Source organism: Macaca mulatta, chromosome 9 (assembly GCF_049350105.2).
Source record: "Macaca mulatta isolate MMU2019108-1 chromosome 9, T2T-MMU8v2.0, whole genome shotgun sequence".
NCBI lineage: Eukaryota > Metazoa > Chordata > Mammalia > Primates > Cercopithecidae > Macaca > Macaca mulatta.
In genome coordinates this window covers 34,519,942-34,808,299 of record NC_133414.1, presented here as the reverse complement: position 1 = coordinate 34,808,299, position 288,358 = coordinate 34,519,942, and the positions used below count along the sequence as shown (strand labels likewise).

Genomic DNA, 288,358 nt, shown 5'->3' with positions numbered 1-288,358 from the left:
TGGATTTTTCATCTTTCAATATAAAATTCAGTGTTTTACAATATTTGTATGACCCTCCTTTTATATAAAATGCTTTATATCACAGTATCTGGGTAACCTACCTTTTTAGCTCATCTTCTGCTATTCTTTATCCTCCATTCCCACTCTGCTATTATCAACTGGCTCTCACAGACCTCCCACGACGGTGTCTTTAACTTCAAGATTCATTTCATTTTAATGCTTTTTTTTTTTTTTTTTGAGATGGAGTCTTTGTCTGTCACCCAGGCTGGAATGCAGTGGGACGATCTTGGCTCACTGCAACCTCCACCTCCCGGGTTCATGCCATTCTCCTACCTCACCTCCCGAGTAGCTAGGGCTACAGGTGCCCGCCACCACACCAGGCTAATTTTATATATATATATATATATATATATATATATATATATATATATATATTTTTTTTTTTTTTTTTTTAGTAGAGACGGGGTTTCACCATGTTAGCCAGGATGGTCTCCATCTCCTGACCTCGTGATCTGCCCGCCTCGGCCTCCCGAAGTGCTGGGATTACAGGCGTGAGCCATCGCGCCTGGCCCATTTTAATGCATTTTAACTTAAAGCTTGAGCACTACGTTGTACAGATCCTGTGCAATATACATCCCCTTCCAGAACAGTTTGCTTACAAATAACAAAGAAAGATGTGTTGGACTTTGTTGCTACACAGCAGATGATTTCTAAGCACTTCTTGTTTTGAATCACAACAAGCCTGGCCACAAGACATCACGGTTACAATTGCGTTAAGAATACTTTATGACCTTGGACATGAAATGGGAAGTAGGACAGCCCTAGAATAGCCTTGAGGAAATGTTGTGTTCTGGAAACTGCTGTGGGGAAAACATGAAACATTTCCTAAGACCCAGGTAAAAGCAGAAACAAGAGAAAATCTGTCTCAGCTGTTTCCCAGGGAGTTTTCATGCACTGAAAACCATGAGTGTCTCTGTGCTCACTTAATGGAGAAGGTGCTTGGAGACCTTGGGATAATTTGTCTAACTTTGATGGAGTTGGATTGGTGCCTGATTCAAGCATGAGGACTGTGGGCCTGGCAGCCTGCTTTCTGAATTCTCTCCCTTGGTCTTAGATATTGTCTTGGTGGTGTTTGCAATAACACTTCAGCTGGAAGATCCTTTTGGATCCTATAACTAAAAAACCCAGTCTAACTTTAAAACTCTTGTATTCATAATAATCAATATGGTGCATTGACTTTCTCCCCAACTCTCAGGTATTATCGTGTACTTTAATGCAAAGATGCATCAAAATGGCTGATGCTGTACATCCATCACAATTTCATGCTCTTGTTTTAAATGTGACTTCCTGGAACAGACTGTTGGAATGCTGCCCCACGCTGGTCCCCCTCAGACCACTCTTGGGAACTCTGTCACAGTTGCCTGCGCAGTTTCACCTCTTGGATTTTAATACATATTAGCAAAATCTAAATGAGATTTTTTCATTGAGCTAATTTCAGTTTCTTCCCGAAGATAGGCAGGAAAAGCAGCATGAGGTTTTGCCAGCTGCAGCTTCAGCGGTTTGATGGAAGGATGCAAGCTCACTCTTTATCTCTTTATGGATCACAAAGGCCTGGACTAATTAGTACTTATTAGAAAGCCAATTAGAAATACATTTGATTTCTCCATGTGGTGTAAATGGAGCATGCCGAGGCCGGTTGTGGACGGAGATGTAGTCTACAGTACTATTGCAGATGTGGGGCCTGCAGAGCTCCACATGTACAGTCAGGAACGTTCACCAGATAGCTCTGGGAGCATAAGATTCTCTTTCTGTAATGTTAACAGGATCCAATGCTATGCAAGTGCTAGTATCTACATGCTTTGGACAATGAATACCTTTTCCTAATTTTGATCTACTATTCCTTCTATATTTGATCTAATTTCTTTTCTATTGCATTTCCTTTTCATTCTCATTTTCTTCATTCTCAACCTGGTACATTCTGGATTTTATTTAATTGATGATAGACACCAATACTTATACATATGCATCATCTATTTTTGAGAACCCTCCATCTTCTTCTCTAAGAGTCTCCCTATTGAGTTATCCAAAAGTGCACAATTAAGGTTGATATATCTCCCCTACCCCTTTAGACATTCCATCCTATACTGAAGCTGGCTCCTAATTCTTTTCTAAGGAGTCTGCTGACAATTAACTTAGCTGATGAATGCAAAAAATTTAGGTGCATATTCCTCTACAAATTTTCCATTTACCCAATAGATATTAGAATGCTAATGACTATTAAATATACAATTTATTATATATCCTAAGTATGCATGTATGTATCCATCCATCTGTCCATGCATCATCCATCCATTGATCATCCATCTATCTATCATCCATCCATCATCCATCCGTCCACCATCTATATCCATTCATCCCTCCATCCATCATTCATCCATCCATTCATCCACCAACCATCCATCCATCCATCCGCCATCCATCCATCCATCCATCCATCCATCCATCATCCATCCATGCATCCTTTATCCATCTATCCATCATCTATCCAACTAGCCACTATCCATTTTTCTCTCCTATATACAAATTGTAATAGCAACCCATCTGCTAATTTGGCTTGGGAGATTGAGAGTGAGATGGCCTTTCCTGTGAAATGCTTTCTTTTGATTCAGACTCAAGTATGTAAGTCATTTCTGGCCCTCCACACATGACAGGAATCTGCAGGCATTTACATATGTGCCACCTCTCTCATTATTAGACTAAATTCTTCTTAATAGCCAGCACTGTGCCCATTTTGAAATGGTTATCATAAGCTCAGTAATCTCCATGCGGACAAAAGATGGTTGCTAATTGCCCGAAGTACTTGCTCAGGAACTCCGTTCTGTCCCACTGTTACTGCTGAGCTGACTAAGCCATCTGCTCACCTACTTTTTTATATTGTACAGTTTGGGGCCTCCCCTGAGTTATTCTGAAAGCCACCACTGCAACTCCCTGAATTGCTTTCACTGCTCATATTCTGTATTGCTTTGTCTTATTTTAGAATCTTACATCGTTAGCCTTCACCTGCCTGTGAGCTTACACAAAATTGGCCTAGTTTTCTGGGTCCCTGCTTATGGTTATTCAAAATCAAAAGAAACCTTTAGCATAGAAAAGTCTAATAAAGACATTACATTTACATTTTTTCCTGTAATATGGCTCCCTTAGTGGGTGTGTGTGCAGTAGGGCAGAATTTCAAGGCTTGTGACTCTAAACAAAAATGCCCAAGAAATTTCATGACCGATAAAGTACACAGTAAACAAATGTCCAGAGAAAGGGAACATTCCTTATGCTCCTAACATTGCCTTCAATGCACTGGCTACTTGGGTGACATTTACACTATTATTTTCTTCTAGTTTTTCCACAAGATTTGCTTCATTCCCTCTTTTAATAGGCATCTCCCTGATATCAATTTGTTATAAGTAGAGCTCCATTACACATTTCTTCCTGTAAAAGGAGCCAAGTGAATACAGGGAACCTCATATGTCCCTAAAAATCAACTCTTCCTTTCCATTCCAGAGCATTATGATGTGCTTTTATCCCTTGTATATGTCTTCCTTTTAGACAACTAAGGTTTTGTGTCCATCCTGTGTTGATTCATGAGTCTTTGATTCATTGTAAGAAAAAAACCTGGACTAGATTTTTTAATATAATTTCAACTTCTATTTAGATTCAGGGCATACATGTGCAGGTTTGTTGCATGGGTGTATTGTGTGATGCTGAGATTTGGAAGATGAATGATTCCATCACTCATGTGGTGAGCATAGTACCCAATAGTTGGCTTTTCAACCTTTGTCTGCCTCCCTCCCTCCCTTCTTTAGAAGTCCCTAGTGTCTATTGTTTCCATCTTTATGTCCATGAGTACCCAATTTTTAGTTCCCACTTATACATGAGAACATGCAGTGTTTTGTTTTCTGTTCCTCAGTTAATTTACTTGAGATAATGGCCCCCAGCTGCATCAGTGTTGCTGCAAAGGTCATTATTTCATTCATTTTTCTGACTGTGTAGTATTCCATGGTGTATATGCACCACATTTTCTTTATCTGATCCACTGTTGATGGGCACCTAGATTGATTCCACGTCTTTGATACTGTGAATAGTGCTGCAGTGAGCATATAAGTGCAGGTTTCTTTTTGGTCAAATGATTTATTTTATTGTGGATATATACCCAGTAATGGGATTGCTGGGTTGAATGGCAGGTCTGTTTTAAGTTCTTTGAGAAGTCTTCAAATTGCTCTCCACAGTGGCTGAACTAATTTACATTCCTGCCAGCAGTATATAAACATTCCTTTGGCTCTGCAGCCTCACCAGTATCAGAATAGTCATTCTGACTGGTGTGAGATTGTATCTCATTGTGGTTTTGATTTGCATTTCTCTGATGGTAAGTAGTGTTGAGCATTTTTCCATGTTTGTTAGTGTTTGTATGTCTTCTTTTGAAAAGTGTCTGTTCATGACTTTTGCCTCCTTTTTATGGGGTTATTTATTTATTTGTTTGTTAGTTTTTTTCTGTCACCCAGGCTGTAGTGATCACAGCTCACTGCAGCCTTGTACCTCTGGGCTCAAACAAGCCTCCCATCTCAGTCTCCTGAGTAGCTGGGACTACAGGTGCCTGCCACTACATCTGGCTATTTTTTTATTTTTTGTAAAGACAGTGTCTCACCATGTTGCACAGGCTGGCCTCAAACTCCTGCCTCAGCATTCCAGAGCACTGAAATTACAGGTGTGAGCCACCACACCTGGCCTGGGACTAGATTTTTGAGTCACTCCTGAACCAAGGATGTTTCTAGCATTCCCCTAGTCTCAAAACCCTGTAGAGAATGTTCCAATAGAATCTAGGTGTGTTTGCCACAGATCAAAAGTGCAATTCTTTCTGTTCTGAAAGATTCCAAGGCCTTTCAGCATTGAAATGCTCAACAGTAAGGTCCCCAAGTGTACAACATATTTCACGTCATCCTTGAGCATTGGATATTATTCATTCATTATGACTTTATTCCCAGTCAGGTTCCTTGTTGTCATATAGTTTGCTGATGCTACACTTTCCACACATATTTCTTTTCTTTTTTGAGATGGAGTCTCGCTCTGTCGCCCAGGCTGGAGTGTATGGCATGATCTCAGCTCACTGCAACTTCTGCCTCCCAGGTTCAAGCAATTCTCCTGCCTCAGCCTCCTGAGTAGCTGGGATTACAGGGGTGCACCACCATACCTGGCTAATTTTTGTATTTTTAGTAGAGACAGGGTTTCACCATGTTGGCCAGGCTGGTCTCGAACTCCTGACCTCAAGCAATCCACCTGCCTCAGCTTCCCAAAGTGCTGGGATTACAGGCGTGAGCCACCGTGTCTGGCCCCCACACATATTTCTCCAGCCACATCTTCAGCTTCTGTCTAGTAGGTTAAACTCCCTTCTACCTCCATTTTAGTCACTTCTGTGTCTATACAGTTGACTCTGTTTCCTATCCCTCATGCTTCAATAAAGATATGCAAATGTAATGCCTCTTCTCTTCTCACTGCCCCTGTGGGGAGATTGCAGGGGTCTCCCAGGATTTGGGAGCTCTTCCAGGAGGCTACCTGGACCACAGCGGTTCACGTTACCTCTGCTGTCTGGGTGAGAGGTAGCTCCTGAGAGAACTCTGGCACTCACATTTGCACAGATTGCCTGAAAGCAGGGGTGGGTTGTTAGAGACGTGTACAGCCTCCTGGAAACGGGTGCACTATCATTTTCTGAGTAACTAAAAATGTATTTTTGTTATTTATCAGATATCTAGGGCATGATTTAAATGTCTCCAGTTATAGGTTTGCTATCAAGAAGTTATGCATGTATGTCAATGCATTTTTAAAATGTTAATGGATGTACACTCTTTAGAATTTGAAAATGCTAAGGAAAGGAGGTAATATCTCAGAAAGATCACTCTGAGTTGTTCTTCCTGTCATCACTTCCTTCCTCACATGCCTGTTCTCTTCTGACCATGGCCAACAGAAGTTCAGCTTTGCCTGCCACACGGAGTCACAAACACCACTTCCCTGTGGATACCATGTTAAACATGTGAGTCTGAAACAATTAATGATAAAATCTTCCCTAAATGTGCATGGTGTTGGTGTGCAGTTGTGCAACTTATCTGGAGCTATTTCTCCTTCCTCCCCTAAAAATAATTTTAAAAAATTTATTCCAGCTTTCCTTTGTCATACACTTTCACAATTTCACCCCTCCCTACCCCCATCAGTTCAGTAATTTACAACAAAACCTTCTTCCTGTCCATCCAGCTGGATTACCTCTGGTCAATGCAGTTACTCAGTAACATGCTAACAGCTTTTCTCCTTGGCCTCCTTATCAGTATTACTGCCAAGTTAACCCTCCTCTTACCATCCAGAATATGTCAGAAACTTTTCTACTTCTAAAGCTTACTCTATACCCTCTCAGCTGTGGAATCTGAATCACAACTAAAATGTTCGTGATTCATTGGCAGAGTTTTAACATCGAAAGTTCCCACGGCGGATGTGCCAGTGCGGGCAGCCACTGACTTCTCCCTTGAACCTCGTCCTAATGATGAATCAGCTTTCAGCTGCCTTGTGATGGGCTCTCTTCCTTCTAGCTGATCCTTCACTGAGCTGCTCTTCCCTCGGTCAGCCAGTTTCTCCCTCTGAAAACTTAGAGGAATTAACTGACTAATTCAACTCACACCAGAGACTTCAACTTCTGAAATCAAATGTTTTCCCATCCTTTTTAGTTCTCCTTTTTTCTTCAAGCAGTACTTACCCTCCTGGGCTCTCTGGTACATGTTTTTCCTGGCATTTACTGGCTTATCCTGATAATAGCAGCAGCACCCATTCTGTTGGTGTCTGCACTCTTTCATGACATTCTTTGCAAGCCCCGACCTCTCTGTGACTCTCCTGCAACCTTCTCTTACTCAGCCCACCATGAGTCTCTGCACTTGTTGTAGGAGCTGTCCCTCTCTTTCCCTCTTCCTTGTAGAGAGTGGCCATCCAGGCTCAGCCCAAGCCCCTCTCAGATGTGGAGAAACTTGCGCAGAAGTATAAAACCTCAATGTCATATCTGGACTTTGGAGGGAATGATATTTCTCATCCATCCAGAATCATTCACTTCTAAAATGGGCAGAGAAACTAAAAAGTAGTAAATATGAGTGACAGAAATATTCAGGATAAAACAAAAATAAAATCCCATAAATACTACTTTAGAATGGGGGAACAGAGTAGCAGTGAGCTGAGAACCATCTTTCTTCAGGAGAATGGGCAGGCCAGTGCTCTAACCATATTCCTGCCTTCGCCCTCACAGATGCTGGAATCTGCTGGCCATGGACTAAGGCACTTCCCCTAGTTTCTTTCTGACAAATTTTTGCGTTGCCAGTTATTTGTTTTCTCTTTTTCTTTTCTTTTTTTTTATTTTTATTTTTTGAGATGGAGTTTTGCCCTTGTCGCCCAGGCTAGAGTGCAGTGGAACGATCTCGGCTCACTGCAACTTCTGCCTCCTGAGTTCAAGCAATTCTCCTCTCTCAGCCTCCCAAGTAGCTGGGATTACAGGCGCCCACCAACACACCCAGCTAATTTTTGTATTTTTAGTAGACACGGGGCTTCACCATGTTGGCCAGCCTGATCTCGAACTCCTGACCTCAGATAATCTGCCTACCTCAGCCTCCCAAGCATTGCCGGTTCTTTAAATGAGGGTGACTATGAGTGTCTGCCTCCACCACTACTCACAATAACAAAGACATGGAATCAACCCAAATGCCCATCAATGATAGACCGGATAAAGAAAATGTAGTACATACACACCATGGAAACTATGCAGCCATAAAAAGAAATGAGATCATGCCCTTTGCAGAAACATGGATGAAGCTGGAAGCCATTATCCTCAGCAAACAAATGCAGGAACAGAAAACCTAACACTGCATGTTCTCACTTATAAGTGGGAGTTGAGCAATGAGAACACATGAAGGGGAATAACACACACTGGGACCTGTCAGGGGGAGGGTGGGGGAAAGGAGAGCATTAGGAAAAATAGCTAATGCATGAGGGGCTTAATACCTAGGTGATGGGTTGATAGGTGCAGCAAATCACCATGACACACGTTTACCTGTGTCACAAACCTGCACATCCCTGGAACTTTAAAAAAAAAAGAAAAAGAAAAAGAGTATCTGCCTCCTCAGGGCATTAGAGGACACCCCAGAGACATGAGGAGAAGGCAGCATGGCAACCAAGAGATTGGCTTTCTGCCTCTCCTCCCACCAACAGCTGCCTGTTTTCCATCTCAGAACAGTCATCTCATGGATGTTACCCAAAACTCAGTAAATCAAAAACTAAGTATGTCAAGTGAACCCTAAAGCCAGCTCGCTTTCTAGCCATCATTCCCTCCTCTGCTCATGGTACCACCGTTCTCCAGTTGGGATTACTCTGTCTTCCTTATCCTTGATACTCAGTTATTCAGTTCATCTCTGCTGTTTTGATTCCTCTTCCCCTTTGATCACTTCATCTCTTGCCATCCTAGATCAAGGTCTTATTAACCGACTTTTAAATCACCATGCCGATCTTGCCAATGCAAATCTCTGTACCTAGCATGTCCTCACTCCTGCCTTTATTGCTTAGGTCATCAGACTAACCCTCCCTAAATATTGCTCTTACACATGCCGTCTTGCTCAAGGACACATCACAGCTCCATTTTATTCATTCTACCAAAAGCAAACTACTCTTTCTTCTTTTTATTTATTTTATTTTATTTTATTTTTTATTTTTTTAGAGTCAGGATTTCACTCCATCACCCAGATTGGAGTACAGTGGTGCAATCATGGCTCACTGCAGCCTCCAACTCCTTGGCTTAAATGATCCTCTTGCATCAGCCCCCTGAGTAGCTGGGACTACAGGTGTGCACTACCAAGTTTGGATAATTTAAAATAATTTTTGGGAGAGTCAGGGTGTCACTATGTTGCCCAGGCTGGTCTTGAACTTCTGAGCTCAACCAAAATTCTGGCCTTGGCCTCCCAAAGTGCTGGGATTATAGGCATGAGTCCCCATGCCTGGCTGCAAACGATTCTTCCTGAATGCCAAGGTGTATAGTTTTATTTCCATCAGTCTTTGTGTTTTCTCTTTCAAGGCTACTTTCTCAGAGGTATACAGGTGCATGATTGTTCTGATTCCTTTGCTCTTTTAAGTATGATGCAATGTTCCTTTGGTTTCTATTAATGTTTCTGTTTAAATTCTAATTTGTCTGATAATGTTACCAAACTAAGTTTCTTTTGGTAAATATCCTCATGGTTTATCTTCTTTCTTCTCTTCATCCTTAATCTTTCTGTTTAGCTTTAAGTGGTCTATCTTAAGCAACATATACCTAGATTTGTATTCTATTATCCAATCTATCTAATCTAATAATCTCTCTCCCTCTCTCTCATAGATAAGTTTAATTAGCTACATTTATTAAGATCAACCATATATTTGGACTAATTTTTACCATCCTTTTTGACTTTTTTTACACCTTTGCCTTTTCCTCTGATGAAATATTTCCACATTTCTGTTTGTATGTTTTTGTTTCTCTGTAGTTTTGATGATTGTAGGTTGTGCTTGTGGTCTTTTAGTGACAACACTGAATTTTTTTAAAAAAATTTCATATTTTATCTTTCAATACCTATATCCTCCTCTATATCTATATCTATATCTATATCTATCTATATATATAGAGAGAGAGCAATTACAAGACATGGGAGATAGTTTACGAGCACCAATATATATCTAATGAGAGCTCCAGGAGAAGAGAGGGGAGGGATGGGCAGGAAAAAGGAGTGACATGAATACTGTACCTAGATGGAATGTGGATTCTGTGTGCCTATAAAAAGAGATAAAAACAAATCCATACCTATTCACTTCATAGTAAACCTGCAGATATCAAAGATAGAGCACATTCAAAATCCCAGAACACAGAAAAGATAGATTATCCTAAACAGAATGGCTGTTAACAAAAAAGCTGAAGGACAGTAATGTGATTTTCAAAACCAGCCAAAGTATAATTCAAGAGTGAGATCAAAATAAAGACATTTAAAAACACATAAAAACTAAGAACTGTAGTAAAAAAATAATGCACTATGGGGAAGAATAAATGCAATGAATAAGATAAAAACAATTATAAAATGGAATTTGATTAAAGGCTGTTTTGTTGTTGTTGTTGTTGTTGTTTGTTTGTTTTTGTTTTTTTTGGTTTTTTTTTGTTTTTTTTTTTACCATAAAGTGACTTTAAAAAGTACAAAACAGAGTTTAAACAAGAACTGTAAAATAAGAAGAAGGGGTCATTCTTCAGTGGGTTGTTAAACCATACTGACTGACATGTTTGTCATGGTCAAGAGGAGGATATAAGTACTATAAATATACATATATGTATACACACACACATAGAGAGAGAGAGAGACAGAGAGAGAGAGAGAGAGAGAGACAGAGAGAGAGAGACAGACAGACAGACAGAGAGGTTCCTACTTTGTTGTCCCAGCTAGAGTGCAGTGGTGTAATCATAACTCACTGCACCCTTGAACACTTGAGCTCAAGTGGCTCTTCTATGTCAGCCTCCTGAGTAGATAGAGCTACAGGCACACCACCATGACCAGCTAATTTTAAAATTTTCTGCCTCACCACTATTCACAATAGCAAAGACTTGGAATCAACTCAAATGTCCATCAGTGACAGACTGGATTAAGAAAATGTGGCACATATACACCATGGAATACTATGCAGCCATAAAAAAGGATGAGTTTGTGTCCTTTGGAGGGACATGGATGCAGCTGGAAACCATCATTGTCAGCAAACTATCACAAGAACAGAAAACCAAACACCGCATGTTCTCACTCATAGGTGGGAACTGAACAATGAGATCACTTGGACTCGGGAAGGGGAACATCACACACCGGGGCCTATCATGGGGAGGGGGGAGGGGGAGGGATTGCATTGGGAATTATACCTGATGTAAATGACGAGTTGATGGGTGCTGACGAGTTGATGGGTGCAGCACAGCAACATGGCACAAGTATACATATGTAACAAACCTGCACGTTATGCACATGTACCCTAGAACTTAAAGTATAATAATAAAATAAAATAATAAAAAAATAAAAAATTTTCTGCCTCACCATGTTACCCAGGCTTGTCTCAAATTCCTGACCTCAAGCAGTCTTCCTGCCTCAGCCTCGCAAGTTGCAGACATGAACCACCACATATATTTTTAATCTCTCTGTCATCTCTCTCTTTCTCATCTCCTGTCTCTATCTTCATCTCTTTATCTCTCACCACATGCCGAGCATTTTCTTAGTGATGTCTTCACATTCTCTGATAAGCTCTCCCACAGCATTGAGTCTAGAGTTAATTTTGCACTTGTTTTTTTCCCATATCTATCTACTCTAGTTTTATTTCTACCTTCTTTTGCTTCATTATTATTGTTCACGGCTGTATTCTTTCATTTATCTCTTTTCAGCATCCTCAGTGTAGGTCTCTGTCCAGACTTCATTCATGCTAATGTCTTGTTCTGATGGCTTATTTTGTTGGCTGCCTTTCTTAGCAGTAGGTTTCTCCATGTGTTTTGGAATTTTGTTTTGCTGGTTCTTCTTGTTTGATGATTTTTTTTTCTCTCTTTTTCTGTCCTTTTGCTTTTGTGAGTCTTTTAAGGATCAGCCTAACTTCCTCCTTCTGTTCTCTCAATGCTCCAGCCCACACTTGCTCAATCTTGCTCTCCTCGATATCCTTACCCTTCCTGGTGCAGTGATTTTCCAGTTGCCTCCTCTTGGCCCCTGGGTTTCAAGTTCAGAAACAGACCTTCTCATGGTCATTTGGAGCTCTGGTACTTTTGAGAAAGAGGGCTATCACAGATGGAGTGATGACACCGGTGGATGGATGGTCAGTTCCTACTCCTCACATTGTGCCTCCACTCTCCTACCTCCCTGAATCCCCAGTTGCCATATCTGTAGCCTTCAGGCAGCAGTTGACAATATTTTTTTCAGCTTCCTTTTAAGAGCAAGGAGGGTGCCCTCCACCACTGGCTCTGGTCCCCATCTCCTCTGGAATGTTATTTTCTCCCTTTTATCCCATATGAACTTAATCCCCAGATGCCCTTGCCTGCTGCCTGACCTAGACTCCATCCCACCCACGGCTTTGATGCTGCTTACCATTTCGTATTTTTATTTCATTTTTGATTCACAGAAATGGTTAATAGAACTTCAGCTTGACTATTTTAATTTCCTCTTTTAATATTTAATCTCTTGGCTGAGCATGGTGGCTCACTCCTGTAATGTTAGTACTTTGAGAGAATGAGGTGGGAAGACCACTTGAGACCAGGAGTTCAAGAGCAACTGGGGCAACATAGCAAGACCCTGCCTCTCCAAAAATATAAATAAATTTTTAAAAATGTAATCTCTCATTTCTAGATGTTTGGAATTTACCTACTGTACTTGCCTGACCACTGACCAACTCCCATTCCAGCTACTCACCATTTGGCTACTCACCAAAATGCCACCTTCGGTCCATTTAGGAAGCTCAACTGTGTCATTGCCATCTGCTGCCAGGCCTTTGCCTCTGCTGAGCCCCATACTGGAACACTCTCCTTTCGCCTCTGTGAGTCGTTTAAGGCTCAGTCCAGCTCCCTCCTTCTGTTCTCTCAATGCTCCAGCCCACACTCTCTCAGTTCTACTCGGAACTTCTCAAGCACTGTAGATCCTCTGCAAATGGAAATTGAACATTATGGCTTAGTCTTTTTATGAACCATTTAGAAGGTCCAGGGATTATACCAACTTGTGATTTGTAGGAGGCACAACTTAACCAGTTAGTAGAATCATATGGCCCCTAATGTATTAGTCTGTTCTCATGCTGCTAATAAAGACATACCTGAGCCTGGGCAATTTATAAAGGGAAGAGGTTTAATGGACTCACAGTTCCATATGGCTGAGGAAACCTTACAATCATGGCGAAAGATGAAGGAAGAGCAAAGGAAAGTCTTACATGGCAGCAGGCAAGAAAGACAGTGTGCAAGGGAACTCCCCTTTATAAAATCATCAGATCTTGTGAGACTTACTCACTACCATGAGAACAATATGGGGGAAACCACACCCACAATTCAATTATCTCCACCTGGCCCCGCCCTTGACACATGGGAATTATTACAATTCAAGGTGAGATTTAGGTGGGGACACAGCCAAACTGTATCACCTGATAATGCTGATTATTTGGTTATTTATTTATCACTTAGTTACTATCAGAAAGTGACAAAAAAGTCCTCTCAGATTTAGTTCATAAGTATTCATAATTATTGCTATTACACACTTATACATGTAATATGGCAAAGAGTTCATTTTAGTTGTAGGTTTAGTTGTTTAGTTGTTCATTTAGTTGTTTATTTGAATAACATTGTATAGTTTTTGGTTCTGCACTTACATAGTTTTAAGTTTTAAATGAGACCCTTATGCTTTTCAATTATATTTTATAGAATTTTAGAACAGAGAGGAGATACATTTTATAAGGAGTATTTTCAAATTGGGGAGATTTATGAAGATCTAGAAACATAATTCAACCATGTTAAAAGTCTACTTATAAGATGTTCTGTTCAGAACCCAGAGCTTAGCTTTTAAAAAATTAAAATCTGATAGTTTCACGCATGTTTTTGGTCCATTCTAGCTCGATCTCTTGGTAGATCTTGCAGAGAATGTTCTGCAGAGTCTTGAAAACGGAGACCCCGCTCTGTTCATCTGCAGGAATCCAAGGCTTAGCACACCGAAATAACTCAATACATGTTTTGTTTATTTGTTTTGCTCTACTGTTCAATCCATATTTTTATTCTCTTCAGTCTTACCTATAGTAGCTAATGCACAACAACTGAGTGACAAATACCTGTTATTTACGGATGGCTTTGTTCAATTGGGTGCATAAATGACAAGCAGGAGTGGAAGCTTAGAACACGGAGACCATGATGATATTTCGAGCCACTGTTATTCGGATTGTTACAGGGAGCTTTTTGTGTATCTTAAAATCCCTTCAGGGACAGCATTTTGTATTTTACTTATTTTGTATCTCGCTTAGTGTCTGATATGGTAATGCATACCTATTCAGATAGTTAACAAATTCTTATTGCATGCATTCCATTTTCAGAGATTCCTATATGGTGAATCTGAGAGCTCAAATAACTCCCCAGAAAAGTCAGCCTAAAACAGGATGGGGGAAACTGACATCAGTGCAAGGTGATACTCTATTATCAGGCGTTGGACTCCAAGACTTGCTACTTTTTGCCAGTTGGATTAGCGATGTGGCAAATCCCATTTTCAGAGCTAATATTAAATTCTCTATCTTTATGAGCATCCCTTCCCCATGTCCCCAAAGTCCAATAGCTTGGCAGTTTTGGATAATGCAAAACAATGCTAGTGCTTGGTCTTTGTCTGATTTGTGATTAGTTTCTCTTAGTTATTTTTGTACTTCAGCATTTCATCTACCTCCTGAGACTTTGAGAGTGGGCACATATTTTATTTATCTGAATTTTAAAATGCTGCCATCCTGTGTGAGAAGAGATAAGTTAGCATTCTTTTTTTGTTCTCTCTGTGGAGCTGTTCTTTGTTTTACTAGTAATGCGTATGCTAGAGAACAACCTGAATGGAATCTGTTCTGAGGATCTGAAGGACATATGCAGATTGGAATTCATTCTTTAAGTGTATTTTCCCAAGTCTGGGAAGGTCTCGCCATCCTAGCTATGTATATCCATGCTTTAGCCTTTGCATGCTGTGGTAGGCTGAATGCAAAGTCCCACAAAGATGTCCATGTCCTAATTCCTGGGACCTGTCAATGTCACCTTACATGGTAAAAGGGATTTGCAGATGTGAGGAAGTCAAGGATCTTGAGATGGAGAGGTTATCCTGGATTATATGAGTGGGCTTAATGCCATCACAAGAATCCTTCTAAGAGGCAGGCAAAGGGAGACCTGTCTACAAAGGAGGAGAAGGTGATATGATGATGGAAGCCGAGACTGGAGCAACACAATCTGAAGATGGGTGAAGGCACCACAAGCTAAGGAATACAGGCAGCCTTTAGAAAGGGAAAAAGGCAAAGGTGAATTCTTCCCCCAGAGCCTACAGAAAGAAGCAGCTCTGCAGACACCTTGATTTAGCCCAGAGAAAGTGGACTTCTGACTCCCAGAACTGTAAGAGCATAGATTGTGTTGTCTTAAGCCTCTGGATCTATGGCAATTTGTTATGGCAGCAATAAGAAGCTAATACACATGCCATGTAGTATAAATATCCAATTCATTTATAAAAGGACAGCAGATCTAAGAAGCTCTCCTTTAAACAGGGCCTTGAAGGCTGAGGAGTTCAACAGCCCAAACAATGTTGGACTCCCCTTTACAATACCCATGGCAGTGATCTTCAGGTGGAGGGAGAATTATCCACCCAGCACACGGTCCATTTCACCTTCAGAAGCTCCATCAGGGGAAAACATATTACAGAATAGTTTTCCCCAAGTGAACCTGAATGCAATGGAAAGAGACAGTCAGGCAGATAGGTTTGAAACCAGAAGGCACCTGAGGATGTGCATCTATACAATGAAGTTAAAAGCATGCACCTCTCAGGGCTGTTGAAAGGATTTGATTATCTCAGTATAATATGACAGCACGTATTAGTCACTCACCGAATGACAGGCACAATAATTTTTATTGTGAACCAAGTCAGTTTTTCCTATAGTTTCCCTCAATTGGACAATGCATACTTTACAACCACACAGAAAAAATCTAATCCTGTTACATATAAAACCCTTCAAATATTTAAAAACAGCAGTGTCACCTGTGAGACTTCATCTGCTCCAGCTACATCTTCCCGGATATCTCAGCCAGCACTCATAGGCCATGGTGTAAAGCTCTTGCATTATTTTCCAATCTCAAACTCTATCCCACCCCGAGTGTAGAATCAGACGCATGGATGAGGATAGGATTCATCTGAGGGATTCGCAGCAGCTGTGAAAAGGAGGACAAGACATCAGCACTCATATTCTCCAACTTCCCCACCTCACTGCTGTGCTCCAGGTGCGAGGCACGGACCCATTGGTGGAAACACGCCCTGTGATAACCTCTGTCCACCGGCATTTCAAAGATGGTCTGTCTGTAGCCCTATACCCAGAAAACGGATGGGGCTCAGGAGGAGCAATTTGATAGTAAAAATATATAGATAGATATAGTATATATATATATCTATATATATATGACACACACACACATATATATCGGCCAGGCATAGTGGCTCATATATGCAATCCCAGCACTTTGGGAAGTTTGAGACCAGCCTGAGAAACACAGCGAGACCCCATCCCTACAAAAAATAGAGAAATTAGCTGAGTATGACTAATTATCCTGTAGTCCCAGCAACTCAGGAAGCTGAGGCAGAAGGATTGCTTGAGCCCAGGAATTTGAGGCTACAGTGAACTGTGATTGTGCCACTGCACTCCAGCCTAGGTGATAGGGTGAGACAAGGTTAAGTAATTCAAGCCCCCAAAATAAATAAATAAATAAACACACATACTTTTAATAAGCCCCCAAAATAAATAAATTAATTAACATACATACATTTACAAACAGTCTCTGAAATGCAATGCAGTGGCCTCCCCGATCTTCCCTTCTCAGGAAAGCAAGTGGATGGCGGAACGTGGCAAAACTTCCCCTCATTCTGCCTTTCTCATTATGTCACTGCCCGGCATCCAACCCATCAGTAACGACCTCAGTTGGCTCAGGCCCACCTCTGCAGGCCTCACCTTCTGCCCTCTGCCGCAAACCACTGTTAGCTTTGCAAGAGCCATTGCACTCTCTCGCACCTGCACCGGTCTGGCATAATCTACCCCCTCCCTATGTCTGCTGAGCACATTCCTATTTCACCCTCAAAACCCATCTCAGAATTCACCACATTCAGGAGCGCTTCTTTCACCCCTCCCACCCCATTACCACCACCGAGATGAAGCAGACCTCCTCTGGACTGGAGTAATAACATGTACTTGCCGCCATCATAAGACTTACTTGTGTCCTATTGTAGTTGATGGTTATTAATCGCTCTCCCACGTGAGTTTTTACGAGCAGGGATTTTTCATTCCTGTATTGCAGGCGTAGTGCAGAACTGGACTATGGAAGGCGCTCAATGAATACATGCTGAATGAAAAGAGAGAGACGCCCGAGTTCTCCAGCACTAGATGTGCCTTTACCTAGCCTCTCTCGAACAGAGCATCTTTCATTATGCCACCAAGAGGGCTTCTCACACATGCATCCCACACGATGGTCATGAGTGCTCAGCTCAGGGTGTTAGGTGACCAGCCTGCTCCAGGTGCTGGACCCATTCCAGGACAGCTTCACTGGTGAACAAATGCCCACATAGACCCAGCAACCCCAGAGCTTCCAAAACTGGAAATGATTGACCTGGGAGAAACAACCCAGAAAAATCCTTTGAGCTCTCTGTACCAGCTTGTAGTTCACAAGCTAGAATTCAGCCTCTGATTGATGCTGGGGGCTTGAATTACTTAACCCTGCCTCCCCTTTAATCAATTCATCATTTACAAAGAAGGTGAAATAATACTAATGATTATTTATTTATTGCTTTGATTCCCTTCTTCAAGCATTCTCTAGACCAGTCCATATTTCAGTGCATGTCAGCTCTCTTCAATCATTTCTTCTTGACACAAGCTGATTTCTGAATTTGGTATTTATTGCAACCCACTTCATGCATTGCTCTGTGGGGTAATTTTACTATAGCATTTAAAAATATGTGTTTATTCTTCGACAAGACTTGTTACTAGCTTGCAGTGTATACAATGTATATTTACTTGATTATTTTTGTTTTAAAAAAAAAATAAGTAGGCCGGGTGTGGTGGCTCACACTTGTAATCCCAGCACTTTGGGAGGTTGAGGCAGGTGGATCACTGGAGGTCAGGAGTTCGAGACCAGCCTAGCCAGCATGGTGAAACCCCATGTCTACTAAAAATACAAAAATTAGCCAGGTGTGGCAGTGCGTGCTGGTAACCTCAGCTACTTGGGAGGCTGAGGTGGGATGATTGCTTGAACCAGGGAGGCGGAAGTTTCAGTGAGCCGAGATCACACCACCGTACTCCTGCCTGGGTGACAGAGCATGACTCTATTAAAAAAAAAAAAAAAAAAAAAAAAAAAAAACAGTAGCAAAGCCTTATACAATTCTTTAGGTTATAGGTTATATCCTGTGCTGGAAAGGAAACCTGTGCGAAGGGAGAAAGGGAGGTTACTATAAGTTACCATGGGAAAAGCAGAAAAAAAAATTCTCATATAATTTCTAGCAAGAGTCTAGTAATTCTTCCTAGTTCCCTAAATTAACTAATTACTAAGGCTTGATTGTATTGTTGTTTAACATTTTGTATAAATGCTGAATCAGCAGTTATGGTTTATTAGCGAGGGATGCAATAAATGCCTGCCTCTTGAACTCATTAAATAAAAAACGCAATTAGCAAATCTAGGACACATTTAACAGAAAACACCAGAGGAGATCAGCAGTACCAGGCGCTGAAAGCTGCTTTTTTTCTGAGTGAGAAGGTTTTTCTGGTTACAAATCAAACACAGACAACTGCACAACTATACTACTGTGGTCCCTACCTCCTATGCTACCTAAGTGCTCGGCCAACTCTTTCTTTTAGAGATGTACAAACAACAAACTTTAGTGGGGCTTAACACTAAACTTTTTTGCATAAGCACAGGTCTTATAGGATCAGCTTAAGCAAATAATTCCTCTTTAGCACCTGTATAGTATCAGAAGAGACTAGGAAATAATTGGTGATTTAAGAAAAAAAAACTATTGGGTAGGACCAATTCTATTTGCTTTCCTGATAAAGCAATTTATCATGCAAAATATGAATAAGCTATCCAAAAATGTATTGGAGGTTTAATAAGACTTTTCATTCTCTTCCATGGAAAAATCTCTTATACACAAGATAAGATTTAGGTTACTTTATGGGAAGATGACTAAACAAGAGACTAGGAATGAAAAACTGCTAGAATATAACAATCAAATTAGAAAATGGGCAAAAGACACACACAGGGACTTCACTCAAGAGAATATATAAATGGCAAATAAGTACATAAAAAGTGCACCCCACATCTTTAGTCATTAGAGAAATGCAAATTAAAACCACATCAGATATCACTACACACCTATTTGAATGGCAGAAATAAAAAATACCAAATGCTGACGAGGATGCCAAGAAACTGGATACTTCCTACATTACCAATGGGAACATAAAATGGCACAGCCAATCTGGAAAAGTGTAGGATAGTTTGTTATAAAACTAAACACATGCTCATCCCAAGATCCAACAATTATGCTCCTGGATATTTATTCCAGAGAAATCAAGACTTCTTGTTCACAAAATAACCTGTGTATAAATGTTTGCTGCTGCTTTATTCTTAACAGCTAAAACCTGGAGATGACCCAGATATTTCTGAGTGGAAGAATGGTGAAACAGACTCTGGTACACCTATACTGCGAATTACCACTCAGCAAGAAAAGGGAGCTTTAAACCACAGACACGCACAACTTGATTGGATTTCAAGGGAGTTATTCAAAAAAAGAAGAGCCAATATCAAAAGGTTATAAGCTGCATGATTTTATTTATAAGACATTTCCAAAATAACCAAATTATAGAAATGAAGAACATGTAGTAGTTAGTTGCCAGGAACTAGGGAGTGGGAAGGGAAGGGAAGTGGCTGTGGCTATCAAAGGTAGCCCAAGGTATCCTTGTGATGGACCTACTCTACATCTTGACTGTAGTGGTGGTCACACAAGTCTACACATAGGAAAATATGGCACAGAATTAAATACACATATGCATAAATAAGTGCAAGCGAAAGTGGAGAAATCTGAAGAAGATTGGCAGAGTGGGATGGGCGTGCATCTATAATCCCAGCTCACATCTATAATCCCAGCACTTTGGGAGGCCAGGACGGGTGGATCACTTGAACCCAGAAGCTTGAGACCATCTTGGGCAATGTGGTGAAACCCCATTTCTACCAAGAAATAAAAAAATTAGCAGACATGGTGGTGCATGCCTGTGGTTTCTTCTTGGGAGACTGAGGCAGGAGAATAGCTTGAGCCTTGGAGGTTGAGGCTGCAGTAAGCTGACATTGCACCACTGTGCTCTAGCCTTGGCAACAGAGTGAGACCCTGTCTCTCTCTCTCTCTCTCTCTCCTCTCTCTCTCTTTCTGTGTGTGTGTACATATAAAATATATGTGTGTGTATATATATAATATATGTATATATATATAAAATATATGTGTATATATAAAAAATATGTTTATATATATCACAAGTAAGAAATTGATATTGCTACACCCTGATTATATATATATCAAAAGTAAGAAATTGATATTGCTACACTCTGCATATATAAATATATAATATATAAATACATACGCAGAGTGTAGCAATATCAATTTCTCTTTCTATAAATAGATCTATTTATATAGTATATATTTATTTAGATATATGCAAAGTGTAGCAATATCAATTTCTTACTTGTAGTATTGTAGTATAGTTATATGAGATGTTAACATGAGGCAGAACCAAATAAAAGGTAAACAAGATCTCTCTGTGTTATTTCTTACAACTACAATTATTTCAAAATAAAAAGTTTTAAAAATTTAACGTACAACAACACTTGTAGGCTATTGATTTAAGGGACTGAGAAAAAAGCGGAGTAAGAGAGGATTCACTCTCTTTCTGCCAGACTGTTTTTGAGCTGTGTCATTGGTCTCCTGCACTCAGACTGGAATTTACACCATCTGCTTTTCTGGTTCTCAGGCCTTCAGACTCGAACTGGAATTGTACCACCAGCTCTTCTGAGTCTCCAGCTAGCAGACGGCAGGTGATGGAACTTCTTAGCCTCCATGGTCATGTGAGTCAATTTCTTACCATAAATATCTGTCTCTTTCTCTCTCTCTCTGTGTGTGTGTGTATGTGTGTGCATGCATGTGCTTGTGTATACTCAGTTGGTCTTGTGATTTGCTTTGGCGAATAGAATAGGGCAGAAGCGAGCATGTTGGTTCTGACTCTAGACGTTGAGAGGCCCCATGTAGTTCTGCTTCCTCTCTTGGAGCTCTGTGAGGCCACTACATGAAGGAGCCAGGCTGGCCTATGGAGGCCAAGAGATCACATGAAGGAGAGCCCAGTTGTCCTTGTGAGGCCATGACAGACAAGTCCACAGTGAGTCAATACCCAAGAGAGGTCAGAAGAACTCAATCTGATGTGAAGTTAACATCAGATACATAGTTGAGCCAATCACACCAAGAAGGATCACCCAACTGACCTGTAGGCTCAGAAACAAAACTAAATGATTATTATTGCATGCCACTGAAGTTTGTTTGTTTTTTAATAAACAATATGATTTTGGTAATAAAGAATGATCCTGAAATTGGTACCAGAAGTGGAATGCTGACATGACCAAGATTGAAAATGTGCAGCATTGATTTTAGAACCAGTCAGAGGGTGAACGATAGAGAGGCCCTAAGCACACTGTCAGCAAAGACTGGCGAAATAGCGAGGAAATTGTTTTTGAAGCCAGAAAAATGGCAACCTGCTTTATGTAATGCCAAAAGGACTTGTAAAACTGTTGGCCCTGCACACTATGTTAACTGAGAGAAGCTAATCACAAAAGCCCATAGACTGTATAGCTTCATTTATATGAAATGACCAGAATAGGCTAATCAATAGAAATAGAAATTAGATTAATATTTGTCAGAGGCCCAAGGAAGAGAGTAGTAGGGAGTGACTACCAATGGGTACAGAATTCCTTTTTGGAAAAACAAAAATTTTCTAAAGTTTGATAGCGGTGATGGTTGGACAACCACTGAATTGTACAATTTAAACAGTGAATTTTATAGTATGTGAATTATTTCTCAATAATGCTGTTATTTCAAAGATAATTCTCACCTGCAGCAAGATATATAGATATTTCAATACAGAGACAGAGATATAAGATAGGAAGATAAAAATATATCTAACAAATGTTTGCATTTGGCTAAGGAGATTCCAGGCAAAATGTTGAAAGTGTTAGCTGGTTGCTTCTTGCTGCATATGACAGCGAACACCAAGGAAAGATGAGATAAAGAAAGAACTGGCCAATTTGTAAATAGAATGACTTGCTGGATTAGAAAATGTAACAGTTACTCATTTCTAGTCTCTTCAGCCAGTGGAAGATTGTCAAAGTAAAATATAGACTAAGACATAGATCAAATCAAGGGTGTAGCTGTATGATCTCTTGTTGAGGCCTTTGAAATAATTAAAGTATACCATCTTGTCTGGACCAAAGACTTCTGGAATATTAATGTCATAATTTCACAAAAACCTAGTCTCAATGTAGCAGTAAGTACATCTAGAGAGCCAGGTCAAGAAAACAATTGTGGTGTTGGCATCTGACCCATTGCAGTGGGTAAAACAATCAGATTAGTAAGAAACCCACTACATTGTTTAGGAAATTGTACAGGAAAAAAGTATGGCCAGCTTGGACTACAAGAGGCTAAAATTGTTCAAAATGTACAAAGGCTTTGGGCTTCCTACTTTCGATACACATAAGCAAGTTAAGAAAGCCATTTATCTGCTAACATGGGCCATTTATTTAAATGTAGCCAAGAAGAGTGAGGAGAAAAGAGAACCATCTCAGGGGGCACAACTAGGAAACCAGAAGGTAGAAGAAGAAATTTGTAGAAAAATAGACCAAGGAACCACTCCAAAGAACCAGAACCAAGGTTTAATTAGGGAATGAACATTCCCTTTTTCCCACTCCCACCCAGTGGGATTTCAGAATTGCTATGGACCAGTTACTGCTAGTGTCTCCTATTCCTCCTTATTTTTAATGGGAGTATTCACTGCACTTGTCCTGTGTCTTGTATTGTCATCATATGTTGGGTCTTTCTGAACAGGTACTAACCTGTCTCTATATTTCACAGGCCCCAGATCAAGATGCATCACATCCAAGGAGACATGTGCAGAATTGATATGGAGTTTGATGCCATAATTGAATGAGAATTTGAGGGTCTTGGGAGGGTGCAAGCATATTTTGCATGTAGAAGGGATGTGAATAATTAGGACCAGAGGACAGCCTGAGGCAAATTGATTACACCTATTGCACCTGTGCCCACATTCTTTGCAATGTGACTTTGTTGCTCTTCCCTTGGATTTGGTTGAATTTGCTATTTGCTTTTACCAATATCATATGGAGGGAGTAATGCTACGATGGTTCTATGCCTAGGACTTAAGACCTTTCACACTTTTACTTTCTCTTGAAATCCTGCCTCCACCATGAGAAAAAAGGTGACAAGTATGCTAGAGTATGAGAGACAAATGACTTAGTTGTCACGGTCACCCCATAGCTTATGACTGTAGAAATCCACTAACCCTGAAAGCAGAGCCACCTAGCCAACCTGTAGCTAACTGCAGACATATAATGGAGCACAACCAAGACTAGACGAACCACACAGCTAAGCCCAGTCTAAAGTGCCAGCCTGAAGAATTGTGAACTACATAAATGTTTGTTGTTTTAAGCTACCAAGTTTAGGGTGGTTTCTTATGTAGCAATAGTTGTCTGACATAATAGCTAGCAGAAACTGAGCGCTTAATATCAGGCATTGTTTTATGCACTTTGCAGGTATTAGCTCATATATTCCTTATAATAACCCTATAAAGTTGATGCTATTGTCTTTGCTGCTTTACAGAGAATGAAACAAAGATAAGGGAATTGATTTGCTAAGGTCACCAACTAGTTAGTAGTAGAGCCAAGATTCAAAAGCAGACATTCTGGATCTAGAGTTCAAGCTTTTAAACAATATAGTATATAATGATTGCTTTGAGCAAGAAACTTAAGGACAAAGAGTGGTTTATTTACCTTTGTTTTCCCAATGCTTGGCATCAAATAGGTGCTCAAGAAATATTGAATTTTCCATTTATATCAAAATGCACAGGCATGTCCTCAATTTCTGTATGTTACTAACCACTGGGAGCTACTACCTGCAGAATAAAATTCAAATCCTTTAACATCTATCTACAACGTAGCCAACAATGTAACTCCCACTACCATTTCTCATACAAACCTTGGCAATTCTCTATCAGCCGTGTCCTCTGGTCATAATGTTCATGTATTCAGAAAACATTGATTAAGTAATTACAATGAGGTAGGTAATGGGTCTGGTGTTTTTTATGGATTAGAGAGGGCTCAGTTCTCACAATTGTATGAAGAAAGTATTATACCCCTATTTTAAATGTGCACAAGTATATTATTACTTAGGATACAAGTGCAGTTATATGGAGGGAACAAAAATGCCAGTGACTTAAATTTTAAAAAAGTATCTCTCTCATTGAATAGTCCAAATATAGGCAAGGTTGGAAGCCCCACCAGGTAGCAGATTCCGGCAATTTCTGTCTTTTTTCTGCATTAGCCTCAATCTGTTGCCTGGCCCAAGATTGCTGAATCAGTTCCAGCCATCCCATGCGGGTTCTGGCCATCAGGAAGGGGAAACATAAAGGAAGAACAGAAACTTGCCCATATCCCTTTATTTAATCTCCCATAAGCCAGAACTTTGTCACATGCCCACATCTACCATCAAGGGAGGCAGGGAATTATCATATTTAGCAGAGCAGTCATGTGCCTAGTTTAAAGAATGTGTGTTTCCGAGGTCAGGAGATGGAGACCATCCTGGCTAACATGGTGAAACCCCGTCTCTATTAAAAATACAAAAATTAGTTAGGTGTGGTGGTGCATGCCTGTAATCCCAGCTACTTGGGAGGCTGAGGTAGGAGAATTGCTTGAACCCCAGAGGCGGAGATTGCAGTGAGTCGAGATCACATCACTGCACTCCAGCCTGGCAACAGCGCAAGACTCTGTCAAAAAAAAAAAAAAAAAAAAAAGAATGTGTATTTGACTGATCATGGTGACTCATACCTGTAATCCCAGCACTTTGGGAGACTGAGGTGGGAAGATCACTTGAGCTCAGGTATTCAAGACCAGCCTGGGCAACATAGTGAGACTCCATCTCTACAAAAAAATTAACCAGGTATGATAGCTCCTATATGAATATCCCACTTATCTACTCATTTCAGAGGCCAGAAAAATGGCATTTAGCAAGATTAGGTAGCTCGCCCAACTCCATGCAACTAGCAAGAGTCCAAATTGAGATTTGAATCTGGACCCTGCTTCCAAAGCCTGTCTGCTCTGTCCATCCTAGACAACTCAGCCAGAGAGTCATGATTGGCATACAGCCTTCCCACGCACTCAGTCAGCCACTTAACTATGCCACTGAAACAACACTTCTGGGAATTATAAATAAGAATTATTTTCTTGTCCTTATTCTCCAGGATTTTCTGGGCTATTTGACTCCATTGGCCTCCTTTTTCTTTTTTCTTTTTTTTTTTTTTTTGAGACGGAGTCTCGCTCTGTCGCCCGGGCTGGAGTGCAGTGGCCGGATCTCAGCTCACTGCAAGCTCCGCCTCCCAGGTTCTCGCCATTCTCCTGCCTCAGCCTCCCGAGTAGCTGGGACTACAGGCGCCCGCCACCTCACCTGGCTAGTTTTTTTTTTTGTATTTTTTAGTAGAGACGGGGTTTCACCGTGTTAGCCAGGATGGTCTCGATCTCCTGACCTCATGATCCGCCCATCTCGGCCTCCCAAAGTGCTGGGATTACAGGCTTGAGCCACCGCGCCTGGCCTAAAACTGACCTCCTTTTTAAGATTCACTCTTCTCTTAGCCTTATGCAAGAGTTTCCTCCCCTCCTGGTCCTTTCTCTCTTAAAAACCTCATCTACTTCTTGGAAGCTCCTCTCTGGGCAAATTTCTGCGGCGTCTTTGTCTTGGTCCCTGCCTTTCCCTCAAGTTCCCTGGAGTGTATTCACCTGCCTATCAGACACTTCCTCCAAGTAACTGCTCCCAACCCAGACTTGTTATGTCCAAAGTGGAACATCGTATCTTTACCCCTCCTCAAACCCTACCTACAAAGCAAAATTGAAACAGAAATGAACTGACTTCTGCTTCGTTTCCTTTTTACATTAGAGTGTCGTCTTTTTCTGTATCACGTAAGTCCTAAATGCAATAATTGCCTTTGCTTTATTTTTCTCTCCAGTCCACAGATTCCCCTACCCTGCTTTTATGGTCCCTTTCTTTCCCACTCCATTGCTACCCCTGTGTCACACCCAGATACCCGTGCCAGGGCATTGACCCTTCCCAGGTCTCTCTGCTGCTCCCAAGGCCAGGTTGACAGCATGCAGCTGCTACAGTCACAGGTGACCTCAAACTCCGGCATTTGGGGTTTAATGCTTTGTGATCACTGCCTTGGAATCCTGAACAATTTTACCTTGACCTTGTGCTTTGTGACTGAAGTCTGGTGGGACAATGGAGCATGCACTGGGACTTGGAACCTCAGCTCACATACAACCCTGCCCCCCTGCAGCTTTCTGTCTCCCCTCATGGGTTCCTGGACCCCTGTGCTTGGTTCCCTGCATTCCACTGACCTCCTCTTCCTTGCTTCTGCAGCAATAGCCACTGCCCTCCTCTCCCAACAGTGGGTAGGCACAGGCTTCGGGAAGGACACGGGCCCTGCGGAGCCTCAGGGCTTCTGCCGTCCCTGCTCTGGACTGCCAGTATCACAGAGCCCTGGACAAGCAACTCAGCAGGGGCAAGCCTCTTACCTGACCCAATCCAGGTACCCAGCGCATCCAAGTGCAACGCCCTTGAGGTCACTCATCTGCCATGGGTCGCAGCGGCACACCTTGGGGAGGGAAGATGCCTGGCTCAACTTCCCCACGGTCGGCCAGGACAAAGCACACTGGACTGGGGCGGAGTGGGGTCCCCAGGTACCCACGGGAGACTACACTTTTCCTGCAAGTGTCTTGTGCCCAAGGAAATTGACATTAAATAGCGAAACAAAACAAAACCAACAACAAAGTGATAGGCGGAGAGAGACAGCAGAAGAAAGAAGATACTCGCTTTCTGTTTTAGGAACTTAATGGAGCTTTTTTCTCTCCTTTTCGTTTTTTTTTTTTTTTTTTTTTTTTATTATACTTTAAGTTGTAGGGTACATGTGCATAACGTGCAGGTTTGTTACATATGTATACTTGTGCCATGTTGGTGTGCTGCACCCATCAACTCGTCATTTACATCAGGTATAACTCCCAATGCAATCCCTAGCTGGAAACCATCATTCTTAGCAAACTATCACAAGAACAGAAAACCAAACACCGCATGTTCTCACTCATAGGTGGGAACTGAACAATGAGATCACTTGGACTCAGGAAGGGGAACATCACACACCGGGGCTTTTCTCTCCTTTTTGAATAGGGGGCCCTGCTTTTCATTTTGCACTGGGCCCTGTAAATTATTCTTAAAACACCCCTTCATTCTAGCAACTCCCTTTCACTTACTAGGTAACCTAGCAAAATGTAAAAATGCTAGTCCATTAGCCCTGCAAGGAAGTTGCTCACTGCTCCAGACACCTGAACCTCTCTAACACATCTCTCCCAATCTCTTTTCTTCATCTTTCATGCCTACCTTTGCTCCTTTGAGCTCCTGTGGGAAATGCCAGCCCACATTCCCAGCCCTATCTGATTCTACCTACTTGAATCCTGCTTTGCCTTCAGGGCATAGTTAAATCCACCTCCATGAAGTCTCCTGGACTTCCCAGGTGATGATGTCTCTCTTCTGAATTTCTGTCTCACTCCTGCACATTTGGAGATTTTATGTATCTGTTTCTAGTTATTTCTTATACATTTTGTTTTTTATCCTTTTAAGGGGATTTTCAACGTCTTAAGGGAAGTGCCTGGGTCTTGGAGATCTCTGAATTCTCTAAATGTCAAGCAGAATGTCTTGCACATAGCATATAGTGAATAGTTGTTGATTGTTAGGATTTGCCCAAAGGCATGAGGAATAGATATAGTTGAGGCAAACAGTATGCAAAGGTATGGAGGTGAGAATGAGGATTAGGAAGAGGGGAGAGTAAAAGGGAGGAAACAGAACCTCAGAGAGGTGATTTCTTGACAAGAGCTGGGGGTTCTGGTGGAGAAATGGCAAATTTTTTTAAAAAATCATATTTCAGCGTCTCTAACAGCCATGTCAGAATGGTTCTTGAATCCTCAGCACAATTTTGCATTTCCACTCCTGCAGCCTCAGGTACTGTTTTCATACATTGATCTTCCTAATTGTATCTCCCTGCTCCTTTGAAAATGTGATTTGCAAATCCAGCCCATGCCTTCGGAGTCCAAGTCCTACCGACCGCCTGTTACTGACAGAGACAGGAGGCTATGAGGACCCTCTCTTTCCTCCTGTCTTGCTGGTATTTGCTGCAAGATCTGTCTTTTGGGAAGGGCCTTTGTAGCACTGTTTTACAATAATATTTTGGATAAAATGTTCAGTTTCCTCTTTGTGATTCTAGTCAGACAGAGAAGATCTGAGCTCAGTGTGCGAGAAACAGCAAAGGATCTGTCATTTTCCTTAAAACTGTTCTTGGCCAGAGCCCTTGTCTCATTTGTATAATGCATTGCTCCACGATGTTACAAAACACCATGCTGGTCTACAAGGCTAATTTATGGAAATTACAAGCATGAGTGGATTGGATCCTTTTTTATATTACAAAATGGTTTGACGGTTTGAATTTTTGTCATCTTTTTAAGTCTCTGAGGGATGAGTGAGCCCAGAAACTTCCTAACATTCCTGTACATCAGAATCTTGCTAATCTTTTGGTGGTCTGTGAGTCCAAAGGCAGAAAGCCTTTGAAAATGCCTCCTGCATTCAGTTCCACATTGCATTTCAAAGTTTCTCTTTGATGATTTTATTTTGGTGAGACCTTCTGAATACTGCTTGCGAGTTGGCTATTTTGCTCACCTTGCTTGATATTTTCCTAACATCTCAATAGCACTTTCAGCCAAAAGTATCCTCAACTGGTACATCAATGATATCCTTAAAAAAAAAAACTACATTAAAATCAACCTTCGGGGTCTGACTTAAATCACTCAAAACACATTTACACTGTAAAAAATTTTAATTGAAAGGATTTTTTTTTTCCTAAAATATATGTATCCAACGGATCTTGAGGTTTAAATGTATTCTACACCACCAAATCCAAGGTTACCTTTATAACGAAACAAAGAGCTACTGATTTGCTTAGCTTTGATGATAAATTCCACTTTCTCTAGCTACAATATAAGCTACTAAGGATTTGTCTATTAGGAAGGAAGGATGCTGCAGTGGGTTTGTTTTGATTTAATATCTAAGTAATAGATACTTGAGATAATGTTTAAATGCATCCTAGATACTCCTTTTATTTCAAGAAATGTAGCCTCACATCAGTTTTTGTACAAATCAAGAAGATTACTAAATAATAAAAGTACGTTTTTGTCCTTTTAATAAACTCCTTCTCCAATCTTAGAAATCATAAAAACAAGAAACAAAAGCAAAAGTGTTTCTTAAAATCATCTATTACTGTCATAGTCATCTTAAAAACTTCAATCAAATCCTTTCCTGAAATCTTCCTGTAATTAATGTGTGGAATATCTACTTTTTATTCATTCATTCATACAACAGACATTTTCTCTAAGAATTCTCATTTCTCCATTCCAATTTTGGCTTTGCAAGCAAGTCTGTTATTTATTTCTGGGACCGATCAATGTGTCTCAATTTAATCCTCAAATAATTATATTCCAACACCCAAAGAGCATAAATGTAGCAGCCTAACTATTTAACTCAAATTTGAAATCACTAGTTATTCATGTTAATGGTTATAATGAGTTTTTAAAGCATATATTATCATTATTTAACATGCCAGAAAGGGGGTTCGGCATTTTTCTTCATCACTAAATTTCAAAAATCGCTGAGATTAAAATCACACCGGACTCTTTTGGTTGACCTGTGGGTGTTACAGGGCAGTTTTCTGCCTCTTTACCACCTTTCTCTTTTAATAATATCTCATGTAGAGTAAACAGCACCACAGGATGAAATGAACTGTTCATTTTTTCCATTTTTCTCCTACCTTGACCATGCATTTATGCAGGTTTAATTGGCGAGATAATAAACATGATCATTTTCTGGAAGAAGAGCTTGTGACGGTGTAAATATGACTCTCCAGTGTCTTCACACATACTCACACAAGTCCAGGCACCATTCCTACTCCCCAATCTCACACCCTTGTGAAGTTGCCCCCAGCTGTTCACGCTGGAAAAACCAAGGCTATTCTTGGGTTTACTCTGCAGTGAGTCAGCTCAATTCAGACAATGGAAGATTGGAAGGAAGGACTTGATATTTGGCTTTTGTGCTCCTCCCTTGAAAGAAAGCAAATAGTAGCCCTGTCTCCAGATTCTGTGTCTGCCCCACTACTCTGCCTCATCCAGGTCACTGCCAAACCCAAGCTCTCAGAACGCAAAGTAGAGATGCCACGAACACAGGGGATTGGCTCAGACCAGCAGTGGAGCAGAGCACTCATTCCACAAGGACTTGGAACCCTAACATTGCTTTTCCCACTGCCTCTTGGGTTCCCAGTCAGGGTTCCTGCATCCTGGCCTGGTAGGGTCAAATCGCTGATTTTCCTATTTTGACTTTTCTTTCTTTCTTTATTTTGAGACAGAGTCTGGCTCTGTCACCCAGGCTGGAGTGCAGTGATGCAATCTCGAATTCCTGGGCTCAAGTGATCCTCCAGCCTCAGCCTCCTGAGTAGCTAGGACTACAGATACATATCACCCCACACCTGGTCAATTTTTTTTTTGTATAGATGGGGTCCCAAACTCCTGATTGCTCAAGCAATCCTCCTGCCTAAGCCTCCAAAAGCCGTAGGATTACAGGCATGAACCACTGTCCAGAGCCTGATTTTCTTCTGTTGCCTGGCACCTGTCCCATCTCCTGCTTCAGGAAGCGCTCTCACTTCCTTTGCATGAAGAAGCCCAGAAGAGGCTACTGGAGGTTCACCCTAATTCAGCATCTTCTCCCAAACTGCTGCAGTGCAGGCTGGTAACTACTCCCATGACTCTGCAAAGAATTTCCTTGCCAGGTGTAGCAGTGTTAATTTTCAGTTGCAGACAATCATAATGGATGGCTGTTTGGTAAAGTGGCATTTGTGAGGACTATCTAGCTATGACATCTCAGCTTTCTGGCCATGTGGGTGTCCTCCTCTCTCTGACTCCAGCCCAACAAGTCAAAAGGACAATCTTCCTGTTACCAATTCTTCCATCAAAGCTGACTGGATTAACAGCCGACTGGACAAATATTCAGGCTTTGGCCATAACAGGCTTTCCCTCTGACTGAAATTGTCTTCTAAAACATATTACCTAAGTTCAACATAAATTAGATTTCTGCTCATTCAGAATGAGCTGTGCTGCCTGCCTGGCCACCAAGGATTCAGTCGGAAGTTCTCTCCATCAACGTCAGAAGGTCTTGGAGATGTTTTTTGGCTATTTCCAATGTCATTCCAAACATCCCTCCTTCAGCACGGTAATAGAGACCAGATTTGGTATTCAACGGCATAGAGACTTCCTTTTCTTTCCTGCCAACTTGAGGCATCTCTATAGCTGCAAAGGACAAGAAGATTCAGTAACTGCCAAGACTGAGTGAATGAGTCCCCAAAAGCCGTAGTAAAAATTATGAAGGAAATAACAGGCCAAGAACATCCAGTGCAGAAACAATGGTCATTTTAAGTCTAAGTGTCACAGCTTTTATGTTACAAAAGAAACAAGCAAATTAATAGAGACTTGAGCCCCAAAGAAATTAGTCTGGAATTTAGAAAGAAAGTGTGACAAATACACTTAAAGTTTTTAACGAAAACTGACATTTTTATCTAAAGCACAGTCTTGCATTTCATCAAACTTCTCCTTAGAAGATCATAAAATGCTCCATTATGAATATAGTGGAAACTTGATGAACTATTGTTCTTGGCTTGTTTGCAAGAAAGCAATAAAGTTGCCTTTTCTTGGCTGTTATCTAGATTGTTGTCATTATCTGTGACATTGCATGAACCTGAATTATCTTTAATTTTGTTTTTGCAAACTGATAGTCATAAGAAAATCTCCTCTTTTCCACTTAGTGAATTACTTTATTTTCAATCTTTCCTTGGGTATGATCTCAGCTCTGGGGGAAAAGGCACTGAGAAACTCTTAGAAGCTTGACAAGGACCAGGGGTGGAAGTCAGTGAGAGAGGCATGATAAAACCCTGGTCATAAATATACAGAAAGCATGTGTTGCAATTGTGTGATCACCCTTGTCGTTCAAAATCTGCCCCATTATAAATGCTAGTCATGAATGATAGAATTCCAAATTGGTGGACACTTGAGTGGGCACTTCTCTTTCTCTGGTCACCCAGCCATGCCTAGGAAACTGAAGAAGCCCACATATTCAACTATTGGATCCAACTGATGCTTGATGGCTGGGCTGTCATACGAAGAGGAAGGTTTCAGCCAGAGTGGCTAAATTGACTCTCATTAAGACAGCGAAGCTGAGCATGATGGTTCACTCCTGTAATTCCAGCACTTTGGGAGGGCCGGGCAGAAAACTTGCTTGAGGCCAGGAGCGCGAGACCTGCCCCGGCAATGTAGTGAGACCCGTCTCCACAAAACTAAAAATAAAATCAGCTGAGCATGGTCGCACATGCCTGTAGTCCCAGCTACTCGGGAGGCTGAGGTGAGAGGATCACTTAAGCCTAGGAGATGGAGACTGTAGTGAGCTATGATCATGCCGCTGCACTCTATCCTGGGTGACAGAAAGAGATCCTGTTTTAAATAATTTAAAATTTAGATTGTAAAAATAAATAAAAGAGAAAAGAAAAAGATGGCAATGTAGGGAATGAAACCAACCCCTCAGTGTTTTAATACAGGCCTCAGAGTGGCAAGGCCAGGCCAGCCACCCCAGAGCCTCGCCTCACTGCTTGCTGCTTGGGGGAAGTCATTCTCAGAATTAGGTGGAGCCCACAGTGGCAACAAAAGAAGTTAATATAAAAACATGTCAAAAATTCTCATCTCTTGCAAGATTAGATGATAGCTGCAAAGCAAGCAAAAGGGGAAAGTTTCAAGTTTGTCAGCCAAAAGCATGCTGATGGAGTAGGAATGTGGAAAGCTTAACAAAGTTAAGGCAAGAAAAAAAAAAAAAAAAGAAAAGACCAGGGTGGTGTTGCCTAACAAGGAAAAAGACAGGAACAAGAATGTGGGAAACTATACTAATGTACGTATTGAGTGGCCTGAGCCCTCCAAGACCTTCCAGGTTGAAGAGCACTGTTCCCCCATCCCATCCCATCTTCCCTCTGCCTGTCAGGAACCTTAGTTGAGACTTGAAAACATCTACAATAAAACTGAGAGACCCACAGTGAAAAAGTTCCACCTGCAAAAAAGACCTCAACCCCTTCATGCCAAGAAAGGGAGTGGTAGGAGCCTAGAAATTGAGATGAGGCTGGGCGCAGTGGCTTATGCCTGTAATCCCAGAACTTTGGGAGGCCGAGACAAGAGGATCACTTGAGGTCAGGAGTTCGAGAGAACCCTGGTCAACATGGCGAAACCCCGTCTCTACTAAAAACACAAAAATTAGCTGGGCATGGTGGTGGGCACTTGTAATCCCAGCTACTCAGGAGGCTGAGGCAGGAGAATCACTTATACTGGGGAGGCAGAGGTTGCAGTGAGCTAAGATCGCACCACTGCACTCCAGCCTGGGCAACAAGAGTGAAACTCCATCTAAAAAAAAATTAAATTTAATTTAAATTTAAAAAAATTAAAAAAAGAAAGAGAGAAATTGAGATGAGAACTCAGAGTGGGGAGGGGATTTTATTTGAAATAGACCCTAGAGTGAAGGTGGAAGTATCCCACAAATTATGCAATTTAGGTCTCATTTTACAAATCAAGAGAGAAGGGGGTTTGTTCAAGATCACAGAGTTACCGGTGGACTCTGAGTCTTCCGACTCCTTCTATGACGTGGCGCTAGCTCTCCGGGACTGAGATGCCTAAGGAATAATGAGGCTAATGGAATTAGGTAACCCATAACCCGATTTCTCATCTCTCAATGAGATCAGGAAAGGAAATATGAAGTCAGGATGTGCGTGACAAGAAGACAGGGCAGTTCAGAGGAGACCAAGGGTAGACATAGATTTGTGCTGATATCTGTCAGGGAAGTGACTTCTGTCCAGGCTCTGGGAGTCTGTGGAGGTGAGCAGGAAGAGCTGAGCGTCCCAGGCAGGTGTGCAGGGGAGGACTCAAAGATCAACAGCAGCAGGCGAGACCAACCTGTTGAAAAATGGGGCAAAGAAGTGGGCTATGGACTCATCTTAGGTCAAAGACTCTTGCCTCTCCAGTTTTATAAGGTTCCTGCTATGTAGAAACACAAAAGACTGCCTAAATTGCAGTTCACTCCAGAGACAGACAGTGCCTCACAGGCGCTGATAATGCTGTTCACAACAAATACTGGATATAGGCTTCTATGAATGAGGCTTTGAAAAGTCTAGGAGACTTCACCACAATCACCAATTAAACTAGGTTTAACTACTGAAAAGAATGGATGTATGTTATTAGTTGGGTTTCTGGATACAAAACACAAAACTAATTAGAACTACTTTTCATCCAAAAACAGGGCAAAAGGGAAATTCACTATGGGTATACAAGCCCCCTTATGGAACCCAAAGTCAGGCAACCCTCAGCTTTCACCAAGGGACTGGGAACCGCCAGAAGTCTCCACTTGCTCTGTCCGCTCTGGTTTGGAGACGGCTTTTTTCCTCTCTCTCTCTGCCCTCTGACTGTCTCTGCCCAGCCCTCCACACTGGGCAGGAGGCTGTCACTCCCACAGTTCCCAAATCCACAGGTCACAGAGCAGCTGTAAGCAGATTCCAAATGGCAGGTCCTTAGGCCTAGCACCAAATACCTGGAAAAAAGCAGGTGCTCCTTCCAGCTAAGATCTGGAGTCTACCTCTGGCCTAGATGGCTATCTCCAGGTAATGCTGTGCTGCAGTGAGATGAAGATGCGGGTTGTGCAAACGGTTTTCAGATGAGGGGCAGTGGTAGAGCCCTAGGGCATCTATGGTATATTCATGTACGGAATTGAAGGCTTCTGGAATTTAAGATGAACCTTGGAGAGCCTCCAAGCCAAATCAGCCATTTCTTAAAGAAAGAATCTGAGGCTCCAAGAAGGGAAATGCTGGCCTGAGCTTATAAAACTTGTAAATTTCAGAGCAAGGATTATTTGGAAGTCTTCCTGTTCTACCATTCATTCATTCACCTCATAATGACCTATGGCTTGTCAGCTTGCTGAAAATATAACTGTGTTCCAACCAGACAGGATCTCTACCTTCTCGGAGTGTACAGATGTGGGGGAAAGATCCTACAAACACATATAAAATTATAACCCTGATCAATGCTAAGAAAGCCAATGCCAAGAAAGACACTGATGCTATTTAGTGTCATCAGGCAGGTCAAATGAGTAGGTCCCAGCACTGGGCACTAAGAAAAAAGAGAAATTGCATCTAAAATAAACATTGACATTTTTCTAATTTTGTCCATCAACATAACTTATGTAGATACAGTATGCCATTTTCGAATCTTGAAAAACAGTTTGAAAACACTCACAACTGTGGCACAGTCCTCAAAGTATGTGATTGTTTACTAGCTAACAGCATTTTATCAATACATACGACAGGGTTAGGCTGTGTCCCCACCCAAATCTCATCTTGAATTGTAGCTCCCATAATTCCCACGTGTTGTGGGAGGGACCTGGTGGGAGATAACTGAAGTATGGGAGTGGTTTCCCCCATACTGTTTTCACGATGGTGAATAAGTGTCATGAGATCTGATGGTTTTATAAAGGGAAATCCTTTTCACTTGGCTTTCATTTCTCTCTCTTGCCTGCTGCCATGTAAACATGTCTTTTGCCTTCCGCCATGATTGTGAGGCCTTTCTAGCCACATGGAACTATGAGTACATTAAACCTCTTTTTCCTTATAAATTACCCAGTCTTGGGTATGTCTTTATCAACAGCATAAAAATGAACTAATACAACATACATCTTTATTTTGTTTAATTGGCATTGGTGAACATTTGAAAACAGTGAGGATACAATGTCAACTCAAAACACACTGACTTCTTCAAAGATTTTCACAGTGCAACCATCTTAGCGATTTCTTTTTCAGACATTTGTGACTCCTCAACTAAAATGTTGTCATCAAAAATGTAAAAGCCTATGACAAATTAAAATGACTTTGGTTTGGCTAAGGCCTTCGGCTGGAAGAACATCATCACATGTCTTCACTTCTCTTGCATGTATGGAATTGTATATTTCAGAGATTTTTCTTTTCTTCTTTTTGACTAAAACCATGTCAATTTCAAAGGATCCAGCTGCCTTTCTTCTGAAGGAAGTACTCCTGATTTTTGTGTGTCATTGTTCTCTTCTGTTACAATGTGACTCCTTCTCTAAACAAGAGGCATTCCTCATTTTTTCTTCCATTCCATGAAATGCAAACTAAACTGGAAAAAAAATAAGTCCAAAATAGCATCCTCCTATTTTGGCAGTTTTATATGATTATAACATGCTAGAAATGTCACTATAATTATAGCAACAAATTATTTCAACAGTCCTCACAAGTGATGCTATTTATAGACAATCAGAAATGTATATAGAGAATGAATCCACCCTAACAGAAAAACCTGCTAATGGTTGTCTTGAGCCTGGGGCTGGGGCCACCTGGCACTGCGTGATTAAATGCGAAAACAAGGGTTTCCATGAGCCTTCATTGAAACACAGAACATGAGAAATGAAATAAATAAAGAAGGACATTTAAATGATTATAGCTTGGCATTTACTCTGCATTCCTAATGTGTTAGGTACTATGTATAAAAAATTACAATCACTGCTTAACTGTCTTTCAAGATTTACAACTGATTGTCATATCAGAGAGAGCAGCAGGTTCAGAAGAGGTGACTGTTAGGAGAGCAATGTTTAGGTCAGGGAAATAAATTAGGATATGTACATATCCCTTATCTGTGATCATTTGTAGGCTATTAAGGCTGGGAAAATTACCATTAATTATTGCATACCATGCTTTCTTCATTTCATCTTGAGCAGAGGAAAAAGAGTTGGCTGGAATTGCTTGTTTGTTATTGGTTTTTCCCTTTTTATTTTTAGCCTCTTTCATTTTATGGTTTTTATGTAGTTTTGCTTAACAGAGCTGTAAATTCAGGGATGAAACAAATTTCACAGTGACTCTTTAACCTCCACTGCTAGGATGCATTTGCAGAAACTTCAATTTAGCTCTGAGAATTTGGTTGGGATGGATAGGGTTCAGAGAGGAGGGAAAATCATTTAACCAAAAGTAATCCCTCAGTAAATCAATTTGCTCCAAATTTCATCTGTATTTTTTGCATACTGGTTAATGCTGTTGTCTCCCTGGGTCACTGAGTAGAGCTGACATCACTGTCATTCTGAGGGTAATGGGTCAGAAGTTTACCATCTCTGCCCAGGAGCCTGACCATGCCACTCTGGGACACCTCCCAGGGATGTGTGAGCGCCAGCTGCAGTAGCTTATAATGACAACCCTATGTTTGACTGTTTTTCGCTTACAAAAAATATGTCCTTAAATTTTCTTAACCTCTTTGTGAATGTCTGCCTTTGTGTCATTGAATGTTTACCTGCCATATTTTAGATTCAGTCAAAAATTGCTTTTTCCCCATCTGTGTTTTTCTGGTGTGCACTATTGCCTTGAGTCTGTAGGGCTACATTTGTCACTAGTTGGCTGTCATTACACTGTGGGAGCATGCATACAGAATGATGCTTAGTGCAGGGCACAAAACTGAACTTCTAGTGGCCATTGCCTGCCATCCAGGAAGTGATCTGGGGACACACCTCATGGAGAAACGACAAGGGTACAAAGGTTCCTCAAAGGCAGCAAACAAAGATTTCAGGAGTTCATTGCTGGTCGCTTCTGATCCACGTGAAGAACCAACCTAGAGAGGAAAAATAATAACAACAATAAAAAAAAATCCCCAATAACATGTGTGCAGCAGGGACTGCAGCCGTGGCTCCATTTGGAATGAATAAACATGTGTTAATCATTAGAGTTTGAAACTGATCCCAGAGTATGTTGCATTATAGCTACAGACTTGCAAAATGAAGCATTGCACAGACAATAGCTATGCATGCCTAGGATGGCAACAAAGCCACCCCTCAGTGTAGAGCTCAGGATGGGCTGAGGAGGACAATGTGATGTCATGGGTCACATTTAAGAAAAAAAAAGAGATGAATTTTCTTCCGAGGCAGCAAGATGTTCTCTGGCACGCAACCTACTGGCTTTGTAAAAGAGCTCCAGATGGATGCTGAGAATAAGATACTAAACACAGCAACAACATGCAAGTTGGACAGCTACCTGACAACATGGGAAGAAGCCTGCAGAAAGGGTCCCTTCATTAAACTAATAATACACCTGCTTATGTGGTTAACTGAAGCCAAGGGCTGGGATAATTCTACAAAAAAGAAAAAAAAAATAGCTGCCATGGTAACCTGGACAACGACAGATCTTCTGGATGTGACAAAATTCCAGTCTGAATTACACAAAGTCACCATAAGCCCAGAAAGCAAAGTAGATTTAATTAGTTGGTTAAGTCTGCAGCACAGGAAGGAAGGCAACACTTGTCCTTTATTCTCTCTCCAAACTAACAACGCGTCACTAGCATGAGCGATCCTCGAAAAGGAGAATTTTTAGCTAAGCACATGATTGCAAAGTGATGCTTCACATGGGAAATCCCCAAATTTAAATTCCCTCAAAATTCCCCATCCAAATTAGCTGGGACCACTTGAAGGATGCATAGAGAAGAGGCTTCATTATATGTCACATCTAAACATTGAGGCTTCAGATGTTCCTCCCCACAGTCACAGAGGTCAAAATGGACACTTTCTAATTTTAGCAGTCAATAGAACTTTAGCACAAGAACCTTCTTTGTCTTATTAATAAAAACATATCTGGTAAGTACACATGGCATTGTATTGAGTATTAAATAAAGCAAATTTCAACAGAGCAAATTTCCATAGACCAGGAATTTACTACCCAAGATAATATCCATGTGATCATAGATAGATATGGGGAAGCATATTAAAGGCACTGAAAACTTCTAAAATGAAAAGATTTATAGGGCTGTTGAGCATTGATTTTTTTCTATAATCCTCATTTTAGTGGCAACTCGACTGTGTTTTTTACTATTATCAATAGCTGCTTTTTATATTTTTCCGTAACTCCCATCTTTGACCACTCTTGGTCTCATTCCTAACTCCCCTTCGCTGAGTCCTCTTCCTCTTCCTCTCTAAGGTTGGTGCAGGCATCTAAGCTCATCTTTCTCTAATTAACATTTGACCTTCACATGTTTCCCAAAGACTTCTCATATATTTAAAAATTGAATTCTTCTCTATTCATTCATTTCCCTAGCTTTATATCAATATTACCACCACTCTTCCAGGGCTTCCAAGCTTGCAACTTCAGATTTGGTTATCCGTGTGTGCCATTTCCAATCAGTCACTAAGTCTTTTTGGTTCTTCCTTCAGATTTTCCTTCAACCCCACCCACCTATTTCATACCTGTCAATAACAAGGGGATTATAGTTCTGTTAACAGATCACAGTCTCTCGGGTCTGTATGCCTTGGAATACATGCTTAATTCAACATCATTGGGTAATAAGCAATTGAAACACAAAATAGTTGACAGTAAGAGATATTGATTATCAAGACATTGGATGAACCTCATGGACCTCAAGACCGGAAGCAAAATCCAGCTCCCAAGACTAGAGCCGAGAAAAGTGTCAGAAAGCAAGATGGCATTTCTCCTTACCCAGGGGAGGCTTTCTTCTCTCGCTTTGCTTGGAAACCCACTCTTTGTTCATTCATTAGCATGCAGATGACTACCAGGTATCAAGACCTCCCAGCTCTACTTCCGGTCACCACTGCTATGGCGATATGCCTGGATCTTTTGGTTCAAATTCTCCAGGGAAATAATATACAGGACCAACTCACCTGTTTAACCAAGACCACACATGCGCAAGACTGCTGGAGCACTGATCAGGGATGGCTGGGACCAGAGGCCCTCCCTAAGTCTATCAGCTCAGGAAGTAGGAGAGTAAATATGGCTGCTGTTTAAAGAGCCTGTGGGTGGACATGGACTTTAAGGAGCCCAGGGGAAGACAGGGAATGCAACAATTCTTGTCGAAAGTGCTGTTTCCCAGAACACCCTTTCCCCACCCATCGACTCGGAACGCTCCTCCTACACATTCTTTGAAACTCAGAAAGCGTCATTCTTTTTATTCCACATTTCACTCATTTCGCTTAGTGCCCCCAATAAAAACAATCACACCCTGTCTGTGCCGTCCCCCTTTCTTGAGCTCGTACCCATGACTGCACAGAAATCACTAAACAGTAATTATTTATTTCCATGATTGTATCTCCTACTGGACTGACAGTCCCCTAAGTTTAGGTTTTAAACTTTACTCATTTCAGTATTCTCAACATTAAGCACAGTGTCTGGTAGTAAGTGCTCAACAAATGTTTTGTTGACTGAATTGCTTTTAATATGCTAATTGGTTAATTAATATTTATGAATGATGTCTCCCGAGTCTGCCCCTTGCTTTAGGGAATTAATTGTATGTAATTGAAAGGGCAGAAGTTGGAGTTAGAAGCAATGAATTAGAAGCATCCATAGAAATATGGATGAGTCTAAAAAAATAGTCCTTCATGAAAAAAAAGGAAGGAGGATACGTAATTAATATCGCTTACATAAATTAACAATATATGCACACAAAATAATAATACTCATTTTTCAAGAACACATGTAAAAAACAAATACACATCAAACACACTGAATCTTTTGGCTGTGAAAAGAGGCGAATGAAAACAAGGCATAGGAATTTTTTTAAAAGGATAAAAATAAATAAATAAAACTTCCAAAGGGGCCCGACACACATCAAAGATGATAATGTGTCTTGAACTGAGGAAAATAATTAATTCAACCATCTGCTTTTGACTTAAAAATAAAGAATAAAGAACAGGATATGCTTTAACATTATAAAAGTTTAGGTTTATACCCCAGCTCTTACTTGCTAGTAAATTGAGACTGGGAAAGTTACTTAAATCTCGTTGTGCCTTAGTTTGCCTGTTTATAAAATTGGGATATTATTATCGACCTAATTGGGTTGTCTTAAAATTAAACTGGAAATAATATGTAGAACACACGTCACATAGGAACACAAGAAATGTTCATATAAATGGATTCCTTCCAGGCAGATCACCTGAAGTCAGGAGTCCAAGACCAGCCTGGCCAACATGGCAAAACCCTGTCTCTACCAAAAAATACAAAAATTAGCTGGGCATGGTGGTGGGCACCTGTAATCCCAGCTACCCGGGAGGCTGAAGTAGGAGAATCACTTGAACCCGGGAGGTGGAGGTTGCAGTGAGCCTAGATCGCGCCACTGCACTCCAGCCTGGGCAAGAGAGTGAGACTCCATCTCAAAAATAATAATAATTAATAAAATAAATAAATGGATTCCTTCACAGACCTCTTGCCTGAATTTACCTATAGATCCTTCCAGTTCAAATATATTCACCAAATCCATCTTTCAAAGACATTGTGCCCTGCTCAAAGCCTTTCTATTATTTCCTGCTTCCTGTGTTAGGTATATTCCAATTTATTGGGAATTGAGTAGAGGTGGTAGTTACAAAGTAGGAGTGTTAGAAATGATGTGTTAAATCTTGTTATCTGTGAATTTGATCCAGTGGGGGCGGAGAGATGGCACAGGACAGGGAAGGACTGCCCCATACCATAGGGTTAGACGATGGAGCTGAGGTCAGCTGTCACCTGATTATCCACTGCTCAATGCTTAGTGATTCCAGGACTTACCAACTTCCTTTCATAAACCTTTAGCTCTAGTTATACCAATTTTGTTTTCATCTTCTCAGTAGGAGTCTTGAGATTTCCAAGTCTATGACTTTACCGAAGATATTCTACATTTGGAATCTTGTGTCTTCTTGTCTCCTATTTTAATATTATTCATTCTTCAGGGACCAGCTAAAACCTTAACTTCTGAATAAAACTTCCCTAGAGCACCCCGCGTTTTGTGTAATTTCTCCTTTCAAGATGGTCACGCTGGCTGGGCACAGTGGCTCATGCCTGTAATCCTAGCATGAGGTGGGGAGGATTGCTTGAGGACAGGAGTTGGAGACCAGTCTGAGCAACATAGCAAGATCCTGTCTTTACTAACAATGGAAAAAAAAAAAAAAAAAAAAAAAAGCCGGGCATGGGCATGGTGGTGCATACCATGGTGGTGCAGCTACTCAGGAGGTTGAAGTAGGAGGATCGCTTGAACCTGGGAGGTCAAGGCTGCAGTGAGTCAAGATCGCATCACTGCACTCCAGCCTGGGTAACAAAGTGAGACCCTTTCAAAAAAAAAACAAAAAACAAAAAGACGGTCGTACTTATTTGTCATTATGTACCACCTTCTCATAAGATTGAGTCATCTATACAATCTGAATTCTATTCATATTGAGTGTAGAATGTTTTATCTTTATGGTATCTTTCGTTGTACCTAGACAGTGACATATATAGTAAACTCTCAAAAAATACTATTTAATGAAGAAAGTGGTTCAATAGTTTAAAATAATGTCATGTTCTGGTGAGTTAATTGAGGACAAAAATTGCATTTTATTCAATCAGTCAAAAAAGCGTGGGTAGAGGAAATAACTATCATAACTATGAGTCAGCAAATCTGTGAGTCAAATTTGTTCTTTTGAATTTTTAGTTTCCCTCTGTCTTTTTCCTCATCCATAGCGGTTTATATGTATATTACTTTGGGATAAGTCACAACCACAATATCGGCTTCAGTTTTGCCATTTGCGAAATGAAAGTGCTTGACTACAACTTTCTTCAATTGGAATTTTACATGGAAATTCAATCTATAACACACAGAAATGTAGCTGCTGCAACCGAAGTTGGGGAGGAGGTGGGATCCCCATTTCTCATCTGTGCCTCATTCTCCAGTCTCTTTGAAGCTGAGCTTGAAAACCTCAGGATGAAATAACCCCAAAGGCTCTCGGATGTCAGTTGCGGACTCTGTTCATGCAGGAAACTGAACACCCTCTTGCTTCTTTTGTACTAACTGTCCATTAGGCTGGCTTTCAGGGTGGCACAAATTACCTAGCAGGCCATTCAAAAAAGTAGGCACATCACTACCCTCCCACATTTCTATAAAGATCAAATAAAATAACATAGGTCAAAGTGTTTACCTATAATGAGTCTTACCAGAAAGGCATAATGGAATTATTCATATTCAACTGTTAATTATTATATTACTACTTTGTGACACCATTTAGAGACAGTTATCTTAGTTTTCTTGAAAGATGAGGAAACAGAGGCTCAAAGAAGTTAAATAAGTATCTCAAATCTGGCCAGTCAGAAGTAACAGAACAGAACAAATTGCAGACATTCGTTTTTATTCCAAAGTCCATGATGTTTTCAAAAGACTGTGTGGCCTCAAGCTGACTTGAAAAAGACTCCCTTTGATAGAAGATGACCCTTGAGAAATACTTTTAAAATAAACTTATAGGTCCTCCATCATGCTAACCTTGACTGACATCCCTGAAGAACTTGGGGTAAATCCTGTTTGATTCTCAGAACAATCCTGAAACACAGGCGATGTTGAGGGTGACGGGATGAGAGGCTGTCCATGAACTTGGTCTGCAATAAAAGATGACAGAGAGGAGCAAAGACCAAGCAGTGTGATTTACTGGTACTCAGGGGTTACTGCTCCTGAGGCGTGGGTAAACTCTATTCTGAGGCTAATCTGTGGTTCCTGATCATCTTTCACTCTTGGTGATGGCTTGACACAATTCCATGCTTGGTTTCTAGGCACTCCCTTTTTAGAGATCTCAGACTAACACCTTTCATGGTTCAGATAAGACCCACACACAATGCATGTCCACATATTTACTGACTACTTTCTGGTATTAAACATGTACACTTGTTTTTTGTTGTCAGCTCAGAGGCCATCAGTCATGACAGTGAGCTGATGATGCCACCTACATTACTGAGATAAAGTAACTTATCTAAGATCATGCAGACAGTGACAAATTCAGTGTCCAAACCCCAAATCCATGGCATGGCTTTTGGATGAAGCATGAAGAACTGGCCTGCATGTTACTATATTGCCATCTGATCCCATTAGTGGCATATGGGTTGTGCAAAATTCAGTATTTTCTTCCCCAGGAAGCTATTTGATTCTCATATAACCAACACTGAAAACATTATGTTTCATGTCCTCACAATATGTACTGTGATGGAAATGGAGCATGAGAGCTTGTTCTGTTTTAAGAAATTTCTCCATGAGGGGTGGAAGGAAGCAGGAATTACCTTTTCCAGGTTGAGCGTCCCAAATCTGAAAATCTGAAATTCACAATGTTTCTAAATTCAAAACGTTTTGAGCATAGACATGCTACGCAAAGGAAATGCTCATTGGAGCATTTTTTATTTCAAATTTTCAAATTTGGGGTGCTACATATATCCAAATATTCCAAAATCCCTAAAAATCCAAGACTGAAACACTTCTGGTTCCAAGCATTTTGGATAAGGGATACTCAACCTGTATTCATCTTTTTGACCCTTCTGTTTCTTTTCTTTTGCAAGTTATTTTTAAACAATCATGCCCAAGAAATTAGTTTTGTTTGTTTTTTTTTTTTTTTCTTCTCTCCTCTGTGTCCATAGCTCCCTGTGGAATCCTAAGTACATCTATTCAAAGAGAAGAACCCCAGAGACTTAGCAAGGGCTGACTTTGGAGAAGGACTTCAAAACATGCCTTCTCATAGGTGCCCAGAGATTCATTAACCTCGCTTCCGAAAACTGCCGGGACTAGAATTTAAACCCAGAGCTGAGAGTCCAAAACCTTTGCTTACAACTTCTGGTCTGCTTCCAGTAAATCTGGGTCTTCCATCTAAGATTTCATTCTTGGCCTCAACACTTCACAGAAAGATACGTTTTAATATAATTCACAAAAACTGGCTACATTTGATAAATTATTAATAAACATTAAATAAACTACAACAAAATTTGAACCCAATATCATTAGGTGATTTCCATTTAGAATTTCTATTAATTACTCTGATTTAGTCTAAAACGAATACAAAATATGATTGCAATTCAACACATTTTAAATCTTGCATTTTAATTTCATGGGATAAACAGGAAATGAAGAAGGGAAGAAAATTATTACAATTCGAAATCTACAAAACTGTTCAGCCCTCGTTTGTTTTATTTGAAAAAAAAAAAGAAAAAAAAAAACCCTTGGTTTTCAATTTATTCAAATCAGTGTAGGCACTGCAAATAAAATTTTAGAATGTAGACAGAAGGTCTGTGAAGCATAAATTATAGGTGTTTCCCCAACTGGTTTGTGTGATGGATTCGCTAGATCATAAAAGTTTAATTCACTAAAACTTGGTTCTTCTGAAAAATAAACTAACTGGACTTGAAAAATCACATTCGTTCCTTTAAGGAATTTATATCGCTGTCCGCAACCCTTGGCAACATGGAAGACAGACAGAGAGAGAGAGAGAGAACAATTTCTGACATTAACAGGTTCATAGCCTAGAAAGTTGGTTGCAATTACTTGAAGAAAAGGAAGAAAAGTACAGAAACATACATTCACTATGCTGGAAATCTCAGGAAATCTTTTTTTGTAACATGGATTACATGTTGAATTCCCTTGCCCCATTTTGGTTGTATGTAGCTTGCTTACCAAAAAAAAAAAAAAAAAAAAAAAAGAAAAGAAAAATGTGTCCAGTGTTTAAGCATCAGTGAAAATACAATGATGAATAACCCATAATCCTTGTCCTCAAGGAATTGCTGATCTTATAATCACTAATAACTAGGTGGTTTTTAATAAGAAGGGAAGTCTCCTGTCCCCACAAATCAAGAATGGGTAGCTTTGAATAAAATAATTAGAGACAAAAGAACAAAATAGCTAAGTTGGATTTTGTAGAAAGGGGATTATGTTAAGATTGACAACTGACTTTTCCATGACAAGCTCAACATAGAAGACAAACAGACTTCAGGGAGCCAATTTGAATTCCTGGGCCAAAAACTGGCTGTGGTTTAGGAAGATAATGCAGACCCAAAGAAATCTGTGAGAATGGCCTCTCTATCTACACGAAGCTGGATACTTATCTACACTGGGTACTTACATGTTTTTTTTTTTTTCTTTTTGTTTTTTAATTTATTTTTATTTTTATTTTTATTTTTGAGATGGAGCCTTACTCTATCAGCCAGGCTGGAGTGTAGTGGTACCATCTTGGCTCAATGCAATGTTTGCTTGTCAGGTTAAAGTGATTCTCCTGGCTCAGCCTACCAAGTAGCTGCAACTACAGGCGTGCACCACCACGCCCAGCTACTTTTTGTATTTTTAGTAGACATAGAGTTTCACCATGTAGGACAGGCTGGTCTTGAACTCCTAACCTCAAGTGATCTGCCCGTCTCAGCCTCCCAAAGTGCTGTGAGTCACTGCACCCAGCCTGTTAAAGAGGAATTGGGATCGCCATCTCCCTATAGTAAGTAGTGACCCCTGACCCAGAAAAGAGTTTCAAAGGTGGAAGACTGAATGTCAGAAGCAGAAACTGCAGGATACACACCCTGCACGCCCCCTCCCACCTCCCACTTCAAGTCCCATGACCCTCGCCCTACCTCTCAGCACCAAAAGCAGCAAAGCTAGGCCACCAGAAGGGCTACATCATCAGCAGCAGTAATTTAGACCCTTAGCAACAACCAGTTTAGACCTTAATGACTGTCATTCTGCACTTTTTCACTCTGCAGAATATAGATAAAATAACAAGCACATCAGAAATGAGGTAAGTGAGAAATTGAAATTGTAAACTTGGACTTGAAGCCTGTACTTTAGTGCAACTTTTAAACTTCAGTTTTAGAGATTGTCTGTTCATAATATGAAACTAAGACCCAAGAAAACCTTTTAAAAATCTGGATCAGCCTGAAATCCCAGCACTTTGGGAGGCTGAGGTGGGCAGATCATGAGGTCAGGAGATCGAGACCATCCTGGCCAACATGGTGAAATCTCGTGTCAACTGAAAATGCAAAAATTAACCAGGCATGGTGGTGTGTGCCTGTAATCCCAGTTACTCAGGAGGCTGAGGCAGAATTGCTTGAACACAGGAGAGAGAGGTTGTAGCGAGCTGAGATCATGCCATTGCACTCCAGCCTGAGCAACAGAGCAAGACTCATCTCAAAAAAAAAAAAAAAAAATCTGGATCAAAAACTTTTTGTGTGTTCAGTGTAATTGGCAGATTTGAAACATAATCTATGACAGTACCCACCTGAAAACCCTTGAATTACTTGAAAAAAGAATCTCACAGAACCATGGAAACTCAAGTTGGAGAGAACTTGGAGAGTAATCTCCAAAACCAAGGAATAGATTTTCCAGGGAATTATCTCCTTGGAAGTATCCAGGTTATTGGTGATTCTGTACCGAAAGCTACTAAGGTTTGAATGTTTGTCTCCTCCAAAACTCGTGTTGAAACTTAATCCCCAATGTGTCAGTATTGAGAGGTGGGGCCTTCAAGAGGTGATTGGATCATGAGGGCTCTTTCCTTTTGAATGGATTAATCCATTCATGGATTCATGGTTATCACGGGAGGGAAACTGGTGGCTTTACAGGAAGAGGAAGAGAGACCTGAGCTAGCCCATCAACACGCTTAGCCCCCTTGCCATGTGATACCTTGAGTTGACGTGGGCCTCTGCAGAGAGTCCCTACCATGAAGAAGGTTCTCACCACATGCAGCTCCTCGACCTTGGACTCTCAGCCTCCATAATTGTAAGAAATACTTTCTTTTTCTTGTATATTACCGAGTTTCAGGTATTCTGTTATAAGCTACAGAAAATGGGCTAACACAGAAGCTAAGGACTGCTTATCCTTCAATACTCCTCCCACATCATCCTTGACAATGTCTGTCTATGTGAGAAGCTATGCTACTCACATTTCTGAAACTAATTGGTAAATAATACTATATGCTTGCCTCCAAAAACAGGACAAAGTAATTTTAACAATCACAACAAAATAATTTGAACTAGGAAACACATAAGGGAATCTTGCCATTCAAAGCAGTAAAACGAGGCCAAGTATGGTGGCTTATGCCTGTAATTCCAGCACTTTGGGAGGCTGAGGCGTGTGGATTACCTGAGGTCAGGAGTTTGAGACCAGCCTGGACAATATGACAAAACTCCATCTCTACTAGAAATACAACAATTAGCCGGGCATGGTGACAGGTGTCTATAATCCCAGCTACTTGAGAGGCTGAGGCAAGAGAACCGCTTGAACCCTTGAACCCGTAGGGGGCAGAGGTTCCAGTAAGCCGAGATCGTGCCACTTCATTCCAGGCTGGGCAAAAAAGTGAAACTCTGTCTCGATAAATAAATAAATAAATAAATAAATAAATAAATAAATAAAATCAGCAGTAAAAAGAGTGAGGGAAAGGAAGACTTCTCATTCCCTCACCTTTTTTCTCAAAATCTCGAACTTCTAGAATGACCTTGTTCATTTTTTATTTTTCAAAGTCCTTTTCCCTTGAAGCCCTCATCTCCTTAGATAAAGCCAAACATGGAATTATTTTTAAGTCATAACTTTTAAAGAGAAATAAAAGTTGAAGGGTAGTATACACAAAAATCAATCCTGCATTTTTTAAATTATAAACCTGAGGCATAAGCAACTTAATGACTTGCTGAAGGTCGTATAGTGAATATATAAAAAAACCAGGGCCCCAACTTCTAGGAAGATTAGAGTCAGATAAGCATTGACTCTAGGGACAAAATAATAATGGGGTAATGCTTATAAAGCCCTTACTTAGCTACAAACCTAGAATATAGTAAACACCTAATAAAGGTCATCATAATAGGTTTCTGTCTTCAACAATCTCTGGGTGATAAATATGATGAAGGAAATAGGTGGGGGAGGACGTGCTGAGTAATAGAGAACTGCCAATTTTATACAAGGGGAATCTTATTTAAATTCATAGTAACCATACCTCCTGCCCCCTGGACATAGCCTCCTTTTAGCCTGGCTCTTTGATTTAAGATAATTTTCAACCTATTTCTTTTGTCTTCTCTACCTCTCTGAACACTAAACTTTGAGTGTCCATTCACATTAAAAATACCAGCCTGATACACATCAATTTGAATTGGAAAAGAAAGAAAGCTTAAAAACAACAACCAAAAATACCAGCGGTGTACTCAATAAAGTGGGAAATGAATGACAGGACTACAAAAATTTACTTCAACTGACTTCAGAGAATGCAACTTAATTTTTGTCAAATGCAAAAGGCATGAATATTTTCAAGCTTCAACAATTCCTAAATATTCAAAATGCCTAAACTTTGTTGAAGAGTCATTCAACAAATGCTCACAGATCTTTCATTTGTCTAGGTAGTCCTCTTGAATGGTAAAATCTATCCAAACCAGCTATGGTCCTGCTATGATTTGGATATGGTTTGTATGACTCAGCCAAGTCTCACATTGAAATATGATCCCCAGTGTTGGAGGTAGGGCCTGGTGGGAGGTGTTTGGACCCTGGGGCAGATCTATTCATGGCCAAGGCTAAGGGGTGCCAGCATGTGCAGATCATATGGGCAACAGAGGAAACAAGAGAGAGGAGGGAGGTGCCCTGCTCTTTTTAACAACCAGTTCACATGCTGGTTCCCCTTCCCCTTCCGCCGTGAGTGGAAGCGGCCTGGAACCCTTACCAGATGCACATGCTGACTGCATGCTTCTTATACAGCTTGTAGAACACTTAGCAAAATAAACCTCTATTCTTTATAAATTATGCATCCTTAGGTATTCCTTTATAACAAAACGACTAAGATGGGTGCCTGCAACTATATTTTCAAAGAAGCAACTCCTCCAAACCTACAATGGTTTGACTGTGTTCCCACCCAGATCTCATTTTGAATTGTAGCTCCCATAATTCCCAAGTGTCATGAGTGGGACCAGGTGGAGGTAACTGAATCATGAGGACGGTTTCCCCCATGCTGTTTTCATGATAATGAGCAAGTTTCAAAAGATCTGATGGTTTTATAAGCATCTGGCATTTCTCCTGCTGGCACTCATTTTCTCTCTGTTGCCGCCCTGTGAAGGGGGGGTGCTTTCACCATAATTGTAAGTTCCCTGAGGCTCTCCAGCTATGTGGAACTGTGAGTCAATTAAACTCTTTTCTTTATAAATTACCCAGTCTCAGGTATTTCTTCAAAACAGGGCGATAACGGACTAATACAAAACCCTCCTGCCAGTGCCTCATTTCTCTATCTTATTCTCTTGAGTGTGTATCAAATGCAATCCTCCCCACTAAAAATAATTAGAGTCAGAGTATCTAAATAACTTTCTCAGAAATCTTAAAGCATTTGGCATTTATTAACTACCTAATTTCACCTTTTGGATGAAACTAATAAAGTGCAGCACCTCCCCCTACCTCTCTCTCTCTCTCTCTCTTGCTCCAGCTTCTGCCATGTGAACTGCCTGCTGCCACTTCGCCTTCTGCCATGAATAAAAGCTTCTTGAGGCCTCCCCAGAAGCAGATGCTGGCACCATGCTTCCTGTACAGCCTGCAGAACCATGAGTCAATTAAGCTTCTTTTCTTATAAATTACCCAGTCCCATTATTCCTTTATAGCAATGCAAAACTGGCCTAATAAAAGTCTTTTTTTTTTTTTTTTTTTTTTTTGAGACAGAGTCTCACTCTGTTGCCCAGGCTGGAGTGCAATGGCGTTATCTCAGTTCACTGCAAGCTCCGCCTCCCAGGTTCACGCCATTCTCCTGCCTCAGCCTCCCGTGTAGCTGGGACTACAGGTGCCTGCCACCACGCCCAGCTAATTTTTTGTATTTTTAGTAGAGACGGGGTTTCACCGTGTTAGCCAGGGTCGTCTCCATCTCCTGACATTTTGATCCACCTGCCTCAGACTCCCAAAGTGCTGGGATTACAGAAAGTCTTTTTTAAAAATAAATTCCTTCATTTTCCCAGATCCCAATTTCTTTGTCTATAAAATGATGGGATTATGTCAGTTGCCTGGATTTTCAGCTTTAGAATTTTGTGAGGCAATGTCGTTGATTTCATTTTCTAAATATGTCCTCTGTCTTCTACGTTGTGTTCCACCCTGACCCAGCCAATGCGATCTCTCTCATAACAGAAACACCACTCACCAAGGTGGTCAGACAGTAACCTAGAAGGCATCCTTCATGCCTTTCTCTCATAACCCACATGCAATCCATTTTAAGTACCGTGAGCCCTGATTTCAAAACATATGCTGAGTTTGTCTCTTTCTCACCATCTGCGCTGTTATAATTGCATTCCAAACCACCTCACTCTCTCTTTTCTCCTAACTTCTTTTCCTGCTTCCACTTTTGCTCTTATAAGGTTTATTCTCTACACAGAAGCCAGAGAGATCCTTTTAAAACATAAATCAAATTCTGCCCTGTTCTACAACAGAGCCATGTGCAGGTTTCCTTCCATCTTAGAACACCTTGCGAAGTTCTTACCGTGGTCTGCAAGATCCTACAAGGTTCCGCCACTATGATGACGTTCTTCCTTGGCTTACTGCCCTCCAGCCACACTGGCCCCCTGTTGTTCCCACTCAGGGCATTTGTACTTGCTAACCCTCTGGCTGGAACACTCTCTTGGTACCGCCACTTGTCCCCCCTACCCGACTTCACAGGTCTCTGTTTCAATGTTCTCTCCTCAAAGAGAGTCATCCTGACCTCCTCATCTAAAATAACTGCCCCATCACTCTCCATTGATTCCCTCATCCTTTAGTTTTCTTCCTGCCTCTTATTACCAATGTGTTAGATTGTTTCTCTACTGGTCCATAATGAATCATGCATTCTCATATCCATGCCCCTAGCTTTGTGCCTTTCTCTGGCCTGTGGGGCGTTAGGAAACATGACACACACAGAAACTTAATGAGCACTTGCTCTTTGGTACTTGCTCCCACGGAACCCTAAGACCACCCAGAGACAAAACATCATGTGGTCAGAGGGGCTTGGCCACCCAGTGCGCCCAGCCAAGCCCAGCCACCAGCTGACCTTCCAGTTCAAAGGAGCCACAAGTGTGAGTTCAGGTGAGGGCAGCAGATGACCCACTCTCTTGCCCACAAAATAGTGGGAAATCATGAACGATTGTTGCTTTAACATACTTAGTTTGAGGGGTTTTTTCAACAAACTAAAATATAACCAATGCAGCTCTTGTAGCTTATTATGTTTTCTTATTGTTATATTATTATTATTATTCCATTGGAGTGTAAACTCCATGAGTAAAGGGGCTTGGTTTGTCATTATCGTTAATTCCACCACATAGAGCAACTCATTGAGTATATATTCAATGGTGTTGAGGATACTCTTAATAAATATGTATCAACTGAATGACTGTATGAATGAATGAATGAGCAATTTCATAGTTCACAGACAAATATCCTGCTTAGCCAAAGCAAACTTTCTCAGGACCATTCTGTATTTTTAAGTTATAAGAAGAGGCATAAAGGTAGCAGTTCAGGTTGTTTCTCATAATTAACCCTGTTTGAAAATGGAAGCTTTCTTCCCCAAATCACTTGGAACCTGGAATTTAAATCTCCCAACCTCAGTCCTGATGTTTGCACTACACTCTGCTGTCTGTCAGTGACTCCTGTAGAAGTCACTTCAAAGTGTGTGGCTGCCAATATCCGATTAACACCGAAGTGCAATAAGCACTTTGCTGGAAAACTTTTCACCATGCACCCTAAGTGATGGAGAAGTACCAGAGAGGATAGGAAAGGTATCTGACAAGATGAACCTAACCTGAACAAGTGCAGGGCAATTTGAAATGTCTTACAATGTTTCTGTTCCTTTACCCAGTAGGTGCCCATGGCCCAAAGCACTACGGTGCCTACCCTGTGTTTCTGGTAAATCTGAATCCCTGTGAGCTTGTGATGCATGAGCTGAATGTTTGACTGACTACTTTATTGATTTTTAAATGTACCCATTCCTGAGCCTTCAGACCCATGTACAAAGAACAGTATACCTTTTAAGTAACAGTTACTTTCTGGAGGGTATAATTATAGTTATAAACCTGCCATTCCTCCCACCATGTCAGAAAAAATGTCTCCCTGCTCACGAGCAGCCTCTGGCTCTGATGAATGAAGAAGGACCTGTACATGAGAAAGCTCAATAAATTCTATGGGTGACAGAGGAATGCAGAGCAAGAGGCCAGATCTAACATCCTGTCCCCTGCACAGTACACTGGCCCTGCTTCTTCCCAGTTAGACCAAGACTGGGAAACCAAATTGACAAATGAGGCGCCAAAAAATAGAACCTTAAATGGAGTCACAAAGCCAATTGAATACAAGCAGACGGTAGACTACAGAGATCAAGTTGTCTAGGGCCATTAGCCTTAGGGACAGCCTGGTGTCACAAAAAGCAGACAGACCTAGGAATTGGGTGCTGGCCTGCTTGGGACTGTGTCCCACTGGTTTCATAGCCTGGAGTCTATTCAGCTGTCTGGAATGCAGTGTTTTTATCTGCAAAATGAGAAAACTGTGCTAGATGAGCTCTAGGGCCCTTTTAGGCTTACAATGTTATGGACCTAAATCAGCACTATCAAAAACATGCTGTTTTTACCGTCTCAAGAGGTGAACCATGAAATCAATATTTTTAGCAATTGCTAAGCACAAATTAATAACCCTACGAAGTGAATTGTTTTTATAAAACTGCCTCCTTGATGTTGCATTATATTTGTCTCTAAAGCAAACAACATGAATTGATTTATTTGCACATATGTGTTGAATGCTACTGTTACAGAAAGAGCAAGTTCATATGCCCGCTGTGCATTAAGAGACCAATACAATGAGACAGCAGGACTTGCAGGAGAGAAAGAGTTCAATGATCACAAGGCAGCAGAGTGAGGAGATGGGAGGAGCCCCTTCAAATCCATCTCCCCTAGGAATTCTGGGCTGGAGTTTTTAAGGGAGACATGGAGGGTGAGGGGCTAGAAAATTGGGGTTATTGATTTTTCAGGGTAAGGGGGATGTGGAAACTGTATTATTTGGTGTGTCACCTCCTGTGGGGTTCTTCAGACCAGCTGAGTCAGTAGTAGTTTTATTGGTGTGCAGGACCTGAGAGAATATCTCAAAGGGAAAAAAATATTTTGTAATGTTCAAGTTATCTGTAGATCAGTTAAGGGGAACTTTTATCTTGTAACAGGGTCTACATGATTCTGAGGCAACAGGCAGCAAACCACTATGAGGAAGCAGGCTGACCTCATGACTGATGCAGAGTGTGCCGCAAGCTTGGCTTATTTTCATTTATCCCCTTTCCTTCTCCCCTGAATAACTCTACAGTTTATATACACTTTATAGTTTTAATCACGGAAGAAGGAAGGGGGATGGTTTCACTACTGTATGTTGGATTGTCTACCACAGAGCACAAGATAGATGGGGACTCTGCCTCCAATACCCCATGGAAGGCTGTGGACATGTTTTAAAGGATCTTCCATTCCAAGCCAAGGAGTTTGGATCTGAATCTACAGGGAATGAGTTCCTGAAGACTTTAAAGTAAGGAGTTACCAGTCAATGTGGTTCAGAGTGGGATTATTCTGGCAGCAGAGCTTCTGAAAAGGGAAGGAGCAGATGTTAGGGAGGCCAACAAGAAGGCTGCTCTCATAGTGTGAGTAAAAAATGATGGGGCCTCTCTGCTTCTGCTACTGAAGTCTAACTGTTGTAACAAATAGACCCAACCATGTCACAGCTCAACTCAAGAGGCATTGCTCTGGGCAGTCACTCAGGACTGTGGGTAGCTGCCCTCTGGCATGTTCACTCAGAGACCCAGGCTCTGCTATGTGCAGCTCCACCTCCCACAGGGCCTTGTAACTAGTAGCATTCAGCGAGCAGAAGATGAAATGGCAGGAAGAATGTGAATGGCAGTTTCCTAGGGGCCAAACCTGCAAGAGGCATGTGCCCTTTTATTTATCTTTCCATTGGCATGGCCAGGTAGATACCACGGAGCCTTAGAAAACCATGCTCTCTCTCAAGTGCCCAGGACAACAAGGAGAACGGATTGTGGATAACTTTTGGAAGTTTCTTCTATAAGACATGAACAAAGAGAAACTGGCTGGAAGGGTGAAGATGTGGGGATGAAATGAGGAGATCCTTTCTGCAGTATGATCACGGGATATGGTCACAATTTGGAAGGAAGCTAGAAAATGAAAGGGAGAGGCTTGATGACAACCCAGAATTTTCTAGCTTGGAAAACTGAAATGAAAAATATTGCAAATAAGATGTAATCTCTTTTGGAGGGCAATATGGTGTTATCCATCAAAATTTCGGATGGAGTATACCTTTCACACAAACATTCTACTTTAAGAACTTATCCTACGGAAAAATTAACACAATCTATATGCAAAGACATTCACTGAAGTATTACTTGAATTAGCCAAAAAAAGGAAAATTATGTAAATGTCCACAAAGAGGATGAGTTAAAATAAATTATAGGCATATAAGTATGCAACTATTAAAAATAGCAAGATTAATCTATATGTATTGATATAAAAAGATGTCTGAATTGCACTGTCACATTTAAGAAGCAAGTTGAAGAATGATATATACAACTGTGTTTTGGGATAAAAATATATGTATGTATATTCATTGAAGAAAAACTCTAAAAGAGTATACCAAAACCATTAGTGTTTATTTTGAGAGTGGTATATTGTTTAAATGTATTTTTTCTACAGATTGCCTGTTTTCACTTGCATAATAAAAAACAAATATAATTTTGGTTTTCAAAGTTATTATTATCATTGTATAGATTAGATAAAGCCATGCATGCATAGCCTTAAAGGAAGGAGCAGGAGGTGAGTTCCGGGAATGTATGTGTGCACGTGTGGATATGTGTGCTGTTGTTTTTGTTGTTGCTCCAAAGCACTTTGTAACATCAACGGTTTTCTTATTTTAGAAAAGAGAAAACAGAGGATCAAAGAAACTAATGGCTTGAAGATCACACACATCTGAAGGATCTTTATTCAGGCTTCATGTAAAAGATTGTCAAGCCCTTCTATGCCAGGGCTCTACTCTACACAGACCGCCAGCAGGCAGACATGAGTGGTGGGCTGATGGGCCCAAAAGAGTGAGCGGAGAGAGCAGGGAAACAAAGGCAATGAGCAAAATAACATGGGACATGCCTTTTATTGGAAGAACAAGTGAAATGTCGACTAAAATAACCTGTTTGTCTACTTTCGCCTTGCCCAATTCCTCTTATTTCTCTGTCCTCTTCTTACTCCTTCCTTCTTTTTGGATTCTGCCATTTTTTTCTTTTCCTTCCTCTCCCTACTAAAAAGAAAAGAAAAAAAACTGAGATGAGGAGACAGGGGAGGAAGAAAGGAGATACAAACCTTTCCATTGCTTTCTGTATTGTCCAAATGTAGCCATAGGGTTTTTTGTTTGTTTGCGTTGTATATGTTTTTATTTTAGTTTGTAATTGTAGGCGCTTGAAAGACACAAGCAGTGCAATTTGGGGTATTTGGTATTCTGCCTTCTACAGGGAAACAGTCATATCCATAAACCTCTATTATTAACCTCTTGATCATAGGTACCATTGAAGAAATAAGTGGCAGTTGTTGATTTGTTAAAATTATACATTGATCTTAGCAATTAAGTTCTGTGTGTCTATCCTTTCTTAATCGATCTAGTCATCTTTATCAAATGAGTTCCATGAAACAAATAACAAGGGCATACATTTAGTTTTAAATTATTTGTGTTGTTTTTGATGAATCATAAATGAATGTACAGTAAAGATTATAAAAGAGATTGTATCTGTAAGGTATTTCATAGTGAACCTAAACATCACACATACTTGTATGAGTTCACAGAAGCCTATTTCCACATAATGAGACACTCCATAATCTACATTTGAAATCTGATCGTTAGCTTTACAGTCACTACATACAGAGAGACAGAGAGAGAGAGAGAGAGAGAGAGAGAGAGAGAGACAGAGAGACAGAGAGAGAGAGAAACTTGGCTTGGCAAATATCACTAACAGCCAGTACTGTTGCAACTTCATCCCTATTGCTTTACTTATAAAAATGATAAGCAAAAGAGGGGTTCTTGCATTTAATGTAACAATGGGATTGTTATTGTACAGACAATCCTAAAATGCAGATGGCGATATCTAAGTAAAGTTAGTAACAATTACTGAAAATAGTTTGTTATATTCTTTTTTAATAAATGAAAATAATAAGCTTCACCATGTAGATTTGCTTTGAATATAAGAATTCAGACAACTCCAAAGTTATTGCAGTGTATTCAGATGACAATAAAAGGTGTAATATTTTTATTCATAATAAAAATTCACATAATATGCTTTTCAAAAAATATGATTGTGTGTGAATGTCTTAAATGGTTATCATTTCTAGAAATCTTCTTCAGCTTTCTCTGCTCTCAAGAAAATCAAATAAATTAGATGAGACTGAGCATTAATTGGTTGCCAAGATTCATTTTTGTAAAAATCATTTTGGAGTTGTAGATGTTCATAAAAAGGCTAATTGCAAAGTGGTTTAAATTATTTTTATTATGATTTAATTGTTCAAAACAATTTTCCCTTAGGATTATTTTTTCCAAGTCATTTATTTCACTTTATCAAATGACATTTTAAGAACTTCTATAATCAGCATACGTTGTCAAGACAAAATAGAAAATATGCAGATACACCGGCACTGTCAGCTTTCTTTTCTTCTTTCTTCTCTCTTCTCTCTCTCTTTCTCTCTGAAAGCCATGTATCTTCTTATTAAAATAATTCAAACAAGAAAGACAAGTATAAGTAAAAATCAAAAAGCCCTGCCTTAATTTAATCAGCCTAATTTAGCTTTTGTGAAAAGTGAAAATATTTTAAAATAGTATAGCCAATATTTGATATGAAAAAGAATATGAAAACATTCAGACAGATATTGTTCATAATATTCTATTAGTCCATTCTCACACCACTGTAAAGAAATACCTGAGACGGGGTAATTTATAAAGAAAAGAGGTTTAATTGGCTCATGGTTCTACAGGCTGTGCAAGAAGCATAGCGGCTTCTGCTTTTGGGGAGGCCTCAGGAAACTTACAATCATGGTGGATGGTGAAGGGGAAGCAGGCACGTCTTGTGTCAGTGGAGCAGGAAGCCTAGAGAAAAGAGAAATGCTACACACTTTTAAACAACCAGGTCTCATGAAAACTCACTCACTATCATGAGAAGAGCACTGAGGGGATGGTGCTGACCCACTCATAATTAACCAGCCCCATGATCCAATCACCTCCCACTAGGCCCCACCTCCAAAATTGGGGATTACAGTTCAACATGAGATTTGGTAGAGACACAGATCCAAACCATATCAAATATTAATACATCATCTAGAATATATAATAAATACATAATACAAATATATATATATATATATATATCTTTGTTTCTTTTTCACAAATCTGAATTTTCAATTAAGTGTTGCGTTTTGTATTTAAAGTTTTTTGTATGGGGATCTTTGAAAACCCTAAAAGTTGTTTCTTTCCAGGAATACAGTCTTGCACATTTTCCTTTCTGTGTGCCAACCAACACCAAAGTGTGTCAGTCATCAAAATACATACAGATAAAGAAATACAACCTAGTATATTCGCATTTGCCTAATGTGAAAGTTATATTATTTGACATCTGAGTCCCCAAGATAGAGAGGAAGTTGGAGACTGACAGTCTAACTGATAGTCCCCTTTCTACTCATACATTGAGCAAGTCTCCATGGAGTCGATATGAAGATTTGGATTGTCTGCCCTTCCAGTCTTGTGACGACCCCAAGAAAAGTAATGAAGGTGGAAAACAGAATGGGATTCATCTACAAATGATCAAACAAACACAACACTCTCTAATGGCTAAAAACTGAGTGTATTTAATATATAACTTACTCTCAATAATAATATCAGTCTCATCTCTATGTACTCATCTATATGATGGTACTTGGAGACGGGGCATTTGGGAGGTAATTAGGTCACAGGGTGGAAGCTTCATGATGAGATTAGTGACCCTATAAGAAGAGATAAGAAAGAGCTTGCTTTCTCTCTCTTCTCCCTCTACCAGGTAAAGTATACAATGAGAAGATGGCAGTCTGCAAACCAGGAAAAGGGCCTTCAACAAGACCCAACCATGCTGCCACTCTGGTCTCACAGTTCCAGCCTCCAGAACTGTGAAAAATAAGTATTTGTTGTTTAAGCTACCCATCCTATGGAATTTATTATATCAACACAAGCTAACTAAGACACATGCATTAATATGTGGCCATGGGGGGAATATGAAAAAAAAACAAAAAGTGGAAACATACACAGATTAAACAGTTTTGTTATGGATTGAGTTGTGTACCCTTCAAATTCACATGTTGATGCGCTAACCCATGATGTGACTTTATTTGGAGACAGGGCCTTTAGGGAGATAATTAAGGTTAAATGATGCCAGGCCCAGTGGCTCACACCTGTTACCCCAGCACTTTGGGAGGCCAAGGCAAGCGGATCACCTAAGGTCAGGAGGTCAAGACCAGCCTGAACAACATGATGAAACACCATCTCTACTAAAAATACAAAAATTAGCCAGGCATGGTGATGCATACCCATAATCCCAGCTACTAGGGAAGCTGAGGCAGCAGAATTGCTTGAACCTGGAAGGTGGAGGTTGCAGTGAGCCAAGGTCACACCATTGCACTCCAGCCTGGGTGAGAGAGTGAGACTCCGACTCAGAAAAAAAAAAAAAAAGGTTAAATGAGGTCTTACGGGGGGTCCCTAATCCAATAGGGCTCATATCCTTATAAGAAGAGGAAAGGACATTGGCTCTCTCTCTCATCTGCATTGTGAGGCCATGTGAGGGCTCAGCAAGAAGGCTTCAGTCTACAAGACAGGAAGCGAGAGCTTACTAGACACCAACCCTAAAGGCACCTTAATCCTTCTAGTCCTCAGAATGGAGAGAAAATAAACGTATGTTATTCCAGCCAGCCAGCCTATGATATTTTGTTACGGTTGCCTGAGCAGACTAATACAGGTTTAAAATGTCTGTTCATCCATTTGCTAATGAAAGGTGAATGGAAAAGGAAAGATGGAAGACACAGGAGAGGTGCAATAACTGGTGGAGCAAGGTACCAGAGGAGACTCGAGGTGATGGCATCCAGAACACAGGCAACTTTTGTTGAAGAGAGCAGTTGTTCCAGAATCTTCTAGATAGGGACTTTGAGAACTTCATGAGCATTCTGACTTCTGGCATGTACAGTATTTTAAAAAACGTTTCAAAGTTGTACCTGTTCCCCTTTAGCTTGGAGGAAATGATCCCTCTTCTAAAACTAAGCCTTCGCCTACGCTTAGGGTTTCAAAACTTCCCACAACCTGGAGATCTCTTGAGCTGGTTTCTTCCGCACCTTTCTGCAGTACCTCTCCTTGACCTCTACCTCCTGACATGGTTTGGCTGTGTCCCCACCCAAATCTCATCTTGAGTTGTAGCTCCGTAATTCCCACATGCTGTGGGAGGGACCTGGTAGAAGATAATTGAATCACAGGGCCAGATCTTTCCCATGCAGTTCTCGTGATAGTGTGAATAAGTCTCAAGAGATCTGATGGTTTTATAAGGGGAGTTCCCCTGCACAAGCTCTCTTCTCTTGTCTGCCACCATATGAGGCATGTCTTTCAATTTCTGCCACAATTGTGAGGCCTCCCCAGCCATAAACCTCTTTTTCCTTATAAATTACCCAGTCTCAGGTATGTCTTTATCAGCAGCATGAAAACAGACTCATACAATCCCCCACTACCCAGATACAAGCACCCAGTGCACTAGTCCAGCATTTTCCTCTCTCTATGACTCATGAACCCTTTTCATAATAATTTGCCAACAATTTCCTTTAAAATTTTTCATGGTATGAAACAAAGTAATTTTAAGTTGAAAAAGGTTTTAAATTTTTTTTAGATCAGTGTATTATTAAAGACCATATTACAAAATTCTTTTAATAAAAATTTCTATAATATCTATTCCATGTATTAAAAATCATAGCTTTTCTCCATTTATTATATGACATATACTGTTTGATTTACTTTAATTATGTAAGAAAAAAGGATGGTTGAGTAATAAATTTCAAAATGACACTGTATGTGATGTGGAGACTAATGTATATTAAAAATGTAGATTAAAATTTAATTACATGTTACATCATCAAGATTTGACTGCTTTAGTAATTTTTAGGCTATTTGCAAGCACTTTCCAAATAACACATTTTTATTAGATGAAAGCCAAACTAGATATGATTATTACTATATTTTTTCTCTTTTTTCTGTTTATTTTTTAAGCAATTGAGACATCTTGGTAAGCTTTATAAGAATTTTGCTATCTGACTTGTGGATCTGACTTGTGAAAATTATCTTGAGCTAAATTTGCAGAAATATTACTATCATTTGCTTCTCAATAACTTATATTCGAACACTAGTTTTCCTTACATTGTGTTTTTAAAAATTCCCCCTTTACAGCCCCAATATGTAACTGAAAAAAATATCAATTAAAAACTGCAGGAGTCTGAGACCAGCTTGGCTAACATGGCGAGATCCCACCTCTACAAAAAAAGGAAAAAAGTTAGCCAGGCATGGTGGCTCTCACCTGTAGTCCCAGCTATTCAGAAAGCTGTGGGAGGATTACTTGAGCCCAGGGACCCATGGCTGCAGTGAGCCACGATCATGCCACTGCACTCCAACCTGAGTGACAGAGTGAAACCCTGTCTCAAAAAACCAAACCAAACCACAACAACAATGATGAAAAAACAACAACAACTAAAAGCCAGCAAAATTCTATGAAGGTTGAAACCAGTGGTGTCCACCAAGTCACGACAGCACTGACTCTGATCCCACACATGATTGTCCTTGCCTGTTGGGTGAGGGGCAGTGGTGAGAGGTTGACTCTTGACTTACTCTGTCATTGCCACCACATGAATCCCTCTGCAACTCTCTGGGGATTTGTGGATCTCCAGTGAGAACACAGTGCCCTAGCCCAGTGGAGAACACAGTGCCCTAGCCCAGTGGTTCTCAAACTTGGGGGAGCAACAGAATCAACCAGAGAGTTGTTAAAACACAGATTACTAGGATCGAATGATTCAGTAAATCTGGTCGGGCGTCCAACAATTTGCATCTCTCACAATCATCAGGCCAGATACTGATGCTGTTGGACCCATGACCACGCTTTGAGAACCACTGCTCCACCATCAGACGGTTCATGCTCTCCATTCATTTTCCTGGCTTCTTGCCTTTACTTGTTTGCTTTCTGGAATGCCTCTGAACTGCCTCTCCATTTCCTGAATTGTACTTGCTGAAATCTTACCTGTCCTTCAAGGCAAAATTCATTGCCACTTCCTTGGGCTGCTTTCTGTTCTCTCCAGAGTGCCCCATTCTTTCCTCTAGGAGACAGCTAGGCAGGTGACGGTTTGGTGTGTATACATTGTGCACAAGCTATGGGGTAGGCTCTGTGTTAGTCCATTTTCTCGCTGCTCATAGAGACATACCCAAGACTGGGTAATTTATAAAGAAAAAGAGGTTTAACGGACTCACAGTTCCACATGGCTTGGGAGGCCTTACAATCATGGCGGAAGGCAAGGAAGAAAAAGTCACACCGCCGGGCGCAGTGACTTATGCTTGTAATCCCAGCACTTTGAGAGCCTGAGGCAGGTGGATTGCCTGAGCTCAGGAGTTCGAGACCAGTGTGGGCAACATGGCGAAACCCTGTCTCTACTAAAAATACAAAAAAAAAAAAAAAAAAAAAAAAATTAGCCAGACATGGTGGTGCTCACTTATAATCCCAGCTACTCAGGAGACTGAGGCATGAGAATCACTTGAACCGGGGAGCAGAGGTTGCAGTGAGCCGAGATTGTGCCACTGCACTTCAGCCTGGGTGACACAGTGAGACTCTGTCAAAAACAAAACAAAACAAAACAAACTCTCACATCTTACATGGCTACAGGGAAGAGAGAATGAGAACCAAGCAAAAGGGGTTTCCCCTTATCAAACCATCAGCTCTCATGAGACTTATTCACTACCACCAGAACAGTATGGGGGAAACTGCCCCAGTGATTCAATTATATCCCACCAGGTCCCCCCCACAACACATGCGAATTATAGGAGCTACAGTTCAAGAGGAGATTTGGGTGGGGACATAGCTAAACTGTATCAGGCTCCTAGGAAAATGCCCAGGGCACAAAGATACGTAACTACAGACCTTCCCTTTGAGGAAACCCCATTTATGTATCTCACTCTCATTCACAGAGTTAAAAACTCATTGATTGTGAAAATGATGTTTTATTAATTTTGATATCCCCTGGCCTAGCATACATCTAGGCATTTAATAATATTACTTCTAACTTTAATTGGCTTGTGAAAAATATTATTTATGTACTCAACAAATACTTACTGGATGTGCCATGATGAATGAGACAGACGCAATCCCAGAGCTCACAATAGTAATGACAATCATGATGATTTACTGAGTGTTTATTATCTGCCAGGCACTATATTAGATGCTTTATGTTTATTAACTCATTTAAACCTCAAAACAAATCTATACGGTAGGTACCATAATTACCTTAATTTTACAACATGAAAGCCTAACTAAGGTCATACAGCTATGTAAGAAAAAGGAATCAGGGTTTAGAACCTGGGAAATCTGGCCCCAGCACCATTTACCATGACATTATAGCCGATGAAACATTCTAGCGAGGAAGATGGCATTAAAGATGAATGAATTAAATTCTGTCCTGATATGTACTGTGAATGAGCAGTACAAGATACTATGATGTTATGTGGCAGAAGGGGAAAACCCAGATGTTTTGAGATGGTCAGGATGGATTTTCTTGAGAAAATGATTCCTTAGCTGAGACTTGAAGGATGGGCATGAGTTAAGAAGACAAAAGGGAGCAGGTAAAGTGCTATTACCAGTCAAGGAAAAAGCACGTGCTTAGTTGAAATGGGCTGTGAATCGTCTAAGGAACCAAAAGAATGCTTATGTATTATGGTGCAGCTGAAGAGAAACATCAGGGCCAGAACATTCAGGGAATTAAGAGTCCTGTTAAGGATTCAAAAATTCACCCTAGGCCAGGCGCGGTGGCTTACGCCTCTAATCCCAGCACTTTGGGAGGCCAAGGCGGGTGGACCATGAGGTCAAGAAATCGAGATTATCCTGGCCAACATGGTGAAACCCCGTCTCTACTAAAAATACAAAAATTAGCTGGGCTTGGTGGCACACGCCTGTAGTGCCAGCTACTTGGGAGGCTGAGGCAGGAGAATCACTTGAACCCAGGAGGAGGAGGTTGCAGTGAGCCAAGGTCGCGCCACTGCACTCCAGCCTGGCGACAGAGTGAGACTCCGTGTCGGAAAATATAAAAATAAAAATAAAAATAAAAATTCACCCTAAGAGCAATGAGAATCCACTGCAGTCGTCTAAGTAAGGCAGCCATGTTACTAAGGGTCAGGTTAGAAGGGAACAAGTACAAATGTGGGGAGATGGCTGGTGGGTTACTGCTACAGTCCAGACAAGAGAGGAAGGGGGCTTCTATTAGGGTGTTGGCAGTAGGAAAAGTGAGGAATGGAGAGAAAAACAAAACTTGTTGACTGAGTGAGCACTGAGGGAGAAGTGCCAACAAGAGCTCTAATTGCTGTCACAGAGAGGGATATGACAGAGAGTGACTGCAGGGGTGACTTAATTTGAAACTTGAGTGCCAAAGGGGAACCAGTCCTGTAGAGATCTACGAGGGGAGAGGTAAGAGGAAGCTCCAAAGCCCTGACGTGGCAATGAGCTTGGTTGGTATGAAGAAGAGGAAGAAGGCAGCATGGCTGGGAGGTAGAGGGAGAGAGGATGCTAAGGAGGGCAGGAAAGGGAGACTGGGAGATGGGGTTTGGATCATGAGAGCGCTGTGAGCCAACACAAAGAGTCCAAAATTATCCTAAGTGAAATGGGACATAGGAATACATGAGCATGATTAAATACAGTATTTGCTACTCTGTAGAGTCAATTATAAAAATCAAGAGAGTGCAGAGGAAGAAGTGCAGGAAGGTACCATAATAGTTCAGGTGGGAGATACTGGTGGCTTAAACTAGGAAAACAGAGAGAAAGGAATAAAATCAGGGTGTATTTTACACATGGGAATGGTGAGACCTGTTGCTGGATTATATGTGGCAGTTAAGGGAAGGAGGGAGTTAGATTCTTGAATGACTGGATGGTGGTGCTCACTAAGATGGAGGGTACTAGAGGGGGAACAGTTTAGGAGGTGAGTGTCAAGAGTTCTGTGTTTGGCATGCTAAGTTTGAAGTGCCTACTAGTCTTTCAAGTAGAGAGTTACACTGGCAATTAGATAGGTGAATCCACACTGGCAATTAGACATATGAATCCCGAGCTCAAGCCCAAGACTGGGGGTGTACTTTTGGAGGCTTATTTAAAGCTATGGAACTGAGTAAGATCACCTAGGGAAATAAGGAAAAGAAAGGGGTACAGCACTGAGTTCTGGGACACCCCAACTGAGGTTGGACAGGTAGCAAAGGATGTGAGAAGAAGGTCAGGAAAAAAAACATCAGGAGATTGTGTTGTCACAGAAGCCAAGAGAAGAAAATGGTTCTAAAAGACAGAGCTCAAATGTGGGACAAACGAAAGGCTTAGACGAGGCTTGAGAAGTGACCACTGCCAATGGCCACCTGCAGGTGTCTGGGTACCCTAACAAGACTAACATCAGTGATAAGGTGGCAGCGATCATCTGATGGAACTGGGTAAGCAGAGAAAGTGGAGGGAGTGATGCTAACTTATGTCCTAAGTTGTATCATGATAAAAACCAGAGAAAAGCATGAGAGCTGGAGGGGATACAGAGAATACTACAGCATGTTTGTTTGCTTTAAAGACAGGGTCTCGTCTCACACTGTCACCCAGGCTGGAGTGCAGTGGCACCATCATAGCTCACCGCAGCCTCAAACTCCTCTGCTCAAGAGAACCTTTCTCCTCAGCCTCCTGTGTAGCTGAGACTACAGGTACACACCACTATGCCCAGCTAACATTGTTTTGCTTTGTTTTTAAAGATGAGGTCTTGCTACATTACTCAGGCTGGTCACAAACTCCAGGTCTCCGGGAATCCTCCTGCCTCAGCCTTCCAAAGTGCTGGCATTACAGGTATGAGTCACTGCACCTGGCCACTACTGCTTATTTGGGTGCAGATAAAAAGGAGTCAGTGAATAAACTGATGATGTGGGAAGGAAAGAGAGAGAGAGAAAGAATCATAAATGTAGGACTGAAGTTCTTGAGAAAGGCAGAGGAGGTGACAAAAGTGGAGGGGCTGGCTTAGCTAGGAACAGCGATAGTTTGTCCATCAAAATAGGAGAGAAGGAATACTACATGGGTACAGATGCAATTAGGTTCATCGATATGGTGAAAGAAAGATTACTTAATTCATTTTCACTTTCTGCTTATATTTTTTCAATGAAGTATGAATTGAAAAAGCTGGCAAAATAGATCAGTGAATATAGACATTTGAAAAGGTCATAAGAAGGTGTGACATTGTCACATAAGCATGCAACAACCCGGGAAATAAAGCAGGGCTGCACAACAACAGTGTCCAGTTCAGTTGTGGTTATGAATTTAAATGAGACCAGTCAGCACAATTATGTGATTCCTCCCCCCAACAATGCTCAGTTGCTTCAGTGACAGCATAGGATAGATGGATCATTGGTGGACACAGGGATGGAGACATGCCAGCTGTGTGCAATGAAGAACAAGAGGGGCAAGAAAATGAAAGAAGCGATTGTAATGATGAGTGGAGAATAAGGAGGGAAGAAAATAAGGAGGGAAGAAAGTGGGAACAATCGAGATCTTTAGATTTGAGATCTTGATAACATACAAGAATTGCTGCTGTGGCGTACTAGAGTACATGATTGGGGGAATATGATAGGGCATAAAGACAGAGGGAGGTTGAAAATCAAGATTCTGATTTTGGTTTTGCAGGATTTTGTTTCTCTTGCATTATAGGTCATAATCAGTTATTCAAAATCCCTTTGACCAGGCACATTCACCATTCAGAAATTTTCCAATGTCACAAAAAAATAGGATATATATGCCCTATGTTACATAACCCCTGTGAGATTCAAGGCCCCATCCTCTAATCAAACACATGAACATTTCTGCAGCAACATCATGGATTTTTACACTAAGTGGGATAAGGAAAGACTATTCATAGGCTTGCAGTAAGTCAGGTCAAGTCATCTTGCCAAGGAAGTTCAGATCTGGTCAGGTTTGGTCTCCAAATGAGTGGCCAATAAATAAATAAATGCAGATGTTAGTTCTATTTGAATTTTAAGACTGCAGATAAGAGATTGTGAACACAATAACCCTCTGTGCCCTGAGGCATTTGATATTTTAAATATTTCTCTTCTTTCTCCTAGGAGAGTTCACATACTTCCATAGGAAGAGAGCCACACTGCACAAGCAACAGGTGTAATTCTAAGGTGCTATTTCTCTGAATGCCACACATGTTTACCATTGCTCATCTCGAGGAATAAAAACCCAGTTTCAAGTTTTATACACAACCCATGAAAAACTTAACCTTCAATAAAAATATGTGAACAAAACAGACTCGCTTCTGGGACAATGGGGAGGGATGGAGGAAATTATCACAGAGAGTGCCGGCTCAGGAGTCGCTCTGAGGTCAGCCCCAATCCTTTGGTTTACATTTGCAGGGAGGATCTACCCAACAGCTGTGCTTTAGTCATCTTTAGAGATACTCTCTCCCACCCCCTACCCTAAGTCAGTGAATTGTCATTGAAAAAACACAGAGTTGAATGTGCTGAGAAGTATACATTATGCTGCATTGTGTGACTGTGTAATTACTGTCCTATACATGCTGGACCAGAGATTGACTGAAGACTGGAGAATTAAACAAAGTTGTGACTAATTCTGGACTAAATCCAACGGGCAGATGAATAGGGCAATCCTGATATTTTGCCAAAGCCAGGGCTATAGATAACTGCAGTGGGCAGGAGGTAAGTGAAAGAATTAGTTGAGCGAAAGTTTTGATTAGGAGGTTGATGATTCTGACACATTTGTTTAGAATGATGTCTTAGGCTAGATTCTTTTATTAAAAAAAAAAAAGCAAAACAAGAAACTTTCTGTGTTCTTAAGTTTTAGCATTGTTTCCAATGAATTAATGAAAGGTATTATACTTAATTTTTTTTAAAAAAATTACTGATATGAACATTTTTTCCTTTAAGAGAATTTTTTCTAGCCTGAGATTCCTGAGCCACCAGAGAGACATAGAGTTTGCAATGGTGGTCCACTTAGAATTTAGTTTTTCCAAAAGCTTAAGAGAACCATCTATTTGATTATGACAAGCCTAAGTAAGCTAACTAATATTGCAAGTATATCCCTGACAAAGTGCATTCCAGGTGGGAGAAAGAGAGTGAGCAAAGGTAGAAAGGTAGAAAGCTGCAGATATCCAGAGAGCTCTGTCCAACTGGACAGAGTATCAACGTAGAAGCAATGGGATTGAAGAACAGAAACAAATATCAAGGCTCTTAAGTGCCAGGCTGAAAAAACGGAATGTAGTTAGTTGGTTTGCAAAAACAATGCTCTTGAAGGGTTTTTGAATAAGAAAATGGCATTATCACATTTATATAGCTTTTTTCCATATAATTCAAACCACTTCATGTACTTCAGTGTCATTAAATATGTCTATGGCTTTAGGGTAACATTAGGTAAATTTGAGTCCTCATTCTAGTTTTCACTGACTTCCAAGACCTGGAATTTATAAATTAGACTCTGCCAGTGCCTCAAACTATCTGAACTTCATTTTACTCATATATAAGTGGGGATGATAATACCAACCGTCCATGCAAAGATCAAATGAGAGGATTTATAAACCACATTAAGATATGGCACCAAGTGGATGCTCATTAGAAATCAGTTCTCCTCCCAGACCCTCCATGGCTTCTAATAATTAGAAACATCAGAAAGAAAATATACCCCCATATGAAACTTTTCATTATTTTTTTTCTTTATTCTTTATTCAGCTGAACAAACTTTTATATGGCCACTTACTAGGCCCTAGGATACAAAGATGAATAAGATAAAGCTCTTCTTCTCGAGTATTGTACAGCCCCATAAAGGAAGCAGAAGCTACATCAGTAATTAAAATGCCAAGTGAGGAGGAGAATTAACAAAATATTGGTGAGCAGAGAGACAATAGGGGACAAATCCTGGCCAGGGGATCTGTGAAGACTTCACAGAAGAGAAGATATTTCAGCTGGGTTTTGAAAAATGAGGAGGTTGGTGTGTAAGCAACTTAGAAGCATAAATGTGGGAGTTCCTAAAGCAAGAGGGTAGCCAGGGTAGGCTGGCACAGTAAGACTCCAGGAGGAATATCAGACCAGGTTATTAAGGAATATATCCTACTATGAGTGTGAATTTTTATCCTCTACACAAGCAGAAGCCACAAAAGGTGGTCCAGTACATTGGATTATTTAGACACTGGTAGAATAATATGCGTTGGAGGTAGGAGGCGAGTAGGGGGAAATCTACATGGGATTGGATTATTTAGACACTGGTAGAATAATGTGGGTTGGAGGTAGGAGGCGAGTAGGGGGAAATCTACATGGGCCTCCATGTTCTCAGCTTTGGTACAGTTTTGATGGAAATCATAACCAAGATAAAGTGTCCAAGAAGAAGGAACCTTAGGAGAAGTAGATGTAGGCTTGAGGTGAGATTAACTGGGGCCCTTTAGATTTGAATGGACTGTGGCCCATCCAGATAAAAGTATAGAGCTGAAGTTCACTAGAATGATCATGATGGAGTCCATGAACCACCAGGTACCAGTAAGCACTTAAGCCCAGGATGTGGCTACATTCAAACAGGAAAATATGGAGGGTGAAGGAAAGTGGGCTAAGGGTGGAATTATAGAGATCACAGTGTATAACACAGTATATAAATGTATATTTGTATATGCACCTACTTTCCACTCCTATTGGAAAGGAGTGATACCAGTCATACAGAGGGAAAAAGAACAAGGAAAAAGAGTGTCTGGGAAGACAATAGCGAAATCCAGAAAACATCAGCTGTACTTCAAGCAGAAAGAAAGCCAAAACATACTTAGGAGCTTAAAAAATCTTTTTATAGCAATTTAAAAAACAAGGTGAGATGCTTTTCTGATTCTTTTTTTCTTCCTGACTTATTATGTAATGGCCCCAAATAGAAAAAAAGAAAAAATCCTAAAGAGAATACTAGTTTTTCTCATTTTAGATGATTTCAATAGCCCCATTTAGTCTTCTTGTATCTACTTATTTTATAACACAATAAATCTCATTTAATGACAGAAGATATATTTTCCTGAAACTCTACCAAACATGCTATTTTCCTCCTGAAGAAACCCTAGATTACACCCCATTGCTTACAGGATAAAGTTTAATAGTCTATTACTCTTTTACGTGAATCTTCTTTTTCTTGTCTACTCCTGTCATCAAACATATTTTACACATTTATGCCTCTTATAGTTTGTTGATACTTCATATAATTCCCTCTACAAATATAAGCAAATATTAGGTTGGTGCAAATAATTGCGGTTTTCAGCATTAAAAGTAATTGGCAAAAACCACAATTCCTTTTGGGCCAACCTGATAGAAACCTTGCTATGTCATTTCTAGACATCCTTGAATGCTCACCCTAAATCCTTTTCCTACCAAAGTCTACTTTGCCTTTCTCCACCTTCCATAGTTTTTGTTTGGCATTTATCAGGCCAGAGGCCATTAGACCCGAGCTGGGCTCCTAAACGACCACGTGACCTCTGGAAATATTTCCGGGCCCCAGTTTTTTCATCAATAAGTTACCTTTTCAGGTTCTCAAACTCCAAAATCCTTTGATCCTATATGCTGCAGTAAGTTCATAGCTAAAGAGATGGGAATCTCTAAAACAGAGCAGAATAAAAGCATGATACTGTACACACCCGTACACATGTGTGTGCATGCACACATGCGCACACCCATGCACACTCTCCCAGCAAAGAATTAAACTGAATATCTGCCAACGAAATTAATATGAAACACTAGGATTTCACCAATATCCATGGATTTGAGAAAGAACAGCACACAGGACAGAATGATGGTAACATAGTCCTGGGTCAATTCAAACATTTCCCACAATTGGAAGCTAAAGTCCAGAACAAACTCAAGCTTCTGAAAAACACAATCAGTAAAATAGACTTAAAGCCTCCATTGTCTGACTCAGGTGGCCTCCTGAGACTCATCTCCTGTCACTCCCTGTCTTTTGCACATTGCCCTGTCATGAGACACGATATCTTCTCAAGCCTCTTGGAATATACCATAGTTTTCCCAGGAAGGCTGCTTTTCCTCCTTGAATTACTGCTCTTTCCTTGAGGGTCAGTTTTCCTTCCTGGCATCTCTCTTTCATGCTGAAGGCTTTTCTCAAATGGCCTTTCACACTTAAATGAGACAATAAGAAAATCATGTATGCACCTGCCTTTCCTACTGGACAGTTAGATCTTTGAGGGAGAAGGCTGTGTTTGGTTCACCTTTTTTCCTGAAACATTCTTGCAAGCTTGGGATGCAGTGTTAGTAGTATACTATTTAGAACATAATAATTGGCCCACTTTTTTACTATTCATACCATATGAAGGTGGCATTAAAAACCACTAAGGAGGACCAAGTCAATTATGAAATCATATTCTGTGACCAGAGTGGAATAATCACACAGATAAAGAGGTTTTACCTTTAAAAAAAAAAAAAAAAGCAGGTAGATGGAGCAGGGAAAACAGAACATTAAAAGTTGAGTCAAATATTTGAATGACGGTTGTACAAATACCATTTAACGCGATGTGGACTTACTCTCTATCAGGGCTATCCTGAAAATTCAACAGCTAACTCTCCCAACCCTAAGAGGAAGATACTAGTATTTTCCCCCACTTTACGAATATGAAATTGAAAGGCAAAAACATTAACAAACTTGCCTGAGGCCACACTATTAATGATTGGTAAAGCCAAAATTTCTATCCAGGCTGACAATTTCTAGAATAGTCATTTAACTTCTATAGACTTGTCATGCATTAAAGCCTTTAGAATTTAGAAACAGGTAGAATTTATTTGCAATTAGAATTTCCCAGTGATGAACTGATAGGATCAAATGGCAGGATGTCAAGACTGCATACTTACAATGGTCGGAAAGTTAGATCTTCAAGACCTATTCCAAATTCAGAAGCTTTGATGGTGGTTTTTGTGTACGTATAGGTATCTATTCTTTCCAAATGAAGTGCAAGATTCTTGGGGGTATGAATAATGTCTAATAGTTTTCTATGTTCTTTTATCCATACTGTTCCATGTACATAGTAAGCAAAAATCCTTGTTGGTTGATTTTGAAATCCTTTCCACTGGCTAGCCTTTTAAAACAGGGTTGATTATCCCTCCTCTGTGATACTGAGCATGAAGGCAACAGAACATATTTGTGACTTCTAAAGCTCCCTTCCAGGGCTGTGATTTGGTAGGGGACAAAAATAGACAGGAAAAAGCACCAGCATCCTTATGTCCTTCTGTGGCACAGTTGGAGAGTGCTATGCCAGAGTTTCTGATTTTAAAGGTTGTTTGAGAAAAAGAAAAAAAAGATAAAATGAAGTTCTGAGCAATTCTCAAAATCACTTATTGATCATGTTACCCAGCTCTTCTAAATTCCAACCTGTATATATAAGAAATATCAAACTGGTATTGGGAAAAAGAGCTAGGCTTGCTGATGGTCTCAAGGATATATCAGCAATAACAGCAAGCAGTCTAAATAGTTCCAGACTCACAACATTCAAAGACAAGATGACCAATCATCAAGATTTTACAAAACAATTGTCAGCAATAGAAACACATCAGAAAAATTACACTAGAATTGTAGCTAATATTTCTAAATAGTTCTCTAGATTGTTACAAAGATTTTGAAATGATCATTTTGCCTCTAGACAGTGGCAATTTGATATTATAAGTAGCACAATATAATAGTTTTGAAGCAAAAACTACAGGAGTCACTTTGCAATTGACCTTATACTTGGAGGTATTATTGTTCTTTTTTTAAGGCTAAATGAAAGTGCAAAAAATATTATGGAGTCACGAAAGGAAGAGTGTAGGATGTTGATAATAACCTTCCAAATCTACTCCTGACAATTTAAAAATAGCACACTGTACATAGCCATTTTCACCTAATAGCTAAAACATAAAAACATGATTTGAGAAACAAGAAATGCATACACTTGTTGCAATTATTTTATAAAATCTTTAAGATTGGTTCTCTTACCTTATCTTTGAATGTTGTAGTCTGGAAATATTTAGACAGCTTGCTGTTATCTCTAATACATCCTTGAGGCCAACAGGAAGGCCAGCTCTTTATACCAAAACCACTTTGATATTTCTATTTTTTTTTTTTTTTTTTTTTTTTGAGACAGAGTCTTGCTCTGTCACCAGGCTGGAGTGCAGTGGCGTGATCTCGGCTCACTGCAATCTCCACCTCCCGGGTTCAAGCAATTTCCCTGCCTCAGCCTCCCGAGTAGCTGGGACTACATGTGTGCACCACCATGCCCGGCTAATTTTTTGTATTTTCAGTAGAGACAGAGTTTCACCATGTTGGCCAGGATGGTCTCGATTTCCTGACCTCGTGATCCACCCACCTTGGCAATTTGATATTTCTTACGCATCCAGATTGGAATTTAGGAGAACTGGTGACATGATCAATAAGGTGCAAGCACATGGAGACTTTGAAAGCATCAAATAATGATACTCTAGTAGTGAAACATGGTTGGTTTTCAAGTCATAATTTTACCTTCATTAATAAGATGAGCTCCAACTCCCAAATAAGCCATGTACAAATAAGAAGCAATTGCTGTCCACCTTTATCCCTCAACGCCATCCTGGTCCCATGAAGGACACCCAACTCTCTGTGAGCCTCTCCTTCATATTGATGTGCTCAGCTCTTACAGCACCTCCTGCCAGGAGCCTCAGGTATGTTTAGGACCTGAATCCATTCACCACTTTCAATTCCTGCTACCTAGAATATGGGCCCTTGTAATCCTGTGAGAGCAGCCCAGATGCCAAAGCCTGGCTGTTTCTAGCCTACTTCTATTACTACCCTCTTGCCTTACTTTTCTTGCCCCTCTTAAAAATAACCAGGGCCAGTGTCACAAGAGACCTCACAACTCAGAGCTGCCAATGATGAAAGTTCAGCTACATGGGAGTTTAAAATGGCTTGGTGGACTGTCTTGTGGCCCATCTTTTATGACATTTTTCCTGTGGGGAACCATGCAGAATTCTAACTAATTTAAAAACTGGTATCTACAGCAGAATTCATTCCTAGGCTAGGGACCACATATAATAATAATCACCCCAAATAAGCAGCAGGAGCTGAAACTACACAACTGAAAATATTCCACCAGGGAAAGAAGAGGAGCTAAAATATTGGGAATGTATGTTTAATACAGTTGCAACTATAGAAGGAGAACGTCTACTGGCCAACAAAAAAAAAAAGGCAGCAAATTAGGAAGACCTTTAAGTGAAACTGCTCACTAATAACGCTGTCATGGGAACCTCTATAAAATGCTTACATTGAAGTCTAGCAGATTCCAGAATCCTCCAGTGCTTTAGGGAATCGAGTTGTTGAAAGCATCCCATCTTTTGTATTTAGAAGGTACTCTCTCTGCTTTAGGCTAAAAAGTGTGTCAACACAACATATTGACAATAAACCAAAAAAAGAAAAGAAAAGTAAGCAAACAAATTTAAAAAAAAAAATCACTTCCTTAGTTCTTCTTTTAAAGGAAAAGCACTAGAAAACAAAACAAAACAAACAAACAAAAAAACAATATCAAGGTGAGAGCACAGGACTAATCTAGCTGAAACTGAATGGGACATATTAAAGGTCACCACTGTGTAGGACACACGAACTCAACACCAAGAGGATTTGGGAGGCATTCGGCTTTGACTTAATACTGTAAAAGTGTTTGTGCTTAATTATGGGAGCCCTTGGGGGCCCTTCCTTGCCCTCTTCCCAGGTGGGATGTCATCAGTAATGGAAATTACCTGGTTTTGAGATTAACAAAGACAACACTCGAGATGCCAACCAGGGGCCACCATTGTTCTGACAAATGACAACCAAACCTCTATTTCAGGGCAGCAGGATGTCACTCTGGGAGATTTTTCCATCAGCCAAAGTACACCTACCTGGACCTTTGTAGATGTGACCTTCAATTAAGGCAATGATTTCCTCATTACCCATTTTCCACAGGCTTATTTTACAGAGATGCTCCCAGGGAGCATGAAATGGGAAAACTCGGAAGGAATAAGAAAAGGGATTTTTAAACCAGGGTAGTCATTATAGCCTCTGGGGAAAGGAAGAATGTTTGGGAGCCTTTATGAAACTTTATTTTATTTATATTGTTTTTCAAGTACATCTTTTACTAAGGGATGTGGTTGTCAAAACAACAACAAATATATGCTTTGTTTGATGGATGAAGTTCCCCTCCTGCTTTGGGCCAGCATGGAGCTGCAGAATATTTTTATGTTAGCAACAAAACCTACCTCCTGGACTTCATAATATTGAGCATGTTTGCTGGAGCCACAGCTTAATCAGTATGAGCCTATCCAATACCTCTATGAAAAACCAAAAACTGCCCAGAAACCTTCTCTATCAAAAGCATGGTACACTGTAGGTAGAGCTTCCAACCCCACAAGCAAGTCAGCAATTAAGCTCAGAATTGATCTGAAAAAGACTCTGAAAAATAATATACCGCTGGTCCAGAAGCTAGAGATGACATAAAAGAAAATCCACAATGAAAACGTGGCATCATTTGTCTTCCACTTGACCTAGCACCAGCGGTGCTCCATTCCTGCTCCCAGAACCGGGGGAATGATGGAGCAGGGACCCAGGCTAGGTGTATCTGCTCCCATTTGCAAGAGTATCCAGAGAGGAAGAATATTTCCAGTAGCAAAATAGCACGAAATCAGAGAAACATAAAAAGGAACAGCCACACGTTGACCCGTATTTTCTTGATAAGCCTTTTCCTTAAATTTGCAATTTAGTTAACTCTCAAAGATCCTCCGTGAAGTAAATACTCTTATTCTCAGCTGAACAGGAATATTGACTTGCCTTGTGTTTTAGAGCAATCAGGCAGAGAAGTTTTGGTAAGGGGTGTCTGTGTTTGCATTTTGCTGTTTCCTTGCTTTGTTTTCCTTGTGGTTTGGTCATCCTCTGTCACTCCTCTGATAGAACTTCATTTTATTTTCATATTTCTTATTGCAAGCTGGCAATATGTACAGATAGACGCAGGGCATGGTATCCATGTCCACTTCAGAGATTCATGGTCCATGTTAGGAAAACAAACAATTCAGAAAGAAAAATATACGAAGAGCGTTTCAAATATCAGCTGTGCAAAGGAGTCAATGTCAGCATAAGTCACATCATGTGCTGTCCTAGTAGAGCACTCCATACTTTCAAGGCCTCCCATAGTATTGGGTAAAGACAAGCCTACACTAATGTTTTATCAAAGCTGCTGAAAAAAAACAGAATGATTCAGTTTGGCAACTGATAAGGTCCTGATAGATCACTTAATTCAAAACTTGTCCTTCACAGATGGAAACACTGGAAACCCAGCTGCATGAAGCATGTAGTGAGTTCTATAGTTTTATGTTGCTCTGGCATTGGTCTTGAATCTAGGCTTGACTTTCTCATACCGGGAGTAGGGCTTAGTCACCCCTGACATAGTTTTCCGCTCTCTGCTTCCTCCCAGTAACTCAAGGTGGTTGACAACCACTTGCTGGTGACCACCTCCCTAAGGGAGAGCTGGATACAACCTACTTGACTGGCCCCACTGACTCCCCGACCAACAACCTGCATAGAACACACAGACATGCTGCAGTGACCCCTCTCGGTCGCAACGTCCACAAAGCTCACCTACCTATTAGAACTTCCCGCAGGAAGCCTGCTTGGGCAAGGCCCTGGACCCCAGTAAAGGCTTTGGCCCACGGGTTCCCCCTACAACTCTCTCTCTTGCTCCCCACTCGCTGGTTGCATGTGTGTGTCTCAGACAGTTCCCCACTTCCAGCTGACCCTGTAAGTCCTGCTCCCCTCCTCTCTGGGACCTGTGAGTAATACACGTCCTCTGCTGTTTCATGTGCTTGACTGAGTTGCCTCCTCTGTGTCTCCCCTGCCTGACACAGCTGAACCCAACCTCCTTCCGGGATCTCCTAGAGAGCAAACCGATCAGGGCTTTCCTAGAGAGTAGCTACCTTGGTAGGAATAAACTGAACACAGATCAAATAAGAGGCACAAGGGTGTCTGCTCGTCGAAACGGATCCCTGTGAGAGAAACACCTGCTCACAGGTGGTCACTTAGGCACTAGGCCTTCCCCCAGGATGAAGAAGTATCCCAAGAAAGTCACACTGTAATCAGCCATGCCCACTTCCTCCACAGCCCCTTCAGGGCAGGGGTTGAGTTTGTAGCCGCTCTTGAGAGAGACCTCGGGAACAAATTAGTGGAAAATATGACAAAGTGTTGTGTTCAGAATTGCTCCAAGAGTTGTGGAGAGCGGAGACTGGATTCCCAGTGCAGTGCTCTGAAATTAAGCTGTGCTTTTTGCTTTCATAGGTGAGACTCTCCCTGACAGTGCTCCCATCTCCATTTAAGTGTGTATTTAAAATACTTTTTTAAAGGTAACATTTTGTAAAAGAATAAACTGGCACCACAGATGTGTGTGGGCCTGTTCCAAATACATCTCAATATAGTCAAGTAATTCTTTTGTTCCAAGACTCTTAACATACCTCGAAAAAACACACCACACAAGATATGCTGTGCAGAAGAACAGTCTGTTCCAAGCCTTTCCTTTTATGATGCTATTGCTGTTATACTGCACACTTTTCACACCTGGAGTCCACCAATCATAGCCCCTTAAAAATGTTTCATTTGTTGTGGAAAACTTTGGATTTTAAAAGTGCTTCTCGGGCTCTGTCTTCATGGCAATCTCCCCAGAGTAAATATAATCTCATTTCCTTTACAAAGGCAGCTTTAAATGTCTGAACACAGCAGTACACTCCAACTCCAAGTATGTATAGGTTCCTTACATCCTTATGAAGATATTTTGGAAGGTTCTTTGCCTCCAAAAACCTTCCTCACTTGGCTAACAGTAGTGCCTGCAATCTCACCATTCTATGAGTTAGGTATTGTGCTCTGCCACTGATCTATTTAAAGATCCTTGTGAGAGGACAGGGAAGAGCAAATAAACATTAGGAACATGCACCCAAAAGGAGATGGAGTTAAAAATGAACTCCTCTTGGCCGGGCACGGTGGTTCATGCCTGTAATCCTAGCACTCTGGGAGGCTGAAGCAAGTGGATCACTTGAGGTCAGGAGTTCAAAACCAGTCTGGCCAACATGGTGAGACCCCATCTCTACTGAAAATACAAAAATTGGCCAGGCATGGTGGTGGGAACCTGTAATCCCGGTTACTCGGGAGGCTGAGGCATGAGAATCACTTGAACTTGGGAGGTGGAAGTTGCAGTGACCTGAGATCGCACCACTCCACTCCAGCCTGGGCCACAGACCGAGACTCCATCTCAAGAAACAAACAAAAAACTCCTCCTGCTTTATAATTTTAGTGACAGCTGACCCTGCATAAAGTACTGGCCTCAGATTTTGAAGTAAAAACTATAAATTCATGCTGTCTGCCACAGCTGGATATTCAAATAAAAAACTGAAAGCAAAGCAAAATAAAACAAACACGACAGACACTAACACCAACCAAAACAAAAACTAAGAACATGTACAGCTGACCTTGAACAACACGGGTTAGAACTCTGCAAGTTCACTTCTCTACAGATTTTATTCTGCCTCTGCCTCTGCCACTCCTGAGACAGCAAGACCAACCCCTCCTCTTCTTCCTCCTCCTCAGTCTACTCTTTATGCAGATGATGAGGATGAAGACCTTTACAATAATCCACTTCCACTTCATGAACAGTAAATGTACTTTCTCCTCCTCTTTATTTTCTTAATAACATTTTCTTTTCTTTAGCTTACTTCATTGTAAGAACACAGATATAATACATGTACACGATATGTGTTAGTTGATGGTGTTATTGGGAAGACCTCTTGCCAACAATAGGCTATTACTAGCTAAGTTTTAGGGGAGTAAAAAATTATATGTGAATTTTCAACTGTGCAGGGGAGGGGTCAGGACCCCTAGCCCCCGTATTGTTCAAGAGTCAACTGTACTCTCACTTGAAAACAACTAACTATAACAAAGAGAATGGGCTGCTGAATGGCGGTCACCTGTTCCCACTGACAGCCTGGCGTCCTTTACCCTTTATTTGTATCACAGAATCCAGAGACTCCCTTTTCCTCTTGGAGATGGCCTGTCTGCATTCTGTCTACCACGTGTTCTCATGCTCACAGCCAGGGTGGGCAAATAAGAGTAACCCATCTCCCTTGACAACTAACTGGCCCAGGGATGGGCACACCATCCAACTGGAGCAAATCAGAATTTTATGAATGATAATTACATACTCTGAGGGAGAAAGCACCCTCTGCCTGAACACTTTCTCAATGATCATGACCTTGAAGGACCACTTAACTATGGAGCTGTCATTACTACCTTTGACACTGCGTGGAAAATGCTTGCTTGAGAAAGAAGCCAGCTCAGATAAAAACACAGAAGACACCCTGCTGATTGGCATCCACTGAACCAATCAGCAGGGTTACAGCTATGCCTGCAGCCAAGCCCACTCCAAAATTTCCCTGTTATGACCACTAATCTCTTTTTTCATTAAGCTCATCCAGGTTGTGTTTCTTGATATGCAACTGAAAAACCAGGATCACCACTCACTCATGTACGCAGGACCTTAAGAGATGCTTCCTCTTTTATGTGACATGCAAGTTGTTGTCCTTTTATATAATAAAATATATGCACTTGACATGACCAGAACTAGTATCAAATATGTAGATGTCAGAGTTAATCTATCTAAGATGGATAACTGTTTTGAAACCCAAGGCATACATTCTCAAATCAAGGTCCAGAGAATTTTAAAAATCAATGAGACAGAAGTTTGCTTTGGCACACAACATTACATTTGAATGTTTGAGTACATTTGAATGTGAGTCAAATCTGAGTATGTTTAGCTACATCCAGTCCACGCCCCAACATCCCAACGTAATTACTAACTCTGTGAAATCACAAAAAGGTTTAAAAATTCAGCAAAAGAACTACAGAAGAGAAACGTGCCAGACTAGACACAATAGCACAGTATGAATTTAAAGAAGCCATTTGACTTTGTAAAATACAAACTAATGGAAATTCCTGTTAATTTTCAAAAGGATACACCATTTGTGTATGATTTAGCCTTATTTTATTCTAAAGTTTTACTTTCACTTTCTTTAAGATACAGACTCAATTTCAAAACATCCGTTTCCCATGTTTTCCATCACAGAATTGCTGCATAGTTTTGCCAAATTTGAACCCTCAATATGCCTCATTTCCGCTACCTGTATCTTGTTAGGGAGAGAAGCAAGAGAATGGTAATACCAAGTTCCACTTTGAACTTTGTGAATGCAAATTATACTGATTAGAGGGTCTCAATGTGTGCTTGCTTTATCGCTTTACATTTTAAATACAAACTGATATGTTTTGTTGTATCACCTGTCACTTTATAATTTTGCTGTTTCAACTTTTACATTTCTATTTTTTCCAGTTTCTGCAACTAAAACTTACAGGGGAAACATCAAAAAGAGAAAGTGCAGGAGTATCTTTTAGCAAATATTTTCCCTTGCTGTCTACATTGCTATTTATCGTCCCTGCTGGGGTGTTTATAGCATTTGAGCAGGAGGAAAATGTGCCTGCCAAAAGGTAACCTGTTGTACTAACAGGCTGAAGACTTCTGAAAATATAAAAGTTCCAGAAAGGCCTGTTCTGTTCTGCATGACTTCCTCATGTCATACAGGCTTTAGTGTGGATTAAAGCAAGTCCATCAAGGCAGTGCATTCTGTAGCTGAAAATCAACCAAAAAAGTATTAATGTATCACCCCTTACATAAAAGTCAAGATGCTTTGGCAGTCTGATGCTTTAACAGAATACATTGAAGGAAAAAGGCTTTGTTGAAAACAACGCCCTCTGATAACCTACCCAATGCATTTGACTGAAATATCAAGGCAGGAAATTGTATAACAATTCAAAAAACATCACATATATATCTGAAAAATGTGTGTAATATTGATGTTGAGTCTAGACTTCACAAAACTAAAGAAACATCTTGGTTGTATTTCACTTGAATTATCCAAATAAGCCAGTCTGTGGAGGTCTGGTACAGGATATAAATGATAACTTTAAATTCTTCTTTGGTTATCTCTAGGAGGATAAGGCACAAAGAAGAAAATGCAGGGCAGGGAGGAAGTGAAGACATTATTACAAAGAATTATTTGGTTGGGGGGAAACTTTTCCTGCACATCAATAGACGCATTCCTTAATGTGCTGTAAATAATGGTTGGAAAATTTTCTTTTTAAAAAGGAACATTTATAGAACACCTACTTTGAGTCACTAAAGCTGAAGTAATACCATTCATATTATATTACTACTTCCTTATGAGTTAAGCAGACTTTTTTGAGTTTCATGAAAAACTAGCCAATTTTTCTAGGAGAATGCATTCTATAGAAAATGTGCTCCCAGCTCAAATTTTCAACTTATGAAGTTATCAAAACAATAACATGATAACAACAGCTTCTTTGGTCAGCCCCTTCAATTTTTTTCTGTTCTCCAGGGACTTTCAGCTCCTCTCCTCCACTGTCATTCTTACTCAAAGGTATGACTTACTTCACAGAGAAAACCAGAGTAGAGAGAAATTGCCCCCCAACCCACCCACTGAAATGACAAATCTTCTTGTAATCACACCCATCAGCTCCTCTTTCCCCAATGCTATAACAGAGCAGCTGTCCCTCTTTCAACTTACGGTAAATCTGTCTATCCGGGCAGTAGATTGTATCCCTTCCTGCCATCCCAGGCAATTAACACCCTGATTACCTTTTCAGTAGTTTAATGTCAACATATCCCCCAATACGAGATTCTATCCATTGGCATTCAAGAATGTTCACAAGTACCCTATCTTAAAAGCAAACATAAAATAAAATAAAAAGTCAACCTCCCTCCACACCTCTTCTTTCCAGAGCTATTGTCTGTCTCCTCCCCCTTAGTAGAAACTTCCAGAGAGAATTTTATCTTTACTTGTTTTCTCTCTTTCTTTACCTTCTATTGACTCTTCAGCCCACTGCAATCTGGTCTCTAGTCCTGTTCCTCCATCGCCCCACTGAATGACTCTTGGAAGAGTCAACTCTCAGTAACCATCATACCACTAAGTCCAATTGCATTCCAGTCCTCATTGGAGTGGAACTCTTAATAATGTTCCACTCTTGTCCAGAGCTTCCTTTTAGAAATTCCCCCTCCTCTTGGCCTTCATGACAATAGGCCCTCCTGGTTTTCCACTTACCTCCCCAGCTGCTCATTCTCAAGGTCTTTTATTAGTTCATTGTGGCAATCCAGGCTTTAAAGGGTCCTTAACATCTTATCCTGGGTCTCCTGAAATTTCCTCAGCAATTTTATCCATTTCTTCTACTTTAATTGCCATCATCTACAGGTCAGTGACTCACAAACTTAAAATCTGCAATCCAAACATCTCCTCTGAATTCCTAACTCATTTGATTTTCCTCAAAGAGACCGGAAGCTGAACCTAACCCCAATCAAATTCATGATCTTCCTTCCAAATTAACCTTTTGCTAGTGTCCCTTTGCTTACATGAAGGCAATTGCACCCATCAGTGATGAGGGCCTGAGTCTTATGCATCACTGTTGGTAACACCCTCTCCTTCATTGGCTTATCCACCACCATCTGTCCTGTTAGACTTTCTCAGTACATCTGGAATGCATCTTTTCCAATCTCCACTGCCAGGTCCTTGTTGAAGTTCTCCTTTAGATTCTACTATGGTTACTTCAGAACTGGTCTTTTCATTTCTTCCCTTGCGCCACCCATAACCCATTCTACAGGCAAATGCCAGAGTCATCTAATAAAAATACAAAATGAAATCACATTCTTTGAGAGTAAATTCAACAATTCTTAACTGTTGTGGCCATTGTTTGATAATTTTAAATTATTTTTTATTGATTTCTTTCAAAATCTCTTAAAATTTTAGCTACTTACATAAAACTATGATTAAATATTAAGAGGCAGCCACTTTTCTATTTTGGTTGCTCAAATTATATTTTAAAGATTGCCCTATTTAAAACAGTCCTTTCAAATTTTGAGTATGTTCTCTCTAATGATGTCTTTATTGGTTTGATGAGCGTTTCTGTTGGTTATAATTATTTTAATTATCCCAATTTAAAAGTAATCCAATGAAGGCAAAATCATTTAATATTGTTATCTCCGACAAATAATATAGTTTTCAAATACGGCTATAACCTCTAGCAAATGTTTTGAATCTAGCGCGATTCAAAATTTAGCGTTGTCTTTCTTCATCTTGTTGGTTATTAAAAATACTGTATTACAAAAACTTCACAATGTAACTTTGTTTTAACATTTTAGTCGGTAGTCGTTTCTCCAATATTTGATGAATTTTCAAGGTAAATTTTAAAGGGCTAAAAAGGTAGAATCAAAGTGAAGATTCATTTGTTTATTTCCTTCCTTCTCTGTTAGTACAAATCAAGGAGATGGACAAAAATGAGGCCCAGATGACACCCTTGCATGACAGAGTCACTTGACAGAATAACCACATTTAATAGGCTTATTTTAAACACTAGTTAATTAAAATTCCAACTTTTAATGTTTTTCCAGTTTCACTTCATCTATTCATACATTTCAAAACTAGGTTAGCTCCTACTAAAAATATGGTGTTGTATTGCTTTTCTGAAATATATGGGTTTGATGTTTTCAAAAAACTTGACTAGACGTGATGCAGTTTTGAACTTTCAACCCAAATCTCCATATTGCATGAATCTAGAGTACTTTGAGGGTGTTAGTGGTTCAAATGGCCTTCTGGGAGCAATCGATTTCATCTATTTCTGACAAAGGGATGAGAGCCTGATGAAAGGAATGGAGCAGTTACCACCCAGTCTACTCTTACTGATGGACCACGGTTCTAATCTGACTCAGGGAGCCCCAGCTGAAGGCCCTATTTCTGCATCACCCCCTAAGTGGGAGTCCAGGAAACTGGGCATTGCCCACTCACAGCCTCTGCAGGGCGTTCTGGGGGTGCGGTAGGGTACTCTTTCCTTCCCTGGAATTGGGTCCTACCAAGTCCAGGGATTTGTTCTATCAGGAAGAATAATGTGCTCAAGAGACCAAAATAAAATCAACCCGGGAACACTGCCAAATTCTTCCTCTGTCTATCACTTATTCTCATATAGAGCCGGCCTGTCTCCATGCTGGGGAATTGCAAAAATCTAAAACTGACCCTTCTCACCACTTAGTGGAATCCAACAGCAAAGGAAAAAGGTTGTTAGCAAGGACAATTTGCTCTGTACCAACCCACTGGCAGGCAATTCTCAATCAGTACGGTAGGGCTCCATTACCCGGCACTGTGTGTGGAAGCTAAGGAGTCTAGAAAAACCTCAGATCAGCTAAAACCAGGGAAATCAGAGGCAGAACTTAAATATGACATTTCCTTCTGAGTCCATAGTGCATCCCTTATTCGCTGGTTGGAGAAAGCTGGCAAAAGCGCTCAGCTGGAGGCAGGCGTTTTCTGTGTGTTGAGGCGCCGGAGGAGCCATTCCCCTTGGGAAAGGCAGTAGGGAGCGGTGGGCACAAGGTTGGGGTGGGGGCAGTCGCTCCGGAGTGCAGGATCCGGTGGCTTTATTTGCTGGCCTGGCGGGTCTAGGCTGGGAAATGCACACTCAGCAGGGAAAGGGGAAGAGAGATTGGCGGCAGTTTTCTAAAAACAACACAGCTCAAGTCTTCCGCGTGTGCCCGCTCGCTCACCCCGCCGAGGCGCAGAGAGATCCAAACGGGGGCCCCGGAGCGAGTGCGGAGGTCGGGTCCCCCCAGGACGCAGGCGGGCCTCGGAGACTCCAGGCCGGGTGGCCACCGCTCCCGCCGAGTTCCCCTTCCCTGTCAACCTGCCAGGTCTTGAGAGGCGCCTCTCTCTCCGAGCCTGGACCGAGGTCGCTCCGGGTCACCCTAAATCTGATGATGCCTCTCACCCGGCGCAGTTAGGGGCTGGGACTGGCGGGGCTGCATTTGGGGAGGCGGCGACGCGCGCGGGTAGTAGCCGAGAGCCCGGGCTGCCTCTGCGGCTCTCGCTCCCCCGGGGTCTGCGCTGGGCGCGGTCGGCGCCCCTGTCTCGCCTCCCGCCTGTCTGGGCGCGGGGCTGCCCACGGCTTCGACACTGCTCTTCCGCTCAACGCAGGCATTTAACTCCCAGCCCTTCTGTGCCCACTTCCCACTCCGCGCCTTCCAAGGGTCCGACAGCTGAGAAGAAGGAGGAAACTAGCAGAGGAAGGAGGCGCCCGGGCGGCCGAGTCTCCAGCTAGGCGACCGGGAATCCCGGGGCTCGTGGGGAGGAGAAGACAGGCTTGACCCTGGGCGAGAGAGTGGCGAGTGCGGGCCCCACGGGTGCACCCCCCACTGACCCGGGACCCGCCCGCACCCCGAGGGACGCGCGTCACTGCGCCCAGCCGGAGCCGCGAGCGCGCAGTCCTGGCCTGGGGCCCGCGCGCCTTGGGCTTTCTCCCTGCCCGCCCCTTTTTCTTCCGCCAAAACCTTTGACCAGAGTCTCCTTGCCAGCATTCCTACCTCCCTTTGGCCAGCTATTTGTGCCAGGTAGGAATCAGGCTGCACTTTGGCTGTGTGTGTAGACGCCAATCCCCAGGAGGTGTGTGACCTTTTCACCTTACCCACAAACTCCCTGGGAGGTGGCCCGTGGGCATTGACCCTTCTCTGGGGACAGATCGGTGACCGCAACCTGTTTGTTCCCTGAAATGTCCTTGCTTTTCCCATCTACACACGCTTCCTGCAACAGTTCTCGGAAAACCCTCGGAGATGGGCCTGGGGGGCATCCAGCGGGCTGGGGGCACGCGCCGCTGTGGGAAGTGGGGGTGGCAGGAGCTCGAGGGCCGGCGTGCACGTTGCCTGTGGTTGGGAGCGGGCACTGTGAGGGCGCAGCCAAGAGCACCCCTCCCCCGTCACTCTTTCCCTCCCTCCGGATGCACAGAGAAACGGAGGTCACCCGACCCCTGATTTCCACACCCCTCCCTAGCACCTGGGCTCCCAGACAAGGTTGGGTGGTGTCGGGAGGCGCTTGCCCCCCAGCTTGGAAGGCGCAGCACCTCCCCCCTCCGGTGTTCCCTCTGCCCCAGAGGAACGGGCACCAAATCTCGGGAAACAATGAAGCCTCCGCGGCGCGCAGAGGGCACCCGGGAGCGATCGGCACCCAGCCGCGCGCCCTGATGCGGGCCAGTGAGGCCGCGTGGGGCTGTAACCCGGCCTCGCCCGCCAGGCGGTCTGACTTCGCTTCACACTGCAGCGACACTGCCACCCCTCTCCCGTCTTCGCGGTGCGGCTTCCACTCCAGCCCGGCTTTCCCCTCCTCGTCCTCCAGTTCTGGGCGGGGGCCTCCAGGGGTGCCCCACTGCTCCCCGCCACAGGTCTCAGGCTGGCGCGATGAGGAGTGGCAGGGGGTGACCCTGCGCTCCTCGCCGCCGCGGGCGCGGGCCCCAGGATTTGAAGTTGCGAGAAGCAGCCGCCACCTCCCGGGCGCTCCGCACTGCGCGGCAGCGGGATCTACGCCTCCAGGAGCTGCCCAGCTCTCCCTCTAGGGGTGCAGAGCGAGCACGCGAGGTGGGCTGGCCAGACTCCGCGGCTGGCACCGACCTCCGCGCCCCTTCCTCCGACGCCCGCACCCACGCGCCCGGGGCGCAGACTCCCAGCGCCTTCCTTCCCGCGGAGATCCCTGCAGGATCTCCGGGAAAGACAGACAGACGGACGGGGAGAGCACTCGGAGGGAAAGTTGTTCCTCCCAGTCTCCTGTCAGGCAATTACAGGCGAGCCCGAGCGGGGAGAGGGGCGGGATGAAGCGAGGGAAGGGCTCCGGAGTGGGGGGAGGCCGCAGGAGGGGAGGAGGGGGTGCAGTTGGTGAAACTCCTCTGTCTCCCGCTCATCTTTTCATTGCTCGTTCCTCTCCTTCCCGCAGACACCCGGACCTCCCCTGGGCGCCAGCTCCGCGGCTCCAACGGGTCCAGAAACAAGCCGGATTTTTTTTTTTTTTTCTTCCTGGAAATTGGCTTTGGTGTGTGTTGCCCTACCTCCCTCCTCCCCCTCCCACCCACAGCCCCCCCTCCCTTTTTTTTTTTTTTTTTTTTTTTTTTGAGACATGGCCCGGGCAGTGGCTCCTGGAAGAGGAACAAGTGTGGGAAAAGGGAGAGGAAGCCGGAGCTAAATGACAGGATGCAGGCGACTTGAGACACAAAAAGAGAAGCGTTCCTCTCGGATCCAGGCATTGCCTTGCTGCTTTCCTTTCTCCAAGACGGGCTGAGGATTGTACAGCTCTAGGCGGAGTTGGGGCTCTTCGGATCGCTTGGATTCCCCTCTTTGCTGCATTTCCCCCCACGTCCTCGTTCTCCCGCGTCTGCCTGCGGACCCGGCAAAGGGAGAATGGAGAAGGGGTTGCCGCTCCTCTGCGCCGCGCTCGCCCTCGCCCTCGCCCCGGCCGGCGCTTTTCGCAACGGTAAGTGACAGGCGGAGGCGCGGGTGACAGCGGCGCCCAGGCTCCCAGCTGCCCGCCCCGGACCGGGGCTCAGGCGGGGCTTCCCGGGATCAGCCGGGAACAGCCGACTCCCGGGCAAAGGAAACTTTTATCTGGGAGGAGAGATGAAGAAATGAGATCAGGCGGTTTAGGGCAGGAGGATTTCAGGTCTTTGGGCTCCCTCCTGACGTTGATCGTTGGGCTGCGGGGCTTTTCCTTACCTCTGCTACAAGACAGAGCTGCCTACCTTCCCGGATCAGCACGCCAATTATCTTAATAATGTTTCCTCCCAAAGGCAATTAGAAGAGACTCCCTTTCAAAAATCTGATGGCTGTTGAAAGTTAATGAACACTTTACCAGGAGATCTTACTTCCTGGTTCCTTTGCTGTGCCCCTAAGCCGTTTCCTCTGGTGGGTGATGGCCAGAGATATCGGTTTGTGGGTTGATGAAACTCCCTCCCCCGCCTTTGTACATCTTCCCTAATCTGTCTGGAGTATGACTGAAAGTTACATAGTATCAATACAGGAATCTGATATATACAGTGTAAGGCACCAGGATATCTGAAAATCCCTAAGCTAGTTGCAGCTTCCACTCAGCTTTTAAAACCACTCACTGTCAAGTAAATGAAAAACTATACTGGGGTCTAAACAGTACCATGTAACCTAAATAATGTGTTTTAAAATGGGATCTGGTTGTAGGCATGTTTGACTTCACACTGTAAAGTAAGTGCAGGCAAGGGTATGCAATTATCTTTACAGTAAGTCGTCAGCAATTGTTATTAACTAATGATCAAATATTTACTTTTGTCTGGCTTAGATTTCAATCACAGTAATTAGAAGAAAAGAACATCCACTACTTACTGTGGTATATTGTTTTAACAAGAGACCGCCCTCATACCAACAGGAATTTAAATCACATCTTTATGATGGAAGTTAATCTCTCTAATATGCTTTTTCAAGGTTTTGTGATTTCAGCAATGGATTTCCCTCAGCAGCTACCAAGCAGTATTCTAAAGAGATGCTTAAAGCAAAACACATGCAAAAAAAATTATGAACATGGAGTTCAACTTATTAGTGAACCCAAGTTGATGGCATTTTTCTATAATCTGGCAGGAAAGCAAGACACAAAAAATTATGAATGTAGAGTTCAATTTATTAATGAACCTGAGCTGGTAGCATCTTTTTATACTCTGGCAGGGAATGAAATAGCATTCTCGTCCAACTGAAAGAGCTCAAATGGTTGGACTAGAAATTATAGTAACCCTGTCCTCCACAACTCTTTGAGAATAAATCCATAGCAGGGGTGTTCACAAGCTCAATGCAAAGAGCTATCAGACTTTAGGTTGTGAACTACACAAATATATATGCAGTACACACACACACTTCTTAATTTTCTTAGCAGAAATATGGGGAATGCTGAAAATCTGGCTTTAGTTGGTGAGCTTGACCAGCAAAAGCCATGTTGCTATGCTTGAAGTGACCAGAGCCAGAAAATGCCACTGTAACTCAGCAGAACCTCTTAAAGCCATGTCCACCTCCTCTAAGTAACCAGTGTCTGCTAAATTAGTTCATTAACCTTATTTAGGACTAATGGTCCAGAGTCATTAGAAATTGCTCTTTCTTAATCAACTGCTAGAGAGATTTAACAGAGCCAGAGAGTCTAGCAGTCCACATTATCTTATTACACTGTCACTTTCTCAGAAGTCACAGATTAAAGAGCTCTGGTGTGGTACCAAGTCCACCTAAATGTCTTCTGAAGTGACTCTGCTGAGTGACTAGAACCAGGGCTGTTTTATTTCACTCCTGTAACAGATGCCAGACACTACCATGATGTTTGTCCAGAGCTGGAGGAGACTTAATGAGACGAGGTCACTTTCCAAGTTTTCTGCACATTCAGAATAATGCAAGAGTCTCAGTAGAATCACAGAACAGAGTCCAACATGATCATTAGCTGAGATTTTGAACTCCAGTTACAACATCATTTCTTCCTGGCAAACCTTACACTTTTACAAGCCAATGCAAAGGAAACCAGAATAAGACTACCCCCAGTCTAAGGAACAAAGTCAAGCACCTAGTGATTGAGAAAAACAATATAACTTATATTGTCTTCTTTTTTAATTTATGGGAAATGATTTCTGTGATGCATGTAGCTTTGCGCATTTTTGATGTGCACTTCATCTTTCATTTCCATTTGACCTGGTTTTCCTGTAATAAAATTCTGTAGATTTATAAATTCATGCTGAGAGCAAAGAATGCCATTCTCTTTCCACAGAGAATCTATTAGATGCAGTGTTAAAATCTATATATACCATTACTGAAAATTTGTGATTGATAGGCTTATATATTTCACTGCTTTCATACCTGTTTCTCTTGTATAGTTTATGCACCGAATTTTTATTGCTCAAAATTAAGCATCAGTAAATGTGGCAGCATTTCAGGCTGAGGTGCTCCAGTATGAAATCCATCATAAAATGTGACAATGAGAATCTATGCTGAACAATAAGGCAGTCCAGAGACTAGTTTATTTGGTTTATTTGGCTTCACTTGAGCATTTTTGAAGTGAAGGCTCAAAACGAGTTAGCTCACCTTTCCCAGAATGTGAGAATGTGGGTTACCATACATGATACCCACACCTGTGTGGTGGGTTATTTTTCACCCAACATTTAGGTAATTAGAATTAATGCCATGTGGCTATTTACCTTTTTTTTTTTTTCTGCCCCTTTGCTTTGATCTGATTTTTAAGAATGAACAACCTTACTTGGAGAAGTAAAGCAGAATTATTTCTGCTTCACCAAATATACTTTGTTCTCTGTTGATTTGGATCTCAAGAGCAGAGAGAACTCAAAATCACTTAGATTTATGGGCAGATAAAACAACAACAACAAAAGGTTTGGCTTTAAGCCAATCAAAGACAATCCCCACTGATCAATGACATAGACCAGGCTTATCATCAAAAAACAACACAAGGGGTCGAACAGCATCTTTCAGTCACTTTCCACTTAGAACTTGCTACTTAATGTGATTACACTTCTTGGGGGATAATTAAGTCTAGCAGAAGCTCCCAGGGGACCATGTTAACATCAATTGAGGGGATTTAATGTTTTTAATGCTAGAAGACCTTTTCCTTAGGAAGAAACTTCGGGGCTGGGCGAAGAGTCCTTTCAGATCTCAGTTGGCTTTCTGCCTGAGTCAACCTTCCTGAGATCAAAGAGTGTTTTTTTTGTGGAGTGTTGCACTCAGGGCCACACGAAGGACTTACGGGGACCTTTTAAAGTTCCCCTTAAAAAGTTAGGGAATGTTTAATAACCGGTAATTTATATATAAAGCTAGATTACCTAAGAGGTTGTCAGGAAAGATCTACTAAAATCTTACTTTTATTGCAGATAAATGTGGCGATACTATAAAAATTGAAAGCCCCGGGTACCTTACATCTCCTGGTTATCCTCATTCTTATCACCCAAGTGAAAAATGTGAATGGCTGATTCAGGCTCCGGACCCATACCAGAGAATTATGATCAACTTCAACCCTCACTTCGATTTGGAGGACAGAGATTGCAAGTAAGTGGGAATGTGTTTGAACAGGGCACCACAGCACCATCTAGTGGTCACGCCTGTCTACGGGGGGAAGTCAGCGTGTACAATGTAGATTATAAATGGATCCAGGAGGGATTCCAATCTCAGCCAGATTATATGTCAATGGTATAGAAATTGAATTACGTTAAGTGATTTCTGAGTTCCCCAAACCCGGAAGATTATAGTTACATGTGTAATCTCTCATACTCCTTCCTGTTAGCACTTTTGGTTTGGGAACTCTTTTGTGAAGAAATGTATACACTATGTATGTTTCTTTTTGCTTTCTTTTTTTTTTTTTTTTCCTGGAGAGGGGAAGAACTAGAAACTCAAAAATCTCACTTGCATTTTTATGAAATGCAGTGGATCGCTAATATACATCACATCCACAGATAGTGGGATTGGAGATCTCACTATTTGAGATATATTGAACTGAGGCACATCTTATGATTAAGAACTGCATCTTACTAAGTTTGACATGGGAAAAGCAAATTGCCATTGAATAATGACAATTATTCTTACTAAGTTTGACATGGAAAAAGCAAATTGTCATTGAATAATAATAAGTCCTACATGATAAGCCAGATGAGGGGTTTTGTAAATGGTAGATTACTGATTAAAATACTTTTATGGAAAATGCTAGAAAATAATTGGTAAGACACGATGAATACAATGGGAACTCAAATACACATCAGTGTTTCATCCATCTGCTTAGTCTTGCTATCTCTTTCTATTGTTAAGTTTCTAAACATTAACTTATGCCAGATTTCGTTATTATGAAGACATTCTCACTACGAGACAGTCGAAATTATATTTCCTCACTTTATGTGAAAGAACTGGTATGTGGATATTGCTTTCCACAGTATTGAAATTATGTTTTTACCTTGCACATAGCAGTCCACTCGGATACATATTTGCTGGTCTCTCTTGACACCCAACAGACCCCCTGTCTTTGTCTTTTACACGTTATCCCATTCTGACACACTGAAAGTGGTGTAGTCTCCAGAGACTTGAACCTGAATATCCATCTTTTATTAAGTTTGTACCTATATAAATAGTTTTATCAAAGAAAACTAATCAATTTAAATCTCAATTCTAAAGTGTTTCTCAGGGACTGAGAGGTTTTTGCAAGTTTTAAAGTGGGTCAGTTTGGTGTAACTGTGTATGGTATCTATAGACTACTGCTACCACTGGACCTAAATATTATTTTGCAAGTATATTCATTGTTAAAGACAGTCTATTTGAACACACGTTTCTTTTTGGAAAGAACAGAGTAATATCAAAATCTTCCTACCTGTAGAAAGCGCTCAACAACCTGTTGAGTTGGTGTAGTAAACTAGCTTTTCATGGTCAGACAGATGAGGGCATCTGGTTCATTCAACATTTTGGTGCCTAGAGAATTAGTATAAATCCATAGGCTGATGATCAGTTTCCAAATAATCAATGTATACTACAGTGCAATAAAATTACACCAATTCCAATTTAATCTTTGCTTTGTGATTCAGAAGTGCTCCAGGGCATTATATTGACTTTTTAATTGTGTATGGAAGTTGCCATTAATAGTGTTACAGTGACTGCTTGGAAACAAAGAGTTCATTGTATTTATTTATTTATTTTGCTAATATTCTTTATGGTGGTTTTTACAGTGTCAATCACCTACACAATCTGGATACTTGTTTTCTATTATATTTCATATACTTCATTATTATTATTAGTAGTAGTAGTAGTAGTAGTAGTATTTGCTTTTTGACCATGTTTAAACTGCTATAGGAGAACTTCTGGTAAAACTTACTCAAGTAATAACATTATTCCAAAAAATAAAGTGCTGTTAGAATTCAATAAACTGACGTTTACTAATTTCTAATCTGGAAATCATGACCATCAATACATGTAACATAATACTTAAAGAATTCAGAATAATCACTAGTTATTGGCACTGGTGTGGTGGTAAATGTTTAACAGCTGGCTCTTTGGAGAAGACAAGTCAAGTCCTGATCTGTATGTAGCACATGCCAATTTCTGTGGTGTGAATACTCTCATCATAGCCAATTTCAAACTACCCATGTGATGTCACTGCCCAGACTAGCAAAGAAATGTGCACAGTTGGTTCTTATGAGCTGGTGGGCGCCAGATCCAGCACACAACCGTAGTAGAAATTTAAGAAGGGAAGCCAGTTGAATCACTTAATATATGTAAAGGGCTTACAATTCTATTTGCACACACATTTCTTCTGGGAAAGGACAGAGTAATATAAAAATCTTCCTACCTGTAGAAAGTGCTCAACAACCTGTTGAGTTGGTGTGGTAAACTAGCTTTTCATGGTCAGGGAAATGAGGTCATCTGGTTCATTCAACATTTTGGTGCCTAGAGAATTAGCATAAATCCATAGGCTGATGATCAGTTTCCAAATAATCAGCATATACTAATTATTACAACAGCATCTCACACTATTACGATAGTGTCTAGCTTGCAGTGGTGTCTAGCTCACAGTTAACCTTAAATAATGTTTTGTCATATCATGGTGTCAGGTGGGGTATGAAGGGATTAAAGGAGCACCTTTTTGGTTAGTTTTCTTTTTAAAAAGTACAATAAAGGATTATTGTAATTCACAGAAAATGACAATTTTAGTGATATCAGCAAAGTATTTGAGAAACTGACATGACTGAGAAGATGTTACGTAACAATCTTATGATGGTGACTTTGCTTTTTTAATGCTATAGAGTAAGGTGATTTCTTAATTGTCCCAACTGAGGCTTTGCTCTCTGTGAAGGTGCCATCTCCTGACCAAAGTTGAAAGGCTGATATGTTTAGCCTGATGAAGTCACTGGAGATTAGATCCATGGAAAATATCTTCACGCTGTGTTTTGAAGTGTTGCAATGTGATCTTTTTATCAATGAGAAACTCCAGAAAGATACAGGAAGAACAGCATAAGGCATTCCCTTCACTATCTTTCTAAGCTGATTCATATGAATGACTCGTGCTCAGTGTTGAAGGGTGCATTTGAGATTCTACAAATGTGGCAAAATTCTTACCTCCTTTTGTGAAGGCTTTGAGACGAATCCACAGTTCTAAATTTTACAGGGGATTGGAATACTCCAAGAAACAAAAAACAAAAAACACAGGAACACCAGAAATTCTTTGAAGAACAAATTCATAGACTTCAAAGTTTAGATTAGATTCCTAAACACATACTTTTGTTATTAGGGTTTTTTTTTTTTTTTTTTTTTGTACTTTATATCAGGTTATTTACAAAAGTGGATTTGAAGTGGCACAAAACTAGGCACAGTTAAAACCACATTCAGAAAGCTGGTGAGCTTTTAGTTATCACTCCTTTTAAGAACAAACTATTCATCTTATTTAAGATATTTAATACTTTTCCTTGTTTCAGCTACATTATATGTCTGTTGGCAGTAAAAAATATTTGCTATACTGATGTCATAGGGTTACTAGTAGGATCAAGTAGTAGATAGGAAAGCCCTTTTAAAAGGTAAAAGTGACCCTCAAAATAAGTTATCATTATTATATCTTTAACAAGTTGGTGATTATTAGAACATTTGGAAATATGAAACTAAACGTACGTCAAACTAAATCTGTTGATCCAGTAATGAGATGATTTGCACATGATACACGCTGCATTTTCTGTTGAAATGGTCAGTACTCGTACAGTCAACTTTCACCCTGAGAAAGCTTAAGAAATCGATGTCTTAGCACATTTGCTTATTGTGAAACACCTTTGAAACCCAAGTAAACAGTTTTCTTTTGCAGAGTATAGGGATGGTTAAGTCATTAGACCAGCCACATAGTTCTGGCAGAAAAAAAAATATTTTTATTCAGATTTTTACTGTTTTATGTATAATTAGGTAAAAAACATCATTTCATAATCTTAACAATACAGTATACAGTCACAACTTCTCATGTGAATAGCACCAAGACTGACCCAGTTCATAAGAAATTCTGGACCATACTTTGCAAAATGGTTGTTAAGTTTTTGCAGTGGCTATCAAAGGTGGATATTTCATTAGGAAAATTAAATGTGTAAGTTGTGCCCCAGTTAGTTTTAAAATGTAACATTCTGTGTCTATGCCACCACTGAATGAGGTTTCATTTCAAATAAGCATCAGAACCATAATACTATAACCCCTTAATTCTTTCATTGAACAAGAATTGGTGTAAATCAGTCAGTCAACAGAGCAGTGGAGCATCTGTCTGCAGGGCTAACACAGGCTTGGGATTTCTAGCTAGATTTATGCATGATTTTATTATTCAGTTGAGAGGATTCTAGAGAATGCTCACCGAAGCAGGTGTTAGGGGAGAGGAAGGAATGTTGATTTCTTTTTTGCTAGCAAAATCCTGCACACTTGTGAAGTGTCAAAACATAATTAAAAGTAGAAAAGCAACAAAGAAGTGACCAGTGGAGAGTTCTCGGAAAGACATGTTCATTGCACATTGAAAATGGCTTTCAGTATTTACATTGAAGTAGTTAGATCTTACTCCACTAAAGTTTTCTTCAATGGTAAGGCAGATATCTTGAATCTCATAAAAGTTTATATCTGTATAATAAACAAGAATGTCATTGATACGGTAGTTAGAATTTATGAAACTTCTCCAGTTTCCCAGCAATGCACACAATCAGCATGATAATTTATAATGGTTTGTGACAAATACTGCTGAGCAAAGAGGTGTGTGGTTACATTCAGATCAGATGTCACCATCCAGGGAGCAATAAACATTTCACAGACATTGGGTTAAAAACATTAAGGAAATGAATGCAAAGCTCTAACAAAAGTCTAAAAAGGTGGTAGCGTTGGGGGAATCAAACCCAGTAGTGCTTTTCCTACCGACAAGAAAAAAATCTTACTTACCGACGTCAGTGTCTGATTTGAAGTGCTGTTTCATATCATGGCATAGTTGCTTTTTTCATCTATGATTTAGATTCGTAATCTCTCCTATGTGTAACCAATAATAGGCATATTTTTCCTAACTCAATGCATTCAAAGGATGATTGCATTCTTGTAACTTCATAAGAAGTTTAACCGTAGTGAAATTATAAGCAAATAGAGATGATATTCTTTTCAGAATTTTGTTGGAATAATTCACACATTGTTTCTTTAATGCTACTTGTTAAATTACCTACATTATTACAAACTTTGAAACAGTGCTAATGTCTTTTATTTTCAGAGGATATAAACTTATGGAATGAAAAATAATCTGCCCCTTGGTTTCTCAAATCTGATTTTTCCTGCACATTTACATTTATTCCTGCACATTTGCACTTATTGACACTTTTTGGAGTATAAATTCCATTTTCTGTTTTCCTGAGTAATATTTTCTGTTTTAATCTTTCCTTATTATTATTAGCATGGATTTTTTAGGATTAATTTGGATTTTTTAAGAATGTTACATTAAAATACTATTTATCTCAATCACTGAGTTTTTGGCTTTTTGTATCCAACGGAAGTGCCTCACTCTAGTCCTGTATTTCAGAGCATCACTTACACTAAAACAAAATCCTTGTTTTATGGGAAACTGAATTTTTTAAGCCAAAATACATCTCTATTTTCCATATGAAATAGAGAAGAATATATACCTTTAGTAAAGTATAATATATATTCAGAAAAATACACAAGTGTAAGAGCTGATAAAATTTTGTAAGGTGGATACATCCACAAAACCAATCTAGAGGCCAACATTTCCAGCTTCCTAAAAGCCCTCTGATGTCACTTTTAGTCACCAACTTTTGCCCTCAAGGGCAACTGATGTCCTAACTTATGCAACTTCATTTTTATACATTTCAAAATCAGCTAAAACTAAACTAGAGTCTTAGAAGTTTTTATGTACCTGCCAGGCACGGTGGCTCACTCACAAATTTTGGGAGGCAGAGGTAGGTGCATCACTTGAGGTCAGGAGTTCAATTGAAAACAGCCTGGCCAACATGGTGAAACCCCGTCTCTACTAAAAATACAAAATTAGCTGGGCATGGTGGTGCATGCCCGTAGTCCCAGCTACTCAGGAGGCTAAGGCAGGATAATCACTTGAACTTGGGAAGCAGAGGTTGCAGTGAGCCGAGATCTGTGCCATTGCACTCCAGCCTGGGCAACAGGAGCAAAATTCTGTCTCAAAATAAGAAGCCTGTGGGTACTATCCTTGAATACGGACAGTGAAAGTCTTTGGAGTGGATATAGAAAAAAATAGGCACTATTTCTAATCAAAAAGCAGAATCCTACTGATGCATTTTCTAATTATTTTCAGTGGCTACTGAAGGAAGTATCTCGTCTTTATTTCAAAGTTTTCCATCTGGAGCCTGCTTTTTATGCAGGTTTTATGTGCAAGCAAATTCAGAAACATTCTCCTTTGCCTTACTTTTCTTCATCTTTTTATTTCTGGGTTTGATCTCTAGTGACTTCTCAATATAAGAGGCACCGCCACCAAGCTCAAGTCAATTCAAAAACTATTGGTGGAAGAATGAACCCTCCTCAGAACAACTGCAGGCCAAAGTTGTTACTACTACTTGCAGCATCCTTGGTTATTACTCAGGCAGATAATTATCTACTTTCTTCCTTTTGATTTTTTTCCCCATTAGCACTGAATTTAATTTGAACAGAGCCTCCAGTGTTTAATAAAATTAATGTACTTTATTATTCTTTAGTATAAGCAATCACATTTGATCATAATGAATTTTGAGTATTACGAGGTTGTTTTGTGTTAGGCATTTCTGTAATTTAAAGGAAGCAACTTTTGCGAGTTAAAGGAGAAGGCTGGTTGAAATCTTATCAAACTGAATCAACATGTGCATGGCATTTCCAACGAGATTTCACTTTAGGGAGCAGGCACTTAACTGATCCAAGTGAGACATATGCCTTCAGCCGGCATGCACATTCTCAGCTCCTTTCTTTCCAGCATAAAACTTGATACTTGCATGCCTGCTGACATGGATCCACAGAAGCACACACACAAACACATATGTGTGTGTAAAGGAAGCTAAAAAATAAACGTAACTAATTGCAGTGGTAGTATTCATCCAGGCTGATCATTAAGCCTAAAGAAAAACAAGAAACAAAAATTCGTGTTTGGATCAGGTTCCAAATGCTTTTTGCCTGGGTGTTCGTTATCCATCCTGATTGTAAGAGTCAGTGGCCTGGCAGTTCATTGCACCTTGAGAAGACGGTTCTCCTGCTCTTCTCTGGTTGATTGGCCTGTATCTGGTATCTAGAGCAGTTAGTACTGTCTTATGGTTGAAACAATTCAGAATCTTCACAGATAGCTTAGGAAGTGAAACACGTTCATTCAGAGCTGTACTAAGTTCTGCAGAGGAGCAGAGGAAGAAAAAAAAAACAGAGTATTTTGGCTTCCATCCACTCAATTCCTTTGTAGAGTTCAAGTTCATGGAGAACTTTTGCCTTGTAACATGATCCTCCTCATCAAGCCCAGGTCTTTATAGCTAGATCTTCTTTGATAAAGATGCTGCTTTCTTCTTTAAATAATCATAGAGTGTTTGGGAAGGAATCATTATGACTGGTTTTGTTTTTTTTTTTTTTTTTGAAAAAACTATTTATTTAAAACATAGAAAGATGGGGGCGGGGGGGACTTCTCACTATGTTGCCCAGGCTGGTCTCGAACTCCTGGGCTAAGCCATTCTCTGCCTCAGCCTCCCAAAGTAATGAGATTACAGGCGTGAGCCACCATGTCCAACCTATGCCAGGCTCTTGCTGTTGAGTCTTCAATATGTGCCCACTATGGGGATGAGAACTCACTTTTCTCTCATCCTCATTTGACAGCTGAGATCCCTGAAGTTTGGAAAAGTTATACCAACAGAACCCAAATAAACAGTTGCTGCCTCACAAATCTTTCTGTCTTTGTGATCAAAGTCACACTTGGATGTGTCTTGTGAATGAGGAAATTCTCATGAAACGTTACCAGCTTATTTTTTCTTCAAGCAACTCTTTTCTTTTATTAACAAGTTCTCAAGAAAGTTTAAGTATCAACCAACTAATTCTGAGGAAGGACTTAATTTTTAAACTTTAAGTTCAGATTAAATAAGCACTTGTGAAAACTGTGCACAGAAACTTTCAACCAATTGGTGGTTTTCCACTCAACTGAAGCTTGGCGGGAGTAGTGGCTCAGGTCTGTAATCCCAGTACTTTGGGAGACGGAGGTGGGAGGATTGCTTGAGGCCAGAAGTTCAAGGCTAGCCTGAGCAACATAGCAAGGCCCTCTCTCTACAAAAAATAAAAAATTAGCAAATTGTGGTGGTGGGCACCTGTAATCCCAGTGCTTTGGGGGGCCAAGGCAGGAAGATCACTTAGGCCAGGAGTTTGGAGTTTGAGGTGACAGTGAGCTATGATCTCGCCATTGCACTACAGTTTGGGCAACAAAGCAAGATTCTATCCTTAAATGTTTCAAAGAACAAATAAATAAAAACTTGCTTTAACTTAGGAATGGAAATCCTGGGAAATAAATGTCTAAATTCTAGTGCTTTTTGTTGATGGAGTTTCAAAGCACAAAGCACATATAAATACAATGTTTACTTAAAGCCCGACAACCAGGCCGCACGTGGGCTTCATCTGTTCAACCGGTAAAAGGGCATATTAGATACCACTGTGTCCAATGCTTGTTCTTAGGCCCAGAGGTAAGAAAGCCTCATTCCCTTCCAAGCGCTGGTCATTTACTTAATCTCAGGTAAAGAGCAGGGAAGTGTTCTTCTCCCACGGCTCCCTCATTCATACAATTTCGATTCTTGCATTTGCCACGGTGGTTCCGTAAGGGATAAAGGGAGACTGTTTGCTCAGGCACTGGGTTCCTCGGAGACATGGAAGAGTGTTTTCTGAGAAGAAACAGATGCTCCAGTGTATTTTGTTTTTATCTGGGCGGATACTTTGTACAAGCAGCCAGCCAGGTTGGAGGTGATGGCCTGCTGCTTCTGTGATAGACTGCTATGTCACGGAGAGCGCTTCCAGTCCCGGGCTGTAAGAGGATGCTAACTGTCTCTCGATTCCAGTTCTTATATTTCTCCGGAATAGCCGAAGATGGCAAAGGCCAGTCGGTATAGTCACGATTCCAAGTCCTTTTCTGACTCTCTAACTGTTGGACGCTACCAGCAGGGCAGCTATTATGCAAGATACAAGCAACCTGGGAAGTGGCATGGAAAGAATTAAGACGTGGTCAAAATCTTAATCGTACATAGATCACTTCAAAATATTTAAAGGCACTACATTCTTACATTTAAAGAGAAAAAGAACACACTCTCGACTCAGAGATTAAAAAACAGACACAAGTCTCTACAAACCTGAAGAGCTGAGGCTGACTTGGTCTGATGAGAGATTAGGTTGTTTTAGATGTGGTAACCCCTGGCTAACTAAGATCACTGTTTTATCTTTTAAAAAAAAATCTCAGTTCATAGTCGTCTGTCTTTTTTATTCTCAAAGTGAGAACGTGGACATTTATTTGTTTACACATTTGGTCACAGAAAAGATGGTAAAAAATAAATTAAAATGTAAATTTCTAGCCAGGCGCGGTGGCTCACCTATAATCTCGGCATTTTGGGAGGCTGAGACAAGCGGATCACGTGAGGTCAGGAGTTCGAGACCAGCCCGGCCAATATGATGAAACCCTGTCTCTACTAAAAATACAAAAATTAGCTGGATATGGTGGCATGCGCCTGTAATCCCAGCTACTCAGGAGGCTGAGGCAGGAGAATTGCTTGAACCCAGGAAGCAGAAATCACAGTGAGCCGAGATCAGGCCATTGCACTCTAGCCACAGGGTCACAGAGAGACTCTGCCTCTAAAATAAATAAATAAATAAATAAATAAAATGTAAATTTCTAGATCAACTCACTGTTTTGGAAAGATGGCAGCCAGTCAAATTGACACATTCCAGTTAATGTGACAGTCTGACCGCAGCACTCTATTTTGCCTTCCAACACCCATCTCTGCCGAGTCCTCATTCTAACTGTACAAGTGCTCATCTCCCGTTTGGGTGGCAGACTCCAGCAAGACGAAAACCATGTCTTTCTTACTTATATTTCTACCTTTTGCAGTCCCACAGAATACTTTGCACATGTAGACACTAGTTTAAACAGCTGACACTTGTATTGAACTCAAAATGAGGTATATGAAGAGTCGAGGTAAAAAACCGCAGTGTGTCCCTGAGGAGCGTCTGTGACGCACAGTAGGTCATACGGAGACGAGATCAGCAAAAATTCAGCAAAGAGAGAGTGAAAGGGGCAATTTCAATAACTGCTGAAGTGGGTCGTGCGTCTGGATAACAAGCTTTCAGAAGGTACTTAAGACAGCCACTCCCCGGACATTGGAGTGGGTGGCTGCCTGTCCGCATTCAGAGAGTCTGGCCACATCCGCTCCTCCTCACTCCCTCCAACTTAATCAGAGGCACATGATTTTGAATTTTGGGGCCTCTGATTCCCAACAGCAGGGGTAAGGGCTACGGATTGTCTGGAGAGAGACTGGGTTCCGGAGCAGGATTTTTTTTTTTTTTTGACAGCTCTGTCGCCAGGCTGGAGTGCAGTGGCCCAATGTTGGCTCACTGCAACCTCCAGCTCCTGGGTTCAAGTGATTCTTCTGCCTCAGCCTCCCGAGTAGCTGAGACTACAGGCACACGCCACCACACCCAGCTAATTTTTTGTATTTTGGTAGAGATGGGGTTTCACCATGTTGGTCAGGCTGGTCTCAAACTCCTGACCTCAGGTGATCCACCCACCTCGGCCTCCCAAAGTGCTGGGATTACAGGCTGAGCCACCGTGGGGCCCCAGAGCAGGCTTTTACACATGCCTGGCATGCCCCCTTGTGTCCAGAGTTGGTTCCTGGTCTCCTTCAAGAATGGAGCCATGGACCTTTGCAGTGAGTGTTACAGCTCTTAAAGATGGCACGGACCTAAAGAGTGAGCAGCAGCAAGATTTACTGTGAAGAGTGAAAGAACAAAGCTTCCACAGCATGGAAGGGGACTCCAGTGGGTTGCTGGTGCTGGCTGGAGTGGCCGGTTTTATTCCCTTATTTGTCCCCACACATGTCCTGTTGATTGGTCCATTTTACAAACCTCTAGCTAGCTACAGAGCTCTGATTGGTGCATTTTTACAGAGCACTGATTGGTGCATTTTACAAACCTCTTGTAGAAAGGTTCTCTAAGTCACCACTCGACCCAGGAAGTCCAGCTGGCTTCACCTCTCACCCTCTTCCATCATCAGTTACACTGTGGGAACAGGCTGCCAAGCCTAACTCAGATGTTTGGAACATATTTCAGCCCTGGCTCTATTAGAGTTCCTTATATTACCAAAGCTGTGCTAGCACCTTCTTCACTGCTGTTAGGTGGGCACAAAAGTTATTGCGGTTTTCGCTATTGAAAGTAATGTCCAAAACCGCGATAACGTTTGTGCCAACCTAATACAAAGGGTAGCCCATAATTTTATTTTTCAGTGAGGAGTGGCACTAAGCTAAGGAAACAGTGAGGGATTTTGTTTGTTTGTGTGTTTAGTACTGATTGGAATTGTCATTTCTTTTTTCCTTAGGAAACAGCTTTGCATTCTTCTTCCCATTTATCCCAATGCCAATTTCTTTGTCTGTGTCTGGGGACACTACTGAGTAACTATTAGGATACATAGGTTCAGTCCTTCCAGACATCCCCACTTCCGTCTTCAGCTAATCTAGCAACCTGATGTGTGTGTTAGTTCATTTACGCAAGCTGGGGATTTCGGATTGTCAGGGGATCCTGTTAGCAGCTCCCTGTGAAAAAGAGTTCTGGTGAATTAGGGATGTGCGTTACAATCGCACCTCTGCCATTCATTCTTGTCTGTGAGACTGGAGATGGGTCATATGGGCTGGGTCCCAATACGTGAATGGCTCATTATGGCACCATCAACATTGCGGATTTGACAATGTTAACCAGTACACCCCAGGAAGATGTGACAATGATCAGGTTTCCTACATCAGAGTCTGCCTAAGTAATGCCACCTAGACACAGCTTTAATTCCGAAGCAAAAGTGCTTTCCTTCCTCTACCTATCTCAGTAACACAGTGTTGATGAGCTAATGTAGATGGAAGTGTCTTATGAATATAAGAGACATACATATTTATAAATAATAAGACCTAGGTATTACTAAAACAGGAAGTGCATCCGCAGGTTTTGTTCCTTAAATAAGTTTGGGCTGTAAACAATAACGTCTGCATCCTTAGGAGGAGACACTTATAAATATTTCAAAAGCACTGAAGCACTGCACATACGCACAATAGAGATAGTATCTATGCTCAGTGTGCATTCAGTCAGTGAGAATTTCTGAGTGTTCTAATAAGTTGACCAGTTAAGTTTCCTATAATTGCAGCCTTCTGAACATCTAGATGGATGGAGTTTCTGGAAAACCTCATGGAAGATGCTATTTCAGTGTCACAAACTTGATGATAATAGCATCAATGACTTTAAAAAATTATTATTTTTTCATGTGTGCTTGAGGACTTGTAAATATGTTCAGTGCATTCAGACCATAAGCCAGCCCATACTTAAATAGCAGTATTTAAGCCAATAGCTTTGTGGTTATTACACAGGATTGCCAGTCCTTGCCAATCAATTCAACCAAATAGTGGCATTATGTTCCTTTCCAAGAAAGAGGAAATGACATGGATTTTGTAGCATAAATCCACAAGGAAAGGCAGCTGAGAAATAAATGTTTTTAAACTGATGGTCCATTCACATCATTTTCCCTCTATTTCTAGTATCCCCTGTCTTCTGACCTTGCTATCTCCTTCCCGCATTTCTAGTTATGACAGATTTTCCAGTAGTAGGGAGGGGAGTTGGTTCTTAGTGGAAACAACAAGGAGCGTGCTTGCAGGAAGGATCCTGGGATCATGGCAGAGAAGAGGCCACTATTGTAGCTCCTTATCCCCACCTCACTGTGTGATACACATGATATCTGCAATTCTTCAAAAGCATTCTCAGCCCTTCTTCATTTCACGTGGCTACAGATGTGGCTGGGAGATCCATCAGAAGGGATTGGCTTTCTTTCTTGTGGGACTGATATGGGTCTCTGTGGGTCAAATGGATTCTGTAGGATCTAACTCTTTGTAAGTAGCAAAATTCTTCTTGGACCTTGTTACCTGGCAAGCAACTATTTCATATATATATATATATATATCTCACCCTCTGTCTCACTCTTTTTTTCTCTCTCTTTCTCTCTTTCCTATTACTGTCAAGGTATTGAAAGTGGTGACTGCAGTTCAGAACTCTACTTTCTTACTTAGCTGTCTTCAGCATAACAGTATAACTTCAGCATAACATTGCCTCCAGTGGACTGAAACTGTTTGCTCAAATCAAATACTCCAGTGACTCTTCTAATGCTTCAAAACATTGGCCAATTCTTGGCTCTAATTTCTCCAACCTTTGTGCAACCTTATACATAATTGGCAACTCCCCAGTGTTGGGACTTTCTTCTCTCTTGCATCTCATGGTGCTGTGCCATCTTGGTTTTCTCCCCACTTCGCTGACCTCTTCTCTTTTTTGACTCTGTTTCTCCTCCAACACTGAAATGTAGGCATTGGCCAAGGTTTTGCCTTTGCCCCAAATCTTTGCTCTCTGAATACCCTTTTTGATCTTAGCCGCTAGGCTCAGATAATACCTAACTTCCTGGATCTGACGTGAGCATTGGCCTCGGACTTACAAATTCTTTCTGGAGGATGTTGACCACCTGGAGGACTGACCATTTCCTAAAATTAAAAACAAAAACAAACTTTGCATCTTCCTATGCAAATGACTTCTCTTCTGCCTTGTCTCTGTTTTACTGGTTCCTTCATTTCTTACTTATCCAAATTTGAAACTCTGGAATGTCTCCTGATTCCCATGAGTCCCCCACATCTAGTCAGTTTAAAGGCCTCTCACTTGTCTACTATGTCTGTCCTATCTCTTCTGTTACATTTCTGCAGGTATTTGCCAGATGCAAGCACTGTTTAACCTATCCCTGGAGTGATTGCATCAACCTCCACAAGAGGCTTTCCTCCTTCGTGCCCTCTGCTTAGAAGCATTTAGAATTCCCCATTTCCTCCCTGCCTCGGTCGGTCGGTGCTTCTTGTCCTTCCCCAGGAAAGTAACCACTTTTAGCTAGAATAGGTAGGGGAGCCACAGGAGGCCAGATAAGGAGATAAGGCCGGATAAGGCCTTCTCTCTGGCCTTGTCCCCAGTGGCTCCCTTATCTATTCTAGCCAAAACTGGTCACTTTCTAGTTCTTGAAGCTCACTCCTCCTTTTCCCAACCCCATGCCTGTGCATAGGATGTTTCCTTCACAGGTGTGGTGGGGGTAAATGCCCTTTACACACCTGAGACTCCCTGTCAAAATGTTACTCACCATCCTAGTTCTACCTGAAATGATGCTTCCTTCATGAAGCCATTTTTGATAACCAGCTACCAAGTAAATGTGGTCTTTCTTTCTGTGTCCTGTGACACTTCTGAGAACCATGTTTATACTTCATGTTCCTTGTGCTATTCTGTATTGTGTTGTAATCATTTATATTATTCCACTATTCTCCCAAGATCATACAGTAGTCACAAACAGGGACTAGTATTGTTTTCTACTACTCAGAGCCTAGTTTAGCGCTTTGCATATAGTAGGTGCTGTTAGTACTTGACAAATTGAATTGGCCGATGGACATCAAGTGAGTCTTCTCCAATTGGCCAATGGACAACCAATGGGTCTTCTCCAATTGGCCAATGGACATCCAGTGAGACTTCTCCAGTGTGTTCCTTTAGCACAGGAAGACCAAGTCAGCTCTCTGGACAAAGGCTTAACTTAATCATACTGCAAATTGCTCACTTATTTTTCTCATATACATAGTAAACCCTCCTTTTTCCTGGGTAGTTGAGTCAGACTTACATGTTCCCCCTAAAAACCTCTATTTTTAAAAGCTTGAATTTTTACATTTGAGTAGCTTTAGCTTCATCTCAAAAAATCTGCAGAGGTAGTGCTTGGCTGAAAGCTTTTCTTTCTGTCTCACAGTCATCTCCATAATCTGTTTTGGAGTTGAACGCATAAAATGTATTAACGTTGTAGGCATACGTCCTGATTGCTGAGTGTTTTCTGACATCCCCACAACTCTTGGGACTTTGTGTCACAATTCTGTAAACTTGGTCTATTGTATATTCACATCTGGGCTCAGGTCCAAACCACCTTTACATAAATTAAACACAAATAATTTAGTGCCTGCTTCCGTTCCAGCTGGCAACCCCAGTAAATGCACATGTTAACTTCACAGCAGGCTTGCCAGGGAAGAGGCAGAAAGTGAACTTCTTCGTTAGAGAAATTAACATGGGATGCATTCCTAGCAGAATGGTGTAAATATGTTAGTCCATACCACCAGAAAAATAACAAGCCTCCTGTCCTAGACAAAGATGCTACTTGGAGGAACGAGCCCAGGCCTGCCTATTTCTGGAGGGGGCAATGAGAGGATTCCACTGCTGCCTGGGCTATCCCCTCTCCCTCCATACCAGTGTTTTCTAAGTGTTTCTTAAGGCATGTGGCACAGTGTGTTCATGCCAGCCCAAGAGAAAGAGGCAAAGTAGTAGATGCATGAGGACAACTACAACAGGAAACCCCAGCCTCCACAGCTGGTTTTATCTTTCTTACTAGCTCCTCAATGTTACTGTCTTACACTTAGGTTTCCACAATATTTCCAAATGTTTCTGTTATCTGTCTATTCTAGAAACAAACAGAAAGCACTCCCTCCTTCTCACCTCTCTAGTTTGTCTGCAACCATTGAAAAGAATGACTTACATGACGCTGGACACAGTGGCTTATGCCTGTAATCCCAGTACTTTGGGAGGCCAAGATGGGAGGATGGCGTGACCCCAGGAGTTTGAGAACAGCCTAGGCAATACAGTGAGACCCCATCTCTATAAAAACTTTTTAAAAATTAGCCAAGCAAGGTGGCAGGTACCTGTAGTCTTAGTTACTTGGGAGGCTGTGAAGGAAGGATCACTTGAACCCCAGGAGTTCAAGGCTGCAGTGAGCCATGATCACACCACTACACTCCAGCCTGGGCCCCAGTGCAAGACTCCACCTCTGAAAATAAAGAGAGAGAGAGAGAGAGAGGAGGGAGGGACGGAGGGAGGGAGGGAGGAAGGAAGGAAGGAAGGAAGGAAGGAAGGAAGGAAGGAAGGAAGGAAGGAAGGAAGGAGAAAGAGAAAGAAAGAGAGAAAGGAGGGAGGGAAGGAAGGGAAGAAGGGAGGGAAGGTAGGGAGGAGGGAAGGAAGGAAGGAAGGAAGGAAGGAAGGAAGGAAGGAAGGAAGGAAGGAAGGAACATCATAAACTAATAAACGTTAGCATTTCTGTTTCCATGGGATGAAAGGCTAAAGACTGTCTGGGGCAGAGGCAGAAGCTTCTCTTGATTGTGCCCTCAGCTTTATCTCCTTGGTGGCTGTCCTTTGTGGACCATATCTGTAGCTCTGTCAAGAAACTTGCTCAGTTAACGGTGTGGTCTTCATGTGTGATGCCCGCAGGTACTCATGGTGATCCTGAGTTCTAGGAATCACTTGAGCTCTAATTAGCTGTGGGCTCAAGTGTTGAGTCTTCCTGGGCCTTTGTGTCTTCATCTGTGAAATGAGAGGAATGAAACTTTTCTCTTTAAGCATGTTTGTCTCTAAAGTAACAGGATTCTAATTCTCCAGAAAAATCCTCCTGCCATAGAGCATATTACAAAGGTGTCTCTTTTTTTTAACTTTTAGTTTTGGGGTACATAGCAGATGTATACATTTATGGGGTAGATGAGATATTTTGATGCAGGCAGACAATGTGTAATAATCAAAGATGTCTTTTCTGACAGCTGAGGCTGGCCCCGATCCCTGGGCTTTTCTTTGGTCTTTGCAAGACCCTCCCTACTTTTTACTTTCTTCTTCTTTAGATCTAAGCTGCTGTTCCAGCCCAGTCCAGACCCTTCTTGACTTTTGCAACACAGCCTTCTCTTCCTTCCTACTCATATTTCACTGAGACACATGTTTTATGTCAGTTTTCAGCCCCTAAGTGGTATCAGACATTTTAGACCCTATTTTGGCAAAATTGATTCTAAGGAATTGTCTACTTTTTCACCTAGATCTTTGTCTTACCCATGAACAGATGCATTTTATCGAATCAGTTATTTAGAAGAACTGAGAATGTGGTCTTCTGAAATACACACATATTGTTCTGCTGTTGTTGAATATAATATTCACAGTCAGCAGAAATTCTGTAGATGAATGATTGGTTTGGTCTTGAAACTACAGGAACTGCAAACCAAGTTTGAGGTGTGCTGTAATTGCAACTGATAACCTGAGTATTAGCCCAAATTCGGGTTTGATCACTAACACAAAAGTAGCTTTTACCTGATCTTTTTGTTCAACATAGCTCATTAACATTAGCTTGTAAAGAACAGAAATTACTTTGAAAAAATAAAAAAACACAAAGGAATGACAACAGTGATTTTGTTCATGAATCCCACCTCACTCTTTGTGTCTCAAAGGCAGTGTAAGCAATGTAATAAGCTATGTATCTATTTGGAAAACAGTCTCAAATTAAGGAGCTTATTCAGATGCCATTGTAAAAATAATTTTCTGAAATTGTGGTCTATTGGCAGGAGATAAGATGGCACTTTGTTGTTACCTGCAGAGGCCTATTAGAAATATTCTATTTCAGAAGCAAATCACACTGTAAATACCACATTCAGACTCATTTATTCCTACAATAGCATTTTTGCAAAGGTGCAATTTCACAATTTGACTTAGCACTGATCGTGCATCATCATTTCAAAGCTCTTTGTAACCACTGGCTAATTCACACATCCTTGGGAAATGGTTTAGTTGTACCAGACCCATTTTTAAAAGAAATATCCAAAATGTATAATGATAAAGTAGCTTGTCAAAGGCTAAACAAGGACACGGATGTGTTTTAAACTTGTTTTCTTTCTGAATGAGTCCTTAGCACATCTGACAAGGAACTTCTGAGCAATTTAAACATAGATGTGTCTGCCACCAATAAAGATTAAAGAGCCCTATTAATGATTCTATTACAGAGAGGAAACTTGATTTAAAAAATAACTAAAATAATAAATGCAATTCCTTCAAGATGCAAATGTAAACAGGACCTAAAATGAGTGAATATATTAATCCCACTTTTCTCCTCCATCTGGTCCTCCTGAGCCATATTTTTGTTAAAGCAAGTGCTCAACAGAGGACTAACATCTAAAGTTATTCAGCTAATTCCCAGCATTAATTAGAAAATGTCTAGTGTTTCTAAACACTGGTATGAAAAAAAAAAAAAGGATTTGAACTGTCAACTCACATTATTTTTGTCATTACACCTTTCCTGAGTCTGGCCTTGCGATTTAAACTGTTCCTGTTTCTTATCAATGTTGTTTTAGGATTTGGTTTATATGTGGAATATTATACAAAGTCCTGAGATTGATGGTGAACATGAGGTCACGGTTAAACATTCATCACAACATGTGCTTTAAAATATATATACATGGTAATAAATTCAGAACTCACAAACTCAGAAATTGAGGGAGATTCAGGCACTTTCCCAAGCATTGTTTCTTGGGACACCAGAATTATTCTTCTGAAAACTTCGTTTGTTGCTTACTACCCCATTCATTCATTCATTCGTTCATTCATTCAATAAGTATTTATTGACCAACCAGTATGTGCTGATCACTGCGATAGATGATAGTGATAGTGATAGTGACAGTGATAGATCAGTGAACAAAACAGGTATCATTCTTTGCCCTTGTGGTATTTCTTCTCTAGAAAGACAGTGACAAGTAGAAGAGACCTGCTACTCAGGGGCTGTTCTCCGTGTGGCCTCCATGCCCTTCCAGCTTGCAGAACCTCATTATCTTCATCTGCAGCCTCCAAGGCAGGCCCACCTGGGACCTAGATCTCGCTCTAAACAAGATGCATATAAAAAAACATCTGGCTGAGGCAATTGTTGGCTGAGGATCAGCCAACAATTTGTTCCCGGTTGCTGGTGCTCTCTACTTGTAACCCTCTGCTGGGGTCCTAGACCCTCTGAGATTCAGCCATCAGCTGGAACACTCTTGTTTCCCAAGGTCACTCAATCCCCCAACCCTGAACACTTGACTGGCATATGCCTGTTCTCCATGTAAGACACTCTCTGCCAGCTCTAACTTAGATGTTTGTCTTCTTTGCCTATAATTCTAGGTCCCAATCAACCCCTTTACACTCACCAGCCAGCTGTGTCTCATACTCCAGAATGACAGGCCTTACCTCTCCAAAGGGGACTGAACCAAGTCAGTTCTGACTTTTTGGAGTTGGTTTATAGTCTTGGCATCATTGTACTGGCTCTTCAAGTGGCACAAATTGAACAAAAAGAATAAAAAGAAACTGTAGGTCATCTTTTTTTCTCCACACCCCAAGCCGGGGTCTAAAAATAATAATTATTCAATAAATGTTGAAAACTAAATACATTAGTAGAATGCTTTATCCTTCCACTTCACGCTCATTTCTTCCCACGATAGGACTCTAGCCACTCTCTGAAGGTGACTGGCAGCAGTAAAGTTAGAAAGAAAGGTACATCCTCAAGGAAACGTGGAAAGAACTTGACCAGTGATAGAATTGGAGAGGAAATGAAGGCCAGGATGTTAATGATGATACAAATGTCTCCATCTTTGGGTCTGAAAGAACAGTGGTAGTAGTAACACTAAGAATAAATAAAGCAGCTGCGTGCGGTGGCTCACTCCTGTAATCCCAGCACTTTGGGAGGCCGAGTTGAGTGCATCACTTGAAGTCAGGAGTTCAAAATCAGTCTGGCCATCACGGTGAAACCCTGTCTCTACTAAAAATACAAAAATTAGTCAGGCATGGTGGTGCGTGCCTGTAATCCCAGTTACTCGGGAGGCTGACGCAGGAGAATCGCTTGAACCTGGGAGGCGGAGGTTGCAGTGAGCCAAGATGGCGCCATTGCACTCTAGCCTGGGCAACAGAGCAAGATTCTGTCTCAAAAAAAAAAAAAAAAAAAAAAAAAGGCAAATACAGCAAGAGAGTAGGTCTCATTTTGAACATTTTGAGAGCCTTTTAAACATTACAGGTAGAGATATGCAAAAAGGAAACTGAGAAACGAGAAACTGGGCAAAGCTGGACAGAGAAACGTGGGAATCGTTTGTTGGCTAAAGCTGTAGAAATTGACTTGTCATAGAAGGGTAAGGAGAATAAGAAAAGAAATAAATGTCTCAAGAAAAAGCCCCCTTGATGGGATAGATTAAGGTTAGACGGTGTTCAAAGGACAATGGGAAGGCGTTATGAGAGTATGAGAGAGGTACCAGTTAGAACAGTGTCTTGCTACAGAAAGCTGCTGAAGTGAGCATTTCAAAAACAGAAGCATTGTTCACAGTGTCAGGTGCTAGAAAGAAATACAAGAAATTGTGGACATGGGCGATACAGTAACTAGGCTCACCAGGACGCTTTAGGCAGCTCACCAGGACGCTTCACTCAGCCCTTGGGGCAGTACATCCTAACACAGACATTCAGAATTGAATGCATATCAAGAGACACCATGCATTTCTTTGGATTTGAAAGAAATACACACAGAACATCCTAAGACATTCAAAGCAAGACGATCAAGATCTATGGTGATAAAAATGTGTTTCATCAGGTAGTCTTAAGAGGAGGAACGGTGGAATTAACTTGGAAAACTTACGTAGCCCAGTCACAGAGGGCAAATATGTTTGATATCACTTAATACCTCTGACTGATTAGTAGTGGCCGTCTGTAGTACATTTGAGAAACTTCTCAGAAAGAAATGGCTTAATAGGTTGCAGTGTTCACTGTGGGCTTGAGGAAAAAGTGGCAGCACAAGTGCCCCAAATCTGCCATCTCTGCTCCATCTCCAATCTTTGAAAAGATAATGTGATTTATAAAAATAATATTTTAGAAAATATTTAATTTTTATTACATTAAAAAGTGGACTGTTTTGGAAATGGGTTAATACTCATTTTTAAGTGGGTACTAACTTTATTTGGGGCTAACATTTCTATATATTAAGAAGAACTTTATTTGGGACTAACATTTTCATAAATTGAATAGAAAGGCATGTATATTTATTTTTCTTGAGCACAAAATTATCTGAAATGAATTTTAAACTATATATTTTGGCATATATTATTTCAACTTTTTTTTGCATTTAGAAATATGCATATTTTTGTAAAAATTGAGGCCAGGCGTGGTGGCTCACGCCTGTAATCCCAGCACTTTCGGAAGCCAAGGCAGGCAGATCATTTGAGGTCAGGAGTTCAAGACCAGCCTGGCCAACATAGTGAGACCCCATCCCTACTAAAAATACAAAAATATTAGCCAGGCATAGTGATGCATGCCTGTAATCCCATCTATTTCAGAGGCTGAGGCAGGAGAATCACTTGAACCCGGAAGGCAGAGGCTGCAGTGAGCTGAGATCACGCCACTAAACTCCAGCCTGGGGGACAGAGTGAGACTCCATCTCAAAAAGAAAAAAGAGATTATTCTCTATAGATATCTTTTATCCTACCATTTTCTCTTGAAATTACATGTAAAGCATTATATTAGGCTCTTAAATATATATATTATATACATATATATTTATATATATAAAACTTTTGTTTTAGGTTCAAGGGTCCATGTACAGGTTTGTTATATTGGTAAATTGCATGTCACAAGGGTTTAGTGTACAGATTATTTTGTCACTCGGGTAAGCACAGTACCCGATGGGTAGTTTTTTGATCCTTTCCCTACTCCTAGCCTCCATCCTCAAGTAGACCCTGCTATCTGTTGTTCTTTGCACCCATGTGTACTCAGTGTTTAGCTCCCACTTATAAATGAGAACATGCAGTATTTTATTTTCTGTTCCTGCACTAGTTCACTTAGGATGATGACCTCCAGCTGCATCCATGTTCCTGAAAAGGACATGATCTCATTCTTTTTTATGGCTGCGTAGTATTCCATGGTGTGTATGCACCACATTTTCTTTATTCAGTCTGTCATTGATGGGCTTGTAGATTGATTCCATGTATTTGCTATTGCTAATAGTGCTATAATGAACACATGTGTGCATGTGTCCTTATGGTAGAATGATTTATATTCCTTTGGGTATATAACCCAGTAATGAGATTACTTGGTCAAATGATAATTCTTTAAATGTTTTTAAAAACAAGCATTTGGTAAATCACATTATCTTTCTAAAATAATTTTTATCTAAATGGCCTAGGATATTTATGACATTTTCAATTTTTTAAGATTATAAATAATTATAAATTTTGATGGAATGAACATCTGTATGCATAAATCTTGATGTATGCTTAGGGATTTCTTTAGAAGAGATTTCTAGAAGTGTGGTGGCTGAACTAGAGAGTAAAAACAATATTAAGACTCTTGGTAGATATTCCAATTTGCTTTAGAAGATAATTCATGGAGGTAGGGGAAGTTGGGGAGATTTACTTTAAAACTATATCTATATTTTCAAAGAAATTGATTCTTTTTTTATGGCACAAATTGATATTTTAAGTCAGGAATTGACACACTTTCTGAAAAGGGCCAGATAGGAAATATTTTAGGCTTTGCATGTGAGACAGCCTCAATCTCAACTGTTCAGCTCCTCCATCATACTGTGAAAGTAGCCATAGACAATAGGCAAATGAATAAGCATGGTTGTGTTCCAATAAAACTTTATTTACAAAAACAAGCAGTCAGACAGGTTTGATCTACAAGCCATAGTTTCCTGACCTCTGTCTTAATTGAGAGTCATGTTGTTTTGTGAAAATATATGAATTGTGACTGTCAAGAATTGGGAGGCATGCTTTGCAAAATTCCCTTTATGAAGATTTGAGCCTGTGGGATCATGAATCCTAGTTACAGTCTTGGGAAGGGAGTAAATCTGCTTTTGTTGCAAAGCGATTTGGAAACTAAGCAAGGAAGCTATGAATCAGCCTGTCGTTTCAACATATGCAGAGTATGGAAAAGTCCATAAAGTTAGGCTTCTGTTTGTCTCTGTCAGGCAGCTGTAGCTCTGCCCTGAGTCTTTTCTTTGTGTACTTTCTTGAGAAATTCAGTCCAACTCCCACAAAAGTAATCACAACCGTGTTTACAAGCTAATTTCACCCAATATTGATTCAATCAAAGTCTCTATCACTCATTAATTCTAGCATTTCTACACAATTCCTAAGAAAACAAAGCTTGAAGCTGGAAGGAAAAGAGTCATCTGAGAAATAACTTTGTTCTCATGAAACCTACCCAATTGGGAATATTTTTCCCAGATGTTAGGCCTACAATTGCTTTTCCTTAGGTGACCCTTTATTGAGCAGCTAAAAGACATCATTGACTGCCTTTAACAAAAGTGTAAAGCACAAAGGAAATAAACCAAGCATAATTTCTGAAATAATAACACTATGTCGTAATTAGCAGTTATCTGTCAAGGAAAATTGTAAACTGACCACAGGGATAAGATACATTTTACCATATTTTTTTAGTCATTGCCTGGCCTGTCTTAATCTCTTGTTGCTTCCGAAGGTGCTTTGAATTCAGAATCTTTATGTCAAAATAGAGGTTGAAGGAAGCTGCTTTTAGTGATTGTCAGATCTTACATAGATGCAGGAGCGTGCACACACAGACGCACACACACACACCCTTCAGACCCGCAGAATGCAAAAGCAGCTGCCTTCGTAAACACTACATCAGAGTCCAGCAGAGGTTTAACACTCATTGTCCTGCCTCTTTTATTTAAGCTAGAGAAACAATGTCAGCTGGATGCAGACAGCTCTCTGCCATGAACAGAAGTTTGTTTGCAGGTTAGCCCAAGGAAGTCACAAAGAGTTGGGGGGAAAAATGGATTTAGCCTTTGCAAATTAATGGAAATAATCACTTCCCTGCACGCATGCACATACCCTACATGTATGACAGCTGGAGTGAAAATTTTGGTTAGAAATATTTTTTACTGGCCTGGAGCAGTGGCTCACGCCTGTAATCCCAGCACTTTGGGAGGCTGAGGCAGGCGGATCATGAGGTCAGGAGTTTGAGACCAGCCTGGCCAACGTGATGAAACCCCATCTCTACTAAAAATACAAAAATTAGCTGGGCGTGGTGGCATGCGCCTGTGGTCCCAGCTACTCGGGAGGCTGAGGCAGAAGAATCTCTTGAACCCAGGAGGCAGAGGTTGCAGTGAGCTGAGATCATGCCAATGCACTGCAGCCTGGGTGACACAGTGAGACTCCATCTCAAAGAAAGAAAAAAAAAGAAAAAAAAAATATATATATATATATAAAAATATATATATAAATATATATATATATAAATATATATATATATATAAAAATATATATATAAATATATATATATATAAATATATATATATATATTTTTTTTTTACTGAGGGATCCCAAAATTGTGTTCCCATCATCATAGACTTTTAGTCATGGAGTTTTTAAATTTTTTTTAAAATCTATAGAATTTTACACATGTACTGTTTGGCAGCTAACAGAGAATCTGACTGAAGTCTCTGGTTGATGGGTGCAGAAAGCGGAGTTTAGGCAGGAAGTGTCTTGCCCAGTGAGTGGGTCCACGGTGAAAACTTGGTTCCCAGCATTCCCAGACAGTGATCCTCTCACGGAACACACTTGTCTTCAGCATATTGCTTTCCCTACTTCTTACTTTTCCAGGTAATGTAAAATCACAATTTGGTGTTTGGGGGTACATGCACCGCTTTTGCAGCTAGATCTTCAGGGGGTTTATAACTTACGCTGTGTCATCCTTAAGGGCAGAACAGGGACCAATGGGTAGAAATTGTAGCTCTAATATACCATGAAAAGGTTTCCAACATGCATCAATTATTATTTTCCTAGGATGTCCAGATTCTCTCTTGAGCTATTTTAACTTGAAAGGCTCACAAAATTTTTTAAAATCGTTTTAGTAGATTATATATGTTTGTAAAGTGCAATCCAGCACATCAGAATAGTTATTCACCCAAATATATGATAGCAGATCTTCAGAACTGAGGTACCAATGAGATCACACTACATCATTGATTCACATTCTCCTACCCATGTGCTGTGGAATGTATTGTACGACCACAGAGTGCTCATGCCTGACGGAACACACCATCATTGTGCACATTGCTCTACACCAAGTCATTCTTCAATTTCAAAGAATCGATTGGACTGTTTACATTACTTTAAGTCAATCTGGTTGTATGGATGCTTTCGCTTTTTGAATGTCATTGCTGAGACTCAAGGCATATGGTTTTCTACTCTATTTCTACTCGGGTGACAGACTGCCTCGAAAAGCAGCGAGCTCTCCTTCCACCAGAAGCTTTCAAGGGGTGGCCAGATGCCATCTGTGAGGAGTGCCATGCATTTCTGTAAAGCCTCAGACCTAGACTGAATTGGATCCACAAATAAATGAGGAGGAGTCGATTGTTGAATGACAACCATGTGACCTTTGGTTTAGAAGGGGTCATTCTCATTTCATCTCCCAGAGCACATAAGGAAAGACACAGTTTATTGCAAAGCTCTGTTTGAGTTGAATAATGTCACTGGAATGGCTGCTAGGGGACCATCATCATACACTGGGGTTCTGGTGCCCTAGTGCTAAAGAGTAGGAAGACCAGTGAGGTCATAATTGGTAATAAGTACATAAATAGTCTTTCCCTTTTGAAAACCGTTGAAAGAGGGGTCTATAAGAAGGGTCTTATAGAACAGGGCAGGGTTGACTGACAGATAACTCACAGAAAGCAAAACTCTCCGAGGTTTCCTTTTGGTAGTGTTGGTTTTCCTCCCCATTGTCTTCTTAGCTTTCTCAATTTCTTGCTGTGATGAAATAGTCCATCTGGGGGAAGGAATTTCATTCAAAGAAAGAAAAGTCAATCAGTGAAAGAAGATGGAACGGAGACCAGAAATAGAAAGAATTTTAATGAGAACATGTCTTGGGTCAACTCCTAACCTAATTACCATGATGTCTTTCCGTTATTTTCAACTATTTGGCCTGGGTGTGTGTGTTAACCAAATGACACTGAGTTATTTCCCAGAACAGCTAAGTGCCACACAGGAAATACTTGCTGCTTTATGTGATTTGGTTGAATCCCCAATTTATAGCTTGAAGGAAAAACAGATTCTCAAGATTTGGGGAAAAAATCAGAATTTACATTTCTTATTTCTTATTGCCATGACAATATTATTTGATGTTAATCAGAGAGAAACACTGGAGTGTATATCAGTGTATATCGTATGCCAGTATCACAGTGGGTACTACACGGGTATAGAAAGATGGATAATGACTTGTTTATTGTCCTTGAAGGGGTCTCGGTCAAGTAGGGAGACAGGACTTGCAAACAGATATGTTACATCGTAAGATGGTGAATGCTATAACTAAAGTGTAAATAAAATGTTTTCTAAGTTGGTTCTCTGTTTGCTAAACGTGCAAAGGCACATTTAACATTTACTTTCTTATCATTAACCACCAACCTCTGACTTCGAGACACTGAAACAGATAGAACAGCCATCTGCAAGTTCTGACTTCATCATTTTGTTTCCTTATTACAATGAAATAAGGCCCAGGTCACTGTCAATTAGAAATGAAATAAGGTAGAGTTTAAACACGAAACTGTTACCGATGCTCGTACCTAAAAAGTATGGAAGGAAGGGGCAAAGAACTATGCTATATTCCCCTGGGATTGAAAAGTTTATAATCTGTTTCAAAAGATGAAGTTTATCCAAATAATGAGATCATAAATGGAAAAAGACAATTTATTAAGTGCCCTCTAAGTGGTGCAGAGAAATCTAGGATAAGAAATCAAAGCACCCTTTCTTCTTGTCAGGTAATTAACAAAGAAGGATGAGTTTCAAGATAAGACGCATTCAGGAAGGAAGGTTTTTTGAAAATGTTTGTTTGTTTGTTTTGGTTCACTTTGATCTACTCGCCCAATTTAGAAAGAAGGTAGAAGATAAGCTTTGTTCTCTCCCTCTCGCTTCACTTTTCCATGGCAAGGTTCAGAGACAGGTGTGATTAACTAGAAAGAAACGCAAAATTCTTGAGGGACTCTTGAGGGACAGCTTTTTGCCTGAATGGGTTAGCTCGTAATGAAATCACAGGGGAAAGATTGGCTGCCTTGGAAAAAGATGTACCCAACTTTGAAACTATGAGCTGTGACTGTAACGTTGACCCTAAAAACAGACCTAAGCAGTCCTTTTACATGGAATGGTGTCTCCAAATAGGAAGTCATTGGCTATCCTCCCATTTCTCAAAAACAGGCTATTTACCAACCATTGGGATAAAATGAATCTTTTTTGGTGGAAGTCATTATTCTTATTTCCAACCCATGAGACCCTGAAGGTTGCCGGGGCTCTCCATGCAGTCCTTCTGTCCCTCTTTCATATTCTGAACTGATGTTTGCTTCGCTCACCCTCCCTGGCTGCTAACCAGGAGGGGACCCCTGCCTGGGCCATTGCTCAGAGGAATCTTTGTGTTTCTCCAAGCCATACCTCCTCATTAACAGCAGAGCAGCTGCAACTTACTTCTGTAACTTCATGGAGTCCTGGCAAATTGCCTGTCACCTCTGCCATAGATACCTAGTAATGTGCCCTCCAAGAGAAGATCCGATCTGGAAAATAAGAGTGGCTGGCAATTTAGGGGAAGTTCTTATCCAATAGCCATCTTTTGATCAAGGAGGAGCCCACAACCTCAGAGGAAATCTTTCCTGTTTACAGACTTCGGGGGCTTTGAAAGCCTGGTAGGCTGTGGGCCAGCCATCCTTAGCTGTTACTCAAAGGGGCCAAACAGGATGAGACCAGGGTGGAAACTGCATATCATAGGAACCCAGACGGGCAGGAAGTAACAACATAAGAAGGAATTCTTGATTAAAAGCACAATTAGAAGGTTGGTGTTGGGTGGGTAGGGGATAATGACATTAAAATGTGTCTAGTTTGTATGTGTGTTTGTTATAATAAAGCCATTAGCCCATCTCCTTCTGTTGTGTTTCCGTTGTTACATTATTCTCCACTTTGGAGAAATTGGAAATGTTTTTTTCTATACAGAGACTCTGTACTAAGTAGTCTATTTGGAGGAAAAGCAAAACTCCTTTCTCTCTTTCTCTCTCTGTCTCTCGCTCTCTTTTTTTTTCTTTTTACAAATTCTCTATGTTAAATAGAACCTAGGAAAGACCTTGTTATCCTTGGCAGAATTCATTATTCTAGAACGAATTATTGGGATATTGAGAATAAGCAATGTTTACAAAGGGTAAAGTTGCTATCCATATGTTCTTTCTACACTTGTTCCCCAAGAATGACACAGATGTTTGTGAACTTTTTAAAAAAACAAATTGCTCAAAAAGTGGCATTATGATGAAAGGAACAATGTTTCTTACTTCCAAAACTTTTTTTTTCTTGGTGTTGGCTGCTGTTGAAATCTCACTTGTGGAGTAGAGATGTCCACAAAACACCCCTTTAATTTTTTAATTCCTCTCCTGACACCACCACGCAGCAGATGAGTGGCTGAGAGTCACGCGCACTGGCCCCATGTCCACACAACAGAGTGAACCGTGATCGTCTGTTTCCAGACAGAAGTCAGTAGTAACATGTTTTATCATTGCAGTCCTGTGCCAACTAGAGAATCAATGGTCGTTACCAGATGGTTCAGTGTTGCAGAAAATGTGTTCGTGCACAATTCTGCATCAGCCTCCTTGACTTCCACCCTGCAGGTGATATTTATGGACTGTTTACAAGTTGCTCACATATGGCATTCTAAAGAGGTTTGTAACTTTTATACGCTGTCATCCGGTTTATTTATTTTATGAAAATTCCACTCCAAAGGTCACCCTTGTTCCACCTACCTCCCTAACTTCAGGCTTAAGAGAAAATCCTGAATGTAATCTCAGGACAGAGGAGCCAAGCGAACAGGTTGTCAAGCCCTCCACATTCAGTTCTCCCCATGCACCAAACTGCTCCTCTGGACTGCAGGCATAACCCAAATGAGGACAGCACAGAGCCTCTCTCCTATTTGAATAATACAACATTTGTGTTGTTTTGTGTGGCAACATCCTCCTGATTTGGACTTTGTTCGGCTCCCATGGAGGAGATAATGGGGCAGCAACCCCATGGAAAGGGGTGCAGCCGGTGTGAACCACAAAAATCTGAGACAGGTCTCAATTAATTTAGAAAGTTTATTTTGCCAAGGTTGAGGATGCACGCCCATGACACAGCCTCAGGAGGTCCTGAAGACATGTGCCCAAGGTGGTCAGGGCACAGCTTGGTTTAATACATTTTAGGGAGACATGAGACATCAATCAACATATGTAAGATGAACATTGGTTCGGTCTGGAAAGGCGGGACAACTTGAAGCAAAGGCGGGACGACTGGAAGTGGGGAAGGGCTTCCAGGTCAAAGGTAGATAAGAGACAAATGATTGCATTCTTTTGAGTTTCTGATTAGCCTCTCCAAAGCAGGCAATCAGATAAGCATTTATCTCGGTGAGCAGAGGGGTGACTTTGAATACTATGGGAGGCATGTTTGCCCCGAGCAGTTTCCAGCTTCACCTTTCCTTTAGCTTAGTGATTTGGGGGCCCCAAGATTTATTTTCCTTTCCCACCAGCACTGGGGGTTGAGATGTGCACACACTCAGGAACCACTGCAGCATCCTCCTGTCAGATAATCCTGCCTGAGTCTGTCCAGACCCGGCAGGAGGAACTCGAACTCTTTGGAAATCCTCTCCTGGCTGCTGTCCAAAGAGCTCCCACCTGAGGCAGTGACAGGTTTGTACCTGAGTTCTTTCTGACACAGATGCACTTTGTTGATGGACATTTGAATCCTTCACTATGTTCCTCCTTCCAGGTGGACACTCTTGAAGTGTGCAGAAATTTTATTGCTGTTAGAAGACCAATGAAAATAGGAAGGAAGGAACTTTCTTGTCCCCTTAAAAGCTAATGTAAACAAGGGACATTATTTGGTCATTGGAAACACTTCAATGCCAAGGTTAGAAGGAAACACTAGGCCTAAATGTACACATGGTGTCCCCGTCATGGCAAAGAAAAGAGAAGGAACAGGTTGTACAGGAATACAGGGGACTGTGAAGATGCTAGACATTGTGAAAGTCAAGCAAAGTTTTCATATTGATTTGGTAGGAAATTGGAGTTAGCAGGCAGTTCAGAGCATGAACTTTTTCAAGTGGCTTTCCGAGTCATTTTTTTGCAGCCTTTTCTTTAGAGAAGTAGAGAGCAGTCAATAACCCAGAGTTCAGATGGAGTTCAGGGTCCCCCTAAGGCCCCCAGCTTCTGTCAAGGTCGGGAGGATCTCTCCAGGATTCTCAAGCAAGCATGGTACTCAGAATCAATTGCCTGTAGCAATTGGTTTATTTTTTTTAGAGATGGAGCCTCTCTCTGTCACACAGGCTGGAGAGCAGTGATGCAATCATAGCTCACTGCAGCCTCAAACTCCTGGGCTCAAGGGATCCTCCTGCTTCAGACTCTTCAGCAGCTGAGACTCCAAGGGCGTGCCACTAAAACCAGCCAATTTTTTATTTTTATTTTTTTGTAGAGACTAGGATCTCACTATGTTGCCCAGGCTGGTCTTGACCTCTTGGCCTCAAGCAATTCTCCCACCTCAGCCTCTCAAAATGCTGGGATTACAGATGTGAGCCACCACACCCTGTCACCCGTAACGAATTTTTTCAAAAAATACCTAGAATCGGGCCTGCCTCAGACATCTTGATCTGAAATCCTGGGATGGTTCTTAGGCAAGGATCAGAGGCAATTCTGGGGAGTACAACAGATCGAAGGGCCTGTTTCAGCAGCTGGTGTCCAACCCGAAAGCTAGTATGCTGTGCTCAGCCCGCAGTGCTGATGGACTCCCGCTTGGAAGAGCGATGAATACAAAGAAGATAGGTAGTTCTAAGGATTGGGGCGGGGTCGGGGGGGGGTGGTGGGCAGGGACAGCTTTGGGAGGTGGGGTGCAGGTTTGGTTCATTTTCTAGAACAGGTGTGGCATCGTTTTCAGACCAGTACCTTTGGGTCAGACAGAGCCGGGGTTAGACACTTCCTCTGTGACCGTGAGCCATGTAACCTCTTCACGCCTCGTTTATCTCAGTTACAAAGTGGGGCTAAAAATAGTTCCTATCTTGTGGGGTCCTTAAAGTATAAAACAAACCAAGGTTATGCAGCAAAGTACCTAGTAAAGTTCCTAGCACAAGTAAGTGCTCAATGCTTAGTAGGTAGAAGTAGTAATAGCAGTAGTAGTGGCGGTGAAAGTATTTTGATTAGTGGGAACAATATGAAACTTACATTCTGCCAACATTCTAGCCCAGGCCTGGAATATGACAGCTAGAATTCGTGTGGTGTCTACAGTGTGCCTGGTGGCATGTGTGTAAATACAATCTTTAATCGTCACAAGTACACTGCAAGATATTATCTTTCTCATCTTACAAAGGAAGAAACTAAGTATAAAAAAGATGAAAAGATCTGCTTAAGAATACATAACTTGAAATGGCAGAACAAGGGCTTGGAGGCAGCTGCCTCTGATGCCAAAACCGACATGCAGCCAAGGACAATGCCTGGCCAGATACAGAATTATGAGACCCCCTGCTCCCCAGCCAGCAAGGAGGAGATTTGCGGAGTTCTTGTCTTCACAATGGATGTTACTGTGGTTCTTTCCAGGGTAGTAAGTGAAAAGCAGTTGGAGATCTTGGAAATTCAGGCACTCTATATGGTTAGAACATTAAATGGGCCCATCGTCTTCCAGGCTGAAAATTCATGAAGAGTTTCTCAGTGTAAAAAGTAGACGTGAAGAATAGCCCAGCGCCAGAACAGGAGGGTGGGAGCTGTCTGTGTGTACAGACCATTCTTCTGATCCATGAGCTGAGACTGTCTCCGCCCTGGCAATAAACCCCAGTGAAGCAGGGACGACAGAGATCGACCTGCATCTCTGATTACCCAGCAGGGAGTCCCTGGTCACCTAGTGTAGAAATAAGTTTAATGTCACTTTCACATGCTGTTCCTGGGACAGGTGCTGAAAATATATGCTTTCTTGCAAGTTCCTTTTCAACAACTGAAAAAATATTTCCAGAGAATCCCAAGATCTGGAAAACTTGCTTGGCTCCATACAAACGTGTATTTTCGTGCCTGCCAAAATGAGCAAGATTAACAGGATAACTGAATTTTGACTGTGAACTGAAGTTGATGAGTATAGTATCAACAGGAAAATGTGGCACTAGTTTTCAGAGGACAGTATGATTCCAGGAGATTTTTTTGTTTTCTTAGAATAGCATCCTAGAATCTGATTTCCTAGGACAGGAGGCCATATCCCATCCCATCTAACTGTAGGATCCCAGAAAATCATCAAGGGGTTACAGCCTCTGTTCCTTCCTCTCCTCCTTCTCCCTCTGCCTTCAGGACAGAGGGTAGTAAATCCTGCCTTTAAACCTCAAAGTGTTTGAAGGAAAAGTAGCTTTCTTGGAACAAGATGCATTTTTTTTTTTTTTTTTTTTTGAGACGATGTCTCGCTCTATCTCCCAGGCTAGAGTGCAGTGGCACAGTCTGGAGTCACTGCAACCTCTGCCTCCTGGGTTCAAGCAATTCTCCTGCCTCAGCTTTCCAAGTAGACTGGGACTGCAGGCATATGCCACCAAACCCGGCTAATTATTGTATTTTTAGTAGAGACAGGGTTTCACCATGTTGGCCAGCCTGGTCTTAGACTCCTGACCTCAGGTGATCCACCCACCTCGGCCTCCTACCTTGGCCTCCCAAAGCGCTGGGATGAGAGGCGTGAACTACTGCTCCCAGCCATGCACTTTAGCCACGTAAGATATAAGGTAGGAAATACAATTTTCAGATGCCCCAGTAATGTTCCAGAATCCTAATATTCCATCCAAATCTAAAGAAACTGACAAACTCTTTGCAAATGGCTTCTAAGAACATCCTTGGAGAAAAACTACCAACGCATAGGTTCCAAATGCAATATTTATCCGTCAGAAGTGTGCTGCTTCCTGCAATAAGGCGCACAACCCCAACCCACAGCCTTAACTAAATTTACCATAACCTATGTGGCATCAGGTAGAGAAAGCAATGATTAGTGCTTGCTTTGCATTACAGCTTATGTTGGCTTCCAATTTGTGATTTATAATCAATTTTTAGGGTATTTAAAGAGATGAATGAAAGGTTTTTCTTTGTTTAAATTTTTTTTCTTCTTCTTCTTTTTTTTTTTTTTTTGGTCATGATCTCAGCTCTCTGTAAACTCCGCCTCCTGGGTTCAAGTGATTCTCTTACCTAAGCCTCTCAAGTAGCTGGGACTATAGGCACGCATCACCATGCCAGGCTAACTTTTGTATTTTTAGTAGAGACGGGGTTTTGCCATGTTGGCCATACTAGTCTCGAACTCCTGACCTCAGGAGATTCGCCTACCTCAGCCTCCCAAATTGTTGGGATTACAGGCATGAGCCACCGTGCCCGGCCTAAATTGGATTATTAAGGCTGAAATCCTAGCCTTGACGTCTGGGCTCTGCTGGCCCAGTGCTTTCTCAGGGACTCACTGACTCTTGCCTAAACCAATCTAGGGGTGAAGCCTTGGAGCTTGAGGCTGCCAAGTTACCTTTTCCCATCCCCTCTGAAGCTTGGAGGTCAGAAGGGATCCCTTATGCCTCCAGCTGAGCAGTTACTGCTCGGAATCAACCCTCCCCAGGGCCCTGTCTGTATCCAGACCTCCTGCAAGGGTCCAAAAACATCTTGTCCTTCTTCTCTTCGAAGAATAAGTCGGTTCTGAGGATTCCAGATGACTCTGGGCTGGCTTGGGTGTAAGGAGCAGGATTAAGATGAAAAGAGTTATTTTTCCTAAAACCACTTAAAGTAACTAAAAGAAAAGGAGACCAGAGGGCTCCAGAACAAACTTACTAGGGAGGCAACCTGGCTTCTAACAGGCCTTCCTGTCTGGCCATGGGTTCCTGTCCTCACTGAAAGGCCTGAGGATGGAGATGAAAGAAAACACAGTGTTTCTCCAACTTAAGGAATATATGACCCTCTTTTAAAGGGAAACATTTCCAAGGATCTTTGGTGTTGAAGATTACTTTTATTCTAATCTTACTTATTATATACATACAAAAAATTCACTCACACCTTTTTTTACCTTTAGTATTCCCATAAAACAAATGAGTCCAAGCAACTTTACACACCAATCCCAACATAACTATAAAACCCAAACACTCAGATGACAACATTAATTTGGTGTGATGACTGATGGCATTTTGTAGTAGCAAAATTCCTGTTATCGGGTAATACAATAGTAGAATTACTTGCACTTTAGACTTTGCTTGTTATTAACTTAATTTTCTAAAGTTTTAGCATAATAGGCAGCCCTTTTAGCCACCATTATTGCCTTTGCTGTTTATTTTTATTTATTTACTTTTTATCGTTTAATTTGTTTTAGCTACTAACAGGCCAAATGATTTAATGGTGTACCCCCAAAATATAATATAGGGAGAAAAATCTTTTGTCTTTTTGAGACTAGGTTTCACTTTATTGCCCATACTGAGTGCAGTGACGTGTTCCTGGCTCACTGCAGCCTCAACCTTCTGGGCTCAAGTGATCCTCCCACCTCAGCCTCCCAAGTAGCTGGAACTACAGGTGTGAACCACCATGCCTGACTAACTTAAAAACTTTTTTTGTAGAGACAGAGTCTGACTCTCTTGCCCAGGCTGGTCTGGAACTCCTATACTCAAGCAATCCTCCCACCTCAACCTCCCAAAATGCTGAGATTACAGGCATGAGTCACTACACCTGGTCTGGGAAGAAGATGTTCTAATGGAAAGTTCTTCACTGCCTATTTATGTCTAGACTGACCACGAATGAACTGTTGCTTATCAGTTGTCCAAAGACTTGAACATGCTGCCAAAGGCCAGGATGCGGGGTCTTTTGAGTTCAGATCCATGTTACTCCTGTGTTCCTGAGTGATGGTTCACCTCTCCCACCACTGATTTATTTTTGAACAACTGGAAAACCTTGGCTATATAGGGATTCATGCTTTCCTATCACCACACTTGGCGGTCATTCAATCATCAACACAAACATACGTGTTGCTACAAAAATGGTACCTGTCCATTGGTACCTGTCCAAAATGGTACCTGTCCAAAATGGTACCTGTCCATTGGTACAAAAATGTCCATTGGTACAAAAATGGTACCTGTCCATTGGTACCTGTCCAAATTGGTACCTGTCCAAAATGTCCAAAAATGGTACCTGTCCAAAAATGGTACCTTATATGGTACCTGTCTAGGTGCTCCACAATGGGTATACACTGTCATTTTTAGAAGATCATCATGGAAATGAAAATCTAAGATTTTTAAATTCTTTGATAACTGTGGGGCACTTGAAGAATGCTTTGCTTGAGACCCATTGCCCAAAGTTGATGTAGTATATATATATAGGTGGTATCAGGACAAGTCGGAGACCCTGGGCTAAGATGAAACCCAAACACAGCATAACTGTTTTTGAATCATGGTGTGTTTGTTGTTTATGGAAAGGGCCTTAGAGATCTTCTAGGGTAATCCCCTTAGGTTGCAGATGAGGAAACCAAGGCCCAGAGAGGTGAAGTTCTCTCCCAGGTTCCAGGTTCCCTTACGCCTGGTGAACTCTTCAGTGTTTCACAAAAATGACATTTTCCTTCTTATCTTCATTAACTTTCAGACACTTACTCTCCTGGCCCCCTTGACTCTCTCAGCACAATTATTGGGACATATATATATATATATATATATATATATATATATATATTTTTTTTTTTTTTTTTGAGACAGAGTTTCGCTCTTGTTGCCTGGGCTGGAATGCAATGGCACGATCTCGACTCACCACAACCTCTGCCTCCCAGGTTTGAGCAATTCTCCTGCCTCAGCCTCCCGAGTAGCTGGGATTACAGGCATGCACCACCACGACTGGATAATTTTGTATTTTTAGTAGAGATGGGGGTTTCTCCATGTTGGTCAGGCTGGTCTCGAACTCCCAATCTTAGGTGATCCGCCCCCCTTGGCCTCCCAAAATGCTGGGATTACAGCCACGAGCCACTGCACCCAGCCAGTACATAGATTTTGATAAAGCATTCCTCTGCAAAGACATCAACTCCATGAAGAACAGTGATGCACATTTGCAGGAAGCTAAATGCCAGGTTACGCTCTGGCTACATTCTCACACTGTAAGAACTCATCCCCAAATCCCACACTCACTGAAGCATTTGAGATATGTAGGACCCCTACCGCGATGTAAAACTGCACATGCACATAAAAATTACTAAGCGATCAACATGTTATTTGGAAGGAATCACACTGATTTTAACTCGAGGTTGCAAAGCCCGCAGATTCTACTTAGATCCATTTGCTCACACAGCAGCATTGTTCAATGGTAATGTAAAATGAAGAGTATATTTTAGTTGGTATTAGCGGCCTCTTTGAGTTGTCCTGAGGTTAATTCTGAAGAAAACACATTATCCATACTATGACTATGACAGACAAAAGAATTCACATTGAGTATGGATGAGTGAAATCCATTCATTCACATGGATTTTCAAAAATTGATAAAGTCCATCATGTGGTAATAGTGTCACATCTTTATTATGCAAATCAGCTATGTTTTAAAGGATTTTATTGGGTTTTGAGCACGTGTGTGTGTGTGTGCGTGCATCCTTGTGTGCATGCTTTTAGCAGATGGCAAGCATTCTTCCTTCAAAAATAATGAACGTGTTTTCTGTTTTCTCTCCCCTCTTTACTGAATGCTGAGTGAGTGTGTTTTAATAGAAAAAGCAGAGAATCCAGAATCCAGTGCTGACTGTGCTGTGGACGGTTGGTCCTGTGACCTTTAGCAGCCCACATAACTTACTGGGGGGCTCTGTTTCCTTATCTGTAGCATTTAGGGGTCAGAGAAGATGCCCTCCAAATTCCCCTTTGTAATTCCGGTCCGTGCCTGTTTTCCTTGTTTCTAGCACAATGAAATTAATTGTATGTGATTGAATTCATGAAAAGAAAGTTGCCATCTCCATTATAAAGATGCAACTGTCCAAACAGGTTGTAAAATTCTAAGGAAGCACCCTGTATGTTTTCCTCTGCACTGGCTGCCAAGATATGTACTAAAGAAGTTAGAATTAAAGTTTGCCAAGCCAAAAATATTCCAGGGAAGGAAAAGCCTGGGAAAAAAAAAGCTCCTGTCTGGACCATTGTGTTCAAGTTAATATTTTATAAATGTTTCTTACTTCATCTGAAAAATTCCAGATAAAGATAGATTTTATTATTTTATTATTCGTGATCTCAAATTGAAACAAGACAAATTGGAACTCTGTCTTCCAAAATTTTCTTGAAGGTAGGGGTTATGGACTACAGAAATCAGTTCATAGGGAAGCCGTGGAATTACTTTCATTGGCGGAGGTTTTTTTCTTTTTTTTAGACAGAGTCTTACTCCGTTGCCCAGGCCGGAGTGCAATGGCGCGATCTCGGCTCACTGCAACCTCTGCCTCCTGGGTTCAAGCGATTCTCCAGGCTCAGCCCTGAGTAGCTGGGATTACAGGCGTGTGCCACCACACCCGGCTAATTTTTGTATTTTCAGTAGAGACAGGGTTTCACCATGTGGGCCAGGCTGGTCTCAAACTTCTGACCTCAGGCGATCCGCCCACCTCGGCCTCCCAAAGTGCTGGGATTACGGGCGTGAACCACCGTCGTTGGCGGATTTTTAAAACAGGACAGATACTGTTTATCTGCTGGAACTGGATTAGGTTTGACAAATGAATTATTCAGGGCCTTTCAATCCTATGTTAGGATTGCCACCAAAATGCTCAGATGCCCTCTTTCACCTGCTGGGCTTCGGTGTCAAGGTCAGCATGTGGTCTATACATAGACAACTTACTTTCCTCTCTACTTGTATTTGCAATTAAAGACGAATCAAGACCATCAGAACCCTTCAAAATGCATATATATTTTTTTGAATGAAGATTTAAAAAATCACTTTGTTTACTGTTGAAAATATGCTAGAAAGATAAGAGGTCTACAATCAAGAGTTTGACACTGTAGAATTTTGCTCTCCAAGAACAATTGGGAAAGAAGTAAATTAGCAGAGAGGATTTGCATTCTTAACCCATACAAGTGGGAAAACCTGTTTGAGCAGTTTGTGGAAAAGTGCAAGATGGGAGTCAGAAGACCTGGGTTTTTTTGACTTCACAACTAACTCTGTGGGCCGAGCACAGTGACTCATGCCTGTAATCCCAGCACTTTGGGAGGCTGAGGAGGGTGGATCACTTGAGCCTGAGAGTTCAAAACCAGTATGGACAACATGGCAAAACCCTGTCTCTACAAAAAATACAAAAAGTTAGCCATGTGTGGTGGCATGCGCCTGTAGTTGTAGCTACTCTGGAGGCTGAGATGGGAGGATTACCTGAGCCCAGGATGTCGAGGCTACAGTGAGTCGAGATTACACCACTGCATTCCAGCCTGGGTGACAGATTGAGGCCCTGCCTCAAAAACACAAAACAAAAAACAAAACGAAACAAACAAAAAAAAACTAACTCTGTGAGCTTGGCCAACCCAATCTCTTAGAGCCTCAGCCTCCATATTTGAAAATAAGGATATTTTGAAACAGACAATTTTCTAGTTTATTTTCAGGCCTATGACTCTTCTAAATTTTTCTTCATTTAATTGATTCTCTGCTTCCAAAAAACACTTCACAATCTGCTTTAAATGTTCATTTACAAACAAGTTTCCAATCCCTTTAAGTTTACATCTAGAATTCATGCCAACACCATATCGATCAAAAATTGTATATTTGCATCTGTTTGATATGCTCCTACTAATTTCTTACTGAAGTCCAGGTTTCCATAACACATTTCTGTTTAGTATCGCTCTGTGGTTGCTCTTGTTCACAGTTGTCTGGAAAAGTCTTGTCTCCAAATTACAGTGGCTTTCTTTTTCTTGCCCTGAAGCAGCAAACGATGGGAGAAATATGTGTTTGTTTCTGTTCTTCAGAGTCAGAGCTGCTTCAAGCATAAAATTCTTAGCCCTCTAGTTTAATTCAAATGCAATGAGTCACAAAGTAAATGCGAACTCCGGGCTGTGTATCGTGGGGATTGGGCAAGTTAAATTAATTTTTAGAGCCAGATTGTATTAGTTAAACCTAGGATCCTAATTTGCACTGACAAAAATCGTCAAATCAGCCTGCAGAGGTGCCTGAAACTTACTGCCCAGATAACAGCAGACAATTTGAACTTGGTAGTTTTATGGATTGGTTTGTATCTAAAAAGCAGGCAGCTTTTAAAAGCCCTGAATAAAGGTTGCTTTCTGTGGACACCTATGGCGTGACTATTTATAAAAGTACCCAATGATTTTTCCCCTCCTAAAAGTGCTATTGGCAGAATAAGGCTTGGTATTTAATCCATAACCCGCTATGCACTGCCCCCTACAGTGGCAAAGAACACGCAGGGCTAGAAGAAAGAGATCAAGGAAGCATTAAAAATGTCAGGCCACGAGACCATGTTTAAATTATTAGGTGAGATGCCGTCTTGCATTTAACAATGGCCCCACGCACCGTGAGGCCCAACTTCCTCTCTCCCTGGATGTTTGACAGGTTATTGCAATCTTTTCTGAAATTGAATTTCAGCTTGTTTCAATAACATTTCCCAGTAAATAGGAGTGACTCTGGTATCTCGTTTGTGAATCTTGATGTAATAATCGGAGGTAATTGAAGCGTGCACAAGCCGCAGAGACTTATGACATGTTTTTAAACAAGGATTGACTGATACAAAACTAATTGAACAAAAGCTGGAAATCAGATTCCTCTAAGAAACCTTGCACAGAATACAGGGTCTTTCATTATGGCACTGAGTTTGACTTTAAAAGTGGCGTGTTCAAGTTTCCTTATTTTCCTGAAGGAGTTTAGGAGCGAGTTACTGACAGGCAAGGTTGTGATCCAACGACCAGAGTTAATCATCTGGTGACTGGAATTAATCCTCTGTCTGTCCTGTGGTTTGGATTAACCAGGGTCGGTCATCCCCTTGTGCCTTGGTGGCCCTTATGAATTTAAAGAAAAAACCTCTTGGTAACAAAGGTACACAAAATGAGCTTCAAATGACAGCATTTTGCATAAACTAGCACAGATTTGGAAACTTTTTATTTTGTAAATTAATCTTCTGTAGACAGATAAGATTGTAATATTTTATATTTATGCTCAAGCATACACGAATATATGCACATATAGACGTATCCCATACAGGCGTTCTATACATCCTCAGGTTGCAAAGTGGCTGCTGGACTTACATTCCATTTCAATGGAAGTTAGATACTAAAAGGAAGAAATAAAAGAACAAAACCCGTAATTTACATATCTAAGCTATACAAGAGACCAAGATTATTAAAGCAGGGCGCACAATGCTCCTTAGCCCCTGGATTTAAAGTGGGGGGTGAAAAGCATTTATAGATAAGAATTTGAAATTCAAATGAAGGAACAAGTAGTCTGTCTAAAATGTTGGCCTCCACAGATACTGACCTTCCGTACAAAAGGTGGCGGATTTTTATTTTCAGGCACTAAAGAAAAGAGAATGAATTGTGTGTCGCGCACTCAGATTCGTGATAACGATAAAACGTAGCAAACCTTTTGATGCTTGGCGGCTAATTGAAGGAAGTAGAGGAGAGTGGTACAGTAAGGAGTGAACATAACTAGGAGAATAATTAACAGCTTCATTAGGCAAAACTTACCATTTGTATGTGTATCTAACACACGTTAATGTCAGTTGGATTGAGACTTGATGTGGAGCAAATTTCTTTAAAAGATAATGAATTGCTGCTCTTCAAGGAACAATTCGAAATGCGTAAATGTCACCCTTATTTATAACACCTCTAGAGAATGGCAGGAAAGTTGAGATCTAAACATTTTATTTCTCTAAACAGGAATCATGACGACGTGGACCTCGTTAGAGCTACCACTCCACCTGTGGAAGCTAAAACAGATAGGACTGATATAAGCACCTAGGGATTTATAGACATAATACTTATTATCACTAATAGACGTTAGGTAACCAAATCCCAGAACGTCTTGGTGAGACTAAGCCCCCTAAGTATTTGGCATGCCCTTCCGAAGAGATGTTGTCGTCATGGTGGCTGTTTTTATAAGGTTTAATGTAATTGGAACAAAAGCAGTATACCCCGCCATGCTTTGAGTTTTCCCAGAAGTGATTTATGTGATTTTTAAAAAAAAATTTCTGAAAGTTTAAGGTGTTCTCTTCCAGAGCTAGTTCCTAAATGATTTAGAAGATTCTGGTTAAGTGTTGTTAAAAGTATGAATATAAAATAGTTTGACTACCTGGGCTATGTGGTGGTTGTTCTAGTTTCTATTGTAGGTTCATTTTCTCAGTAGCATGAGCTTAATCCCGGGGAAACAGTACTGTTTTTGATTCTCAGAAAAGTTTAGGGTAAGAAGGGAGATATTTCCTACCTAAAAGTATACATTTTATCAGGGAAGTAAATAAGACGCACAAGACCCCCCTAAAAATAGTTGTAGTGCAACATTTGGCAAACTTTTATTCCTTGGCTTGTACTCCTTAATTAAGGGTTTTATACATTCAAGTAGGGGAACATTTACAGGTGATTGAGTGTAAGAAAAGCTTCACAGAATAAATGAACCTTGGGTGGGCTTTGAAAGAGTGGGATTTGAATCAGCAGCAAAAAGAAAAAAGAAACTTCTAGGAAAGGGATGCCAGAAAAACTCTCTAGTTATATGAGCGACATCAGGCTCTTGTCTTTGTCCTTCAAAAGAACTAACATGCCAGGCAAAGTGGTGTGCCTGTAGTCCCAGCTACTCAGGAGGCTGAGGTGAGAGGATCACTTGAGCCTAGGAGTTCTGGGCTATAGTGCACTGTGCTGAGGAGATGTCCACACTGAGTTCAGCATCGATAAAGGTGACCTCGGAGCAGGGGACCAACAGCTTACCTAACGAGGGGTGAACCAGCCCAGGTTGGAAACAAAGCACGTCAAAACTCCCATGCTGATCAGTAGTGGGATTGTGCCTATGAATAGCCACTGCACTCCAGCCAGGGCAACATAGCGAGACTCCATCTCTAAGAAATGTAAAAAGAACTAACACTATCCCAAGAATAGCAACTGGGTAGGGAGTTGGGGCAGAAACGCACCCACAGGATTAGCCAAGGCATGCCTCTTTCTGTTTGAGCTTTAAAGTGAAAATGCTGTGGCCAATACCTGGACACACATTTGATCTCCAAATCACCCATCCTAACTTTCATTTTACCCTGACATTTATCTACCAAGATATATATTTTATTTCTTAAGACCGTCATCAAAGTTCACTTTAACCAGATTTAGATACCATTCTTTACCAAGTCTGGGTTAGAGTTAGAATGAAAGGCACTGTGTTGTTTGCAACTCAGAAAAGCTCGGGCTCACACTCTATCTTGAGACAGCTCTGACGTTGTGAAGCATGCTCGAGACACCATGGCAGACAAGCTGCCATGGAAATGTCCTCAAATGATCTTCAGCAGACACAGCTTCCATTTCTCTTACCTTCTCCACAGCACCCATGCTATAGCTTGATATCCTAGTCACAGGCAACAAGGTTCAGACCCACGGATGAGGCATTGACTCTGTCTATGCCATTCCTTCCACTCCAGACGCCTCTATGGGCCCCCGGCTGAAGAATGCAGGAGTTAATTCAGCAGACTCACTAGTCAGGCTAAAGAATTGCCTGTGAAACCCATGTTCTTATCAAGTCGACAACTCTCCCAACAGTGTTGGGGACATAGCTGCAGTAAAGGTATTCTCATGTGTAACAGGACACCACCTGTTCATTCTTTCTCTCCAAGCTTCTAAAATAATGACAAGCATAAAACCTCTTTCAGCTTTTCAGAAAAATGGGCTACATAAATATAAGCTATTACTACTTTTTTCACTAAAAATTATGTATGTCGTATATGCTAAGAATCCTTTCCTGTTTAATCGCAAAGCATCATGAGAGTAGAAATCAGAACTTTTGCTAGTAGTCTTCTACCATTTGTATGGAAAATTGCCGTGGAAGAAATCAATATTATTACTGTTCAAATATTTGCACAGCCTATGTTTAACGTGCCTGTCACACATTAATGAGAAAGTATTTTTGAAGACATTGGATTTAAAGAAGAAAACTTAGAAAAACATCAAGTTGAAGTTATTATTTTTAATGACTGCCAAATTCAATGTTAGTTCTGCTCCAGTAGTATTTGAGCTGCTAACCTGTGTTTTTGAGTGTATGTTCTTGGTGAATAATTAGGGAGGAATTCCTTAGTAAGTAATTGATATAAAGGCCATTTGACTTTGAAATTTACAAAAGCCGATTTTAAATTCATAATTTATGAAGGTTATGTGTGTGTTTAATTAGTGAAAATGGGTATTTTGCTATGTCTGGGAAGGGGGATTATTGCACTCTGAGTCATTAAGAAAGGTCCCCTGAATCAATGACATTTTTACAGTGCAGCAATAATCTTATTATATTACACACACGTAAAAATGTTAAATGGACTATAAGATTTGGCATGAAATTGCCTAGTTGCATGAGGAGGGGGAAGAGAAAAGTCAGCATAGCAATTAAACAGTTACAAAAATAGGCATGTTCTTTGTCCAGAATTTGGAGTTCTTGGCTGGCATGCCCAGTTTATAAAAGAAAAGTCAGCAGAATAAGTTAAGTTCGTTCTGTGGCATCAGAAAGCCAACCCTCAAAATAGATGTGGAAAATGCTTGTGTTAAATGGTCATCCAGGCATTTCTTTGGCTCTCTGGTGCTTGGGGCCATCTATGAGAAACCTGGATCAGCCCTTCCTTCTGCCCTGGACCTCTCTCCATTTCCTGGATCCTTGCTCCAAAGAATGATAGGAATATCTTCATTCTCATCGCAAGACTCTACCTCTAGATTGCCTGGTTCCAGATTAGCAAGAAGGGCAGAGGCTGGAGGATATAGGAATGGAGGGAAAAGCAAGGCATTTAAGGGATAAGAACACAGAGGGGAAGTCTAGTCATCCATCCTTCCCTCTGTGACACAGACTTCCCATACATCTTGCCGAGCCTGTGAAATACATACATACACACTTTTCAAAGTGCTTGCCATCCCTGTCTTGTTAAAATAATAACATCTCAACAACCTTTATGCAATTAAAGAAGTCATTTCTCTTCTTATCTGTGTTTGGGCCTATTTCTTAGGTGTCAGTCCAATAAATGAGTTCTTTAAATTTGTGCCTTCTCATAATGACATAAAATTAGGAACTCATCATGGGGAAGTGACATCGTGGTGCAGATAACTGCAAGGCTGTCATGTAGAAGAGGACTTAAATGCAGTCTTAGGATCAATGGGTGGGAATGGCATTAAATACTGAAGAAACAATAGTTGAGGGAACAGATTGGAGGCAAAGTTAGGAAGATTTGAAATAATCACCTGGGGATCAGAGATGGGATGAGCTTCCTGTCTGGATTCAGAATTTCCCCTTCTTGTAGGTTTTGTTTGCTGTTGTTGTTGTTTGTTTTGTTTTGTTTTGTTTTGTTTCTGAAATGGAGTCTCGCTCTCTCACCCAGGCTGGAGTGCAGTGTTTCGATCTTGGCTCTCTGCAGCCTCAGCCTCCCTGGTTCAAGCAGCTCTCCTGCCTCAGCCTCTAGAGTAGAGTGGCTGGGATTTCAGGCATGTGCCACCACGCCTGGCTAATTTCGTATTTTTAGTAGATATGGGGTTTCACCATGTTGGCCAGTCTAGTCTCAAACTCCTGACCTCAGGTGATCCTCCCACCTCAGCTCCCAGAGTGCTGGGATTACAGCACTGCACCCAGCCCCCTTCCTGTAGGGTTTTGAGCAAGGATGAGAAATCTCGTGGTAGGAATCTCAAATTAGAAGTGGATCCTAATGATCACAGAAAAATCTCCCATCATCGCCTAAAAAATGAGATGTCACGATTTGTCTTTCATCCGAATACTGTGGTAAGTTCTGATTCTTCTATTATAACTGCATCTGGAATACTGTTCCAGTCCGTTGAGTGTTCTGGGCTCCAGTTTTTCCATCTATACAATGCAATCTTGGCCTATTATATCTTCCCACTGTACAATATTGCTTCGTTCTATTCATGGTGGTCACCTTAACTCAAAGTAGTAAAACCAGGGCATTCTTGACTCCTGCTCTGAGGGAGACAAACTAGAGGAAAACAAGCTAAGTGCATTTGACAGCCTTGGTTGAGCTCTTTTTACCAAGTATAGGCACAGTCTTAGGTATCAGCATTGTACTTGTTTGGCCAGAAACAGTTGCTAAAACAGTCTTTCAAAGCACTGAGTCAAATTAAATCCTTAACATTGAAGGCAGAATAAGGAGAAAGAACTAGATTGCCAAATTTATCTCTGTCTTCTCAAATGTATGTTTTCATTTACAAAGTTGATTCTCTCCCAGAATTTTTTTTATTGCCTCTGATCTGTGCTTGTGCAAAATAAATGACTTTTCAAAATAACACATAGCAAGCACTTCATGACGACGACACTGATTCCATAGGTATTATGTCATAAAAGGGTCATGTGATCAATGAGATTGCCGTATGTTGGGTTTAACCAAGTTAATTCAGGGTTTCATAACTCTCAGAGCCTTGAATTTACTGATATAAATTGTGAATATTCATGAAAAGAACATTATTTGCAGCGTTTCCCTAATTACTATCAAAAAAAATTTCTCTTGAAGCATTTTATAAGACTAGTGAGAAAAAGGGAGTAAACACAATAGATTAGAAAGTGATGAAAACAATAATATGATCTCGGGAATTTGCCATAAAGGAAAAGAATTAATGAAATATCTGAAATACGGGGTATTTTTAAATATTGCAATTTCAGGAACCTGTAATGTTTTTAATAAGTTTCAACTGGAAGGATTTCCAAAAGGCCTGTTTTATTGGACATTTTTAAATGAGCACTTATATGCTCCCAAATAATTCAAAAACTAAAATGCTGAAAAATCAGCTTGTTCCTATCTCTTTCTGTGACTTTATCAATCCTCATAAAGTACAGTCAACTGCAACTGTCTACATTAAATATATTCAAAGACATTAAGTTGCTTAAATATGGTAAAAAGCTAAGTTATTTTATATATTCTAGTTTTTAGTAAAAACAAATCCCCTTTTTGCTGGAATAATAATCTGTCAAAGAAGGTAAAGAACAACATTCTCTCTGCCTTTGCCTACCTGTCTTGTTGTCACAGCTGAGCCTTAAGTATTATCGGGGGAATTTTTTATACCTTTCTCTAGCTTCTATTGTGTTAGGAGAAGAGTACATTTGGACATGTTTGCTTTATGCCACGTTTTATTTTAATGAACTTGACCCTATTCTATTTTTTCCTGTTAGGATTGCCATAAGGTTATTTTGGGATTGAGGAGCACTTTAGATGGTAGGATGGGGGTTGTGTGCTCCCCTTGTTTAGTTTAAAACATGTTCAACCACAGGGCCCATTTCAGCAAGTTGCACCTTTGTGTGGTCATATGCTTAAACTCAGCTGAGATGGTGCTCCTGCTCTTAGGTAACGTTTATGGCTGTTGCTTTCCTTTCTTCTAAACACACAATTATTCCCTAAGGTCCATATAAATCATGAGGTTACCTAGGTCATTACAATCCTTTCTTCTCTCCATGAGCTTGCTCCTAATATACAGATAGTAAAAGGTTTGCTGTACACCAATTCATTAGTCTGTAAGGCAAGTCAGTGAAAACAAACAAAATCATGTGAAATACTGGCTAGATAATAAACAGTGATTCTCTGAATCTTTTATTCTCGCATGTTGTCAGAGAGGAAAAAGCTCTAGTTTATATCTGAAGTATTATTGTACATCTATAGATATATTTCTCATTATATAAATTATTCACTGCATTACAAATTGATTTTGGGCATATAGAGGATATTTGGCAGGATAGTAAGACTAATAGAAGTTTAGTAGTATGGAGTTGATACACCCACCTTTTGACTTAATAGAATTTCAGATAATGAAAAAAAGAAAATGGACAAATACTCTAAGCATGAACGTATCAGACTCTAAAGATGATTTATAGCAAACAGTATGCTGCTTTCAGTAAACACTGGAGATTAAAGAAAAGGAAACTCTCTAACACATGGTCTGTTTTTCTCATGTACATTTCATTCTAGCATCATGAATACATTAGGAACATTTCTAAAAGATTCATATTTCTTGGTTGTGGTTATCTTAGCAGTTTGTACTTTAAGGAAACTGGAAGGGTCTGTTGAACAAAATTGTGCAATTTTGACTTAGGTCAGTGCTCACTGCCCTTCTTAAAGTTCAGGTGCGGTGGCTCACGCCTGTAATCCCAGCACTTTGGGAGGCCAAGGCAGGTGGATCACGAGGTCAGCAGTTCGAGATCAGCCTGACCAACATAGTGAAACCCTGCCTCTACTAAAAATACAAAAATTAGCTGGGTGTGGTGGTGGGCACCTGTGGTCCCAGCTACTCAAGAGGCTGAGGCAGGAGAATTGCTTGAACCCAGGAAGCAGAGGTTGCAGTGAGCCAAGATCGTGCCACTGCACTCCAGCCTGGGTGACAGAGCAAGACTCTGCCTCAAAAAAAAAAAAGACAAAAAAGTTCAGCTCAACATTTCTTTTAATATTAGTGCCACTAAAAGGAAGAAGTATCTAACTGCTGTCAGTAGACCCATTTTTCTTCAACATTTTTTGCTTTTGTTCAGAAAAGATGACTGGTCATTTTAAGATAAAGGACTTCCCTGTTCCAGAATAAATAATCTCCCCTAGTTGATGCTGAAAATGTTCTATGGTAGTTATTGGGTGAGGTGCGGTGGGGGGGACTTTAAAAAATAAGAATTTGCCAACTTTAATTCCTGTAGCTTTGATTAGCAAACTACCTAGATCCCCACTGGATAATTACGAATTAATCAGGAGGATTTTAAAAATATCTTTAAATGAGCACATTAGGTCCTATAATATAAAACAGAATTATTGCTTCATTTCTTGTTTCCAAAGAATTAAAAAGAAAATTTGAGGATTATGATTTTGCGATGCAGTAAGCCAGACGTACTACCGTTCCAGAACTGGAAATTGCACGCTAGTGCCTCTACCATACCAATTAAGGGGGCTGTTTAAGCAAATTCAGCACTGCACGCTAATAGCACTAATCCAACTGCACTTCATTAAATCGGTTGGGTACATCAATGGAAACACTTAATGGATTTCATGATTAAAAAAAAAAAACATACCATGGTACATATAAATCGCTTTATTTAACTCCATTACTGACAATGGCTTTGATTGATTGAACTTTGAGAGCAATGCTAGGGCAAAACTGACTGTCATTCCAAATAGTAATTTTCAGAATATCAGGCTATGGCCATATTCTGAGAGTTGGTTATCTTCTAAGTGATAGAGTCCCCTGGGAGATAGCAATAGCTAAATTTCCTGGACTACCTAAACTACAGCCTGTTTTGACCCAGTAGCATACCCTGTGGAAAACAAAGCTCTTCTCCATTTGGTTTTCTATGTATTTGTCTCTTTCCTTCTCTCCATATCCCAACCTCACTTGGAAAGGGACCATCGAACCGTTACAAGCATCGTGACATATATGATTTCGTTTGTTTCTCTCTGGGTTTCTGCGAGGTAATCATCATTTTGTCCATTTTACAGATGAGCCACTGAGACTCACAGAAGTCAGTTAGTGACCTGTCCAGGGCACAAGTCAGTGGCAGATTGACTGAGATCACAGTCATCCAGTTTTGGCTGACTTCACTGCCAGACGTCAGGCAGGTGTCACCTCCTTTCCTCATTGTCCCCTGTGACACTTTGTGAGGTGTCAAAGATGGTGATCCTTCTTAATGGAGGAGCCGCCTTTTGGATCAAAGGTGCAGGAGTGGCTCCTGAGCCTGGGAACAAAGAACAGAATCCATTTCTTATGGCCTCAATCTTCTCTGCAGGACTGTGCTTAAAAAAAACAAAGGGTCAGTTCACTTTAAAAAAATTACTTTGGAGGCCGGGCGTGGTGGCTCACAACTGTAATCTCAGCACTTTGGGAGGCTGAGATGGGTGGATTGCTTGAAGTCAATAGTTCAAGACCAGCCTGGCCAACATGATGAAACCCTGTCTCTACTAATGAAGTACAAAAATTAGCTGGGTGTGGTGGTGCACACCTGTAATCCCAGCTACTTGGGAGGCTGAGGCAGGAGAATCGCTTGAATCTGGGAGGCAGAGGTTGCAATAAGCCGAGATTGTGCCACTGCACTCCAGCCTGGGCAAGACAGTGAGACTTTGTCTCAAAAAAAAAAAAAAAAAAAAAAAAAGGAAGTCTGCAGGGAGAGGAGCAGAGAGAGGAGAATATTCTTTTTTCCTTTTTCTTTCTTTCCCTTTTTTTTTTTTTTTGAGACAAGGTCTCACTTTATCACCCAGGCTGGAGCTCAGTGGTGCCATCTCGATTCAAGCTCCCAGGTTCAAGTGATCCTCCTGCCTCAGCCCCACAAGTAGCTAGGACTACAGGCGTGTGCCACCACGCCCAGCTAATTTTTGTATTTTTGGTAGAGACGGCGTTTCACCACATGGCTCAGGCTGGTCTCGAACTCCTGACCTCAAGCAGTCCGCCCACCTCTACATCCCAAAGTGCTGGGATTACAGGTGTGAGCCACAGTGCCTGGTGGAGAATATTCTTTATAGGAAAAAAAAAAATTCAAAGTAAGGATATAAGGACTTAAAGCAATAAGAAGGAAGTAAATATGTACAAAATGCCTCCTTTATCACTTCTTGATGGCTGGACTTGCTATATAAACTCTTCTTGAGACAATCCATGAAAGTAATTCTTTTTTTTTTCCCTGAAGAACAGTGGAAAGTTGGCAAGGAGTAAAAATTTTCTACGAAATAGGGAGGTGAACAAGTTATAAATGATGTTAATATCTTCCAGATGGCACAGTTTTACATGGGAATTGAGTTTATCGTAATTACAGGCATGTGAGTTTTCTACAAATACTGAACTTTGCAAGTCTGACACTAGAAGATTCCATCACTTCTGGAGCAGAGTTGTTTTAAGGGAGGCGTTCCTTCCCTTCCGTTTAGACTGCATCCTTGGGTTTTGTAATCTGAGGTAAATCAGAGAAATATTTTCCCATGTGAAGGGTGACTTTTTTTTAAAACAAGTCTTCCTGGACAATAAATCTTAATTATGCAATGAAACTCCTAGAAACAAGAAACTTAGATTCCAAATATTTTTTCATTAACATTATATATTTTGATCATTGTTTAACACCGTATGTCTTTAATGCTTTGATACATTTATTTTTGAGTTAAGCTGTTATCAGTTTTCTGTCTCTAGACGTGTGTTGGGCAATCAATCTTGGAGCTTCTGGTTTTGCTTCCATCAGGAGAGTGTGGCTCAATCAATTATCCTGCTTTCCTATTCCTTGTGAGCAATGCCTGTAGGCTCAGAGCTTCCAAACCTGTAGCCAATATGGTGAGAGACATTGAAACAGCCTCCACCATCGCTTGCTTCCCAGTCCTGCCCTTGGCTTTACCCTAGACCCGACTGCCTTTTGCTGCATCAGGTGATGGAGCAGATGATCCCTCCTGCCTTCAGTACCCATTGCAGCTTTCAATCCCCATGTGTCCTAGAAGAGCCTGGTCTTAGTGGTAGGCAGAATTCCAAGAGGGTCCCCAAGATCTACAGCCTCTCATATCCACATACTTTCTCCCAGTTATTCAATCAAACACAAATCTAGGAGCTTCTGCAAAAGGCTTTTGCAGATTTAATTAAGGTACCAAATCATCCGTCAACCTCAAAAAAGGGAGATTATCCTGGGTGAGATGACTTCATCTGGTGAAGGGACTGAGCATTTCCAGAAGCCCGTGGAAATGTGAGAAGAATGCAATGCTAGGGAGATTATCAACTGCTGACACTGAAGATGGAGAGGATCTGGGAGCACCCCCAGCTGGCAGCCAGAAAGAGGGCAGAGGCTGCAGCCCTGCATCTGCAAGAACCTGAACTCTGCCACAGTGGTACGAGCTTCCAGGAGGATCCCCAGCTCCAGATAAGAATGCAGCCCAGCCAGCACCTTGATTTCTGCCCTGTGATGCCCTGAGCAGAGAATCCAGCAAGGTCATCCCAGACTTCCGATCTGTAGACCTGTGAGCTAAGAACTGTGCGTTGTTTCAAGTCACTAAATTGGTGATAATTTGTTATTTTGCAATAGGAAACCAACAGTCCACTATCTGCTAGACATTCATTGCCTTGGTTTCTCTCTTTCCAAGTCAGCCTTGACTAACCGTCACCCATGACAGCTCTCATATTCTTATGCACAATTAATTATTATTCCTTTGCATTACTACAATGAAAGCCATTTTGATCTCTTTTAATGTTTCTTATAAATTTTTTCTTTGATATTTTATTTTTTCCTCACTTTTATAATACCTTCTTTCCTGAGACTATAAACTCTTGTACCTGATGTGATTACCTATTTCATAAATTAATCATCAGGTTTCTTAGTGACAATAAAATTATTGATAGAAATTGTTATGACCCCTGAGACATTACAAAAACTTAAAGGTTACATTTTTAATGTGTGAGATTAGCTTTGTGAGCTTTACTGTACTTTGATTATTCAAGAACTGGTCATCTCAGTATGACATATATGGAAACCTTTCCTAAACTGAATCAGAGTAAGATATTAGGTGGACTATATCGGATTGGAATTTCTTGCAGGAGAATGTCCTTGAAGCCTTTGGACAAGCTCAAGGGTCACACTATGTAGGATTTTGAGGAAGACAATGACATAAGACAAGACAAATGTTTCTGAAAACGTTTTAATTTTTTTTTCTGCAAGAGAGGTGAGGACTTGGTGTCCCATTTATAGTCAGTGAAGTTGGTTGCAGGAGAGAGGGTGTAGCTTAAGTACATCCAGCAGCCACTGATGGATGTCACATTGCTGCTCTGGTCTTAGCATCACATTCTTCCCAGCTCTGTGGCTTGTGTCCAAGCAGCCCAGGAGATCATCCCTGAAATTTGGAACTTGTACTTATTTTGGAGCTATGCAGACAGCAAAAACCTTGAGTCCTCCCATATAGTAATAGATGGAATCTGAGTTTGGGTGATAAGATTGGTGAAGGAGTTCAATGGTGGGGAAATGGAAAGGCTACTAAATAATCACTGTCCTACCAAAATGAAGGGAATTATTAATAAGTCATAAGTGCTTGCCCCAACAGAAAAAAAAAATGTCAGCTTACATCCTGACAGAATCTACAGCGTATTACTAGATGCAAATATGCATAAACACATCGCAAAGTATAGAAGTAGTAATGCTATAGTTTAAAAATTAGGTTTGTGGGGTGTATTGAAAGGACCACAAGAAGTAAGAAAAACGGAGTTTTAGGAAGTGTCATAAAATATAAAAATAAGCCCTGGATCAAAGACATAGGTCCCACAATCCTGCTTATAATACACAGAGAGCAAATTGGAAGATAGATACATAGATAGATGAATGAATGAGTGAATAAATACATTAAATATGTGTGAAAAATATATGTAGAAAAATGTGTTTTTATAAAAAAGAAAAAATACTTTATAAACTTAAAAACAAACTTCAAAGGAAATTACAATATAATAAAGCAATATTCTTTATTATTCTTCTTTAATATTCTGTAGCATGCAATTTTATATTTTATACACATTTAGAATGACTTTCATAGAAATTTGGCATTTGACCACATGTTAGGAACTGGGAGGACAGCAGCCAGGTCATGGCCCAGCCTCTCTGTTTCTCATAGAAAGGTCTAGGGATTCTCTGGCACTGCCCTGAGGCTCAGGTCCCTTAGCTGCTCTGAAACTGGGCATTGCCACCCAGGCTGGTGGCAGCGCTGGTGGTGGTCAGGCCTTCCCTGGAGCTGCCCGTGATCAGGCCCACAGTGCTGGTGCAAGGAAGGAACCAAAATTAGCGCTACCATGCAGCCCCCTCCAGGAGCCAACCGTGTTTCATCTCAGTCTTGCAGGCTGGGCTTTGTTTCCAGTAGTCATGAGGTCCCCAAGCAGGAGGACCAGGACAGCTCTGACAGGAAGCCCATTCAGTGGGACTCACCAGACACCAAGACTGCTGCCTGTGTCTGTCTCTCTCTGTCACATACACTCACTCATGCACTGATTATGTCATAAGCATTTTTTTACTGATTATATCATAAGCATTTTTCCTGTATTTAAAAACTTTTATTCAGCAATTTTTTTCTTTTTGTTTTAATTTTAGAGACAGGGTCTTGCTCTGTTGCCCAGGCTGGAGTGCAGTGGCACAGTCACAGCTCACTGCAGCCTCAAACTCCTGGGCTTAAGTGATCCTCCCACCTCAGCATCCCAAGTAGCTGGGACTACAGGCACGAGTCACCATACCCTGCTAATTAAAAAAAAAAAAAAAAAAATTGTAGAGAAGGTGTTAGGGGCTCTTGCTTTGTGGCCCAAGCTGGTATCGAATTATGGAACATATGTCTTTGATCCAGGACTTATTTTGTCTTATCTCTTGTAGTCCTTTCAATGAATCTTTGTGCAAACCAAGATGCTCTAAGCACACAGAAAAATCAATGAGGTATTAGTTGATGAGACAATTGTCTAGCAACAATAACCAGTGGAAAAATGAATCACCCATAGTTAATGGCGAATTCTAAAGTAAGGCCACACCCATCCCCCTCCCCCCAAAATATGAAAGGGAGTAACAAGTGCAGATACCAGAATCAAGCTTGCCCCAAAGTAGGAAATATTAAAAGCATAAAAAGTACCTCATTCCTGGGTCCCTTATGCAGTACTCCCCCAGCTCAGGGCTCTTTCTAGGATACCACCTACTACCTGCCTTCCTGGGATCATTGTAAAGACTAAATTAGATAATACATGTGAGAACATGCTGACATGGAAATTCCCGTGCAATGTCAAGAATTCTTGCCAGCCTTTCAGAAAATAGGAGACCAAATCCAATTCATTTTAACTTTCCGGTCCTAAAAATAAATATCACACAGAGCATCTCATTGATCCAGTGGTAAAATAAATAAATAAATAAATAAAAGCCAGTCTTTGATTCACTTCCAAGATAGTGTTTTTTTTTTAACCAAAAAATGGAAAATAAGGCAAACAGGTATTGATTTGCTTATTTCTATATAGGTAGTTAGTGCTTTTCAAAATAAGTTTTATGTGATTATGAAGGACTACTTGTCCATTGTAAAAATTTTGAAAAATACAGAAATGAATAAGGAACGTAACGTCACTACCCAGAGATAACCACCTAATGGCTTGGCCTAGTTAGTTCCTTCTAGCTTTTTTTCTGCATATGAATAAGAATTGAGAATATACTGTACATAGAGTTTTATATTCTGATTTTTCACTGATTATATCATAAGCATTTTTCCAGTTATTTAAGAAACTTGTTGAGCATTTTTTTTTTTTTAATTTTAGAGACAGGATCTTGCTCTGTTGACCAGGCTGGAGTGCAGTGACACAATCACAGCGCATTGCAATCTCAGACTCCTAGGCTCAAGTGATCCTCCCACCTCAGCCTCCCAAACAGGCGGGACTACAGGCACGAGCCACCGTATCTTGCCAATTAAAAAAAAAAATTGTAGAGAAGGGGTTGGGGGTTCTTGCTTTGTTACCCAGGCTGGTCTCAAACTCCTGGCCTCAAGCAATCCTTTTGCCTCGGCCTCCCAAAGCACTGCAATTACAGGTGTGAGCCACCGTGCCTGGCCTGAACATGTTTGTTTGTTTGTTTGTTTGTTTGTTTGTTTGTTTGTTTGAGATGAAGTCTCACTCTGTTGCCTAGGCTAGAGTGCAGTGGCGCCGTCTCGGCTCACTGCAGCCTCTGCCTCCCAGGTTCAAGTGATTCTCCTGCCTCAGCCTCCCGAGTAGCTGGGACTACATGCGCCTGCCACTACGCCTGGCTAATTTTTTGTATTTTTAGTAGAGACGGGGTTTCATCGTGTTAGCCGGGATGGTCTCGATCTCCTGACGTCGTGATCCACCGGCCTTGGCCTCCCAAAATGCTGGGATTACAGGCATGAGCTGAACACGCTTTTTAGTGACTGAATAATATTCCATGGTATTTGACATTATTCTGGGTTGTTTCCTTAGAACAGATTTCTAAAAAATGCTTTTGTTAAATAACAGGCTATGACTCTTTTAAGACTTTTCATACATTGTGATTAGAACATTGCAAGCAAGCCAGAACCACTAGGGGATGACTCTCGTGTAAAACCACTCAGAAACACAGATGCAGACTAATTGGTTCCTCCTAGCTCCACCACTGTATATTTTTATTTCCAAATCCTCTTTCTAATACTCTGGAAGAAAAATCTGTTCTCTTTTGGGGGATACGTAAGTTAATTCTTGGACGGCAGCACAGCAGTCGTTTACAGGTTGTTCAGTTTTAATAGCTATTAATGCCTCGTGCAAAATAAACCAAAGACCCACAGAAACACATTTTTGCAGGTGAAAATTGTGTTCGCCGACATCATTTCTCACTCCAGCTTATGATGTCAGGCATCATATTTCTCCGTTATTAATGTATGTATGCCAGTGGGGGGAGATCCTCTTGGAAGGAGATTAAAAAGACACCACCACCTCAAATCCCCCTTCCTAATAATGTGAGAATGTCCAGAAGCCTGGGGAGTTGGTACAGTAGCTCACAGTGTCAGACAACACCCTGTGGAGGATTAGCTTCCTTTCCATTAACCATCTCCACCATAGAGAGTCCGGGGTCATTTGTGCTTACAAGACAAAACCTGACTTAGGCAAAGTCACTATTCGTCTGTTCAGCACCGCATACCTATAAAGCCTCCGAAACCGCTCTTTAGTGACTGAATACATTTCTCATTTTCCCATCACTTTTCCCCTTACTTGGCCATTTTCCTAAAGCCATAATTCAAACTTTCCCAAAGAAAAAAAATAATCTCTAGGTAATCCTTTCAAGAATTCTTAGAAAGAAATCTTTATTCTTTGAGCACTCTTCTGGGAAACCTAACCTGTGATTACTGTTAGGATTCAAAATGTTTCACCACCCGCATCTACGTAGATAAATTGAGCCTGGGGAAATACGGAGCCAGTAGGCTTTTAGCTTGAGGAGCGGGGATTCTAAAGCCAGGGACGCTCATGAAAACAACGACCTGGTGGATTAAACCCCAAAATTGAAACTGTGGCAAAGTACCTTTTAATTACAAAAGGGTTTAGGCAGAGATCTATCTTTGAGTTAGTTGGCAGTAAATGTTCACCCACTTCACCACTGTTACTATAGAATGGAAAAGGTTTAAGGTAGCAAATTTAAGAAAAATAATGGGAAGATGCCTAAATGAGGAGGGAGGGGTTGGTTGTCTTCTGAATATTTAAAAAATCCACATCATGTTTACATTCTGGGGGTGGTAAGCGGGGAGGGTGAGGTCTGGAGAGGGACCTTCACCAGATGGGAGCCCTGTCTGTATGTGAGCAGAGAGAAAAACACCTTGCATAGAACGGTGGTGCCCTTTGGACCCATTCATAGCTTCCTTGTGAACTGGAGTTTTCTTTTTCCAGAGCAGGGACCCAGACAGACAGAGGGGTCAACTCTCTGACCCCTCCTCTAGTTTTTATGAATTAAATTCCTCGGACCTAATTCCCAGCTCTCATCCAGCGTCTGGAACACGGGGAGTGAATGAGAGCCAAACAGGTGCCTTCATTCTCACCTTTGCCGGGCTGCTGTGCTGTCGTGACTGGGGATCTTGACATCCCGAGCAATGCCATGTTTGCCACACTGGCAACAGTAACAGAGCAATGTGCAGCCGGCTTCAGGATCAAAATTTGCAAACTCAGGATCCTGGGCCTCAGGCCAATGCAGTCTGGGTGCGTTGCAGTGGTGACACGTTTAGTCTCTAGGGAGGGATGCTGGCACACCAGTTGCATTCCTGGCAGCACGCTTGCCAGTGCGAAACTTAGCGAGCGGAGCTGGTATCAACTCCAGAGGGAGACGCAAGCTGCTTCCTTAACTTCTTTGGCAATACTCCCCTCTGCAACTTGTGCGCAGTACACCCTCCTGAATATTTACAAGAGCTGCTATTTGTGATACTCTTTGGGGCCCTGTTGGATAGTACTTTCAAGAGAAGTGCTAAAACGATAGCAGCCTTCCAGTTTACAAATGTAACTATGGTATTCCTGAATAATTCAATTTCCTAAAATTGGCACTTAACTGTGCAATGACTTATTTCTTGCTGGGAAGAGATTCTAATCCCGCCCCCACCCCCCACTCACCACCCCACACATACTTTTAAAAATAGCTTTTACTTTTGCCAAGAGGAGCGCCTAGTATTTACTATTGGAGGATATGTGAATTAAAATACTAGCTCCTTTCCCTGTTGCAATCCACCGGCACTATATTAGCTGAGTTCTCTGCTACCTGAGAGGAACGTATCCTCAACGGAAATGCCCTTAGTTTTTCAGAATGCCTCACCCACCTCTCTTATTTGTGCTTGGAAGGCAACATGAGCTAGAATTTGGCCACTTAGTATTCAGACCATGTCAGGATTCAAGTAAAAAGCCTATATTGCAGAGCTGGATGCACCGTCGCCAGGCCAAACACAGTCAACAGTTCAAATCACAGTTAAATTATAAGAAGGTGTGGGGTGAAACATGCAAACCTGCCTTATCAATGAAGCAGTAGAGATAAAAGGAATTACTCCATAAATGCCAGCTTGTGGGGCTTTAATGAGTACAGAGATGGTGTCCTTTCCAGCTACATCCCATTGATTATAAGGCTAGTTAAGATTTTAAACATAATGCTTTCTTCTTCTTCCTCCTCCTCCTCCTTTTCCTCCTTCCCTCCCCTCCTCCTCCTCTTTCTCCTCCTCCTCCTTCTCCTTTGTCTTCTTTTAACATGCAAAGCATTTCCCAAAGTACGGAGAAATGAACAATACCTCTGTGTATTTCCATAGTTTTGCAAAGGGACGGTGGTGTTAGCAAGCCAAGTATCTACTACTGGAAGCATCATATGTAGCAGAGGAAATGCAGTTAATACAATAATTCACATATGTTAATGCTTAGTTCCATCAATGTCAGCTTTATTTTCTTCTTGATATACACAAAGCTGGCACACAGTTTTAACTGATGAGGTAATGTCATTTTTAATTTAGAGAGCCTTAAGCTGTCCACTTTAACTAGTGATATCATGGTTGCAGTTGTCTCCTGAGACTTTATGTAAACATAAGTCATGCATCCCCGGCAGTTTGAGAAGAGATTGTTAAAGATGACATTGGGCATCATGAAGATTTCCCCCACTTTGATCTCTTTTAAATTGCCAGATACAGTTTATGTTACTGACATATTTTAGCCATTCCTGAAATTAATATATCCCAGGACTTTTGAACCAAGTTAAGCACAGAAATAAAATAAAGGTTGGAAATGAATGCCTTGTAATGTTTTCATGTCATTTCTAGAAGAAAAATGGAAGATGAATCAGATTCTCTTGCTCCTAGGTGACTTGGTAAATAAAAAGAGAAGAAAGAGCAAGCTACTAAGAAATACATAACACCAAATAAACAAAAGCCTTCTTATTTTCCTAGGGGACACGAGTGTATTGGTGATGGCTTTGTACATTTTAAAGATAAATAAGATCCAAGTATATCTTATTTCCATGTTAACTTTTGAGTAATATTTATGGTCACTTTCCTTACGATTTGTATCCTTAGTGTCATTATTAAGCCTGAATTTTAAATCTCATTACTTTTGTGGTATCAAGCGTTTCTTTCTCAAACAACAAGATTTCTTTAAAGACTCAAACAATGATATTACTTTAAAGATTCAGACTAGCGGGTATAAACAAAGTTATTTTCCATTCTTAACTAAACTTTTTCTTGGGAGAAATTACGTTCTAGGATCCAAGTGTCATTTGGGGGAAGATAATCTGTGTTTTAACTATTGGATGTGGCTACTGAGAGACTATTTTCAAAGAAGTCTGGAGTTTGGTGGAATGCAGTTAAATAGTAAAGAATCTGTTTATTATTCTGTGGCCATATGTTTAGAGGGTCGCTCACAGAAATCAAAGTATTGTTCATAGAAAGCTCCAGCCAGGAGACATTTTGAATTCATAAAAGAACTTCACAGTTTGAAAAGAATGCATAGCATTATGTATGGACACCCCACCACCATAGACAAAGGAACACAATTTAATAATAGAGGATTGTGCTCATGAGATTTTCTTTTTCTTTTTAATTGGTTACTTTAACTGACATTGTCTGCAAGTATAATGGACACCATTATTCTTAATAGTTCTGTGTTGCCAGATGTATACAGACATGATGTAGTCCATTTTAATTATTTCGTTTTGCTAGATTTTTTTTTCCTTCCATTTAATGCAGTGATGAATGCAGATAGATCTTTTTTTTCCTGGCACACTATGCTAGATGATGCTGGTGTCTAAGTTATTGAAATTAAAAGGGCATTTCTCACCAACCTAATGTTTTCTTCCATGTTTGTGTGTTAGGTATGACTACGTGGAAGTCTTCGATGGAGAAAATGAAAATGGACGTTTATGGGGAAAGTTCTGTGGAAAGATAGCCCCTCCTCCTGTTGTGTCTTCAGGGCAATTTCTTTTTATCAAATTTGTCTCTGACTACGAAACACACGGTGCAGGATTTTCCATACGTTATGAAATTTTCAAGAGAGGTGAGTGAATAGCTTACAGTAGAACAAGGATGACTAAAAGTTCATTTAGGCCGAGTGCGGTGGCTCACGCCTGTAATCCCAGCACTTTGGAAGGCTGAGGCGGGTGGATCACTTGAGCTCAGGAGTTCAAGACCAGCCCCGTCAATATGGCGAAACCCAGTCTCTACTAAAAATACAAAAATTAGCAGGGCATGATGGCGTATGCCAGTAATCCCAGCTACTCGGGAGGCTGAGACAGGAGAATCACTTGAACCTGGAAGGTGGAGGTTGCAGTGAGCTGAGTACAGGCCATTGCACTTCAGTCTGGGTGACAGAGTGAGACTCTGTCTTAAAAAAAACCAAAAATTTATAATTTATTTCACCTTGTTTGATTTCACAAAAGACAAAGTGAAAAGAACGATAGGAGTAATGCTTTTATCCTTTTGTAAAATATATATCCTCATTATAAAAATGTTGGGAAGTACTTTAAAATAAGGTTAAATTACCCATTGTATGAAGGAAGTGTGCTTAAATTGAAAAAAGAAATATATTTCAGCAATCAAAATTTCACCAGTCTGAAGTGTTGGCCAGTGTTACAGGGCAGCAGTCTCCAACCTTTTTGGCACCAGGGACCAGCTTCATGGAAGAAAATTTTTCCACTGACAGAGTTGGGGGATGGTTTCAGGATGATTCAAGCACATTACATTGATTGTGCACTTTATTCCCATTATCATTACTTTGTAATATATAATGAAATAATTATACAACTCACTGTAATGTAGAATCAGTGGGAACCCCGAGCTTGTTTTTCTGCAACTAGACGGTCCCATCTACAGGTGATGGGAGACAGTGACAGATCCTCAGGCGTTAGATTCTCCTATAAGGAGAGCGCAACCTGGATTTCTTGCACACGTAGTTCACAAAAGGGTTTGCGGTCCTATGAGAATCTAATGCTGCAACTGATCACTGATCTGACAGGAGGAGGAGTTCAGGCAGTAGTTCCAGCGATGGGGAGTGGCTGTAAATACAGGCAAAACTTTGCTCACCTGCCACTCGCCTCCTGCTGTGAGGCCCAGTCCCTAACAAGCCACAAACTGGTACCAGTCTGCGGTCCGAGGGTTGGGGACCTCAGTTATAAGGTATACACTCCGTAAGCTTTTTAAAAAGCATTTATTCTTATCTATCTTCTTCAAAAATAGGTTTGATCTATTCTTGAAGTTTGATTTCTTTCGTTAAAAATGCGTCAGCCAGCCATGGTGGTGCGTGCCTGTAATCAGTTCCAGTTACTTGGGAGGTTGAGGTGGGAGGATTGCCTGAGCACAGGAGTTGGAGGCTGCAGTTGAGGCTTGATTGTGCCACAGCACTCCAGTCTGGGTGACAGAGCAAGAAGAGCCTGTCTCTAAATATAAATTTAAAGATAATTTAAAAGTAATAAACAAATTAACAAACATGTAAAGTTATCTGGTGGTCACTGTTTTTAGCAACAGCCTATAAGTTCCTTTCATGTGTGAAATTCAGCCTTCCTATTACTTATATTTTTAAGTTGCCATTAATGTCTAGAAAACCAATCCAGGGACGGAGGATCAAGATTTGAATGTATTGTCTTGGAATACAGAAGAAAAAGCTTGTTTCGATAGAAAAAAATCTAACCACATCAATTTCAAAAGCCTTCGGTCTTCTGGGTTCGTGATAACTGAGAAAAATTTAAAGGGGAGTTGTTAGGGGCTCCAGGAAACATTGCGACAACTTCTTTAACTTTTGAAGATATTTGGCTCTGACACCATAAAAACAGGGATAGATGGAGAGAACTTTCAGAAATTTAAGCACATAAGTACTTAGAACACCTTTTGTATAGATAATAGTATACATATGACATCAATATAAACAGATGATGAATGTACATATTTTTAGTGATGAGAACTGTTTGACTTGTTATAGAAGTCATATTATACGTGTCTGTATATGTACACACACACATCTACACCTGCTTGCTTACCTGTATGTGGCACTATCAAAGACAAACGTGTCAGAAAAGGGGCTAGGAATAGCCTTTTATTTTCAGTTTTCTTAGAGATCTGAAGACAGTTGAAGGAGAAAACAGAGATCTGTCACTAACTCATGAAGAATTCTTTGTGTTCCTTCCAAAGGAACTCAGCTCCCTACGTATCTGTGAGTCTCAGATGTACCAAAGCTTCCTGTCCTACTCTCCAAGCCCATTCTTCAGACTTGAAGTCTTCTTTTGTTCTTTCTCTTCTTGACTTCCCACATCCAATATGGCATCCACTGCTTTTTAATTTTTATCCAAAGGTCTCAAAGACTCTCAGCTTCTCTTCCATGTCACTGCCATTAACCAAATAGGCCCCAGTTGTGGCCCTCCCATGTGACTCTATCCTGCTCACAGCTTCTCAAACAGGCAGGAAGCCACTGTCCTCAAAACGTCCACAGAGGGTCTCTGTCACCCCACTGGGCAAGATTGAGGCCCTGCTCAAAACTTAGCATCAACTGCATAAAAATCATTAATATAATCATTTATGAAAACCTACACACACACACACACACACACACACACGTAAAAGCGCAGGTCATGAATGTTTTTTCCTCAAAAGTTGTTTAATGATATTGTAGAATTCATGGATCATTGTTCCTTTGAAAATATAGCACTTCTTTTAGGATGCAGCAATTTCAAGTTTCCTGAAAACACATGAATTACACCAATCATAGTTTAATGCAACCAGAATGGCCTTGAGGTTTCCGGTGTGAGATCACAGTTCTGAGACATTTAGGCCATTCCAGAGTCCCTGGGTTGCATTGCTCCAGAATCATCTTTGCCTGACCGTCAACAAGGCCAGCCCTGCTTCTTCCTGCCCTCTTGCAGCCACGTTGGACTGCCCTAATTCTCCTCCTAAGAGCCCCTCTTTTCCTTCTACATGTCTCTTCCCAAAGCTGAAACCTTAGGCCACCAGCCCTACCTTTATTTCCAATCGCCTAAAGAGATTTCTCTAGGAAACCCAAGCCTCCCCACTGATCTCTGTTCCCATCCTTCCCTTGGTCTTCAGGCCCAGACGCTGGAAGAAGCTGCTGCTGTTTCCTATGGGTCTCAGTGCAAGGGGGCCGGGAGTGGCGGGGGTGCCATTTACTGAGAGCAGACTTGGTCACTTGATATATGTTACATGATTGAGAGTTTGTGCATTTAATAATAATTCCGAAGAGAGTCTCTTGACTGTTACTATTCTCCATCCTTATTGTCCTTGGCAACTAAATGGTGGCATTCCTTATAGCTATACAAGTTACTCCTGTTCTTCCAAGTAAAGAGGAAAGCTCATGTTCACTAACTCCAAATGCCTGTGTGAGTGCCACTCACTCCTAGGCACCCAGGGCTGCTGGCCTCACTCCTGCTCATCTCCTGTGTTGTATATTCATCTCCTGTGTTCTGAAACTGCTGTAAAGAAATACCTGAGACTGGGTCATTTATAAAGAAAAGAGGTTTGATTGGCTCACAGTTCTGCAGGCTGTACAGGAAGCATGATGTTCACACCTGCTCAGCTTCTGGGGAGGTCGCAGGAAACTGACAATCATGGCAGAAGGTGAAGGGGAAGCACATGTCACAGTGGCCAGAGTAGGAGCAAGAGAGAGAGGGAGGGGAGGTGCTACACGTTTTTTTGTTTTTTGTCTTTTGTTTTTTGAGACGGAGTCTCGATCTGCCACCCAGGCTGGAGTGCAGTGGCCTGATCTCAGCTCATTGCAAGCTCTGCCTCCTGGGTTCACACCATTCTCCTGCCTCAGCCTCCCTAGTAGCTGGGACTACAGGCACCCGCCACCACACCTGGCTAATTTTTTGTATTTTTAGTAGAGACGGGCTTTCACCGTGTTAACCAGGATGGTATACGTTTTTAAACAACCAAATCTCATGATAACTCACTTACTATTGCAAGGACAAGGCCAGGAGGGGATGGCGCTAAACTATTCATGAGAAATCCACCCCCATGATTCAATCACTTCCCACCAGACCCCACCTCCAACACTGGGGATTGTAATTCGACATGAGATTTGGTGGGGACACAGATCCAAACACTATCATATGTATTCACCATGGACTTTCTTAACCCCTTTTCTGCCATTGTCCTTTCGGGAGAAAGTGTTTCTTCAACTATGGCGAACTGAAACAACAGTGAATAAGGAAAATATGAAAATGAATTTTGGTGTATAGTGGAGAAAATAGGAAGCTACAGAATATTTAAATTAGAAGAGATTTTATTTTGCAAATTCTAAAGTCCAACTCCCGTTTGTCATGCACAGAATTTGAGAACCAGAAAGACTAAGAGGCCACCCAAGTTTACCCAGCCGGTGAATGAATCTCAGGACTGGAATTCAGGTCTCCTGGGGCTCCATCCAGTTCTCCTCCATCACCCCATGGAATGTCCCCATGTTTTGTCAAAATACACAAGAAAACCTGGGATCACTTCCATAGCATGACAAGGGCAAAGTGAAAGCACCAAAATTCACTTGCTTTTGAAAGTATGACCTTAATTCCTGTCATTTTTTTTCTCAATAAATCTTAATCTGAACTGAAACATTTTATCTTTATAAGAAGGAGAAAATATCGGTATCTGCATGAAATCTTGCTGTTTACTTTGGCTTATAAGAATGTAGCCAAAGCGTTTTTTTCCCCAGGGAGGAGTTTGGAGGTCTCCAGCATAACCGTTTCTACACTGTGGCTATAAAATCCTAAAGGGTCCCCAGTAGCATATACGTACATATGTATTTTTTATTTGTGGATGAATGACTCAAATTAGCATAGTCGCTGTCATCTCAGAAGCCACCAGAGTAATTTAGAAACTAAGATTATAAACCATACAGCACATGTCGTAATCTCTACCTGGAACTGACGAGGCGAATTGCTACATGTTACTAACTTTTGAACCGGAATCAAATAGATAAGCATTTGCAGTGCTCACGGTGAAGGGTGAGCCGTGTCCAAGAAGGTTTGAGAGGTATTTCAAATAAGTCAGACCTCTGCAGACCAGGTTTCCTGTGCCCATCTAAGAATTCTTCTGCATCTGCAATGCCATGGATCCATGGATAGTTGATATGTGCATGAGGAGGAAAGGATTGATTTGTTTTCTCAACAGGCTGCCGATGCACTCTGTTGGTATTCAGCCTCCTGACCTGAATCACTAAAACAAGAGACCTACTAGTTAACTTTAATCTCTATTGATGTCTAATGAGTCGCCTCTAGTTGCCTGGCACTTTGGGAGAATGTTCAGTTAAGACCAATGTCAACAAAGCACCTTATTTAGAATTGAATCCTTGCACGCCATTGCCAGGGCCCCATCACTTCTGCCTTCAAGCCACTGTGAGAAAATGGTGCAGGAAAAGAGTTGTTGAACTGAACACCCCCAGATTTGATCCTGAAATTCAAAAGGGTAAAGACTTCTCTGATTCACAAGAGTCTCAAGTGTAGCTATTTGAAGATCATAGCAGCAGGTGGTATTGAGGGACTGAGTTGATGTGCTCATGTTGGTAGAGAAGGCAGTTTTGGGGTTTGTTGTTGTTGTTGTTGTTTGTTTGTTTTTTGAAGTGGAGTCTGGCTGGCTCTGTCACCCAGGCTGGAGTGCAGTGGTGTGATCTCGGCTCACTGCAACCTCTGCCTCCTGGGTTCAAACCATTCTCCTGTCTTAGCCTCCCAGGTAGCTGGGATTACAGGCGCCCACCACCACGCCCAGCTAATTTTTCTATTTTTAGTAGAGACGGGGGTTTCCCTATGTTGGCCAGGCTGGTCTCGAACTCCTGACCTCAGGTGATCCGCCCACCTCAGCCTCCCAAAGTGCTGGGATCACAGGCATGAGTCACCGTGTGCACCCAGCCGAGAAGGACAGTTTTTGAATTGTGTAGTGAATACCACCCTATGCTGGTTACCATGAATTGAAATTGGAGTCATTCATACAGGCATAAGGTCAACCTGCACTATATGCATGGATGCTCTTGACCAATTTCAATGACAAATCACTATAATTTGTAAAGTCTTGGTGGTACTGAACAGTCATTAAAATTACACATTATAAATATATGCATTACACACACACACACACACACACACATCTATTAACATGCAATTTTAGAATGGCGTACTATACTGTGCCTGATACTTCGGGGAAGGTTAGGATGTCAGCATTGATATTAGGTGACTTCCGGCATCATGGCCTGTAATCACAGTTTATCGTGCCCTCACTAACAGCCACACTTTACCGGCCCACCTGTGTCAACACCACTCAGAATGAGTCACTCACCCTTGGTACATGTACGAATTACCTTTCACATTTTGTTTGTCAAAGAGGCATAGGTCACATCTGGCAGAGTTACTGAGTCACTGGTGTAGGAATCTGAAACCCAAACTGCCTCCACTGAATTCTCTCCCTCATCATTATAAATGTTCTATTTCACCAATAAAGGGCTGTCAGCCTCAAGATTTAAAGATTTAAGCTTGACGGGGCTATAATTATTTCTCTAGGGCTCTGTCGAGATTTCTGCAGCTTACTCATTCATTGTTCCCACATGATTTTATATTTGTCATTTTTTTCCCTGCAACAGCAGAAGTCTTTAAATTGCTCCATACAAATGGAAAGCTAAGGTTAACACAATAAATCTGAACTTGACTTTCCATACCCATTTTACTAATAGGAAAAAGCTGACTAATGCATGATTAGAATAGTGGTTATAATGGTGGGCTTTTATTAGAAAGATGTTCTGTCTTTACCCAGGTTATTTCTTGGGGAAGTTGTTTAAGTGGGATTTTCACTTTACTCCTTTTTCTCTTCTACTCATAGGTCCTGAATGTTCCCAGAACTACACAACACCTAGTGGCGTGATAAAGTCCCCCGGATTCCCTGAAAAATATCCCAACAGCCTTGAATGCACTTATATTGTCTTTGCACCAAAGATGTCAGAGATTATCCTGGAATTTGAAAGCTTTGACCTGGAGCCTGACTCAAATCCTCCAGGGGGGATGTTCTGTCGCTACGACCGGCTGGAAATCTGGGATGGATTCCCTGACGGTAAGAATGACAAGAAGCACCCCAAAAAGGGAAGGTTCTGGAGGAAGGGCACCAGGATTCTTTTACTAGAGTCATGATACATGCATCATTTTTAAAAAATGCTCAAAAGGACACTGGAAAACAAAGCAAAACTCTCTTTATGCAGAGCAGTGATGAAATGTTTGAGCTCAAGAAGACCTTAGTAATTATCTAGTCCAATTCCTTCAGTTTATAGATAAGGAAGCTGAGGCCATGAAAGATTACGAAAAGTTCTTGTAGCTATTTTTGTGATATAATTGAGGTGAACACATAGTTTTTCTCACTGAAGTATTTTGCTCATCCACTGACCTGGCTACTCATCATTAATTCACAGATTGTCAGAGGATGGGCTCTTAGTAATTCCATTATATCAAACCACTCATTTTAGAAATGCAGAGACTCAGGACCTGAGAGGTTGAGTACTTAATAAAATTTTAAGGCTAAAATATGCATCTGTTATGCTACAGAATAAAAATTTGGAAAAGGAACGAGAATGTTTGGGCATTCCAAATTTAGACAGTTTCCCTGTACATTCTCTACAGATTTTTCATCTTTGGGAATTTGAATCACCTCATTACATCATTTGTCATCATTGACCTATCATCTAAATGCATTCATATACCTAAAAAGTATTTCTTGAGCATCTGTCATGTACCAGGCACCATCCAACCCCTGTGTAAGCAAAACAATGAAAGGTGCTGCCTTCTGGAGTTTCTCTTCTGCCAGGGAGAATGAGACAATAAACAATGCACATTACAAATAAATGAATTATGTGTGTGAAATGTTAGAAGGTGAGAAGTGCTGTAAACAAATCTCCCCAAATGCAAGCAAGAAAAAGTAGAGCAGAGTCAAGGGATGAGAAGTTAGGAGGGGGAAGGTATAGGGTGAAATTTTAAATAGGGTGGTGAGGTTAGACCTATTTATTTATTTATTTATTTATTTATTTTTGAGACAGAGTTTCGCTCTTGTCACCCAGGCTGGAGTGCAGTGGAGCGGTCTCGGCTCCCTGCAACCTCTGCCTGCTGGGTTCAAGCGATTCTCCTGCCTTAGCCTCCTGCGTAGCTGGGATTACAGGTGCCCACCACGACACCCAGCTAATTTTTTGCATTTTGGGTAGAGACGAGTTTTCACCATATTGGCCAGTCTGGTCTCAAACTCCTGACCTCAGATGATCCGCCCGCCTCGACCTCCCAAAGTGCTGGGATTACAGGGGTGAGCCTCCGTACCCAGCCGAGGTTAGACCTTATTAAAGAAAACAACATTTGAGTGAAGATTTGAAGGAGGTGGAGGAAATAGCCATGTGGACATCTAAATGAAAGTTTTCCATTCCACTCTTGTGAATTAGAAGGTGAATGGCAAAAATACACAGCGAAATTCTGAACAGTGAGGGATAATATCCAATAATTTTTACAGCTGCATTGCTTGTCTTGTGTTTAGTCTGGTTTAATATTAAGATTTCTCTAGAGAACACACATTACACAGATCAGAGAGGATGGCTTGGAAGTCTTCACCATCATGGAGTTAGGAGATGTATAACTATCTGTAAAACAGAGTCAGATACTATTCTCAAAAGAGTATTTAAATACATTGTACATAAAGAATAAAGTAAAATGTAGACCGGGTGCTGTGGCTCATATCTATAGTCCCAACACTTTGGGATGCCAAGGTGGGTGGATCACCTGAGGTCATGAGTTCGAGACCAGCCTGGTCAACATAGTGAAACCCCATCTCTATGAAAAATACAAAAATTAGCCGGGTGCGATGGTGCATGCCTGTAATTCAGCTACTCAGGAGGCTGAGGCAGGAGAATCACTTGAACCTGGGAGGCAGAGGTTGCAGTGAGCCGAGATCATGGCCACTGCACTCCAACCTGGGGAACAGAGCGAGAATCTGTTTTTAAAAAAAGAGTAAGTAAAATGTAAAGGAGATTGCCTTAGTCTTTGAAATGACATTATTATTAGTGTGATTCAATTTAGCTATGTTCCTCAATAGTAAACAGCATTAGAGAAAAACCAGGTTTAGAGAATCCTTATATTGCCATTGGAATAAACGGGTGAGTTAACATTAGTTTAATATCTTCTTTGCTCTTTTACCATATAAACAGGGTTATGATAATCTTATCAAAACTCTTATTAAATAATGAGATTTGCCCAAACAGAGTTCTGATTGATTTCCAAGTATTCAATCTGATAATTAGGAAAACAGTATTATAATAATATTGTAACAATAGTTGGAACATTTTACAATGGATTTATTTGTTCACAACCCAAATTTGCAGCTTTCCTTTCTAGAACTTTCATTTAAATTGACATCTGAAGAGGAGGTCCAATCAACCAACTTATTTAGAAGACTTTCAGAAAGAAGGCACATTGTTATTAGTGTCAAGGGTTTTTCAAAGTAGTAATTTTCTGGCTCTAGAAAATCACTGAGTTGAATCGAGGAACAATTAACAATAAGAGTTATCAGCCTTGCAATTTACACATGTTTTAAACTATGGTGCCTTTCACTTGTTCCCAGAGAAAACTGGCTTTGGAATATGAAGAATGCATTTGTATATTTGTTAACATTTACCTGGCCTCATTCAGCCTGTACCTGCATAATGGTTTTCTTTTTTAGGCAAAACAAAACTGCATCCTCCTGGATTTTTTTTTTTTTTTTTGGTCAGTGACACTAAAAACATTTTTGTCATAGTAGTTCAACACACATAGTTCCTCTGCCAACAAAATTGCTTTTAGTCTTTGATATCCTTTCCAAAAACAACAACCAGAAGGTGCAGAAGGCTTTTAACCATCAAGTGATTTTACGTTGCATTTTATCATAAACATTGAATTAAATGACTAGGTAATTGAAAGCTATCCATTGATTCAAATTGACTTTGAGGAAAAGCAGTTTACTCCAGAACTCAAAATTCAAGGCATGCGTGTTGTGAATCCCGCATCTCCGTCTACCACTCTGTTTGAAGCTGCATGGATTCACAAATGGCAACTTTGAAAAAAATTGGTGGAGGTTTACATATGGGCTAAGGCCAAGAGCACAGCATCATTGCCCAGGTAGATGCTGGAAGTGTTGGTGCTGGATGATGGGGCTGGAAGTGAATGCTTAGCTCACATCGCATCGGTGCTGATGACGTCAGCCTTCTGCCTCAGCTGGCAAAAGGGGCTGGAACTGCAATTGTTACCTGTGTTCCAAAAATTATCAATCATTTCAGGAATACATTTCATAATAGCTAGATTGAGTTCTGCTTGCTTTTATTTACTTCTACATTTAATTAACCTTCTAAAGACTAATTTAGAAGAGAGAGAGATAAATATGCCAATTTTTTTCTGGGGAAAAGCTACAAAATGTAGTTTTGGTATTCCAGATATTCCACACCAAAAAGTCTATTAATTTCAGAAAAGTATAGACGACCTATCTTGTACCTTTGAAACGAATCCCTTTTTTGTTTATTATTCAAAATACTTCATTTTAAAAGGATACCTTTAAGCCAGGTGTGGTAGCTCACACCTGTAATTCCATCACTTTGGGAGGCCTAGGTGGGAGGACTGCTTGAGGCCAGGAGTTCAAGACCATCCTGGGCAACATCGAGAGATAAGACCCCGTCTCTACAAAAAAAAAGTTTAAAAATTAGCTGGACACAGTGGCATGAGCCTGGAGTCCCAGCCCCTCGGGAGACTGAAGTGGGAGGATCACTTGAGCCCAGGAGTTCCAGGTTACAGTGAGCTATGATTGTGCCACTGCACTGCAGCCTGGGCAACAGAGTGAGACAGCCATCTCTAAAAAAGAAAAAAACAAATTTTAAAATACCTCTTTGTAGTAGATCAGCACTTTTATTTTTTCACATAAAAATGTGGCAGAAAGCCAAATCATCTGATTCTGAGATAAGGTTATAATTATTAGAAAGATTAATGGGAAAATGCAAAAGATGTGGGATCACCATTGCCCATTGTAGGCATATATTTAAACAGCACAAATACTATATTCCTTTCACATCTGAGAAGATATGATCATTCTAGCTCTCCTCTTCCTGAAGCTTGGCACATGTTGCTTGCTAAAATTCTGCAATAATTCAATTTTTGAATTATACTTCTGCTTTTGTGACCGTTTTCATTCATCTCCTCGGCCCTTGGGTTCACAATAACAGAAATAGGAAATCCGATAGCTATGTTCATGTAAATACACAAATGAGCACACACACGAGACGGATAAGAGTATTTCATCCACTCTCGCTCAGATCAATATTGCATTAGCTTGCTAGGCTAAGGTCTCGCTGTTGTTCAGGAAAATTCAATACTTCTTTGTATTATAGTCGAAAAAGCCTTTCACTGTCGTATCTTGAGGGCTCCTAAAGAGAGTGGCACGCTGTTGTCCGGGGGCAATGTTCTAGGGACAGAAGGCAGATTTACCCAGCATGTCTTAAACATTATAAACCAGTGAGTCATGGAGACTCTCTAAATTGCAAGTCTGCATCAGACAAGTTCTCTTCTGTTTTCTCTTTCAAAGAGATTCCCCTTCCGCCCTCCCCAAAGGAATTGGGTGATAGTGGCGGGGAGGATCAGCCGCCTGGGCTTCCACAGGGCGATCACAGCTTTGCTTGCGAGCTTGTATTCCGGGGGAGGTCAGCGGCTGTGGTGATCAGAGAACGACCCCAAGGATTAGGGCTGTAAACGTTTGCCCACAAACTAAAGAAAAAACATCATGAAGCCACACTAATGGAATTTAAATGAGGGAAAAAGTAGTGAGGAAGTCTGAATGGACTCTAAGCCTTCTTTTTAATATTGCAGATCAGAAATGAGATTCTTTTTTAGGAAAGTAAAGACTTAAGTGTATGCTTCTAGCAAGGTATTTTCATGTGTATGTTATGGACAACTTCGTGCTCCAGAGATAAGAAAAAAAAAGTGTTACATTACTACTAGGGCCACATCCAGAATGAAGAAAATCTATTAAATAGCAAAGAACCACTACCTGTAGAAGAATTAGAAGCCAGGATTAAAGCTGAAGAGAGACAAAAAACAGCAAGAGTTTCATCTTCTGAGACGCTTTCTTCTGCCAACAGAGAAGTCTAATATAACAAAATTTGCTCCCATAATGCAAAGCTATTGTCCGTGTCAGCGTGATGCCCTGTAGATAATCCGTATCAATCCTCCCCACTGGGTCATCCTCCTCGTTTTCTTCATGATAAAGCAGTCTACGCACACAAACTGTGTGGTGCCTGGAGGGAGAGTGAGGGGTTGCAATAGAGAGAAAACTCTGAATTCACTCAACTGCATTATTTTCAACACATTGAGAGAAATTAGCAGGTATTGTTCAAAGCAGCCCATTTTTGCGCTAACTCAAATAGGTGAACCATTTTGGTTTACTTTAGTTATTTTATTTTGTTTGGGTTTGGTTTTTTTTTTTTTTTTTTTAAGAGAATTGGCCAAGAGCTGAAAACCTGTCAGCCGAGGATCTGTGCAATCCACAAAACAGGGGCTCGGATTTGCTGCCTACTAGGAACGCAGCTGGTACTCGGGGCTTCAGGGAGACCAGTTCTTGTGAGGTTCACTTTGGCAACCACATCTGAAGTCTCTCCTGGCCTTCATCCGCCGCATCCTGCATCCATACTGTACACACTGGCCTTGAAACACCACGTCCCTGTTGAAGGCCCCTCCCTCCAGGGACATGTCCACCTAATGTGCTTCTTTAAACAAAGCAATCATTCTTAGTTGAAACGCACAGAACCATGGATTTCTTGGAGGGGAAAACAGTCCACACCATATTGTCCTTCTAAACCCAAACCATCTGGTATGTTTTTACCATATGTGCAATGAAAAAACCTAGAGGAAAAAAAGGACTTTTTTGTATGTGGCTTGTCGAAGATCAGGACAGGGAAGTGGAAAGATTCGCCATCCAGAGGAGTTCTACACTCTTCCCAAGGCAATTTCCAGTTTACTCATTGCCAAGGTTTGCTTAAAGCACTTCAACAAAGGTGTGGCCAGTTTAAGTCAAACAGCAAATTGCTGTATTGATTTTTGTGTTTTTTTGAGACAGAGTCTCACTCCGTCATCCAGACTGGAGTGCAGTGGTGTGATCCTGGCTCACTGCGACTTCCACCCCCTGGGTCTTGCCTCAGACCCCAATAGCTGGAATTAACAGGCACTGCCCACCACACCTGGCTAATCTTTGTAGTTTTAGTATAAACGAAGTTTCACCATGTTGGCCAGGCTGGTCTCGAACTCCTGACCTCAAGTGATCCGCCCACCTCAGCTTCCCAAAGTGTTGGGATCACAGGAGTGAGCCACTGCACCCAGCCATCAAACAATTTGACTTTAACATAAATTAGTGGGTGTTCCCAATCATTCGCCTCCTCAAGTCCCCTTTATTTCCTGGTGTGCACAATCAAATGGATGCTTTTGGTGATTTCTTGGCCCCTGGAAACAAGTCACCTCTCAGTTAGGAGAGAAAAAACTAGGACAGAAGTCAGACAGATGCATTTTTATTTCATTTAGATTATAGGTTGCCATTATTTATAAATTATTGGTATATGTAGTCTCCAACTTTTTACATAGTTACAATGATTTGTCTTCACATAAAGCCCTGAGTAGGACATAATCCATTGTCCTTTGTCCAAGCTTGGGATGTTTATCATAATAAGAATCTAGGGCAAAAAGATAGCATGAGGAAGCCAATCACAGGTCAATTGTGGATCAGACCCCTGGGACTGATCAGACCACAGGGTTCCCTGGACATCAGCATCCCCAGAATCTCCCCTAGGGCAAGAGAGGCGAGGATAGGTAACTCAGAAACCTCAGTGACCACAGCTTAGCAGGAATCTGTTGGCGCTGGGCTGTGTATACAGTTTTGCCCTGCCAATGGGTACCAAGGTGCCACTTCAATAGCCTAAATCTCATTCTTTGCAATTGAAGCAAGCATTTCGATTCTGTTCCTGAAAACAGTTCTGCTCACTGGGGAATGCGGTGATGCCTGTTACTGCCCTTCTGAGTACACTTTAAAATCTTCTCCGCAAACCCAATCCAGTATGTTCACTGCAAACCAATTAACTTAGGGAAGCCTTGCTTTGGGTTAGAAAACACTCTGGGTTCTGCTGGGACCCATGTTTGTAAATGGTGGTTCTTGCATCTGCTGCAGGAGAAGAGACATTCTGACATTGTCTGTATTCCTCCCGTTCCAGTTGGCCCTCACATTGGGCGTTACTGTGGACAGAAAACACCAGGTCGAATCCGATCCTCATCGGGCATTCTCTCCATGGTTTTTTACACCGACAGCGCAATAGCAAAAGAAGGTTTCTCAGCAAACTACAGTGTCTTGCAGAGCAGTGTCTCAGAAGGTCAGTGTTTATTCATTTTGCAAAGCCCTGTGGTAAATACTCAATGTCATTCCTGCTCACACACCTGCGGCCACAAGAAGCACTAAAGTAATGTGTTGTGAACGTGGGTGCCAGGTATCTGTTTTTCTCTTTTAAATTTTTTTTTTCTTTTTTAATATCAATAGGAAGAACTATTTGCTGTGCTTTCTTCATAAAATTGTGGGTGAGAAGCCTGCTTGGGAGCCTCTGAAATTATGCGAGAAAGTGGGAAATGGCAAAATAGTGCCTTGAAACAATGAAATGTGACTAGAGCATCTACCTGGCACCCTCCAATGCATACAAGGCTGAGCATCATAAGAGGACAGGCATCTATCCCAGACGATAAAACAAATCTGCGGTAGTTCACCGACAGAGCAGTCACAAAGTGTGGATAATGCAGTGGTTTGGTTGTGGAAGATGCTGGAGGAAGCCATTATGTTTTTTGTATTCTATTAAAATACTCAACTCAGCTAGCTCAACCCTTCCTCAAAGTTTTTGTGGTTTCTAGGTCTTTTAAAGGCCCAAGAAAAAATCTGAAAGAACAAAGAATAAGGCCAGGACTTGTGGCTCATTCCTGTAATCCCAGTGCTTTGGAAGGGCGAGGCAGGAGGACTGCTTGAGGCCAGGAGTTGGAGATCAGCTTTGGCAATATAATGCAAACTTGACTGTACTAAAAATTGAAAAGTTAGCTGGGCATGGTGGATCATGTCTGTAGTCCCAGCTACTTGGGAGAATGCGGGAAGATTGCTTGAGCCCTGAAGTTTAAGACTGCAGTGAGCTATAATCATGCCACTGCACTCCAGCCTGGTTGACAGAGTGAGACCCAGTCTCAAGAACAACAACAAAAAAGAACAAAGAATAAATTGTTTGTGCAATTATCAGCTCTAGCTCCCAGGCTGTAAAGTAACATAGGGAGAGGACAAGGGGTGTTTGGAGAGGTATCCTACAGATATGCTCATATCTTCTACAGCAGATCTCACTGGAAAATAAAGAGGCCAGTGAAATTTCAAAACCTTATTTGTATTTTATTTATTGGATTAATTGATTTATGTATTTTTGTGCCTGTAAATAATTGTTATATTACAAATAACAAAGCTAAGCTTAAAAATATGAAACCATTGCAAGGAAACCTTGTATGCCCTAAAACCTTATCTGTTATTGATAGAAAATTCAGAAAATGGGGAATTTTGATTAGCTGAGATTTTCTGGATGGTTGAGGATCTTCCCTTTAATCTCTAAAGCTTTTTTCACTTGTGTACTTTGGATTAACATTTTCCTAAAACTGAATGCTCATTTTCCCAGTATCATCAAACTGAGGATGTTAGGCCTCAGAGAATATAGATTTTGATGTTTCATGGTCACTGTTGTGAGCATTTTGATTTTGTGCTCTAAAACTGTGGTGCTTTGGGGCCATGTGACAGTGCAGTTTATCCCCAATGCATAATTGTGTGTTTTAATAAGCTAATTATGTTAATAGTCATGATCAGGCCAGAGGCGGGGCATAAGAACAAAGGAAGTCAGGAAGAGGTGGTCTGGGTGCCAATAGTAGAATCTGAAAGACAGGAAGTTAGATCTACCATCCTTTGAGTATGAATTGTAACTAGACATAGAGTCTTTTTTCAGTTCTCTTTGATATTAAAAGAAATAATTTAATACAAAAATTTTATTTTAAATACAACTTTGTATGTGTACCCATATGACAGGTAGAGCCATAGATAGTTATAAACACACACACTCAACTGTGAACATAAATCAGAATTTTCATCATTTCCTGGTACATTTCAAACAGTCTTTTTGTCAACCTAAGTCCACTTGGCAAAATTATTAATCACTGTGTGATCTTGATAACCTTATTTTTAAATATTGCCATGAAAATCCAAGTATCAGTGCTATATTCCAGTAAGTCCCTTACTACCATCTTTTTAAAGAATTTTGAATGAATGAACTCTTTGGTTTGTCAAGTTAAAAAAGAAAAATGCATCTTTTTCTTTTTTAAATTTCATTAAATCCCCTATGTTTTGATGACTTTGGGCCCTGTTTTTCCCTTCAGATTTCAAATGTATGGAAGCTGTGGGCATGGAATCAGGAGAAATTCATTCTGACCAGATCACAGCTTCTTCCCAGTACAGCACCAACTGGTCTGCAGAGCGCTCCCGCCTGAACTATCCTGAGAATGGGTGGACTCCCGGAGAAGATTCCTACCGAGAGTGGATACAGGTATGCAGCATAAGATCAAGCCTATCTAGGATTGAATAAGTTTTTGACTGTCTAGAGAAGTTGTTGAAAGAAAGTGGTACTGTGCCAAATGGCCTCCAATGAAAAGATAGGTTAATGGCCATCAGGTATAAATCACTGCAAAATGAGCGCATCACTACACGATCAGAGAAAAGCAGGCCCAGATGACATATCTTCTCAGATACTCACATACTACTCTTCCGAGAATGTGAGTACAGGTGTCTCACTTTGATAACAGCTCCAAGATCTGATTTTTCCCAACTACACACTGTCTGTTAATGGGCTTCCTATTTTGACATGTTTTTATTTCCTGGATGAAATATATGAATCCTGTTTATAGACGTGTATGAAATAATTGTTTCCAAGTATAGATTTCTGTTTGTTCAGGGTAGGAGAAGGGAAGGAAAGGTTGGAGTGTGTTTTTCCACGTAGGTCTATATAGCACACATCCAAGAAGGGGTTCGGTTGAAGGCACTCTCCGTTGATGAGATATCTATGTTTAGGCGTGAAATGTACATACCTGTGTCCTCATTAGTGATGCTGCCTCTACTTTCCTCGCTTTGTTCTGACACTTCCCGCCGTCACTTACATATCCCCACAGATACCTTGTCTGCCCCACATCCCCACCACTGACCCCTTTTTCCAGCCATCTACCCAGCCGTCTACCCCCTCTCATCCCTGGCACCACTCCTAATGCCCACTTGCCCAACCTTGATATCTGGGTATTCCCACCCAAAGGCCTGATGCTGACAGTCCTGAATTTTTCACTCACTGTTAAATGAAACATCCATAGCTGGATCTGTGGGTTAAACTGTGGGCAAATTATACAAAAGATTATTTGCTGAAGGATCCAGGCTTCCTTTTCAGGAGAATAGTCAGAGCCTGTCTTACTTTTATTGCTAGATATAAAATGACTAATTCCCAGAGAGAGTTTCCAAGCAAGGGAAAAAAAAAAAAAACACAAGATGATTAATCCTCTACTTTCCACATCTATTGCTGCTTCAGTCTTTTAAGCACAAATACCAGATTTTGTTTTACTTTGGAAAGGTCAATATTAGTTTAACATACACTTAAAGTGAAATGGCCTATTACAGGAGACTGAACTCACGCTAACCTCCAACACTGAGAAACATGTCGAGGGTGAGAAAAGATGAGACGTCTACCTTGGGATTGCTGAATCCATCTCCAGATTAAGTCAGAAACGAAATGAATTTGCCTGTGTCAAAATAGCTCTTGGTAACTTGTTTTCCCACATCCCCAAACCAACAAGCAGTTCAGTATGATTGACAGATGTGCCTCTCCGGGGAAGCTCACATTTTGCAGCACTAAGCATGTTTGTATGATAATGAAACAGGAAAGGTCTCCTTGTCTCCCTCACAAGACGTGCGATAGGGGTGTGGCTCGCTTCTTCAGTGCTCCTCTGCTGAAACCTCTAGGGGAGCATACAGATGGGCAGGCTGTGGGGCTTCGACCCCACGGCAGTGTCTAAGGCTGAATGTTTACAAGCCGCAGCCCCAGTGGGCGCGTGTTACAGGTGCTCTTCTGGTTTGCCGTCTATAGGCGGCTTGTGTTCACCAGCTCAATTAGACCCCCTTCCTTATCACAAAGACAGAGGGATTTCTGTATCCCAGGGTTTCTTGCCTTGGTGTACAGGAAGATTCGGATCACACGTGATCTTGGATAATGAGTGCAAGGTTTTATTGTTGGGGGGGCCGGAAGGGAGATGGTTTTCTCCTGGACTCTTCTCCAACAGCTCCGCGCAAACTCCACGTCGTTCTGCCGGTGCCTGTTGGTGTGCTCTTCCACGGGTGGGCTCTCGACCACCAGCCACTTGTGCCTTCTTCCCCCATTGTGTTCCTCACGATGTCCAGCCGCTTGTGTATCTGCCCGCTAGGGTCTCGGGTTATTAAAGGCCCAGGATGGGGGCGTGGTGGGCCCGGGTGGTCTTGGAAAATGCAGCATTTGGGAGGGAAAGTGGGAGTACCTGTCCTCACTTTGGTCCGTGGGGGTGGAGCGCTAGCCAAGGACTCTCCTTTCTCTACCCTGCACTTCCCTTCCCCCTTCCCTATCATTTAAAGGGACCATGCTCCTCCCTTCCCAGCACTCCTGTATCAGTAAGGTAGTCCCATTCTTGGTACTGTGGGAAGCTCTCATTAAGGTAGAAATGGTGGTCTTCCAGGAGCTCTGAAACTGCAACTGTAGCAATTCTTCTGTGCAAGGCAATTCTCTTGTCAGTGAAAACACTGAGACTACATGGCCTCTCACAAAGCATTTGTCAACAGAAGAGATTTACATCATTCTTTGGAGTTAGACACAATCTTGAGATTGCCCCAGAAGAAAAAAAAATCTCAAATCATCCATCTCTTTTTGCCAAGGAGAAAACATGATCAGGAGAAGCAAGGTACCTCAAACTCCCAAAACTAGATGGTTTTCTTCTTGCTCATGCCATGTCCTATGGCTGGGCCAGATGGGGTCTGCTCCATATCTTCTCACACCAGGACCCAGACCTAGGGAACAGCGTCCTCTGAAATGTTGCCTGCCCCAAGGCAGAGTGTATTAGTCTGTTCTCACACCACTATAAAGAACTACCCAAGACTGGGTTAATTTATAAAGGAAAGAGGTTTAATTAATTCAGTTCTGCATGGCTGGGGAGGAAACTTAGAATCATGGCAGAAGGGGAAGCAGGAAACTTAAAATCATGGCAGAAGGGGAAGCAGGCATGTTTTACATGGCGGCAGGTGAAAGACGCAAGGGAAGGAGGAACTTCCAAACACTTATAAAACCATCAGATCTTGTGAGAACTCACCCACTATCATGAGAAGAGCATGGGGAAAACCGCCCCCATGATCAAATCACCTCCCACCAGGTCCCTCCCTCAATGCTGGGGATTACAAATCAAGATGAGATTTGGGTGGGGACACAAAGCCTGACCTTATCACAGAGGGAGAAAGATCACAGCTCATCGTGATGGTTCTCAGGTCTCCCTGCTGGATCACTTCCACCCACCTTCACTGCCAAAGCACATCACAGAGCCACACTTAACTTCTGAGGGGCAACAGGAAGCCATGGCCCCATCTGGCTAGAGGGAGGAGAGCTTAAATGACAATTGTCCTACTCATAGGACATTGATCCTTTATCGAGTGCACAGAATGTGGCCAGATCTATGCTAAGTACTTGACATATTTTTTATCTGATCCTCACTGCAATCCTGGGAAGGAGGTATAATCATCCCCATTGTAAAAACGAGGATGCTGAAGTTCAGAGAAATGGGTAAACACTCAAGGTCACAGTTAGTGACCTAGTGACCTAGTGACGGGCTTGGAAATAAGGTCTATCAGACTCTAACACCCACTTGTTTATATTACAGTATGCAGGATTTTTACCATTTATTCCCATTCATATACTTTCAAGTGTATTTTATGACATGTCCATCACCTCCCTGCCGAATCACGTTGAGATGGGTTGGGTGCTTCCTGTCTCTAAGCCTAGCATGCAGGGACTTTGCTGCTCCATCTCTCTGAAAGGTGAAAGTCACAAAAGCTTAGCTTCAGGTTCACCTTGAGGTAAAATTACCGTTTTTCCCCTCCCGAGCTCAGCAGGCTCATTTACATGCTCGTTGTGTCTGTGTACAGGGTGGGTGCTGTTATCATCCACCAATCACCTAATTATGAATAATTTCATGTGTTTCCAGCTTTTCTGAAACTCCTTGGAAGTGGTTGGCTTGTTGTTTTCGTTAGATAGATGTTTTGTAAATTAACCAACAAGTACAGCATAATTTAGACTGAGGGCAAGAGGCACATACCTCTAATCACAAGAACCTTAGCACACATACATTTCTATTTATATGCACATAAATATGCAGAAAACGTTTGTTTTCTTTTTCAGATTTTTCACATTTTGCGTGAAATATGCGCCCACAAAACAAGTTGCTGTAGCAACAACAAGTATACAAATACTTTCATGTGTTAAATTAATAAGGCAATATTGGAAGCTGACTTTCCATCAAGACAGGAACAAGCTTTGGTTCCCATTGTTTTCCCTAGGAAATTACTGAGTGGCATTAAGAAAAAAAAAACAATGCATCATTAACTGTCGATATGAACGTCCACATTGGAGCTTCCTGTGAGATCTGTTGTCTGCCAGAAAGCTTAAAAACAAGTCAAGGAGCCTGTTAGTGAGAAGGAGCGTGAAGGAAGTCCCCATGTGAAGGTTTGCACACAGCCATATCCTGCTGAAAAAACCACTTCATATCCTGAGCTGCTAAAATTCCCTCATTGTCAATGGCAGAGTTAATCACACTATGAAATTTGCCTGCCCTGCCTTTTTTTCCAGATTATTCCATTCTGTATTCTGTGTCCCAGAGCTGCTGATCTTATTATTAATTTCACCTTTTTCCTTCCTTTGTTTCTGGTTAATCATTCCAGGATGCAAAATACAGACTGTGTATCAGTGGTGCGATCAAAAGTCTTCCTTTTCAAGCACATCATTAGAACCCAGGCCATTACGCTCATTGAAACTGAGTTTCTTTTCCCATAAAATAAAGATAATGTAGCCTTCACTCCATTCAGGCTCTCTCAGTCTATGATCTATGAGTCTCAGAGAAATGCAGTTTCAGTTTTTCCTTTTCATTTCTGCAAACTAAGTACACAGTGTACTGCGTCTTCTGGGGAGACGTTCTCAAAGATCCTGAACGTAGCCATTGACACGCAAAGCAGAATTTAATTCGTTAATTATTTCAATGTTTTATTAATGATAGTGTTCACCACGCTGTAAACAGATTTATCCTTCCAGCTTTAATTAAAGCTCTTGGGAGTGCTTTCCTCAAAACAACTGTGACTTTTCTCTGATTAAAATGCCAGGAGACCAAAAAAAAAAAAAAACAAGAGACGTAATACTTGGGTGGGATATGAACTTTGTTGTTCGAAAAAACAAAAATAGCACCAGGATTACCACACCCGCTAGTGACTTTAGAAATTAAATCACTTGACAAATCAACTTGAGCTGAAACTACTCTTCTCCAAATTTAGGGGCTTTTTCTCTTGTGGAAAAAAATTGTGGTACTAGAGTATGTATGCCTTCACTTATTCCGGAGGAGCAGAGAGCGGTTGACTTCTAAACCACATCCTGTTTGGGTTGGTAAATCAGCCCTCTTATGGATTAATCAGACAGAAGGAAACCTCCAGGAAGATAGTCTGTAGGTGTAAGACCACATCAACAAACCCTTGAGGCAAGAGCCTCTTCTTTCTCCACTCCGTTTTCTAGTGCAGATGTTAATTCTGAGGTATGAGAAGAAGGAAATTTCCAGAAAAGAAGGACTGGAGCCAACCTGCTGAAGAAGCTTATTTTCGTGTTTCCCTTTTGCCTTATATGTATTTCTCAAATAATATTAAAGTCTTCCCCATTTTCTCTCTGAAGGAACTTTGGAAGCAGATACCATTAATGAAAGCCCTTAGTGTGGTAGGGAGATGGGCTGAATGGAATTGAAACACACACAGTCATGTTTAGTCATTTGAGACAATAGTATCAAAAGAAAGTAAATGACCTTCCTCTAAGTTCAACATGAGAAACTGGTCCAATCTAAGTAGCCTTTAAGGTTGCTTTAAAGATTTTAAAATTAATTGTGACACATATTCTAACAACAACATCTTATGTTTCCATAGCACTCTTCCCTTACAAAAGCACTTTTGTTTTGAGACAGAGTCTCGCTGTGCTGCCCAGGCTGGAGTGCAGTGGCGCAATCTTGACTTGCTGCAACCTCCGCCTCCTGGGTTCAAGCGATTCTCCTGCCTCAGCCTCCCGAGTAGCTGGGATACAGGCATGCACCACCACACCATGCTGATTTTTGTATTTTTAGTCGAGACGGGGTTTCATCCCATGTTGGCCAGGCTGATCTTGAACTCCTGGCCTCGAGTGATCTGCCTGCCTCGACCTCCCAAAGTGCTGGGATTACAGACATGAGCCACTGCGCCTGGCCAAAAGCACTTTTTATATACGTCCTATTTTAATCTTACTAAGTGAGGTCAGTTGACCAGAGATTTTTACCCCCATCTTCACGTGAGAAAACTGAGGCCCAGTGGGGTTAAATAGTTCACCAAAGTCCTGACTCCAGAGAAAGACATAACTTGTGAGAAATCTCGGTCTTACACAATGGACGTGGATATCCTTCCTCAGACTCAGGAAGCAAGACAGCAGGCACAGAAGAAGTCAGACCGTGGCCAGCACGTGCATTGCCACTTGCCTCTGGATCTGACACCCAGTCAGGGTGCAGCCGAGGCTTGCAAAGCTCTTTGGCCACTCTGATTATGTTTTTCACTGAGTGCTCTTGCGATTGAGGTACACTGGAGAGATACTCTTATGCCAGCTATTCGGAGATACATAACTAATCCTGGCATCAGGCCTGATACGCCACAGACCAGACTGTCAGACACAATCAGGTTTGCCACCCTCAGCCCTGGGGTCTTTCCTTCAGTCCTCCGAGGTTTCCCGTCCATACACTTCACCAACATTCCATCCAGAGCAGTGAGTTGTTGCTTCTGGCAACTTCCAAAGTGGCTCTGTCATGATTCAAAACTTGAATTGCCTGTTACAACTTGCTGAGAATGGGCATGAAAAATAACACAATGGCATAGACGTGATTTCAGGAGCTGAGAAGGGCCTGCCTGGACTTCCTTTAAGACCAAATAGAGTGAAGTAACTTATGAGCCCTTGGAAATATTTCCTCTGAAAAATGGTAGTATGATATATTTTTATCACATTTCAGGTGGGATGAGTGAGTGCTGACATATTCAATTTGAAGAATCTGTTACTTGAAACCCTTGTTTTATCTTTAAAATCTCCTCACGTTGAAAGTAGAAACTGAAGTAATTTACCTTAAAGCTTTAGAATGTCATTTGTTTTAACACGTTTCATATACAATTTTCTTTTCTGCTAAACTTTGTGGACAAATTTTTTATTCTCTGGTATTAATGGGTTGAGTGTGGAACAGATATCACCTTGATTTTTTCACAAAATTGCTGGTTTCTCACAGGTTTTGTTCGTAGTGTTGTATTCAAAATTGGTTCCACCTGCTAAATTGACTGATCCAGAGCGTAGATAGGGCCAGGTTATCCTGATTGTCAACACTCTGTGCCTATAAACCAGATACTTTAGGGGGTGTATTAACTCATTCAGATCATTAGTAAATTGTCAAAATTACATTAAAATGATACTTTATAAATCTGTGAGTAGCGAACTGACAGAAATAGCTCAATGGGTTACCCAAATGTGGAATGATGCATGTAAAATACAGTGTTGGCAAAACTAGGGAAAATACAGCTGTTCAAATAAATGTGGATTCCCCAGGTGTGGTGTGCTGTGTGTGCGTGTGTGTGTGTGTGTGTGTTTATTGCAACTAATACTAACATGCTGTTTCAACCTAAACATTTATCTGGAAGGAAGACAATTTGTTTTAAAAACAAAATTCCCCAAGGTGAGCTTTTGGTGCTTACCCTGATTCTGCATTGACTTCTACTTCCTCCATAAAATAAATGCTTTACATACTAACCATTAATGAAGCAGAGGTCTGTTACCTATGACTGAGTTTCCACCCAGGAAGTCTGTTCCAAAATCTACAGTGTCCTGAGGAACTTTTCCTAATGTCGTCCTGGGACCATGGCTTTTTACATCACAGGAAGTCATTTGAAGGGAATATGTAGGTAGAGATGGATTAAATTCTAAGTGGATTTGTTTGTTTGTTTGTTTGTTTGTTTTTTAAGGAGGGTATGATTTGGGGAAAACAGATGCACACATGCGAGATGATTATTTGCAGATTTTTAACCAATTGTTTTGTTTCATAGAAATTACCAAAAAAAAAAAAAAGAAATTACCAAGATGATTTTAACCATTTTGGTCAAGTTGACTAATTAATTCGGCTTAAAAAATCAGTCCAATGATTATACTAATTTCTTGTCAACACACCTTAAAGAAAATGTATGATATTTGAAAAAGTCTCTTAGATTTTGATGATGAAGCATCACCGAAAAGACAATTCTTCAAGAACCACCACTGTTCAGGTAGAATTACTCTTACAAATAAATTACCTGTGTAGCAATAACTTTCCATTGTACTTACAGTTTTTGGTTTCTTATTGTTTGATGCAGCGTCTATTTGAAACAAACACTCATAGTTATAGTCTAGAGAAGAATTTTTTTTTCTTTCAAGTATATCTCAACTTTAAGACTAAAAGGGATACAGGCATCCTTTTGTGTAAATCCCTTATTTTGCATAAGTTCAGAGGTTAAGTGATTTGAAAGACCACAGAGGAAGTTAATGACAGAACCTGGACTAGAATCTTAGCATCCCTGCTCCTACTCCATTGTAACAAGATGAAAATGGATTTCAGTCTCTTTTGAGGCTGGTGTCGTGAAGACCAAGTAAGCGTGTTTAAACCTGAGCCTACCCCTACTTGTTTGCTGACTGGCAAATGGTGCCTATGAAATTGAACAATCACTGCAGAAGCTTTAACTTACGTGGTTGGACTACATCTAGAGCAGGGTTTCTTGGTCTGAGCAATACTGACATTTTGATTTGCATAATCTTTTTCTTTTGGAGGGATTGACCTGTGCAAGATAGGATGTTGAACAGTGTCCCAGGCCTCTGCTCACTAGAAGCACATAGCATACATACACACGTAAGTCATAAAACCCAAAAACTGTCTCCAGACATTGCTAGATATCCTATTGAGGGAACAATCACCCCCGCTCGAAAACCACTGGCGTAGTAGATCCTAAAATTCTAATCAAGTCATTTTTTTCATATAGTCATCCTTTTGAAAGAAAAAGTTCATTGCTGTTTGGCTGGATTTTATCACTTCTAGACTGCTTGTAGATATTATTTGAACAGAACCGTAGCTCTTTTGTTTTCCAAAAATACAGATGTGTTTGTTGACCTTATGCAGGAAAATAGCTTCATAAACCTTCCTGCTTATTTATCTTAGGCTTCCCTATTTTTAGCTTTTAAACGTGAACTGTTTTTAGCTAAATAAATACAGATGTTATTTTAGAAGGCTGTACCATTGGGTCTCAAAATGCACTAATAAGGACAGGATTAAGAAAAGGAAGCATGGGATAAAATTGCAAATTACCATTGACAAGATTCAGGCAAAATAAGACTGAAATTAGCTCTTTGACACATGAACATTGGATGTCACCGACCTTTGTCTACCTAGTTTTGTTTTTATGTGGTATGTAAATCAGACAGTTCTTGGGTTTTTTGTTTTTTTTTTTAACTTCAAATATAATCAAAAGGAAAGAATCGTGGTTGAAAAGGCTGTCTATTGGTTAATAACTTATCTTTTCATGGGAACGATAATATTAAGTTTCCACTTCTGTAACCTAAATAGCTACACATTAAAAGCTATCAATTACCAACCAGTTTCATATCTGTGGACCAATAAGGAGGTAAGGTTGATGGTTTCACATCTGTTTTGGGTGAAAGGCTGTTCCTGTCTGTGGTATTTAAAATTTAAAGAACTTCTGTTATTATACAATTGGGAATCCTTAGGGAGTAAAATGTTAATGAAATCCATAACATGCACAGATTTTATGATAGCAGTTTTAAGAAATTCCTTTGGTGGGGTTTGTTGATTTCTGTCCCAGCGGTAATAATTGCACCTTTTACAGAGTGCATTAATGTTCACATTTAGGAGCAATGGCTACATTTATGTCGCGTGTAAGGTAACACACCAACTCCTAAGCTTTAAATAACTTTCATATAGTAATTTGACAGCACCAGAGCAAAAAAAAAAATGTGTGTTCTTCAGAATTAGCAAAACCCATACGTTAAAACTTTTCTAGCACATCCATAGCCACCTTCTCCAAAGGTGAGAGAGGGCTGAACCCTGGAAATTCCAAATCCCTGGTGTGGATGAGGATTTTATACCCTTGTGTAGTTCTCATTTAATGCACCATTTGAAAGCACCACATCAAAATGGCAATTTTGATCCACGTCAGAATAGCAATTTTGGATGCTGATCTGAAACAAAGACAGACACAAGCATGCATGCACACACACACACACACACACACACACACACAAACCTCCACCCTCCTTCTCCATTCTCCTTCTCCTTCCCTCCCTCCCTCCCTTAGCCATCTAATCTCATTCAATTCAAGATTCAAATAAAGGGAGGAAAGTAGATTAAATTTAAAAATGTTTTATAAATCCCAATAGTAATAAAATGCATTATGCTTTTATATTTCCAACTACTGAACAGAGTGTTTGAGACTAATTGCACATGTTAGTATTGAGGATGATCACATGTGCACTTGTGCATGTGACTTGGGCATTTTTTCCCCAGCTCTGTTTACCCCAAGGGGTTAAAATGCATTTATGGCATTATTCTAATTGCCTTCCTTCAGGAGAATGAGATGTCTCAATTCTACCAAAGTTTTATTCTTCCTACAATTCCAATGCTTTAAACTTCTAACTACATATTTTGGATCTAGAAAAATAAACAAATAAGCTCCTTTATTCTTTTAGCAAGCCCGAGAATGCTATAGATGAAATTCTCCAGGGGATGGGTGATTGGACCAGACAGATGCTTGGGTTGTTTCAAGCATTTAAAATTCTGTGATTCTATTAAAAATAAATTTACTCAATCAACTAGTACCCTGAGCTTGTCTAAGATGAAATATAAGTATATGGAGTATAGCTGGAATTTGTCTTAAACACTATTGATAATTATGTGAGGCAGCACATAGCAAATTTTTTTAATTAACAAGATTTTTTTTTTCTTACATCAAATAATTGTTCAGGTTGGCTTCCTCGTGAAGCTCCTCTGGGGATTTCACATACAAACCTCACTTGCGGGGCCTTTTTCCTTGATGCTTTTGTGCTATCTTGTAAGAAAGTGCAGCCCACTGGGGAAGATAAGATGAAGCCCAGACGGTTCATCTTTCATGTCCCTCCAGTCTTTGAAGGAAATATCTGTAAGGCATGGGCTTACCCACCATTACAGACTGTTCACACCTTAAAGTCCTGCCAAAATCTGCTATTTTTTCCTTCCTTAAGAAGACAAATACCATGTTCCATTCTGCGTAGTTTGTAGGCCATAATACTAACCCAGAAAGAAGAAAAGAAAAGGCAGAGCCAGGGATCCAGCTGTATGAAGAAACTCATTATAGTTGTCTTATCCATCTAGCCTTCGTGTGTTTACCTAGGGCTAAAGCTGATGCAGTAGATCCCATCTCAGGATAAAAGACCGAGACCCAGGTAGACCCAAAGGCTAATGGCTACAGGTGCAAGAAATTTCACAGAGCCTTAAGTTTGAGGATCTGGAAATGAAATATCACATTTCCAGTGGGAAATACTCATGATAATGAAAGGAAGTTAGAAAATAATGTGAAATGTGAAATACTAAAGAAACATTTTTTGATATTTCTGGAGGTATACAGAGTTTAGGGGGAGAAGAGAAAATAATTTTCCGGAGTTTTCCACCTTAAAAAATGAGGGTGTAACATGCAGAATTTTACTAGCCTAGTTATTTAACATACCTTTACAAATCAAAACTAATCATTGCCAGCACATACATTATATTGCTTCTTTAGTTTTAATGTAGTTTATAAATATTGTATATATTTATAAGGATGCTATTATGTATTTGGGAAGCTCCAATATATAGATGCAAGAATTCATTTATTTAACAGTCATTTACCATGTAAACAAAAATCAGACATTACTTTTGTTCATTTAACATGCTATTTCCTCTAAAATCAACCACTTATAAATAGATGAATTCATTTACTGAGCATCTTACTGACCTTCATCTGGACAGTCCCGTGTCTTCTGGGAAGGAGTAAAAGGAGGCAGGAAAAGGTGATTTGGGATTCAACCTCTCTATGCTGAAATTCAGCTCCAACTATCAACTTCTGTAATACAGTATTCCAGTTTCCTTAGTGGAAGAATGTTGCTGTTCTTCCAGAAGGGTTTAATACAAACATCTATTTATCTACTTATCTTTCTTTAAAGTGTCTAGATTTAGAATATTTATATTTCTCATATAAAATTCATCCAAATTAAAATATTTTTATTAAAAATAATTCAAACAGATTAAGAATCAGTTCATTTCTTTTTCAATACTGGCAATGTATTAAAATCATTCAAAGTGATATGTTTTAAGCCTTAACTTGGCATCTAAAACCATAATGGCAATGTGAGAGGATTTCTATTGCTCTGAAAACCTGGAAGATTATATGAAAGGAATGTCTTTTTTTTTTTTAACCCTTCCAAACATGTGCCTTAGCCCCATTTTTTCTGTCAGAGATTTCCCTAATGCACCCCACACACACCACCACACACATACGACAGTACAACCATGTCCACCAAAAAAACGTTTCACCTCTTGTCACCTCCAAGTATGTGGTTGAAATAGAGATATCCAACCGTGTGTTAAGAACGGTTCCAGTGGATAGATGTGAGCCACAGCTTCCATTACTTTAAGGACTTCAGGCAGTGCTAGGAGAGGATTAACATGATGTAGTTAGTGTGACATCTGTGTTTGTCCTCCTATGGTTTGAAAGTTGTTGCACAGATGCATTTTTTCCATTGTGTGACCCAGGCTGAAATGCATGAAATTAGTATTGATAGATTATTTTTTCTGGAATATGGAAAGGATTTGAGTTCTGTCAACTGACAGTATTTGAATGGCAAAGGGAGTACATGTCTTCAGAGCACAGAATAATGCTATGCCTTGCCCCTTTCTCCCAGGAGGAGCACAGAAACCACAGACAACTGGGTAACTTTTTTTCCTTCTTCATTTTCATTTGCTACCTCCATGCATGGCATTTGTATTTTGACTGCCTTTCTCCTGCCCTAGGCTGGCCTTTGCTCAGTTCCAAACATCTGCTGTGAATTCTAATTACACATGATTTTCTTGGAGAGTCGTTCTTTGAAAATTCATTTTTGCAAAGCTTTCCCCATCCCCTTAATGTGAGCTTCAAAACAAATCAGCATATACAGTTCCTGGCTGAATGGTAAGCTTCCAACAGGGAAATGCAGTTGACCAAATATTAAATTGAGAAGTTCATTTCATCTGTTCCCAGGAATGATTGGCATTCCTTCAGAGACTAACTGTTTACCCACAATTTCTGACAACCAGCTGTACCTAGGCAGCCTGTTCTTTCTCTTCGTTCTTGTCTCCAGGGTAGCATTCGTTATAACCTTAGGCTGGCGGCCGACTTTAATCTCAGTAATCCCATCAGCTCCTTGCAGGATTTTTAATGCCAAGGAGAGTTTCTTTGGACACCTGCACTTCCAAGTTCTCCATCAGCACAGGAAACTCTCATTACCAGGAGAGGCCCACCTAGATCACCGGGAAATACATGGAAAATTGCTGTAAAAAGATGCTGTCAAACTTTATAGGCCAAAAGACTGATTTAGACCATCACCCTCATCTGCAAGTCTTTAGTTTCCAGAAATTCATCCTTGTGTTTGTTTTTGAAACCAAGCTTAAAGGGGAAGGTAGAAAAATTAAAGGCGTGATTAACTGCAAAACCAATAATCAACAAGGCATTTGTTTGTGCTGGAATAGACAGATGCTGTTTGAGTAAAAGTGTGTGTTTATCTTGAGTCACTTAGAAATCACCCCAATAGTGCAGATAAAACTTTATGGGTAGCACAGTATAACCGCTTTAAAAATCAAAACACACCGTACCTGTACATGCTATTTAATACTTTCCTGGTATTTTAGGTTTGAAAATTTATTTAAACTGCTGAAAGCCTGGAGAGGAGTGTGTGTGTGTGTGTGTGTGTGTGTGTGTGTGTGAATAACTGCACCTTGGAAACGTGTCAGACATCCTTGCCTCATCGCACAGCCACCTCCAAGACTTCTTCCATGAGCCTTTTTTTTCTCTTGTGAGGCTGCTTCTCAAAGACCATGAGACAAAGAAACACAAAGATTGCAAAAGGTCTGAAGTCTATATTCATTTCCTAGCCACAGAAAGCTATAATTCCAACAACTTATAAAAGATCATATGTTAATTTGGTAAAACCATGGTGATGCGGTCACTCTAGTGATGCAGTCAATTTCTGATGTTATATTTTCAAAAATACAGGAAGGGTATGGGAGAAATCTGAGATACCAGGTAGATAAACATCTGATACATAAACATCCTGCGGACGTCATGCTTGCAAATAACCTTAACTCTAAAATAAGAAGGTTGAGAAGAGGTTTGAGTGAGGTACTTGAGAGCATAATAGATATAGTGAAAATTGTGTTTAATCCCCGATGCCTTTGGGGTTAACTCCTGGAAGAGAAGCACTATTGAGTTAGGGAGAGGTCATTTGAGAAATAAATAAAAAGGAATACTTCACATGGTGTGGACCTAGCCAGTGAAACTCACCAGTCAGCAGACTCTAGTTTTAAGTGGACTCTTCAAAGGACTAGAAAGTTTATGATTCATTATAATATTTGCAGTTAGAAATGCTAAGATAAGAGTAGCCACATTCCTAGTTTAAGGGTACAAGTCAGGTGCTCAAACACCTTAACATTGACTTTAATGACAGGCAGTTTGGAGGAAAGGAGTTTCAGATCTTGCTGACAATGCCAGACTTACATAACATCGAATTTAAATTCAACTAACATTTATTGAGCATCTGTTAAGAATTAGGCACTATATGTGAAAATAGGTGAATTTGAAGTGAAGACATATTTTTTCTTTTCTTTTCTTTTCTTTTCTTTTCTTTTCTTTTCTTTTTTTTTTTTTTTGAGACAGGGTGTTCCTCTGTTGCCCAGGCTGGAGTGCAGTGGCACGATTGCAGCTCACTGCAGCATCGACCTCCTGGGCTCAAGTGATCCTCTCCTCAGCCTCCCAAGTAGCTGGGCTACAGGAGCATGCCACCACACCTGGCTAATTTTCTTATATTCTGTAGAGACAGGGTCTTGCCATGTTGCCCAGGCTGGTCTTGAACTCCTGAGCTCAAGTGATCCACCTGCCTCAGCCTCCCAAAGTGCTGGGATTATAGGCATGAGCCACCGTGCCTGGCCTAAAGTGAAAGAGACTCTCCCTCTCCTTCAAAGGAATTATAATCTAGGTACTACCGGCAAAACTATGCACACCCACCCACACACAAACACATGTAGGCACCCACTCCAATTACCCAAAAGACTAGGTAAAAAAAATTAGGTCACATTCTTATGGTTAATATGTGTATATATGCATCATCGTGATCTTCATAATAGCCATGCAGAATGACTAAATGAGGTAAGCACTGGCATTTCTGTTCGAGAGAAGAGGAAACTAAGACTTGAATGGACTAAGTAACTTGCTTATCATTATCCAGGTCACTCCTGCAGGTCAAAGCTATAAAACTACTTCTGGGATCTGTGCTGTTTTCCACCATATGCTGCCTGCATCACCCCAGTTTTCTCTCTGTTGTACCAGAACGCATTGATTCATTTTAATGCAGTCTGTTCGCTCTGTATTGTGATTTACTGTTTACTTGACTTTTTCCTTCACTATCTAGAGGGCAGGAATCTTATCACCTTCACTCCCTTTCACCCAAGCACCTAGCACTTATTTGTGTTGTGAATGAATAATCGCCACCCATCAAGTTCTCTCCACATTGGGCTGGATATTAGAAACACAACTGCCCATCATTAGAAGATCATCCTCTGAGCTCATGAGCTTCTCCTTAAATGTTTGAGGCGAGAACAGTGTGATTTCAACAGAAGCGTGAATCTCTAAAGAAAGCATCTGCAGTTTCTGTGCCATTTCATTGACAGGTTTTATTTTAAATGTAGACATCCACAGAGGGTAGGAGCTGCAGTGTGTGCTGCTAGACTCAAGAGAGAAGTCTTGCTGACTCATACAGATTGAGGTTTTGTCTCATTCCCAGGAATGCTTGGACTCCCAGAGGCAGTGAAACCACACATTTTAGCAGAATTACCTCAGCAGTGTAGTGCATGATCATGAACTTCAAGTTTACCTACAAAGAAGATTTCATTGCCCTTCTGTCACTAGCCAAACACTTCACAGCCTAGACTCCTGGACTACATAAAGGCCGGTGCAAAATGTGTGTGTGCGCGTGTGCGTGCATGTGCACATTTGTGTGTGTGTGTGTGTGTGTGTGCAGTGGGGGAGGACACTTATCTTTGCTCTCCAAAGGAATTTTGCCATGAAATACTAGATAGAAGGAAAATATTCATTGTGCCGGGCATGGTGGCTCACGCCTGTAGTCCCAGCACTTCGGGAGGCCAAAGTGGGCAGATCACTTGAGGTCTGGAGACCTACCTAGTCAACAGGACACAACCCCATCTCCATTAAAAATACAAAAATTAGCAGGGCATGGTGGCACACCCCTGTAGTCCCAGCAACTATAATCATTTGAACCTAGGAAGTGGAGGTTGCAGTGAGCTGAGATCCACCACTGCACTCCAGCCTGGGCGACAGAGCCAGACTCCATCTCAAAAAAAAGAAGGAAAATATTCATTTGAAAATATTCAAAAATATTTTCAAATGTAGGCAATTGGGTGGGATTTTTTAATTTTTTTATTTTTTTATTTTTTATTTTTTATTTTTGTCTTTCTTCTGCCATTAGTTCATCAACTCTGGCCGCTTCTGCTTCCCCCTACAAAAGTCCAACCCCCAGTCCTATGAGGTCCACTTTGAACGGTTCAAATGACCTATTTTCCATCAAGCCCTTTCTAGCCCCTTCCACAAGTAATTTTCCCTTCTTCTGAATCCTATAATGCCCCACTTATCACTAGGCTGACACTTTTTACTCTCAGTCTCATAACATTATTACTGCCATATAGGCTTGTGTGCTTCCAGATCCTGGCATACAGTAAATGCGTGTTGGATTTAATGCACTAAATGCTTTTATCAGGATACTTGGCATCCTTCAGTTTACTGTAATTTCACACTTTTAGTTTGAGTGGCTATGATGTGTGAAGCTCCATGATTGGGCTTTGGGATGCAGCTGTGTGAGCAGACACTCTGAGCTCCATAGTTTATCAGTTGCTAGACTCCGAGCAGAGGTAATAATTGCTCAGAAAGACCAGGAGTGTGAAAAAAGAAAAAAAAAAAAAAGGTCTTAATTGTGCTATGTCTCAGCTTCATTATCTATAAAACCTGTTTGAGGGACAGTTGAGAAAATGTAAGATGAGGGACAGGAAGTTAGCACTTAGTACAATACCTGACACATCATGGTTGCCCCAGAGAAGTTTTTAATAGTAACAAAAACAATAATCATCAGCAATACTTTATCAACATAATACAGTCCTACTGAATTATGTGCAGAGATCACCGATTCTGCTACCAAGTCTCAAAGTGGCTGTAATCCAAACCAGCCATTAACTCATTCTTCTGTTACTGTTACCCTCTTTGTTTTAGGGCTGACAAATATTAGGAGCGAGAGACCTGTATACACACTCTACTTAATCTTACAGGATATCTAGAGCTGTATCCTTGCAGTCAACGAGATCAGCAGCACTGAACCCAAACATTTCTCTTGCCTACCTAACCCATGCAATTCCTACCCTCTCAGTCTTCTACTAGAAGAATCTTTCCTAGCTTTCATGGATATTACACATAAACAATCAGATGGAATCAAGAGTTATATCAGGAGAGCACAATACCTGCCCATGCCTTCTATGTAGTACTTGCTCGCTAACTCTTTATTAAGTAAACCAATCTAGCAAGAGCACATGCTCTGATTCTCCTATGAGGTTCTTGACTGGAAGATTCTCATCCCATGTATACATATTTGAGACTGATTATCATTGTTTTAAAACTGTAGCATGCTTATTTTTTCTCTGTTAAGAAATTTCAGTTAGGCAATTTCCATCAGAAAGTTTTTAAGTTAAAATCTTAGCCAAATTATTAGGGATTACATTTGGTCTGTTCTGACAGCATGTCCTCTTTCCAAATCAAAGGATTAGGCTCAGGTTTAAATTAAATGTAACTTACAAATAAGCATTCAAAAAATGTTAATTAAAAGTATTAAGTCCCTGAATCTTTTACTGCCTGGCAAGAACTCCTAAGTCTCTTTGTAGGAAGAGGAGGAGGGGACATTAAAATGTCATCTTTTTGACCAAGCTGTTAAAGGTTTCCCAGGCATTCATCTGCAAGTTAACATGCCATTGAAGGAAAAGACTTTATTTTAAAGAAGAAAAGATATCACAGGTCGGTGTACGTCTTAAAAATGTAAAACAATATTTTCTAAAGCATAGAGATGTAATCAGCCATTCTCTTTGACTCTACATAAGAGTTTCAAATTGCATTAGATGCTGATTACTTGTATTTCAGAGTGTATAGAAACCCCAGCACCACTTCATTTTCTCCCTCTTTGTTATCAGAATGTATTGTGTCCTGATGTCCAGATTTGTACAGGTTTATCAAGTAAGAGAGGAATATAAATGGAATATTTGTCCGGTTTTGGTGAACACAGTTATATCTGCTCTAGATAATGTGGAAGAGGAAAGAAGCCCTCAGGTTTTACGTCAAATGCATGAAGACTGGCTTCTCATATTTGTCTTAAATGTGTTTCACAAAATAAGCTGAGCGTTTTCTGGTGGCTTGCCACAGTTCCATGCATCGCTCTCAAACAAAGGTCTTTCAGAGCCTGATGCTGTTTCCATCACACTAAGAAAATGTAGAGCAGTGGTAGTGACTCCACCCAAAAATGGCATTCTTCACCTTCACATTTGATCTTTATGGTTTCCAGATTGGAGCGATTTGGGTCACTGGATTCTGGAAATGTCTCTAGCTGAAATGCTGGAGTATTAACCTGCCGCATTGAGTCCCTTTTGTTTCTTTTGGACAATGCTACTTGCCAATTTTAACAACTACAGCAGATTTTACTATTCAAACAGAACCAGATGGGACTCCAGTTCAAAGAACATGTCAGAATTAAATATTTCTTTTTTAATTAGTTGCTCCTGATTTATGCAAAAAGAAAAATTCACATGAGAGTGGGAGAATGTGCTATAAATCCAGACGTGCCAGAGCCCATGTAAGCACTATATCCTTTCATCTGCCAAAAGAGACGGAGGTCAGCCCTTGTGTGGGGACTTCATTTTTCTTACTCATTTTCTTGTTGTTCTTTTGCTGTGACTGCAGTGGCAGTCAGGGAAGCCAGCCCTTCCACTGCGTCTGTGCTGTTGCAGCCTTATCTCATGTTATTCTAACTGGCAGGATCAAGTTTTCTGGTAGGAAAATTCGTCAGTTCATTCACTTGGGACTGTTTTACTATGAGCAAAGGTTTTGTTTGTTTCCACGCAGGAAAATGCTCTCCTTTAATTTAACCATGGAAAAAGGGATTAATTCAGGCAATGAAGACTAAAAGAAAATTCATGAGATTTTTCCTACCTTGCACTGTTCTTCTACTTGGGTAATTTTATTCTTTACCCGAATTTTAAAGTATTTCATTGTTATCCTTTGCTCAAAATGATTCATTGCTAGCATTTTGTTTTTCGACAGCATGAATAAATTATTTACAAAGTTTTACTTTTTAGTAGCAAGTGCTGATGTCCAACTGATAGTCAACACAATCGGAAATGATTTCATATTCCTTATAATTGTATAAAATAATGAATCTCCAGAAAGAAAAGCTATTGGATTTAATTATTATTACTGAGAAATTATAAACTATCTTTCCAATCATTATGGTTATAAAATATGAATTGGGGAATAGCATGGGTGTAGCAGCTCATACATGGGCCACCAGTCTCATCTGGGGTATAAGTCCTGGGTCAAACACTGGTAAGTTATATGACTCTGAGAAAGGTACATATCACTTTGTTCCTCTGTTTCTTTGTCCATAAAACGTCCCTTGTATGATTGTTGTAAGAATTGAAAGAGACACTGTATATGAATTTAACCCTTCATAAAATACCTAACATGTAGAGGTTGCACCATGAATTTCTGGTTATTAATGGTAATTTTAGCCTTAGCCATCAGGATTTTTTTCTAGGTAATACCACCATAGAGACAAAACACAGAAAGAGATAGGGAGTTATGTCACTAACTCTAAAGCGACTGCATTCAGATTCGTGACAGTAAGAAGTCCAGGATCCTCAGTTAATGAGCACAATGGTCAGGTACTGTGAGTTAAGCCCACAGAGCCTAGAATAGCATTGATGTTCACAGGCCCAGGCTCTGTCAAAAAACATGTGTTTTATCTAAGGAAATGAGACAATTGCTTAAAAATATTTTCTTTAGCTTGTAGTGTCAAGTGATGAATTAAACAGCTCTTTGAGTCATCAGAGATGCCCCAAAGAAAATCCGACAGTCTCCCCCTCAAAAAATATTTTCCTGTTTTTAATCAGACCTCAGCTCTTTGTCCTCTATTTTTTCAGGCCCTTGTGTTGACTTGCCTTGGGAGTGTTAAAAGCTGGTAAACGCTCCCTTGCCAATGCTAGCTCAATGGGCAGTATTTTATTGAGAAAGACAGATTCTCATTTTAGAAATGAGGCTTTCCACGTTATGACATTACCAATATTGGTTGGTTATGTATTATTATAGAAAGCAGTGATATTCATTTCATGGCTGGAAGGCTGCGTGCTGGTGTTTAACCAGCAGTTTGCAAAGATTTGCTACATGATTTACTACACATGCTGCTTTGTCCTCAAGTGATTCCTGGTAAAATGTGTGCTTCTCCTTGCTTCTCTTTGTCTGGGGAATGTGTTTCCTGTCATTATTAAGACAATACCATGGCCATATGGTGCATGTGGATGGTTCCTGTAGATATCTTACAACAAAGAGTAAGTTGGGAGCATGGTAGAACCCAATGCCGTGGGGAGGTCGGGGTTCGCCACCCAGGAACTGCTACAACATCACCCCTTCACCCCTAGAAGTGGTGAGGAAACCTGTTTTCTTCTAGTCACACATTTCTCCCCACCCAAAAGGAAAGGCTTGGGATTTCCTCTTCTGTATCTGCTAACAAGGTCTTCTCACTGTGAATGGAGCACAGTGTAAGATGTGGGTAGACTTTCCACCACCAGTGTTAGAATTTCATACCCATATTGGAAACAGGGTATGTGTTGGGTCACTTCTGCCTACGGCGCTATGTATTGTAACTTAGAAAGTGGCCACCAGCTGGGCGCAGTGGCTCATGCCTGTAATCCCAGCACTTTGGGAGGCCAAGGCAGGCGGATCACTTGAGGTCAGGAGTTCAAGACCAACCTGGCCAACGTGGTGAAACCCTGTCTCTCCTAAAAAAAAAAAAAAAAAAAAAAAAAAAACAGAAATTAGATGGGCACGATGGTGGGGGCCTACAATCCCAACTACTCTGGAGGCTGAGGCAGGAGAATCACTTGAACCCGGGAGGTGGAGGTTGCAGTTAGCTGAGATCTTGCCATTGCACTCCAGCCAGGCGACAGAGTGAGACTCTGTCTCAAAAAAAAAAAAAAAAGAAAGAAAGAAAGAAATGAAAAGAAAAAGACAGCGGCCACTAGAACTCAAAAGGAGTTTGATAAAGTTCTGTAAAATAGTCTACATGCCATCGATAAGTACCAGATGTTTATGTTTGTCACACACACAGAGGGAAACGTTCAACAATTTCAGTGAATGCATTTGATGTTCCATTCCATCCCTGCCCACTGCCATCATCACACCCCCTCACCATCACCCTTAATGTCAAACAGAAGTATATCCAACTCAGATGTGAAATCACATCCATCTTCTAATTAAAAATAAAGCAGCTGTGAAATAATGATATTCTTTCAAAATAAGAAAATGGTGATTAGAGCGGAGCTGATTGGGTTGAGGGAAAGCAGGTTACTTAATTATGGTTATTGTATGTCTGAATTTTTATGGAAAGAAAGGAAGTATTGTTTAAGACGATGAACTCTCCAAAACATAGAGGGGCGGCATTGTGCAGAAGTACTCTGGGTTGTGTTTTTGTCTTTCCAGCTGCTTGTCCTGAGTCTCCAGTCTTGCCTATTAGCATGTGACGTTGATGAGAACTTAGCATGATTCAAAAAGCTAAGCCACCAAAGATGATGCGTAGTGTTTGATTTGGAGTGGGTTTTATGACTACTTATCATTTCAACTTCAAAACAACCAGAGCTCATATTCTTTAGAGAGCAATACATTTTTTGACAAATAACATCAGTAGTGGTGAGGGAAACATAATAGGTTGTTTAGTGTCTATGATTTCATTCACTTATTTCTTCCTGCTTATCTCTGCCATTTCTGCTGCTTCTCATCCCTGGAACAGTCTTTCCCTTTGTGTCCACTCACAAGCTCCTACTGTGTATCCCTCCATAGCCATCTTGAGCATAGAAGTCGGCTATGAAAATCTCCAATCCCCCCTACCTCCAGTTCTCTGTTAAATTGTTTACCTTTTCCTTGATGCTGCATGTATACATGTCTGTACGGTAATCATGGGTTTGTGTTTTGCACACTCTTACTGCTCTTTATATCCTAATAACTTAATACAGAACTTAGCAGATAAGCACTATTAAGTGCTCACTGAATAACATCAATCCAGTTGAGTCAGATCCAATACCTAAATATTCACAGCCACTAAAAATTATGATGTAGAAAAAATAGTAGTGGCACTAGAACATCTATAGAACTCCATTATAAAGCCAGTTATGGGGCATAGAGGTAATATGACCTTATTTTTCAAAGTAAAAACATGCACACAAATATTCACATGTACTTTGCATGGGAAAAGAAACTCTGAAAGGTTATGATTGGTAATTATTTCCTAATGATGGTCTTAGGGAGATTTAATTTTCTTCTATCATCTTTACTACATTTTATGAATTTTCAGTAGGCATTTATTACTTTTCTGCATGGAAAAATAGATGCTTTTCAAAGGAAATCCACACAGCAATCTAGAAGGAGGTACAGCAAAAAACAGAATGATGAATTCAGTGATGGAGACATGAGCTATGAAGGGATTTAGCCTACTAGGCCAAAAAGAGGAAAAAGTCATTTCCAGTCAAAAAACAGACAGAGGTTGTTTTGGGGCAAAGGAACTTTTTATGTCAACACATGCAGATAGAAAAGGCTTATATTCTGTTACAAGCAACAAATATTATAATATGGCTGGGTGGTACAGTTTTGGAGAGAGAGAGGTGTAGCAGGAGAGGCCAACAAGGTAGATTGAAGCCAGTGCCATGACTAGCAGAGACAGCTACACCAGTGAGAAAGGCTTGTAAGGGAAGGAGAAAACTTTTCATCTCCTCTTTTAGGTGCTGCAACTGAGGCCTGCAAATTAAACTGATAAAAGACAGATTAACAGGAAAAAAGGCATTAATACTTTAAATTTTACATGCACAGAAGCCTTACAGAAAAGAAATGAAAAACTCAAAGAAATAGATTCAGATGCTTATACACCATTTTAGCAATGTGTGATAAGTCGTGGATAAGTGACTTGAGAAAAGAAAGAGGGTTTGGGCTTCTAGGGTGGATAAGTTGTAGGAACGTGACTAGGAGATACATATATATACACACACATGCACACACACACCTATATATAGGAAACTAATGGAAAATAAGAGTTATTTTAGTAAGATTTGTTTATGCAAATTTTATCTCTGTCTCCACTGATAAATGTTGCTCTCTTCATCCTGGTAGAGGAGAGGGGGGAAATTTATGCCACTTTCCCTAAGGGAAATGTATGCCCTGTTTTAGGCAGAGAAGGGGAAGGCACAGAATTCTTGCATCTGTTGATTCTTGATTGCCTTCAACTCAAAATAATCTTCATGCCAAAGTGGCAAATTTGGGGGGTGATGTCTTCCAAAACTCTTCAGATATGAACACCAAGGCATGAAGTCTTTCTAGGTCTCCTGACACAGACACCAGCAGTGTGAGCAGTGGTGCTTATGAGGCAGGACTTTGTCTCCCCTCAAACTCTCTCAGGCACTTGAGAGTGGAGGGCAGATCCCTGTTAGAGAATTCCACTAAGGCATTAAGAGAAAGGACTTGTGGAAAGAATTTCCCTGGTCTTAGCAGTGAGGGTTGCACGGTGCTGGAGAGGCTGTTATGTTGTTAGAGTTCTGGGTACTATCCGGTTTTAATTGCAGCGGTTCAAGCCCCAATCCTAATCACTTTGTGAGGTTGTCATCTATCCTTACTAAACCCACGGGCAATAATCTTAGGGAGAAAAATGAAATGAAATTTCAAGTATCCCCGTGTGGTAAATAAGAGAATCTGCAGAGTTTTAAAGCACAGCAGGAAACTATGCAATTACAAGAGGAGGTTGCCAATGCATTTCATTGCTGTTGAGAAAAGAAAATATCTTTCTTTTTTAATGAGTGATTCATGCATATGCTTTGGGGACCTTTGTATCTTCGGCCTTGGACGTTTTCCTGTGTTGGATACTAGTTAATTCCAGTCAATTGCTCCTTCCTCTGATGTCAGCTGTTCCTAATACCTAGGAATCTTCTGTTTGATCACCAGTTAACTTCTTTCGTACTTAGTAATTAAATCTAACTCCAAAAACCAAATTTTAAAAAGTAGAAAAAGGACAAACAGGGAATGTCGTTCTAGGGTTGTTTCAAATCAGCCCAAGCTAAATACACACTCTTGGGAATTTAATCATTTCCAAACTAAAGAGCCATCTGTAAGTTTGACAGGAAAAGTTTATTTAAATAGCTCTGCTTCATGCTCCCTTGGACTTCAAGATTTTAAGGACCCTTCAGCTTGAAAGTAGCTGTGGCATTGGGCATGACTTTAATGGACAGTCGGAAAAGCGCTAAGTGTTCTGAGAGCATTTGAAAACAGTGAAAATTGTTCAGAGCAACCATTTTTAGAGTACCCATTAACTTTTAGATTGCAGCATTGTGAAATCAGAGAGTTTCTGCAGCAACTTAAAATCACCTATTTGTCTGGAGCATAGTGAGATTTAGGGTTGTCAGATAACATCGATACAGAAAATCCATTTAAATTTGAATTTTATGTAAGCAATGAATTAGTTGTTAGTATAAGTATAGCCCAAATATTGCATGGGCCATACTTATACTAAAAGAAAAATTTGGTTTTGCCTGACATTCAAATTTAGCTGGTGTCTTATACTTTTATTTGCTAAATCTGACAACCATCAATCACCTCCCCTTTTTGAAATATGTACATGAGGGAGATAGGAAGTTTAAAACATTCATCAAAGAACCATGGTTCACTTTTGAAAAACAAATGCAAATTTTGGTAAACAAGTATAGGCACTTGATAAGACTATGCTGGCAAAATATTTATTTGTTAAATTAAAATTATGAAATCTGTTGTTATTATTCTAAAATATTAAATTCTATTGAATTCTTGTTCCTTTTTCTCTTAAATCTGGTGAAAGCACACAAAGCCTAGAGCTTGTATCTTTAAAACTAGGGAAATGAAATAAAGATTATTTTGCGTTGAATGGTAGCCCCATCTTTTCCAGATGAAATCTACTACTGTTGAATTCTATAACTTCAAATTGGCTTCCATGTGCTGTTTTTCCTGGATGTAGACAACATGATTTAACTACTCCAAGTGCCTTCAGGAAAAAAGCAATTCATGAAAGACAAAATGCCTCCATGAGGCAGGCTACGCATAAAATGGAAATTCTTTAAGTGATCGTGGCCTATGGGCACGGAGAATTAATTGAAATATTATATTCTGAAAACTGAGTTGTAATATGGCAACTGGAAAGCATGATTCAAAAGTTGGGAGAGGGGTTGGGCTTTTTTTATTTGTTTTGTTTTATTTTTATTTTATTTTTTGAGTGAGAGTTTCTCTCTGTCACCCAGGCTGGAGTGCAGTGGCAAGATCTCAGCTCACTGCGACCTCTGCCTCCCGGGTTCAAGAGATTCTACCGCCTCAGCTTCCCAAGTAGCTGGGATTACAGGCATGTGTCATTATGCTGGGCTCATTTTTGTATTTTTAGTAGAGACGGAGTTTCACTATGTTGGCCAGGCTGGTCTTGAACTCCTGACTTCAAGTGATCCACCCGCCTCAACCTCCTAATGATCAAGGTACTGTTGCAATATCTTGTCGATGCTAATAGTTGTAACGTGTAACTATTTTCTGTGTCCTTTAAAAAAAATATTTGCCATATATTTGTGGGCTTTTTTTAAGCTTCTGTATAAAGCTGGGCACACAATTGATGGAGCAAATAATTTTATAGGAATAATCAGATGTATTAAAATAAATTGAAAAATCACTATTATATAGAAAATAGTAATGAGTTTTCTTTCAAGATGATTCTTAGTTATTAACGCTGGTAATAAGGAGAGTTAAAGAAAAAAAAAACCTACTCCACTCTACTGGAAACATCTAACACATATGAAAGAAGGAATTTTAGGAAGTCAGAGTGGAAAAGAGTCTTCCAAGTTATCCAATCCCACTCCTTCATTTCACAAATGAGGGCCCAGAAGCCTAAAGATGATGGCAGAGCCTGGAACATGGAGTGCTTGCTGCTTAAATCAGTTCCTTACCACTCACATCACAGGGCCCCGGTATGAAACCACAGACCCTCGAGGTCTGTGACCCTCTAGGTTTTCAGTCACCCTCTGGTCATCACTACTCAGATGCCCTCCAAGAGCCCGACCCCTCAGGATATGAGATAGGCTAGTGAGAGATGAAGGTGAGGCTGTCATGTTGAGGAGCTTTCCCACTGGAAACTTACCAGGAGAAGGTTGCAAGCCCAAGCAGTTGTTTCCTGGGGACATCAGTCTCCCCCACATGATGACTTGGAATCCACCTGCCTCTCAAACTGAGCTGCAAGGAGAGAGGCCACAGGAAGATGTGGGGAAGGAAGAAATCTAAAGCTGAAACAGAAATCTTTACCCTCTTCCTCTTTATTCCATCCCAAGTTATAAATCTATGGCCCCTCTCCCAAACCACAACACCCTTAGAGCTTTCAAGTCAGTATCGTTTCAGTCTGCATTTAATGTGGAAGGAGGTAGGATGCCAAAGACAGAGGGGAAACGGGATTATGTTAGACAGGAATTCAAGTCCAGGCCTCTCCATTATCCATTGTGTGAGTTTATCTTGTTTGTCTTGATTTTCTCTTTGCAAGATGACACATATGAATGTGCAGTTTGGAAAGTATGTTTAATCTCTTAGAAAATATAATGACATGATATTGAATCCAGTTTTCTCTTTTCCCCCGGGATTCAAGCAATCCTGGTTACAACAGTGAGAAAGATCTTTTCCTGGATTTCCTCCTAACAGTGGGAACCAACTTAGGGCCATGCTGTCTTTTGTCAACAAAAAGAGTCAAACTCTGAAGTTTAATATATGTTTGTTTGTTATTTCTGTTAAATAAAAATGGTTCAGATACCCCGTTAAAAAAAAAAAAGAGTCAAACTGTAAAATACTTGAATAGATTTATTCTGAGACAAATATGAGTAAGCAGTGGCTTGTGACACAGAATCTCAGGAGGTCCTGAGGACATGACCCAAGGTGGTCTGGGTACAGCTTGGTTTTATATATTTTAGGGAGGTGTGAGACGTCAATCAGATACATAGAAGATGCACATTGGTTTGGTCCAGAAAGGTGGGACATCTGAAAACAGGGGCTCCCAAGTCGTCGGTGGATTCAAAGATTTTCTGATTGGCAATTGGTGGGAAGAGTTAAGTTACTGTCTAAAGACTTAGGAATGTCTGGGTTAAGATAACGTACAGGTAAAGACTCCAGGTAGCAGGCTTCAGAGAGAATACGTTGCAGATGTTTCTTATCAGACTTAAAAAGTATGTTCTATCATTAATTCCAACAGAGATGAGGGTATAATAATGAGGCTTGTCTGACCCCCACACTGTCCTGTCATGGCCTGAACTAGTTTTTCAGGTTAGCTTTGGAATGCCCTTGCTGGGACAAGGTGTCCATTCAGATGGTCAGGGGGCTTAGAATTTTATTTTTGGTTTACATTGATCATGACTTTGCCTTTCTTTACAAGGAATGGAAGGGAGGAGTCAGGGGCAATGGACACCTGATGGAATTAGGCCCTGTTGATCCCAGGTGGATGAAAGCCACAACATGGAGCGCACCAGAAAAGATGCTTTGGGTTACAGTGCTGCAGGGATGGTGCACTGACCATGCTTGTTCTTGTCTTGCAGGTGGACTTGGGCCTTCTACGCTTCGTTACGGCTGTCGGGACACAGGGCGCCATTTCAAAAGAAACCAAGAAGAAATATTATGTCAAGACTTACAAAATTGACATTAGCTCCAACGGGGAAGACTGGATCACCATAAAAGAAGGAAACAAACCTGTTGTAAGTTAGGCTGCCACCACGGCAACCAATGCAGTCTTTTAAATGGATGATCAATTTTTACTTGTTTGTTTAGTAGCTTTCTGTCTGGCCTGGTTTGTTTTTGAATTGATTTGAAATGAAAAGTGCAATTAGAGGTTTAAATCTGACCAAGGTGTCTCATGTTCCCAGATCCAGAAGCCAGGAGGAAATTATATGAATGTTTCCAAGAAAAGTCAATACTGGCCAAATTAAGTGTCAGACTCAAGAATTGCTGTAAGCCTCCCACAGGGACACAGATTCTGCGTGGGATAAACACTGTCCTCTTAGAATCTTAGGAATTTGGGATTTTGTTGTTTTTCCCCCTCTATTTCTTCATTCTCTTTCATAGATTCTTTCTCTCTGTAATGGGCTGGTTTTAGTAAACATCTTTTCATCTATCTACTGTGGCTCACAAACTAATTTACAAGTACATTTGACTGCTTCTTGTAAGAACGCATGGAACCAAAGGTATTTCATTGTGTTCCCTCAGATCACACAAATAACACACTACCTCTGTACTACTTTCAACCAAGAAGGCAGCACAGACCACACTGTGTGCCTGGGCACTCTGCCCTAGCTTATTTGGAACCGAGATGTTTTTCTTAGTCTGCCTGTTTATTTGAAGTTACATTTGCTCTGATTTTCTAATCAAAAGATTTTGGAGAATTCATACTCACCGTCTCCCAGAAATTAAAAGCTTGCCCTGGAGGCCGAGCAAAACACAGGAAATTGATGAGGATAGGAGCAAAGATCCAGGTAGCTTGCAGTGATGGGCTTGGGGAGAGGCCAATTAACCTGTCCTTGTCTCTCTTTTGAGCATTGGTGTACTTGATTTTCTCCTTGTGGATCTGGAACTGAGAAAAGCTTCCTCGGTGTGAAGTGAGAAAACCTATTAATTCCCTTTGATTAGCAGTGAAACCCCCACTCTCGGACAGGGCAGGCAAGATGGAAACAGCTACAGATAGACAGCTGCTCTGTAGGAGGAAAATGCTATGGGCAGGCAAGTTCAAGGCCATTGTCGAGCCCCGGAGGACATGCAACCAGTTTGTCTAGGGAAGAAGAACCTTCCCGGTCAACGCTCATGGAGATGAAGCGAGTAAATTTTGACCCCAAGTTTCATGACTGATTCTTGTTTGGGAATAAATTTCCAAAGACATACTTTAGGTTCAAGGAAATAAAAAATCACTAACTCTAATGAGGCACCTACCAGCCAAAGAACCCAGAGAGAGCCGGGAGAGCTGATCTTAGACTTTCAGGCCATTTCTTTTTAAAATAAGCGCTACTTCAGGAATAGAAAACCAAACACTGCATGTTCTTACTTATAAGTGGGAGCTGAATGATGAGAACACATGGACGCATTGGGGGGGAACAACACACACTGGGACCTGTCGGTAGCGGGGTATGTGGGAGGAGTGAGAGCATCAGGAAGAACAGCTAATGGATGCTGGGCTTAATACCTAGGTGATGGGCTGATCTGTGCAGCAAACCACCTTGGCACACATTTACCTGTGTAACAAACCTGTACATCCCGCACAGGTACCCTGAAACTTAAAGGTTGAAGAGAAAAAAAAAAAGAACAAAATAGAACCATAAGGTGAAAGGTCTAAAATAATGTTAAGTGAAAAACTTAATTGGTGTTTCATTATCTTTATACTGGAATGCAAGCAGATGAGAGGAATGAAAGGAAATAGCAACATGACCATTTTTTGTTAAGGAAAAAAAACCATAAGGGCTATTTCAGCAACACTTTTTCTTCAACTGTTGTCCACTGGTAGTTTGCATGGCCCAGAAGAGGGGGGCTGTCAGAGAGCACCCACAGATTCCAGGGGTGTCTGACAGTGCACGCAGCTTGCCCTGGGAACTCCCTGGCACACAGAAGGGCTTCAGGGGCACAGGCAGAGGGGATAAGGAAGGAGTCGGCAGAGAGGAAGGCTTGGCATCTATTCTGATCACTTTAGCTGAATCTAAATGAAATTAGAACATCCACCTAGAGTCTCATGATTGCTGCCCACCCCACCTTTCTCTGTATTTTAGGGGCTTTCAGCCACTCCCCTCTACCCTCATTCCCACTTTGCTCCAGGAGTGCAGCTTTCGACCAATAACAACTGCAGCAACCCTCTTCATGTTGGAGAGAATGTGTGTAATACATGATTTTCAGCAAACTTCAAACTCCCTGAGTGGGAGCAAAATTCACCTCCCTTCTGCCTGCACCAGAACACACAGCTCTCCTGCCAGACTTCTGGTCTCTCTCGGACATGGACTCGGTGCCCCCATAAGGAGAGCACCATCGCTGGGGGTCCTCCTACCCTGGCAGCTACCCGTTACTCTTTGTCACACAAAAATGCTCCCACACAGATTGATTTCCAGGGGGAGATGCTGATGTAGGGCAGAAATCAAAAGGCCATCACAGACTGGGATAAATTAGGATATCAGGTAGTCTCTGGAGAGAGATCAGGCTAAAAACTGACTTTTTTAAACAAAAATAGAGACAGGGTCTTGCTCTGTCACCCATGCTGGAGTGCAGTGGTGAAATCATAGCTCACTGCAGCCTTAAACTCCTGGGCTCAAGCCATCCTCCCAGCTAAATCTCCCCAGTAGCTAGGACCACAGGTATGCACTACCACAATGCCTGGCTAATTTTTTTTTTTTTTTTTTTTTTTTTGGAGAGTTGGAGTCTCACTATGTTGCCCAGGCTGGTCTCAAACTCCTAGTCTCAAGCAGTCCTCCTGCCTCGGCCTCCTAAAGTTCTAGAATTACAGGCATGAGCCACCACACCCAGCCACAACCAACTCTATAAAGCATTTGACCACCAGCCTGATTTTCACAAGCCCTTTCTCCCAGGAGGAAGAGCAGGACTTGGGAAACCATGGACCTCCTTCTTGTCCTCACCTGGAAAGGTGGGGAGGAAGCTGCGCACCTCGGGTGAGCCCCATGATGCTCCAGTTATGCAGCCTAAGAGGAGGGGTCTGACCCAGCTGTGCAGAGAAGCATGGTGCTGAATGCACGAGGCCCGAAACTAACTGAGAAACGTCACCACTCCACGGCTGAAGTAAAATCCGGGAAAGGGTAGGCAGAGTATTCTGTGATGGCAAAGTCTCCAGTCCTCAGAGATCTTACTGGAGAATGCTACTGCAGCTCCCCCGCCCAGGCAGAGTGGCCCCCACTAGTCCTTGTGGGAAACATCCATTGGTGCCTGGCATGCATTACATTTGCAGTCACATGCCTCATCTTTCTTAGAATAAAATGACTCGATTTAAAACTAGAAGCAGAATCCCAGCACTTTGGGAGATGGAGGCAGGCGGATGACTTGAGGTAAGAAATTCAAGACCAGCCTGGCCAACCAACATGGTGAAACCCCATCTGTACTGAAAGAGACAAAAATTAGCCAGGCGTGGTGGCAGGTGCCTGTAATCCCAGCTACTCAGGAGGCCTGAGGCAGGAGAATTGCTTGAACCTGGGAGGCGGAGGCTGCAGTGAGCCGAGATTGCACCACTGCACTCCAGCCTGGCTGACAGAGCAAGACTCCGTCTCAAATCAATGAATGAATGAATCAATCAATCAATCAATCTTGAAGCACAAGTCCTGGAAAAGCTGATTTTTAGATAAAAATAATTTATAACTCAGTTTTGACTTTGACCACTAAAACATAATTTTACCAATAATCAAAAAAGGATTAAAGTCACGCATTAGTGTGGGAGACAAGATCTTCTGTCAAGGAATGAAGTCAAAGGGGAGAACACTGTTTGACCTAGTACTGTAGCTGCAAACACAACCTAGAATTTCAAAAAGCCAGACCCTACACTGAAACCAAAAAGCATCCCTTCTGGGGGTTCTTGGGAAAGTCAAACAGTGAGTTTCCATGACACGTCTACAGTATTATTTTGGTCCTCTGGTAAAGTTAATAGTTTCACACTTTTTAGATAATAGCATGCATTCTTTAATCAATATTATCCATGTAATTCGTGCTTTTAAAGGCTCTAGCCTCTCAGAAAATTGAATCGATGATTAGGACAGTATTCTATATTAGACATCATTCTGATTGCTAATTGAAAAAATTAACATAGCAGGTTATTAACGCCGTCTCATCCTTGATCGACAATGCTGAAATTGTAAATACTTTTTACAACCACTTGTGAAAACACACTTTTGGATTTAAATTCAAAACCTCTGCTAAACAAAGGCACTTTTTTTCCCCATACAGCTCTTTCAGGGAAACACCAACCCCACAGACGTTGTGGTTGCAGTATTCCCCAAGCCACTGATAACTCGATTTGTCCGAATCAAGCCTGCAACTTGGGAAACTGGCATATCTCTGAGATTTGAAGTATATGGTTGCAAGATAACAGGTAAGCTGTGGAAGATTGAAGACTGAATCTTCCAAGTCGAAGATTGTCTTGTTTTGATTTATGCAAACCTTTAAATACGGGGTGAATGAATTTGTAAATGCAATCATTTTTATTTGATAATAAAAGCATCTACTTTGGATTTAGAGAAATCCAAGTTCAATTCCTGCCTTACTACTCACTAGCAGATTGTTTTGGTCAATATACTTACCTTTCAAAGCTTTAGTTATCTCAACTGGGAAATAGTCATAATTATTTACATCATACAGCCTAGTTGTGATGATGCATTATTATTAGATAATGGATATAAAACACATAGTACAGCCTGGTATGTGGTAGGTATTTGTTTACTGGTACCTTTTCCACTAGACTGTAAGCTGCGTGAAGGCAAGTATCATGCCTTTCATCTCTGCTTCCTGGATACTGACTACTACTTAGTAGATTTACAGTAACTAACTGTTGCATGAAACATTCTCCAGCAGTTTTATTTATTTCTTTGTTTCTTTATTTTGAGACGGGGTCTTACTCTGTCATTCAGGCTGCAGTGCAGTGGCATGATCATAGCTCACTGCACCCTCAACCTTCCAGGTTCAAGCGATGCTCCTACCTCTGCCTCTTAAATACATGTGGGAGAACATGAGGGCACCAGTATAGACAACTAATTGTAACCCCTATGTTGCTTGGGCTTGTCTCAAATTCCTGGGCTCAAGCTATCCTCCCACCTCGGCCTCCCAAAGTGCTGGGATTACAGGTGTGAGCTATTGCTCCTGGCCAGCTATGTCTATTTATTTATTTATTTATTTATTTATTTTATTTAGTTTTTTGAGACCGAGTCTCACTCTGTCACCCAAGCTGGAGTGCAGTGATGTGATCTTGGCTCACGGCACCCTCCACCTCCCAGGTTCCAGCAATTCTCCTGCTTCAGCTTCCTGGTACTACTACAGTAGCTGGTACTACTACAGGTTCACACCACCACACCTGGCTAATTTTTGTATTTTTAGTAGAGACGGGGTTTCATCATGTTGGCCAGTCTGGTCTTGAACTCCTGACCTCAGGTGATCCACCTGCCTCAGGCCCCCAAAGTGCTGGGATTACAGGCATGAGCCACCGCGCTCTGCCTGTCCATTTATTTTCTTGCATGACTATGTTATATTCTGCAGTATATAGCAGTCATATTAGAATTCCTTTCCATTTTAGTAAATACATTGCCAAACTTTCATTGAAACAACCACCGGCACCAAAAAATACCAGTACAATGTGATCTTCATGGTAAGCTTGAAAGTTCAAAGGCAGAATCAGTTGACCCACTCACTAAAAAGTAATTAAAAGCAAACAATGTCTAAAAGTCTTTGAACTACCTTTTAATATTATGTTATATATGTATTTAGGGTATTTAATTTTTTATTCCATTTTTATGTTTATCCTTTTTAGTTTAATTATTTTTAGACGAGAAGAATACTGACTTTGGAAGGAAAAAAAAAATCACTTTGGCAATGTTCCATGAAATTATAAGCAATTTTGAGAAGAGCTAATGAACAGGAAAAACTACACTTGTTGATAGTAGAGTTCAGTTTGGAAAGTAAAAACCAACATCGGATTTTTTAATAAAAAATTTATTTATTTCCACCCCGTAGATGGACTTGTTTATTATTTTAGGACCTAAGACTTAGAAAGTTCAAGGCCTTCGAGGCAGGAATTGAGTGGAGAGGGGTTTGAAAGAAGAAAGGACATTGAAAAGTTAGATATAACCTTGGCTTTATTTTCGATCAGCAGTTAGATGACAGAAAGTTCTAGGTCATTTTCAGAGCATGACAAATTTGTGCTGTTATTCATAAATTTGTAGAAATAAGGCTATTCGAGGTTTGGGTGGAATTTTCTGGCCCATTTCTTCAACCTTATCTCATGTCATTGTATTTTAAAAAATGAGGTAAACTTCATAAAGACTCCAAACATGTTAGCCAAAACTCTGAATTTCCAGGCTCTTAGAGATTTATGTCATATCCTTTTAGTTGAATAGAATTTTTTTTAATACCTAAATTGTCCTTTTTAATTTTCACAAGGATTTCCCTGAGAGGTAATTCTAGGAATGTGAGCAAAGAAGGTAAATAATTTGTTCAATTTTTAAAAATAGTTAAATGATCTAGTTATGTAAATTTAGATGTCTAAAATAGCATATCCTAATATTTTCATACATAATTAAGTAGCCGTTTTTCAAATAAGGTGCTTCCTTTCAGTTCCCAGTGCTAGTCTCTTAATCATAGTCTCCACTATACTTTTAAATAGTTTCTCTCTAGTAAAATGGCTCTAGTCTCCAAATAATTGCTACAGGCAGGTTTTTGGAGAGGCTAACACATTGCAATGATAGTCACATGGACAGAAGCTAGGCAGACATGTCCAGGCTTGACTATGGACTGTCCACTTAGTGTATGTGTGACCGACCATGGGTAAGACACTGAGACTCACTCTGATCTCCATTTTCTGGTCTGTGAGGTTCACCTTAATGCAACTATAATGAGGAGTAAATGAAAGAAAATTTGGAACACCCCTGGCTTAAAGTAAGTGCTCACTAAATGGTATCCGTTAGATTAAAATAGTACACGGCACTCAATACATTGAACCTAGCATATGCCCCGGCAAGCAGAGCTTCTAATAAGACAGTAATTTCAACTTTTTCTTCTTGATTATCAGAAGCAGATAATCTTCATTTTCTTGAGGCTACAGTCCCCTTGAGTGGAGATTAATGAAAGGAGGACTACAGTATCCCTGCTGGACCAGATGGTCCAGGAGAGCAGGGGACCTGTTTGCCTCATTTTCTGTTGTGTCCTGTATGCCTGGAACATAACAAATGTTTGGTGGTTACTTTTGAATGAATGAAGTGCAGTTCTATCCAAACTTTCTGAGAAACAAATGGCCGGACCTCAAAGTTTCACCCTGTCGAGTAGTCATAATTCAATCTGGATTTTGTTTAAGCCTACCTAATCAAAAGTTACTGCTTGAACACATCACTTGGCTTCCAAAGCCACTAGAGCCCCAAGTTTTACCCTAATTTTTTGATTCAGAAATTATTTTTTAGAAATATAGTAATCCTGGGCTGGGCACTGTGGCTCACGCCGGCACTTTGGGAGGCCGAGGTGGGCGGATCACGAGGTCAAGAGATCGAGACCATCCTGGCTAACACAGTGAAATCCCATCTGTACTAAAAATATAAAAAATTAGCCAGGCCCGGTGGTGGGCACCTGCAGTCTCAGCTACTTAGGAGGATGAGGCAGGAGAATGGTGTGAACCCAGGAGGCGGAGCTTGCAGTGAGCCGAGATCATGCCACTGGCCACTGCACTCCAGCCTGGGCAACAGAGTAAGACTCCATCTAAAAAAAAAAAAAACAAAAGAAAGAAAAAGGAAATATAGTAATCCTGGAAACTTCAGTTTGTCACCATATAGAGATATAAAGAAAATAAGATTGGAACAAACCATCCTGCTTTATAGGTGATTGATGAAAGGCATTTTCATTATTTTGACAAAGTAGGCTTCATCATTTTGGCAGAGGTGGAAATTGATGAAAATCACGTTGGACGATGCCTGCTTAACACACTGTGAACTCTGCTGTCTTCTGTTATTAACCAGAAGTCTGTTACCCGGCACTTCAACACATATTCATGTGCTCCTAAGTCAATCAGAATTCACAATGATGATCTCAGACACCATAATATCCAGAGGTACTTTCTGAGTCATCAAGGAAAGATTAAATTATGCTCATTCAGGGTCTCCCATCGAATGCAGTTATTACTTTCTCATTATTTGGAAATTGGTTAACTGGATATTTGATTTACCAGTATACCTCAGTTTTTCCATTAAAGCTGAGTACAGAGATTTACTGTAAAATAATATCACTGAAAATAACCACCTCAATCCTCCATTACAAAACTAATTTCTCCCTTCCATCATGAAGTGGTCTTAAGCTTTCCCAACAAGGTTGCCAAGTGAAATACAAAATGTCCAGTTAAATTTGATGCAGACAAACACGACATAATTTTTCAGAATAAGTATGTCCCATGCAATATTTGAGACATACGTATACTAAAAAATCATTCATTATTTTTCTGAATTCTAATTTCACTGGGCATCTTGTTTCTTGCTTTGTTGTTTGTTTGCTAAATCTTGCAACACTATTTCCAAAGGGTTTGACCTGTACCAGGCTGACCTGTACCAGCCTGTTATGAAGGGACAGAGTTAAACACTATCATCTCATTCAAACCTTGAATTAATTGTTAATGTAATTTTTCTCCAAATTATTGTTAAAAGTGAGTCAAATAGTTTTCAGTCAAAGGTAAATCAAGTTGCCTCTTCATTTTTTTTTTTTTTGTTTTGTTTTAATGAGGCAGCCATATGGAAGGAGTAAGTCTCACTTTGCACCATGGATATGTTGGCTAAATGGGGGCAGGACATCACTAAGTCTGTTAATACAGAAACTATGCCCCAGCTGAGTCTGCTTGAGAAAAGGGCATTAATCTGGTGACGGTTCTGCTCTCCTTACAGTATTCAAGTTAATTACGTTTTCCTCCAAATGGTAACATCTGGTCCCCATTACCAGCTAAACATTGCCTTTCTAAAAGCTTGTTTGGAATCAGGCAGGTATGAACACCGTGGCCAAAAAAATGGCACTCTATTTTTAACACTATAGTTTCATAGTCCCTTAGTAAAATTGTTTTTGTAAATCTTTTTTTAATCCCGACTGAGTATATTCTTGGTTTCCAGATCCCAGCCTGGAGCAAATACTGTGGTTGAATTACAGGAAAGGGCACTTGGGAAAATGACAGCTGCCTTTTATTGTATTAAGTTGATTCATTCAACAAATATTTGTTGAGCAAATACTATGTATAAAACAGGGCATGAAGAGTCATAGAAAACAGAAAAATATGACTTAGTTCATGTCCTCAAAGAAGTTAAAATCTGGGGAGGCAGAGAGCAGTATTCCAAAGAACTAAATGTGCTCATCAGCGTTTGAGGGCCGGGTGTGGTGGCTCAAACCTGGGAACACAGTATTTGGGAGGCAAAAGATCTTTTGAGCCCAGTAGTTTTGAGAGCAGCCTTGGAAAAATAGCAAGACCAAAAAAATAAAAAATTAGCCAATCATGGTAGCATCTGCATGTAGTCCTAGCTACTCAGGAGGCTGAGGTGGGAGGATTGCTTGAGGCCAAGGGTTCAAGGCTGCAGTAAGCCATGATCATACCACTCCACTCCAGCCTGGGTGACAGAGTGAGACCCTGTCTCTTAAAAAAAAAAAAAAGGCTGGGGGGGCCCAGGCACGGTGGCTCATACCTATAATCCCAGCACTCTGGGAGGCCAAGGCAGGCTTCACGAGGTCAGGAGATCAAGACCATCCTAGCTAACATGGTGAAACCCCTTCTCTACTAAAAATACCAAAAATTAGCCATTCATAGTGACAGGTGCCTGTAGTCCCAGCTACTTGGGAGGCTGAGGCAGGAGAATGGTGTGAATCCGGGAGGCGGAGCTTGCAGTGAGCTGAGATCACCCCACGCACTCCAGCCTGGGCGACATAGTGAGACTCCGTCTCAAAAAAAAAAAAAAAAAAAAGAAAAAAGAAAAAAGAAAAAAGGGACACGCAAATAAAGTGGTGTGAAGAGGCCCAGAAATGGAAAACTGTGTCTGGTTACGGAGAACAGAAAAACCGAGTAAGTGATGTGGCATTCGAAAACAGGTCAGGATTTTAAGCAGTTCAGATCATGGAAAGTGTAAGATGATGGGGAATTCCTTGCTGAGGGAATAGAAAGAAAGCCTCCAGACTCCCAGAAGTAAGGAAGTTCTTCATGTCAATTGGCACCGGTTAAAGGAGTGAATGGGGAGAGAGGCCTTGCAAGGACATGATATGGAAGGCCTGCATGCCTGATTGAAAATGACATGCATAATTTCTAGACAAGAAGGCAGTGAATGTCTGAGTAAAGAAATGACGTGATTTGGACCATAGAACTCTTGTGGAAAGTATCTGAGTAATTAATTCTTAAGGTTCAGCTGATAACATGGACTTAGTTTAATTGCATTAGATGTTTGCCTCTCACTTAGGGGTAGTTATATTTTTAGGCTAACTTTTTATTACATTATGCAGGATTGAGTTGCTTCAAAGAAAAATAGGTTATCATTCCTGCACATGTTCTTGATTGGGACATACAGTTTATAAAGGAAAATAATTGAAGTGTTGGACGTTTTGTCATTAAGCCATCGTTGAATTCATCAATGACTGATGCTCTCCTTGTGCTCAGAAGCTACTTGGGCTGCTTTAGAAGACATAAAAAGGTCTATGGTGCTGTTCGTTGCCTTCAAAGATCTTACAGTCTTGCTGTGGGTATATCACTAACAATCTTGCAGCCTTAGAGAGCAGTGGAATGCTGAGCTCTGTGCTACTTACATCATATTTCTGAGATGGGAGACTCAGAATAAATGCTGGAGTAGCTTGAAAAGCTTTTTTGAGTCTTAAGCTGGGTTTTGAGCAAAGGCAATGATGAGGATAACGTCTATACTGTATGAGAAGAGAATTGGTTAACTGAGATGTATTGTCAGTAATAGAAAATCAAATTAGGCAAATGGGATGAAATCAAAATGAGGGTCTTGAACACCAGATCGAGTTTTGATATCTTCCCATCAGTAATGGAAAACCATGGCACATTTTCAAAAGATTTCTCTTTTATATCATGGGGTAAAATATACATAACATAAAATGTACTGCTTTAACAATTTTCAACCACTTTTAACCATTTTCATTTTATCATTGTACATTTTTAAGTGTACAATTCTGTGGCATTAAGTACAGTCACATTGCTGTGCAAGCATCACCTTATTTCCAGAATTTTATAATCATCTCAGACTGAAACTCTGCACCCATGAAACATTAACTCTCCCAATCTCCGTTTCCCCCAAGCCCTGGCAACCACCATTTTGCTTTCTGTCTCTATGAATCTGACTGATCTAGTGATAGGCTACTCATATCCATGGAATCAGACCATATTTGTCCTCTTTGTGTCGGGCTTCTTTCACTTAGCAGTGGAGATTTTTGAGGATGAGAATGACATGGTTAAAACAACATTTTCTGAAAAGTTAGATAGCAGTTGGTGTAGTGGAGATTCAGAGTGGGGTCTGGGAGGCCAACCAAGAGCTCATGTAGCACCCTGGCCAGAGCGCTCGGATCAGGATAAATCCAGAAGAAAGGAAGGAGGCGACAAGGGTTTTGTTGCTTTCTTTTACTTAACAAAAACACAACAGGATTTGGCAGCCAAACGGAAATGACAAGATGACTAGCCAGGAACTGGATGATTAGTGATGCCACCAATTAAAAGACAGGGTTCAGTGAAAGGGTGCAGTATCCAGGGAAAGGACTGTCTTAGTCTGCTGATGGTACATTTGAGATGACGATGAGACATTCTTGTGGAAAGTCCCCAATGCAATTAGAAATAGGGGTGGGGGGAAGGGTTGCGGGGGATCGTGGTCACTATTCTTCCACACTCAATTCAAACGTCACCTGCCCTGGGAGGTCCTCTCTTACCCCTGCAGGCTAAGTCATGCATTTCTTCTCTTTACCTCTGCATCACTGTCTCTTTACCTTCGTTTTAGCAACTTTCCTGCTGTTGGAATAACTTCTATGCACATCTCCAATCCATCATAAACTATCAACTTCTCTGAAGCAGGGCCAGTACTTGATCCAGGGATAAATTCTGGATACCAAAGAGATTGAAATATGAATACTAAACTTAGAAGACCTCATAGCGGGGGGAATGTATCTTTTATTGAAGATTTGCCTTACTGGGATGTGAGTGTAGAGATAGGAATTCTGACAGCGCAGGAGGAAAGTTTGAGGGAGGGAAGAGTTACTGTAAAATAATCCAGAGACTGAAAATTGCGTATGATTGGGTACCAAGTCATGTCTTTATTCCATATGTTGTATTTTCTTTCTTAGCATGGAGTCGCCCAGAAAATCATTTTACATTATCTATTTCATTTCACCTCCCAGATTATCCTTGCTCCGGAATGTTGGGTATGGTGTCTGGACTTATTTCTGACTCCCAGATCACATCATCCAACCAAGGGGACAGAAACTGGATGCCTGAAAACATCCGCCTGGTAACCAGTCGCTCCGGCTGGGCACTGCCACCCGCACCTCATTCCTACGTCAATGAGTGGCTCCAAATAGACCTGGGGGAGGAGAAGATCGTGAGGGGCATCATCATTCAGGGTGGGAAGCACCGAGAGAACAAGGTATTCATGAGGAAGTTCAAGATCGGGTACAGCAACAACGGCTCCGACTGGAAGATGATCATGGACGACAGCAAACGCAAGGCAAAGGTGAGGGCTGGGGACTGGCAGGAAGTCGTCCCTTGCGTCCTTAACTTCCATCAAGGGCCTCTGGCATTCTCCTGAGGAAGGGCTTCTTTTTTTTTTTTTTTTTTTTTTTTTGAGACGGAGTTTTCGCTCTTGTTGCCCAGGCTGGAGTGCAATGGCGCGATCTCAGCTCATTGCACCCTCTGCCTCCCGGGTTCAAGTGATTCTCCTGCCTCAGCCTCCTGAGTAGCTGGGGTTACAGGCATGCGCCACCACACCAGGCTAATTTTTTGTATTTTTAGTATAGACAAGGTTTCCCCATGTTGGTCAGGTTGGTCTCGAACTCCCAACCAGGTGATCTGCCCATCTCGATCTTCCAAAGTGAAGGGCTTCTTCTTATTTCCTTCCAGCCAGGACATCATAGGAGGTGTGTCATGGGGTCAGTAAGACCCTTGATTCTAGGAAGACTGGAATATGGCATGAAAAGCGATGTCTGAGATCACATGCAAAAGAATTGCATTGCTGGTCCCATTCCCTGCCTGGAGGGAAGGAGGGACAGCTCAACAGGCAGACAGGAGACAGGGAAGCCCGGGGCTGACAGCAGCTATCCAGCCAGTGCTCAGAACCCCTTGCAGACACCACTCAGTCATTTGGGTCTGCCCTTCCCCCATCTCTCACCTACCTGTAGTTTAAGTGTTTTGTTTTTTGATATACATTTTAATTATGGGCCAGGCGCGGGCGTGGTGGTTCACGCCTGTAATCCTAGCACTTTGGGAGGCTGAGTCAGGCTCATTGTCTGAGCTCAGGAGGTCTAGACCAGCCTGGACAGCACAGTGAAGCCCCGTCTCTACTAAAATACAAGAAATTAGCAGGGTGTGGAAGCATGTGCCTGTAGTCCTAGCTATTCTGGAGGCTGAAGCAGGAGAATTGCTTAAACCCGGGAGGTGGAGGTTTCAGTGAGCCAAGAGCGCACCACCACACTCTAGCCTGGGTGACAGAGTAAGACTCTGTCTCAAAAAAAAAAAAAAAAAATTAATTAATTGTGATAAAATACACATAATATACAATTTCCCATCTTAACCTTTTTAGTGTGCAGTTCAACAGTGTTAAGTGTGTGTATATTGTGCAACCAATCTCTAGAACTTTCTCATCTTGCAAAACTGAAATTCTACACCCATTAAGCAACAACTCCCAGTCCCCCTGCCCCCAGTCTCTGGTGACCACCTCCACTTTCTGTCTCTGTGAATTCAAACCATTTTAGGGACCTCAAACTGTATTTGTCTTTTTGTGATTGCTTTATGTCACTTAGGATAATGTCTTCACGGGCCATCGGTGTTGTAGCATTGTGTCAGAATTTCCATCCTTCACAAGGTTGGATAATATTCATTGTCTGTTTATACCACACTTTGTTTATCCATTCACCCACTGATGGATAGTTGAATTGCTGCCACCTTTAGCTATTGTGAATAATGCTTAAGTATATTTCTTTTTTTTTTGAAATGGAGTCTCGCTCTGTTGCCCAGGCTGGAGTGCAGTGGCACAATCTCGGCTCACTGCAAGCTGCGCCTCCTGGGTTCAAGTCATTCTCCTGCCTCAGCCTTCCGAGTAGCTGGGATTACAGGTGCCTGCCACCACACCAGCTAATTTTTTGTATTTTTAGTAGAGACAGGGTTTCACCATGTTAGTCAGGATGATCTCAATCTCCTGACCTCATGATCCGCCCACCTCGGCCTCCCAAAGTGCTGAGATTACAGGCGTGAGTCACTGTGCCGGGCTTTAAGTATATTTCTTTACACACTGAACCCTTTTAAGATGCAGTAGGCTTTTGATAATCCAGTGAAAAGAAAAGGAAATCTCAACACAAAAATATTCCAACATTCACCAAAATGCACGGTATAATTTTTTTCAACCAAACAGATCTACCTCAGTCATTATATTTTACTTAGAGTGATGGCTAAATTTATTTGCCAGCATACAACAGCAACTTGGAAAGGATACCCTGGAGTGTGCTGGGTGGCCCAGAAGCTGGTTTAGGATTCAAATATGGACCAACCTACAGACAACCAGCAGTTTAAGTTCTGTGTGCAGTGTGGGAATTACATTCAGCAATGATATTTCTCATACCAACACAACTGACCTTTTGGTCTTAGCCTTTCCATCCCTTCTTTGGCCACGACCTACTCCTCTTGTGAAAAACAGATTTTAGCTTATTGAAGGGACTATTATCCTCACTCCCTCTCTAAGCAAGTGTGGGAATTTGGCTTAATATAGTGACTCAGGCCAGAGGCATTGCAGGCAGCAAAGAAGCCAGGCTGTGTCACCAGCTCCCACTCCCTCCAGATGTGAACCCTCCAAGGAAACTGCCGGCTACCACTAGCGCAGCAGGCCACTGACAGGGCTGGGTGCCATCAGAAATATCTGAATCTCTCTCCCATCTCTCCCTTCCTGAACTTGTGGTTTCTAAAATGTTTTCAGTGTTATATTTATCTCTCTGTGCAGCTACCTTTTTTCTTGTCTCCAGTTCATTTTCCCCTTTTGTGCCTTGTTTGGGGGGAAGAAAAAGCAAAAAAAAAAAAAAAAATCAGAAACTGGAGTTCCCTTCTGAGTGGATCTTTTCTGAGAAGCAGTGAGCTCTGACTGCATCAGAAAGTGTGAATATGCTGCAAATCAACAACTTCCTGCTGCTGGCGACGGCGGCGTGTGCGGGTGTGACATGTTCTTCAACACTAGGGCTCTGAGAGAGAAAGAAAACAAGTCACCATATGCTTTTGATAGGGTGCATCACGTGCTTCCCTGTCTCTCTATAATTCATGCGTCTGCAACCAGATCTAAAGCTATCACTCTTCTGTAGTAAATCCAGCACTGAATTCCATGAGAAGCCAACATACATCTTTCAACTTTCACAAAACACTCAATTCAAGATTGGTTGAACGTGTTGGGGTTTATTTCTAAAATATGATTCTATCCATCATTATCATCTTCCTATGATATTGAAAACCATAAAAACTTCTTCGTTGTTTATATACAGCCTAATCTATGATTCCTTAACCCACCCTTCCAGTGAAATAAAATCTCTAAGACAAAAAAAGAAACGGGTGAAAATCTTCCATTTTAGAGTGGCACATGGTTTTTAATTATATGAAGATTTTTAAAACATGCTATATTTAATTTTACAAGTGAAGGCTACCTCTTAAGATGCCAAGTACCTTTTATGTAAAAGTAAAATGAGCACTCTGTTTTGTGAAATCCACAGCACTTGGATGGATTTAAATTTTCAATGCCCTTTCCTCACTCTCTACCCCAAAAATAGTGTGTAATGGGCAAGCTATATCAGAATCTTTGCATTAACTAGACTTTTTAGCAACAGAGAGAAGGTCCAAACACCCTAAGTCCTCATCTTCTAAAACATAATTAGCAACAGAACACAAAGAATTCATAAGTAAGTTTATTATATCAGTTAGCCTAGCTCCATATGGGTTTTCATTACTAATATTCTTCCCAGCTCAGCACTGACAGCTTTTATAATGTATTTACATTGTGTTAATTCTTTGCTCAAGTTAAAATGGAGAGATGAGCCTGGGATTCCATAGATATAAATGCTTTTCTCCTATGCTCTTTGGAGGTATGTTAACATAGACAGAACTTGCGTATGTAGTAATGGTATTTTCATTATAATTAGTATCTTACTGACAACAACTTAATTGGGCCTGACAATAATATGTGTCAGAGTCTCAATTACTGGCAGCAATTGCAGTTCTATAAAGAGTGCAGAACCCCGATAGTGAATTTACTTTTGATAAAAAAAAAAAAAAGAAAGCAATTTTAATTGGAAGAGGCGGGCCTATATTAGCAATGCATTTTTAAACTCCTAGAGGCTTTTCTGAGTTGGAAAAGGCCAATTAATTTACTTCTAGAACTCAGAAACCCGCTGATTCTGTTGCAACCTACCCAATCTGTCTTCACTGACATGCCTCCACTGTTTTGTTATGACATTTCCACCACCGAACAAGCACATATTAGGCTGGTTTTTGATGTCCTGACACAGCTACTGGGCATGGCTCTACTCCTGACTGGCATGGCCTGGGGCCGGCCAGCCACTCCATCTGATCTACCAGGTCTACTAGTCCAATTTGCATCAGATTAAAGACAAATTAATGAAACTAAATGTGTGGCCTTGGGCATAGATGTTTCTTGGACCATGGTGTTTTCACCTATTAAAATCAGGAGACTGGGCCGGCTCGGTGGCTCACATTTGTAATCCCAGCACTTTGGGAGGCTGAGGTGGGCATATCACCTGAGGTCAGGAGTTCGAGACCAGCCTGGCCAACATGGTGAAACCCTGTCTCTACTTAAAATACAACAATTAGCCAGGCATGGTGGCGGGTGCCTGTAATCCCAGCTACTCTGGAGGCTGAGGCAAGATAATTGCTTGAAGGTTATCTTCAAGGTTGCAGTGAGGCAGAGGCAGTGAGCTGGAGGCAGAGGTTGCAGTGAGCTGAGATCGCACCACTGCACTCCAACCTTGGTGACAGAGCGAGACTCCGTCTCTAAAAAAATAAATAAATAAATGAAGAGACTGGACTAGATGGTTTGAAAGGGCAGAGGCATCATCGTGGTGTGGTTAAGGGCGCCAGTTAAGACCACCTAGATTTGAGTCCTGGCTCTGCCACTTGCTGTGTGTATGGCCATGGGCCAATGACTTGACAACTCTGTGCCTCAGTTTCCTTGTCTGTAAAAGGACCATAATATAGAATTTACCTCATGGAGAATTTACCTTCATTTGGAAAATTAAATGTAACATGTTTTTAAAATCTCTGAATAGTTAAAAAATACGTGGCCAGGCATGGTGGTTCATGCCTATAATCCCAGTACTTTGGGAGGCCAAGGCAGGCAGATCACTTGAGGTCAGGAGTTCAAGACCAGCTTGGCCAACATGGTGAAACCCCATCTCTACTAAAAATACAAAAATTAGTTGGACATATTGGTGTGCACCTGCAATCCCAGCTACTTGGGAGGCTGAGACAGGAGAATCACTTGCGCACGAGAGGCGCAGGTTGCAGAGAGTCAAGATCATGCCACTGCACTCCAGCCTGGGTGACAGGGCGAGACTCTGTCTCAAAAAAAAAAAAAAAGTGCTGCTCTTAAATGGACCATTTTATCAGTTTTCTTTTTCACGTTAGAGATTTTTTTCAGTGGAAAGGTGTGTTAGGAATCATAGATTAGGTTCTATAGAAACAACTGAGAAACTTTTATGGTTTTTCAATATTATAGGAAGATGACAAAATGAGTTGTTCTGAGGGTTAAATGAGTACATAGATTTTAAGCAGTTAGAACAATGTCTTACTCTATCAAACATCATGCAATGTTTGATATCTAAAAGGACATTCCTTATGATGAGACAATTTTCTTTTCCTCCTCCCCCTCTGCCTTCTCCCATTTGGAATGGGATTAAGAATTATGCTGGAGAAGAGGACACAAGGAGGCTCATCCATTTCTTGAAAAGGAAAACAGGGCTAGTCGTTGCTCCATCTTCTCAGAATTCCAGAAAGGATTTTGATCTATCTGGGCATGTGAAAAGGAAACTAAGTCAGTAGCAGCACTGGCAGTGGGTGGCCAAGCTCCTGAAAACTGTCACAGGGACTTCAAGCTAGGAACACACTTCAAAAGAGATGCCAACTCATGCCAGGAGCAGTGGCTCACACCTGTAATCCCAGCACTTGGAGAGGCCAAGCCAGGAGAATCTCTTGCAGCCAGGAGTTTGAGACCAGCCTGGGCAACATGGTGACACCCTGTCTCCACAAAAAATTAGCTGGGCATGGTGGCGCACGCCTGTAATCCCAGCACTTTGGGAGACTGAGGCAAGCGGATCACTTGAGCCCCTAAGTTTAAGACCAGCCTGGGCAACATGGTGAAACCCCATCTCTGCAAAAAATACAAAAGTTAGCTAGGCATGGTGGTGGGTGCCTGTAGTCCCAGCTACTCAGGAGGCTGAGGTGGGAGGATCACTGAGCCCAGGGAGGGTGAGACTGAAGAGAGGTGCAATTGCACCATTGCACTCCACCCTGGGCGACAGAGTGAGACTCCATCTCAAAAAATAATAATAACGAATAAATAAACAAATGCCATCTGTCACTTCTTAGAGAAGCTTTCATTGTTGTTTCCTTTCTCATTTATGAAAGAGATGTCCACCATTTACAAAGTGGTAGAATGAAGCCTTTTCCTCTGCCCTATTCAGAGTCCTGGTGGAGGGAAGAAACAGTTGCTAAAGGGGAGCACTTTTTTTTTCTTAATGCCCTGTGTTTTTCATGCTTCACAGTCTTTTGAGGGCAACAACAACTACGACACACCTGAGCTGCGGACTTTTCCAGCTCTCTCCACGCGATTCATCAGGATCTACCCCGAGAGAGCCACTCATGGCGGACTGGGGCTCCGAATGGAGCTGCTGGGCTGTGAAGTGGAAGGTAATTATGATCTCCAGAGTTAATTCTCATTCCTTTTTAAATTTCCTCTTCCATGCATTTAGGCCCCTGATGGCGCCTTTGCAAATTGCCTACCCTTTTCCCTTGGGAGGCCCCATATCTCAGTGCCCGCCCATCAGTGAGGCTCAAAGCTCTGACACATGTCACAAGGTAGCACCTTCACAGTCCTACTTTTGTCTTGGGTTGTTTGACTCTCCTTGGATTATGTGAGATTGTCTCTCTTTACTTAAAAAAAAAAAGAGATAATTAATAGAGTTGAAATTCACATAACATAAAATTCACTACAACTCGGTGGCATTTAGCACATTTACAATTCAGTTGTACCAACTCCCCTCTTTCTAGTTCCAAAATATTTCCATCACTCCAGAGGAAAACCCCTTACCCAGTAAGCAGGCAACTTCCCTCAACCCCTGGCAACCACTTTTGCCTTTTAAATATTATTTAGAGGTCGATATCTGATCCAGTTTCTATCTGCAGTGTTGATTACCAGCACATAGAAACAGAAAGCAGCCTTTGACAGACTAAGACATCAAGACATTATCCTGGATGAATATCTTAGGCTGCTGCAGAGAAACAGAACTTTACATGAGACAACGTGTCTGAAAGTAGAGTGACGTTACTGCCTACACTTAGATTATTATATGAAGGTCATATCAAGTACAAATTCAGTCCACACGCCGACCCCATGGCTGCACTCTCTTTGAACACATAATGAATGAAATGAATGTTTTGAGTTGGTTATTGTACCGTTTAATATATGTATGCACTAGAATCCCCATCTGCCTTAGATTTGGACATAAATGAGTAACCTACACCAGTTTTTCTATCCCCATAGAGGTCTTGCTCCAGCCTAGCTTCAAGAATGACTATTGTTGGCATCCAGATGTTAATCAGCCGAGCATATATGCTCACAGTTGTTTTGAAGAATGCGTTTTAATGTCACCTTCTTGCAATTTTACAATTATTTGTGTCTCAAGCTACCAAATATAATTATATTCCTGAGCACATTAAATACCATAAAACTTTACTTGTGCATGACAGAATCTTCAGCTATCAATCACCATACTCCTGAATAATTCATAGCTACTTTTTCAATGTGTTTATTTAAAAGCAGGCCATTTTCTCCCATTCTTTACTGTGTGGTTGTTTCCATATCTGTAGTCATGCCCTAGACACCTAAATTATCCAGGCACTATCAACACAGACCAAGAATGTCCATGTGCCAGGACTTTGGCAAAGGATGCCAAGAAAAAGAAGGGATGGGTGGACTCCATTCACTGCAGATGCGTTCGTTCAATTCACAGAGAAACGTGGTCATCTGGAAAGGGAGTCTGCTCTCAGGATGCGAAATCTGTAGCCCGGATTCTGGAAGGCGATGCTGATTTAGGAGGTGGAGTGAATGGAGGGTTGAAAAGATAGCCTGCTGGAAGTTTTGAAAGCACCCTTGCAAAAATTGTAAGGAGAACGTGATGACAGTGAAAGAGATCTGACCTAACTGACTCCATCTTGCTTCTAACCTCCAAGCTGTCCTTGTTCATTCCTGGGCGTAGGCCAAACTAACTTTAGGAGGAACTTGTGGTTTAACTTTGAAACAAAGACAATAACAGCTCTTTCCCAAAACAAACCCCCTTCCTGCCTGGGTACTAGATTGCCTTTGCAAGGCTAACGAATTAGCCACAAAATTAGAAATTATGGTTTAGGGGAAAAAAATGAAATTATGGTTTAGGGGTCATGCACCTGGAGGCTGCAAGATTCTGAACCTCCCCAAATTGCTCCTGGGGATAATGTCACTGTTGTAAAATCTAAGATCAGGGCTTCAGATATTTTGCAGACCCTGTAGTTGACGGATCAGCTGGCACTACCCAGATCAATCAACTGGCTCATCCTGCCTTGTGTCCCCACCAGAAATTGACTCAGCACAAGAGGACACCTTCAACTCCCTGTGATTTCATCTCAGACCTGACCAATGAGCACCTGCCACTTTTCAACCCCTACTCACCAAATTATCCTTCAAAACCTCAACCCCAATCAATAATAGAACCCCTATCTCCCATACAGTTGTCTCCGCATGAATTAAACTCCTTCTCTATTGCAATTCCCCTGTCTTGACAAATCAGCCCTGTCTAGGCAGCAGGCAAGGAGGACTCATTGGGAAGTTAGAGCTTCCACTCTCTAGTGTCACTTCTGTAGTGAGGTAGAAATGATCGGTGAAGGGATTTGCCTACAGATGTTTCCAAGCACTCACAAAAGTGAGGACATTGCCTTGGGCCATATGTGAAACAAACATCTGGGGAAAGTAATGTCGAAGCTTTTTGATATGATTGGTGAAAAGAAATGCTTTTCTTCTCCCTTCAATCAGTAACAGGCCCTTATTAAATATCTACTCTGTGCCTTGTTCTAGGGGAGACACCTAAGGGAATGCAGGAGAAAGATGCAGTCCACTCCAGCCTCCCAGGAGTGTCTGTCCTAGGTGCTAGCACTTATATTTAAGAAATAAAGAACCACAGGCTGGGTGCAGTGGCTCACGTCTGTAATCCCAGCTACTCGTGAGGCTGAGACAGGAGAATCTCTTGAATCAGGGAAGCGGAGGTTGCAGTGAGCTGAGATCACGCCATTGCACTCCAGCCTGGGTGACAAGAGCGAAACTCCAAATCAAAAAAAGAAAAAAGAGATAAAGAACCCCAGAAGATAATATATTTTCAAATAGTAAAACTGGAACATACATATCATTCGCTTCCTCTTTTTTTTCCGTTGAATCTAGTGAATCTAGCTAGCCACTACCTCAGGCCATTTATAATGCGGAACTCCTCCTTTAGAAACAGCTTGATGAATGCAGAAAAATCAGCAAAATGAATAGAGTTTTAAATACTTAAAGGTAGCACATTATCAAGAGCAAGGAGAGCTTAAGGAAGAAAGACAACTGTCTGGCTTGCCAGAGAAGATGCTACTGATTCAATGAGAGCAATACATAGAGGCCAGAATACGGGTGTATGTGTTTTACAAAAAAGTCTGGATTGCAGGCCTGAATGGCATGTATGTTATTTGCACATGGTAACTTCTTAGTTATTACTGGTGTGTGTCTTTGGGCCATTGAAGAAGCTGAAACTTAGCTCTGTTTCTCCACGTGCCATAACTCTGCTTGGTGTTTCAGCACCATTCAAAGAATGTCAGATTTTTACTGAGAAAGCAGCAGTTACTGACACATTCCTATTGGCCAGAAGAGAACAGCCCCCAGTCACCAACATCTTGTATGGTTCTCAGACATCACGAGAACTATCCATTATCTCAAGTCTTATAAAGTGAAATGTAATGCCAAAAACTGTAAAATATTAAACAGATTGCAAAAATGAGTAACAGGCTGAAAAAAAAGAGCTGAACGAAATTTAAAGGACTTCAAAAGCAGTCTTTGGTTAATGTTGGATACCTTTCAACTGCAAATTCAGAGATATAGGAATACCTGTGAACAGTGGAATGCAGTCCTATGAGAGTTCATGTAAAATGACCCCGGGATATCTGAGACAACTTCTCTCACACACCTGCCCTGGAGAGAGGGCTCACAGTTTGAGAAGCTACTTAAAGAGAAATGGAATCACTGTTTTTTGTTTGTTTGGTTTGGTTTGGTTTTAAAAAGCACTATTGCATTAAATGTGAATGTTGACTCCCTTCGGGGAAGAATTATAATATAAACTTAGCAAACTTAGTCAGTACTAAGAATATAAAAGAATTTATGACAAGTGAGTGCTCTAACACCTCGAAAATGAAAGGGAAAACATTTCAAGCAAAATCTCTATCTTCAAAGTTCTCAACTCCAGGGTCCTGAATAAATAACCAGTGAGAACTCAAGAGCTTTTCAGAAGAAGGATGTTTATGTAGATAACAACGTATAAAATGCTAAGGCAGCCAACTCTACTCAGCAGATATGAATCAAATACCGAAACAAAGCAGGCTCTGCTATTGTACATTCTGCAGAATCCAAGCATATCTAGCTCCTGAAAGAGAGGCAAACCATGCCCCTGGCCTTCTTACCGCAGATTAAAGTTTTCTGCGTAAGCGTTAGCAGATCCAACAGCCAGAGGCTTGAGAATACATTTCCAAGGTGTGAGATAATAATCCTTGGATCTTGTTTCAGCCCCTACAGCTGGACCGACCACTCCCAACGGGAACCTGGTGGATGAATGTGATGACGACCAGGCCAACTGCCACAGTGGAACAGGTGATGACTTCCAGCTCACAGGTGCAGAAACCATCTTCATCCCATTGCTGTACCATTTCAGTTCATGTCGTAGTTGGGACCGGCTAACGCCTGTGTGTGTGCTTTTAACTCCGCATGGCAAAGAGCTGCCCAGGAATAGAAGCTGCCTTGCCAGAACACGTGCATCTTCATTTCATCGTGTCATCTGGATAGACGAGTTGTTCTTAGTAGCCACAACCACTTGAAACAACAATTTGAGCCATTTTCAGAGCCGAAGGCTAGGACTATCTTAACTGAATAAGAATTTCTCCATGGCTAAATGTGCTAAACTGATCCTTATTTTCAGGCCCCCCTCCCCTCATAACACGTGCACCGCCCCTACATAACCACACACTTCAGAATGTTTATTTTCATTTTCTAATGAGGACAAGTTTTTTTGAGTGGATCCTTTATCCAACGAATGGATAAAATTAGGCTTATATTTGAAGTGCGGCTTTTAGGTTGGGATTTGGTAAATCATTATACATTAACATTTACAAAGGCAGAATTAGTTGCTATTTCACATCACCACCGGCCAGCAAACACATCAGCGATGTTGTGTGCCGAATGTCTCACTAATTAATCTAGAGTATTACTCTCTAATCTCCTAAAACCCTAAAAGCTAGGAAGTGACCTTCTCTTCCACTTGGAATGGCAGAGGAAGTATTAGGCAAGTGGAGAAATGGGATTACACCATTTGGAAATTGGCCGAGGCACTAGGGTTTTCACCCTGTGGTTGCAAAAGGTATCGTGGGACTTTTACTGCTCCCTGGGTCAAAATGCAGTTTCAATAGCATCTGACTCTCATTTTAGATTAAAAGTGAGCTTTTGAATGCAGGTCTGCGTTTTTACCCAGAAGGGACTCGGAGAGCCCACATAATTAATTTCCATGGGCAAAACTGAAGGCGTTACCATGTAACTTCATAATAGGGCCATGTTATTGGCTAATGCATTCGTGCAAAATCTGGAAGGAAATGTCCTACAGTACATTTCCAATTATTTCAAAAGCTCTCCTCTGAAGGAGTGAGAGAGCTCTGCACTCTGAGATGAAATAAAGAGTAAAAGAAAGAAAAAAAAATTGAAAATCTACCCCAGAAATTTGGTACTATAAACTGGGTTTACATTTAAATCCCACCCCCTAAAGCTGTCTCTCTCCAAATTTCCAGAATAATCATTTACATTCATATGGCCAATAAATGTCACATTGCTATGAACTTTTGAATGCTTGTATACAAGCAGCCACAAGCCACAAAACTTAGTTTAATTAATGCAGAGGCATATTCTGTGTAAGATGTCAAGTTCAAGTTGAAAACTCAACCGCTGATATAAAAAACAGAGTACTATTCCATGAACCAAGTCCTCTGGAAGCTTCCCGGGGTTGCCTATAAACATTCTGCCACAAACCTCAGGCTTTTTACAGACCCTGTCACACATCCATAGTGAAATTTCTCATAAAAAAGGAATGATTGCAGGATCCCAGTGTACCCTTTCAATTGCCCTCTTGTGGAAGGGGTTCTTTTCTTCATAAACCCTAAAGTGGTCAGTTAATATTGATTAGAAACAAAGCCTCAGATTTACTCCTCATATCAGAACAACCAGCCTTCTCATTTTTGCATTAGTTCATGACTGAATCAATTGAAACTGAAGCCTTTGAATGAAATAGGGCGAGTATGTTAGCCTGGAGCAAATTGTGTATGGCAGCGAGTTACAAACCACAGAAAATGGGTCATTTATAGTGGAAACACTGACAACCTTTCAAAACTGTAAGGTTTTGCTTTACCTACAGCGTTCAAATTATTTCTTTGGTAGATAGAAGAAAGTTCATTCTGATTTTTTCTTTTTACATATTACCATGGCGAAAAAAAGTTATTCCCAGATCAGCACATTTGTCTCAATAATTCTATAAATACTCTCATATATTAAGAACCGCTGAGGATGTTGATAAGGCCTGTCCCACACCTCCATCAAGAAGAAGTCATTTTAGAAGACATTTTCATGCTTCATATCCATTTATTGCAAGAAGGCAATCTTTTTCTTTTTAAAACATTTTGTACTTTACAAAACTATTTGCTATTCTTTTCTGAAAATGGATGTGCTCACATGCCATTGTTTGCAAGGGGCAAAAACCTCACCTAACCCAGACACCTTTTTATATGGAAACTACACATCTCCTATGCTCACGAGCAATTTTGCATCCTTTTTGCTAATTCTGGCACAGGCTTTGCTGTCAGGACTACAAACGTTGGATGTTTAGTGTGATGAAACCAAACCAAGAGCGTTATTGCTTTAACTCTGATAGGTGGAACATGGAAATTGGGATCAATGCTGTCTTTAGGGGTTGTCTGTTCCTTAGCACAGGTGTTGATTTAATTTATTCTCCTAGAGTGACCTACCTGTATCTAGAGGGGAGAAATATTGTAGTGAAATGCTTGTTACTTACAAACCACGCCGAATTCCAGGTGTACTCTACCAAATGCATGGAAAGGAGTAGAGTGTGCTCTCCCAGACCTCCTAGCCAAGGTGAAGATGCTTCCCTGAAGTTACTCATTTGCAAATGCCTTGGAAGTCATTAGATAATACACTTGGCCTCAAAGGCACCAGACAGCTAAATTTTACATTGGAGCTGTGTATACCCAACAGTGGAATTTGCTTCCCAACCTATAGCAAAACCGATTATGCATATCAGTTTTAAAAAGCAAATTTTCACCTTGAATCTTTCTCCTATAAGACCACAGGGAACAGAATGCTAATGTATTCTGGCCTCCCTCCAATTCTGCCATTATAGATTCACCTTCTTAACCCATAGTACATATAATTCCTTCTTCCTAGTGCCTGCCTTGTTGAGGCCTTGCACACATGTGACCACTCATCCAGCATATTTGCTGGGAGAACTGAGGTACCGTGATTTGGTGCTGCAGTTGATTAGCCTAGAAATCTTAAGACCATTCCAAGAGCACAATTTTATGGCTCTCTGATTCATGCTATGGAAATGTAACATGATTTCTGATCTGTGGGAACTGCCAGATAGGCCTGGCCCAAATAAAGATCATCACAAATCTTTATTGAATTATATTATTGGGAAGTGCACAATTATGGCACCCTGTAACCACCTCCAGAACTTTCCATGGTAGTCATGGGCCCACCCCATTCACTTACCCTGAATTGGTTCAATACTGTATCTGGATATAACAGGTTACTTCCAACCATAATCTGCATCATGGATGGACATAAGGAGAAACAGCTTTCTCAAGCACCTATGTAATAAACAGCAAACCACTGTTTCCCAAACTCAGTGGGTTATAAGACTCATCTGAGAAGCTTTCAAAAATACAGATTTTGGCCAGGCATGGTGGCTCACACCTGTAACACCAGCACTTTGGGAGGCCAAAGCGAGAAGATCACTCGAGGTCAGAAGTGTGAGACCAGCCTGGGCCAGATAGCGAGATCCCTGTCTCCAAAAAAAAATATATATATATATATATGTGTGTGTGTGTGTGTGTGTGTGTGTGTGTGTGTGTGTGTGTGTATATATACACACACATATATATATATATATATATATATATATCAGCCAGGCTTGGTGGCACACACCTAGTCCTGGCTACTCAGGAGGCTGAGGCAGGAGGATCCCCTGAGCCCAAGAGTTTGAGGCTACAGTGCATGATGGCACCACTGCACTCCAGCCTGGGTGACAGCAAGACTCTGTCTCAAAAAAATACGGATTTCAAAGCCTTACGCCTAGAGATTCCAATTCTCATTTAGGTCTGGAGAGGACAGGTGGATGGGAGACTGCAATTTCAACAAGCGTTCTGGTGATTCTTATGGTTGGGCAAGTTTAAGAACACTACTTTACAACAGAAGTATAATGATGAACAGTGGGAAATGGGTGAGTGAGTAAAGAGGTGGAAGAGAAGGTGAAGCTAAGTCTCAATAGACAAGGTTACAGCCTGTCCCCTGACCAGTGAGATGCAGTAGGCCTGCACTCATTGGAAACTCACAGCAGTCAGGGTATTACTTGTTCAGTCTGTGAACAAGTTTCTCCTGTTCTTGTTCACAAGAACTGGGACTGTGAAATGTTTCTCCCGTTCTCCGTTTCCTGCTGCTTCCTGCAGCTTCTCCAAACCACATACAGGGCAGAGTATTTGTCCTTGAGGAAAGTAAACAGCTCCGGTAGCCAAACAGAGGAGGAACCCATAGCACCTTACTTTAAACCCTCAGTTTTCCAGTTTTTAAAATAGGTTGTGGGGACTAGCCTTGCAACTTCCCTGAAGGCACACACCTGAAACCTTGGAAAACGATTTAAAGATTAGAGGTTGAGGTCAAGTTTAATACCCAAGTCACCGAGGAGGTGACTTTGCTTTTGCAGAGGCCTTTGCTTTTCACTGTTGCAATTGTGTGCTGTGTTTTGTCTGGGAATCAGTGAGTGCCCATGGAGTGAAGTCCCAATTTCTGGGTGCCTTCTGAATGCTTTGTAAAGAAAGGTGTTAGGATACGTTGTCTACTTGAAAATTGCAGGCTGGGCACGGTGGCTCACACGTGTAATCCTAGCACTTTGGCAGGCTGAGGTGGACGGATCACTTGGGGTCAGGTGTTCAAGACCAGGCTGGCCAATATGGTAAAACCCTGTCTCTACTAAAAATACAAAAATTATCTGGACATGGTGCCACATGCCTGTAATCCCAGCTACTCAGGAGGCTGAGGCAGGAGACTCGCTTGAACCTGGGAGGCAGAGGTTGTAGTGAGCCGAGACTGTGCCACTGCACTCCAGCCTGGGCAACAGAGTAAGACTCCATCTCAAAAAAAAAAGAAAGAAAATTGCTAAGAGATTAAAGTGTTCTCACCATAAAGAAAGCCCAAAATAGGTTTATGAAGTAATGCATATGTGAACTAGCTTGATTTAGCCATTCTACTAAGTGTACCAAAACATCACATTGTATGCCATAAATATATACAACTTCTATTTGTTAATTTAGACAATTATTTTATCTGTAAATTTTTAAAAGAAGTATGTTAGGTAAAAAAATGGTTTATTTGAATTTGATATTGTGATGAACAAAATTGAAGGGAAACAATTGCTACCACTGAAATTAAAAGGATTTTTCTATGGAAAATATTTGCCTCTGATAGACATTTTAAGTGTACATTTTTCTCCTGCATATTCGCTACCGTTTTCTTATTTTTGCATGTTGCTGTTTTTGTTTTTCAGGTGGCACCACTGTGCTGGCCACAGAAAAGCCCACGGTCATAGACAGCACCATACAATCAGGTATCAAATAAAATATGAAATGTGGCAGATTCCATGTACCTCTCTCCTCTCTGCGGCTGCGCTCCTCGCTTTCAGTTTCCCTGAAAGTCCTAGAAGGAGAGATGCCACACAGCATCTGGTCTCCAAGCATGAGCCATAAATATTGCTTTCCTTTCATCCACATGTATATGCAGCAGGGAGTGAGATTTCCTTCTCCATCAGTAATTGCCAAATGGTGACAATCCCAGCTCTCCACTGAAGGAACGGAGTAACATACTTTGTTTAAACGCAGCACATCTAGGACATGGATTGTGTTTGCAAACTACAGGAGAAGGAAATCTCACAGGCAGCACAGCCCGACTATTTATTTTCATCGCAATCCTGCAAAACCCAGACAGGCAAAGTTTGTCAGTTTTGCCTGCCATGGAGTTGGCAGTTTTACAACAGCGTTTCCAGTGGGCGTGCCATGAAACGGGGTTCAGGAAACCGCAGTTTATAATTGTGCATGGAGAGAAGCACACCCTTGGGAACAGCACCTCCTCATCCTTTTATTAATAGAAAAGCGTAACGACTTTTAAAGCCCTTGGTTTGCTGTCGATCAGGGGCCAGTCACGGTTAAACGGTGGCCTTCCTCTCGCTGGCCTTTGTGTTTAGTTAGTATCCTGTAAAATTCTTCCCGGCAGACATACACGAAGGGAAACAGTCAGTATAAGCAATCAGAGGTTTTAAATACTTTAAAGTTAATCATTAGAGTAAGGTGAGCAGGTCAGTTTTCCAGCTTTCTCCCATTTCCTCTATTGAAGCCCTCTCAGCCTTGGCCTCTGCAGTCATTTATTAATGGGGCGTGTGGTGTATATCAATGTTTCCTCAACGCTATGACACTACCCAGCTAGGCAGAAAGTAGAAAGGGCCGCCCTAATTAGTATGCTTTCTTAAAGGACGCTGTCACTGTTGACCTGATTAAACTGCAAAACAAACTTCTCTTCGGTCGAACTTAACCCCCAGCTGCCCTGTAGCATGTTCAGGTTGACAAAATTCCTGCTACCACACAGCCCAGACACCCCCTACAAAACCAAGAGATGAAACGGAAGAGTCACTGCCGAAATTCAGAAAATGGTGTAGTCCTACACACATCTTAAGTTGTAAAATGCGGCTTTCAAAGACTGTGCGGGCACCTCCCATAACTGAAGGTACTCATGAGAACAGCCCTGCCTCTCCTTTTCTTTGTACCTTTCCTGTAAGTTCTCAGCCCTTGGGAAGATTTTCTGTGGATAAAGGGTAATGACCACCAGTTGGTTCTCTATGTCCTTTCTGGGATAGGGAAGAGGGGTGAGGTGAATAAATGAAGTTCTGATCACATAACAAACCTTTTAGCTGTTGTTGCAGTTTCTTCTCTTGCCAGAGAGGTAATTAAAGCCACTATGAAGTTGCCAGCTAATTTATTTCATCTCATCCCTCTTCTCCTTGACTATGAAAGGGGGTAGGGATCGTTAAAAAAAAAAAACAGAAGTGAACAAGAGCTGTGTAGAAAATGGAAAGTTATATCAGATTCCAAATCTAGGTAATCTTCCCTGAATGTTGAAGGTCAATATTGTCAGAGCAGGAGTGGTTTTGTTAACATATTTGATTTGTGCACAATCTCAAGGTCACTTGAGGGATGGCTTCTCAGAGTGGCCAGTCATTCCTGTCACAGAGTCTACTGTGGTCAGAGGGCAGGTGTGCAAATTACAACAGTAGGACCTATTGCTATCACCCTCTGAACAAGTTCAGTTCAAACCACACGGGTCTACTGATCGGGGTGGTCTGACCCGGTTTGAATTTCACAGTCAGTGCAGAGTCCTTTGCAAATTGACTTGCTTTCTTGTTTCTCCATTGTCTAAGTCATGAATCTGGACTCCAAGTCTCTGTTTGTGGCTAATGGACTGTCTGACCTTCCTGGAAGGAGTTCTGTTGATCGTAACCTCCTCGCTAAGTCAATGCCCAGAATATTGCACGGGGACTTGAGCATGCTTCAGCCAGGGGTCAGGTCTGACTCTGAAGAGCTGACCTGGTGGCCCAAGTCTCCTGATACTTTGATCCACACTGTTCTGCAGGATTCAGATTCTTCAAGTGTCGTCACAAGCAGCAGTCAATGAGACCTCAAAACCTTCATCATAATTCCATTTTGCCATTACAGACTCAACTCAGAGTCTTACGATTTCATCTTACTGATTCTCATCAACATAATAAACTCCATGGGCATGTAATATTTATATACTTTTATGTAATCAGATGCAGAAAAGCTGGTTAACCCTCCACCAGCAAGTGATGGGATCCTTATATTTTTAATCCAGTTCTCTCTGGTGAGAGCTCTAACCCTCTGAGGCTCCTCCAGCATTCCTGCAGCAGCTCGGAGTATATTCTTCACCTATGATTGTATGGGCCTGAGCACCTCTGCTTGTTTAGACTGAAAGACTAGTCTATGAATAAGTGAGTTAATCTGCTCTATAGAAGTTTGGAATATCAGATTTAAAAATTAAATCCTTATGCATGCATGTGGTGCTAATGATCCAACTTCAGGCAAGATGGGTTTGGCAAGCACAGCTGGTACTTGCTCTCAGAGGCTATAAATTTGTTTTAAGTTCAGAATATTGTTTCCTGCTATTTTTAAGAGTCAAGAAGGGATTTAGCTGGATTACCCCCATTGAATTTAATGAGAGTTGTGTGCCCCTCCAGGGCTCGGGTAATATTTTGAAAACGTAAACGTCAGTAGTCCTATATGTTTGTTTCATTCATTCATTTGCTTTTTTTCTTTTCTTTTCTCTCTCCCTTTCTCCTTTCCTCTGTCCTTCTCTCTTTCTTTTTCCTTTCTATAAATGTTTATGGGTAGTTTGTGTGTTTGTCTTTCTAGCCAAGCTGAAAGGTCACTCCATAACCCTCCCCAACAAAAGGCATTGATTTAAAAACATACCCTTTAAATAACCAAATTGCCACAAGTTACGTGATCAAGACAAGAGGATAAAAGGGCAGTAAAATACAAAAAGAGCAATTCACCTTGTTAAATGTACAGGATGAGGAAGGACACTGGAAGGTAAAGGCAGACTGTCATTCTCTGAAGCGAGAAGAAGTGCCTGAAACATTTTGTCAGGCAAAGGGGTTCCATGTCCTGGTCATTTCAAAAATATCCAAGTTCCTACATTTTATGATAGCATCAGAATATTAATAGCCACAATAATGGATGATGTCGTTTTCCGTTCTATAGATAATAAATGTAATGCATTAACAAGGTAAATATAGGCAGAACTGTGTGTGCTGGGGTGGCTTTCATTATCCTGAATGTGCATGTTTTATAAAGTGTATTTAAGCAGAAAAATCAATACCACACACACATTAACATGTTCCGATATTAACATTTTCTAACATGAGATTATGCAACAATACATTTTAGGGTCGTGGGCATTGGCATCCAAGGTGGCTCAATCATTCAGTCACCGTTCAGTTGACTGTACTTCATCTACATAATTCAATCTTGCTACAGAAAAGTGTGGTAAATTTTGGAGCGGGTTTCCCATGCCTTAAGAAGTCCTGTTTCATGGCTATGATAGACTAAACCTGAAATATATCTCTCCGATGACACTATAGCTGTGAAAAATATAGCCTTTTTGCACTAAATGTAAGTACTCATGTTAGACACATCACATAGCTTGCTAGTTTACTTTCCCCAGCTGGCTCTGTCTAGCCTTTGGGAGGTCAAGGCATCATTGGGAGAATCCAGACTGCTCCTTTTTGATAGTTCTTATGGCGAATTCCTTCCAAAATTTGACATTAGCCCTAGAAAAGGGTTCCTTACAAACTAAAAAGGCAAAGTAAACCATTCTTATCTATTCCATAAATCTTCCCATTAAAATTCCTCCTGCCATTGGGGGAGGGGCTGTAGAGACCAGGCTCAGAGCAGAAAGCGAGATACTTTGTATTAAACACGAGCAAGTTAAAGAGCTCAAAAGGAGATAAGGTCTTGGCCTGACCCTAATACAGCATCTAGTACCAGACTTCCCTTATTGTTCATAGGGATTCTTTTGAGGCTTATTTTTAAGTTCAACGGGCCAGACGCCCCAGGCGCCTCCCTGTTTGTTTCAATGCTGCCATCTCGTGGACTGCCTACACTCAGTGACGAGCCTAGAGGCCCTTCGTCACCGGGGAAAGCAGCTGCGTCTGTGGGCTTCGTTCTTTATAGGGAAGATGAAAGAAGGGGGCAGAAACCTGAGAATTTCGTCTTTAGAATTTTTTTATTGTTAGCTTATGTTTACGAAAACAACAGTCATACTTGGGATAAGTAGCGATTATTTCATTTTTCCCATACTTAAAAGTTCAGCTCCTTTCAAAAAGAGGCTGCGTAAAAGTCAGGCTGTGGGTTTTAAAAACACCATAGTCCAACAGCACCTCGTAGGGCACACACAAGGCAAGTCACTCCCGTGAATTCATTCACGCTGTCTTTTCAGATTCCTAAGGAAACCTTTTGAACATTAAAAAAAAAAGAAGAAAAGTAAAGTAAAAAACGGGTAGCTACTGAAATGGGCTTTGGATTTAGATGACCTTGCATTGAGGTTTTAAGCCGGGTGAACAATTTATATGTAAATTTAGAAATTAAAAAAGCAGAAATTTATACTTAAATTAATCGACTTTATAGAAAGCATGGAAGAAAAAAAATAATCTTAAAATGCTTAAGAGATTCTAACCCTGACATTAAAGACCTGAAGCATGAACTGGTGAGGTGGAAATAGAGAAAACCTCCCGGGTGAGGCATTTCGCCAAGTTACTTTCCACTTTTGAGGCTTCATGGGTCAATCTCTAATTAAGATTCTTTTCATTGGCGGGTATCCACTTATATGATTCATCCTCAAGAACAGAATGGCTTTCATATTAAATACTGTGGAAATGGGGAGAGTGTTGCAAATACGTGCTTTAGAAAATAGCCTTCCTGGAAATTTTATGTAAACCCAATTTGACAGGCAGTCCATAATCTTTTTAAAGCTGGATTTTTAAAGAAATTACTAAATGTGATTTTGCAAACATTTTGACATCTCCATGCATCTTTTGGTTTCTTGGTAATCCTGGCTTTCCCAGAATTTTCAAACAGACATAAAGTTGTATAAATCATGCTTTCCATGAATGAATGAAGGGCTTTTGTGACCCTAAATGATCAAATGTGTCTTTCTCTGCCTGTCTCTTGTTTTTACTTCCCACCCACTGAAGAGTTTCCTACATATGGTTTTAACTGTGAATTTGGCTGGGGCTCTCACAAGACCTTCTGCCACTGGGAACATGACAATCACGTGCAGCTCAAGTGGAGTGTGTTGACCAGCAAGACGGGACCCATTCAGGATCACACAGGTAGCACAGAGTTCACTTCGGCTGCATGGCTTTGCAGATTCTCTTTGATTCCGAGGCTGTGTTACTGGGAGGGCTTCTAATGTCTGTGAATTTAGGGGAGTGGGAAATACTACAGGCATTCACATGTGCCCTTATTTTCTGGAATTAACAATGTTTCTTTCCCTAGTACAAAGAAGCATAGGGCAAATCATACTAATGCCCCTTGAAGTTGGCCACTGATTGGCCTCCTTGAAAACAGCAAATTGGGCAAGGATGTATGCATTAGCATTCGTCTTATACTTTTTTTTTTTTTTTTGAAACGGAGTCTCACTGTTGTCTGGGCTGGAATGCAATGGCACTATCTCCGCCCACTGCAACCTCCGCCTCCCGGGTTCACGCAATTCTCCTGCCTCAGCCTCCTGAGTACCTGGGATTACAGGTACACACCACCACAGCCGGCTAATTTTTTGTATTTTTAGTAGAGACGGGGTTTCACCATGTTGGCCAGGCTGGTCTCGAACTCCTGACCTCATGATCCGCCCGCCTCAGCTTCCCAAAGTGCTGGAATTATAGGTGGGAACCGCTGCGACTGGCCTTATCTTATACTTTTTCTGAACTTCTTACTTTGGGCAATTTCAACCATATTCACAAATGGAAAAGAAATAGTAGAATGAATTCTCTATATGCATGACCCTGCTTCAACAATTATCAGATCATAGGAAACTTAATCTATGTCTGTCATCCCTGACTCTGAATTATTTTCAAACAAGTCCACCAGGCGTATATTTATGTCATCTCATTTATTTTACAACTAAAGAAACAATTCACAATGCTTGCTCTCTCCACACCCTTGAAGGGGAGGTGGGGCAAGGTGGCGTGGGATTCTTATTCACTGGGGAAGGATTTAAAGTCTAGTGTATTTCCTTTCAGCAGGTAGAAACCTCACCATGCCCTAGCTCACAACCCTCCCACCACCTCCTGCCTTACTTTCTTCCTAAGATTAATTGGTGGGGGAGGAATGGGTTGGGGGACAGAAAGCTGGTAGCTTCTCCAGTGAGCTCTCTTATCTGCCCCATCCTGCTACCCACCTAGTTATTTCACTGCCCAACTTGAGGTACAGTATAAAGGACCAGCAGGCAGGACATGGTGGCTCACACCTGTAATCCCAGCACTTTGCGGGGCCAGAGCAGGAGAATCAGTTGAGTTAGAGAGTTAGAGACCAGCCTGGGCAACACAGCAAGACACTGACATTACAAAATAAAAGCTTTTTAAAAATCAACCAAGCATAAGTGTGCACGCTTGTAGTCCCAACTACTCAGAGTCTGTTGTGGGACTTTGAGCCTAGGAGTTCGAGGCTGCAGTGACCTATGATCGCACCATTGCACTCCAGCCTGGGTGACAGAACTGGAACCTGTCTCTAAACAGAAAAAAATAAAAATTAAAAATAAAGAAATAAATAACCAGCCATGTCTGGCCCAACACACACACACACACACACACACAAACACACACACGTATACACACTCACAGCAAACACCCAATCCACGAACTTCTGCACCCACTCGGAAATACTTACAGAGCACTGCTTGCTCAGGTAGTGGCTTCCCAAAAGGTAACCCCGGGGGCATTTACTGATGCTAGGAAATCTCATTACATTCTCCCCATCTTGGCTCTTTGGGTGAGTGAGTCAGTGGACTGATGGCTGGGCCAAGGGTACTTCATGCCTTTCCCATTTTGTGGTTCACTTTTCTCCCAGTGAATATAACCATTAAATAGGTTGAATAGGCCTCCTTCTACCACGGTTACCTCCTTGCCTAATGAGAATGACAAGGAAATTGGATAAAATTGGACTCCTTCAAATCTGAGACACTTTCAATTGAATCTTAAGACAGGCAGTTTTAGAAAACTTAAAATACTTTGACTGTAAATGGCACTGTACATATAAATGGCATCAAATTAACTAAATGCAATTAGCCAAAATGAAGGCAGTAATGGTGGAAAAATTGATGCAAAGTGAAGCAAAATGGCTCAGTAGGATCTGACATTCAAAGGAGGTTAAAAGCTATGTTAGCCAGAGACAAAAGCTAAAAGGCTTGCAGAAGTAAAGTGCTAATTGAGAAAATGAAGACAGAGTTCCTGACCCAGAACTGTGATAAAACCCTTGAAAGGGAAAATATCAGTGCTTTATGTGTTAGAGTATCAGAGAAGGAGGGCTTGTCTTAGATTAACAGCTGAGAAGTGTGATTCCTTCAGAAGGGTTGGACTCTTTTGTTCTCTCAGCCACCCAGATTTACTTGGCAGTTGTGCCAGGTCAGCTCCGACTAGAAAGAACCCCTGCAGCTCTAGAAACACAATCATTTGTGCAGAGAGGTGGGTGAGCCCAACATCTGAAAGGCAGGAACTACTTGTTAACAGGGAAAAGATCTAGATGAAAAGAGCCCTCCACGAAGCTCCCGCGCGTAGACTGACATTAGAGAGTAGATGGTGCTTTTTTTACAATATTATTTGGTGAAACTTTGCAAACCAGAGATTGGGTTGTTTAAAAAGAAAATGAACACTAGCTAGGTAAAATATCCTGCTGCTTAATTTTGAATATATTGAAAGGCATCCCATTTGCTTGGTTTTCTGCATTTGACCTCTAAGAATGGAACTAGGTACCTCCTTTCAGAGGATTCCTGAAGTCTGGCATCTCTCCCTGGTTCACTGAACAAGTGGTATTTGAGAAGCTCTGTTACAGGGCAGACGCTGTCTTGGGCACTGGAAATACACGTGTAAAGGAAGACGTCCCTATGCCTGAGGAACTCACAGTCTGATCATGGTTGGGAAGTGACCACAGTGCAGTTCAGTGAGGACTTCCAATGGCAGAGGCCAGTGACAACGGACCATGTAAAAGATGATGGAAGAGGGGTCAGGGAAAGCAGCCCTGTCCAGACACCAGCTGAGCTAGGCTTATTTTACTGGCTTGTGTTTGGTATGCTTTGCACAGGTTTTTGTATGGGAAGTAGTTAGGTAGAAGTAGAGTATGCATGACTTTGGGAGCTACCTCCTTGCCTAATGAGATTGACAAGGAAATTGATGAAATTGGATTCCTTCCATTTTCACTGAGTAGAGCAGAAGTTTGTGGATTGGATGTTTATTGTGAGTGTGTGTGTGTGCATGTGTGTGTGTATGTGTGTGTTTTGGGCAGGACACTGCTGGTTCTTTATACCATACCTTAAGTTGGTGATGCAGTGACCAGGAGGAAAACAGGATGGAGGCAGATAAAAGGTCCATTGGAGGGGCTGCCAGCTCCCTCTTTGTGAAGAAGTGTGGATAAGCTTCAGGCAGTGAGCAGCCCCTGAAGAATTCTAAGCAGAGGAACAACACAAGCACATTTTATTTATTTATTTGTTTGTTTGTTTGTTTGTTTATTTAAGACAGGGTCTCTGTTGCCTAGGCTGGAGTGCAGTGGTGTGATCTTGGCTCACTGCAACCTCCACCTCCCAGGTTCTAGCGATTCTCCTGTCTCAGCCTCCCAAGTAGCCATACTCCCAGCTACTTAGGACTACAGCTATGTAGGAGCTACTACAGATGCCCACCACCATGCGTGGTTAATTTTTGCATTTTTGGTAAAGACATGGTTTCGTCATGTTGGCCAGGCTGGTCTCGAACTCCTAGCCTCAGGTGATCCAGCCACCTCGGCCTCCCAAAGTACTGGGATTACAGGCGTGGGCCACCACACCCGGCCACACAAGCATATTTAAAGACTACAGTGTGAGAGGGCAGGGACCATAAGAACTTCCTTAGGCAGAGGATTCTTGAAATCTGGCTTCTCTCCCAGTGCACTGAACAGGCATCATTTCAGAAGCCCTGTTACCTGGCAGATGCTGTGTTGGGCACTGGAAATACAGCTATGAAGGAGGGGGTCCCTGTGCTTGAGGAACTCTCTGTCTGGTTGTGGGTAGGAAGTGATCATGGTGCAGTTGAGTGAGGATGTCCAATGGGAGAGCATCCCTCTACCTACGTCCACTTCTCTCCTTCTTTCTAACACCCATTCTCTGACTGGCCTCAATAAACTTCGAGCAGTGAGCTCAATAAGTGGGATTAAGACATGGCAGCAGCATTGCCAATTTCAGTCTTTTTTCCATAAGACTGGGGGGACGGAGGCACAATGGGTGTATTTTTTTCCCATCTTGGTGGATTGATGGATCTTGATGGATCTTGATGGATCACCATCAAGGTGATCACATCTTGATAAATTAGTGGGCAAACAAATCCTAAGTGTGAATGGATCAGCTCAGTCACAGAGGACACCCTGCAAGGTCGGAGAGCGAGAGGGACATTCGTCCTGCAGTATCAAACCTACTAGAGGGGCTAGAGTTGCCACTTGTGAACACCCTTCCCTTATGATTCCACCCACTGGTTTGAAGAAGGGTGGGCTCTCACATAAGCAGCCAGGTAAGGAAAGGAAACTGCCCGTGAACACATCCACATCCACCTGGACACTGTTGACACAGGCGAGCAGAGAGGAGTATGTGCCCACGTGTGCACAGTGAGAAAGCACCTTGCAAACACACAAGCCTCTTGGGCAACAAACACAACCTCCTGCTGCCCATTGAGGCCCGAGCAGCAGATTCACACTTAATCAGGTGAGGCGTTAGAGAAGATGATTTCTATTTGCAAAGCCAACAGTGAAACATGGGTTGTGTGTTTAGACCAGGTGGTGGCAGGAGGAAATGTTCCCAGTGGGGGTCATTAAAAGTGAAGCCAAGAGAAAGTCCTCGCAGTTCAGCAAGTGTCTATGTTGCCAAAATGGCACGTTCTAATGAACCTCAACAAGGCAACCTTCCTCTCCTTGGGCCAGAAGCCCACCTCAAATAGGAGCAGGGCTCACAGGAGAGATGCAAGCTCTCAGGTGTGTTTAAGGAATTCAAAAACCGTGAAAACAAACTATGGGAAAAATAATCTGAACTTGAAAAAGTTTTTTTTAAAAGACTACTACATTATTAGGAAGAACTACAGGTTTATGATTATCAAGGAGTCATATTGACAGAAGTTTCTTTAATCAGAATTCCTGCTGCTCAAATGATAAATAAAAATACATCTCAATGATTTCATTTAATGCATGTGTTCACATGGATGCTGCTGTGCGATCTTAAAGTTGCATGAAAACAGGGTTTCTTAGGCCCAGCGTGGTGAATCATGCCTGTAATCCCAGCATTTTGGGAGGCCAGTGTGGGAGGATTGCTTGAGACCAGGAGTTTGAGACTAGCCTGGGCAACACAGGCAACAAAGACTCTATCTCTTCTTAAAGAAAAAATTAATCTTTTTAAGAACTAGCTGAGCATGGTGACACGGGCCCATAGTCATAGCTACTCAGAATGTTGAGGCAGGATGATCACTTGAACCAAGGAGTTTGAGGCTGCAATGAGCTATGATCGCACCACTGCATCCCAACCTGGGCAACAGGAGTGTCTAAACATAACAAATAAATAAATAAATAAGGTTTCTTCTTAGAGAGCCAGGCGTTTTCAGTCCAGGCTATGCACAGACTTTGCTTTCAGTTTGCTTGTGATGGTACAAATGCCAGCTTGAGCCATAGCCTGTGTCCATATGAAAATGTATTCCATTATAAGTAGTATCCTAATTAGTGCCACTCAGCCTTCCCCTAATCAAATGTCCATTTTGCAGGAGCTGAGAGCAGGGCCTCAGGTGCCCATGAGGTCCCCAAGTATGCACACTTCTCCCTTTCCACTACATATTTTAGTTCTTGGCACTCAGCGCAGGAAGCTTTTGATTAGTGAGACTTGAAATAAGAGAGATAAAAGTGTGGTAATCCTGGCCACTCTCCCTAACACAGTTCTTTGTCATAGCAGGAGATGGCAACTTCATCTATTCCCAAGCTGATGAAAATCAGAAGGGCAAAGTGGCTCGCCTGGTGAGCCCTGTGGTTTATTCCCAGAACTCTGCCCACTGCATGACCTTCTGGTATCACATGTCTGGGTCCCACGTCGGCACACTCAGGGTCAAACTGCGCTACCAGAAGCCAGAGGAGTACGATCAGCTGGTCTGGATGGCCATTGGACACCAAGGTGACCACTGGAAGGAAGGGCGTGTCTTGCTTCACAAGTCTCTGAAACTTTATCAGGTATGACCTCTTCCCAAGGCTGGAAAGGGCAGTGGCTGCAGGAATACTGAGACGATATGTTGGAGGTTGTGCAAATGAGATGCGGGAATTATTCTGAAATTATTTCCAGTGTTTCCCAACCCTGAGATATTGCTGCAATGATAACCACCTTCATAGCAGATTTCACAGTCTCCTATATTGTAGGAACAGAACCAATTTGCTGAGAAAGAACACAAAGGACTTCCATGTCATCTATTTCTGGGCTTTCACAATGTATTATTCCTTTTGTTTGCTGCTTTCTCCCATTTTAAAGTTTGTATTATAAAAAGAGAGTGTGAGGAGAAGGTGCATGCCATCACCAGGCAGCTAATGTGGATTGATGAGTGAAGTGTGTGCTTACACTGAATCTGATGAATTTAATTTATGTGTCATAGCGGGAGCTGAACAAGCATTTGTAAACTCTGCCACGTGAGATGAGCATTTCAATACTGTGAAAATGATCTTATTTTGTTAGGTGATTTTCGAGGGCGAAATCGGAAAAGGAAACCTTGGTGGGATTGCTGTGGATGACATTAGTATCAATAACCACATTTCACAAGAAGATTGTGCAAGTAAGTATGAGCTGCTGTAGAAACCAATGGAGTACTTGCCCAGGGCAAGACTCTTGCCAAAGTGGTGGTCTTTGTTTTGCCCATTTCTACTTGGAATTTCCGTGTGGCCTCTCGACACATCATAGGAAATGCATATTCTGGTGCAACAGGGCATAAAATCAGCCCAATTTACCTGTGGCTGTCCCATTACCTACCCTAGGTCCTTCATAATGTCTGCTTGATACCTACAAAACTCCACAAATAATGCAGAATCCAAAGAGTATAGCTAAGAAGACCCAGCTTACAAGCTGTATATGCCATACGGAAACATTTTGATGAGCAGCGGAAAGTCAGACATTGGATAATTCCAAATATCTGAGTGTATAAACAAAACAGCAAGCCTCTGAAAACTTTGATCAGGACGAGTTTAATTAAGAATACATTGTTAATGAACCATAGAAGCCATAATTCTTTGCTTTATTACAAATAAGTAGATGTTTCTGACTTTTAAAATAGCTGAAATGGCTTAAAAGACTTAAATGAAATTCAGAAACTTGGCCTAGTATTTCAGAGTTGGTCTTTATGGTTCTTGTACTAGGTGGATGTAAGACATAGAAAACCAATTCATATTCCCTAGTTCTTGATATATAATTACAAATAGCATTACTAATGGCAGTGTAATAGCATGGTAATTAGTCTTAAGCTCCATTTGCTACATTGAAACTTTTGTTATACATCATTATATAATACGATGTTAATTATAACAAAATGGGATAAGCCTTTTGGGCAAATTTAAGACAAAGGAGGCCTGTTGGCTGTAATGGGGGTTTTGGTCATTTCAGCAACTTACAAAGCTTTTATTATATAATATATTGGATATATATAATCCCTAAAGTGGCAATAATTTGATAGGATCCATTGAAGAAATTGGGCAAAAAAAAAAAAAAGGAGCAATGAAGAAAGGCTTGCTTCTTCATACATTAAAGGGAATCTGCTTCGTGCCACCCTACTTAGCAAATCTTCACAAGAATGATAAGGCTTAATAGTTTAGCTGCAACTCCTTTACAAGTTACCCACATCCATATCTACACTGCTGTAAAAATGTGTATTTCATGTAGTAACACAATGTCTGTGATATCTTCACTTCTCCATTCCAAAGTGAGAATGATGATGATGATGTTTTGGGATGTGAGAGCAAACTCCACAGACTAAAACAAAGAAACGAAATTCAATTCAGTTCAACAAGTTCTGACCACATACCATATGCAAAGCAGCATGCGGATGCTCCAGTGAAAGTACATGGCTGAGCCAGGCGCAGTGGCTCACGCCTGTCATCCCAATGCTTTGGGAGGCCGAGGTGGGAGGATCATTTGGGGCCAGGAGTTTAAGACCAGCCTGGCCAACATGGCAAAACCCCATCTCTACTAAAAAATACAAAAATTAGTTGGGCGTGGTGGCACGCACCTGTAGTAATCCCAGCTACTTGGGAGGCTGAGGCAGGAGAACTGCTTGAACCCAGGAGGCAGAAGTGCAGTGAGCCAAGATCATGCCAGTGCACTCCAGCCTAAGTGACAGAGCAAGACCCCATTTCAAAAAAAGAAGAGGAGAGAAAAGGAAGGAAGGAAGGAAGGAAGGAAGGAAGGAAGGAAGGAAGGAAGGAAGGAAGGAAGGAAGGAAGGAAGGGGAGAAGGAGAAAAGGAAAGAAAGAAAAGAAAGAAAGAGAGAGAGAGAAAGCAAGAAAGAAAGCAAGAAAGAAAAAGGAAGGAAGGAAGGAAGGAAGGAAGGAAGGAAGGAAGGAAGGAAGGAAGGAAGGAAGAGAAGGAAGGAAGGAAGGAAGGAAAGAAGGAAGGAAGGAAAGACAGGACACAGCTGAGATATCTATGGTACTTTTTCTTTTCTTGTCATTTGTCCATTTAGCTGTAGTTGCTGCCAGGCATTGTAGTGGGAAAGTCACAACTAGAGCTCCATTAAACCACTTTATTTGTTTATGTTGCTACCAATAAAAATATGTGTAAGAAAATTGTACAATGATTCATCAAATATGCATCCTTGAACATCTGAGTGTGGATACTATGAGATTATCAACTATTTATTAATCTTTCATTCATTCATACATACAACAAATATCTATTAAAGCACCTATGATGTGCTAGACACTGTTGTAAATGCTGGAATATAGCAGTGGACAAAGCACTCAAAAATTCCTGCTGTGTACTTAGTACCACAGGGATACCAAAACTTTACTTCTTCGATAGCTATTTTATGTATTTATCTATTTTTGTAATACACAGGACACAGTCTCTTCCCTCAAAGAGTTGACATCCTATTCGAGAAGCAAAACTAACACACACCAAATTTAGGAAGCAGTTTTCTGCAAACTATAGGATGGTCGCCGTATGTACCCATCTGCTTCAGTAGAACCTATGTTCACCGGATTTTTCTTCCACATTTCAGATGCCAAAACCATGTCTCTTCCCCCTTCTCTCCTTTTTTTAAAAAATTTGTTGTTGTTGTTGTTTTTGCTTTTTTGAGACAGGGTCTCGCTTCCATCACACAGGGTGGAGTGCAGTGGCACCATCATGGCTCACTGTAAACTCCATCTCTTGGGTGCAAGCTCCCCTTCCACCTCAGCCTCCTAAGTAGCTGGGAAGCTAATTTTTTTATTTTTGTAGAGGTCTCACTATGTTGTCCAGGCTGGTCCTAAACTCCTAGCCTAAAGTTCTCCTGCCTTGGCCTCCCTAAGTGCTGGGATTATAGGCATGAGCCAGCACACCCAGCCCACCGTTGTCTCCTAAAACAACAGACTCTGCTAGCAGCAGTGCTGCCTGGATTTAGATATGGCACCTTAAAGGCAGTGTTGTGACGTCACATCACCAATTTCCTGGTCATTTATTGATCTATTTGGTGGGTTCTGGTTGAACTAAAAAATCCAAAAGGAGCCCAGTAGAGACATGTGTGTGTGTGTGTGTGTGTGTGTGTGTCTGTGTGTGTCTGTGTGTGTGTGTGTCTGTGTGTATGTACCTAAAGGTTTGTGTAGTTTGGTGCATTATATTTTGTTGGCAGTTCAAATATCTCTTTCAATTTTGTTTGACTTGTCAGAACCAGCAGACCTGGATAAAAAGAACCCAGAAATTAAAATTGATGAAACAGGTAAATTTGTCTTGCTGACCAATTTTTTAAAAAAATTTTTACTATGGCTTTCATTGTGTTTATGAAGCAACTTTGTGGAACTCTAATACACCGGAATGTCAAAAGTTCAAATGAAAAACATCTATGCCCATGGCCCTGGGTTGGTGCTGTGGGTCGGATTGTGCCCACAGAGTACCCACTTCCGAGCTGCCCGTAAGACTTGGGGAGCCTCGGTGATGGTTCCTGCTTGTACATACTTGGTTAAGCCTGGGAAGTGTGCTCACCCTGGCCCTTCCCTGCCCAGTCTAGAGGTGGAACATAAAGGATAATCAGCTCAAACACACTGAGTTTATCACTACAAAGAAAGAAAACTAGTGAAGACGATTTCCATACATGGTTATTTGAAACCAACCAAAATTATTGTCTCTAGTTGATATCCAGCTAGGATCTTTAAGAGACCAGAGCCCAATTTCTGAGATAATCCATTGTGTTTGATTCATCTTTTCCCATCTTCCTCTACTAGAACCTTGGTTTTGTGATGACGATGATGATGATGATAAGAAGGATTTATTGAAGAGCTAGTATGTTCTGAGCACTTTACATACCTGATCTTTTTCTTTTCTTTTTTTCTTGAGACCGAGTCTGTCTCTGTCACCCAGGCTTGGAGTGCAGTGGTGTGATCTCAGCTCACTGCAGCCTCCACCTGCCAGGTTCAAGCAATTTTCCTACCTCAACCTTCCAAGCAGACTACAGGCCCACACCACCACGCCCAACATATTTTTGTGTCTTTTGTAAGATGGATTTTGACCATGTTGCCCAGGCTGGTCTCGAATTCCTTAGCTTAAACGATTCCCTGACCTCAGCCTCCCAAAGTGCTGGGATTACAGGCATGAGCCCCTGCACCCATCCTACATACCTTAGCTTATTTAATCCTCACAGCAGCTCTAGGGTTTGTATTTATCCCCATTCTACAGATAGTGAGACTGAAACTTAAGTACCATAGCTAATTGGGTGGCAGCCTTACACTTTAGCCTGATGAACTATAAATGTGTGTTTTTGTTGAACGCTGCTTGGTGATCAAATGCAAGACCTTTGATCAGAGTTAGGCCTTTCCTGGTATAACTCTATTCCCAGAAGTTTCCACATCTCCCAGCCAGCACTGTGTGCTGTTGGATACTTGCTCCAGCATCACTGACAGCTGCTGTGGGTAGTGCTGCACCCTGATCATCAATGCATGTCGGCATCTGTTGCCGTTAGAAATGGGATCCTACTTTATGGCCAGTCGTGGACTTCATACAGGTAAATAAATATGGCACCATGCTGTTAGTAATATGAACACATTACCAAGTCCACACAGAGATATAAACTTTATTAGAGGTTGTTTCAAAACAATATTTCATCAAGGGAGAGAATATTAATATGTCCCAAGGCTTGTTTTCTCTTGGTTAGGGACTTGTGTCTCATATTTTTAGTTTTCTTTGATTGGAATCTTTGTTGATCAGAACACCATTAAGTAAACCCCAGGCACATTGTGCGTTAACATTTTCATCCCGTTTCTAGTACCAGGTAATTAGGCTGAAAGCTGCCATGTTAACAATTTCTCCCATTCCACTCTAAAGAAAACAAGTCCCCAGTGACTGAGCTGCAGAGCAGTGCAACTGTCTCCGGTTAAACTACCAGGGCTGCAAAGATGCTGATGATTAGTAAATGTCTTCTATTCGGCATGACAGACACGGTTTTCTCGATTTGAGCCACACTCTGTTTACATGTCAGCAGCAAGCATTCTCTTGTTCTAAAAAAATCACTCCTTCTTTACTGAAACTACTGTAGACTTTGGGCAAAATTTGTTTGACTTGAAGATTTCCCATATGGGAGAACAAACACATGCATAAACCATGCCAGATCCTGGAAGCAGCACCACATAGAAGGGCGGCCATGAAGGTTTTTCTCGTGCCTGTTTTGGGATTAGGTACACGCACTGGGAATGGTAAAATCCCCTTGCTAGACTAATGTGTGACTAAGCATTTTGCAAAACTTAATGACCACATATCTAGCCAAGGACTGTAAACACAGATTACAATCTAGGACAGATGGGGCAGCATGAAATCTGAATTGGATGAGCATGGAACCTCCCAGTTTATCCAGAACAGGTTGTTTCCACGTGCTAAGCAGTCTGGCAGAAGCCCCAGCACCCACTCCCCACTACCACTTCCCACTCCCCACTACCACCTCCCACACTTCCATTCCCAACAATGAGTCAGACATGACAGGCAAAACTGGGGTGTGCAATTTGCTCCTGTTTCGTTTCTTTCTATTTTTCTGTCTGCTTTCATCTGGTCCGTTGGCAGTGCTCACGGAGACAATCTTGTTATTTTCCATAGGGAGCACACCAGGATATGAAGGTGAAGGAGAAGGTGACAAGAACATCTCCAGGAAACCAGGCAATGTGTTGAAGACCTTAGACCCCATCCTCATCACCATCATAGCCATGAGCGCCCTGGGGGTCCTCCTGGGGGCTGTGTGTGGGGTCGTGCTGTACTGTGCCTGTTGGCATAATGGGATGTCAGAAAGAAACTTGTCTGCCCTGGAGAACTATAACTTTGAACTTGTGGATGGTGTGAAGTTGAAAAAAGACAAACTGAATACACAGAGTACTTATTCGGAGGCATGAAGGCGGACAGTGATGAAAAGACAGTCAGAGGACGGAAGTGGAAGGACGGGAGTGAGCTGGGGAGCTGTTGATCTTTCACTATACAGGCTGGGAAGTGTGTTGATGACCACTGAGCCAGGCTTTTCTCAGGAGCTTCAATGAGTATGGCCAACAGACATGGACAAGGAGCTGTGTTCACCATCGGACTCATGTACAGTCAGCTTTTTTCCTGTTGGTTTCATTTGAATAATCAGATGCTGGTGTTGAGACCAAGTATGGTTGACATAATCATTCATTTCGACCCCTCCTGCCCCCCCACCGCCTCCTCTCCCTTTTATGGATTCTTTTCGGAAACTGTGCGAAATCCAAGATGCTGGCACCAAGCGTATTCCGTGTGGCCCTTTGGATGGACATGCTACCTGAAACCCAGTGCCCAGAATATACTAGAATCACCGCATATCAGTGGACTCCTGAAGTTGTACTTGTGTATAATTGCCTGCGTCGTGCATAGGCAAAGAAGGATTAGGCTGTTTTCTTTTTAAAGTACTGTAGCCTCAGTACCAGTATAGTGCATCAGCCCTGTTTACGAAGCAATACTGTCCGATTTTCTTGCTGTTTTTCCAGTGTTGTACTAAACCTCGTGCTTGTGAACTCCATACAGAAAACAGTGCCATCCCTGAACACGGCTGGCCACTGGGTGTACTGCTGACAACTGCAACAACAAAAACACAAATCCTTGGCACTGGCTAGTCTATGTCCTCTCAAGTGCCTTTTTGTTTGTACTGGTTCATTGTGTTACATTAACGACCCACTCTCTTTCTTGCTGGTGAAAGCCCTACTCTTTAATCAAACCCTGGTGGCCCACTGACTAAGAAGAAAGTTTATTTTCGTGTGAGACGTCAGCCCCTCCGGGCAGGCAAGGGCTCTGAAGATTTGGCAACGTGGCTTAATTGTTCTGCTTTTTCTGTAGTTCAATTTCATGTCTCTTGACCCTTTTGTATAAAGCTGCAATATTCTCTCTTGTTGTTCTTTCATATGGAATGTATTTTCAAATGTAAACTCTTTTCTCTTTCTCTCTCCTATCTCTCTGTCTTTTTATCTCTCTTAAAATTGGAAGATTTGCCGTTGTCCAGAAAAGAAACTTGCAGCTTTAACCTGCTGGGAATGGCAAACGATTTTACTAGACTTTATGTTTAAAAATAAATAAATAAGGGAAATTCCTAACTTTGCCCTCCAAAGTCTAACTTTGGTTTTCTTGTTAACTGGTTAAAGTGACAGTATCTTTTTTCCTTATCTATTCTGTTCAAAACGACCTCTGATAGAAATGTTGGCATTTAGTAGAAATAGTGGTAAGTTGAGGAAAGAAATAATACAAATTGGCTTTCAAGTGAGACCCAAAGGAAGAACTGGATAAAATCTTCCAAATATCCAAAAGCATGAGATTTTTCTATCCAAATATGCAAAAATGACCCAAGAGAACCTTCTTGTTTTGCTTCTGAGTCAGACAAGGGAATTGGAAGGAATAACAGTTAATTTAAGAATTAAACTATAAATCCTGATGCCTGGGCGTCAAGTATTTTAAGATAAGAGGGGGAAAAACATAAAGTCAAAACAAATGGTTTACAAAATTTATAAAAGCAACCTTGAAAAAATAGACTTAAATGAATGCTTCTAGAAATTTCCAGCGGCTTGCAAAAAATAAGCCTGCCTTAGGGCTGGCAATACCTAAGCCTCTAACAGCACAGGGAAGCAAATATCTTACCAGGCAGCCTATGAATTAACCCAAAGAAGCTTTGGTGGGTTTTGGTGCATTTTTATCATGCCATGTTGGACATGAGATTTTTTAGATCTTCCTCCCTTCCCGCATTGCTAGACGTCTCGCTCAAAGACATTTGTGGGAGTCACATTTGCATCATAGATGAGACAGTCCATTCATCTTAGTTAAATTGGATTGAGAATGCCTTTTGTTTCCAGGAAAGTATTGATCACCATGAAAGAAGAATAGTTTTTTGTCCCCAGAGGCATTCATTTAGTTGATATAATCCTACCAGAAGGAAAGCACTAAGAAAGACTTGTTTTTTGCTTTTAAAGGCAACAGACTTAAAGTTGTCCTCAGCCAAGGAAAAATGATACTGCAACTTTAAAATTTAAAGTATCTTGCACTGATAAATATATTTAAAAATTATATGTTTATAAAGTTATTAATTTGTAAAGGCAGTGTTACAAAATGTTCAGTTTATATTGTTTTAGATTGTTTTGTAATTTTTAAAGGTGTAAAATAACATATTTTTTCTTTATGGAAATCTATAAAACTTTCTGTAGTAAAATGTTTTCATTTTACTGGTATATTATTGCTTCATGTTTTGTACCATCATAAGATTTTGTGCAGATTTTTTTTACAGAAATTATTATTTTCTATGACAATATGACACTTGTAAATTGTTGTTTCAAAATGAACAGCGAAGCCTTAACTTTAAATGACATTTGTATTCTCAGACACTGAGTAGCATAAAAACCACATAGAACTGAACTGTAACTTAAATTCCAAACTATGACTACTACATTCCAAAGAAACAGTTGAATTAAACATTTTCATAAAATATCCCACACCTGATGGCTTTTATTATATTAGCACTGTTCTAGTTAAAGAAGTTGGTGACATGCCACCATCCAATAACTTTCAAGATTTTTTAAAGTTCTCTTTTTTAAAATATTCTGATAAGGAGAGAAGATTAAGAAGACATTTTCCGAAAGTAGAATCTCAACTCAAATTGGACCCTGTCATGATAAGGAGTACAGAATTTGACGTTAGGAATGGAAATGTTTAAATCCTAAATTGTGTGTCAAATGTTCTATATTTCATTTGGTAAAGTTTCTTTTATCATATTCACTCATAACTTGGTAAGTTTTGTTCTTGTAGAAAATAGTAATGAGTCTGGCAGTATTTATTCATGCACTCATGCTACGTTTAGGTAATGGGAAAAGTTGGGTAGGACATTACAACTGGCTGTTTGGTAATTCTTAGGAAAGTTTTTATTCCATCTGGAACCAGAATAATAGGAAAAATAATAACAACAACAAGGACAACAGAAGTGTCCAGTTAAAGGGGCCCTTTTTACAACAAAACTGGCCTAGCTTAATTTCTATTACTCACAGACCAATAAGTCTTTCTCCACTACCATCCTCTGACTGTAGGAAAACTAATTCCTGGAAGCACAGGAACTCCCTGAGGAGTGGGCTGCTTTGGACAGCCAGACTCCATCAATCAATATTTCCTTCACTTCCTGCTTTTCTCTGGATGCTTATGCCTTTTTGCATTTTCCAAGATTAACCGAGAATAGAAAATTTTCCCGAATGCATGGGTTATTAGGTCTCTCTACTCCCAGAAAAGAGTCAGAGAGAATCACTTTAGTAAAGTTACATTCTACCTAAATTAATGGATGTTTCCAGAAAAATATGATGACTTCCAAGGAGTCTATTAGAATTAATCCACACATACTTTCTGAAAAATGCTAAGGGCCATGCACTAATATTATCTCTGTTTCATTGTTTGAGAAGAACTTCAACATGAATACTTTTCACTCTTATCCCTAGTTAGAGGCTAAGCTAGGCTTTTCGTACTAGGTTTCACAAGCTAAATCGCTGTATAATACTTCCCAGATTCAGGACTGAAACATTTAACTTAAAGCATAAAAGTGATTTACTGTTCTGTCTCCTTTCTTCCCTCATAACTTATTAATTGCCACTTGGGCTGAACTGCACTGTATTTTTATGCAAATCAAATCAGCATTCCATAATGCTTCTGCTTCCCAATGGTAATTATAACTGTTTGTGTTGCATTAAAAAATAGCTTTGCCAAGAATTAGCTCTATTTCCCTAAACTATATCCACTAAGGGATCTTAAGCAGAATTTCAACTTGGGGATTGAGAAACCTAGATGAAGGGACTGTCACACTGAGTAGAACTTAGCACCAAGAAGCATGGAAGACAATGATGAGAACTGACTTTTTCTCCACAATGTTCCAAAGAAACATTGAAAGATGATTCAGAGGAGAACATCACATTATCACATGCATGCCAGAAAGGTCCTAGGAGCTGATCCCGTCATTTTAGGAGAGAAAGAGTATGGGGATTGTCTGTGGTGATGGCATCATACTGCTATTTGTTGAAACTCTAGCTGTTTTCACAGCTGCTTTGTGAAAGGTAAGTAAGGTAAGTTTTGTAATTATTCATTCTACTTAAAAATGGGGAATCCAAAGTTCAGAGAGGTTGAGTGATGAGTCGAGGATGTATCTGGTCTCATCTCTCCTCCATTCCTCCCACCGTTCCACAGTTCTGCATTAACATGGGAGAGGTTCACACTGGACCTGGCTGCCCAAAATGTGTCCCAAGAGGCAGCAATAGCAGCAGCATCACTGGAAGCCTATTAGAAATGCAGAGTCTCGGGCTGTGCCCCAGATCTGCTGAGTCATTTTAACAAGATCCCCAGACCACCTGTCATCACAGTCAGGTTTAAGAAGTCCCAACGTGGCCTGCCGCCACCTAAGCCAGGTGTGCGAAAGTTTGCATTGCTTCAGATGGTGGTGTCTGAACACAAAGAGCTTTTCAGAAGTATCTAAACACAATGCAGCCTGTAATAACACCGGTAAATTTAAAATCTCACTTAATCCAGAAGTGCTTTGTGGTCATTCTGCCTGATTACCTGTGAGGGGCCTAAAAGTGGGCTTTTCTGATAGAGAAGAGAGGCTGCTGATGTGGTAATTTGCTGGATTAAAAAGTTTAAAAGTGTGGCAGAAGCATAGCAAATGCTCTTTTCCTTATCACAGTGCAGTCAGTGGAGAAAGGGGAATGCACACCAATATGTGAATACCCAATTCCTTCTACTCAAAAGACGTTGCCTTACATAGCACACACGGCTTAATACCTTCCAAAGATATTAAATTCCTGAAGAGTAAAACTAGATGGAGCTCTATTTAATCTTTCTTATTAAAGAAAATATCAGATAATAGAGCTTTGTTGTCAATAGTGGCTCTCAAGAGAGGGTTTTTCTATGCGGAAAGATTGTCTCATCTCCACATCTAAATGGAATTGTGCTGTAATGATGCAGGCGTTCACAAGTGTATAATATTCATAGCCAATAATCTAATTTTATCACTGCCCTGTAAATGGACTTGGAAAGTCGCTTGCTCTGGCAGAATGTTGGGCTGGAAATGGACTCACTGTCCTGGAAGGGGCTTCTGAGTCTTGCCTTTGTGCAGCTTGGACAAGACAATGACTCACTCGGATGGAAAGCAGGTCTCTGTTCCTCATAATGCTCCTTTCAGTGATCTGGGCATCTCTGCCCCGTCATTTCTGACATGAGCCAATTCCACACCCTTTCCTTAAGGCCTCATTATCATTTTTTCAGATAGATGATGCTGGCAGTGCTCATGATCTTGATGTTATCCTGCCAGGAAATCATTCCATCACCTATCAGGATTATCATTGCTCTAATTTTGTCCAACTTCTGAAATTTTTCAATGCTGATTAAATTGCTCCTTAACTTTGTATATGTGATATAGTCAAAGCAGACTCAATTATTATGCTCTCGTCTTTTGCAATTCTGCTGGAATTCAAGCCCTCCAACTATAAGAAACTTATTTTTAGAGTCTTAAACATGATTTCTCTTGGGTCAACTTTTAATTTTATTCATATTTAAGTCACCCAAATTCTCTTTACTTGTAAGAAGAAATACTCTTTTTGTCATGCAAATAACAAATTCTCCCTTCTATTTAATTTCATGTACATATTAGAAAGTTTGGCTGCCTGGAGGGGTCCAAGCAGTGGCAACAGGGTGATCTCTCCCGTGTACCCTAACACACAGAGTTAACTACAGTAGATATTTATGTTCCAACTACTCAGGAAGCACATTGTCAAATCCACTCTGCATAAATATCTTAACTCCTTAATATCACAACCACTACCATTTCCTAAAGGTTTGCTGTGTACCAGACTTTGCTAGATACCTCAATTAATCCTTCAAGCTACCTTGTGATTTGGGGATATAAAAATAGGTTCAGAGAGGCTAAGAAAAGTAACTAATGTCACACAGCTAGTTGGTAAGGTGCACTTGCAAGATTCAAACCCAGGTCTGTCTAACACGAAGCTTATAATCCTAATAGCTACCCTACGCTGCTTCCACAGTTTAAAGACAAAGTTTTGTCACTGCATGTCAGTTGCTACAGAAATGCTTTGCAGTATGTTAAGCTACAATCTCACTTTACTATTAGGCCTGGTATTAGTCAGCTTAGGTTAGGCTATAAGGTAAGAAATATACTCCCAAATATTAGTGGATTAACCTATACAAGTGTATTTGTTGCTCACACAAATTGTAGCATGAGTCTGGTGGCTCTGCAGGGCAGTTCTCTTCCATGCAGTGATTCAAGGATCCAGGCTGGTTACTTCTTGCTGCCATACTAACCAGAACATGTGGCTTGTAGTCTCTGTGCAGGAGATAACTAGAAAGATGCTTATTGTCTCAGATGCTTCAGCCTGGAGTTGACACAGACCCTATCACATTTCAAGGGCTCTGAGAAAAGAGGGGGAGCACTTGTATATTCAGTGAGCTGTTGGCATCTCTGTCATAGCTTTCTTTTTTTTTTTTTTTAAATGACAATGGGTCTTGCTATGTTGCCCAGCCTGGTCTCAAACTCCTGGGCTTAAGCAATCCCCACTTCTTGGCCTTCCAAAATTCTGGGATTTCAGGTATGACCCACTGTGCCCAGCCTCTGCCACAACTTTCAAGGGCAAAGCCACACTTCTGCCATAGAAGGGTAGATGAGATCATTCACTATGCTTGTCACGTAGGGAAGTGAGGTTCTTCTCCAACTGGAAACCAACCATAATTTAGATGGAGCAGTCAAACAAGATGTCAAATGAGATGAGATGGCTCATGTCAAAGATGAGCCTCCTGAGTGTGGGACTGTGAGCGGCATCCTCCATATGGAAGCAGGTCAGGAGACAGGAAGTGCAGAATCTGCAGTAAGAGTCTTTAGAATTATTTAAGCCCTTTGGGTTCAAAGAAAAAAGCTCTTAGGAGGCACCATGTGAAATGAGACAGGCTCTGAGTCCCGGGACCCAACGTTTACACTTCTCATGTGTGCTCATGTATTTCCACTTGAGTTTCCCTTCATATTTAGTCATTTAGTATTCAGTAACTTCAGTAATATGCAGTGATTTTAAAGTCACCATGCATCTCAGCTTTCCAAAGGAGAGGGGAAGGGTTTGTGTTTATATTTGGGCCAAAACCCAAGGAAGGAAGTCAAACAATATCTGGGGCCCAATATCCACAATATTTGTGAATATTCCCATCCACAGGACTTCCTGTCTCCACTCCCTATTTTATTTCTTTCCCTAGAATTTATCACCTGTTACTACAATATATACTCTACTGACTTATTTTATTATCTATCTACACTGTTAAATACAGATTCCATGAGGGCACTGATTGTCATCCATTTAGTTTAGTGCAGTGTCTACAACACATGGAATAAACAGTACCTGGTACATGGGAGATGTTAAATCAATATTTGTCGAATAATGGAACTATGGTTTGAAACCAGCCTAGGTAATATAGCAAGACGCCACTCTACAAAAAAATTTTTTAAGTTAGCCAGGTGTGGTAGTGTGTACCTGTAGTCTCAGCTAATTGGAAGACTAAGGTGGGAGGATCACTTAAGCCCAGGAGTTCAAGGCTGCGTGAGCCATGATTACACTACAGCACTCCAACCTGGTGACAGAGCAAAACGCTATCTTAAGGGGAAAAAAAAGAAAGAAAGAAATCAGACATCAGGAGACTTTTAAAGTTGGGTGCAGGAGATTCTCCTTTTTCAGCAAGAACTTGGAGGATTACAGTCTCCAAGTTTTCATTTTTTTCTTAAAAGAAATTTCTTTCACACCCTGCTTGTTCTGGAATTACTCTATACCGGGATGACACCTCCTGCACTACTTATCTCTTCCACAGAGACAAGCAGTCCTCCTGCCTAAATTTCTTCTTTTCTTATCTCCACCCATCCTCACCACACAAAACTTATTGAGTGCAAAATCACTCATGGCTTCATCGCAGCTCCTCTCCCAGCAACTGGGGGAAGACCAACCTTGTGGATATTGTGTTGAACATGGCATAAAAGGTTAGCTCTGTGGGATGCCAGCATTAAGGATAGATTTTAGAAACACAACCAGGCTACCTGCAGGGTCAGTTAGGGAGGCAGACAGCTTCCTGAGTGGCATTATTTGGGGATTACTGAAAGGTCTCCAAACACCTAGCTCTGAGCCTGTTTCTCATTCAAAAAGACAGATTAAGCATAAACTACTACTTTCTCTACCCCCATGATTTTATTTTATATATAAAAACGATACTTTAAATGTAATAAATGTGTAATGAAGCTTAAAAAAATAAGTACAATAGCAGAATGGAAATGAAAAATACAGGCAGAAAACGAATGAGTAAGATAGACGACGAAACTTTTGAGTTAATAGCTCAAATAGTAAATTAAAACTACATCCTCTACATGCAAGAAAGAAAATTAAGCAGACAGGTCTGGGTGCAGTAGCTTAAGCCTATAATCCCAGCACTTTGGGAGGCCCAGGGGGGCGGATTGCTTGAGTCTAGGAGTTAGAGACCAGCCTAGGCAACATGGTGAGACCCTGTCTTTATTAAAAATACAAAAAAAGGCCGGGCACAGTGGCTCAGGCCTGTAATCCCAGCACTTTGGGAGGCCAAGGTGGGTGGATCACGACGTCAGGAGATCAAGACCATCCTGGCTAACACGGTGAAAACCCGTCTCTACTAAAAATACAAAAAAAAAAATCAGCCAGGCTTGGTGGCAGGCACCTGTAGTCCCAGTTACTCGGGAGGCTGAGGCAGGAGAATGGCAGGAACCCGGGAGGCGGAGCTTGCAGTGAGCAGAGACCACATGCCACTGCACTCCAGCCTGGGCAACAGAGCGAAACTCCGTCTCAAAAAAAAAAAAAAAGCCAGGTGTGGTGGTGTGCACCTCTGCTCCCAGCTACCCAGGAGGCCAAAGCAGAAGAATCGCTTGAACCTGGGAGGTAGAGTTTGCAGTGAGCTGAGACAGAGCAAGACTCCATCTCAATAATAATAATAACAATAAAGAAAAGTAAGCAGACAGGGAGATAGAGAATGCTTAAAGACGGGTTATAAATGATAAAAGAGAAAAATATTGAAAAACAGAAATTGGGGCGAAAAAAACCCTGCAACACAAAATTTTCCTCTACTAACTATGAAAATGAGACTAAAATAGCAAAACCCAGCAAAAATAATCACCTAAAGCAATTGAAACAGGTAATGGCTACAATCAATTTCAATGCACTTTCAAGCCTAAAATCCAAGAAACAGAAAACTCTTGAGCAGGCAGGGAAGTGCCACACGGCCTGGCTTCTCACCTGATTCTGTCCCTCTGAGGGACACATAGAGCTGGGTCAAAGAAATCCCGAGTCCGGCCGGGTGCGGTGGCTCAAGCCTGTAATCCCAGCACTTTGGGAGGCCGAGACGGGCGGATCACGAGGTCAGGAGATCGAGACCATCCGGGCTAATATGGTGAAACCCCGTCTCTACTAAAAAATACAAAAAAACTAGCCGGGCGAGGTGGCGGCGCCTGTAGTCCCAGCTACTCGGGAGGCTGAGGCAGGAGAATGGCGTAAACCCGGGAGGCGGCGCTTGCAGTGAGCTGAGATCCGGCCACTGCACTCCAGCCTGGGCGACTGAGCGAGACTCCGTCTCAAAAAAAAAAAGAAATCCCCAGTCCTCATTGACAGTCGGCACCAAATCTTGAGTTACTCTGACTGAAAGGATGCCCTTATCCTTATCCTTTTCCTTTCCTGACCCAGGAGAGATGGAAGACTACTGGGAAAAACTGGTGGGACCTCGGGGGAGGCAGGCACCACAAAGCTCTCTCTGAACGGGGGAAGCCCTCTGAAGCCCAGGGGTTTCCTCACCCTGAGAATGAGCTACACCCCACCATTAGGTGAAGGGTAACCTGGTGATGCAGAGCCGTCTGGTTCTCTGATTTCTTCCTTTAATAATTGCATCCCGTGGCTGGGCACAGTGGCTCATGCCTGTAAATCCCAGCACTTCGGGAAGCCAAGGTGAGAGCTCAGGGTTGGGCCAGGAGGTCAAGGCTGCGAGGAGCTATGATCACACCACTGCATGCCAGCCTGGGCGACAGAGTGAGACCTTGTCTCTACAAACAAACAAATAAACTATACACACACACACACACACACACATATATATATACACACACACACACACATACACACACATAGATATACACACATCCTAAACTTTCACCTGCACAAATGGCTGCCTAGAACAAAGACTACGTTTCCCAATCCCCTAGGTGCTATGTGACCATGTGATTATGTTTTAACCAATCATGTGGGAGAAATGATGCTTGAACTCCCCGTTCCTGTCTCTAAAAAGTGAGATCATGCCCTTTCCTCCCCCTTTTTCCTTCTGCACTGAATAACTGTGGATGTGTCAGTAGGAGCTGAGCATCATTGTAATGTATAGGAAGTTTAACAGACAAACAAATAGAGGAATTTGAGATTCCTGACACCACAGAACTGCCTGGTACTGCTTCTGTGCTGCCAACCTGGGCTGTTTTATGTTCAGTTACAGAGGAGAAATATAAACTTCTCTGTCATTAAATCATTGTTTTGTCCTTTGTAGCTAAACCAGTATCACATCTAAGACCTGATTAGATATCAAATTTAGGACATTTAATAAAACCTTAGAAGAGAAAACTGAGCCCAGATAGTCTAACAAAGACTGAGCACCAACCACGATGATCTCATCTCCTTCCTTTCTTGTTTTCTCACACAGTAAGTCAGATATGGTGGGATGAGAGTCAAGAATGACCCACTCCTAATCAGAGCAAAGAGAAAGTCCAGGCAGAGTTATTTAAGAGTAAACAAGATTGTTAAAAAAGCATCTTGGCACCAGGCAAACAACAGTAAACACAAAAACATCTTTAAAAAAACAAATAACATAATCTAGTAGAAAACATAAATCAAGAAACAGGAATTTACTGATAATTGCTTGATGCTACATATAGAACATGAATATAATAAACAAAAACTTAGAATCAGATAATAAAATAACAGGATATGACAAAAATAGGGCTCACAAACAAAACAAATATGAGGAACAAAATAGCATTATTAGGTCAGGCGCAGTGGCTTATGCCTATAATCCCAGCACTTTGGGAAGCCGAGGCGGGTGGATCACCTGAGGTCAGGAGTTCGAGACCAGTCTGGTCAACTTGGTGAAACCCCATCTTTACTAAGAATACAAAAAAAAAAAAAAATTAGTTGGGCGTGGTGCTGTGCACCTGTAATCCCAGCTACTTGGGAGACTGAGGCAAGAGAATCACTTGAACCCAGGAGACGGAGGTTGCAGTGAACTGAGATCATGCCATTGCACTCCCCTGTGCAACTAGAGCGAAACTCTGTCTCAAAAAAAATAGCATTATTATAGATTTAATAATTAACAGGCAAAATACTGCTTAAAATAGAATTACTGACATAAGAGGAGGGATTTCGAGATAATTATAACTGAAGACAAAAAATATATTAGAGCAATTATATTATTACAAAGGGAAGAAAAAAAGGCAATCTAACATAAAGATACTTTGTGTCCGTAAGTTAAAGAACCTACCTGAGGAAAGACAATATACTGAGAGCTGTGATACAAAAATATTGTAATGAAATAAAGGTGATACTTAATCTGCTGATTGAAAAGAATATTGTGTTTCAGGAAAATATGACATAGTGTATTCAGCACTGAGCTATATGCCAGTTAGGCTGTTGAGCTCTAAGAACATTGAACCAAAGAATGTTTCAGACATCCAAGCAATAAAAACAAATTACTAAGAAAGAAGGGGAAAAAAATCAGTCCATCCTCAGTCTTGCCTAGAGTAACATACAAGAGTCTATCCAAAACAGTGGAGCAAAATCTACCAAATTCCAAAGAAAAGAAAGTATGATACCAAGAAAACTCTGCTAATCTAGGATGTTATTCAACAAGAAAGGTAATAGGCAGACATTCTTTTTAAAAAATGTCAAGGAGTACAGAATTCTTTAGATGCTATTGAAAGAGCTGTTGTCAAATTCAGACGATCCAGATATAAATTAAAAACAAGGAAGGCTGAGGATGCAGAAAGGGGTAAAAGGATGACTATTAAGCTATGTAAGAATCAAATTTACACTACAGAATGTGAATGCTATAAATCTGAATAATGTAAAAATACTAGTGTATTTCAAATAAACATGTATCGGTCAGGATGCGAGAAGAATGAGGCCAAAGGAGGTGAGATTTCTGGCATTCTCTTTCCAATGCCCTCTTCTTTAAGAGCAAGAATTCAGCTTATATTATCTTAAAGTGAAACAACTGTTTGTTTTTCCAATAACTCTGAGATCTGAAAATGTATCCTAACTCCTTTGTTGAGCATGAAGTGGTCTTTCAGTAAGTAATAATACTAAGAGTAAAGAATCATTTTTGCAGTTCAACATTTCTTTCATTTTAATTTAGTGTTTTGCTATGAACTTTCAGTAAAATTAAATTGGATGATTTTCATTAAAATCACATCTATAGGCCGGGCGCGGTGGTGCTCACCTGTAATCCCTGCACTTTGGGAGGTGAGGCAGGCAGGTCACTTGAGTCCAGGAGTTCGAGATCAGCCTGGGCAACATGGCAAAACCCCCAACTCTATAAAACATACAAAAAAGAAATGAGCCAGGCATGGTGGCATGTGCCTGTAGTCCTGACTACCCAGGAGGCTGAGGTGGGAGAATCACCTAAGCCCAGGAGTTCCAGGTTGCAGGGAGCTATGATCGCATCACTGCATTGCAGCATAGGCGTCAGAGTGACACCCTGTCTCAAAAAATAAAAAATAAATAAAAAAACAGGTATCTATAATAAAATCCCTTTTATATAAATGTATCCAGCCAGGGGCGGTGGCTCAGGCCTGTAATCCCAGCACTTTGGGAAGCCGAGGTGGGCAGATCACGAGGTCAGGAGTTCAAGACCAACCTGGCCAACATAGTGGAACCCCATCTCTACTAAAAATACAAAAAATTAGCTGGGTGTGATGGCAGGCACTTGTAATCCCAGCTACTCAGGAGACTGAGGCAGGAGAAAGGTTTGAACCCGGGAGGTGGAGGTTGCAGTGAGACGAGGTTGTGCCATTGAACTCCAGCCTGGGCGACAGAGCGAGACTCCATCTCAATAAATAAATAAATAAATAAATAACTATCCATGCACTCATCCATTTATCAATTTAAATTATACCTTTAAATTACTGCTTTAATAGTAGGAATATTGATGAATGTTGATTTTTATCTTTTTCTGTACTTTTAAAAATTTACAGTAACATAAGAAAGAAACTGGTATCAGACTGATTAAAAAAAAAAAAACAGAGGTGCCAAGGCAATTTATTGAAGAGTATTGTGTGCCTGCTTTATTATGTAATTTTCCTTTTCCCCTTATTTTAAGCAGGCAGCCAGCTTTGTAATTCCTTGCCTCCAGCATTTTTGCTAGATGATAAGCAGCTGAAGTCAACTTTGTAAAAACATAACTCCATTGAAAAATTAATGTTAAGTATCTCACAGCGAGTGAGGAGAGAAGAATGATTTGGGAGGCAGAGAACAACGGGACTGAAATTCACTCAGAATGAAAATGGAAGGAAGGTCTCTGGTTTCCGTATGTCCCCATGGCAGCACCTAAGAACAGGAGTGAGCTCCACTGATGTACGCCTCCCCATCCACCTCAAACTCCTCATGCCCTGGGAGTGGAAAAATAAGAGAATTTTAACACAAAATTCAAAGTTATATTTCTTACTTTCTAAATAAATAAACTTTATTTTAAAAATAACTAAAATCACTTTCCTACATTTCATTTCCATGTGTCAGCTATCCTATTAAGGCATTTGCATTACAAAGAAGGAACTGCATTCACTGAGCAAAACATTGGCAGGAACAGGTTTATCTCATTATCCTTTCCCACTCATTACCACTGAAAGAGAGTGTGGCTGTTAGAGGAGGAAATGTCATGCCAGGAAGACACGCCGGAAAGGGAGGAGCCCAGGAGCAGGCTGTGGTATGTTATCCCAGCCAGGAAGAGAAATCAGCTCTGGAGTTAAGGAAACCTGGAAACCTAGAGAAAGTATCAAGAAAAGAAGGAGGCTTCACAAAACGAAAGGAGACATGAAAACCAAAAACAAATTGCCTGTTTACTCACTCCTGAAACAGGTCCCACTAGGAAGATGAATTTTTTTGAACCAATAAGTTGTCAATCCACAATCAGATTACACAGCGAGGCAAGTGTCGGAATGGCCTGGCCGAAAGTAGAGGCTCAGTGAGTCAAGGAATTGATGAGGGGTGAGTGATTGGAAAATGGCACACTCTAGAGAGTATAAAGCACCAGGAAGTGGGGTCTAGATGGTTATTTTTGGCTGACCAACACTATGGATCCGTGTCTGTCACAAGAAAGCAACAACTGCTCATAAACAAACCCAAATGTGAGGAGCACTTGAGGACACGAGTTTGAGACCAGCCTGGGCAACATGGTGAGAGCCTATCTCTGCAAAAAGTTTTTTAATTAGCCAGAGCCTGTTGCAGAGGCTCCCACGTGTAATCCCAGTACTTTGGGAAGCTGAGGCGAGAGGGTCACTTGAGCCTAGGATTGCAAGACTAGCCTGGGCAACATGGGAAAACTGATTCTCTACAAAAAATATGAAAATTAGCCTGGTGTGGTGGCACACACCAGTAGTCCCAGCTACATGGAAGGCTGAGGCAGGAGGATGGCTTGAACCCAGGAATTCCAGGCTGCAGTAAGCTATGATCTCACCACTGCACTCCAGCCTGAGTAACAGAGCAAGACCCTGTCTCAAAAAAAGGAAAAAGAAAAACCAAAAAACAACACCCAAATGCTAAGAGCCTCAATAACATCTCTGTTTTAGAAACTCCCCTCAAAGCAACTCACTCTAGAAAAGAAATATTTGCATCAGTAAGTCAGGCTCAAGCCTATCTTTCTCTATTGAGGGTCCAGAAATGTCACACTTACTCTCTCTTGGTATATACCTGATAGCCTCTGGCTGGCTGACCCTTTAGGTTCTCTTGCAAGTCAAAAGAGGGTATTACTCAGTCAACCTCACTGCATGATCTCAGCATCATTGTCAAATCCCTGGCAGCATTTTGGGCTTTCAAGGTCATCTTGATAGTGGCATTATTTGTACCATCACCTGACAATGGTACCCCACGAAGTCATTTTAGTCTATAACCCCTGCTTGTAAGCTCCTACATTTACATGCATTTTTGCTTAAGGGAATATATGATAGGCAAAGCACTTCTCAGTGAAGCACCTTAGAAAAGGAGTTTTTCAAAAAGAAATATTCTTATTAAGTCCAATTTTCCCATCATGCTCTGAGTTCCCTTTGAAGTCAGCAGAAGCCCTCCTTGGTAGTGGCACAGCCCGAGCAGTGATGCGTCAACGTGAAACTTGTCTGCTTATCTCCAGAGCCATTCCTCGGTCCCTGGGGTACAGGGAGATGCAGCGAACATTTTAAAAATGCGGATCCACAAATTGACATCTGCAAGTGCAAAGTATTCTTGTTACGAAATCGCAAGGTAAAGTGCAACTCCTAATGCACAACAGCCAATTTTTCAGGCTGTGTTACAGTCACTTGAGGCTGTTACTCTGAGCTCCAGGGAGCACACTCCACAAAGCACATGTCACACGTTACCATTAAGCCCCTCTAACCCAATCTTGGCAGGAAGCTGGACGGAAACGGTAAGTGAAAAAAAGCTCCAAACACAATGATCTATTATTTAAATGAACTAGAGTGCTATAGATCATGAAAGACAAGCTATTCCATTTCCCTTCTGAATTAAATGATCTCTAGATGAAGTAAAACAATGCAAAATGTTAATATTTGTATAGTGACACTTCAGTCGATTCAGCCACTTCTCACATCTAGTTAGTCATGGGGATCTTGAATGATCTGCATTGTACAAACCTTATTTCTAAGTCCATTCACTTCTTTTTGAGCAGTGTAGATAAACGTCTTTATTAAACTTTGCATTAACTCTTCATAACTCACGCTAACTTGCAAGCCAACCCTCACTATTCTTAATATATTCATATTCATATTTCCTCATACAAAAGGAGGATGGAAACCAGAAATGTATCAAGATAATTTACTGTGGGCCCATTCTTTGCGTTTGTTCTGATCAATAATATTCAAGATATCATTTGTTAGAGCGGAAAGAACAATGACTTTGGCCTCTGGAGGCCTTGGTATTTATCTAATTCCTCTTTTCTCTCCTTTCTTCCTTCTTTCCTTCTTTCTTTTTTTCCTTCTATTCTTCTTCCATTCCCCCATATATATTCATTAAATACCTATCTGCACAAGATGTTACATGACATAAAAAGGAATGTGAGATCTAGATTAGGCCCTCAAGTAATTTGTAGATTTGTGTGGGAAATATGAGTGACAGGAAGAAGAAGCTATAACATGGGCTTTGAAACTTAGCAGCCCTTTGTGTAAATAACCAATTTAATTGTTCACTCTTCATGTCATTTTGTTCAAGTTACTTAATTTTGCTGAGTTTTGGTGAATGCATCTATAAAAATGAAGTTACTACCATGGGAACCAAAAACTGATTGTGAAAACTAAATTGACAATATGTCTAAAACACTCAGAAAGGTACACAATAAATTTTTCTTTAAAAATTATAGATGTGGCTGGGTGCAGCAGGTCATGCCTGTAATCCCAGTGCTTTGGGAGACCAAGGCAGGCGGATCACCTGAAGTCAGGAGTTCGAGGCCAGCCTGGCCAACATGGCGAAACCCTGTCTCTACTAAAAATACAAAAATTTGCCGATCGTGGTGGCATATGCCTGTAATCCAAGCTACTCAGGAGGCTGAGGCAAGAGAATCTCTTGAACCCAGGAGATGGAGGTTATGGTGAGCCGAGACTGCACCATTGCACTCCAGCCTGGGTGACAGAGTGAGACTCAGTCTCAAAAAAAATAAATAAAAATCTAGACTTGAAGTCAGAAGAGCTGGGTTCCAGTCAGGCACAGTGGCTCACACCTGTAATCTCAATGATTTAGGATGTCAAAGAAGAAGGATCTCTTGAGGCCAAGAGTTCAAGACCAGCCTGGGGACACAGTGAGACCTTGTCTCGCAAAAATGTAAAAAGATTAGCCAGGGGTGATGGTGTGTGTCTATGGTCCCAGCTACTCAGGAGTAGTTCACGGTGCAGTGAGCTATGATGGTGCTGCTGCACTCAAGCCTGGGCAACAGAGCAAGACTCTGTCAAAATAAATAAATAAATAAATAAATAAATAATAAAAAAGCCGGGTACAAATTCTGACTCTGCTACAGGTGCAGCATTGGAGGAGTCATGTAACTTCTGCAGGTCCTAAAATCTCCCTCAAATAAAGGCAGCATTGAATTAGCCTATCATGAACACCTCCTTCATGCCTAAAAAGTACTTTCATCTGTTCCAATGGAGATACAGTGGAGATGTTGGCAGAGGAATTACTTGGATTGATTAGAAAGATTACATTGGTAGTAGTTTGACAGGGGTACGTGTAGAGTTAGGAGAAAAAGACAAGGATGTCTATTAGGAAAACGTTTGGAAACTCTGATTGGTGACCATGAGAAACGAAAGAGTAGATGCAGGGGAATCTGCAAGTGTAAAGTATTCTTGTTACAAAATCACAAGGTAAAGTTCACCTCCTAACGCACAACAGCCAATTTGTCAGGCTATATTACAATCACTTGAGGCTGTTATTCTGAGCTCCAGGGAGCACACGTGGAGGAGAAACATGAAGACATTAGAAGGCAATGGAGGCAAGAAGACTTCAAGATGATGCTTGCTTCTCAGTTTGGTTGACCAGAAGTATGGCAGCATCAGCCATTTCAAAAAGAACAACAAAAGCAGTAGCTAGCTGGGTGCAGTGGCTCACTTCTGTAATTCCAGCCACTCAGGAGGCTGAGATGGGAGGATCACTTGAGGCCAGGAGTTCGAGGTTAACCTGGCCAACGTAGTGAGACCCCGTCTTTAAAAAAATTTTTTAAAGAGAAAAGCTAATTTGGGGGGAAAGAAAACAAGGGCAATTTTAGGCATACTGAATGCGGTATAGCAATAAAATATTCTCTCATTTCACTTTTTACTTTCCAAAATGTAAATTGTATCATCATCCCTCTGCTTTAAAATATTCAGATTTCCCATTGCTTTTAGAATAAAACCTGGTCACTGTGCCCTGGTCTAGTGGTCCCCAGTGAGCCATACTTCCTGGTCTCTGTGCCCTTGTGTGTTCTCTTCCCACCTTGACTCTGGGCTTGGCCAATGGACACCAACTGGCTGCTTAATAAGCACTTTACACATGGGCACTGTCCTTAGGATGGCAGTCACCATGCTGTAAAGAAGCTCCAGCAAGGCCAGGCATGGTGGTTCACACCTGTAATCCCAGCACTTTGGGAGGCCAAGGCAGATGGATCACTTGAGCTCAGGAGTTCAAGATCAGCCTGGCCAACATAGTGAAACCCCATCTCCACTAAAACTACAAAAATGTGTCAAGTGTGATGGCGCACCCCTGTCATCCCAGCCACTCAGGAGGCTGAGGCAGAAGAATCACTTGAATCTAGGTGGCGGAGGTTGCCGTGAGCCGAGATTGCACCACTGCCCTCATGCCTGGGCGACAGAGTGAGATTCTGTCTCAAAAAAAAAAAAAAAAGGAGCTCCAGCAAGATGAATGGACAGTGAGAGATCATGCAGCCAGGGACCCTAGAAGACAAGAGACCAGCTTGAACCTTATAGCCCCAAGGGAGATCTCAGATAAACGAAGCCACATGAGTGATGTCAGCTACCCTACATGGAGCAGAACTGGCCTGTGGGTGCAGTCAACCTATTCAATTGCTAGAAATAATACATCATTCCTGTGTTAATCCACTAAGTTTGGAGATGGTTTGTTACACAGCCATAGGTAACTGAAACCTGTGGTCTACAAGTTCTGTGCGATCTGAGGCCTTATAGATACTACAATAGACCTACATTAATAAATAATGACAGGGCTCTGTATCTGTTTCATTTCACCTCAGGCCATTTTATACCGTGCTTGCTGAGGTCCAGATACACTGATCTTTCAATACCTTAAAAGAATCAAAAGCACTGCCTATGCTTTCCTTTCTTAGTTAGCTCTCCCGTGTGTCCCATTCACCCAGTTTTCCCCTGTTAATTATTCGGGTTGCAATTTAAATATCCTTTCCTCTTAGAGGTCTTCACTGACTTACCCCTCAACTTAAACTTGGTCCCCTGTTACTCTCTTTAAAAGGCCCTGTTCTTGAGGCCGGGTACAGTGGCTCACGCCTGTAATCCCAGCACTTTGGGAGGCCGAGGCAGACGGATCACTTGAGGTCAGGAGTTCGAGACCAGCCTGGCCAACATGGTGAAGCCCCATCTCTACTAAAAATTCAAAAATTAACTGAGCGTGGTGGTGGGTGCCTGTAATCGCAGCTACTCGGGAGGCTGAAGCAGGAGAATCTCTTGAATCCAGGAGGTGGAGGCTGCAGTAAGTTGAGATCGCACCACTGCCCTCCAGCCTGTGCAACAGAGGGAGACTCCAGCTCAAAAAAAAACACGGCCCTGTTCTTGTGCTACGCTGTACTGATTAAGATATTAATGGTATGCTGATTTAAGTAACTGTTTGCGTCTGTCTCCTGCCGAGCTGTGAGAGCTGGGCAGGCAGCGAGAATGTGGGGAATGTGGGTCTTGAGCTCCAGTGGAGGTTGATGTGGAGAAACAGGACAAGCCCGGAGGCATTTCTGGGTGGAACTGACAGACAAGTGTAGTACTGGTAGCAGATGGGCCATGAGACTGGGGTCCGAGAGTAGGCAGGATTTGAAGGAGCAAGTTGACTAAGAGGCAAGAATGTCCGTGAAGTATGGCAGCCGCCAATGAGAGGACCTAGCCTCACAGCTGGGCTAAGAACTACGAACACAGTTCCCAGGAAGAAGCTAGAACCTGTGTCAACCAAATCCCCACTTTTAAAGAATCTCCCCTCCTTGAGGCTCTCATTAGAAGTTCCAAGAGCCCCCATCCCGCATACAGTGAAATTCTCAGCATCCTCCACGCCCAAGTCTCTCCTGAGTTTCTCTAGGATGCCTCTCTTTGTGATGTTGCTTCCTCTGAATTCTCCATGTCTCTGGAGCCTCATGTCCAGTACCTGATCTCTTCTTACCCCATCACAACTAAACAGGCAACACCGCCCAGATAGAGAACACAGCACCTTTTATTTAATCCCCCCAAGTAGCCATGCACACAGGTCATTTTTTATAGCAGAGTTTTACTTAAAGTCCATAAGTAAAAATGCATGTGTTGTGGAATAGGACAGTAGGGAGTTGACAGAGGAGTTATTAAAAGCCACACCATTATCAAATAACTGAAAGCAGAACTGCATGATCCATCCCCTACACCTTATGCCGCTATTTCCAACATGGGGGACATGTTCATGGGCTTCTCAAGAAAGCCCTGGAACCACAGGACACTTCATGCTACTCTGCTAAGGCGCTTAGAACATTTTCTCTTCTTTCTTGCATTTTTCCACCCTTCACTCCTTCCCACTCCAACCCCTGGAGTCCGAGAGCAGGCAGGATATTTATTTAGTATTGATAATATTATTATCTAGCCCTAAAATAGCTGATATTTATCTAGTATTGATAATAGAATTGCTATTTAAGACCTTGCCATGTGCCTGGTACTATTTTAAGCACTTCACATGCATGTATTATTTCATCCTTACGACAAGCCCACTGGCTAGAGATAATCGTCATTATCACCACTTGCAAAGTATGAAATGGAGGCACAAGGAGGTTAAGGAATATGAAGGAGATGGCCCAGTCTGCATGTGGCAGACGCAGGATTGAAGAATTGACAGTATGACTCTAGGTTCATGCTCTCTGTCTCCCCTAACCAGCTATACCAGGGATTCTTACTCTCTCCTTTTCTGACCTTCCAGGCCCCAAACTAAAAACTCCTCCCATTTTTTGGTACCCAGCAATTCACCTCTTTTTTAAGGAGTATTTTTATGTATTTATTTGTTTGTTTGTTTGCTTCTTTAATTTCCTTTGGTTTCGGGGAGAACAGGTGTTTGGTTACATGAGTAAGTTCTTTAGTGGTGATTTCTCATTTTGGTGCACCCATCACCTGAGCAGTGTACACTTACCCAATGTGTAGTCTTTTATCCCTCACCCCCTCCCACCCTCCCCCCCAAGTCCTCAAAGTCCAGTGTATCATTCTTATGCCTTTGTGTCCTCATAGCTTAGCTCCCACTTACGAGTGAGAACGTACTGTGCTTGGTTTTCCATTCTGGGTTACTTCACTTAGAATAATAGTCTCCAGTCCCATCCAGGTTGTTGTGAAGGCCATCATTTCATTCCTCTTTATGACTGAGTAGTATTCAATGGTATATCTATTTATATATCTATATCTATCTATCTACCACATTTTTCTATATCCACTCATTCATTGATGGGCATTAATGACTTCTTTTCCTCTGGGTAGATACCCAGTAGTGGGATCAGCTTCCTTTTTTTTTTTTTTCTTATCTTGTCCTAAGCCTAACCCATAGGCTTGTTTAAGGCAAAGAAAGACTACAGATCTTTGATATTCTTCATTGATCTCTTCTCTGTGGCTTTTCATTGGAAGAATCATTTTGAGCTGATCCTTACTGTCCCTCGGCAGGACAGGCTCCTTCCTAAGCCAAGGTCAAGCATACACTTACCAAGACGCAAGGAAGAGGTAAAGGTGCCTTGGTGCCCCTCTCTCCTTAAGTACGATTAGACAGTTGCCCATTTCAATCTGAATATATACAACTTGACTAAAGCTGACTCTCAGCCATGCTGTCCATTCATTTCCACTTGAATATATACCATCCCCTGAAGTTTATTATTAAAAAATTGACCCGTACCAGCTCTTTCACTATCAGAGAAAGAATAAATGTAGTCACTTTGAAATAAAATTTTAAAAAATTATGAATGTCTGTGGCAGTCATTTTTCACTATTTTGTGGCCTAACATTTTTGTGGCTTTTGCTCATTTTATTGTGCTGCTTGGGTGCCATGATCCCTTTTTGACAGAGAAAACACAAAGGTGGTAACCACCTAACCAAGTTCACCCAAATAAACACATAATGGCCAAGGCAGGAATGAAACCAGAGAAACCTGACTCCTGAAATTCACTGCCACTTGTTTCAACTCTTTTTTGTACTCAGCCTTGTCTCAAAGACGAATGGCCTCTATTTCTGTGCAGCTCCAGGAGGAGCTGTTAGTGAGACACAGAGTGGAGGGAAGAATAGGATTTCAGAGGGGACAAGAAGGAAAATGCAGGAATCTTGTAATATTAAATCATGGAAATGGAGATGGGAACATAGAAGTTGCTGTAGTCTTAGAGGTTCACATATCATTAGCTCTTCAGGAAATAGTATCAAAATATGATGCAATCCCAGTGGGACCGAAAATGTGTCATTTCCTGTTGAGGAGCAATGACTTTTATGTATTTGGTGCCAATGTGTCTGCATGCTGTTCTAATAGGAAAGAGAAAAAGACATTGCGGGGGGGATGATTGCTGTCAGAGAAGACTTGGGAGTATATGGTCCTTCCTAGCACACTCAAGAGTAGGGTCTCTGGATGATACTACAGGGCATTTTCACCTCCTCTCGCATGAAGATTTTCAGAAAACCAGCTGGTGACCATCTCACTTCACACATGAAGGAAGTGTGGGCAAGATGGTGTAGAGGAAACCCAGCAATGGACTGGACTGATTGAAGAAAAGAATCAGGAAGGAAAAGTCCTTCCTCAAGAGCCTCCTAAGGAATCTTGGTTATTTAAGATATTTCAATAGAGATGATGAAATAGACTAATGTTGATGGAAAATGCCATACACAACTACATCCCTCTTGAAGAATCTCAGTGTATCTCACCACGCTAAAGCCATTTTGATATGCTAAAGTACACTTTAATCCAGAATTCCCCAAATTTACTTACCCATGGAAAAAAATTTGCATATTCAATACTTTAATAATGTCCCCATTCTAAGAAATGGTTGAATAGCAATAGACTAAGAAATATATTTGTTTGTACAAATGAATATCAGGGCACATTACGGTTAGAAACTTTACCCCAAGATGTAAAGAAGTGATTCTTGAGACATTTGGTCTCATCGAGCAAATAAAGGACCAAAAAAAAAAAAAAAAAAGCCTTAGAACAGTCTCGATACGCAAGACTGTGATGTACAGGAATCTCTTAGGGAGGAATTCTTTGCTACAATTTACAACTTGCTCCCTATCCGTTTCTATCAACAAATACTTTATGCTGATGAGTCTGGCATTATCACTCATCATCATTTCCCTGTTAATCACCCTGATTGCCTCAGTTGTGTGTTTATAACACTAAGTTAAACAATGCAGACAACCCTTTCTTCTTCTCTGACTGTGACAATGTATCATAATTGAGTCATTTCTGCCTCCCTGGTCACCTTGGTATTCTTGGAAGTGCATTCTCTGTATATTAATCCTCTAGTTAAATATTGATAGCAAGCCTCTGCTTTCATATTTACTTTGTTGCTCCATTATTGCTACATACAGGGTGATTATTTGTTTCTGTCTTTTCAGTCTGTTTAATCAGGACTGAGTCAACGTTCTCTATGTTTAACCTTCTTGTCCAATCATTGTTGGAGAGTGTTTTGGAGAATACTCTGAAATCAGCTCAGAAAGAATTCTCTCTGCTTGGTGTATGCTCCATCATAGCCAGTAGGGGTCAGAAGGGCATTTCTCTCTGGGGTCAGGTGGTTGGTGGTGAGAAAGCAAAGTCCTGGAGGCATTGTCTTGGGTTGAACATCTCTCCTTGAACATTGTCTCCGAAAAGTAGACGAGAGAGAGAGAAAGAAAGAAAAAGAAAGAGAGAGAGAGAGAGAGAAATGTCACAGGGCCAACAGCTCTTGTGTTTTTGATGGAGTGTTGGCCCTGGAACTCTTACAGGGTATGAATTTGCAACAAGAGTGGCTATCCCAACAAGGGCTATGGAGTGGCAGAAAATGTCCCTGCCAAAAATAGAGACCTGGGCACAATCCCTGGTTTGATGATCTCCAATCCCTCCCGTCTATTGGAGATTTCTGGGTAAGTAACTGAACTCTTTCCATTTGTGCCAGCTGATCACGGGGTCTTGCGAGAGCATTAAGTGACACATGAACAAGGAGCATCTTTGCAAATACACCATTCTCTGCTACTACAGAAAGATGCACGAAAGCATAGAAATGGAAATATCATCTTTGAAGGCAAGCAAGTCATTCTGCTTGAATGAGAATGGTGTGTGTGGTGGTGTCTTCAACTCCAAACTAAAAGCTGTGAACCCTCCCCAGAGCAGAAAGGCCGCCATTGCTTCCCATATGTGTGTATTTTAGGAAGGGGTGATGATTAAGTCTTAGACACCATTTGTGTCACTACCAAAAGAAAAAGACTAAACAGATGTTCTCTGGGCCCTTTCCAAGCCCTGGCTGCAGTTTGTTCATCAGTGTCTTAGGAACTGTCTTCCTGACCCTTCACTCTTGCAGAAGAGAGGTAAGTAAGAAGTGAATCTTCCAAAAGATGACAATCTGGTTTCCAACAATAGAGTGTCTTGCAGTTTAAAGACTTTAAATAACATAAGTGTCATATGTAAATACATTGTTCAAAGTTTCCCCAGAGATTGCTAATAAGGTAAATAACCCTTTGCATTGATAGAGAAGGAGGACAGAGGCCTAAGTTTTCCGGTGATTTTCAGGTGATCCCTTCCATTCTCCAAGTCCAGGGGAATTTGAGGCTTCTGTGGCATGAGTGATGCCAGCAGGCATAAAAACTGAAATCTGAATATCTAAGCTCTGAGTAGTCTGCTTGTTTTGTGTTTAACCCATTATTCAATGATTGGTGAATATTTGCCATTCCTCTAAAACTTCATATTTTGTCACATTGCCATACTTCTGGCAAATGTCTGGAATACTCCCTCCCCACCCCCCTGGGATTTTCTACTCATTCTTGGAGATGCAGCTCAAATTTTCCATTCAAGGAGAGCTTTCTTTGTCCCCACAAGTAAGACAGAGAGACAGCCACCATCTGTGTCACCAGAGGGCCTTGTACAGGCGCTATTTATAGCAGCATCATATTACATTTATAACTATTTATTTGTTTTTTGTATTTTTCAGGCTATGGTCAATAAAATAAAGCCCTTCTGGGTAGTTCAGCAGGAGGAATTTAATGCAATAAGCCAGTTACAAAGGTGTTAAGAGAGTGAATAAACCAAAGAAGAGATAAGGGGGCATCTCAGATTTTAGTTACACTAGGAAGCTGCTAACAGTCACAGGGCTAGAAGAACAAAGGTAAAGCATAAGCTGTTACCAGAGCCCAGCAGTCAAGGCTCCCTGGCTGGATCTGGTCCAGCAGAACTAGGATCACCGGAATACCATCTGAAGCAAAGAGAGGTGGGGATGATTCTCTGGCCATCTACCCAATACCCATCCTCCAATCTCAAGCCAGTGTCCCCACAGCCTTAAACAGGGACCAATGCCTGTTGTTAAGGCTATCTGGGAAATGCAGATTTCAGAGAAAGGCCAATGACTGGACGTGACAGCAAAGAAGTGAGTAACTGCCTCCTATACCCATCTCCCTCAGTAGACAGAGAGTTTCATTCTGATTTCTCCAGCACAAGAAAGATACTACACGAGTTTACTGAGTAAAGTGCTGAACTGAAAGTAAGATCCATTTCCTTTGTATTCTTGTCAAAGGAACTTACGCCTCTTTAGAAAAATAATACCAACCTTCTTAGCCTAGCTTAAACCATTTTCCCCACCCCTGCAATTATGGTGTTTCCATCTTTGTCTGTTGGCTTTGTACAGTTTACACAATCTCAGACTTCCAAGAGGATGAGAAGCCACTGGTAATCTTGTTTGAAATTTGCATTGAATTTAGTTTTCTGCTCCCAAGGGCCCTCTCTGTGGGCCAGTCAGGCTAAGAAAGGAGCTGCTTTGCTTTCAGAAACTTTTTAAGTCTTTTCGTTACCAATTTGTCAGCGTGAGCACATAATGAGGTCTTGAAGTAGCAGATAGGGAATTCATTTCTCAGCCAAGTGGCTGAACTTGTAGCTGCCAGATCATGGACTGTTATCTATAATTACTTCACGGATATCCCACAAAGATAATTTTCTTTGTATTTAAAAAAACAAAAAAACAAAAAAAACCAGGTATTTCTGAAGGCTTTCATTAAGCCTGGGCCAAAGCAAGATGAGCCCATGTTGATACCTAAGAGGGGTGTGTATCTCTTCTCTAGGATGAAACTATGAGGCTTCAGTCTCAGCCGTGAAACCACCTTCCAAAAGGCAACCAATGGTAACCATATGAATAGGCGTCTGCTAGTCTCTGAATCTCTGGGCTGTTTCCCATTCATCAATTTTTACATGCAGGATCTATGTCAGTGATTCCTATTTGTCATGACATTCCTCAGAACCTTCTTATACATCAGCTTAGCGCCAGATTCCTTGCTCAAATTCAGGGGGATACAAGATCATAAGCTACTCTCTGAAGAAACAAATGGAAAACTCAATGAGAAAAAGAAGTTCTTGTTTGAGAAAAGTGGGTAAGGTGGGGAGGAAAGTGGGTAAGTGGTTTGCTGGATGCAACTTGTAAAGACCCCCAAAAGCTGATTGAGTGCATCTCTTCCCAACTCTGTGTTCAAAATGGCATCATGCTGATAGCTTGAAATTGACCAGAATGTTGAGTAGTTACACCACAAAGGCTGGCAAACACGGCAACTCGGGACTTGTTACTATTAATTTTTCTCAGAGATCTGGTTGCAAAACATATACCTCTGGAAGGAGAAGAGTCCTATCTTTGCTAACCACTCCTTTGATAAAGTCCATCAAATGAGGATTACTAAGAATGTACTTGTGGCCAAAAAAAAAAAAAAAAAAAATAGGTTTATTAACCTGCTACGACAAGGGTGATGGAACACCACGGGAATTGTGAGGCATGTCATTAAGACAGGGTTGCAGGGGTTATGGGTTTGGGGCTGGTGCAGAATGATTTTTAAGAGGGGCTAGGGAAGATGGAACAGCTCTATATTGGATGCTGCCATGAAGAATAGGCAGTTTAGAAACTAGGCACACAGCAATCATTATTCAGGAGGAAGAAGAGTGAAGTGGGGCTGAGGGAGTCATTGGGAAAGAAGTTTGCCATTAGGTAGGAAAGCAATAATTGCTCAAAAGGAAGAGGTTGCCCATCCTTCTGCAGCTGTGGGATGGCCTAGGAGGCACGCTGTAAATTTATGTGGCCTTGGCCACGTCCCATCACAAACTTTTTTTTTCCTTTTTAGATTCTATTGGGAACATCACAGTCTAATAACCAGCAGGTCTAAGACTTGGACTCAGGGTCATGTTTCCTTGGAAACAGCAAAGTTAAGAGAACTGTGGAATGTTGTGTGCAAACTTCTTATCGCCTGGTTTGGAAACCAAGGCTGCTTCCCTATGTCAAAGTGACCCATGAGGCTCGGCCCCTCCCATTCCCATCGAAGCGAACCAAACAGCAAAGTTTCTCAAAGCATAGGATCTTAGAAAACATGGGTTCTCCACACAGTTTCACTGAGGTCGGTTAAGAAAAGCAGTTTTTTCTGGTTCACACCTTCTACTACCCTTCTTCCACTCACCATTGCTGACTTCATGCTCACTGGTCTTGCTACTGGATTCACAGGGAAAATGGTTGCATTTTTGCCCAAAGAAAGTACAGATGCGGTAAAAGATTTTAAAAACCTTTATATCTCTTTCTTATTTTTTATTTTTTAGAGACAGGATCTCATTATGTTGCCCAGGCTGGCCTCGAACTCCTAGGCTCAAGTGATCCTCCAGGCTTAGCTTCCCAAGTAGCTGGAACTAGAGGTGTGCACCATCCTGCCTGGCTCAAGACTTCTATTTCTGAAACACCTGTTGTCTCCAGAACTGAACACAGTGCCTGGCACAAAGTAAGTGCCTGTGGGATGAAATGCTATAGGATGAGAGATATTTGGGAGTGAAATAAGACTTCGGCACATCTCAGCCCACACTGTGTGGATAGCTCACCCTGTGGATTGACAAGTCGTTTGTTGCAATAGTGGTCAAGTTCCTTTTTCGGTAGCAAGTTCTCTCCAATATCATGTGGATAGGAAGACAAATGCGGTATCTGCAGCTGTGTCCTGTAGGTGTGGCCCTTGCTGGGAGTAAACATAAAACATGGTTTTTTCTACAACTCACATCCCTAAGGCAACACGCCACAAATGACCAGCACTTTCAGCATTGTTTCTCTTAATGTGGTCCCCACACCACCTGCACCAGACTCACCTGAGATGTTGTTTTAAAAAATGCAAATTCTCCTCTCCACCGCAGATCGACGGAATTGGAAACTTGAACACTGGAAACCAAGGCCTGCAGTTTTCACAATCTTCCCCACGCAATGCTTGTGCATGCTCAAGTTTGAGAACAACTGATCCACATGATGTGACTTTTTTTTTTCCTTAGGGTCTCCTCATCTAACAAATCAACAGGAATGTATTGATGCTGGACAGTCATTCACTTGTCCACTCAAGCAACATTGACTGAGTGTCAGGTACAGAGGTAACTGCACTGAAGAAAATACTCAAAGTGCCTACAGTTGCCTAGGAAATCCATCTGTCAAGGTTGTTTGCCCTGAAGAGAGAGAGGTCTTGTTTGACTTTGTTTAGATGAAAAAGATAAAAATGGCATCGTGCTTCCTGACCAACAATCAGAGATGTTAATATTTCTGAGCTAAGCTGTTGAACATGGTTACTTCTCAGAGGGTGGGTTTGTTTGGGAGGGGGAAGTGAAATAAACTTGATCGCACCACCCCAGTTTTTGTTGAGCCCTCTCTCCTGTCCACTCTCCATCCCTGAGGCTCTCAGCCGGGGGCTCAGTGCAGAGCCTGGTACCCTGGCTGTTGCTTCTTCTCCAGCAGACTCAGCTTCTCTCCTGGCACCTACCATGGTGGGAGCTGAAGCATGAAGAACTGTAGATCCCATGCCCTGGCCCCACATGACCAGATCCCTTGGAGGGTCTGCTTCTGCCTTCCCTCCCAGACTTCAGTGATATTCAAGGATCTCGCTTGCTCAAAGCCTACAGGCTCTGGGATGCCCGCATGGGGCAAACTGGCCAATAAAGAACAAGACAGGTATGGCTGTCATTCTTGGGCTCCTCTGTTTTGGGATCCTATGTTTCTTAATTTACTGTCAAATTTAATTATAGACTAAATACATTTATTGATGTGTAGGTACTCATATTTTCCATTTCTCTACAGCTGTTGGAGGATATGATCTTGCCAAGATCAAGAAACAAGAAGTCACAGGATCTTGAACACACAGGCTCAAAAATAAGACAATGGCAAAAGGAAGTCGAGACAGTTCTCTGAATTCCTTCTCTGCTACTACACGACCTCTCTTACGTACTGAATGAAAGGACAGATGAATTAAAAATGTTTTGAAAAAGTGTTTGCTAGCAAACATCCTTACACTGACTGACTGGCCTGCAAAGCACAGCCTTAAAGAACAAATAATCTTACATTAATTTAGTGCTGACTGCAACAAGATTACCAGCATTTCCTTATCAGTCTTTCAGCTAAGCATAGAATTTTAGTTTGGGGCCAGGCACAATGGCTCACGCCTATAATCCTAGCACTTTGGGAGGCCGAGGTGGGCAGATCACCTGAGGTCACAAGTTCGAGACCAGACTGACCAACATGGAGAAACCCTGTCTCTACTAAAAATACAAAATCAGCCAGGCATGGTGTTGCGTGACAGGTTCTGTCACAAACAAACAAACAAAACCCCCAAAACTAGAATATCTCCTCTTACAGCATTTTATTACAAAGGTTAGAAGAGAAGATAAGGAAATGGATTTTTTTTAAAAAAGAGAAATGGAAAATAGAAAAATGAAAAACTGAAAAATCAGAAGTCGAATGAAGAAGTCCAAGATCTGATGGACAGGAATTCCAGAAACAGGAAATGAGAAAATAGAGTGTACAGAATTATTAAAAGATTAATACAACAAAACTTCCCAGAGCTGACGGACACAAGTGTCTAGATTGAAATGGCCCATAATGTGCTGAGAACATATCAAAGACGGAAAATACTCCTACATAGAGACATGACATCATGGAACCTGTGATAATGGAATGACCTTAAAAGATTCCAGAAATCAGCCTTATATACGAAGGATTAGGAATAAGAATGGTACTGGATTTTCCAATAGCAACACCATGAGCCACAAGGCAATGGAACAAAGCCTTCCATATGCAAAGGGAAAATAATTTCCAACCTAAAATTATTATTATTTTTTTGAGACGGAGTTTCACTCTTGTTGCCCACCCTGGAGAGCAATGGTGTGATCTCGGCTCACCACAACCTCCACCTCCTGGGTTCAAGCGATTCTTCTGCCTCAGCTTCCCAAGTAGCTGGGATTACAGGTGCACACCACCATGCCCAGTTAATTTTTTTGTATTTTTAGTACAGACAGGGTTTCACCATGTTGGCCAGGCTGGTTTCAGACTCCTGATCTCAAGTGATCTGCCTGTCTTGGCCTCCCAAAGTGCTGGGATTACAGGAGTGAGCCACCATGCTAGTTTTAATCTCCATTACTTCATTCTTATTCTCTAATTACTCCTTTTTCTTTTCTTTTTTTTTTAATTATGGAAAAACACGCAGCACACAAACTTTGCCGCTTTAAACATTTTTAAGTGCACGATTTAATGACATTAAGTACATTCACAATGTTGTACAACCACTTCACAAGCCAGTCGATAACTTTTTCATCCAATATGGAAACTTTACCCATTAAACAACTTTCCATTCCTCCGTCGCCCCAGTGCCTATAAATCACCTTTCTACTTTCTGTCTATGAATTTGACCACTCTAGGTGCCTCATATAAGTGGAATCACATGATATTTATCCTTTTGTGTCTGCTATATTTAGATAAGCATGTTTTTGAGGTCCATCCATGTTGCAACATGTATCAGAATTTCATTCCTTTGTAAGACTGAAAAATATTCTACTGTACATATATACCATCTTGTATTTATTCATTCATTCATCAATGAACATTTGAATTATTTCTAACTTTTGACATTGTGAATAATTTAGCTATAAACATGGGTGTACAATATCTGCTCAAGTCCCTGCTTTTAATTCTTTTTCTTTGTGATTTCTGTGGTTCAGCATTTCCCAAAGGATGTTTTGAGGAATGGCGGTTACAAGGGTGTTAATAAAGATGTGTAAAGAAAGGATTCCATGGCCAAATAAAACAAGGGAAGTGTTAGGCCACAAGCATCTTCTGGCAATGGCAATATCTTTTGAACAAGTTGAGCAGCACTCTTCAAGAAATGCCTTCTGAGCCAACTTAAAATCCACATAAACTTACTGACATTAATGATATAATTCATTGCATTGTGACACGTTTCTTATTATTACAAACACACACATATGGAAAACACACACACAGTGTTGGTCCTTTTTGCATTGCTATAAAAGAATACCTGAGACTGAGCAGCTTATAAGGAAAAGAGGTTTATTTGGCTCATGGTTCTGCAGGCTGTATAAGCACGACACCAGCATCTGCTCAGCTTCTGCTGAGGCCTCAAAAAGCTTTTACTCATGGCAGAAGGTGAAGGGGGAGCAGGCATGTCACATGGCAAGAAAGGGAGTAAGAGACAGGGGAGGAGATGCCAGGATATTTTAAACAACCAGCTCTCGAGTGAACTAACAGAGCCAGAACTCACTCATTAGTCCAGGGAAGGCACCATGTGAGGGATCTGCCCCCACAACCAAAGCACCTCCCACCAGGCCCCATCTCCAACTCTGAGGATCACATTTCAACACAAGGTTTGGAGGGGACAAATATCCAAATGATCACACACCTATATTAGATTCAGCTTGCATATCTATCCTAGTCCTCAGATGTGGTTCTAAATTATTTTAGAGCTAAAATACTAAAATAAAAATAAAAATAAAAAGCCTTCATGTCTATGGAGAAATTCCAAGCAATGCTCTGGGAAATGAAAGTCAAGGTAAGCCTAGAACTGTCCAAGATAAGTCCTTCAAAAGGGACAGCATACAGTTGAACACAGAAGACTTGCGTATGAATAATTTTTTAGTCTTTTAGTTCTGTGGCCCCAACTTTTACACTTAATTGTAGGATGGCTTCCAACTTCCTGAAAAACAAGGATTCATCTCCCCAAAATGGCCAATGAAGTCTTCTGCCTTGACAGGCATCAAAACCATCAAGGGTCTGGGCTTCTGTTTTCTTTATTCTTTCTGTTGAGCTCTTCCTATGAAGTTGTCCCACATTTGATGTGTCCTTTGTTTAAATACCACTCATTCCCTGCCAATTTAGAAAAACATGCTTTCGTTCTACTGCTATAGCTGAAAGGAAGGATAAAAGACAGTCTGGGATTTTTTTTTCAAGGGTAGATGGGGAGAAGTATTTTCCAAAAGCACCCAGCAATTTTCTCCATTCCCAATTGTGACATTTCTTTCATGGTTCGTCTCTTTTTTGAAGAAAGACGATTCTTGTATGCCAAAATGCCACATGTTACAAATGCAGTTGGCATCCCTGAAACACTCATAGGGTAACTTTGTGATCTGCTGAAGTGTCTGGGTGACACAGTGTGCAGCTCAGCTGCCAGGACCCTAAATGAATGCCGATTACAATTAAATGCAAATTAGTTGCGGCAGTACATACATAATTTCTTCAGCTGCCTGCGTGTTCCAAGGCACAAATGCTATTCCAGACTGTTATAATTAATTGCCCCAGATAAGTATATGAAGAATGTCTCCATCATTTCATCTTTCATCATTGATGATTTATCCATCTGACACAAGGAGCATGAGTTTACCAGTTAGGCAGTTTAATTAGGTTAATTGCTGCAGCCACCAGTATACTGTGGAAGTCACTAGACTGTCTGTTGCCTAGCCACCTTGTCTTTATGCATTACAGCATACCCCGTGCCGAACTGCAGGTGAACCAGGCACAGCTCCTGCGGCATGGTAACACTGTCCTTCTGGTCGAATTCACAGTGTCTCTCTAGTGCCCAGCACTGTGCCTGGCACATAGTAAGTGCTCATTAAATTTGTTAACTAAATGGATAAACGAATGTTCTAGAGTGTTATACTTTTATCACTGAAACGCTTTACTTCCACAGGAAGTCAGAGAAGCTCTATAAATGAGAGGATCAGAGGATGTGACAAGAAAATGGCTGGTGAGGACAGAGCCCATGACAGAGTGTCTGTCTGCCTTGCTACATTTCTGCGGCTGTCAAGCTGAGCCTAAGGTCGGCCTGGCCTGGTCCACTTCCACTGGGATGTGTTAAAAGAGTGTCGGAACATCAGAACACTGTCTGGGAACCATGTGGTCACACTTTCCCTTCAAACAGAGACTCAAGAGCTCACAGCGTGGTGCTGGTATCTCTGCCAACACCCTACAAAGTGTCTTTGCAGATGTCTCCATTTGACCAGTGAGCATTACAATGGACCCATTCATGAAGTGAAAAAACTCCTTATTGCATGAGTCAGAGGTCACGCGCTACAACCAAAATAGGCTTTCCTGCCATCACTGCCACTCTGAAGGGGCTCCCCAGCTACGGCTATATGGTCTAGCTCATCTTGCATCTGGGTGGCCTCATATGACTAGTTCTCACCAAAGGAATTGTGGCAGATTCCCTATAGTGGACCACACCAGTAATTCCCACTTCATATTGTTTTATAACATGATGTTGCACTCCTGTAATAAGCCATGGGCTCTATGTTCTCTCCCCTTCAATCTGGGTAAGCTTGTGAGGCTTATCAGGCCAAGTCACAAAAGGTGATACAGCTTCCATCCAGGCCTGTTGGGATACTCTTGGAACCCAGCCACCAAGGTGTGAGGCAGCCCAGCAGCCACATGGAAAGTCTAACTGTGGGTGTTCTGGCTATGGCCACAGTTGACGCACATGGAGACACCAGCCTTTGAGGTGAAGGGGAGGTGGTGGTAAGTTGTCCAATACCTCCACCCCCAGCCTTCAAGCAATCCTAGGAGACACCAAGTGGAACAGAAGCAAGCAGTCCCCACCAAGCCCTGCCCAAATTGCAAATTCATGGGGAAAACAAATGTTGTCATGCTGTAACACACCAAGTTGGGGGTGATTTGTTAAACATCAATAAAGAAGTGGAATGGGAATGGGAGTGGAAATGGTCTATGCCACTTCTAGTCCAGGCATTCAGGAACTGGGGATGCCTTCTCCACACCCTCTCCTTCTCCAAGGCCCTCAGACCACAAGATGAAAAGAACCAAGTATCTCAGCCAGGTGTGGTGGCTCACGCCTATAACCCCAGCACTTTGGGAGGCCAAGGCAGGCAGATCACAAGGTCAGGAGATGGAGACCAGCCATCTGGCATGGGGCTAACACAGTGAAACTCCATCTCTACTAAAAATGCAAAAAATTAGCTGGGCGTGGTGGTACACACCTGTAGTCCCAGCTACTCAGGAGGCTGAAGCAGGAGAATCGCTTGAACCTGGGAGGAGGAAGCTCCAGTGAGCCAAGATCACGCTACTGCACTCCAGCCTGGACAACAGAGCAAGACTCCCTCTCAAAAAAAAAAAAAAAAAAAAAAAAAAAAAAAAAAACTAGTGTCCCGATTGCTACACTGTGGTAAGTCTTGGGTCAACCAAAAATACTTGCATCAAACTGCTCAAGAGCTAGAAATAAATTTCTATTGTGTGAAGCCATTAAAATTTAACAGTTTCTATTTTTATAGCATCTCAAATTACCCTAACTAATTCAATTCATTTTTTCTACTCTGTCCCAAACCTTACACTTTTACCAGCATTTTCTTCTCTGTTCATTTCCCAATTTTCTGAGTAATACCAACCATTGTGTTTCTGTTCAATTAGCCTTGCACCAAGAGATTAACAATTGTGTATTCCCAGAGGGACAACACTCACAAACTTTGAACCCCATTGGGTGATGGTTAGTCTGAGGGCAAAGGAAGAGTAGGAACTCCCCTTTGCCTTTTTTTTTTTTTTTTTTTTTTTTTTTGAGGTGGAGTTTCACTCTTGTCGCCTAGGCTGGAGTGCAGTGGTGCAATATTGGCTGGCTGCAACTTCCACCTCCCGGGTTCAAGAGATTCTCCTTCTTCAGCCCCTCTCCCCAGTAGCTGGGATTACAGGCGCCCACCACCACGCCTGGCTACTTTTTGTACCTTTTAATAGAGACGGGGTTTCACCATGTTGGCCAGGCTGGTCTCAAACTCCTGACCCCAAGTGATCCGCCTGCCTCGGCCTCCCAAAGTGCTGGGATTACAGGCATGAGCCACCGCGCCCGGCCAGGAATTCCCCCTTCTTATCCTTCCTCAACATCTCAGTGAGGAGGGCAGCACTCGTGAAAGACAAGAGGGAAGGAGGAAACATAAGTCAGCAGCCGGGATCTCTGCGCTTTACTCCAGAGGAGATCTCATACAGTGAAGCTGGAGCATCATCAAGTGAACTTCTTGGGGTAGATCATGTTGATGTCCTGGCCATTTCATAACCAATTTAGAGGGAACAGACAGATATCTGACCCCCGGGGGCTCCAGTGCCAGATGAAGGGCTAAGAAAATGTGAGTTTCAGGGAAGCTCCTGCTCTTGGCCTCCTGTTTCCCAGTGCCCAGTCCCTTCCCCACAGCCCTGAGGGATCTAGGTCCAGAACTTGTCTCTTGAGCTCTCCACTGATCAGAATCTTCCCACCTGCCTGGTTCTGACGGGCCCCATGCCACCAAATCCTCCCGGGTAATAATGCCACATCTTACAGCGTCATTTCTGACACTTGAGAACATGAAAGCAGAGCACACTTGCTCGTGTTAACATGTAAATATGAGTCACTGCTGCAGGGGGTGGATGATGAACTTCTGTGGGTGCCTTTTCAGCATTTCAGGGTTCTGAGAGACCCCTAAAAGGCCTTGCCCTCTGCCTAGTATTAAAATTCACTTTCTAACCAAAAACATATTTGGAAAAAAATTGAGACATTCTTCTGGGGAGCTCAGATTATATTCATAACGCCCTGGTTGGGGAACCTTGGGTGAACCGTGGTGGTCCAGGGAGTGATTTTTAGAATATTCAGCATAACGTATGAGTGCCCCCAACCCAGTCCTTGACCCACGCATCCCTAACAGCACAGAACCTGCCCCACATCCACCCACAACTTCCTTTCTGATGGTATTACTTATACTCCACTACTTAGAGTTGCCTCAAGGTTTTTTTGCTTTTTTTTTTTTTTTTTTTCCTGCAAGGCTGGATGGCAGCTTCCCAGTGAAAAATTAGGATCCAATTCAAGATGAAAAGACTTTACCAGTAAAGGAAAAAGTATGATAAAAAAATACCCGTGGTTTGTGTTTACTTTCTGAATTCTAATAAGAACTCATTTTATCATGGATTTCAAATCTCACAACTCGGGTGCAATCACAGACAATTGCAGGTCTGTGGGGTCTGCTGTGTAGCCAGCCCTGGAGCAGTAGAGAGTGGGTTCATGTGCCATTTCCCCCAAATGGGCTGTGGAAGAATTTTCTGGCATTTTATGCTTCATCAGAGACCCCAGAGTAGAATTCAGCATTTCACAGTTCATTCCTGAGTTGAACAAGCCCCTTTCCTATGGGGAACTCAAGAATGTTAGCGAGCTCCTCATCTTCACATGGTTTGGAGCGTGGTCTAATCCCTTATCTCTTCACGAGCTGTTTGGCTCATGCTGTTTTGATTTCACCGGAACGGCTGAGCCTTTGAGATCCCTGGCTCTGGCCTTGTCTCTTCGATGGGTCCCTTTGGGCCTCTGGGCTTAATGTCTTCAATCTTGTGGGATATGGGATAATGTTTCCAAATTTGTTTTCCAGAGCCTCAGCCCCTGGGAGAGGCCTAGCCCAGGTTTTGTCAGTGTCCCCCAGCCCCTCCTTCCTCTCCGCTTTCTCCCCCTCCCGTCCCTCTCCCTCCTCCATCAGCAGCTCCCTCCCTGTCGGCTTCATCACTCAAGGCTGACCTGGGAGAAACCATAAGTGTGTTTGGTGGCTGGGCTCAGCTGGAGAGACTCAGAGGTGCCAAAAGCCAATTTCTAGTTTCCAGCCTCTCCATCTTTCACTAGTTCTCAACAGATTTGGGGATTTTAAAGGCTTTCGTCAATGCATAAAACCTCTTTTCACTCATCCTTGTCCCTGGAGATCTTCATTAAAGGGACAGCCACTCTCCACCCTGTGACGAGATTCTTTTTTTTTTTTTTTTTCTAAGAGAGTCGCTCTGTCACCCAGGCTAGAGTGCAATGGCGCTATATCGGCTATCGGCCCACTGCAACCTCTGCCTCCTGGGTTCAAGCAATCCTCTCACCTCTGCCTCCCAAGTAATTGGGATTACAGGAGGCTGCCACCATGCCCAGCTAATTTTTGTATTTTTTTTAGTAGAGATGGGGTTTCCCCATGTTGACCAGGCTGGTCTTGAAATCCTGACCTCAAGTGATCCGCCCAGCGTCCCAAATTGCTGGGATTACAGGCATGAGCCACCATGCCTGGACAAGATTTTTTTTCTTCTTATTAAGGGAACCAGGACTGATGTACTTTTGTGGTGCATGGAGATACTGAGTGCACAGTGGACTCAACAAACCCCCAGGACTAGGTGAAACCATCACCCCCGTTGACTTGAAAAATCAGTGGGAATGGGAGGAGCTGTCTTCCTAGGTAGCCCGCCCTCCAGTGCTGGGCCCCTCATCTCCTACAGACCCAGGCTCTGTAACCACTGCTGGATTGCTGAGAAAATAAGAGCATCTGCCTGAGGAAAATAAGCTGAGATCCTAAACAAATCCAGATTCTCCGGCAAATCAGATGAAGAGGAATGTAAATGCAGGGTGAATTACATTACACTTTAGGCCAATACCACTCAGGGCCCAGGCACACAAGCTGTGTGATTAGATGAGGCCTTCAAGTTGCAATCAGGTTTCAAATCTGATGCTCCATTCTTCACATATAGGAGCTGATGGAGTCCTAGGGTCACAAAGGAAACAAAAGACAGCGCGTTCTAACGACATATTTCATGGATGCAGACACTTACACCCAGAGTGTAAGACATGCCCAAAACCACCCTGGACTCATTACGCCCTCGATCCAGGAAGCATTTCTGGAATGGGTGCTGGGAGCCAGGAAGTGAGAACTCCCAGAGGCGCAGTCCCTGTCTTCAAGGAATTCCCAGTCGAATCAGGGACACGAGCTTGTAAACCTGGCTTCTCCCACACCTGGCCCTCCGTCCAGATCTGAGTGAGAACCTCTGGGGCTGGACCTCAAGGTGCACTTATTTAGACACTGCAGATGGTCCTGATGTGGGCTCCGCGCTGGGGACTCCTGTAGACACACAGAATGGGGTGTGAGAACCAGAAGCAGCTCATCCATGCAGAGGGAAGAAGAGAAGAGTGGGGAGAACACAGGGAGGCAAGTAATAAGTGTATGCATTCACTCCACACTTTTTTTTTTTTTTTTTTTGAGACAGAGTCCAGGCCAGGCTAGAGTGCAGTGGTGCAATCTAGGCTCACTGCAATCTCCACCTCCCTAGTTCGAGGGATTCTCCTGCCTCAGCCTCCCAAATAGCTGGGATTACAGGCACGCACCACCACACCTGTCTAATTTTTGTATTTTTGGTAGAGACAAGGTTTCACCATATTGGCCAGGCTGGTCTCAAACACCCAACCACAGGTGATCTGCCCACTTCAGTCTCCCAAAGTGCTGGGATTACAGGCGTGAGCCACCGCACCCAGCCAGCCCACAGATGCTTACTGAGAGCCTCGAATGTCTCCTGGGTGCTGGGACTATGGCAGTGAGCAAAACAGGATTTGCGGTGGCTCAAGCCTGTAATCCCAGCACTTTGGGAGGCCGAGGCGGGTGGATCACGAGGTCAGGAGATCGAGACCATCCTGGCTAACATGGTGAAACCCCGTCTCTACTAAAAAATACAAAAAAAAACTAGCCGGGCGTGGTGGCGGGCGCCTGTAGTCCCAGCTACTCGGAGGCTGAGGCAGGAGAATGGCGTGAACCCGGGAGGCGGAGCTTGCAGTGAGCCGAGATCGCGCCACTGCACTCCAGCCTGGGTGACACAGCGAGACTCCGTCTCAAAAAAAAAAAAAAAAAAAAAAAAAAAAAAAAAAAAATCCCCATTCTTGTGGAGATGATGGGCCTTGATCTCGCTGTATATCATCACAATTGGCGGAGAGGTGAGGGAAGGAAAGTGCTGTGATTTGAGTGTCTGTCCTGTCTGAACCCCATGTGGAAATTTGATCCCCAATGTGGCAGAGTTGAGAGGAAGGGCCTTTAAGAGGTAACTGGGTCATGAGTACTCTGCCCTCATCAGTGGATTAATCCATTCATGGATTAATAGGTGGATGGGTTAATAAGTTATCACTGGAATAGGGCTGCTGGCTTTACAAGAGGAAAAGGCTGAGCGTGGTGGCTCACGCCTATAATCCCAGCACTTTGGGAGGCTAAGGCAGGCAGATGATGAGGTCAGGAGATCAAGATCATCCTGGCCAACATGGTGAAACCCCGTCTCTACTAAAATAGAAAAAAAAGTTAGCCAGGCATGGTGTCGGGCACCTATAATCCCAGCTACTCAGGAGGCTGAGGCAGGCGAATTGCTTGAACCCAGGAAGCAGAGGTTGCAGTGAGCCGAGATGGCACCACTGCACTCCAGCCTGGCTACAGAGCGAGACTCCATCTCCAAAAAAAAAAAGGAAAAGAGACTTGACCTGAGCCAGGACACTCAGCCTCCCACCATGTAACACCCCGTGCCACCTGTCCCCACCAGTTATGACCCGTCAATCTTGGACTTTTCAGACTCCATAAGTGTAAAAAATACATTTCTTTTCTTTACATATTACCCAGGTTCCGGTATTCTGTAATAAGCAATAGAAATCGGACTAAGACAAGAAAGGGTAACTAAGGGCAAGGAACAGCAGTGGAGTAAAATGAGAGAGGGAGAAGAGGTGAATGGAGAATGGCTTCACCGAACACGGATGGAGGGGAGAAGATGCGTGAGGCGAGCATGAGGAAGCTGGAGACGGGGGCTCGTGCTGAAGGTGCTGGAGGGAATATTGCCAAGAAGAGGAGGAAGAGCTGAAGGGACAGGGAGTTTAAGATGTGGGCTCCAAAACACAGTGTAGATGATGACAAGTTCCAGGTTGTGATTGTGGGATGCTGCCTTGGAGTGGAGGCTCAAGCTCTGAGGTGGGGGGTGCAAGCAGCAGCAGCCTTCCGAGAGCGAGAGTCCATGACTTGCCCATCCAATGAAAAGGAAGTAACTGCCCCCTGCACAGCCTTGTTTTTGCACCTTCTACCTATGAAAGGACAAATTGTTGCCAGCTGTGAAAAAAAAACTCACCGTTGTTACCACTTCAAGCATTTGGGGTTTGTTTTGTTTCTTTTTGAACGGAAGTAACCATGGGTACCTGGTAACCATAGATAGATAAGTGTGTATCTCAGTTTCCCTCTGAAAACCAAGCTGTTGACAGATTTCCTTGACAAAGTGTTTTCTTTCCTGTAACTGATATCAAATCAAAAAAAAAAAAAAAGAAATTGCTGGAAAAGTACTCATTTATGCCATGCTTTATTCCTCTAGTTAACTGATAGGGTGATTTTTTTTTAATTTTTTTTTTTTTGAGACAGAGTTTCGCTCTTGTTTCCCAGGCTGCAGTGCAATGGTGCAATCTCAGCTCACCGCAACCTCCACCTCCCGGGTTCAAGCAATGCTCCTGACTCAGTGTCCTGAGAAGCTGGGATTACAGGCATGCACCACCATGCCTAGATAATTTTGTATTTTAGCAGAGACTGGGTTTCTCCATGTTGGTCAGGCTGGTCTCAAACTCCCAACCTTAGGTGATCTGCCTGTCTCAGCCTCCCAAGGATTACAAGTGTGAGCCACCACGCCTGGCGGTGATTTTTTTTAATACAGGAATTTCAGGCTTGGTCTGGGGTAAATGTAGAAACAAAAATTCCCTGAAATATGCAAGTTTACTATTATGATTTGCCCCGAAAATAATACGCTGATCAACTCTATGCTTTTTTCCTCATATATTTGTTAAATTCTGGTTCTTAATTACAGCTTTGCATCACAAACAATGGTTACATAAGTGTTTTGTTATGTTTTGCTTTGCTTTGCCTTATCTTACAAATTTGATTGTGGTTTCTGAAATGCCTTGAATTATTTCAAAGAGTTATGTTATTCGTGTAGATGAATATCTCTATCCAATAGGCCTGGAAGTTGATCCTAAAACTGATGACCAAAAGATACATGCATTTGTGACCCTTGTCTCCCCAGAAACTACTGGAAGGACCAAATTTATGATCATAACAACCTTTGGTGCCAGCCTTTGTGCAATTTCCTTGCTAGGGCTGTGTGGCCTCTCTCACAGGGACCCAGCTAAGCGGGGTGGGGGAGTCCCTATGTGTGTGGGCACCAGCACAGCAGAATTGAGAGACCTGAGTTTGCATCTTTGGGCTGCCACTTTGTAAGTAGAAAGGCTTTCGTTTCCTCAATTTCACAAGGAGATTAGAATACCCTTTTCCTCCCTCACTTCTCCAATAATCCGGATGCTATGCAAAGAGATCAAGTCCCATCACCTCCATCGTAACAGGGACTTTTTATTTAAATCTCTGCTGTTCCCTACCATAGTCCCAGCACCCAGGAGAGTGATGGACACGGGACAGGCTCTCCTAAACAGCTGCTGAATGAATGCATGCATTCATTACTTCACTCCTCTGGTTATCTCCACTCTTCTCTCCTTCCCTCCGCATGAGTAAGTGGCTCCTCTATTTCTCCCACCTATACCGGTGGACTTCCAGGACCTCCAATCCTGAGTGAGCATCAGGATGACCTCAGGGTTGGGCTGGGTGCTGGGTATGGGAGGAGTCAGGTTTACAAGCTCACGTCCCTGATTAGACTGGGAATTCCTTGAGGACAGGGACTGAGTCTGTGGGAGTTCTCACCTCCTAGCTCCCAGCCCCTGTTCTGTAAATGCAGTGTCGCCCAGAGAGAGTATACACTCAGTATCGATGGGTCTACTCTCAGACTGTCTGGCTCTGAGACATGTTAGATCGTGCGGTCCACGGAAGTGCTTTACCCAGGTTCCTTCAAAAACATCTCCTATCAAGGAGTTTCACCCAGGTTTCTGAGGACCTGGCTTGAGAGAAGGCAGGGGGAGTTCCTCACTTCAGCATTCCTCACTGCTCTGGACGTAAAGGTTCACTTGTGGGGGCACAGGCACGCCCAGCCTCCCCTCTGCCGATGCAGAAAGTGGAGCCGTATTTCACGTTTTGTTCAGACCCCTCACCCCCAAGGGCCCACAGTCTGGCAATCAATCCCAAAGCCCCTTGCACTGCTCCTCCTAGATGGCCCTAGGACCTCAAGTTTAGAGGGAACAAACGTTCTGGACCAGTACCCTAGAGAACCCGAGTCAATATGGTAGCATGTATGTGGGCCCAACTGATCCTGGGAGACAAAGTTTGTCCCTATGATGCACATAATTTTCAGAAGGAAGATAGTATATTTTGTAGGAAAGAGCGTGGGATTTGGAGGCCTGGGACTGTGGTTTATGATCTTACGATCTGTCTCCTCTTGCTAGCTTTGTGACCTATGGTGACTCACTTAGCTTCTCTCACTTGTAGATCCGACATATGCAAAGGAGCATATTAGGCATAGCTACCTCCAGAGTTTTTGTTAGATGAATCAGAGCACAGATCCGTCTCCTTGACTGGTTGCTAATTAATCTGTGTTGCTGATTAACCATCTCTCCCCTGCAATCCATGCCCCAAGCCCTTGGTCATATTACTGCATTGTCCAACAGAAAGGAAGTGTTAAGAAATACGCATTCTTCTTTTAAAACCCTGATAAATTACTTAATGGAAGGTGGAGGAGGTTAGGTCTGTTTTGGGTTGAAATGGGTTTTCATGAGTGAGTTGCAGATCACTTAGTACCCCATCCCACCCTCATTTTCCCCAGAGAGGTTGCACTCGAAGCATATACCTGTCTTCCATCATGTGGAACCCAAGTCAGCTCTTCATTTCACGTTAGCAGGCTTTCTCTTCACAACACCCCCACTTTGCTACCTCATGACCCCCTCTTGTGCAGAGGAGTTTGCCACAAACTACTCATCAACATGGATCTGTGCACATAATTGCTTAATCTCCCAGGCTTGGCACATCTATGTAAATAGCTTTGATTAGTTTCAGTCTCACTTAATAGTAACAGTTGTGTCGGCCAAGGGAGGTTAGGCTTGATCTTAGACTAAACCAATTAGCAGCAAGACTCCCACTCCCCCATCTTTCTGCCCCACCCCTGCATCATTGCCTGCATTTGTAGCTATGAACAATCTCTAAGGAGGCTGTGCCAAGTTCTAAGCCGGGACTTTCAAAGATTTGCCTGGGTGCTGCTGCCTCTGGACATAAACTTTGAGAGCACTGTGCAGTCTGGACTGAGCTTAGCTACCTCTGCTATAAGTCACCTTTAATGTAAGTTGCTCTTGTGGGGGCTTCCGTAGTTTAAATATGTTGAAAGTTGGCCTCTAATGTGAGCTTCACCCAGTAGGGCCAAGTTGCATGGTTTATAAAAAATGTTATTTCAGTTATGTAATATCCTTTAAACTCAGAAATGCACTGAAAATGGGCCAAGCACAGTGGCTTACGCCTGTAATCCCAGCACTTTGGGAGGCCGAGGCGGACGGATCACTTGAGGTCAGGAGTTTGAGACCAGCCTGACCAACATGGCAAAACCCCACCTCTACTAAAATACAAAAATTAGCCAGGCATGGCGGCAGGTGCCTGTAATCCCAGCTACTTGGGAGGCTGAGGCAGGAGAATCACTTGAACCCTGGAGGCAGAGGTTGCGGTGAGTCAAGATCATGTCACTGCACTCCAGCCTGGGTGACAGAGTGAGACTCCATATCAAAAAAGAAAGGAAAAAAGAAACACACCAAATATGTAAAAGCTCCCAATTTTAGCTCAGTGCTGAAAAGTTGCACTCTTACCACACAATAGGTAGGATTGGTTACTTGGTAGATATCACCCCAATGACCACAACCAAGCAGGATTTATTTATTTATTTGTCATTTTAGATATAGGAGGTACATATGTTTGTTTGTTACTTGGGTATAGTACATACTGGTGGGGATTGGGCTTCCAGTGTACTCAATATGCAAATAGTGAACATCGTACCCAATAGGTAAGTTTTCAACCCTTGTCCTTCTTCCATCCTCTCTGCTTTTGGAGTCCCCATTGTCTGTTATTTCCATCTTTATGACCATTCGTACCCATTGTTTAGCTCCCACTTATAAGTGAGAACACGCGGTATTTGGTTTTCTGTTTCTCAGTTAGTTCACTCAGGATTATGGCCTCCAGCTCCATCCACATTACTGCAAGAATGGTATATATAAACCATGGAATACTACACAATCATAAAAAGAATGAAATCATTATTTTCATTAGTATTCCATGGTGTATATAGACCACATTTTCTTTATCCAGTCAACCACTGAAGGGCACTTAGGTTGGTTCCATGACTTTGCTATTGTGAATAGTACTACAATAAACGGGTCTTTTTTTATGTGATTTCTTTTCCTTTGTGGGTAGATACCCACTCATGCACTCAGAATTGCTGGGTTGAGTGGTAGTTCTAATTTTAATTCTTTGAAAAATCTCCATACTGTTTCTCACAGAGTTGAGCTAATTTACATCCTCACCAACAATGCATAAGTGTTCCCTTCTCTCCACATCCACGCCAACATCTGCACAACCAAGGAGGATTTAGCAAGAGGATTTTATTCCTTGCAATTAGCAACGAGAATACTTGGGATAACTTCCAAAGCAGTGCCTCCTCAAGCTGGGCGCTAGGTCTGGTTTTGTAAGCGTAGGGTAATGAGGTGTGATCTGATTGGATCTCACAATGAAGTGACACCAAAAGCCATGATCTGACTGGATCCTGCCATGAGGTGATGCCAGGGCCTGATCTGATTGGATCCTGATCCTAGCATGCAATGTTCGCTTCTTATTTCAGTTCCCACTCCTCAGTCCAAGCACTAAGTTTCCCCTATGGTTGCATGCCTCGTCTCATCAGGGCATGCTCATGATCTTCAACCTAGGAGTCCAGGGCAACTGAAAAACAAATCACAACTTTGTTACATAAAATTTGAACCAGACTGGTCTGGTACAGCTACAGCACTGGCAAGAGTGGAGCCATGGGCTGTGTGTCAGCCGACAGATGAGCTGGCAGATGATCTGAAAATTAAGGTGGCTGTTTTGCCACCCATCTCTTTGAGCTTGTGGAGCCTCTGAGCTGGGACTCTGAGCAGAATCTAGAAATGACTGGTTATCTCCTGTTCACTGATGCTCATTGACTGGAAAATATTACTGGGTACTGAACTGGCACAACTCTGCCTTGAAATGACTCAACCTGCATGAGTGGGGTGAGTCATCCCACTCTGCCACCTTACAGCACAGGCCCCACGTGTCGGTTTTTATTACCCTGCATAAGGTCCAGGCCTCATTCAAGTAGGACTCCAAGGTTGCCTGTCCCCACTTTCTCCATCAGGAAGGAGGTGACGAAGGTGGATAACAATTTTGCCACCTGGGGATGTGGATTTCTGCCTCCTATTCATCACATTCCTGACATAGGTTTGGCGAGTCTATGGGTGCCTTTGCTCCTTGCTCACAGCCAGAACTGAGAATCCTAACAGCCGGAGAGGTTATTCTTTTTCTTATGTTGTCACTAGATTCCAGCTCTGAAATTGCAGGTAATTGTCTCTCAATGACAAGCATGCCATCTTTCTCCTCTCTATTTTACACCCAAGCAGGCAGGATGGTTGCTGTATGGTGCATTTTTATTTAATTAGCTAAAAGGCTTGGATCTGCTTCTGTTACCCATAAA

General features: G+C 41.4%; 1 protein-coding gene and 1 long non-coding RNA gene across 8 annotated transcripts; both read left to right on the top strand.

The window, feature by feature from the left end:
* Positions 1-64,785: 64,785 nt before the first annotated feature.
* On the top strand, positions 64,786-67,636 carry LOC144331103 (uncharacterized). Its single transcript, XR_013397993.1, has 3 exons — positions 64,786-64,826; positions 66,131-66,221; positions 67,487-67,636. It is a non-coding gene; the product is annotated as an uncharacterized LOC144331103 (long non-coding RNA).
* Positions 67,637-87,248: 19,612 nt separating this feature from the next.
* Positions 87,249-244,889, top strand: NRP1 (neuropilin 1). Of its 7 annotated transcripts, none has more exons than XM_015146732.3 (17): positions 87,249-87,811; positions 91,212-91,386; positions 150,836-151,017; positions 157,821-158,048; positions 165,235-165,390; positions 167,459-167,625; positions 195,668-195,823; positions 200,043-200,187; positions 208,203-208,534; positions 214,827-214,971; positions 219,119-219,202; positions 224,427-224,486; positions 229,698-229,835; positions 235,670-235,941; positions 236,435-236,531; positions 239,610-239,660; positions 242,021-244,889. In XM_015146732.3, the coding sequence occupies exons 1-17, from the start codon at positions 87,739-87,741 to the stop codon at positions 242,308-242,310; spliced, it is 2,751 nt and encodes a 916-aa protein (XP_015002218.2). In that variant the 5' UTR covers positions 87,249-87,738; the 3' UTR covers positions 242,311-244,889.
* Positions 244,890-288,358: the final 43,469 nt, after the last annotated feature.

What these genes read in the sequence shown, in the direction of transcription:
- NRP1 (XM_015146732.3), top strand. Translation starts at nt 87,739, where the DNA reads ATGGAGAAGGGGTTGCCGCTCCTCTGCGCCGCGCTCGCCCTCGCCCTC. An exon ending in AGTCTCTGAAACTTTATCAG is followed by an intron (nt 235,942 to 236,434) that starts GTATGACCTCTT and finishes TTATTTTGTTAG; the next exon opens with GTGATTTTCGAGGGCGAAAT. An exon ending in TTCACAAGAAGATTGTGCAA is followed by an intron (nt 236,532 to 239,609) that starts GTAAGTATGAGC and finishes TTGACTTGTCAG; the next exon opens with AACCAGCAGACCTGGATAAA.